Source organism: Anopheles nili, chromosome 2, assembly GCF_943737925.1.
Source record: "Anopheles nili chromosome 2, idAnoNiliSN_F5_01, whole genome shotgun sequence".
NCBI lineage: Eukaryota > Metazoa > Arthropoda > Insecta > Diptera > Culicidae > Anopheles > Anopheles nili.
In genome coordinates, this window is record NC_071291.1 from 3,772,645 (window position 1) to 4,020,582 (window position 247,938).

General features: G+C 46.5%; 39 protein-coding genes across 42 annotated transcripts in view; 16 read left to right on the forward strand and 23 right to left on the reverse strand.

The window, feature by feature from the left end:
- Positions 1-6,828, reverse strand: part of LOC128731931 (cdc42 homolog) — a 7,021-nt gene extending 193 nt beyond the window's left edge. Inside the window, exons 1-5 of the mRNA XM_053825089.1 lie at positions 6,715-6,828; positions 3,333-3,593; positions 3,128-3,237; positions 2,849-3,046; positions 1-2,774 (exon numbers count right to left, since the gene is read on the reverse strand). The exon at positions 1-2,774 is cut by the window's left edge and continues 193 nt beyond it. Of these exons, the coding sequence (XP_053681064.1) occupies positions 2,685-2,774; positions 2,849-3,046; positions 3,128-3,237; positions 3,333-3,510 (576 nt within the window). The 5' untranslated portion in view covers positions 3,511-3,593; positions 6,715-6,828 and the 3' untranslated portion in view covers positions 1-2,684. The remainder of the gene's footprint in view (positions 2,775-2,848; positions 3,047-3,127; positions 3,238-3,332; positions 3,594-6,714) is intronic.
- A 385-nt stretch (positions 6,829-7,213) lies between these two features.
- LOC128731585 (neprilysin-1) lies at positions 7,214-12,397 on the reverse strand. Its single transcript, XM_053824716.1, has 11 exons — positions 12,313-12,397; positions 10,675-10,756; positions 10,444-10,538; positions 9,797-10,361; positions 9,444-9,726; positions 8,696-9,376; positions 8,460-8,619; positions 8,257-8,305; positions 7,828-7,895; positions 7,628-7,758; positions 7,214-7,555 (listed from the first exon to the last, which is right to left on the reverse strand). The coding sequence occupies exons 1-11, from the start codon at positions 12,362-12,364 to the stop codon at positions 7,214-7,216; spliced, it is 2,508 nt and encodes an 835-aa protein (XP_053680691.1). The 5' UTR covers positions 12,365-12,397.
- Positions 12,398-16,624: 4,227 nt separating this feature from the next.
- On the reverse strand, positions 16,625-17,230 carry LOC128720203 (cuticle protein 16.5-like). Its single transcript, XM_053813860.1, has 2 exons — positions 17,205-17,230; positions 16,625-17,124 (listed from the first exon to the last, which is right to left on the reverse strand). The coding sequence occupies exons 1-2, from the start codon at positions 17,214-17,216 to the stop codon at positions 16,750-16,752; spliced, it is 387 nt and encodes a 128-aa protein (XP_053669835.1). The 5' UTR covers positions 17,217-17,230; the 3' UTR covers positions 16,625-16,749.
- Positions 17,231-25,008: 7,778 nt separating this feature from the next.
- On the reverse strand, positions 25,009-30,655 carry LOC128730948 (vertebrate ancient opsin-like). The gene is made up of 5 exons (XM_053824040.1): positions 30,497-30,655; positions 29,757-29,916; positions 27,234-27,429; positions 26,218-26,350; positions 25,009-26,151 (listed from the first exon to the last, which is right to left on the reverse strand). The coding sequence occupies exons 1-5, from the start codon at positions 30,653-30,655 to the stop codon at positions 25,489-25,491; spliced, it is 1,311 nt and encodes a 436-aa protein (XP_053680015.1). The 3' UTR covers positions 25,009-25,488.
- A 6,151-nt stretch (positions 30,656-36,806) lies between these two features.
- Positions 36,807-42,387, forward strand: LOC128721957 (vertebrate ancient opsin-like). Its single transcript, XM_053815766.1, has 5 exons — positions 36,807-36,968; positions 37,207-37,366; positions 38,964-39,159; positions 40,579-40,711; positions 40,779-42,387. The coding sequence occupies exons 1-5, from the start codon at positions 36,807-36,809 to the stop codon at positions 41,406-41,408; spliced, it is 1,281 nt and encodes a 426-aa protein (XP_053671741.1). The 3' UTR covers positions 41,409-42,387.
- An 11,528-nt stretch (positions 42,388-53,915) lies between these two features.
- Positions 53,916-54,253, reverse strand: LOC128721499 (venom serine protease inhibitor-like). Its single transcript, XM_053815254.1, has 2 exons — positions 54,178-54,253; positions 53,916-54,103 (listed from the first exon to the last, which is right to left on the reverse strand). Exons 1-2 carry the CDS (start codon positions 54,251-54,253, stop codon positions 53,916-53,918), a joined length of 264 nt encoding a protein of 87 aa, XP_053671229.1.
- A 6,798-nt stretch (positions 54,254-61,051) lies between these two features.
- LOC128721659 (UDP-glucuronosyltransferase 2A1) lies at positions 61,052-65,968 on the forward strand. Its single transcript, XM_053815434.1, has 5 exons — positions 61,052-61,173; positions 63,303-63,599; positions 64,916-65,580; positions 65,651-65,773; positions 65,842-65,968. The coding sequence occupies exons 1-5, from the start codon at positions 61,120-61,122 to the stop codon at positions 65,966-65,968; spliced, it is 1,266 nt and encodes a 421-aa protein (XP_053671409.1). The 5' UTR covers positions 61,052-61,119.
- Positions 65,969-68,266: 2,298 nt separating this feature from the next.
- Positions 68,267-71,789, reverse strand: LOC128721370 (sensory neuron membrane protein 1). Its single transcript, XM_053815117.1, has 7 exons — positions 71,670-71,789; positions 71,398-71,555; positions 69,520-69,916; positions 69,157-69,453; positions 68,886-69,089; positions 68,619-68,797; positions 68,267-68,531 (listed from the first exon to the last, which is right to left on the reverse strand). The coding sequence occupies exons 1-7, from the start codon at positions 71,787-71,789 to the stop codon at positions 68,267-68,269; spliced, it is 1,620 nt and encodes a 539-aa protein (XP_053671092.1).
- Positions 71,790-73,034: 1,245 nt separating this feature from the next.
- Positions 73,035-73,429, reverse strand: LOC128721503 (chymotrypsin-elastase inhibitor ixodidin-like). Its single transcript, XM_053815259.1, has 2 exons — positions 73,333-73,429; positions 73,035-73,255 (listed from the first exon to the last, which is right to left on the reverse strand). Exons 1-2 carry the CDS (start codon positions 73,427-73,429, stop codon positions 73,035-73,037), a joined length of 318 nt encoding a protein of 105 aa, XP_053671234.1.
- An 8,929-nt stretch (positions 73,430-82,358) lies between these two features.
- On the forward strand, positions 82,359-83,117 carry LOC128731505 (cuticle protein LPCP-23). Its single transcript, XM_053824630.1, has 2 exons — positions 82,359-82,422; positions 82,673-83,117. The coding sequence occupies exons 1-2, from the start codon at positions 82,411-82,413 to the stop codon at positions 83,006-83,008; spliced, it is 348 nt and encodes a 115-aa protein (XP_053680605.1). The 5' UTR covers positions 82,359-82,410; the 3' UTR covers positions 83,009-83,117.
- Positions 83,118-83,971: 854 nt separating this feature from the next.
- On the reverse strand, positions 83,972-85,403 carry LOC128721505 (tetra-peptide repeat homeobox protein 1-like). The gene is made up of 3 exons (XM_053815261.1): positions 85,344-85,403; positions 84,355-85,085; positions 83,972-84,275 (listed from the first exon to the last, which is right to left on the reverse strand). The coding sequence occupies exons 1-3, from the start codon at positions 85,401-85,403 to the stop codon at positions 83,972-83,974; spliced, it is 1,095 nt and encodes a 364-aa protein (XP_053671236.1).
- A 3,279-nt stretch (positions 85,404-88,682) lies between these two features.
- LOC128721055 (tetra-peptide repeat homeobox protein 1-like) lies at positions 88,683-90,376 on the forward strand. The gene is made up of 3 exons (XM_053814763.1): positions 88,683-88,694; positions 89,582-89,962; positions 90,092-90,376. Exons 1-3 carry the CDS (start codon positions 88,683-88,685, stop codon positions 90,374-90,376), a joined length of 678 nt encoding a protein of 225 aa, XP_053670738.1.
- A 265-nt stretch (positions 90,377-90,641) lies between these two features.
- On the reverse strand, positions 90,642-91,905 carry LOC128731907 (Golgi SNAP receptor complex member 1). The gene is made up of 4 exons (XM_053825064.1): positions 91,707-91,905; positions 91,362-91,639; positions 90,971-91,272; positions 90,642-90,890 (listed from the first exon to the last, which is right to left on the reverse strand). Exons 1-4 carry the CDS (start codon positions 91,723-91,725, stop codon positions 90,788-90,790), a joined length of 702 nt encoding a protein of 233 aa, XP_053681039.1. The 5' UTR covers positions 91,726-91,905; the 3' UTR covers positions 90,642-90,787.
- A 540-nt stretch (positions 91,906-92,445) lies between these two features.
- LOC128721855 (COX assembly mitochondrial protein 2 homolog) lies at positions 92,446-92,763 on the forward strand. The gene is made up of 2 exons (XM_053815654.1): positions 92,446-92,545; positions 92,605-92,763. Exons 1-2 carry the CDS (start codon positions 92,465-92,467, stop codon positions 92,761-92,763), a joined length of 240 nt encoding a protein of 79 aa, XP_053671629.1. The 5' UTR covers positions 92,446-92,464.
- Positions 92,763-93,336, forward strand: LOC128721854 (protein Abitram). The gene has a single exon (XM_053815653.1). The coding sequence runs from the start codon at positions 92,763-92,765 to the stop codon at positions 93,327-93,329; it is 567 nt and encodes a 188-aa protein (XP_053671628.1). The 3' UTR covers positions 93,330-93,336.
- A 674-nt stretch (positions 93,337-94,010) lies between these two features.
- LOC128732263 (sarcalumenin) lies at positions 94,011-101,534 on the reverse strand. 4 transcript variants are annotated; one of them, XM_053825442.1, is made up of 12 exons: positions 101,507-101,534; positions 100,888-100,997; positions 98,796-98,882; positions 98,154-98,728; positions 97,437-97,880; positions 97,163-97,372; positions 96,582-97,037; positions 96,109-96,430; positions 95,870-96,042; positions 95,290-95,481; positions 94,958-95,221; positions 94,011-94,890 (listed from the first exon to the last, which is right to left on the reverse strand). In XM_053825442.1, exons 2-12 carry the CDS (start codon positions 100,946-100,948, stop codon positions 94,480-94,482), a joined length of 3,195 nt encoding a protein of 1,064 aa, XP_053681417.1. In that variant the 5' UTR covers positions 100,949-100,997; positions 101,507-101,534; the 3' UTR covers positions 94,011-94,479. The 4 variants fall into 4 exon arrangements, with proteins under 4 accessions (XP_053681417.1, XP_053681418.1, XP_053681416.1 ...); XM_053825443.1 differs by having other exon boundaries at positions 97,220-97,372; positions 101,488-101,515; XM_053825441.1 differs by having other exon boundaries at positions 101,488-101,515.
- A 611-nt stretch (positions 101,535-102,145) lies between these two features.
- Positions 102,146-103,692, reverse strand: LOC128730385 (endochitinase-like). Its single transcript, XM_053823430.1, has 2 exons — positions 103,536-103,692; positions 102,146-103,444 (listed from the first exon to the last, which is right to left on the reverse strand). Exons 1-2 carry the CDS (start codon positions 103,579-103,581, stop codon positions 102,240-102,242), a joined length of 1,251 nt encoding a protein of 416 aa, XP_053679405.1. The 5' UTR covers positions 103,582-103,692; the 3' UTR covers positions 102,146-102,239.
- A 410-nt stretch (positions 103,693-104,102) lies between these two features.
- LOC128721509 (endochitinase-like) lies at positions 104,103-105,504 on the reverse strand. Its single transcript, XM_053815265.1, has 2 exons — positions 105,486-105,504; positions 104,103-105,384 (listed from the first exon to the last, which is right to left on the reverse strand). Exons 1-2 carry the CDS (start codon positions 105,502-105,504, stop codon positions 104,147-104,149), a joined length of 1,257 nt encoding a protein of 418 aa, XP_053671240.1. The 3' UTR covers positions 104,103-104,146.
- A 416-nt stretch (positions 105,505-105,920) lies between these two features.
- LOC128721513 (endochitinase-like) lies at positions 105,921-107,353 on the reverse strand. The gene is made up of 2 exons (XM_053815271.1): positions 106,695-107,353; positions 105,921-106,626 (listed from the first exon to the last, which is right to left on the reverse strand). The coding sequence occupies exons 1-2, from the start codon at positions 107,351-107,353 to the stop codon at positions 106,020-106,022; spliced, it is 1,266 nt and encodes a 421-aa protein (XP_053671246.1). The 3' UTR covers positions 105,921-106,019.
- A 595-nt stretch (positions 107,354-107,948) lies between these two features.
- On the reverse strand, positions 107,949-111,880 carry LOC128721515 (endochitinase). The gene is made up of 6 exons (XM_053815273.1): positions 111,808-111,880; positions 111,020-111,699; positions 110,754-110,951; positions 110,394-110,687; positions 109,902-110,334; positions 107,949-109,349 (listed from the first exon to the last, which is right to left on the reverse strand). Exons 1-6 carry the CDS (start codon positions 111,872-111,874, stop codon positions 108,124-108,126), a joined length of 2,898 nt encoding a protein of 965 aa, XP_053671248.1. The 5' UTR covers positions 111,875-111,880; the 3' UTR covers positions 107,949-108,123.
- Positions 111,881-114,637: 2,757 nt separating this feature from the next.
- LOC128721521 (nucleolar protein dao-5-like) lies at positions 114,638-118,544 on the reverse strand. Its single transcript, XM_053815282.1, has 2 exons — positions 118,451-118,544; positions 114,638-118,360 (listed from the first exon to the last, which is right to left on the reverse strand). The coding sequence occupies exons 1-2, from the start codon at positions 118,542-118,544 to the stop codon at positions 116,343-116,345; spliced, it is 2,112 nt and encodes a 703-aa protein (XP_053671257.1). The 3' UTR covers positions 114,638-116,342.
- An 87-nt stretch (positions 118,545-118,631) lies between these two features.
- On the reverse strand, positions 118,632-120,695 carry LOC128731999 (alpha/beta hydrolase domain-containing protein 17B). Its single transcript, XM_053825158.1, has 4 exons — positions 120,195-120,695; positions 118,990-119,625; positions 118,781-118,913; positions 118,632-118,715 (listed from the first exon to the last, which is right to left on the reverse strand). Exons 1-4 carry the CDS (start codon positions 120,206-120,208, stop codon positions 118,632-118,634), a joined length of 867 nt encoding a protein of 288 aa, XP_053681133.1. The 5' UTR covers positions 120,209-120,695.
- Positions 120,696-123,055: 2,360 nt separating this feature from the next.
- On the forward strand, positions 123,056-133,698 carry LOC128721523 (protein split ends-like). The gene is made up of 8 exons (XM_053815285.1): positions 123,056-123,216; positions 123,279-123,355; positions 123,433-123,618; positions 123,691-123,990; positions 124,066-127,651; positions 127,700-128,757; positions 132,275-132,433; positions 132,509-133,698. Exons 1-8 carry the CDS (start codon positions 123,056-123,058, stop codon positions 133,696-133,698), a joined length of 6,717 nt encoding a protein of 2,238 aa, XP_053671260.1.
- Positions 133,699-135,421: 1,723 nt separating this feature from the next.
- On the reverse strand, positions 135,422-136,291 carry LOC128732274 (mitochondrial import inner membrane translocase subunit Tim29). Its single transcript, XM_053825455.1, has 2 exons — positions 136,265-136,291; positions 135,422-136,192 (listed from the first exon to the last, which is right to left on the reverse strand). The coding sequence occupies exon 2, from the start codon at positions 136,101-136,103 to the stop codon at positions 135,471-135,473; it is 633 nt and encodes a 210-aa protein (XP_053681430.1). The 5' UTR covers positions 136,104-136,192; positions 136,265-136,291; the 3' UTR covers positions 135,422-135,470.
- A 275-nt stretch (positions 136,292-136,566) lies between these two features.
- LOC128721528 (uncharacterized) lies at positions 136,567-139,365 on the forward strand. Its single transcript, XM_053815289.1, has 2 exons — positions 136,567-136,686; positions 136,762-139,365. Exons 1-2 carry the CDS (start codon positions 136,567-136,569, stop codon positions 139,363-139,365), a joined length of 2,724 nt encoding a protein of 907 aa, XP_053671264.1.
- Positions 139,366-143,225: 3,860 nt separating this feature from the next.
- LOC128731556 (ubiquitin-conjugating enzyme E2 Q2) lies at positions 143,226-146,664 on the reverse strand. Its single transcript, XM_053824686.1, has 8 exons — positions 146,503-146,664; positions 145,396-145,512; positions 145,158-145,283; positions 144,939-145,049; positions 144,244-144,318; positions 143,862-144,153; positions 143,618-143,766; positions 143,226-143,336 (listed from the first exon to the last, which is right to left on the reverse strand). The coding sequence occupies exons 1-8, from the start codon at positions 146,662-146,664 to the stop codon at positions 143,226-143,228; spliced, it is 1,143 nt and encodes a 380-aa protein (XP_053680661.1).
- A 4,619-nt stretch (positions 146,665-151,283) lies between these two features.
- LOC128721232 (cryptochrome-1) lies at positions 151,284-154,701 on the forward strand. Its single transcript, XM_053814966.1, has 5 exons — positions 151,284-151,593; positions 151,712-152,046; positions 152,141-152,802; positions 153,607-153,855; positions 153,923-154,701. Exons 1-5 carry the CDS (start codon positions 151,443-151,445, stop codon positions 154,164-154,166), a joined length of 1,641 nt encoding a protein of 546 aa, XP_053670941.1. The 5' UTR covers positions 151,284-151,442; the 3' UTR covers positions 154,167-154,701.
- Positions 154,702-157,256: 2,555 nt separating this feature from the next.
- Positions 157,257-176,110, reverse strand: LOC128722209 (phosphatidylinositol transfer protein alpha isoform). The gene is made up of 9 exons (XM_053816064.1): positions 176,064-176,110; positions 174,639-174,889; positions 167,148-167,178; positions 162,296-162,407; positions 162,046-162,197; positions 159,930-160,007; positions 158,982-159,091; positions 158,727-158,906; positions 157,257-158,651 (listed from the first exon to the last, which is right to left on the reverse strand). Exons 2-9 carry the CDS (start codon positions 174,653-174,655, stop codon positions 158,513-158,515), a joined length of 819 nt encoding a protein of 272 aa, XP_053672039.1. The 5' UTR covers positions 174,656-174,889; positions 176,064-176,110; the 3' UTR covers positions 157,257-158,512.
- Positions 176,111-177,016: 906 nt separating this feature from the next.
- LOC128723006 (N-acetylglucosaminyl-phosphatidylinositol de-N-acetylase) lies at positions 177,017-182,313 on the reverse strand. The gene is made up of 3 exons (XM_053816745.1): positions 181,451-182,313; positions 181,286-181,379; positions 177,017-177,694 (listed from the first exon to the last, which is right to left on the reverse strand). The coding sequence occupies exons 1-3, from the start codon at positions 182,202-182,204 to the stop codon at positions 177,523-177,525; spliced, it is 1,020 nt and encodes a 339-aa protein (XP_053672720.1). The 5' UTR covers positions 182,205-182,313; the 3' UTR covers positions 177,017-177,522.
- LOC128723112 (uncharacterized) lies at positions 178,554-179,163 on the forward strand. Its single transcript, XM_053816859.1, has 2 exons — positions 178,554-178,630; positions 178,714-179,163. The coding sequence occupies exons 1-2, from the start codon at positions 178,561-178,563 to the stop codon at positions 179,100-179,102; spliced, it is 459 nt and encodes a 152-aa protein (XP_053672834.1). The 5' UTR covers positions 178,554-178,560; the 3' UTR covers positions 179,103-179,163.
- LOC128723216 (NPC intracellular cholesterol transporter 2-like) lies at positions 180,470-181,115 on the forward strand. The gene is made up of 2 exons (XM_053816972.1): positions 180,470-180,633; positions 180,730-181,115. The coding sequence occupies exons 1-2, from the start codon at positions 180,564-180,566 to the stop codon at positions 181,113-181,115; spliced, it is 456 nt and encodes a 151-aa protein (XP_053672947.1). The 5' UTR covers positions 180,470-180,563.
- Positions 182,314-182,853: 540 nt separating the features above from the next.
- On the forward strand, positions 182,854-187,596 carry LOC128731132 (phagocyte signaling-impaired protein). The gene is made up of 8 exons (XM_053824230.1): positions 182,854-182,902; positions 183,274-183,991; positions 184,077-184,197; positions 184,258-184,533; positions 184,600-184,795; positions 184,878-186,037; positions 186,101-186,338; positions 186,413-187,596. Exons 1-8 carry the CDS (start codon positions 182,854-182,856, stop codon positions 186,589-186,591), a joined length of 2,937 nt encoding a protein of 978 aa, XP_053680205.1. The 3' UTR covers positions 186,592-187,596.
- Positions 187,597-187,672: 76 nt separating this feature from the next.
- LOC128730532 (TBC1 domain family member whacked) lies at positions 187,673-190,629 on the reverse strand. Its single transcript, XM_053823584.1, has 3 exons — positions 190,339-190,629; positions 189,913-190,277; positions 187,673-189,850 (listed from the first exon to the last, which is right to left on the reverse strand). Exons 1-3 carry the CDS (start codon positions 190,627-190,629, stop codon positions 189,319-189,321), a joined length of 1,188 nt encoding a protein of 395 aa, XP_053679559.1. The 3' UTR covers positions 187,673-189,318.
- Positions 190,630-197,462: 6,833 nt separating this feature from the next.
- LOC128731730 (short-chain specific acyl-CoA dehydrogenase, mitochondrial) lies at positions 197,463-198,841 on the forward strand. The gene is made up of 2 exons (XM_053824862.1): positions 197,463-197,493; positions 197,629-198,841. The coding sequence occupies exons 1-2, from the start codon at positions 197,463-197,465 to the stop codon at positions 198,810-198,812; spliced, it is 1,215 nt and encodes a 404-aa protein (XP_053680837.1). The 3' UTR covers positions 198,813-198,841.
- A 1,404-nt stretch (positions 198,842-200,245) lies between these two features.
- On the reverse strand, positions 200,246-202,387 carry LOC128721530 (membrane-associated tyrosine- and threonine-specific cdc2-inhibitory kinase). The gene is made up of 3 exons (XM_053815291.1): positions 202,322-202,387; positions 200,691-202,240; positions 200,246-200,621 (listed from the first exon to the last, which is right to left on the reverse strand). The coding sequence occupies exons 1-3, from the start codon at positions 202,385-202,387 to the stop codon at positions 200,246-200,248; spliced, it is 1,992 nt and encodes a 663-aa protein (XP_053671266.1).
- A 1,167-nt stretch (positions 202,388-203,554) lies between these two features.
- LOC128721535 (uncharacterized) lies at positions 203,555-209,053 on the forward strand. Its single transcript, XM_053815297.1, has 3 exons — positions 203,555-206,725; positions 206,810-207,034; positions 207,116-209,053. Exons 1-3 carry the CDS (start codon positions 203,555-203,557, stop codon positions 209,051-209,053), a joined length of 5,334 nt encoding a protein of 1,777 aa, XP_053671272.1.
- Positions 209,054-209,363: 310 nt separating this feature from the next.
- On the reverse strand, positions 209,364-210,853 carry LOC128720557 (suppressor of fused homolog). The gene is made up of 2 exons (XM_053814232.1): positions 210,711-210,853; positions 209,364-210,635 (listed from the first exon to the last, which is right to left on the reverse strand). The coding sequence occupies exons 1-2, from the start codon at positions 210,851-210,853 to the stop codon at positions 209,375-209,377; spliced, it is 1,404 nt and encodes a 467-aa protein (XP_053670207.1). The 3' UTR covers positions 209,364-209,374.
- Positions 210,854-227,799: 16,946 nt separating this feature from the next.
- LOC128720782 (filaggrin-like) lies at positions 227,800-229,912 on the forward strand. The gene is made up of 3 exons (XM_053814476.1): positions 227,800-229,210; positions 229,296-229,474; positions 229,543-229,912. Exons 1-3 carry the CDS (start codon positions 227,812-227,814, stop codon positions 229,807-229,809), a joined length of 1,845 nt encoding a protein of 614 aa, XP_053670451.1. The 5' UTR covers positions 227,800-227,811; the 3' UTR covers positions 229,810-229,912.
- A 3,452-nt stretch (positions 229,913-233,364) lies between these two features.
- LOC128730762 (poly [ADP-ribose] polymerase tankyrase) lies at positions 233,365-244,893 on the forward strand. Its single transcript, XM_053823840.1, has 11 exons — positions 233,365-233,560; positions 240,859-241,641; positions 241,707-242,566; positions 242,654-242,873; positions 242,942-243,174; positions 243,248-243,535; positions 243,605-243,896; positions 243,965-244,122; positions 244,197-244,489; positions 244,566-244,722; positions 244,816-244,893. The coding sequence occupies exons 1-11, from the start codon at positions 233,365-233,367 to the stop codon at positions 244,891-244,893; spliced, it is 3,558 nt and encodes a 1,185-aa protein (XP_053679815.1).
- The last annotated feature ends 3,045 nt before the right edge of the window (positions 244,894-247,938 follow it).

Here is a 247,938-nt window from a genome sequence, read left to right on the forward strand (position 1 = left end):
CAAAGTACCGCCGAGGTTAGTTTTAACCCAAAATGCGACTTGGCCCACGAATGAACATTCTATTCATCAGAGCAAAGTGCTCCAGTTGATTAGCGATTTCATTTCAATCTCTTGCCCAACGCTATAGAATACGTTAACAAAACATTGCAGAAGCAGTTGGACAACGAACTCTTGTCTGCGAGAACCAAGAACGCTAGCGGACCTACTCTGCGCGTAGGTGTATCTTTGCAGATTTGGCCTATCGGTATTTCACGATCCGAATCGTTTGACTAACAAACTCATGTTGTGCAGGAAAACAAAGAAACATTTAGCTCCACTATTGACTTAGACCTGCGACATATCAATCATTGCGACACGTTCGCTTGAACATTTTTATTTGATCGGGTAATACAAAACTATACCCTAGCCTTTCTCTTGACGCAACGAATAGGAAGATGATGTTGGTGACGGACCATGTTTAGGAGTTATGTTGCGCCTTTTCCTAACAATGTGTTGAAGACGGGAGCGGCATATAACAATCTCACTGAAATCGCCTTACACATCAGATGGCGCAAAACCCACTTCGCTAAGCTTCTCAAGTTTTTGCGGTAGTACCATAATTCGCAAAAAATTGACCACAGTTTAACACGATCTTCTCATTCCTTATTTTGGCCTAATACATTCATGCACTCTATTCTTACATTATCGCCCCCTAATGAGAGCTACAGTTTCTTGCTTTTTTACTTGCATAAAGATACGTTGATTCAATTAAACAAAACGTTACTAGCCGACAGTGTACCATACGATCTAGGTACCACACACACTGTGGATATCGGATAGAAGTTATAACCTCAGGATTAATATACATATGCATTAAAGAAAGTTAAGGTTGCGTATTCTGGCCCTCAAATTCGCTAAAATGGGTGGCGCCTGTATGTTCCAAATCGACCATTTTGTGGATCCAAAAGTAAAATAGAAAGTAAATTTTAATAACACTTGCTTATACTGCCATTACTCATTTCTTACACAATATAAATGTTTGCTTTCAAGCAAAACTCACTCCAGGCTACCGGATACAACGATAGTGCAGTAAGACGAAAAAGAACTAGCCTAGTATAAAAAGGAAGCTAGCCTAGGTACCGAGAAAACTAGCAAGAAATTCAATTCACAATATTTCCAATCAATTTTCAACCATCACACGATGTGTACAAACTTCGGGTTTGCGCAGCTAGGGTGAGTTGGAAACCATTGCGTCGCAGCCATTATGGTCAGTTCCTTAATACAAAACTGGGTTAAAGCGATACAGGCATGCTTAACATCCCGAGACGCATATGTACTGTATGTATGTATATAACTTTAAACGGGCGAGATATGGGAAGTACTGCTGCTGCTGTGAGCTCCCTGTCTCTAACAACAACTGCGATGATTGCAATGCACAGTTACGTAGTTGAGTTTCCTTTTTCGATTTGCAACTGGTTTGATTGCACGAACGGCTTGTCATACGGTCCCGGTGTATAGTTGTTGCATAAAGGAGAGCAATGCACTCCCACTGGAGGAGTCATTTTTGGGTGTTCCCGCTGATCGAAGTCACTAATTCTGTTCTTTTCTGTATACCAAAAAACATCTGCATCATCATATTGTAAAAAGGCGGTACAAATGGTTTGCTAAGGAAATCATCATCCTTTGCCACCGATCGCGTCTATGAATGTCCCTGTTTACGATCGGACTTTCTCCAAAAAAGTGACAAACGACAGACGTCCGAATTGTAAAGGCCCCATATGCAAAACCAAAGTTTGTCGGGTTTCGGGCTTCCTATGTTTCTTGTGTTAGTATGTTAGTTTACTTGTTTTCTTTGCACCGTCAGCATTTGTGTTCAGTAGTTTACTTAATAGTTATGCGCTTCTTAAACCGTTTTCTATGTATAATTTTTGTTCTTCTCTTTCTTTGTCTTCCTCCTATCGTATAGGTTTTGTTGGCCTTTTTATCAATCTCAAACATAGCTACAGTATGCCTGCGGCACAAAACGCAAAAACCGTGTCTTAGTCTTGTTTCTTGATTCCGGAAAACATCCCAGCGTCATAACATACGCTGTTCCTTGTGTGGTTGTCTAGGAAAATTGTCGTTTAGGTTATTGATTATACCGCCAAACGAGCGATTCATCAATACATTGCTTCTTGGACTTTCTGTAATCCATGCGTATTATGTTTGGGTAGCTTTCAACTATGTTTACGTGTACTTTTTTCACTGCAAACATAATTGTTTCATATAATATATCTTCGTCTCTGAGGTGTTTGTATGTTTGTTATTTTCATGGGTTTTTTTTGGAACTACGTCGTTATGTGATTATACGCAAACAACAAAACGTTTGCGGGAATTTGTGGGGAGTTTACCTTTCTAAGAATGCGACACTATCCCTTTTCCAGTTGTAGTAACAAACAATCTAAGTTAATAGAGAAGATAGTTAAGGAAAGAAATAGGTAACGCTTTGCCGGTGCGCTGCCGTTATTTTCTGTTTCTAAAATTTCACGGCTGCATCCCTTATGACTCACGACGCGATAAGAGTGCAAAACGAGAAAAAAAATCCCATAATGATGATGATGATAGTGATGATGATGATTTGTGTGTGTGTGTGTGTTTGTTAGACACAACCATCGTCTTATGTGCTGCATGTTTCCAATGTCCCCGGAAAGCTGGTATGTTGGTTTTTACAAAAATCGACACTTCCTCTTTTTCGTTGGCTCCGGAGGTTCGAGAGCTGCCAGAATTGCCTCGTCGAACACGTTCTTTAATCCTTTCTGTGAAACGAAACAATGAATGAAGCAGGAGATAGGATCATCTTGAATGGCAAAAGGAATCCAGCTCAACCCACCTGAGTCAACGCCGAACATTCAACATATTTCACTGCCTTCAGCTCCTTGGCCAACTTTTCGCCCTGCTCGAGAGTGATAGGTTTTTGCTTGTTTTTAGCTAGCTTCTCAAGCGTGCTGTTTTCGTCGCGCAAATCGATCTGTGTGCCAACTAACAGGAATGGCGTTTTCTGACAATGATGAGTTATCTCTGGTACCCACTGGAAAGAATCGATGCGGAATGCGTAAGAGCCTAGTTCGTCGTACATATAGCCAGCATCTACAGGAACAGCTCATCTTACCTTTTCTTTGACGTTCTCAAATGAACTAGGACTAACGACAGAAAAACAGACTAAAAACACATCGGTCTGTGGGTACGATAGAGGTCGCAGCCGATCGTAATCTTCCTGACCTGCGTTCAGAGAACACGAAGCAATCGATAGATACGGTTTAGTTTTGCTGCTCATCATTATCCAGCTCGCTTCGGAGTCGAATCCGTGCACTTACCAGCGGTATCAAACAGACCAAGCGTGTAGGGTTCTCCACCGATCATGACCGTCACGGCATAGTTGTCGAACACTGTCGGAACGTACTCGGACGGGAATTTGTTTGTCGTGTAGGAAATGAGGAGGCACGTCTTACCGACGGCTCCATCTCCAACGACCACGCATTTTATCGTTTGCATTCTGGTGACTTAAGCTGTCCGTCTATTGCTGCTGTCCTTTGTTTCACGTAGGACCGGGTTTACCAGCTTTGGAAGGTTCGATTCTGTGGGCGAAAGTATACGAAGCAAAAACAGCTGAACGAATGTTTCAAGACAGTGCACGTTCACCTCTATCATCAAGCGATGGGTGTGATCGATCCGATCGGGGAATGAAGCTAAGAAAGGGTAACGTTTATTAAACAAAATACTCCACCCAACAATTCTTTAATCGCGTATCGAAAAGCAAAAGCTGTACATGGGGTAAGATAGGTCATGGCGCTAACAAATGCGGCCTGTGAGATGTGTTCATAAGGCCATTAGAAAGGCGTGTATTTAGGTAACGACCATGCCAGGGCATAAGAGCAAATAATTATTCGTCTCTGCTTTTAGCAAATAGTGACATGTGATTGACAAAGAACAATTTGTTTACAGAACATAAAAGTGCAGCATTTCCGTTAATACGTTCACACGCCTACGTTCATTGCAAGCACATATAAACTTTATCTCGCAACAATTTTATTCGAGTCCTGTCCTGCACGTTTGTAGAATAGCCCTCTCATGTGACCGATGGTAGGAGTTCGAAAAGAAAATATTATCAAACAGCACTGTGGTGTGAATCATGACGGCGACGTGATAAAACGAAACACAACGAAGCCTACACCAATTTATGGCTATCGTTCTCGGAAAACGTTCATTCAATTCCCCATGCTGACGCATTGAAACTGCATCTCACCGTCGATAATAGATTGCTTCATATGTGTGTGGTGGTTGGTAACGAACATGAAACAAGCATAGCATAATGCACTCATCATACCGATTGGAGATGGTGCATAGCAATAGTAGGACATATCAATAACGAAAAAAAAGGAAAAATCAATCAGGATAGGGGTTCGCTGACGGACGTCGTACTAATTGCAGATACATTTCGTACATTACATTCGGGTCAGCAGAGCAGCTACAGGTGCGCGTTACTAGACACACGTTGGAAAATGTTATCTTTGGCGCACCGAATGAGAACGCAACCGGTTATCTGTGCGTGATAAGCGCACGCGAAACCGTGAAACCATGCGAAGGTGGTGTGTAGGCAAAATGGGGGTACATCATAACGGTGCATGTGTGTTGAATAGTCTGCTGCATGCGCCGTTCGGTTTACGATGATTCTTCTGTGATCTCGAATCTCCTTTCCGGTGGGGTTTAAGCATTTCCCCCTTCTCAAAATTTACATTCGCCAGACCAGCTATCGATCGCCACCAGTCTCTTGTGCCGACGTCTTTTCAGCATTACTGGCGCCAACACATTCCATTCAAGCTAAGCAAACCAGGTCGTTCTGGCGCCTGGTACATACCGAAGGTTCTTAGCACAATCAATCGCGTTTGTTCATTTTGCCACCAAACAAGCAACTCCCATCGGAGATGGCAGACGATAGATACATGGTCGAATCGTTTCGTTGCATTATCGCTGTCACAGTGGCCACTTATCGGCGGAATTAAATAAGTCTACTGTATTAGTGGGTACGGTGCGCTGAATGGGTTTATTTTTTTCCGTTATATAACAACGGATTCAGCTGACTAATCGAACGGTATATCATGAGTAACTAAAAGTTGTCTAAATGACTAAAACCTTTGAGAGCAGGGTCACAGCATTGGGATAGAATACACACAGTACTATGATCAGCTGGAGACAGCTTTTTAGGTGTAAATTGGCTGTGTCTACTGAGCCCTCGTGAGCATCAGCGTTATGGTTTATTCATGCATTATACAAGGCGTGAGATTGGGTCTCGGGTCCCGTGATTGAACGGTATATTATCGTGTAGTGTACTAGATCATTGGAATGAATTTTGAAAACACTTGTTTCGAACATACGAGAAATATGATACGCCATTGAAGCGTGCATCGTCGATCCAGGAGGCAAATGTTTCCCTCGCACTAGCTGTCATTGGATTACTTGGATTGTTGGCAGTCGATTTTGTTTTTTGGAAACAATCGAACCAATGCAATCGAAGTTGTATTACTCGTGTACGACAGGCCAGTTCCACGGAAATCATTCGAACGGTCGACGAAGACGTGAGCCGCACTCCAACAGCGGAATTCGAGACGATTCAGCATAAAACCCAGCACCATGCACCACCATCTAATACAGACGGTATTTCCGCAGGGCAGGGAGATGATCAAAAGACGGTCACAAGTGAATAAACCGAGCAACCAATCCAAAGAGAAAAAAAAACACCAACAAAGGAAAACATCCGACCACCAATCGACCAAAGATGCTCGCCCTCCCGGACTCCGGGACGCGTTTTGGAGATGGAGCAAACCGTAAGCTTTCGCCCACGGGCGCGGGGGAGCGAAGCGGCCAACGAACACGGTGTGAGAACAACGGACAACGAATAATAAATTCATCACATTCCAGAAACGCCATTTTGCCTGGCTCTATCTCGCTCTGGCGCACAGCTAACGCGAGCGCCGCCACCGCAGCTATATCCGTGGCAGTGTCGTATTAGCTTTCCTTTCCTGTCACGCCAACACCGCTTCATGCGAACTCTCTCTTTCTCTCTCTTTTCCTTTCGCTCGCGCACGCACGCACGCACACACGCCCATTAGCACAGTTATTCTCACCAACACTACCCGTAGGCGAAAATGAGCACTCGACGCGACCAAATTCTTCATCATCTTCATCGATATCGGCGATGGCGAGTCGCTTCCGCCCCAGACAGGAGACGAATTTTGTCCTCCTAATTAGCGCACCGATCGCGATTTTTGAATAAACAGCTTCGCATTCAGCACACACCATTCCACTCTTGCCATGCGATACACAAACACACCCACCCCTTTCCGTGCGAAGGATGAAAGCACTGGAAAGGGTGCGGGCAAAGCGCAGCAACGGTGCGACCCCTACGTAGGGCGGTGCATTAAGCAGGGCCCGACCGGAACTAGTTCGTTACGGTTATGACGGATGAATCTTCATCATTTACGCTTAGCAAAGACGATTCCGAAAACTGCAATCGATGGAACACTCGCAAATGGCGACGACGACACCACGAAACAAGGAGCAACGACGACGAAACGGAATGCACGCACCCACGGCACAAACGGCTGTCGCTAGCCGCATTCGTTGTGCTATGATCAACGATGGGACAATATCTTGCTAACACTATAGCTTTACCGCAACAGCACAGAGACTAGAACTCACTTTTGATTGTAATCTATTTCGCAACCGATAACGCAGAAAGACGAGCTGGAATTCTCGGCGAACGAATGCAGCGCTTTCAGCCGCAGATTTTCCACCAGTTTCTTCTCGGTTCCTTCTGTTTCTTCTTCTGCTAGGTTGAGTCATACGGCTGACGGTTGAGTCATATTTTGACACTCAGCACTGTCTGTTTATATTACAATGCTTGACACTCACGACTTTGTGCATACCTACGACGTCTGTCTTTTCCGACAACGAGAAGTCTGAAGGTACGTGCAACTGTGAACGGAACAATAATTCATCTATTTTCTCAATTTCAATGAAAAACTATATTTTAGCATAGCTAATGCTTTGAAATATATTGTTAACTCATAACATATTCACATAGTGTTGATCGTACAGCTGCAATCAAATTGCTCTTTTCAAACTTTGTTTCAAAACAATTTTTTTTTCTAATCGCACGGTAGCCTGCAAACATTTTGCTGCTATGCCGGTATTGTGCTCACCATACGCGACACTTTTCCTTGCTGGGGTTCATCTCGGTACCGAGCTTGCAGCCAAATGTTTTACTAAACTCGGGTGAGTTAGTTAGCACTCCTTTCAACCGAAACTTGCCGGGACAGTGCGAATCTTCGAGATAAGCCTTGGCGGCGGCTTTCGTGTGTGACTCGCACCATATATTGCCGTACGAGATGAAAAACAGCTGCTCGTGCGTGTAGTCCTCAAAACCAGGCAGCAGAGCCTCCTTGCCGGCATTTTTCACGTAAAGTTGGTACGCTCGAAATGCCTCCCGCACCCCACCGTTATCGGCAATGTTTTCACCCAGCGTGAGCAGCCCGTCGATCTAAGAAGTGACTCTATTAATTAGCTTTGGGTATACTTAGTAAATTGATTAATTAAAAAATCGCCAGCCTACATAGTCGTCTGCCTCCGAGATGAAGTACCGGCTGTATTGGTTAACGAAGCACTTGGAGCGGTTCACATATTCTTGCACGGTTTTGTTGGTCCACCATTGCTTGAGATTACCGTTCTTATCAAACTGGCGTCCTATGCGAGAACATGGAGTTAAAGGACGTACAGAATAACACAGAAGAAACCTGTGGAAACCTTTCTTACCACTATCATCGAAACCGTGGGTTAACTCGTGCCCAAGGATGGTTCCCAATGCACCATAGTTCAGCGCTCTAAGCAATAAAAAAGGGAATACTTTTGGAGTCAAGCCACTGATAGGGAACGCTACGTGGTTACTAAGCCCGCTATAAATCTTACAGCGTTCGTTCTATGACCATTACGATTGATCGAGAAAATGTGAGCCTCTTGAGTACAATAAGAAGTCGTGTAAATTGTGCTTCGCATACCTCTTCCTCACTCATGGCTACAAGGCAGCGCCTTCGAAGCCGGTGCAAAAATGCGTTGCTGGGGTGGGATTTAATAATTTAGTTTTTATTGCAAACAGAGACGCCGTGCATCTGCGTGCAGTGGTGTGAGCTGTAGCTCAGGCATAGAGAGAGCGTGCGAGATAGAGTAAAAAAGGATGATCCTTACTCCAACCCTAGATGGTAGAACGGGTACTGCAGGATGGCAATCGGAATGGCTGCAGCGGCATACGCATCGACATGTGGAAGAAAACAGAAACAAAAAATATCTTAATGCAACAATGTACCCCATCGTGGTACGTGGTAAAGGCCACCAGCGTGTTTAAGGAAGCGAGGAAGGATAACCAAGCCGTTTTGAGGATCAAAACCTACTGATTGCGTTTTCCTGGAACGTGTGGAACGCGTTCACGTTGGTGGGCAAAGTTTCCCAGCTGAGCTCGTGTTTGTGTCGCCAGCGGCGCAATTTGATGATGTTTTTGCGCTGTATTTCCTCCATCATATTTTCCAGGTGGGTGCTCTCGTTGACTTGCAGCTGTTTGCGAGCGGGTGAGCGAAACGAGGTTAAAGGTTAGCAAAGGTGTTTGGCAGATGATGGGATGGCCGGTTACCCCGTCATAGTGCTGCTCCAGGCGCCGGTGATCCAGAATCCACTCCGGAAACCCAATCAGGCTTCGCATTGCCTCCGACTTTCGCAGCGTGGACTGCTTAGTTGGCCAGTCCATCCAAGTCGTGTCACGGACGAGTCCCTCAAAGGCGGCCCGAATGTACCGCAGCATGTCCTGCACCCGAGGCTTGGTGTGGCGCGTGAAATTGTCATTCGAGATAGCGTAACTGACAGCCATTCCGAGCAAGCGATTGACCGTACCTGTACAGTAGAGTGTACGCGAACTAAAGCCGTCCGCCGGTGAGATAACCTTGTAGTACTCGTAGTACATCTTGCGAACTTCCATCGTGGTGTGAAGAATCAGCTCCTCCACCACCGTCCACCAGATGTACAGCTCAATGTGTGCCAGGGGCGTTACGGACAGGTAATCGACGAGCAGCTTGAGGTAGAGAATGTCAGCATTGCTCGTAAGGATCATCTCGTCCTGCAGATTTAGCTGGGCCTCGGGAATACCCTCGAACATGCTGCTCAAAAGCTGCTCCCAGATGGGCAGCGGTTTCTTCGGGGAGAGATGCGAGTCCGTGATGTTCTGTAAATCGGCCACCGTGTAGTATACGATGTCCTGCAGATTGAGACGATCTTCTACGTTCGTGCTTTTGGAGGCGTTCTCGGCATCGCGGTTGAACTGTTCCACAACCGATACAAATCACAAACTCAATCGGGTACCTCGTACAGTGCCGTTTGATACTAACCTTGGAAATAGATTCCGAAAATTTCACCACAATCGTAGCGGCCGTTTCGAAATTGGCGTTAAACGATTCGACGTTTATCGAAGGATCGGTGTGATTGACCAGTAGCTTCATGACACCGACCATAAATTTTTTGTACTCCGTCAGTGACACCGAACTCTCGGAGGATTCGCTTCCGGGTTTCTCCTCATCGTCATCCGCCTCATCCTCAGGGGAATCGTCCGCACTCACCGTAAGCTTGCGACGTCCCTTTCCGTGACGGATGCGTCTCAGGATATCCGAATTACTGGAAGTTATGATCCGATCAGCATTAGTGACCTAACACTTCCACCACTTACGTGAAGCCAACCACTTACAACGGCAAATCAGAACCACTCTCAGGTGTCCCCAGCACCAACCGATTGTAATCCCGATGACGTGGATCCGGATATACATCGAACCCGATGAAGACGTCCATGCCGAGTAGCTGTTTGATTTTGGCCAGCGATCGCACCCAATCAAAGTCGTAGCCCTTGAAATCGGCCGGTTCGATGGCATCGGTAACGTTCAAAAAGGCAGGATAGGGTGGCAAATTGAACTGCTTGAGGTATTTGAACACCGGCCGATACCCAAGCCGGTCCATGGCGGTGAGATTCATACACGCGGCGTACATGGCGCGAGCCTGCAGGACAGGTTTTGGCTCAAGTTCGCTGTTGTTAGCCTGCAGATAGAGGCGGATATTGCGCAATATCTTAGCCTGCCGCTCACTGAACCAATCGAAGCTGACGTAGGCGTCGGGGCGAGGATGTTCGTCCTCCCAGTTACCGCAGGCGTACTGATAGAAGTCCTCACAGGGATCCACCGTGAGGTCCATGCTGTGCTTGAGGGCCGCTGCCGAACGCAGGCAGTCCGGTGTGTGGCAGATTTCGGGCGGGAAATGCACTGGGATGGAACACGTAATCGCAAAACGCCACATTACCCACCTGTTCCACCTGTTCGAAGGCAGCTCCACGGGTATACTCACGCAAACACGCTATTACGATGATAGCGATCGTCAGGATGAGGATTACCAGCAGCAGGCATAGTAGTATCGATTTGTGATAATACCGCCGTCGGAATCTGAAAGATGACGCGCCCACCGAACGGAAGGTCGGTGTAAATTGGTGACAAAAAAGAGGGACGAATTAAATACAACGATGCCAACGGTAATGACTGTTTGCTGCTGGGAGTTAATCGAGATGACTTCCTGCATTACCTTGATTGGATCCCGATTAGGTAAGGATTACCGGAATGGACGAGGGCGGGATTTGTGGCGGAACTCTTCACCGATTCGGGTCCTGTAAAACAAAGGCAGAGTATTGTTACTCGCGGAATTAAGACGTAATGCGAAGGCGCTCCAACGTGGCTGAAGGACGTTTGAATTTAATTCATGTCGCTCCATCGCTGCTACAAAAGCGAACGAATGTACGACAACTTACAAGGGTGGCAACAATTTGGGTTATTTGACTGGTGAGTTGGAGTAGCTATCATAACGCTTGGCTTCACGATATTCGTACTATAGATAATGGATGTAATAATAATTGCTATCACGAAAATATAAACGGATATAATAATGTTGAAACTCCGCTGAACCTTTTCATCTGTGAACGCATTCAAGCTTTTTGTTTATGCAATTCTACACCCACGATATACACGTTACAGTATTCGATGTAAATTTTAAATCCGGTAACATTATTCCAGCTGCCTGTGGTTTGATTGCATGCCCACCGGGTAGACCGCTTCGATAATAATGCTAATAGCAATTGTAGAACTAATGGATGTGTGCCGATCCCAGCTGGAACATAATTGTGTACACGATTGACACAATTATGCTTGCCCTCTGGCGTGGTTGCCACGTGCATTACAGCTCCATTCTTCAGTTGCAAAAGGCGAATGAACCCTCAATGAATGCTTTTCCCAATAGCCAAGTTCCACTTCATTTCCTGCATGGTTGATGCCCATGCTACGACGATAGTGAAAGAGTTGGTTCAGTTTATTGACCTGGCCAGAAGCATGCATAATTTGTATGCAGGAAACTATGTCGCTCCGTAGGTGCACGTGTTTCTGCCGATGAAAACTCACCGAGCTGGTTATCGACGACAGCTGTTCAGTTTCTCACAGCCTTAGGGAATTTTCTATCATCTCGAACATAATTTGTTAATCACCGCTAACGGCATCTAGGTGCAGATGCTGCTAGAGAATAAAGACTCGATGGAAATTAATGGAAATAATTTGTTTCACCATTTGGGGTTATGCATACTGTCGCACACAATTTATGTGAATGAGTATGCTATACCAAAAACTTTTTGCAATTTAACCAAAAGGTAATACAACACTATCTTCACCAGCTACCATGGTCGACGAAAAGTTATTAATCGCATTTACCCCCGAGATATGGGTTGTGTGGCATCATGGGAGTTTACTTCGTTCTTGTTATCCGTATTATGGTTTACTGTATAATTGGCAGAAAACATATCATCATGATAACGATGGCTTTCTTGCTTAAATGTTTGAAGTTTTCACCGCGCTTTCATAGTTTCTTATTGTCTTTTCAATCCCGCAAAACAATGCTCATTAGATTGCTAATTAATACACACTTTCGGTTGATTAGTTGTCCAACATGTTGTGCGATAAAACCACTACTGTGGTTGCTTCTGTCTATGAATCTTGAATTAAGCTCTTTTACATCAAAGTACACGTTGGGTTGGGTTGCTTTGATACCTTTTTGGGTTTGGCTCAAGCAGAATTTTAAACGTTAACACGATTTATAAAGCCTATCTTCCATTGCGAGTGACATAAAATGTAAAAAACTGTGCAATCATAAGAAATCAGCCTCATTGGAATATTAACCTACCGAATTCCGATGCGTGATTATTATCCGTTGTCCATATGCGTTGCGTAGACATGTTGTAGGAGTTAGCTATTGACCTAAGGCACTTATTTCCACTCCTCAGGCACTAGTTATAACAGTCTAGGTATTCAGATTCTCCGTCTCCTAACTACACTGTGAAATGAAGAACATTTTCCGAGACAATGGTCTTAACCAAACAGTACTGAGCGAAAACAGAATTATGAATTCTTGATTTTAATCCCGTGTAAAATAAGCTCAAATACGGAACTAATTCTCGTTCAAATTTGATTGCAATGTGGTTTTCGATTGTTCAACAACTTAAGTTGTGTAAGATCTTTCTATTCGTACTACCAGGATGTTCATGTTCACTCAGGTTGTTAGCTCATGTCGAAGGCTATTTGCGTTTGCTCGAAACACTCTTTTTTCTACATCTCATGCAAAGCCTAATTGTTCCTGGTCTGTTGACAAAGTGCATCAAATCGGCTCACGGATCCACGGTGCATCGGAGTACACAAACAAAACAAATTTTTGGTTTGCTTGCCATGGTTGCCTTTGTGCCGCGGACAAGAGCACAAACATGCATCAAAACCGCACATGCAAACAACCCGCGTATCGCTTAAAGTTAATATCTAAAGCCTCATTTCGGTACATTGCCACCAAAGTACAACAAAAGAGGACTTATGGAAAGTATCACAGTGGCATTATAGAAAGTCGCGCTGTGTTCGCTTTCCTGAAATGCCGACCCCGGGCGTATCCTAGGACAGGTCGTGCGAATCCTGAAAGTGATTGAATTTGAGTGTGGTGAGCGAATCGTCCTCACAGCAGACTTTTTAGCGGTATGTATTTCGCTCGATTTGGGAATGTAACCTTCTCAACTGGGCAATTTCTTCCGTATTACAGTTCGTCTCACTCTCTCTCTCTCACTTTCGCTATCCCTTCAGATTGCGTTTGTGAATAAAATTGTTTGCAAGTCACTAAATCACCAGTTTGTTTACACTCTCCCTAATATCATCAGCACACGAAGACCAGCTGCTAGTCGTAGTATGCCAAGTACCGGTTTAATTTTGTGGACTGCTACGTTTCGGCATTGGAAAATCGAGTGTTTTTCACGGCGTCTCGCTAGCGAACTGTGTCAAGGCTACCTTTGATGATGATGGCCATTATAAGCGAATCCTTTTTGTTTTGCACCGATCCATTGGGCCACGCTTGAGTTACCGTGAAGTGACGTGGAAGTTGGCGAACGAAATCTAGAAATTGTCTATCGAAAGCTCTATCGCACTACCGGTAGTGTTTGAGGGAAAAAAATCACCCACACGACACTAACGACGATGCACGGACAAAGGATATTAGCGCGAGCCGCGGGAGCTAAGTCCGTCGTGTCGGTTGCTAGGATGCACCACGACTGTCCCGGTGTTCGAATGTGCATGATCCACCTTACCCACGGTCCGCAGGATCGAGCCATTAGAGGGCTTTGAATGGCGATGACTGTCATAGCCGTTCGAAGGACGTACAATAACGACCTCACCACCAGCGCGGTCCTTTCCTGGAGCCCATCGCGCCTGGAGGTCCTGGCCAAGTACCGCAGCGAAAACACCGTGCAGTAGGCGCCTCCTTTCATCCTTGTGAGTCCTGCAATCACTTACACTAGTACACCGTGGCCTGTAACGGTGGTCGTACGGAAAAACCTCGTGCCAAACTCTATTATTAGCCATATCTGTTTGTTGTTTCGTACGGGTTTTGGTGTAGCGTGACGACAACAGCAACCGAACGACCACTGCATCAAACAGCAGCAAAAGGCCTAGGATGATAGGTGCGGAATCGGAATCACGCAGTCACACAACGCGTTCGGAAACGAGTTGTAATTGTTGCTTCGCAACAATCGCACCTGTCTCCTTTCGTTCCTCCCTGTGGCCTGTGTGGCCAGGATGTGAATCAATTACTCATCCGCACCTTCTCGATTGCGCTTAATTAAGCATTCGCTGTAACCCTGGCGTGCCCTTTTTGTACGACAAAAATGAACCATTAATCGCACAATTATCGTTTTTTCTTTTGTGCAGTGTGCGATTTTTACGCGCAGAGAGTTTTCATTTCTTTATTAACTTTTGCGATTGATTAAAACACTCTCGAGAGCAGGGAAAGCATATCGTTACGGCCACTTCAGGCAATCTTGAACGAGTGAAAGAAATCATCGTAACGAGATTTTAATGAGTGTTTGGGTATGTTTACTCATGCTGCACGGTACTGTTCCGTGGGAGTAATTGTTTTTACTTTTATCGGGTACTTTGAAGAAACGGGCACAATGAAGTGGGAAGTAAACAGTGGCAATATTATTTCTTGATTAAAAGTCAATCATGCTGCTGGGACGTCAGATTCTTTCTCGTTCGTTAAAGGCAACAGTTGGCTATTTTTTCAACGCTTTCTTTGACCATTTAACGAGTTACTTCAAGTATAACTTACGGCGGTAGCCTTGAAATGAATCAGCATGCGCCTTCGATCGATAATAATTGTATTCAAAGCACTTAAAATTATGCTTTATGTTATAGCTTTTTTCCCGAAGCCATTTTCTCTTGGGCGTCCATTAGGTCCGTTGACTTATGATCAACGCAGAACGTCCATCAGAGAGAACTGTCTATTCGCGTGAGATTATCGATGCTAATTAACGTTGCAGGTTTGTTATACTTTTACGGTATCAAACCGATCTAATTGCTGTTTTGGAAATTATCTAATGAAACTTTCTGTGAGTTGTAGCCACGCACCAATGTGTGTGAAGTTCATCAACCAGTTCCAGAGTCACCTTATTTTTATTTTTCATATCCATTGTCCCTCATTCACGGTGGGAGATGCGCGACAGGATTCTGAACGCTAATGGGCAGCGCTATTAGATTGATTGGCTGTCGAATATTAGAGTCGAATACTCGCCTCTGGTCCTCGCCGTTGATCGTTCCGGTGGATGACCGTTGTGGGTGCGGTTCAGGGAGCACGTTGCACTTGGCTTGTTTGAAAATGAATGATTTGTGTTTATTGACCAATTGCTCGCCCCGATACACTCATCGAGAATATTACATTTGTACCGCGAAGGGAAACAAATCAGTTGTTTGCTTGAGGTATGGAATCAATAAATAAAGTTCAACGACTCCCAATGTCAATGTGTTCACTTCCGGCGATGTGTAATTTAAGTTTGAGGGCAAATCATCTAAAATACCTCACTCCTTGGCTAGAGAAATCCATTATTTGGCTTCAGTGAAACGTTGTTCAATCGACAGAAAGCTGCCTCAAAAGCTCATGTGTTTCGCGTCATTGTTCATGTGTATAACAAATGAACACTCTTGCTGACAGATTAAATTGAAAATGTATCTCCCGGGATCAATGCAGGAACGTGAAAAAGAACGGCATTGCTTTTCGATCTCCGCCCCATACGGCAGGGAGGATGAATCTCAGATAATCTCACCTCATCTCGGGGCTACGGAGCTCGGAACAATCTGAAGAAAGATGTAATTTGTCACCGATTTTTGATTGATTCTTGGGCAAGGTTAGGTCAAACTCATCCGTTTCTTTCCGTTTTACCAAAAAGCGATAGCATCTGCCTCCGGGTCGTACGAAGATATTGTCATTTCATTGATTAAATTCACCCAGGAACCCAGGTGGACGAACCATTCGGATGCTGTGGAGCGTATCATTATTTTCCCGTTGCATTGGTTGATCCATTCTGTGACCCCGCTAGCTAGGGTCAAACCACCCATCCCGAGCTGTTTGGAAGGAAAACGGGAAAACAATCAAAGGTACAATGTTTGCCCAGAGCAAAGCCAAGCCACGCGGACGCACTGCGGACGATTTGCACGCATTCACCGGCCGACGTGAACTGCCAAATTAGATAGCAAAGTAATACCATGATTTGACTCTCAGTGGATGAGATGAGTTCGTCTTTTTGTTGTGGGATAGCTCGTTTGATATGAGCTAGTGAAGCAATAGGGGAGAAGTGAAAGTGCCTTTCTCCGCAGGACTATCTTTTGTTCCGGGTCCGTTCTCTCGTTCTAAAGCCAATACGCCAATGTGGCAAGTTGTAGCTACATTTTCCAGTCACTAGTAATTGTAAAAAGTGAACTTCGTGTTAGGAATCTCGGCAAAAACGCGTGATTTTCTGACCCAGAATTAATTAAGCTCGACGTCAGAGAATCGCTTTGCTCGGAGTGAAGCCCCATCTTCGTTTCGTCCTTGTTCTGAGTACCACTGGGAATCGCTAGAAACGTGACGACGAGGGAGGAACTTGGAAACTTTCGATGAGGCCCCAAAAATAGATCCAAACTCATCCCAGGCCTTAATGGTACGTAGCTTTTTATTGTCGAAAATCGTCACGGAGTCCGGTTGCCATTTGCGGGTGGGTTTGAAACACGCGCAAGGCTTCGTCGGTGGGTAAGCGGACCTTGCCAATTGGGTGGATCCTTACCATCCGTGGTAGGCCGATGCGTACTTGAGTAGAGGAGCCGGTGCGTGTGCCACAACCGGGGCCGAGTGAACGTAAGAAACAACCGGAGCTGGAGCGGCGTACTTAACAATAGGAGCCGCGTGAACTACTGGTGCATGGACCTGATGAATAGTGGCGTAACTGGTGGCAGCTGGTGCGGCCACAGCTTTCACAATCGGTGCCGGAGCAACGGCGTACTTAAGCACGGGTGCTGGAGCAGCGTGAACTACCGATACGGCTGGAGCTGCGTATTTCACGATTGGAGCTGGAGCAGCGGCCACGTACGATAATCCGTGATCACCGTAATACCCCGGTGCGGCTCGAACGGCTGCGACAACTCCCAGGATAACGAGCTGCGAAACGAAACCCCCGACAGAGGGCGCTGTGAAATTAAGCGCGAACTCTTCACGACACGTGCGACAGAAAGCCTTACCAGAATCTTCATGATGGCGGCGTGTTTTTTGCTCACTCACGAGTAACAAACTCCGTGCGGTTAGAACGACACTTATTGACTCGATCGAGGACCTCTAGCCCCGGACGCTTTTATAGAACCAGCATCACCGGTGTCATCGTGCCGACCATGCTAAGTCACCCCCCGTGAGATCGTTGCGGAATGGCCAAATGTGGAATGTTACGCTTTTTGTCCACCATCGAGTCCACGGCTCTCGGACGCGACCAGCGAAAGGGAAATTGGCCACCATCGATGACAGCTTCCCCGACCATTCGAAGGCCCGTTCGTGGCGTCCGTGGCTTCAACACCGCGTGTAGCAAATAAATCATCAAGCCGGGTGCATTTCGATGCACCAGTTAATGTCTATCGAGGCTGCATCGTATGCGGTGTGTCTTACGCAAGGCTCGGCCACGACCTCCACTCCTACAGCAGTACTGTGGGCTCGTTGTCGTTCGATGAAACACCCGCAAGGCCAGCCAGAGGTTGCAGATCAGAGCAGAAGCTCGAGTCGATGGAATGTGGCTTCCAAGTGGCCGTATGAGCCGGTTGCCGATGTTTCGCCGTGACCAGTATCCTCAGCATCTTCTCAAGGCTAGCGGGCACCAGTCTTTTATTGACATTTTCTTGCGAACCACCAGCGCCAGCTCGCTTACATCAAAGATTTCGTTACGTTTGTCACATCTGCTGGCCATGTGGCGGCCAATTCTTGCGAGGAAGCATTTCATTGCTGGCGTGCCGTGGGAGCAATCTCGTCAAATAGTCGTGCCGTTAAAGGATGCGTGGGGAAAGGTTAATTAAATAAGAGACGGAGCCGCTCAGGACACGAAATTACGGCCCACTCAGGGTGCATTTGCAAGCCAAGCCATTTGCCGTATCTGTTATGATTCGCTAGGTCTGCATGTTGATGAATATTGCTCGTACATTGAGACCATTTTGGGGGCCTTTTTTTCTCACCACTCTTGAACAAAATCCTAAGAAGTGCGCACGGAGACAAGGTTCGGTTGACTCCCACACGCGGAAAGTAATAAGTTTGTGTCTTGCCATATAACCTACGCCCTTTTGCAGGGGTGTATGTCGGGCAGAACATTTTCCGACGCCATCCGACAATGTCGAACGTAATTCAACCAGCCGGTAGCAACGCGAACCCAGGTGTATGGTGACTTTTTTCGGTTCGGTTTGCATAGCAGCAACCTGTTTGCCGTGTTGAGGTTCCCTTGCATATCCACTCCTCGTACCTGCCCGGTTCGTGTGCGTTGTTTGTTTCTGGGCAACCTGATTCCACGTGCGGCTCGGAGGTTATGTTGCCGTTGTAGAATCCACGCTACGTCTCGTACCCTTGCTCGTGTTTTTTGCTGCATTATCCTCCGGTAGATACATTAAAGCGCTTTCTACGGAAGATAAGCTGCTCAATATCAAGCAGCATTATGGCCTGCTTTGTCGCGGTGCTTTGGAAAATATAAACCCATCGGAGGAGTGTCTTTTGAGGGAGACTAAAATAGAGTCGAGTAGGCCAAGAGATAGACTCTTTGTTGAAAGGTGTTTGTTGGCAAGCTTTAAGAGTCAGCGGAAGATGGTGCTTTTATTCGATAGGCAGCCATTTGCAGGTCAGTATGGCACGAAACATTGCCAACGCCTCTTCTCATAATCGCCCGGTCAAACCATCAGCTAGGTTACACAGTCTTTTGTTCACTTTTGTTAGCAAACTATTTCAGGCACAACTTTGACCATTGAGCTTAGACAAAATCGACGGTGCCATTTGATCGATGACCGATTGATGGCCATTCGTCAACTTTTCACACCCGAGCGTGGAATTAATAAGGATTGATGACGTAACGACAGGAAGTGTCAGAATCGAACTCATTAATTTTCTCTCGCCAAGAATACCTCGTCGAGTGTGATCGAATGCTTCGGATGTCGTTAATATTTCGTCCATAACCGTTAGGATAAGCTACGGAGCGAGTATGATTAAGAAAAGGGTTACGACGCAAATGGAGCGCGAAATTGAATGTGCATAGCATAATAATTTCCCCGTAGGAATGACATAAGAACGAATTGATAATGCCAAGGGATGCTGGCACGTTGACAAGGGCCTTATCATGCTAAATTCCAAACGGTCGTAACCAGTAAGCAGGCATTTTGTGAACATAATAATGTGTGTAATGCAATTTTTGGAAGTTGGAAAACTCCCCGCAACTTTCTGTATGCTCTGCGAGGATAAAAGCATGCAAACAACGAAATGAGTTTTTATGCTGAGTACATGTTTCATCTACCTGAGTTGAAAGTAGCGAAATAATGCATTACTGTAGTAACTTGGCATAACTGGTTCTCGTGAAAATAAATCCTAAAAGACAAGCCATGATCGTAAACGCAAGCCGCCGATTCCATCAGCTTTACTTCCTAACAAAGGATTGTACGTATGTGATGCTAAGATAAACACGGATACACTTTAGAACATTTATTTGCTTTTTTCAGTGCGCAGATACAAAGGGGTGTGCTTCTACATCGGAATACTCATGTTAGCTTAGGAAGAAATCGCTTAACATATGCATCGCATGTTCACCGAACGTTGGTTCGGTATAGCGAGATGGTGTAGTGCACATTGCCATTGTGAAAAAGTTTGAATTAAAACTAGTTGCATGTGAACTTGTTGTTTTAGTTTAGGATTACTTCCATTCAATAAATTACGGATGAGACCACGTGATGCGGAAGTAATGGAAATGGGGTTCTCTGCCGTCATTCGCTGAGAATTAAGTTTCACCATCCAACGTTCATCAGTTTGTCAGGAAATTGAGCCACCCAAGTCAAAGATACGGTTCGTACAGTATTTGTTAATGGCTCCATCTACGAAGCAGCCAGCGTGATAAAAGCCGTGAAAACATGTTTCATTGGGAATAGGAAAAATATGGCCTCAAATGCTCTAAAGCTTTGGTGGTTTTGGTTGTTTCTCTTTCATGTCGCAGATTGGCGCGCAGAGTGCGTTTAGGTCGATAATAGGAGAATGTAATCACAACTTAAGACAAGCTTTATCTGGGAAAGAAACTGCGGGACACACACAAAAAAACAGTTCGAAAAAGTACCGGGGGCACCGTTCCCGATATGAAACGGTCACATTGTTGCGACAAAAAGAAGATTAGATCGGCGTTATTTTGTGTTAAGATGTTGCTTTTTCTTGACTTTCCAATCTTATAATACAGTTGAAGTTTTCTCGCATAGTCCTCGCAAATGTGTGAATATGTGCCTGTGTATGTATATCACTTGCTTCGAGAGCACTTTGTCTAAGATGAGGGGTGCGAATGGGAACAGATAATAAGAAAAACCTGACAGCTGCATGAAACCTAATCGTCGTGTTAGTAACAAAGACGATTGCTGATGATGGGCAAATTTTGCAGAACTTTAATGGCTAAACGCGCCCTAAGTTCTCCACCAAGCAACGTCTTCGTTCGTATTGGGTAATACCAACGTCGAAAAAGGAATGAAAAGAAAAAAATGCCCAGAAGAATCTAAAAACTTAATTCGGTCTTGTTCTTTCTTTTATCCGTGGGAAGATGAACCAAACAGCTACACCAAAAATACATAGCCAAGGAATGCTTAGTAGACACGAGTCCATCATATAGGCATAGTGTAAAATTTGAGGCATTTCCCGAACAATTCGTTCTCGGGTTCTCGGCGCGTGGTTTGTCGCCACTGCAAAGTAAGCGAGTGCGCCAAAAATGGTCCTCCAGGAGGTTGCCTATTTTGCGCCAAATACATTGCAACGCGGTCAATTAAATGGCGGATTCAGCATTCAGGTTAGAGCTGAGCATGTTTCGAAGCTCATTAAAATTAATTACAACATCTGTGCGCCAGGATGATGGGATGGGGGTTTGTGCACGGTTTCGGTGACTCATTATGGTAGTCATCTTCTGGCATCGGTCGCACTGGTTTAGGTAACTGGTTCAGCCTTGCACTACTGCTGTGGCTTTGGGCAAAGTGTCGGGTACCTAGAACGACTTGTAAATTGTAATAACGGACCTCTGGAGCCGAGCTAATAAAAGCTTTTAGCAAAGATGACTACAAAACAAGACAGAAAGTGACAGCCCGTATGAGTTATGAGAGCTTTTACTCACTAACGAGCCCATGTTTCTTCGAGTGTCTTCGGATCTGTTTTACTCATTTGAATTAAGCTTGCATTGTGAAGCGAGGAATAAACAATCGCATGAAACTCAAGGGCAATGTGTTACAAATAGCGGGAATACCGAATTTTTTTGTGTGAGAGCTTTTATGATTGCTTTTATGGTGTTGGCTCCATCCATAGTTCCGTCATCTCTAACGACGACAGTTTGGGAAATTGTCGTACATTACATTGTGGTTTGCAGTCCACTTTGTAAATTTTGCACGCTAACCGGCACATTCTGAGATTGTACGCGTCACCTAAAGCACCAAGAAACAAGTCGAACGCCAAGTCGAAGGTGTTAATTATTATCTACGAAGATACTAAAATCGTCACACCATGTTGTGCATTCGTTGAACGGTCAGAGTAAGAGCACTTCTGGGAAGGTGAATGGTAATTTTCATAAGCAACATGGTAAAAAACTGATACGCTGCGGAAAAGCTAACGACATCCTTCGTTGTACTGTTTGATTTAAAATTTTGTATTAAGATTCTGACGATTCTGATTATTACTCATTTGAAGCAATTTCATCTGCATGGCTTATTGCCGCCATTTAGGCGAAGTGATCAAAGAAACGAATGGAACGCTGTAAAATGTACAGCGTCAAGATCGTACCCAGCTTTCCGAGGAAAAAACTCTCACATTTTTTACAAAATACCTTTCGTCCGTCGTGAGATGTATGGGTCGAGAAAATGTTTGCCAGTTTACACAGCCGGTCGCTTATTTACGGAATAAGAACGGCAATACTATCAAGTATTCATAAGCACCAACATGCTGTTTAACTCTGCAGCATGTTGAAGGGTCGGTGGCTTCTCGTGGTACCATCACTTATTCCATACCGTAATTTCCTTGCGAGCTCGCACTAGACACGATAAGCGTAGAAATGAAGAAAAGGTGAAGTGCATCGTATCTGCTTGCGTTGGGTTGGGATTCGTACCCAGCGATCGAACGAGACGATAATTTGCTGTTTTAATGTAGCTTTTCGAGCAATGTCGAGACCGTTTTTTACCATCCCTCGACATCATAATTTTTAAATGTCACGAGAATAATGGTTTTAAAACAGGGTGCTCAATTTCAATTTCTCGCTCGCTCGTTCTCATCCTTTCGCTGGCAGCGTTGAAGTGGGCTCGCCCGCGCCGCAAAAACCATAAGCATCCCTGTTGCGGAAGAGCGATAAATAGATGATGTTTCATTCACGATACCTAGGGATGCTTGTGGCAAGTCGAGTGTAGGCCTTTTTCTCCAGTACGATGTGCAGGGTGGTTGATTTAATAACAAATTATGGCTACCGCAACGCGACCTTTCTACTGGCGCCGGGTTTCGCCATCGCCACACATGTAAACTAATGAATATTAATGAGCGCATTGATGCCCTCTTGGAAGAGTAATGGAAAGCAGTGATTTGTGAATTGGATCTGAAGCTATACATGATTTATCGCCCATGAATGCGTTCCGTTTTCGACGAGTCATAAATCTCGGTACTTTCCAGCAATCGTTTGGGATGGAACGTAGCTAACCACTGCAAAAGCTGCTCGGTACTTCTTACAATCCCGGTCTCCACACGGAGTGAAGGGCAAAGAATAGGCAGCAAATAATCAGACTCAGCTCTGTAGTGCTGATTGAAAGCGGTGGCGTTTGTTTGCTTCACGGTTTTCAACTTGTCCAACTTCCTCGGGGAGTAAACCGCCAGTGACTGTGCGTTTTGCGGTGGCACTGTTTAGCTTCGTGAAAATCCACAGAACGGATGAGAACTGTGAACGGACGAGAAGATGCCGGTACAGATGCGGAAAAAGCTTAAACACAATTTGGACGGTTTGTTTGAATTTAATTTCGAACGACCGAACGTTTTTTCGTGCTCTCCCTCGGGCGCACTCATTTTTTTGTCGCACCGCTTTTCAATCGCTCTTGTCCGATTTTCGACGGTAGGGTTTTTATGAGTCCTTCGCTGAAAGCTGTTGCAATTTTTCGTTACCTCACTACGGAAAGCGACTAACCGTGGTGCGATATGGTATGGGCATTGGAAGTGAGTTGTTATCCTGTTCCGTCGTTTGCTGATCGGCGCAAAGGACTCGCTCACGGTCGCTCGAAAACATCCCGCACACCTTAAACAGCCCAAACAACCTGTGGAATTTAAGGAAAAGGGATTCACTCTGTCACCGGCACCGGTAAGATAAACAATCCTTTGGGATGAGTTGAAGTGAAAAAGTTAGCTCCATCTTCCGAGCCATTTCCCATCAACGTAGCGGACGCCATTACACGCCATTTTTAGCCGTCTTCCGGTGCGAAAATGCGTGAGTGCGTGTGTGTTTTGTGCTTTGTCAGATATGACGCATGCTGTGAAATATTGGGCGCCCGTGTGTGAGCCAATTTCGCATGGATCATCTCACGTTGTAGCCCGTATTTCCGGATGTCATACTTTTGACAAGTCCCGTCAGTTTTTGCTTTGGATTTACTACCGTTCACTCGGATCACCGGAGCATCCACTCGCTGTTCGTGTTTTCCACCGTCATCGCTGGCTTTTGAGGTGGTTCTGGATTGGCTATTTGCGGGATTAAGCCCTGAGCTCTCTGATGTGACGGTCGTAGAAAGCCAAGACCCGGAGCCGGAAAACGCTTTTCGAATGCGTTTGGTGAACTTTTCACAGAGCCGGATAATTATGTGCTCGGGTTCCATTGATTGGAAATACCGATGTCGGTAGCGAAAGTTACCGGGTAAGAAAGCCAGCAACCGTCTGAGGGAGCGTTTCAAAGAGAAGAACGCAATCACCACCCGGAGTTTGGGTCGTTAAGTTAGATTCAACTTCAAACCATTTTCCACAAAACTATGCCATCGAAGGCTCGGAAAAGTTACGGCGATGAGGGACAACTTTTCCACCCTCTTTTTACCGTCGACCGATTGACACTTGTGGAAAGAGGGGAGTACTTTTTAAAGGAAATCTCGAGTTGCGGTCAGCTGGAGAAGAGATACGAGCATTGCGAAGGTGAATCAATATATAAGTTCCGCAGACTTTTTCCTCCGGCCTGCGACCTGGCGAAGTCTGTTGGGTGGAAAACGACGGACAATGTTTTCCCGGTGGTAGTATCCGACTGCTGGAATTAGATCGACTTTCGGGAAGGACTGAGCTTATTGTGAAGTGATGGCGTGCGTAAATCACCCTACGCAAACTGAGTAATCTTTGAAGCTTTCAACAAATGGAGGAGAGCAAATACCAGAAACAAACATGTTTGCTAATACCGTGGTGTTGCAGCTATTTTGAGCTGTGAGCTCGTAACGGTTGTGTTTTTGTCTATATTTTCTGGTCTGTCGGCATGGTTAAAATAAAGTCGATTTCAGAAAGAAAAAAGGCTTTAATTTCTAGCCGACAAATCAGAGACTGCTTTGATGTAAATGATTGGTTTACTGCAGAGACGTCAACTGGGTTTATTGAGATATTATCTCAAAGACTTCACATCTATTTCCTTCGAGTAAATTGGAAATTTTCAAAATTTACTGTAGTATTTTTTACTTATTATCAAACTTTATTTTATTGAAGAAGATATGAAAGATGACAATCATAAGTATCACTCATATGCAATCTGGCTATAAATCTTTTAATCAATGGCGCATAACACATCAATATGGTATTGATTTAAACTACTTTGTACAGTGCCAGAAATGCTATTCTAATGTAATGGATTCCCTTTACTCGACAGTCTTAACATTCGTGAACATAAATTTTGTACTTATTAATGTGAAAAGCTCTATATTTCCAGTTTTCGATATTATTAATGTACACGCTCCCGGAGAATGCCTGTAAAAAATGAACGAAGCTAAACGGCGTTAGGATACGTTTTGTGAAACGTTGCCATTGACAAATTTGGACCATCGTTCATCGAAAGTAGGCTCATTCTTTCAATGAACGAAGGGCGTATTTTTGTACGCGGCGTACAGTTAATTTCCCAACAGAAGACGAAACGTGAAACTCTTCCCAAAATATGAAGTACTATATTTCGGGCTCCCTGCCGTTAGTGTACACGCCATCTGGTAAAGCTTTCGAAGTTGTGTCAGTGCGTCACAAACGTTGATTTCGTGCTGTTGTTGATCGGTTGTTAGATACGATATAAAAACGGTGCACAGACTACAGCATGTTCGTTCGAGGTATATGCGACTTATTAACGAGTAGTTTACCATCCTGAATCACAGTCAATTCCGAATCCTGGTGAGCGAACAGGGCGCTACCAGCGCGCCCATTTTGCCCGTCCACTGGGCTCCGTTCCGCAGCCGAAGCATTGTTGCAGCTTGAACACCGATAGTTGAGCGCCCCTGCACCAAGCGGCGACATACGCATTTCGGCCCCTGTTGGGCTGCAACACGCTTTACACGAGCGCTCCTGCGATCGCGCCAAGCTAACCTTAGCGCTGCGAACCGTCCAGCGGCAGAAGTCCAAGTTGCACTCCATCACGTCCTCGGTGGTGCTTTTCGCAGCCTTATCCTGGCTGTTCGTGTTGTTGCTCTCTGGCTGACCGGCCACACCATCCACGCGTCGGACACGCCGAAAAGCGTCCCGGAACTGCGTGTTCATGCCGACGTAAATGATCGGGTTGTAACAGATACTGGACTTGGCGATCAGCGCCGGAAGTACGGCCAATCCGGGCCCAATCAGCTCAGGTGGACCAAACTGTTCGATCAGCGCAAACACGGCATAAGGCGTCCAGGCGATCATGAACGCTACGATCATCACTGCTACCATCGAGGTGACACGCCGTTCAGCTCGATTCACTTGCCCTACGCGGGCCGAATTCTGTAAGAAGCAAGGATAATAAGCTAAAAGAAGAATAACACACCTTTCGTCTACACAATGGTCTACCTTTCGCATGCCCATAATTATGTTGGCATAGCTGTAGATGATCACCACGAGTGGCAGTACTAGGCCAAAAATGAAGAGAAATATGATGTAGCTCGTAGCGTTCGTTGTTTGCGATTCCCAATTGACGGAGCAGCTTGCAGGGTGGAGAGAAATGAAACGGAATACCCACGATTATCAATAACGCCAGCAATAGGGACATTCCTTCCCAAGATAGGATAGAAGCTGTTGGAGTAGATTAGAGGGCAATTCATTGAAATTATGCTGCTCAAACAACCATGGCCGTGGGAAACCCCCTTCAAAGGGTTGCCATCGGTACCGATCGGCGAACTGTTGGGAACTGTGACAGATTTACGTACGATACGGTGCAGCTTTACGGAACGATGAAAGGTAGGGACTAATTAAACATTCAACAACGATCGTTCATTGGTACATCAAAAGAAGCAACCGACGAAACGGTCCTTTAAGTGAGTGAAGGTCGAGCTTTCAACACACTGCCGCTTTTGGGATTTTTGACATTTACATGTTCAGACTACACGCGACAGCTGCGAACTCATTTACGCTGGAAATCGAGCGTTTGTTGAGTTGAAAATTCTCATCTGCCCATTTCGCCGAAATGATTATTATCGTTCGCGGTTTTGCCGTGTTTTCTTACATGCCCACGCACCCTGAGGGATTAGTTTCCACGGACCGTCGTGGTTGAGAAGAAGGTTTCGTGTGCTAAACGCTGCTTAGAACGCTTTTCCCCAGCACGGTCGTGTGATAAGCGAAACCATTCAGGTGTAGGGGAGCGGCATGAGTGTGAATACGACATCCGGATACCGGTTGCCGGTTGTGGGAAGCAATTTCCGGGAAATTATTATCTTCCACGAATCCTGTGAAGCAGCCTTTTCCCAGCTCCGTACGACTGCCGTTGGGGGTCGTTTGGATAGCACTATGACGGGTAGGAGGACGAACGAGATGCCCTACACTGTTGGGGGACCCTTAAATGAAATGGCAACCAAGAGCACTGTCCTTACCTGATGTTGGCTGCTTCGTTGACGTATGCACCCCATCCGAACAGTGGTGGTGAAGTGAGCGCAAACGAGTAACTCCATATAAACACCACGACCATGCAGGCTCCTTGCTTTGACCGGTGTTGGGCGGTGAATGGGCGGCTGATCAGACAGAACCTTTCGTACGACAGCACGGTCAGTGTGGTGATGGACGCGATACCTGTGAAATTGGTACATGAAACATGGCGCGATGAGGCATTTAAACATTGTAACTGATTTCGGTTGATTTTCGCCACTTCCAGCGCAGCTACTGATGACTTCATCTATAGCAGCGAAAACGGAAAGTGTTCACTGAATGGAAAATGCCACAGTTCATGCCAGATGCTACGCTTCCAAAAGCCACTGATCAATAATAACCACGCTTGATGGAAAGCGCGCTTACATGGCACACCTTCCAGTTCGATGCCAGCGATTCCTGCCAAAAGGACTCCCTTCCACTCGGAGGAATAATTTAGTAACCGTAGGGACATTTCTCACGCTCCCACGCACTTCATTACAACAAGCATTCGCATTGGATTGTTGGGTGGGTGGAAAAACGGGAGAAAAAAAACATTAAAAAGTGAAATTTGTAAACAGCTTCACGATGTCGAAGCATCGCCACCATCGATGTGCTGCCGGGTGGAATTGTGCCCACGCCAGCGGATGTCGGAATTAATCACGCAAAAGTTGAAGTTCTCGTCCAACGTGGCATCCTTCTTCTCCACAAGCCGCCATCCGATACTTGCTGTGAGTCCCAAAAGGACACCAAAATGGTTCCAAGGGATGAAGAATAGGATAGAGAGTGAAAGTGAGCGAGAGAAAGGAAGAACCATCGAACTCGACTCAATAAATCGCTGGCATATCAGCCGCTCCCTCGAAGTATCCTTTATGCAGCGAAGAGGGGGCGAACACTTCCTTCCATACATAATCCATAATCGGATTGAACTTCTAATCAGCATGCTCGAGCAAACTGCTCGCAGTAGGCCGAAATTGAAAACCCCCATAAGCGGAAAGTATTACACGCCTTCGTGGCAAAAATTTACAACTTTCTACAGTGTGCGTTGTGATTCTTCCACACACACGTGAGCTGCGTGGGCTTCCAAGAATGTAGCTTCGTGCCTGCAGGGCCACACGAGGCCGGGTGCAAGCAGAAGAAAGCAAAACATACCAATCCGTCGATAACGGATTTATAAATCGCCGGTAAGAACGGAGTGGGACCGACAGAAAAAAGGACTCTAGCCACTGACAGACGTCAATCAGCGTGTTCGTTGAAGAAGAACAATAGCGGCCCGGCTCGTGTGTGTGGTTCCACTGAATGTGCCTAATCGCATCAGGATACCGGAATCACTACGCAACGGATTACGGTGCAGATTAATTTGGAAAGCCGGCAACGTCCCGGTGGGCATCGTACGACGGGCCAGAATGTCTTTTTCCCGTGTGCCGCACAAGCATTAATATCAATTTCGATATTGAATCTGATGAAAAGACGGCATTACGCGTTGCGGCGAGGAGTAGGCGATGATTGTGTGCTTTGATGGACGAAATGGCTCATTTGAATTATCTCTCGTTCGGTGGGACGCGTTTTGCGCGGGAAAATCAGTAGGCGGTGGAACGGCCTTATCGGAGCGGTGGCGAGATGAAAGCCGCGCATAAAGATGGATGATAATTTATTCTCCAATTTCCCTGACGATTGCTCAATTTGTGGAAAACGGATGGGGCTTAGCTCGTTTGCAAAATAAACCTTCATGGCTGCACGGTGTACGATTACTTGCTGCTGGCTTCCGCCAAACACGCTGCGGAAGTTCATTTATCTGCCAGTGCTCGTTCGCTGGTCAGTGACGTTTTGCTGGTGCTCTCAGCGAAGGGCAGTAATTAATTGAACTCCTCGACGGATCGTGCACAGTATGATTGAATTAGAGATTCCATTACTAGCACGTAATGAAATGGTCACTTGGAAATGCCGATGATTTGATTGAGATAAAAGAGCTCTTCCGTCAGGCAGGAAAATTCCGAGCCCGAGACATTCCGTTCACCGTGAATAGGAGTCATCTTTACGTGCGCTATAAATTACCAGGAGGTGCAAATGAATGCAGGCGGCACTGTTATGCTTCCCATTGTTTAGCATATTTCTGTCTCCAAGAATTACAACCCATCTGCCATCGCTGGTGGCGTCTGTTTTTGGAGGCTGAGTGCTGAGAATCGCGCCATTCCCAAGCGATCCGGAACTGGCAAGATGCCACCCCCCGGGGATTACTCCGTCAAGCCGATGGTGATAGGCAAATGACGATAATCCGTCAATTTGCATGTGTCACCGTTTTTCCGAGCGACCCAATTTGCATTTATTGTAAAAATCACCCGTTCTCCCGCTCGGATCCGATCGATTTTTCCGAGCGATTCTTCGACGACCACGAGCTGGGAATTTATTTATTTATTGGTTTTCCTATGGCTGCTTAAAAGATGCTTCGTTACGCGTTCGGTTCGCTGGCACGTGGGTCGCGTATAGTTTACCTAGCAGGGACATGAAAAATCCGTACGCCACGCACACGGTTTTCCCGTACAGCCAGCGGTGCGAGATGGCGGACGTCAGCGTGAGCGGGTTGCCGATGATGGAAACGGAAAAGTCGGAACACACCAGGTTGAAGAGAATGATGTTCATCGGGGTCCACAGCTGCGCGAAAGGGATGTAGAGAAGCAATCAAAATAACGTTACGCAAAGGCGATTAAGTATGCTGCGAGATTTGTAATTGAATCCCTTGGTTTATTTGACCTGGCAGCACGCTGGTTCGAGCGTGTGGCAGTTACAATGTGTTTGGAAAGGGTTCGATTCCTTCGACTAGAAAAATAACGAGACCACACTTTACTCGAGCATTGTCTTGATTACTGTCCGGTCAAATATGGCGACAGGCACTCGGCACTTTCGGTCGAGTTGATAGAGAAAAAAAATGCACCCTATTGGGGTCCTGAGGTCTTAGCACTGCTCAGGAAAAAGGTGGAAAGCGCGTGCAAAGTTTACCACTCCAGACAGGGTGACATCCCAAGTGGCTTGTTACGGAAAGTCGGTGCCAAAATGGGCACCCAACGATGTTCCCTTTGGAGCCGTTTACTAAATAACCCGTGTTGGAGTGACGTCAGCTCACGACCGTCAACAATTGCCAAACGGAAGGAGTCACATGTGGTGCCGTTGTTTGTTCATCAAACACTCTTTCCCACCCTTACTCCGTCCAACACCCAACTAGACCGTGGCTTACCTTGACATCCTTGTACATGAGTGCGATCACGAAGATGTTGAGGAAAAATCCGAGAAATCCTATGACGAACAGGGTCACAGCGGCGCCGTTGTAGGCCCACGGTGCCATCAGCTGCTGGTTGCCGGCATCGGTGGAGGCCGCATTGGGGACGTCGATCATCTTCGATGCTACATCCTGCTTTGGAGGGCGTTGGTGCCACTTACAGGAGCATTCGAGCGAGCGGTGCGAGAATTGGGAGCGTTCCCTTATTATCCCAGCGGGGTGTTTTTCGTCCCGCGTCGAGTGGCAAACTGCTTGAGAGATGTACGCCACACGAACAATTTGAAGCACTTTTCAAGCCCCTGCGAGTCCTGGGTCTAGTAGATCTCTCACTCTGATTTAACAAAAGAAGGAACAAAAACAAGCATACATACGTGAGGGGGTTTTGTGGTCGTTCGATGGAAAAGAACTGCCTCATGTGCGATCATTCTGCGTAATTGTGCATTGTTATCGAATATTCGCCATCAAGTTCGGTGAAACATGATCCATGGTGCCTCGGCAATGTGCACGCATAAAACCATTACTCGAAGGATAATGGCTTCAGCGTCCTTCCTCTACAAATTTCGCACACGATTCGATTAATACATAGCGTTTTTACACCATCGTAGGGCAGTTTTTTGTGTGTGTTTATTTAGCGCCAATTTCACAGTTCACAGGGCAGTCAGGAAAGCACGCGTATTCAATAAATCTAGTTAAAATAACGATTCCACGCGAACGCAAGCAACCACAAACAATTTCATACAAACAGCTTCAAGAGCAGTGTGATATTTATTTTTTGCCCCATGCCGTCCATCGAGGACAGATATTTTCCAAGAGATTGAATCACGCTTTATACAACAGACAATTTAATCAATTTCCTCGCAACGATCCTTGTGGGCTAGTACAAACAGCAGGGACAAAAAAAAATGCAATTCGTGCAAAAAAAAAAAACAACGAAAAGCGAACAACATCACGACGTAGGGGTGATGTAAATTTAGAGTTCATGGAAATATGTGGTTTATGTTTTTCGGAGTCTCGAAGCGTTCGCGTGTAGGCAAATGTTTACAGCAAGTGCGCGCTCTACCGCAAGTATCGTTTCATGATGTGCTTCTGCTCGTGGTAGAGCACATCAAAACAAACAAAATTAATAAAAGAATATCTGTTGTATTGTACAGAAAATTCGTTATCGATAGCTCGTTTTGTCCACTGTTCGTTAGTCGCTGTTTGACTTCTTCATCGCTAACAGCAGAAGAAGGAGTACATTCACCCTGCTCATCTTCAATATGCGGCTCAATGCGGCTATATTCTACCATAAAAGTAGTTAGTATTTAACAATTTTACTTCTTGGGCGTGTACTTGCATCATAATGTTGAAAACTTTCCAAAGCCTTTGGCTAACGTTTAAGCTCATGGTTTGCAGTAACGTGACTTGGCAACAAGGGATCCTCGATACAACGGAGAGCTTTATCGTGTTCTGTCGTGCGGCAATCTTACCTTCCCTTTTCCGGTTAGTTTTCCACTTCAGCAGCGCAGAATTTTGTTGTCTCTACGGATTGTACACTATTCCTGACGGCAGCGTGGATTGGGGGCACTTTTTAGTGTCGTCACGCTGGGGTAGCCTCGGATAATGGTTAAAGGCACATACCGCACGGGTCCTTTTGCCGTCACCGATATTGTCGCAAAGAATTTACCATCAAAACTGATTTATGCGCGTTGATACCGTTTACTGATCGGGTTTGATACTCAAAACGAAACACGCCTCCGCAGCTCGTTTCGCGCACTGTTTATCTGGCCAAAATGCTGTTTATTCAATTTTCACTTAACTTTTACTTTCTCAAACACTGTAGCTCAACTTTGGAGCTTTCACCACCCACACTATGGCTCACAATTTTAACACGCCTAGGTTTCACCATAAGGCACTGCCTGCGTTTCGTCGGGAAGGCTGCTTAGACAACATCTCACTGTTTTTTTTTTCGTCCTACAAGCCCTGGATTATCACGAACGATTTTGGGTGGATTAGTTGAGCTTAAAGTTGCCAAGTTTTCTACGCCATCTCGATGGTATTGCGATTGGCGTTTCGGAAGCCACCCTCAGCGGTACATTCACAATCTGACGCAACATCCGACGGCCGACTGAAGCCACCCGACGGTTTGGGAGCTCTAATAAAATACGAATTTCGCATCCGCGCGTTGTTCGCGACCCGAACCCAGCCACGTCCGGTGAGCGGCTGTAATGTAAATGCGTTTGCGTTCGTTTGTGCGATGTAATCGCTGGTTTTGGGATGAAAACGACGAGAAGCGTTTGGTGTGGTGTAAGGAAAAGCAATCTTCTTCCTACCCTGTTTGTCCGAAATTCACACATGACCAGCCACTCGTGGACGTGCCTCGTAGAAGAAGTCATCCAAAATTGCATAGTGAGCACTCTGCTAATGGTAGCGTAATTTATTTGCCCTCCTGAATGCGTTGAGCTTCCTTCAAAGTCGTGCTTGAGCGAGCCAGATTGCCAGACTTTTAGTCAACATGAATCCATTCTGAAACCTCTCCGAAAGCTACTGCCGAACGGCAAACATCAAGCGAGTGAGTGCATTCTAGTTTGAAAGGAATTCCCGGAACGCTACTATGTTTCAACAAAGTTGTACGCTAAAGCCCTCGTAGCATGCGAAGCGATTGTAATCGGTTCACTCTTGGTCGCCAATTCTGCGATGTTGCTGCCGTGCGTGGAAAACCGGCACTGTGGAAAAGGACGGTACGGTGAGGGAAAATCCGAGATCTCAGGATCTTCGTCGGAGTGGCCGTCATTCGGGTCGGGTGGTTCTCACAGCATCCCCAACAGGCTCTCAGCTGCAGGGACATCGTCCGAATGTTTCCGAGTTTTCTCACTCCTATCCTTCTGGAGATATTATCACCCACATTTTTCGGCACTCTTCGGAACGGTCGGACACAGACCACGCAGAGGGGGCCTAGCGAGATTAATGAGTGTAACGAATTTGAATGAAAATGTTCAAAATTTACAAATGATGTTGCTGGAAAAAGGGCGTGAAACGAACGAACGAATTGTCTATCCGCAATGGCGTCTGGGTGGCATTTTTTTTCGTTTTTCTAGTACAATTTAGAAGACTCTTTGCTGCGGGCTTTCTCACGGGGTTATCTGATGCATTGTTAATTTTCATCGAGAATTACGCGAAACCTGTTTACCATGCAGATCTCGGAGCAATTGTGGGCAATCAATGCATAAAGAAATTTATGAGCAGCTTTCTTTTCCCTAGAAGCAACGAATTAAATCGACAAACCGGTGGCTTAGGCTGATATCCAATCGGGTAGAATTTGGTTCTACGAAAATTAGCCACAGATATTATTCTGTGATTATTTTATGCCTCTTCTTTGATGCTCAAGGATCATAATTTCCGATGTTAATATAATGGTTCTTTGAAGCAAAAATGTCTTTCGTTTAGCACTGGCATTTGAGAGCAAATTTTGAGAAACGGAACATTAGCGGAACCTTTTTATGTCCCATCGTTTGATTAAACCATGTCGTGTATAATGTTAAGCTTGTTAAGTGAGCCGATAAAAAGTGTAACCAATAAAAGCTTAAGGAGGCTCACATGCATCGTGAGATTTTCGACTGCACAATTTTGTCGTCGCGACATCGACGCACCCTAATACCCTGAATATTTTTACGACAATTGACAACGATCGAAGCGATATCGGCGGCTAACGTAATGAAGCCGGTTTGCCATCTGAACACGATTCATGGCTGGCCCGCTGTTTGGGGGCGATAAAAAGTAACCTCACCGCTTCTGTAACACTTGCTTTCTCGAAGGGGAGCATCAGCTAGGCACGCTTACCAGAAAGCACGACGGATCGAGTGTAGAAAGAACGTCACCGACATTGGCTTCGTTGGGGGAAAATGGGTTTTCTCCATCGTTCCGCGTGCGAAATTGGTTGAGTGTTTGGTTCCGCACTGCAAATGCGAGTCGTTTCGTCGCGGCAGCAGCAACACCAGCAGTTCTGCGGGTAAATACAGCAAATTCTCATAATTGAATGCACGGTACGTCGTCGCTAACAAAGAAGGACCAATATTATTGATTGCCAAACCGAATTGCCGTACGAGGCTTATATTTATTCATTGCAAAGAAGAAACATATCGATGTACAAACACACCCCGTCTAGCCAGCAGTCATTGGAGCACCTGTCAAGTAAATAATTCCAATAAATTGCGTTATTTACTTGCTTCTCCATCGCAATCGCACGGCAGCGGTGGTATCAGATTTAGCAGTCACTACTTGATCTACTGCCTACCGTTATCGACGGCGTTGGTCGTGCGGGCAGATTCGTAGGAAATTTTTTTTTCATACTCTTCGATCCTTAGGACACCCATCCCTTAAGCACACGGTTTGAGAAATATTCAATTTCCCACGCCACCGCGAGCGCACGGACCGTGTGAGCGCCTACGTTGCCATGGTAATCGGCTTACCGGGAGCATGTTGACATCCTTGCTCGGTTTGTCAACAACCGCTCGTGACGAGCCAACGCAGACCGTAATGTCGATTGACGTTGAGTGTCTCTTGACAACTGGAGGGTGAGTTTTTCCGATGTCCTGCACCCCAAACTTCCGGTGGGTTTATGGGCGACCGTGACCTCGCCCTCTTGGTGGATCCTTCGCAAAGGACTCCCGCTGTCTGCAAAATGAGTGGCGCATTCGTTCGGGACGCGCTCGGGCCGGTTCGTTGGATACTCTGGGAGCACATCCGCAGCGCCATCTGTGTGAGCAGGCGGCTCCACGATGGTATTTTATCACCAGCCAGCGATCTGCCCACAGCCAGTTGACGGCCGGAGTCTGCACCCGACGGACGCGAGCACGGGATTCGCGAACGGAAAGCTCCAACAAAAGTGAAAGTGACGCGGGAAAAGTGAAGTTCACGACCGTTCGCGTCTGGTCGTCGATTAAAGACGATGTACTGATAGGCCTTGGCTTTGGGAGGCGAAAGGTTCGGTTTCTGACCCGGCATGATAAGTTGCTCCGGAAGCGGTCAAGTGGATGTAAAGGCCGTGCTATTGTGCCAGTGCAAAAAAGGATCAATTAGTGCGGTGGGTGTGAAAACGCGTGTCGGAAGGATGCGCACAGTCGGTGGAGTTTGTGGGTGATTTTTGGGTGCACTAGTTGATAGCACTGACGCTGCTAGAAGTGTGGAATTAGAAGTGGAGTAAGTGTCGTTCAGTTGTACGTGACAGTCATGAGCAATGGATAGATGGTATTAAATTTGGGCAATGTGGCTGATTTATGCATTCGTCCCGATAGCAACCATTGCTTACTTCGATGGATCTGGTTTCGAAAAAGGAAACCAATCGAGTTAGGTGACAAATGTGGAGATCTGCTTCTTTGGCAGTATATGCAACATGGGCTCCTCTGTTGGCATTAAAAATAGCATTTGATTGCCTTCGTTTTTATTATTTCCATAACTTACTTAAAATAGGTAATCTACTTAACCGTTCGGCACGTCGGTGATCTTTGATCTAAACGATGGAATAATTTTCCACCCCAACCAAGGAGATACAAAAGCAATAGGTGCTAATATTAAAATGTCTCTCTTGTAATATTCATGGTGTAAAAACCATGAATAATCATCATGCATTTTTTCTAACCTAGGCGCAACCCGCCTCGAAATCTTAACAAAGAAAAAAAATGATACAGGTTTAGGTAAAGCCATTTTATATGCCATTTTATTAACCTTTCCATGCCAGCATACGCCTGTAGGTTTTTTTGTCCATCTTTGCACAACCGTATTACGAAATTCGCTCACCACCCACACGTGGAGAGCCAAAGAAATATGGAATAATGCGAAACGAGTTGATGGGGGATATATTTGATTTTCTTTTTCACAGTTCTAAATTTACCACCCGTAGAAATCTGCGCGCTAGGAGTGTTTTTCGTGACGTTACTGTTGGCTGACTAGACAGCGATTGGATGGGGGAAAAGTCAACCTCTACGTGAGGAATTAAAACGGAATAATTCATCCCATCGACAGGTACCGGTGGGAGCTGTAAAATGTGCTGCAAGCACGGAACTCGTCACCCTAATGCTCCCCTAGTGAGAAGTGAATCGTCCCCTGCAGTGTTATACTGTTTGTGTTATACTTTGTGCGCTACCGTACGTCTGCTGCCTGACTAGACCGGTGTGTTCCAACGCTTTTTCGTAGCTAAACTACACACATCGGTCCCTGACGACCTGAGGAACCGTCCAACAGACCGATCCATGCCAGCACGCGCCGTCCGCAACATGGTCCAGCATCGAAGATGAGCGAGGCTCCTACCGATGTGGCATCCACCGTGGTAGACTACGAAGAGCTGATGGCACCATGGGCCTACAATGCGTCCGCCATCACGCTGTTTTTCATCGGCTTCTTCGGGTTCTTCCTCAACCTGTTCGTGATTGCGCTCATGTGCAAGGACATGCAGGTAAAGGTCCCATTCGGCGTCCGAGTCCGGGCGTGGTGTCTTTATCGGTGACGAGTTGCGAGAATGGACACTTCCTGATTGAAATGAATTCTGTCAACACGCTTGATACGTGACCATTCCGGTCGCCCTGAATGAGAATGTCACGCCCCGACCGATTCGGAGCCAATCGACGCGTGAACGTGCATTGATCAGTTCAATCAGCCCTGTTTTTCATCTGGTTGTTTCGTTTCACTTTCAGCTTTGGACACCGATGAACATCATTCTCTTCAATTTGGTATGTTCCGATTTTTCCGTGTCGATCATCGGCAACCCTCTAACACTCTCGTCGGCCATTTCGCATCGCTGGATCTTTGGGAGGACATTGTGCGTGGCGTATGGATTTTTTATGTCCTTATTGGGTAAATAACAGCATATTTACAACATAGAATGTAGAAAAAGTGAAGCCAGTTACATTTCACAGTAGTTCATGCATCTTTAGAGCGGCTTTTTCACAACGGAATCGTTTGATTCCGCAGTGATCGAAAGCTATGGCATGCAAAATCATCGAAACGCTAATTGAATGAGTTTTATTGCTTTATCGAGCGATCGCTTTCGGGCACAATAACCAAATCAGACGCCATTTGCAGGATTATTGATCGTTTGAACCACGAAAAGGCAATCAATGCCGGTTATTTTATTCAATTTCATCGCCATGTATTGAGCATTACATCAATCTAAAACGTGATTTCTATATTGTTTAGCAATCGAAACCACAATTCAAGAGTCGCTTTCAGATCAATATGAAAATTGAAGAAAACCATTTTTGCAGCCTATGTATTGATGATGATTGACTTCGAATAAGAGGTTCACCTTTAACGCCATGTTAAAATCCCAATATTTCGTTTCACTGAGTACACTTTATTAGACGGTATCACTACTGAAATTGATTCGATGTGTCCACAGATAGCTTGCGGATGGACAACTCACAGTTTTTGTGCTTATAAACGTTTATTTCTTTTGGCCATTATCGATACCGATGTATGGTGAATCGGTTTGTTATGAGAATGCTACCCAAACCGGGGAGTGAAAGTTTTGCGAAACTTTTCCCCGCTTGTACGCAAATAGCGGTACGGTGCGGTTGAAGGGTGAAATAAATTTCCCAGAATATCCTGCCATCCTCTGGACACCCATTGGGTTCGTCGAATTCGTAATGGAAAAATGGTGTAGCCCGATGACAATCGGTTCGGTGTTCGATTGCCGTAATCGATTAGATAGCACTTTGTCCTAATGAGGAAAGCGTCCTTTCGCTCCGGAGGCGAAGCAAAAACAAAACACACATAAATCTGCCAGTTTCGCAGTATTTACATACCTACGCGAAAGCTCGTTCGCACCAATTGAAGCAGGAAAGGACTCCAACGGACGCCTTCTGGGTATCGGTTTCGTTAACTGTCGCAACAAATTCTCTGATCAGCTGAATCATTGTTCCATTTGTTTCCTGTTCCGCGACGAGACAGCTGGAAGCATTGCCTAAAGAACGAAGGCATTCGAATTTAAGCTCCAGTTTGATGTGATTACAGACGTATCCGTCTTAGCAAGGGTAATGAGAAACACAACCGAAGGCGACATTTCAAGAGGATAATCCATTAGGCTGCTAATCCTCGCGAAAACGGGAGACTAAAGAGTTCACACAAACGAGGCAATTTGTGCCGCGAGCAACGCGTTAGCAAAAGAAACATCGTTTAATCTGCTTTCCCGTGCACATAATCAACGCCAAGGGCCGAGAAGCAGACGTTCCAGCGTGCCTTCCAAAGAACGGCAGCACTTTAAAGAGCCATCGCGTGGAAAACAACCAGATTTATATCATAAACACCGCCATGTTGGGTTTGTTTTTCTCCGCTCAAGACCAGCGTGTTGTTTTGAGTTTGTGGTTCCAAAATTTCCGGCCATCACGAAATAAATGCATGCCACCGGATGTGTATCGTTCTCATGTTTCAGTACGTTCTCGTTCCATTCCAGGAATCACCTCCATCACGACGCTGACGGTGCTCTCGTACGAGCGGTACTGCCTCATCAGCAGACCGTTCTCGTCCCGGAATCTGTCCCGCACGGGTGCTTTGGTAGCTGTCGTCCTTATCTGGGGCTACTCGTTTGCCTTAACATCGCCACCGCTGTTTGGCTGGGGTGCATACGTCCAGGAGGCAGCTAACATCAGGTTCGTACCGGTTGCGTGCAGTGGATGCATTCTCGAGTGTCAGCAATGTGAATAACCAAAAGCATGCATTAGGGCATTCCGGTTGGGTTTCGATGACCCGTAAGACACCCGATAATTGCCTACATAGGTAGGGATAATTCACACCATCATCAAGTGGTCAGGTGAGACTCGGAAACTCAGATCCAACCGGTTCCGATTCAATTACACGTCGAAAACGTTAACGCAAACATCCCTTATCGGCATGCCCTTGGGATAAGCGCCACAGAAGCAGCTGTTTCGCTAGTGGGTATTTTGGCAAAATAACTTATCGCTAGGCTTAACGCACCGGCACCGGTTCGTTTCGGGTATTTGGTCTATTATTGGCACAGGAAGCAGCAATTTCTGGCAAAACGATTCACCACCTCCGGCCTCGGTCGATGTCACGTTGTAAGACGAGGTTTTGCTATTCCAGGAATGTGAAACGCACGATGCGTAGCCAATTTGTGCGGTGGATGTTGGCCTTTTGTCTCGCTCTCGCTGAATGTTGCCGGCATTTCCAAAGCGACTTGTCGAGAGACGGAACTTTCCAGAGCTGAGGATCTACAAGGAGCTTGATTTATTCTCGAAGTATGCTGTCTGCACAGCCCTCTAGCAGAGTGCAATTTAAGCATCTGATATCGTACAATAGCCTTACCGAATCGTGCTCCTTTCAATAGGGTAACCTCGAGGGACGAACTTGCAGTATGGAGCAGCCCGTTTTGGAGCTGATATGTTGAGTAATTAAATAACAGCTCGCCCGTCCAATGGCAGCGTCTGCGTTGGATACTGAACGTGATTAAATTTGTTTCGGTTGAGGCGGATTTTCCAAGAAACTCATCTTGATTCGGAAAGTTGCATCCCGATTGCTATTGTCAGGTACATCTTCATGGTTCCATAGTTCAGCAACCTGCCGTTTTGTGGCGCTGAAGAGAAGCTGAAGGGGTTTGTAGAAGAGGAAAAATACACCCCCAGCTAGAACGCAAATCTCGAAATTGGACCCGAAGAGACGTTCGAGTATTGATATCCAACCAGAATTGGCAATGGGATAGGAAAGAATGAAAAGCAAAAAAATAAATTCGTTGACGACGGATCGATGTCGAATCTGCACCATGTCAAGCTAGCAAACATTTATTTGATGTTGCTTTGCGATCGGAGGACGGGTTTCGTGGGTTGAGTTGTGCGCAGGTATTTTTGTGAGCAACATTGTGCAAAAATTTATTCGATATTTCTTCGTTCACATGAAAGACGGGTTTCGGGTTCGCGTAACAGAGGCAACAAAAGCATATGCTCGAGTGAGATTTTTTTATGTGCTGATAAAACGATGCATTCACTCAGGCATCGACGTCGTAGTGTGATTCACTGAGTCACACGTATTCTAACTAACAATCCGCTCGTCAACAGCTGCTCGGTTAATTGGGAGTCTCAGACAAAGAACGCCACCACCTACATCATATTTCTGTTCGTTTTCGGGCTCATCGTCCCGCTGGTGATCATCGTGTACAGTTACACCAACATCATCGTCAACATGCGCAAGGTGAGCCCCGAGACCCAGTAGAAAGCTGTTCACATTTGCTAGAAGATGTCCTTTTTTGTCCTCCCAGAACTCAGCCAGGGTAGGTCGCATCAACCGTGCCGAACAACGTGTCACTTCGATGGTAGCAGTGATGATCGTAGCGTTCATGATCGCCTGGACGCCTTATGCCGTGTTTGCGCTGATCGAACAGTTTGGTCCACCTGAGCTGATTGGGCCCGGATTGGCCGTACTTCCGGCGCTGATCGCTAAGTCCAGCATCTGTTACAATCCGATCATTTACGTCGGCATGAACACGCAGTTCCGAGCGGCATTTACGCGTGTACGTCACAAAGGCGCAGGTCCTGGCGCGACTGAGCAAAACACCACCACAATGCAGCGGGAACTAACCAAAAGCAGTCGGGACATGGTCGAGTGTAACCTGGATTTCTGCCGCAAGAAGAACCGCTTCAAGATCAGCCTGGTGAAGCCCGGCAGTGCGTCATTGGGAACGTTGGGAGATCCTTCAAGTACTAGTTCTCGACCGGCTCGATCACCTCTAGACCAGACGGTGCTGAACGACACGGAAGCTGGTGAGATAGGCCGCAGCGGTTGCTACACGGCGTCCCGGTTCGGACGGCCGGACTTCGAATTATCTGTGATCAATAGCGGGAAGTCGATTCTTATCAAATCGAAGAACTTTCGGTCCAACCTTCTGTAGAGCGCTCGTGATAGGTACGGGGTAAGTAGCGCGTGATCGCAACCCCCCCAAAAGGGGTTCGTTTGGTGATTTTGGTTTGACTTCCCTGTGAGCTGTCCTCTTACGTCCACGGACACCGGTTTGTTGGACGAACATCATCCCTTATGCTTCCTTGTAGTTGAATTGAACTAATCGCCACTCTCGCCGAAAGACAGAGCCCTCTTTCAGTGAGCGGTGTGGTTGGAGTTTATTCACGTTACATAGTCCGTTTGGGAACACGATTGACGCGATTGGGAACACGAAATGCAAAATTACATCGATACAATTGAAACCAAAACGAGCTTTTAAATTAAATTTAAGATAAGAACGAAAGAGTTATCCCACCTGGTACGGCCGCATGGCACCGATGGAGCATATTTATCGCGCGAAACCGTTATTCCGAAGGTACACCACATGTGAATTAGTCCAGTCAACCGAGAGATCCGAGGGTGTATCATGTTGTTCCGACATTAGACATTCCATATATTAAAGTAGAGTCGGTGACGTCGTTGTCACATTTCGTAAATGTGATTACATCGCGTAGCGTAGTTGTGATTTGGTGTCATTTAACAATTCAGCCCTTTCCGGACGACGCCACTAAACGGCCAATAAGTATTACAGTAAAAAAAAAACCACGAGAGAAGCATATTTACTATTAAAGGTTAACGGAGATGCATCATTCAACGAACGTAGTGTAAAACTTAGGTAAGGTAGACAAGCGGCTGGAATGCAGCATGTTGGAAATAAGTCACGTTATTGCATCGACTAGCTAGCTGTGTAAATGGGTGCAAACTTGCATCTCGGAACTTGTGGAACACCGTACTATACAATACAACCACGTGACTCACGAATGTGATACCGAACAGCGAAACAAAAAAAAATACAATTTACAGCGCGTAAAAGCAGGTTTCAATACGAAACGCACAATTATAAACGTCTAGTATTATTCAAACACCGGAAATAAACCAATGAAAAAGATACCGAACGAGTGTGTTTCCTTTATCACACGATTATGTGCAGGTAAATGCAGGTTCAAAGCTTCCACGATGATTTTCTGATGCCGAGGCAACAACAGGCGTAGAAATAGGCATTATTTTAATTGACCACATCATCGCAAACATACCGCAGAGTTACGAACGTGCGCAAATTTTCCAACCCACCTCTCCAATCGAACCACTCCTCACAGTTTAACCCAAAAACGTAAAGCCGCATGAATAAAGAGTGTGCTGAAAGAAACGGAGATTTTGCTAGTGCGCTTCGTCCGTCCCTGTGGGTGGAAAAAAACCCGCAAATTGAGTTGTTTGTTCGTGAAACGCTTCCTTTGCTTTGAACTCGCAAAACGTGCTGTGTAATGGAAAGAAAAGGTAAGAAAAGAGGCCGCGGAGGTGGCCAAAATTTGAACAGCAGCGTGGGGAATGACAAACATTCGGAAACAAAATAATAGAACCCTTCCGGTGCCGTTCATGGCTCGCTGCAAATGATAAAAGGAAAGTGCCGCTATGGTAGTTGATTCAGGAGAACGAATCCTTCCAAGGGTCACCGAAAATGAAGTACCATTTCCAACACAGTTTACATTCGGATTGCTTCGGTTCAGGTAACGCGTTCAGAAGGCTTCCAAATGTTGCTAATATTGCGTAACCTGAATCGACGTTTGGCTATTCACCAACAATTATGGGGGGCGATTTAAATAAATCCAGGATGAAATCACGTGTGCATAAATCACGTGCAACGGTGCTGCGAAGTGGTGGAAACCGGAACAAGCTGCTTTAGGAGTGTGCTTTCGAAGGATTCAATATCCTTATTGTGTATGGGCAAAGCTAACAATCGTTAAAGCTGACCCACACTTTGTACAGCGTGTTGCATAACAAAAGGCGCAAATTGTGTCCGTCAAAAGTATGTGGCACACGAGTTGTGAAACATTTTTGCACATACCAGAGCTCACTCATGGAGTATCCATTCGCAATGGGATACTTTTCATTAATTTCGATTATGCTTTCTCCCTCGGAAACGTTTTTTTGTACGCTTTTGCTCCGTAAACGTGTGGCTTTATTTGTCGAACCAATTACACTCAATTGAGTAGGCTCAGCCGGTGAAATCAATCAAAAACCCAAACAGATTAACGCTAACAAAAGCTGTGTAACAGATCAATATTTCGAGGAGGTACCAACCACCGCAGGAGCTCACAAGGAAGCGAAAGAAATAAGGATGTATTCAATTTTTGGCCCTTCTCGAGGATCGAGAACATTCCATTCATTTCAACGTCAATTGATTGCCTCAATGTTTTGCTAGGAGTGATTTCCTCGGAACTGTCGCGATCATACACAGAGCCGCTGGACGTTGGCCTCTCACATTTCGCCAGAGCCTTGTGCGAAACATCTCGATAGACGCGTTCGAGCCTCGTACCGCTGGCCAGCCAACCGAGTGCGATTGCACGTTCTTTTGCAATTTTTATCCGCTCGATTAAGCTCTCGAACTATCCCCCAACCAACGGTAGATCGACCAAACCAGTCCGGCCAGCCATTTTGCATTGCACTTGCCTCGATGGCCAACGTTCTCACCAACCCCGGCACCACGCTGAGGATCTACGGCCATGTAAACCCTGCGCAATTAGTGCAACGGTTGAGTTTGCCCCTCCTGCGAGATCGAACTCCCTCCGAGATCGTGGACCTGATTATGCGCTTATGCTACCAACCATCCAAGCATTTCAACCATGGCGCACATCACAACGACGATGACGGTTGACGGTTGAGACGAGTTTTGCCAGTTGGCGCGTTATGAGTGAGGTAATACGAAATCCATCCGCACCATTGCACCACGTGGTGGTGTGGATTTTATTCTGCCCAATCTCCCGTGCTTCGGCCACAGCTGCCATCTGCACTAAACGGACCGACTGCTGCAGGTGTAGGCCGTTACTGAGCTGCAGTGGAAAAACCCCAAATCCGGGCATGAAATCATACCGCGATGGGGGAAAGCGATGGCGAGGAAATTTGGGACCCTGGCTTTGGAGTGGGCGCTGGATGTTACGTTTTTGTTTGTGTCTCTCGCGGACTTTTCTTTTTTGCTCGTTTCCCGACCGTTGGCCGCAATAAACGGTGCGCCTGGCGCAAATATGTGTTTATAGTCCATTTGCGTCGCAACGAGCAAATGGGCAGCGCGCGTGCAAACACGCTGTACTGGATTTTGAACAAAAAAAAAACATAAAATAAAGGGCACACGCACGCGAGAGCAACGCTGTTGTAGATTATCCTAACCGAAAAGCAGGCGTTTTTGACCCACGATCATCGCTTTTTCTTGCCACAGCAGTACGTGAATGTGGTGAAAGTAAACACACCGCGATCCCGTGGGAAGGTTGGTTTTTGTTCTGCCCGGGTCGGAGCCCGGGTTGGCATATGGGGGCGGATTTTTCAAAATTTTCCTAACTAAAAACAAACCCCGATTATTTCACGCCAAGCAGCGCTGCTGCATTCGTTTGCAGTTTTTATGGCTGCACGGTTGAAATGGGTTTTTGTTTGATTACAGTTGCGCGAGCTCCAGTTTTGGTTTCAATAAAGTATCAAAAACTAGAGCTCACAACTTTTTGTCCAAAACGTTTCCTTCAGCTGATGCCGAAGAAGAAAAACCGGGTCCGAAAACCTTCACTGACACGTTCACAGGAGGCTTCTGTTCACGGACAAATCAGTTCAACCCAGCTTTAACGTTAGAATGGCAGCAAAAATAAGCCTCCGAACACACGGCCAGTTCCGATTGCACGAGAATAAAGAAATAATCTTGCGAATAGCGTGAAACCACTGGCCACGTTCATTTCCCGGACGCATTTTAACATGAGCTGAATGCTGAGAGGAGTCAACTTGAGCTGCATCCAAGCAACCGGTGACTTCTTTGTTTGCACAAACACACACATCCACACACACACCATCACGTACCGCAGGCTCCACGAGATCCTGTAATGAGACGAGCGGTTCCGTTCGTCCCGACAGAGCAGCATTATACCAGCGGACGAGCAAGAAGCTTTCAATAAACCTGGCGACACACCAGTCTCCTAGCGATGGCCGTAACATACCCGGTAGAGGACATTTTGTTGTTTTATTTCCTCTTGTTCCGGCGGCTGCTGGTCGCATCGCTAAAGCCGTAAAGTTAATGGCAGTTGAATAAAAGGGTTTAGTAAGCCTTCCGTCGTCGTTCTCGGCGAGGATGTCATTCGACCGGATTATGGGCGTAATTATGCTTCCTGCTTTGGGGCCTTCACATTGCTGTTGGCAACAACATTCCGTCATCAGAGAACGCTCGCTCGATTGTAGAAAACATCGACCGTTCTGCGAGAACGAATTGCCTAGAATTGCGCGTGGGTGAGATGGGAATTAAATGAGAAAACATTGCGCGCGCTCAAATGTCAACCGACAAATGTCAGAAAGTTTGCAACACAAACAGAAAAGCTTCTTCGTGGGCTTCTGCAGGTCGCTTACCTACCAATATTTGCGAACCATTACCTACCTTGACGGTTGGACGCATTCACGCTCGATCGATCGAGCCATCGTGGTCCACGTGGTCGTTGCTTTTAAAATCTCCAACTCCCAAACTTTACCCACGGATGCAACGGGCATCACTTTTTCTCTCTCTCTCTCACTCGCTCTCACTCTCTCCGTTGCAAGCTTTCTTGTTGCAAGCTTGCTCTCGTTCAGCTTCGCGCATTTAACAACTTTTTTTTTCTCACTTTTCCTTTCGTTCCGCTCCCGCCAGGGCACCCGTTTAAACCCAAGCGCCCTTCCGACCAAACCAGCACCTCACCGGAACCTGCTCCTCCACCTTCAACATCTGTTCGGGGCTTGGGGTGGGCTTTTGTTTTGCTTTTGTCTGGAGCGACTTTTACCGCGACCATTTCCCGGTGCTTCGCGCGATCGCAGTGATCAGACGGGCATTCGATCGAGCCGTCATCAGGCGTGTGTGTGTGTGTGTGTCAGAGGGTAGTGGAGCATGCAAAGCGCATACGTACACGTGCGTGCGTGCATGCGTGCGTGCGTGCGTGCGTGCGTACATGCGTTCCCATACGCAACTCCCTTCCACAAGAAGTCCCACGGGTCAGCTCGCGATCGGACGCACTATCATCGATGCCGTCATCGACACCGTCATCAACGCCATCATCGTCATCATCATCTGCATTCGGACGGCCTTCCCTTCTCCGGGGGCCAGATCGAGCGCGAGTCAAGGGTTCGGGGGCTGCCATCGCCGGGTTGCGCTTTCAGTTTCGATCGTACCGCGACCGATTGCGGACCACTCAGCTCACCGGGCTCACTCTCTCTCTCTCTCTCTCTCTCTCCATCTCTTTTTGCCCCTGTGTCACACACACGCTCGCGATCGCGATCGCCACCAACCGCTACGCGTGGTAGTCACTTTCGAATTTACGAACCAACCAGCCACAATCGAGTTGATCCTTTTTGCATGGCTGGGTGGTTGTGGGCGTGATTGGACGTCCCCTTCGTTCCTCAAAAAGGACCCGTTCGTGGATCACTGCCTTCGTGCGAAAAAATGGCCGCTCGGTGAAGAACCGGCTCTCGACGGTGACCGGAAGTGCGAATCGCTTTTTCGGAGGGAAAGTGCCCAAATCGCGGACCCCGTGTGTGTGTGTGTGTGTGTGTAAGTGTGTGCATGCGTGTGCCTGTGACGAGAAAGCAAGGAGCGTGTGTGTGTGTGTGTGTAGGTTGCGCGTATGTGTGCGAATGCACGTGGCTGTGTGTGCGATCGTTCGAACGGGAACGCCGTAAATCCCTGAGCCCCTGTTTGTCGATGAATAAATCGCAGTTGCTATCGAAGGAAGCAAAATTCACGCCTCTCGTGATCACGCCGGATCTTGGTCCGGTTTCCGGAACCCAAAAGCTCCCCGCCCTCTAGCGGTGGTGGTGTGAACTAGTGAATCGCGAATCGAGGCACGATTTGCAAGCGAAAAAAAAACAGCAACCAAGGAAGCAAATAAGAAGAAAAAAAACACATCGTTGCACAAGCGCCCCCTCCCACCCGTTCAACCACCAGCCCACATTGTGTCGATCGCCTTTTCGTTAGGGGTGCGCTGCGAAAAACTCTCACTTTCATTCGATCGCCGGGGTTTGTTTGTTTTTCTTCGCCGTTTCGCCGGTGTGAGCAGCCAAGCCAACCCATTTGGGCTCCAGTTCCGAGCCAGAGGAGCGCTAAGGACTAGCGGGAACTTGGAGACCACGGTTTCGTCGTATCCCTCCTAGGCTGGCCAGCTGGTCCTGGGAGGTAACCGTCAAACCGCAGCCAATTGACACGTAAGTACGTTTAATGATTTTTCACCACCTCACATCGGGTGGCGTTATTTAATCGGCCACCGGAGGGAGAAGCAACCGCACACAATGGCCGTGTGGCGTTGTTCTGCGGAGCTTTTCGCCCGTTGCCGTGGTCGCCAAGCCGCCAAGACGCAAGAGATGCCCACGTGTTGCGCAATCACAACGCGCATGGTCGATGGCGCGATCGAGCGAGCGCATCTTCGTCTGGAGCCTCGGTACGGAGTGTTTCTGAGGGGGGTGAACAGGGGAGATGGCTTTCCTAGGGGTTGCCACCGTGAAATGGAAAAACCACACACCAAAGAACGCATACAGACAGACGGTTGCGCTTGCGTTGCGTATAAGCGAGCGTCATGTGCCACCGATCTGTTGTTTGGTTGGGAGGTTTTACGATGGGTTTGATTGATACCACCCCACGGTGGGTGGTGTTTTTCTATTGCTGACGCGTGTGGCGCTGCTGCTACTGTTTGCTGCTGGTCTTTTCCACATTCTTCGCCCGAAAAGTGACGCCCATTGCATAGCTTCATCATGCAAAACGCATTGATGTTGGCCTCTAGGGACCTTTCTTTCGGATCAAACTGACTGATAGGGCTGGTGCGAAAAGGCTGTGTACTTTATGGACTCCAAAGCACCGTCTTTTGGAGTGAAAATGCTTCATTATATGTACGAAATTGCGTGTAATTGTTTGCGAACATGCATGTAGCTGCATAATTCCGCATTAGCAGCTTTGCAACCAAATAAATAAAGATAATCCGCTCATTAATCCCTGGCAGTTATCCTTTCGGGGTGAAGCTTGGAAAATCATCTCATTTCACCAAGCAAATTTGTACACTTGCGTGGGTTCATTGCGTCCCAAAAGAGCTCTACAGGTGGGCTCTGTCCCGTGCAGCTAATGAAACCGACGCAATAATGCCCTTCCGCAATGGCTTCTCATCTGCAATGCGCTCTTTACGAGCGAAATAGCTTCAGTTTTTGGGGTGCACCAGTCAGCCCACGTGCTCAGTTCCGTCCCATTACCCCGAGGGAGGCTAATTAGATGTGCTCATCCTTCCTGTACCGGGAAACCTGCGTCGGTCGCAGTTGTTTAACATGCAAACAGTGTATCCGCTTGGTGGTACGCCGTGTGCCCAACGCCCCGTCAAGGTGAAAACTGCAAAAATCTAATTTGGCTTTAATTGCACATTCCACGCGACGACGCCGTAGATGAATACCGTACAAAGCGATCGTCACTCTCCGGTTCTGGTCGCAATTATCGATCGAATGAAGGCTGCCCAAAAGCATCGGGTTACAATGGGCGTCGTTAATCGACTCCGAACTTGATCCTTTGTTCGGGACCTCGAACAGCCCGGTATGGTGTGGAACCGCTGGAAGGATAAACAAATCGTTTCCATCGTCGTGCCAGAGCCGTCGTAACGTCGAGACGATTGGATTGCAAGGGCGAACAAGCGAACGAAAGTGAGACGAACTAAAAGAGTGGGATTTTGGGTGATCGTGAATAAAACAAAACAAAATATATCCTAGTCCGTGCCGCCAGGTCTGGATGGTCGTTATTTTAAACAAAAAGGCCACATCACGGTGGTGGCTTCACACACATATTCCGGACTCATTGGCACCCGTACGGAAATGCGCGTGCTTGGATTAGAAATTGAATCCCAACCCATCGCAGCAGGCGGGATTACTTGGGCCACGAAGCGGCATGGCTTGCTTTCTTATTCAAAATATTCACCCCGCGCAACATGATGCGATGCAGGAAAAGGTAAACATTGGAAAACCTTCCTCTGGTCAGGCACGAGTTGGACCAGCTGTTCGAGTGGGTTCATGCCGTCGTGATGTATTGTACGATCGGTACAAAACGGTGTTCCATGCATCTGTCGGACAGCTTTTCGAATTTCTATGGCTTATCGGCTCCATCAAATGGTTAAAGTTTTTCCTTCTCTCTGTCGGCCCGTGTTTCGCCCTTCGAGCAACACTGAGACTATTTTTAGCCTGCCTAGATTGGTTTGTACATGTCGTCAATATTATCCACAAAACCGAGGTATCAAGTGACAGATCAACGCATGGTAATGATGGGAAATCACTTTTTCTCTGCTCTTGCGTGAGGTTTTTATTTTCGCTGATTTTATACGCGTGTTGGGGTGGAATTTTGTTTGAAAAACTTTTCTGAAGACCGCACCGTTGGGTGTGGTGTTTTATGTTTATACTATTCTTTCCAATAGTTTCGTTCTGTCTGAACGAGTTTGTTCGAAATGAAGTTCGAAGGATAAATACGATATGCCGTTCCGTTTACCCTTCGGCACAAACAAAAAAACTAAAACACCAAAAAGAAATGCAAACAACAACATTGAGCAGCATTTTAAACTAACGGCGTGGGAAGCACGCAAAGCATAAAAGGTGCGTTGCGATGAATCAAATCGACACGACAAAACAACAACAAAAAGTTTCGCGATCTTCGCGTGCTCAAGGTCGTCCCCGGAGGAGTAGAGGGATGTGAAAAGCATCAACTTCAAATTAAATTTTAAAGAAAAAAAAACAACAAACAACCGAGAAACACCCAAACGAGGAAAAGCAACATGCCGGCTGGGCGGATTCAGGTCAAGGATAAACCGGCACCGGCACGTGATCCGTGTCGCGTTGTTTTATTTTATTTCTTCTCTTTTTTTTTTGCACCACGAGATACTGCTTCCCCCCGGCGTCCATTCCTGTTTAACCACTTTTCGCAGCATCTTATGCTCCTTTCTTCCGTCCGGGCATGAAATCCAGCACAGCCCGTGCAAATGGCTGGCAGCAAATATGGGCTCGCGTCTTCACGCCACTGCGCCCCAAGCGTCATGCGTTGCGTAATTTGCTCATTCGCGTATGTTACCTCTACGCGCGTGTGATGCGTGCATTTTTTTTCACCACCACCGCTTTCATTCGCACCTAGCAAAGGGAAGAGAGTAGAAAAAAAACCCGGGCCTTTTACCCGCTTAAGATGAACCCGATAGCACGACTTCTACGATGCATTGTGCCACGCTTTACAATGCACACGGTTGTCATCGGACGGATGGATGGTTCGTCGTGGAATGTCCTCCTTTTTTCGCTCACTCATTCTCTCCGTTTTGCAACACGGATCGCGTGGGCTTTCATGCGGGCTTTTTTGGAGACAGCACCTGCGGAAGAAGGCCACTCGAGCATCCACCAGAAACGCGGCCTTTGATGGCGAATCGAGGCGTGGAACGTGTTTTCGGGGACAATCCCCGTGAGTCACCGCATTACGGCATGCCAGCCAACGGAATTGGCAAACGAGCACACGCTCCAAAACACCCTCTGGGGCCACGTGTTGCTGGGGACGATTGTTTACAGCTCCGGACATCCTACGGCCAGACCCGGCCGATGCTGTCGAATGCCTTCGAATTTTACGCCAACTGGCAGCAAGGCAAAAGTAAATATCAACTTTTACCAACATTTACGGCTCGTTCTGTCTCGCGGTTCTACAACCTTCGGCGCATCGGGTGAGCGGACGTTCTGCGACCTGTTTTTTTTTGCGGATTCCATTACGCCGCCAGTACCACAGTAATGGTTTAAATAAGCCCAGACCGCGTATACACAGGGCCGATGGTTTTAATCAGAACGCAAACGCAACAGCAACATGTTTCGCGTGGTACTGCGAAAACATTCGCTCGTAACGAGTGCATTAACCGTCGTTCCGGGTGACCTTGAGGCAAGGTCACCAGGAATGGACAGCTTTTCCTTTTTTCTTTGCGTTTCGAAAAAAGGGCCCTCTCCGTTTGCACGTGCCCTTTGGCGTGTACGAGCGGTGGAATGATTGCTTCCGAATTCGGCTCCATATTCATGTATTTAAAACAAAGGGATTTTACTTTTGTTTTTAGCGTGAAAAAGCCAGCTGGTGCCAGTTGGGTTAAAACTCATAGAGCAGATGTTGGTACGGGTTTCTTTGCCTTTTTTTTCGTTTTATTTGAGCTTCAACAATTTTCCAAACGATCACCTTCATTCACCGGCAGCTGGATGAACGTGCTGGTGTCAGCAGTTTCATGCTCGAAATGGATTCCCGAGTATCTTTCTGGAGCTTCCTGCTTTTTTTCTAATATCAGGAAACGCTAACCTCCCCCGAATGCAAGAGCAAACTGCATCAACGGTTTCGCTTATGCTACCGTCTCGAATTTGCGCTTCAGTCCTTTTTGTCTGACGGCAAAATGTCACCACTCTCGAGCAAGTTTACTCGAGAAAACCCCCAAAATGTGACCACTATTCTGAAGGCTCCTGGGAGCCACAAAATTGTACTTTGTGGCATTTCCGGGTATGCTTTCTCCTTTTTCTGCCGTCAATTTCCCCGTGCATGGCTTCAGAAGGCGAACGAATGGGTGGAAAACTTTTAGGAACCAGCAAAAACAGATAGAAAAGCGAAGCACTACCAGTCGTGTCCTGGGTAATGTTTCACCGAACGCTTGCTTCGTTACGATTAAGCGCGCTGCAAAGGTTTCGTCTCTGCTTTGATCTTGAATAAAGAAAATAGAACAAACGCACATCAAAAAATGGAACGTAACCCTAAAGCGCATTGGGCGTGAAGGAAAAATGTACAGATGTTTTGCTTTTGTGCAACGTTTTCGAGCGAAATTGTAACCACTTGAGCAGGAGCGTTGTCCTGCCCGACGCCAAGGACCGGAAACATTAAATCCCTGCGTTCGTAAACAATATTCCAGTGACTTAAGATAGCCACGCTTTTTGCACGGCACTTTTGCAGGCTAAGGACGAGAAATCTTTCTCCCCTAGGCAACAATCGATTTGGGATCATCAAAGCATAATGCCATGTAGATAAGCGAACTCGTGTGGTCTACGCAGTGTCCCTTACAGACATCCCTTGGGCGCGTATCAGGATTTGCATGAATCAAGCATATGAATACATTTATTCGTCACACAGGTGCAACTCCCCCGGTGTAATGGCAGTCACATATTTACAACAACGTGGATGTTTTATTCATCACAATCGACCGGTGAATTTTGGGGTGTAACGTTTTGAGAAGCTTCTAGTCCAGTGACTCATTCTTTGGGCAGCGCTTCGGCAAAACGCAGGGCCCATTCTCACCTGCCCTAACGAACCCTTGATGACAGTAGCACCCACAATAGCACCGCTTTTCGCAAATTTCCTCCGATTGTCGGTAGCATCCGGGTTCGTAGCATAAACCACACGTTTTTAACACCTCATTGCGTTTACAGGAGACTGAAGAAGAAGGCAAATTGAACGAATAAAACAAGGATGTGGTTCGGTGTTTTTCATCACCTGCCGATCAACTCACCGATAGGACATTGTTCGCCGGATTTGAGCGGGATAAATCGTTTCTGAGACGGCGATACGGTGGTCGTCGCATCCGTGGCAGCATTGGCCAACACTCCCAATGCAACCACAAGACACAGCACGGTCGTCAAATGCATTTCAGACTTCAAGGATGCTGTCGCGGTGTAACCTCACTGATACGGCCCGAATCTAGAAGGTGCTTGATAAAACCGAACACGGGGAACGGTTACCGTGTGAAAAAGTTCTACTGGCAGCTGAACAAACGCCACTAGCTGAGATTATTTGTGAAGCTGAGATTGAACCTGCTTGAAATGTGTTCGAAATTTGATAACGTCGTTTTTCGTTATGTCGCTAGATACGGCACTGATGGTGGAAAGACAATGCAGTTACAGCAATTATGTATTGTCTAAAAGTGCTTCCAGATCAGACGAAGGATGAAAAGGCGAATGTTCGATCACTTCCTCGTGAACTGGAAGACCCTGAAAAGCTCGAAGGTCTCGAATCAAATCTCTTCTACACTACAAGATCTTCTCCTGAGATACGTTCGGGTATCTCGACAAGTAGTAATGAGTAAACGGTTTGTCCAGGGTGCTCTAAAAAAGCCCTACATCGTCGACCACGTTTATCAGTACCTTAATGCCAAGTTCTTTTCTAAATAGCACCCGTTGCTAATGATATTTGCCTAAGATCAAACAAAAATCCTTTTTCTTTCGATGTAATCCGAGCAATTCGAGATGTGCACACCTTTTCTTTCTCAACTTTTGTACCAAAAATAAAACTACGAGAAACTCCACTGTTAGGTTGAAACTTCAGTCCCACTTCACAAGGCGTGTCCGTTTAATTTTCAAATTCGATCTCGATTTCACGTGCGATGGCTAAGAGCTGATCTTAGGGTGCATTTCACGGTGTTTTCGGGCATGATTCGATCGGAACACACATATTCGTTTTGTTGTTGCGCACGTAACCGGCTCGGCAGATGCAACCGGGCTTGCACGTGGCAGGGCACTTGACCTTGACATCTGCTTGGTTGCAGTACCTCTGCGGACAATCCGCGCAACAGCTCGATAGCTCATTCTTGGGGCATTTTACTGAAACGAAAGAAAACCAGACGTTAGTGGCGATCAGATTCTACCTTACTCTACCGTTACGGTTCTGCAATTACATTTTTTGCAGTTCTGTGCTTCGGTGCCGATGCACACCACCACTAGGAGCACGGAAACGATCAGCAGAAGTTTCATTTTGACGAGTAAATGGGACGGCATCGGTTCGGTGTCGCTGTTTTATATTCACACCGAGCAACACACGCATCAAATCCAGACGGCAGCTGTGTAATGAAAAAGGATGCGGCCTACTATGTTTCACCACAAGGCCCTTTCGTTCCGGAAAAACATGCGAATCTCCACGTGCGGCAAAGCGACCCAATATTTGTCATATTTGCTGTGCATGAACCACCGCATCAATTGCATCAAAGGCACCATAGACCATAGAGACAGAGCTCTCAGATTTCAGCCTTCCAGAAAGCTTACAAAACCTTCTAATTTCTAGGTTATGTTTGGGTCGACGTCTTGGGAAGACGACTTCTCCGTGCGAAAAGAACTGTCATGCAGCTGGGCAAACACCTGTTTCAATCCAAGCAAGCTGCCGAGCTGGAAAATTGTCAAGCTGTATCGATTTTGTGCGGTGTTCTGCGACGACTGGTTCTGCGTAATCCGTGGGACGTTTTGGAAATTATTCACCAACAACGTCTGCATTCGTCCTACGCTCGATATCCTTCTTTTATTCGATTCCTTCCTCGAAGCATCACTGTCTGGTGCTTGAGCCGCATGATTCGCAACCGTTTCTATGGTACGCTTTTATCGCACGAACTAAGCTGCTTCATATGAACACTGCTGACCTTGATTCAAGATGCCAGCGCGTCTAATAGCGACAAAAAGGTAAAGCTTCTTGGTGGCATTTTTCTCAATTTCTAAAAATAGTGTCCCTTGTGTGTTGCTTACGCCAATTTTCGGATACAATGTCAGTGTTCAATGAACCAGTGCGATAAATCGAGAGTGAATAAGGGATGTTCCAAAACCGTAAACAACCTCCAGTGCATTTGTCTCTCGATCAAAGGCCTGATGGCACGCCCTGGGGGGGAAAAATGCATCGAATCCAATTCAAACCGAACAATCAGCTGTTTTGTCGTGGCTCACTGGCATCGAACTAGTTCCGGTGTGGCCAGATTGAAGAGAAATTCATCGACCGTCGTGAACGAGGCGGTTAGAAAGAGCCACAACACGCCCAACCCAACCCAAGTGGAACCGGTTTCCCGGCTAAGGGCCTCGAGGAAAGGAAACCAAACCCACGACCGGTCCTCGTGGCATGTTTCAACCATTTCCCCTAGAGGTCGAAGGCTGTAATGTTTCGGTTCATCGGTCGACCTACGTTCCTAATGGGACCTAAAAAGGAGCTTTCTGGAAGCCTTTGAACCGGCTAACCGTGAACTTGGTGCGAAATTCGAGTGCAACTTTCTATTGCACCCGCAGGGCCGCGGCTTCACGCCAAGTCGCACATTTTAGTTATGATCCTCGGTTGGTGTTGGTGTGTGGCATTCTGCCGGCGGTTTTATTGAGCTATGGCTTGCGTTTAGGCGGGTTTTTTGCTGGGTCGCAACTTCGGCTTCGGGCAGCTATTCTTGGGAATGCAGCGACCTCCGATCACACGCCGTATGTGAGTCGATTTGCAGAAACACCCGGCCACGCAGGCATCCGCACAACCATTCGGGGCCGTTGGTCGTGAACAGGTTGGCTCATCGCACGGACCGCAACACAGGAAGGACTCGTTCGCGGGGCAAGCTTCCGGCGGGAACAACACAGGAATTCCATCGTTAACTCGTCCGAACGTCAGCACGTCTATCGACACTTACTGCGAGGCGCTTGGCAAGGATTCGTCGGTTTTTTGGTACCAGCATCGACACCGGTGAACGCAAACAGTGCCGTCAGCAACACCGGGAGCCAAAATTCTGCTTTCATCGTGCGACAGTTCTGAGGACACTGGGTGGGGCATGATTGGAGCAGATTCGCGAACTGGGACCGACTGATCCGACACCGTGCCGTTTGCATCAATTGTTCAAACATCTCCATCTCGGTGCAGATGCTCCGGACGTTGAAGAAAGCTGGCTTGGAGCTATTGCATCAGATTTGGAGCTTCTTTTTTACGCTTTTTGCGGGAATTGTGACTCTCCAAAATTTTATTTTCTCGCCCGAGCATCTCGCGTTGCTGCACAACTCCTAAAGCTCCATCCCAAATGTTTCTGCGAAGTGAGGTAACGAAAAAAAAAAGCCCACTGTCAAGAAAGATGCCGCTTTATGTCTTCTGTGGTGGTTCAAAATGCATGTACGTGGTTATATGCGCCCTCGAACAAAAAAAAAACAACCACCCAAAACACCGCACAAAAACGGCAATTAAAGTGAGTTGCTACTTTTCGGGCTGGTCATACGTTGAGATGAAAATTTCACAATCATACCATTTTTACGCCCCACAAACTTGCGCCAACCTCCAGAGCATCTCCAAAAAGCCGTCACGTAAGGAGCAGTACGAAAGAAACAATTTGAATTCACCTGACCGCGCTGTACCACCTCTGTTGAGCCATTTCTGGGTCACGTAAGAAAAAATCAAGATAAGCATTCTCGATCACGCTGGTGAGGCAAAACCGGCGCTCGGGTGGATTTCATTAAAAATAAAACCACCCCAACGACGTAATTGCATTCGTCAAGCAGGTCACCCGGCAGGCGCCAGCCCGTACGCGCCCCGTTCGTGAAAATGTTTCTTGGTCAAGAGAAAAGCCAAAGGCAGCGAAAGAAGAAGAAGAAGAAAAAAGAGAAGCAAATAAACAGCCGTCCGAGATCGTGAATTACCGCGTACGGACGCATGGTTACGCAATTGGTCGTAGCGTAAGTGCGCCGGCTGGCATGATAAACTATCCTTGTCTGCTGCCGTTTTGGTGGCGCAATGCCGGGATGACCCTTTTTTCCCCCCTCGACGACCATAGCGCGTGTGTGTGTGTGTGTGTGTGTGTGTGGCAGTGAAAGTTTTTTATGCCCCACCGTCCAAAAGCCAGAGAGACGACGAAAAGGCTAAGCGACACGTGTGGGGCGCTTGTTTGCTCGGTCGTTTTATGCGCATTCACTTAGCATTTTATGCTTTACGATCCGAATTAGCTCGTTTCTAGCGTCCCGCGGTGGCTTGAAGGATCTGTTCCGTGTGCTAATGAGAAAGGTCCTGATGCAGCTGCGAGCGAATGCGGGACAAACCGATTAAATGAATCTCGAGCTCGCGTGGACGTGAAGGAAGAAAACAACCCTCCGGTGCTCGAACTTCACGGTCCTTGAATGTGGTCCGTAGTGTGTCAAACTTAATTTTCAATCTACGATAAATTAAACATGCAAGAGAACAGCGCCGTAAAGCAACAGCTCAGTTCACATTTCAACGACAGGATATCGGTAAATGTAAACGTTTGTCTACGCGTGACCAGAGCCAATTTGGCAGGATTAGCGGCTTACCTAGAGATTCAGGAACCATAAAGGAAGCCAACGCTAGCATCTCCATCGCAGGTCACAGCCTGGCCATGAAAACGGAAGCAAACATCCGGCCGGCGGGATTCGCCTGTTTGCTAAATTTCCTGACGACGCGAAAACTATCGTAGGTTCCAGCTTCCTGCTGGAACTTTTCGCATCATCACTTAGCGGCCAGAAACACTTCCGAGATAGTGGAGCCATCTGTGCACACATGCGCATGAATTGTTTCTGCAAGAAACGCACCAAAATCAGGGGCATTCATGTGCATTAAGGGTCTGGAAAAGTGGTGGTCCAAACGAGAAGATCCGTCTTGTGGCTATCATACGCAGACGTTCACGATGGCGGCGACGTCCTAGGATCATGAACCATTATCTTAGATATTATTACATGCAGCGGGAAAAATAATCATTTCCAGAAATTGCGAATTCCCGAAACGGGCTTTGCAGCATTCATGTTGTAATTGCTTCCGAGAATTCGAGTCGCTAGCTGAAAAGGTATCAAGTTACAAATGGTATGAATCCGTTATTTTGGGGGCGCTTAAGGACGCAAAACGTGCAAACGGATGATGGCTGTATGGGTGGTGAATCGGCTTGGCCTTATTGGAATCGACACCCTTTAAACTATCGGTACCAAATTTGCCGATTTCGTTCGGCGGAGTATCAGATGCAATGAGCAAATTATGAACAAACGATCCTTCTTGCGTGTAATATTAACATCAACTGCAACGTGACCACTTTCATATCGATTAGCTTATCAAATAGAGAGGTTTACGCACGCACTACAATCTAGCAACAGATAGCGCTCGAAAGTCTTGGCGTCTTTGCAACAGGTTTCCATAGACACCGATCTAGTAGGCCACGGAGAAACACACCGCGCCGTATCTCCTTACTGACCATAATTGATTTCCATCCGCGGCTTGGTGAGCAGAATTTTCCCCCTTCAAGGACGAGGCGTGCAATGGCCAACATTAGCCCAATATTGGTGTCAGCCTGACCGACAGCCTCCAGTGCACGATATTTGAGGCCAGGGTTTACGAGTTTCCGTTAACTGGCACCGTCGTCCCCTCGGTTTAAAAGACTCATTTTGCAATCCATTGCCTTCTAGATGAAGCGTACAAAATGTCACGTGACTCGATAAGCATAATATGCGTAAAATTATGCGAATTGGCTATCTGCAAATCCACTTTCGCGGGTGGATTTATGCATACTGGAGTAGCATGCCCGTATTGCTTCTCTATTCGCTTTATCAAAAAAAGATAATGGAAAAATAATCGACCTCAGTGAGCTGCGTTCTTGCTTACTAATCACCACAATTTTCTACGCAATTTACAAACCATCGCGGCGATGGCGGTGCTATCGGTAATGCATCGATTGCGGTCATTATTATGACGATTATGGGCACGCGTGACTGATGCGCCAAATCGGACGATGCCAATTTGAAACATTTTTCTCTACCGGCACGGGACACCGTGACCTCACTGTCTTTCACGGATCAATTTGTGATTCATGGCAAGATGCAACCACTTCGTCACTCTGATAAGACGATTCGAAACGTGTTCAATCAAAGCTCAAACTCTCAACACCGAACGAATGCCATCCGTTGCGGAATTCTAAACACCATAAATGCCATCCGCAGGCATTCCTGCTAATGATGGTCAGTTTAATTGTTGCGGTCGTGGTTGATAGCGCCACCACCGACAAGCCGTGTCGAAATCAACCACGCAACATTACCTCTGGTGTTGGACGATCGTGCCACGACATCGACGGTGACACGGTTGCGGTATTCCGGAATGGCAAACTAATCACGAATTCCGAGCACGCATCGACGAGGGATATCAAAATAATTATAAAATATTTATCAACGCATGGATGCCCGAAAACCTCAATTTTCGAATCCCCGATCGAATGCGAACACTTCATTTAACGACCGTCCTTTGTAACCACCAGTTTGTGGGTAGTGATCACCGGTTCTAAATTTGTTTGCACGGTTTGCTGGTAAAAAGTGGACCGTAACGGTAACCGGGAAATGCCTGGAATCACGAGGGTTGCACTCATCGCGTATGTGCTTGGAATGATTTTATTTCTGTTTGTTTTTTGTCTTTGTTTTTTTCCTCCGTAGCTATCCTCGTCGTTATTCGCTATCGCCAACATCATGACGCTGCGGATCCTGCTGCTGGCGGGACTGCTGGCTGCAACCTGCTGCTCCGGTGCTGACATCCTCATGATCACGATGGGCGGCACCAAATCCCACAAGATCCCGTTCTTGGAGCTGGCGAAGGGCCTCGTGCCACGGTACGTACTCGTAACGGGCGTTTGGGAAGTTTGTTAGTTAGTCAGCTCCTGGGTCATCCCTTGGGCGCAGCGAATAGGACAGCGTAATCGGATGCTCTTACTGGCAGGACCCGGCAAACTGTTACACCACCGGAAACGGAATTGGATTATCGGATCAGGCACACGGGAACGTGCTGTCTTCGCTTTTTGTACGCGGTTTTTTTTTCGTACATTGTTAATTCCCAAAGATTCGAAGCTAATTGAAAAGCTGCTCCGCGATGCTTTCGGAAACAAACGGTCCCTATCCGAGGGAAAGCACTTCGACTGCATGGCTGCATGACTCGTTATCGTGCAACTCTCTTAATCCTGGCGCTGAATTCCATGTACGGGGTTAGGCGATGAGCTTCTGCTTTCATGCGCGAAAATAATACAGCCCAGGTTGCGAGCACAGTCCACGGATTCGAACACGAGCTAGCTACTCAGGAAAGGATTACCAATTAGCCTGACTACAGCGAGCATCTTCCAACGTTCCAAGGGTCCGTGTTCGTGTTTTCAAAAAACTCACCGTGCATGTAGGAAGCTTTTCATTTACATTGTAGCACTGGTTACCTTTACGCACCCCCTTTTTCGCAGTACACTTGAAAACTGCATGCATAATTGATCTGTTCATTAGTAACAAACGCATTGAAATCTACTACTTATGAATGTATTATGACCATCTTCCCTAGGAAAATTCATTAAATAACTGTCCAAAAAATTCAAACAGAAGCATTCATGTAAAACTTACGGGTCTGCTTTTGAAGATAGACAGCGATTGAAAGCAAATCAATACCCATATATACGCCGGTTGTTTGCAACAGATCTACTTGAAACGGACACCCACACATCGTTTTCGAACGGCTAATCGTTACCATGAGTTTCGCTTGAAATAAATCAGAAGATGGCCTAAAGTAGGCTTTCAAACTTTTGTCGAAAACACTCAACGCAAGTCGAGATACTTGCCGGCAGGCGTAGGTGCAGCAGAAAGCCCTAGGCAACAGACAGACAGAGTCTTCCTGACGATCCTTGGGCTCTTTTTGCCATCCATTGATAGCACAACAATTCGTCAGCTCCATTATCAATCGCATTTTTGTCCGTCTCTTCGACAGGGGGCATAACATTACGTTTCTGAACGGATTTCCGGCGGATTTCACCCTACACGGGTTGCAAGAGGTTACACCATCCGGACTTGTCGAGTATCTTCGAAACTACACCAACTGGGATCTGCTCGGAGCGCGAATGCGGGGCGATATGCCGCTATCGCTGTGGGACGTGTTTCGGTTTCCCTGGCAGGTAAGTATCGCACAAAACTAAAGAATTTTAGTAGAAACGACCCCAATGGCAAGAACGATAGTTAGATGGTCTTATAGTCTTAAAAGGTCTTATGCTAGTATTGGGTTTATTTGACTGCAGCCGCTTTGAAACTAGAAAATGATACACAACTGGCACAATTTGCTCAGGTGTTAAGGGTCTGCTGCAGCTGAGTATACAGCGTGCCAGTTGAATGCTTAATGTACAGCATCGAAACAACAAAACAATCCATTCTCGTGCACTCCAAAGAATTGGAACGCATGAACTCTACGTGGCGTGGTGTCTTTTTTATGTTTTTGAGTACGAAAACTCGAGATTCACACAATCATTTGATGTAAAATAATCCAAGAACGTATATTTATCTCACAAAGTAAGGAGCCGATGATAATCATGCACATGCTTGTGTTCAAACGCGCGTTGTTACGTGGCATGGCTATCGGCTTTTGAATGCCTTGCTGAGATAGTAATGGCAAAAGCGCTTCAGCGATGAATCCTGGCTTGCAGAAGCATGCACTTTGGTGCACTCGGTGGTGCATTTTACCTCGTTCGTGAAGCACATGAAGTCCCGAAAGCACTTTCCAAAGCACCGGGACTCGTACTACATTGTTCTGGAAGGATGATTTTGGTTTGAACAGCATCTGCCGAGCGCGACTAACCCAATACGCAATTAGCTTCGGCTGAATTGTCTTTCACTGAAGTATTCTCAATGTTATCGGCAAACGTCAAGCCGGCAATCAGAACCACTCCAAACAAGACCACCGGCAGATTGTTCACGATCAAAAAGGACGATTTGGCGTACTTGGCTGGTGAATGCGTCGTTTCTAGCAACATGTTATACTGTTTACAATATTTCGGGAAGTGTGGCCAACAAAATTCACTCGCTGTAGATTTAACAGAGCTAAATGAGTAACATGTATCGGTTCGACCAATTTTACACCTTCAAATGCCTAACTTCTTGAGATGGGCTTTTCTTTTTCAATTGAAACGAATGAGCGGGAAAATAAAAACAAACATAGTGTTCTTTACGCTTCATCAATTCGTACTTCAAATGCACCCTTCTGTGTGTCTTTTTACTTGATGGCCTAAAAATGTTAGCGAGTGCATTGCTCAAGTTATACCATCCCAGCATTTAGGTAATCCGTGGCATTTAGTTAGCACACAAAATTGTCAAGCAACGTAACATGGGTGGAATTATGTTTCCAATTCATAGAAGGATCGCCGAAGAATCGAAACCCAAATCACGCCGCTAGCACAACTAAGATGCGTATTAAAATCGGCATTAGCCGTATCCCTCATCCTCCTGCAGATGTTACGATGGTTTGGAGCCATATTTAAATAAAAAAGCATCATGGTTGTGTTCATGTTCTATCCTTTGACGTAACGGTAGAGCCGGCTATACAGCTCTAAACCAGGGGTCTTTCTCGTACCATCCTTCGGTGCGCGAAAACTTATATCATGAACTTTGCAAAGTCCTTGAGCACAAACAGGGGGCTGGACCGAAACGAGGAGTAAATCTCGTTACCGTTGGCGTGCGTTATACGTTTTATTTTTCTCATGTTGTTTGGTTTTGTTGGTTTTTAGCCTTATCGGCTCAAGTTTGAACCACGTGATGCCTGTAGGGCGCCTCATTTCGGCAAAGGTCACTTCGAGGATTGGGCTTTCCATGTTTAAAACAATGTTTCGCAATCCTTGTTAGCGCTGGGATTGGGGTTTGTCGTTGCGTCAACCAAGATGGACGATGTTGCGTCGCCAATTGTCGAAAAATGGCATCAATGGATGCAAAATTTTGAAAAGACATGCAAAATATTCATTCTACGTCAAATATGAAGGTTTGCATGTGTAACGTTATATTTTAAGCCACAAAGTGTGTTTATTCTTAACTGAATTATGGCCAACCGTCAGGAAGATATATACCCATAACAATGATGCATTTATCTCTAGAAGTAACTCTGCTTTGAATAACTGAACTAAATGACTCAGATTACACAGACAAACGAGTGCCTAAATTAATGTTTTATCCAAGTGCTACAATTAGTAGGACAGTTAGTCGATGCCAAAAATCAACACCATGTCCACCACCTACTAAACTATCACCTTCTCCCAATTCCCAGGCCTGCGATGCAACGCTAGAAGACAAAGAAACGATGGATCTGCTGGGGCGTAAGTTCGATCTCATGATTCTGGACGGAGCCTTCCCCGAATGTGCACTAGGACTGGTGTACCGTCTCGGAGTGCCCTTCATGTACATCAACACGGTTGGCTTCTACACTGGGACTATGTCAATAGCCGGAAACCCAACGCCGTACTCTACAACCCCGGCGTTCTATCGGCCACTGACGGACGATATGAACTTTCTGGAACGCCTATCAAACTCTTTCTTCACCTTGTTCTTAGAAGCAGTGTACATGGTAGGTATGACGAATGCGACACCCAAGCTCAATCGTTTCTAGATACATAGTGTAAGGAAGGAAGGCCAGGACTTCAGCGTACATGATTGAGCCGGTGGTTGTTGGTTTGTAAACCTAGCAGCAATCAGGGCAGAGTTACACTCGCTGCTGCGCTAGAAGCGATTCGGACCGGTTTGCTTCGTTTCGGCTTTCAGGTCAGTGACAGATAATTGCTGCGCTAATTATTCCGGACCCACATGGCCGAAGCGCTAATGAGTCAGCTTTCAATCGATACCGGTAGATGCTGATTAGCGATACGAAGAACCGCTCCGATCCCGCGAGGTAACAGAATCCTAACTCACTCACCAGAGCCACCATTTTCTGGTAGTCCAATCCGTTCTCGTGCTCATGTTATTAATAGCTTAAAATTCTATTAACGAACTACCGTGGATAATCTTGCCACGGATTCACCATTCGATGTGCTTTAGCGAAATATTGCAGAGAATGGTTCCACATTTAGCCCCCACGAACGTCCGTGTCAGACGGATTTGCCTTCTGAAGAAATGGCGCCGGCTGCCAGACGACCCACTAGTGAAAGGATTTTAGCTCATTAATGCCGTCACGGCGCGCGATGGTGCGTTATCAGATTGATGCTTTCCACCGCACTGATCGCGTTGCGGGAATTCCACTTTTGATGTCAAGACATCGTGACACGCGTCTGGCTGCTGTGGGGGATGAGTTTTCACATCCATGGCGACGTTTCTAATAATACGCATATTTTTGGTAATGTGCAAAATTCCACCACCATGAGATGGCACATATGGTATGCCGCCACCTTGACCTTGAACCGCGATAGCATGATGTAATGCTACAGCGGAAAACAGCCACACATTCTGGCTGCCAACAACACGCGCCATTTGCTTGCAATATGGCGACCCCGTCCGTAAGTGGCTGGTTAGTCTTGGTCCAGTTTTGGAGTTTGTACGTTTAAAATATGGAACAGTTACCATCATCGTCATCCTCGCGTTTACTGCGACATGCTGATCGAACTCGGTTACCATGACACCGTGTAGCGACGTGTTGCCTTAGGTCCGGGCCCGATGGCACCAAAGGCTGAGTTGCTGAGGTTGCTGAGCTGATGTCAAGGCCAAGAAAGCCTTCCAATATGTGCGCTGGGGCTGAGGCTTATCTACGCACCGTTGTCCAACATTTTGGCTCTGCAAACTTCGAGCAGTTTAAGGTGTTACCTTCACTTTTCGTTGGAAGTAGATGGTGTCGTTACGGAAACCCTCAATCCTTTTACACATTTAACACATTACATTTACGTGTTACCGCAGCCAACAATGTTGTACGTGCAGCACATGGTCCGTCGTCACCTCGGCTCGGATGTACCGAGCATCTGGGGTCTCGGACGGAACGTGAGCTTCATCCTGCAAAACGGGCAAGCCACAGTCACCTACCCTCGGCCACTCCTGCCCAACGTGGCGGAAATCGCATGCATACACTGCAAACCTGCCGTCAGCCTGCCGAAAGACCTGGAGGACTTCATCGCAGGAGCTGGCGAGTCTGGGTTCATCTACGTCTCGATGGGATCGTCAGTAAAGGCGGCCAATATGCCGGATCACTTGCGTAAGCTGCTAGTGCACGCATTCTCGCGTCTACCTTATCGCGTCCTGTGGAAGTACGAAGCGAGTCCTGCACTTCTCACCGATCTGCCAGCGAATGTGAAGATAGGTCGTTGGCTGCCACAACAGGACATCCTGGGTCATCGGAAGTTACGCGCCTTTGTCACACACGGAGGGTTACTCAGCATGTTTGAGACGGTTTATCACGGCGTGCCCGTCGTCACTATGCCCGTATTCTGCGATCATGACTCAAACGCGGCCAAAGCATCCACCGATGGATACGCCCTCAGGCTGGAGCTCGCAACGCTCACCAGTGAAAAGCTGGTCCGGGCGATCCACAAGGTCATCCACGAGCCGAAGTACCGCAGGGAAGCGAAGTAAGTGTCCTGCAGACTAATCCTAATTGGGTGAAACAAACCAGACGAGCTAACTGCTGCCCCATTTCAGACGCCGACAAATGCTGCTCAAAGACCAAAGATCCACCCCGCTTGAGACGGCCATCTACTGGACCGAGTACGTTATCCGGCACAATGGCGCGTACCATTTACAGACGCCGGCACGTAACCTGAAGTGAGTAACGTTCGTTTGCAGAAAGACCAATGCACGTCATGCTCACACGTGTGATTCTCTGATTGCAGCTTCCTCCAATACTACTGTCTGGATCAGGTGCTGTTCTTCCTCGCTGCCGTGTACTTTATGCGTGTGCTGACCCGACTGTACCTAAACTCAAGAATATTTGGGTTGACTAAGGAAAAACTTCATTAACGACGATGATTCGCCGTTAAGATGAAATAAACGAATAAATTATTACAAACAACCTTTACTAACACAAACCCTTCCTCGTAACAGACATGCAATCGCACCACTATCGTATATGTAAGCAAGTGTGAAAAAAAGAACCTTCAAAAGGCACTTAATCACAAAACACGTTTTGTGAGCGTATTGTTCTTGGTAAGGTGATATGTTCAGTACTCGAAGATCCTTCAATTATGGCCTAGTTGTCGATAGTGCAAGCCGTACTGGTACATGACTCTCGGATGAATAAATGTGACTAGTTTATTTATATTCTGCAAGAGCAACAAGGATTCGAAATGGGCCAAGTATTACCCATTTCCGGGCCAATTAAAGACCTAAAACAGTGCATTATCGTAACGGAAGCAATCGACAAACGGCTAAATCATAAAACAACTTCGTATTCGATGCGCAACAAGTAATGTGATAATTGGAATTGAATTGGAGTACAATATATCTAAAACACGGTTTGTTGATAGCTCTGATATTTCGCTCCCTAGTGTTATGATACATTAATTCCGCAAATGGTGTCAATAGTATGAACGTTAGTTTATGTATTTATTGGTACGGGAAACTCGCATGCAGATGGTCATATAAAACTAAATCTTGTGCTACGCAGGATGGGATTTTGATACACGTAATATAGAGGGTACAATCATAACTGGGCCCAGACGGGTCATATTTTATTGCCTATGTAAATGGTATCAACACTCTTTTGTAAATACATAACACGACACACTGATAATATCGTAAAAATAAATTATTAATTCATAGACATAGCAGAAGGTGTATATTTGTTCTTTTATATCAACTAATTGTGTGGTATGAAGGAATGTTTTGATGAAAGTTTAGAAAGAAAGCAAATATCCGTACGGTTCGTGCGATATTTCCACGCATATTCAGCAGGGGTTAGTGCATGTACATATTTCGATTCGTTGCAACTATTCATTGACAAAAATGCATCAGGTCATTTACTTCTAGCTTTGCGCCTAAATGTCTGCAATTGGCTTGATGCATACTGCATACCTTTCAGGCGCACAACGAGCTAAACAAATTTGCTAATCAACTACTATGTGGGAGTTGTATCTGTGGGCGGACAATAAATCCGAGCCAATTTCAACTGCCTCAATTCACTCCTTGCTACCGCACACCACCAAAAGAAATAAACATTCGTTTATTCAAGTGAAATTCAATGTTCCGGGGATCAGTCGTATTGAAGCCATATCTTGTCTGGAATAAAATGCCAATCCATTACGCCACGCTGCTAGTTGCTGGGACGCAGATTGAATCAGTATATCTCGTACAGTGTAGCAAACTACTTCGCACAAAATCGAGATGGCGCGGCTACTGTTCATCCTTAGCTTGATAGTGCTATTGGCATACACCTCCGCGCAACAATCGAAATCGAGCACTCAGGCAGTAAAAAGAACCAGACCTACTAGAACCACAACTCCTCCAGCATGTCCCAAAGGTAACAAAAGCCATCGAGCAGGTTGCGATTATAGCTGCTAATGATGTGGAATGATCTTGCAGAACGCTGTCCGAAATACGAAAGGTACTCTTGCTGCGGATCCTGCTTCCAGCAAACCTGTGAAAACCAAACTGCCCCAATATGTCCGACTGCGTGCACTAAGGGTTGCTTCTGCAGGAAAGGATTCGTTAGGGTGTTCGCACCCAACGGACCATGCGTCCCAAAGAAGAGATGTTCCCGTTACCTCACGACAACTGCCAGCCCAAAGGCCCCAGCAAACTCTCCTACAAAAGCCAAGAAGTCATAGGCAAAACCTGCGGTGAAATAGTGAAGCAAACTTTTCATTTGTACTGAATTGCGTTTTGGGAGGAATGTGTCATTACACGCGCCTTCACGAAGGAATTTCGAAAAAGGTCACTATGCGTATTAAAATAACGTCCGAGGTATCGTTTCAATTTTACTAACGTTATCGGGTGCGTGATTGAAAATTCCTTCTTCATGAATGATGATAAAATAACCCTCATCTAATATCGTCGGCGGTATTTATGAGGTTTCCTCAACTATCCACCCAGGAATCACGTTGATTCCAGTATAAGAAAGAAAAATAACTGAGAAAATAGCAACCGAATGCGTAAGAGACAAGGGAAAAAACTTATTCCATGGCATTGTTTGAGAATTTATTAGCCCCGATTGGCTTGTCCATGTGCCAGCTACAGGCCAAATCAAACGCATCTACTTACAACGCGTGTGAAGCAAGCGCGCTTGGATGGCTTTAGTTTCATTCGCCTATCATACGCACATCAGTACCTTTCCTGCCGTAGCTCTGTGGCCGTCATTTTTGGTGGTTTGTCCAAGCCATCCAGAACCGGTGGAAGGTTTCTCCCAAGTGAAACGTTTACCACCTCTTTGGCAGACGAAGGGTTCGTGTCTGGGGTGGGTGCGTCGACTGGCACAACGTCGGTTGTTTTCGAGTCCTGCTTGTGGTACATGAAGAGCGAACCGACCGCTCCGATGGTACCGATGATGATCGTCAACCACTTGACGGTTGCATTGAACTTGAGACCTCTGTAAACAAGAGAGCATTCAGAGACAGTGAGCATTTAGTCGCACGAAATCGACTCTGTAGTATTGTCGGAAGCTCGTTTTGCTTACAGAAACAGCTGGTATTTCAACTGGTTTGTCCAGGTCTTGTTGAGAGAGGCTCCCTCTTCAACCCAGAACATTGGTAGTATCACCTCGCGTAACTGTCCAAACACCTCGTGGTCACGGATGGGAGCAAATTCCATACTGAACTGAAGCCGTTTCGCCGCCGAAACCGGACTACCCGTGAACTACCCGTGAGTCCAGTGATGTAGAGACATGCGGAGATACTAATCGTTAGCAAGCCCACCGACCAGACTCCCGGAAACGTACACTTACCAGCTCGAAGTGGATGTACACGTCGTGTGCGTCCTTGTCCGGGTTCAACCCATCCACATCCTGTACGAGTTTCGGATCTGCACCGTAGAAGTGAGGCTTCGAACCGATGATCGGACCACCCAGACACGGTGACAAGTCCATCGTGCCCTTTGGAGGACAATCGTCTGGTGGATCCCGGCAGAAGCAGTGATTATGCGGCTCATTCTGCGCGAATCGAGAAACACACGTATCACACACAAAACCACTGAGATGCAAACAAGATCTACCACACCTTAAGATCTCCAAAATCTAGCTCGAAGTAGCTCATCGGGAGACCAGCGTACTTGGACTTGTGGACATAGTGTGCCCCAAGCGAGCGACAGATCTCCGGTGACCAGGCCCAGAGACGATCCTGCTTTGTCAGGAACGGTGGGAAAATGGTCGAATCCGTACCGATGTACTGGTTGCACTCGTCTCCATCCCAGATGTCCATCTCCGTTTCGTCGTTGTACGAGATAACACGGCCAAGATCACGCACGTTCTTTACGCCACGATACATGACCCAACGACCTGCCTCGGTGTGATTTCGCTGTACGCCAAAAAAACGCGATATCATCGTACGCGAATAGTGTGTCGTCTGACTGTCAATACCTACCATACCGAAGAAGGAGAACTTGTAGTGCGTCTCGTTGTACGGCGTGACAGCACCCTCGGAGTCCATGCCGGAGCAGAGTGCCTTGACGGAAAAGTCCTGGCTGCTGCAATCGATGTAGATGCCGTCAAACAGCAGATCCATGATGCGTACTCGCAGGAACGCGGATTCAAGCGGATCGAACAACAGATTAAGACCCTTCTTTACGAGTGGCATCATCGCTTCGCGGTCCCGTTGTACCGTCAGCAGTACGCCCATGATCAGTGGATGTGGCACGGTGACGATCTCTTCGCCGGTCAACGCCGACAGGTCTGGTCGAAAGATCCACGTGTTGCGTAGCGTGAATGTCAGCGTGTCCTCTTCCACGTTGTCCACCGTGTCGTACTTTTCCTTCCATTCTCTGGCGGATGGGCAATTGGTGAATGATCAGAAAGCGAAAATACAAGGCGTGGGAGCTGCGAGTAACTTTTCAACCACAACTCCATCGTTTAGCAAGATCGCAATAATTGTGGATAACAAATGTAAAGAAAAATGTAAATGTTTGCACATGTAAAGAAACCCAGAGAGTGTCCTTGGCGAAACGAATTTCGAAAAAAAAAAAACAATGTGATGATGAATTGCAACCACGATGAACCGTTGCTATCCGTATTGCATGCAAGTAAAGCAAACAATCACTCAAATCGACAGAAGAGGATTTGCTTCTCAAGGCTTTAGCTACTGCATTCCAAAATATACAAATAAACCGTGGCTCTCCTTGCGATTGCACAGCTGCCATTAGATGACACGAAACAAGGTGCTTCTTAAACCGCGATGGTCGGAGAGATAGCTTTATTTTACTGCAGCAATGGCGACGTTGAAGATTTTCATCTCGCTCCTCGTGTTTGTGGCTGCGGGCAATTGCTTCGAGTCAACGACAGAGGAGCTGATACCAACGCTACCAACCGAATCTAGTATGTCGTTGCCGGACGAACCGACATCCCCTGATGCTACGGAAACAACTGAAACGACCACGGTGATCCCAGAGGAAACAACTGAGCTGACACCTGTGGAAGGAGCAACGCAGGAAACAATGATTCCATTGACCCTCCCAATGCCGTTGACTACAATCGAGTCTCATTCTTCTCCCATCGTCATAATGACACCAAAACCAACCCAGATTTCAACGTCTAAGGCACCTTCTCCGACCTTCACTACCTCACGGCCCAGCACGACATCCCGCTGTACTCCGAGTAATTATGATGCTCCGATTTAATGCTGCTCCATGATCGAGATGATGACTCTTGGCACCTCGCTAATCTGTGTTATCTTTCTTTTTGTTTTGCTATTCGCCCGGCAGGAGCGTGCGGTCGTAATGAAGTTTACAAGTGCTGTGGGTTGTGCAGCTACAACACCTGCATCGGATGGGTAGGCTGCATCGAAAGTCGCTGCGTGGAGGGTTGCTTCTGCAAAACTGGCTACGTACGTATCACACCCCGGGGAATTTGCATTCCACATCGAAACTGTCCCAACGTTCCCCACAAGGATGTCATCAAACTGTGAGGTGGAAGTACATCTAAATAAAGTACTAAATGTTGTAGAAAGTACTAAAAAATCTTTTGAAAGAAGCAGCTCTAGGCCTACCATGACTCTCACATCCTTAAAAAAGGAGTTTCGATTTTCTTCGACAACTTCAATACGCAAAGCTTACTTCGACCATTTGTCATTATTTTAATGAATCAAATATTGCTGGATTTATGGTAATTTTGTAAGTCTAAATGTACGTCTCCCAAAATAAAAACGAATGCTTGAAATAGAGCTCATGTCTGCGTGAGATCAACGAATAAAACTATAGGACACATTATGGCACAATATTGCAGGACTCCTGCGAGGTATCGCACTTACTCAAAATAAAGCGGCCCAATGTCGTTCACATGTGGCTTTCCTCCCCGCATGATTTCGTCCGGATTTGTCACGTTGAAGATGTGCATCTTGAAGTCGAGCGGAAATGGAATCTTCTCGAACATGTCCCGGATTTGGGTGCCCGGTTTGAGCAACACATTCTGCAAGAACACACATGCATCGGATTGGAATCAGGACGCATCAAGTGCATTCCGGGCATGATTATTGAACAAATCAACGACTGGATTGCCGCAGACTGGCAGCTGCCTCTATACCTGTTTGATCATGAACCGCAGGATGGAGGGGAATATTGCGTAGCTGAACACCATTCCACAAACAAGCACGAGTAGACAAATGAGTCCAATTTTCTTAAAATTTCTCTCTTTCAGATTCATTTTGTGAAGCGTTTTTGTAACCACATGCAAAGTGAATTAGAACTCACTCAAACTGACCATAGCGGCACGCGCTTATCTACCAGAATATATCTGCTAACTGAGCAGTCTAACAGTTTTACGTTCACTTTGATTTCACATAATCCAACCGATCGCTGTTTGATGGTTCACGTTTCGATCCGCCAAGCACCAAACCTCGACTGGTGCGACGTAGCAATTACAGGCTCTGTAATACAACTTCTAGAAACACTGGAGGTCTCGTCAAAGATTCAAGTTCGCTTGATGTGCGAAATCTGCCTGTCGGTATCAATCGAACGTCGTCATCGTCATCATCGGTGGCACAAGAGGAAGGCCCGGATCGGAGGAGGAATGCTAACCTTCACCTGGACGATGATTATCTAGCTTTATTTTCTTCGAAGAGTGGAAAAAAATCGAACATTTGAACGGTACAGCAGTACGACACGTTTGCTTTAAATAGTACTAACAGTAACAGCGTCGATGATACATTTCTCTCACAGGTTTTCCAAGCTGTCCTTGCAACGCATTATGCACGTGCAATCCTATACCGAAAGCATGCGAATGTGGGAACGGAGCTATTTGTGTGCGTATTTTGCGCGTTTACTCCTGGCAGGCGTATGGTGTGGGTGCACGAATAAGTAATGCTAATTGTAGATAATTAGTCGATACCTTCCCACTTTATGAAGGACATTATAATCAACCGCTGCAAGCATGTAAGGACGAAGGAAAATAGAGATGCCATTGAAAAGCGCTTCGTGAATCGATAGTTTTTAGCTTCGATTCAAGGCGTTAAGCAGCAAGTCTTCTGAGCTTTTTAATTAAAAATTCGACTACAAAAATTTCAAATGTACCAAATACTGCACCACTCATGGGAATTACGCGTTATGAACATCGCGACAAATGCCCCATCATCGGATATCGTTACGTTCCGACGCAGGCATCCGCCCAGTGAGAGAAAATTGCATACCTGCACTCGATTGACGCACCATCATCATCATCATCAATACTTGATGAGCACTGTACCGTGACAGTGACCAACTCCGATCAATGGCGGGAATTTAGACGTTACTATGAAGGGTAATTGCAATGTTTAGGCACAATGCGATCTCTACGGGCGGATCTGCACCGGGAAATAGATATGTTTATGTTTTACAGAAAAGCGAGAAACACCTGGTTGTGCAGCAAATTTGGTTATTATTTAGTCACCATGCTCACGCCGGCATACAGAACTTATTCCATCGGAATGATGTCCGGAATTAGGATGCCAATTTTGGGACACGATCTCTCGGCAATACACTTTCCGTTGGTGACGATGCGTATGTAACCTGTTTTGCATATACATCCGCCACGGCATGGTAGGGCGCATTTAACCGCAATGTATCTGTTCTGACAAGTGCGCTCGAAGCATGTCTTGCAGCACGTGTACACTTCATTCACCGGACAGATCGGCTCTGAAACGGGACATGTGCAAATGCTGACTATCACCGGACCGGTCTCCGGACTTTGCGTTTTCATGTGAGCAACTTACTGATCTTCATCGTCGCGAGGCATGGCTCTATCTGTCCCCGTACTTCGCTGAGATTGAGCAGAACTGCAAATATGGCGCACGCGAGCAGCAACTTCATCTCGATGCCGTTTGCTTAGAAGGGATGTTGGAAATTCGGCCGTTACCAGTTGCTTTATAGCTTGCTGACATTCTGGCACCAACTGAGCAAACGGCGCAGTACACGAAATGGATATTGTTGATGTTCTGGTTGTTCCCAAAGCCAAGGCCAATGGCGAAGCTACTGTCTAATGCGAATGTAATGACACTTCTTTTGCGATTAACCTTGACTAATACTGCACAAAATTGTACACACGGCACGGCAGCAAACACACATTTTGTGCAAATCACTTTAAGAACTCAGCGCGTGAGGCTTTTACGTTTGCTTTTGGAGAGGCACCACCCACTACCTATAGCGTATTTGAGCAATGATTTTCGAAGGAAGTGACATTTCATCTGTTCAAATTGGCGCAGTTGCATTATATGAATATATACGGCACATTTGGGTTGGATTTTCCTGTATAAAAGACTACCCATTAGCCAATTCGAAATTATTAACAGTGAAAATTATCCCTGGAAACCATGATGTCAGGATTGAAACTCGTGTTTGTGTTAAGCTTCGTCCTCTGCTCAGCGTATGCACAGGATGCGTCTAAAATTATTGCCTCTCCATGGTGTCTGTACGAAATGGCTGTTGTATCAACTGATGTAGCTTTAAAGCGTCGTAATTATCACACAAGCAAAAATCTCGTCCAGCAGCTCGTCAAATAACGAAGCTTTTACTTTTCCTCATTGACAGCACTTCCTATTTTACTACCACCTCGCTGTCCCGTAAATGAAGTATACTCGTGTTGTGCTCCTTGCGAGGAGAAAAATTGCAAAACTATCCTCGATTGCACCCAAATTGCATGTCTCCGATGCGCCGAACGGTGTGTGTGCAAGTCGGGCTTTGTGCGCCAATATCCAGGAGGCCCATGTGTTCGAATTGGCAAATGTTTCCCTTACTAAACGGCAAATGTTCCCTTATCAAATGGCAATCACATATAGTGTGCTTCTCATATTTTGTGTCGTGAAATTGACAAATCATATGAATTGAACTTGGGGCATAATAGTTGGAAACTTTTCTCGGTTCAGAGTAGAATTTCCAACTTTAAAAAATAAAAAAGGAAATCACTAATTAGCTAGTTCTACTTACTTGCATTATTCCGAATTCATACTCCATTAAGTTACTGAGTTCGCTGACTTTGTTTGACTTTTACCGACTGGTTTGCCAATTCTACACTCGGCTTGCAAATTCATCTGTTCAAATTGGTTCAGGTGCATCAAATTTTGCTAGGAAATAATCAGTTCCTGGTTTTCAAATTCAACGAAAGTTGTCTACAACAGACGGTGTATGTCAGTTGCCAGTTAAATCGCCATGGTGTCGGTCCTAAAAATCATTTTTGCTGTATGGAGCTCCATTCTCTGCACCACCTTCGCACAGGTGCCGGGAGAAATCGTCATGTCCAAGTGGTGTCGTAACGCTCTACTGGCAAAACGTATGTGTGCTACGGCTTGGAAATTTGTTTCATCGAATGCAAGGATATTTTCAAATATTTCACACCTTCTCTGCTTGACAGCGCTCATTCTAGTTCCACCTCGATGTCCCGCAAATGAGGAGTACTCCTACTGTGCCCCATGCATGGAGAAAACATGCAAAACTATCCTCGAATGCATTGAATATGCGTGCGTAAGATGTGTCGAACGATGCGTTTGCAAGTCGGGCTTTGTGCGTCAGTCTGCAGGTGGCCGTTGTGTCCGCATAGCGAAATGCTTCCCCTATTGATGGCGTTTTATATCACACTCTTGAATGCGGACAATACATAGGGCGTTTTTTGCAATGTTTGAAAACACAGTTTGATTAAATGAAACATAAAGCATCCTGAACATTTCACGCAGTTGTACCAATATCAGAAGTGTATAACATTACGTACAATGTAATACACCTTACGGCACTTTCATTCATCGATCCACTTAGCAAAATTGATGTTCAAACTTAAGCACGAAATAAATGAAATATCCTTCACATTGTTTTACATCTCCAAACGAAGCAGAACATCAAAGCAAACAAACGAAAACAATTTCAAGCGTTCGCGGTACGAAGAGAATCGTGTTTAAAAGCTGTTTCCTCTCCCATATCTGCTCCCTGTTCATCTGTGCAAATTGAGTCAGCTGCATCTCTTGGTAATGGTACAATCAGTTCCGCATTCGTCTTCATAAATCGGCGCTGTTCAATGCAACAGTCAGGAATTGCTTCCCCATAAGGATAAACAATTGAAAACGCGAAAATGAAATAGAAGTAAAATGTTAAAACTACAGTAGTTTCTAGATCGTTTGTCTATTTTATGTTGCTGGTGTTAGATGATGACGATTCAGATCAAATATCTACTGTAAAGAAACCATTTGTAGGATGTGAATGAGAAAGACAGCGAGAATAGATCTTCAACATGTCTTGCATTGATCTTTCAACCTAAAATCCACGAAAATGCTTACGAAAAGGTTTAAATCGATGTTTTTTTCATCACCATGTTCTTAGACCCACTCATAGCAGAGCCTGTTCCGAATTAATGCTTAGGTCATTCGATCCACAGCTCAGCTCATCAAGACTTTCTTTGACTTGAGATTTCACGAAGCTTATCGACATTTGTACCCGCAATCGTCATGTATTTGTGTCTCATGCGAAAGCTTTGGCTATCGAATTTTCCCCCAATAGAAGTAGCATCAGCCGGTTAAAAATGATCACAAATCGTACATTTAAAGCAATGAATATAAAACACTGCATTCCTGGTTAATGTTCCCAATACACAAAATTTTTGTATTTGGCGGTTTGCAAAATAACTGATGGCATTTCAGTGACTAAAACTGCAATCACATATCCGATTCGACCTTGGGCAATAATGATGTGCTCCATGTTTTAAAATCGGTTGAATTCTCATATTTGCTCGTTGTCCAGTTGTTCAAATTAATCCAACTGCACCGTATGGTCATGCGATGCACAATCCGTTCCGCATTCGCCAATATAAAAGACTGCAATTGTGCCCTCATGTTCAGTGAAATTATCCCCGAACGCCACCAAGATGTTAGTAGGTAAAATCCTATTTGCTGTGTGCGGCTTCATTCTCTGTAGCACGTCGGCACAAGTGGTTGATCGAAATGTCGCCTCTTTATGGTGTAGCTATCAAGCTACTGAGCTGACAAAACGTAAGAATTAATGCCAGCTGCTAAACGAATCGCTACATCGCTAGCATTCATTGTACGCTTATTTTCTTTCACTCATTGGCAGCAATCGTTATAATGCCACCACGCTGCCCGATAAACGAAGTATACTCATGCTGTGCTCCTTGCGAAGAGAAAACGTGCAAAACTCTTCTCGATTGTCCACCACCACTTTGCAAAAGATGCCTCGAGCGTTGTGTTTGCCGTTCCGGCTATGTACGCGGTGTCCTTGGAGGGGCCTGTGTTCCAATAGGGAAATGTTTTCCATAACTTTGGGGTGCAATAATCAGACGTATATTCATTGAGCCAAGAACAGGCTATACCCACCCAATGAAAAATGCTTCCAGCTCGATATGCCGTTGACAAATCGATGAACTTGATATTGAAATAAATGCAATGTGATATACGTCATAAATAAATCATCAATTTACACCCAAATATAGTACCAAAATGTGCCATCAATAATTTATTTAGTCTTTTACACAAAACCATCGTTAAACAACCGATCGGATAGCTCCTGATCTTCTCTGAGTCTTTCTTGATCCATTAATGGCTGACATTTTCATTAGATTAATCCACACAAGAACTTTGGAATGCATTGACCGTTCGTAACAACCCGAACGTGACCGGGTTTGCAGATGCATCCGCCCACACAGGGTGCAGGACATTTCACTACAATGTTCTTAGATTTGCAGGTAGCTTCAAAGCAAGTTTTGCAGCACGTGTACCTTTCGTTTGTGGGGCAGACGGGTTCTGAAACGATAGAATCAATAAATTAGTGGTAGATCCACGCTTTTTCCTGCTGTTTGCAATTTTCTTACGCGGTTTCATCCAGACAAGGCATGGTTCCAACACAAACCCGTCCACCTCATTGACGATGGACACTACGGCCAGCAGAGCCAATGCTATCAGCAACTTCGACATGGTGGTTACTTAAGAATCAATTTCCTGTCTACCAACTGTTGGAGTTTACTAGTTCGCGTATGGAGTTTTATACCTCTTCCTGCCGGTAGCCGTATATTGCAGTTGCGTAAATAAAAATTTGAAAATTAAACAGACAATAGCAGAAGAAGTTTGGCATCGGTACATCGCCATATCAAACACAAACTACACATAACGTTCTAACTTTATACCATTTATGCATCCCACGTATGATAAACATACATGTTAACACAAGGTTGTTTAATTAATCAACACCAGCCAATGCGATCGTATTTTTTGTAGTATCGAAGCAATGACGCAAAGCTCTCCAGGTCTCTTACGCTCAGCAGCGCTCACCAGCTGTTTCAATTGAATCTGTTTCTCGAAAAAACAATGCGAAATCTGCTTGACATTGATTACGAGATAAAAGAATCCTCTGCCGCATCATCAGTGAGGAGCCCATCTACGTAATCGCGTCGAAATGGTTTCAATACTCGGTATCGCATCCGTGGCCTGTATCCTGGCACTTTGTGCTGCATCAGCACAGCAGAGTAACAGTGGTATGGCGGCAATAGAGTGGTGCAGCAATCCAAACAAGGCGAATCGTAAGTAACCTTCATTGATTTTAGTTTAATGGCTCATGCTAATCGTCCTGCTCTGAACACCTATTAGTACCGCCACCTGTTTGTCCAGTAAACGAGATATTCACCTGTTGCGGAGGTTGCGTTCAATCTTACTGCAAAAATCGATGGAATCCCATGCGCGTTTATTGCATAATGTGTACAAAGGGTTGCTTTTGCCGCGATGGATACGTGCGAAGAAACGCTGACAGCGTTTGTATTCCGAAAGAACAATGTAGTCTCTAACCATAACTCGGTAGAATAAATCCAGTACGTTTGAAGGACATTCCGCACACATTTCACCGCAGTAAGTGTTACATTTCTAAAAGTGATTTTCGACTTCTCCTACAGCACCAAATTGGATCCGATTTTTGATAGACGTGAAAGGTATAACTGTATCTCGTCAGTACCTTCAACATTACTGTAGCTGTCATGCTAATGAACTTGGGCACTTTGCCATGTAAGGAAACCTTATGCTATACTTTGTGTTTACCGATGGTAACGATTACGTACGATATAAATGTCCTAAATATGGCAAGAGTTTTCCTTTCAAAAAATGCGTATGAAACAAAGTATCAAGATTGTGGCTATATCACAAAATATGCGTAATTCTGCCTTGCACGCTGTTTTTGCACCTGTTTCAATTGAATCAATGTGGTCAAATAGCAACTCGGAGCCTGGCTGACATGTGTTTCATCAAACAAACACGATGAATATAACCGTGCCGGTCGAGATATGACAGCATCAGTAACGAGCACATCCATCGAAACGTGCCAAAATGATGTCAGTACTCCGCATAGCATCCCTGGCCTGTGTCCTGGCACTTTGTACCGCATCAGCACAGCAGAGTAGCAGTTCTACAGCAGCAATCGAGTGGTGCCGCATGGCAAGTGTGTCCCGCCGTAAGTGACCATCAGCCAGAGAACTTCGAAGGCATACGCTAAACCTTCCTGTTCTGAAACAATTAACAGCACCATCGTCACCGCCACCTCGATGCCCAGCTAATGAAATATTCTCCTGCTGCGGAGCCTGCGTGCAGAAAACGTGCAAAACCTTGATCGATCCCAAGCAGATATTTTGCATTCGATGCACGGAGGGCTGTTTTTGTCGCAATGGATACGTGCGAAAAGTGCCTGGCGGTCTTTGTGTTCCAGTAGCCAGATGCATGCTTAATTTTTGAACCATTGAAACAAGATCGATCCAAGCTCTGAAGTGATCTGTGAGTGGCGAATTGTACATCCTTCGTGTTGGTAAGTGAATGAAATAAAGCAAGTTCCAATTCGAGCAAAGTGATCAATTCATTCATCTACTTTTCGTGCCATTAAACGCCGTTGCAAAGCCATCCAAGGACGAAAAGGAAACATCGCCCCAAAGCTACAGTTTCGTTGCACATTTGTCCTTCCTCAGCTTGACAGCTGTCACAGTGACACTGTGGTCTCAAAGGCCACTGTTTCAAATCACATCAGTACCACAGTGCCACAGTGTGCCTACTTCGATCGCTCGCTCGTTTAGCCGTTTGGCTTTGAATTCGATCGAAGGGCTAAGCCCTCCTGAGGCGTACGCATTCTCTGCGACCTGGTCGCAATTGCTCCCGGACTAATCGTGCATCGTTTCAGCACATGCACGCGCAATGCACGCACAAATTTCAGCACCAGCCGCGGGCCAATGCACTCCACCGGCAAGGAGAACCAACCACCACCCAAGTGCCCTTCCTTTCCGAAAGTGGTCCAACCAAAGGTCGCCGTCTCGACTGGTGCGTGTGTGTGCATTGCCGAGTGGCTGATTTTTACCACCAATCGACACCTTCGCGCCACCGGGTCGTCCTTTCGAGAGGCACCCAGCGTGAGATGCGCCATATTGGGCTGATTGAATTACGCTTGACAAATCGTTTTCTAATTGTTCCAGCACTTCATTAACCGGCTGCCCATCCCGGGCGTCTGAGTGGCGTTCTAGAGTCGAACCGTCAAAACAAACCCCTCACGTCGAGACTCAAGATGGCCGCAATAGGACAGATCCGTGTCTCCGACCGTGGTTGATGGATTTTCCCAGGCCCAGCTGGCTCGGTTGCAACCCACGAAGCATGAAGGAGCGACAGACCGCGTGTGAGTTAAAGAGAGAGAGAGAGAAGGAGAGAGAGTGTAGACCGCGATTTCGCCAGTACGTCGTCCGGTTGCGCAAGTGCGTCTGTATGCGACAATCAAAACACCACCCAGGGGTGGCAGTAGGGATTGCAATGCGTGCGTACCAGGCCAGTTCAGCCCAGAACCTGTTTGCGTTCGATTTACGTTCCTACTCCAAAAACAGTTAGAAGGCAAACATCGGCATGTAACGCCAGCGGCAACCTGCCCCGCCTCGTCTCGCCGATGGGTGGGGTGGAGTTGTGTGTGTGTGTGTTTTTTTCGTTGTTTTCCATCCTCAACAACCCACTGTTGCTTGCGTTGAGTTGAGGTTGCACAGCTGATAAGGAATTTGGCACGCCACGCTTCGGAATTCGGTGTTGACGTTTTGCTCTCCCTCGACGCCTGATTGATCATCGTTCACCTCCAGGAACGGACATTCGGCTACAGACGCCCTTTTTGTAGGTGCATTTTCCAACCTCCCACTGTTACGCGGCCACAGCACATCCGCCCGCGTAACGGTGGGAGGTTGCAACCAGAGTTGAAGCCAGGGTTGCGAAACGTCCACACCATCAAGCGAATAAGTCCGACCCCGGTGATTAGGGGCGAGCATCGGCGAATCGAGCACTTACAAGCTCGAGTGTCAATCAAGCCTCGCTAGGCTCTGGCCCCAGTCGGGCAGGATGGAATAGGCCCTTTTGGAGGTGCGTAAATACCGCTGATGCCCGTTACCGGCCGCCTTCTGGCAAATCGCCCTGTTTGTAACCGCACGTAAATGTCACGCCGGTCGCGGGAGAAGGACGGTTGTTGGGAAAAGGCTGGTTTGGGGTGAAAAAGGGAGCAGACCCCGTTTAAGGTCAATGCCGTCGAGCACCGACGGAGGCTGTTGTTTTGGAGGTTTACAACCGGAGGTGCGTTTCGTTCCTTTTATCACCCCACAAAAGCCTTTATTTTGATCTCGAAACCTTCGCACCGCTTTTGTTGTGCGCACCATTTTTCTTGATCGCTTGGTCGGTTGGTGTTTTTTTTTTCGCTTTCGTCCCCTTTTTTGCTTGCGCATTATTCCGTCACCACCGTCGTTACCGGAGCACGATCGATGTGGTGATCACGTGCGATCACGCTACCGTATACGTGCTGCGACGCGTCGATCGAGAAGCTAAACAAACAAACGAAAAAGAAAAGAGCACGCACGAAGAAGCTAAATGGGGGCGCCCACAAAAACCAGAACAGAGCGCCCTCGCCACCGAAAAAGGAAGCGCGGGAAACATGCGAGTCAACTCGTCACGTGAAAATGGATCGATAGATGGTGCGTCCTTTCGCGGAACCGCCCGATTGCGGGATTGCTCGATTGCGCGATGTCACCATCGAGACGCATTCGTCTATCGAGACCCATCTTAGGAGGCTTATCGGGAATGCGAACGAAACCGACAACAAAACAGAGAGGTTGAGCTCCATCAAAGGATGCCTCGGACCAGATCATGCTGCTGACACACGCACAAACACAGCCACCATAGTGGGTTGCGTTTGCATGCTGATGCGACATCAAAGGGACGGGCGCGAGTTGGAAACAATTAGGGGGTTTTTACATCTTCCTTCATCGACGATGGCACGTGGTGGCATGGGAGGTGAAAAGTTTCGCCCACCCAACCGCCCAAGCCGGAGCCCGATTAGTGGCTTCATCAAAATGCCATAACCCACCAGGACTTAGAACTTTGAGAAACATCCTTCGGGCGAGCCACCGTTCGATAAGAACCTCACGACGGTGTAATTTGCCTAACTTTCACTCATTAGCATCTGGTGGCTGGCTGGGCGTAGCTGAGATGATAAAACCAACCGACGTTTCGGTGTCGCAGGAGTAGGGATGAGTGCATTCACAGAGGTACCACGACTAAACGGCTGTTCCCCCCACGGGGCAGGAGCCACCAAAGCTGAACTGCAGTCATGCGACCTACCCCGTGACCTGCCCTTCCATCCTAGGCCTAGTGTGGTGCAACTGACTGTCGGCGGCTTGGTGAACCGATCGACCGGGCCAAGGTATATAAGGTGCGATCGACCGCCCCAGTCTGCATCATAAATCTCGCGAAAGTTCACCAGTGCACGCAACGCCGCTTCGTACAACTTGCACCGCTCGTCGTGTCTCAACGCTCAACATGAAGTTCTTGGTGAGTGATCTTAGTGGAGTGGGTTTACCGGGAGTGACAGGTATCACAGGATACTGCTCTGGATCAGCATCAGGATCGAAGACTGCATCTGGAGCAGAGTCTGCATCTAATTCTGGATCTAGATCTTAGTCTGCATCAAGTTCGGGACCTGTTTTATGCGGTTCTGGATCCCTTGTTTAGCTTTACATCAGCTTTGGGAGTGTTTTAACAGGGTCCTTTGTTTCTCTCTCTATCTCTCTCTCTGTTTCAGGTTCTCGCTGTCGTTGTTCTGGCCGCTGCAGTTTACGCCGAAGATCAACCGATGGAATCGATGAAGGCCAAACGAGGTGTTCACTTCAGTCTGGGTTATCATCATGCTCCAGCTGTCGTGTCACACTCCATCGTAGCTCCAGCTCCAGTGATTGCCCATTCCGCCCCGCTTGTGGCCGCTCCCGTCGCCTACCATGCGCCTCTGACCAAGACGTACGTCGCCCACGCCCCACTTGTGCACCATGCCCCTCTGGCCGCCTATCACGCTCCTCTGGCTGTTGCCCACGCTCCGGTGTATCACCATGGGGCCGTCTACTCCACCTTCCACCGTCGTTAAGGTGCCGCAGACAGGAGCAGGAGCTCTTTCGCTCTTTTCGGGAGTCCCCGTAGCCGACAGGCGTGTGTGCGTGTGTGCTTTGTTTAGTTGCGAACAATAAATTGAAAGGTACAAAAACAATCAAATCGGATTCGTTCGCTTCGCAGGGACGTAAGCAACCAGCTCAGACGTGGTTTTCAAGACCTGTTTATATTAGCTATCCGGCTCAGTGTGTTCCCGATGTTCTATATCTCCGCTCGATACCTCAAGGACCCTATACGTCCTGGCTCGTTTGCTTCGTTGTGGCGCTTCTCTTGCCCTTGAGAGTCGTTGCACTTATTTCGTCAACCTTGATCCTCTGTTGATCTATATTGGGCTCTTGGAGGTTATCTCTTCATATCTCTCCCTGTTTTCTTCAATTGTCTGCAATCTCCATCGCAGCCCCAGCATTCATGCACCCTTTCCCTTTCTCCACTCACAATATGATTTGAAATGTGTTAAACTGCTTTGCAGGCATATAACAATCAAAAAAAAAAGTCTAGTAATGGACGGTTATTTGCGTGAACATCCATCCATTCTCTGGGATGCGGTTGATGATATTAAGGTGAGCCGGAGACATTAAGGAGAGACTTTTTTTGCTCTCAGTTTGCTTCAACTAGAAGATCGAAAGGAGCACTGTTTGAAACGATCGAGGACTGCATCCTACGATGACAGCCCAGTACTCCAGCAAAGTAGGCTATGGAGCCGTAACATTCCATTGTACGAGATATGGTGCTGCAAATACTGATGATGCGTCCAAGCGGAGACTGTCGTGGATCAAAAGACGAGTTTGATATTTTGTATGGATTATGTTTTATTCACTTCACCATAACGTGCAGCAATCCCTAACCCTTCACGTGGTACGTTATGACACTGCAATGACTAAATGTGAGCTCTTCACCACGCCGGCTCCAGCAAGGTCGGGGCTTTTTCAACGCCTCCACGTCAGCCCAGATACTTCTTCAGTCCCAACAGCCCGAGTCCGTGATGGTGCCCAGTGTAGACCTTCTGCAGGGTGATGCCTCCACCGTACACCTTCCCGTACGAAGGCAGAAAGCCACCGTAGGCGAAGGTTGGTAGTGGAGCGACGGGTACAGGTGCCGGAACGACCACCGGATGTGGCACGGCCACCGGATGTGGAACGGCAACGGGCTGTGGTACGGGGATAGGTTGCGGCACGGGCACGGGTTGCGGTACGGGGACGGCATGCGGCACCGGGTATGGCTGGGGAACGGGCACGGGGACGGTTCTGTTGAAAGAAAGGTGAAAATTCTCCCCAGTTGAGCTGTGATGTTCGATTTTCCTTTAATGAAACGCCAGTTAATTACCTTGTGACAGTCACCGGGTAGGGTTGGGGCACTGGGACAGGAACGGGGCGGGGTACGTGAACAGGGACGGCAACCGGATGCGGTACGGGAACGGGACGATCCACGGGAACGGTAACGTGGACGGGCACGGGGACAGGCCGATCAACGGGCACGGGTTGCGGATAGGGTACGGGGACAGGCTGCTGCACCGTCGTCAGGACATTCCGCGTCACTGTCGGGGGTAAGGCCAGGGTAGGTGGGGCGGCAGCTAACACCGGTCCGGGAAGGGCTGCCGGAGCAAATCCTCCACCTAGGAATGGTACCCCAGGCGCCGGAAGTCCCACCGGAAGTCCTGCCGGTAGTCCTGCTGGAAGCCCAACTGGAAGTCCTACCGGAAGGCCTGCTGGAAGTCCCACCGGAAGACCTGCTGGAAGTCCCACCGGAAGACCTGCTGGAAGTCCTGCTGGAAGTCCCACCGGAAGACCTGCTGGAAGCCCACCAAAAACATGTCCTCCAAGAACAGATCCTCCAAGAACAGGTGCTGATGCCAAGGAAGAACCTAGAATCGGTCCAACAGGAGCTGCAATAGGTGCTCCGATGGAAGCTGGCAGCGAAACCGGTCCAAGACCCAGCCCAAGCCCATATCCATGACCAATGGCTCGCTTCTGTGGGTCACCAGTAGCTTCCTTTTGGGCCGCAGCATGCACGCTTGTCGCCACCAACGCCTCCAAAACTAGGAGCACACAAATCACCTGCAACGAGCAGCACAAAGGAGCGTTTACACTCGCAACTCGAGCACTTAGTGAGCACAATGCCCGGGATATAGTAGCTACCGTGGTTGACTTCATGACTGACGAACTGGCGCACTTTCTGGAGCACTCGCGTCGTACGGTGTGTTACCTTGCAGACTCCACCGGCTGTGCCACTGATCTACTGTCGAAACAGGCGCGGCTAAGTATTTTTATACCCAAACCGCAAGATCCGCGAGCCCAACGCGGAAGCCAACCAACGTCCAGATCAACCGGTGCCGATTGCTCCTGAATCTCTAATTGGGAGCCCACCGGTGTCATAACCGCTCCAATTAAGTGCCCGGAGTGGCCAAAACCGTCTCCCGTGAACACCGATCGGCCATATCCGAAGAGCATCACCGGTGCGACACCCGTTAAGGGCCGATTGGCGTGGTTGTGTCACACCAAAGGGCCACCCCATATGGGTGGGGTGCTCTGGGAGCGTTTTTCTGCCTTATTTTTTTCTTTTTACATTTTTTTAGCCCACCGTTTGAGACGCTTGTTGCGGAAATTCCCGGTGGTGGAATGTGCGCGGAAAACCTGTTGCCCGACTGGCCGAGTTTAGTGCGCGGGTAGTTTTCCACCCCGAGGGCCCATTCGCGGCGCATTTTGTGAATTATGGTCGACAAAATATGATGCCGATTCGTGCTTCGGTGGACTTCGGTACATCGATATTACGAGGGTTTAAAAAAAAAGCCAAGCCCAGCCGTGCCAGCTACCTACAAATGGCCCCCGAAACACAATGGAATGTTGGATATTTAATTCATCCCCAGCGCCCTTTGTACCAGGAAAAGAGCTCATCAAGGAGTTTGTTCCCTCGGGTTCTGGAAAATTGAATTAAATGTGAAAACAAGTGCCTCCGGCCAAAGAGCATACTTGTTTCGTGCTTCATTCATGCTTAGCTGTGTCATAATCGACTGCGAGCAACAACGAAAACGTATCGCCTGCGCGAAACAGCTGGAATAATTAATGCTCACGAAGCCACACGTAGTGGATGGCTCAAAACGGCTTGATAAAGCGGAGAAATGATTGTTTTCCATTGCCCACTGCCCACAGGGGGTTGGAAAGTTTCCCCACAGGTCGGCGACATTCATAACCGACCGTTTGATTCCCATCGCACGTCAATAATTGTTTCGCAATTAATTGCTGTGAATTAAATCGTGGACGAGGATGAGCCGACCAGAGAAAGTGGCAACTTGCCAACACACACACACACAACGGTCACACGTGCCCCCGTCAGGTGGATGTTTGGGGGCGGCAATTTCCATACGGCAAAGTCACATTTATGCATTCCGCTCGCCTTGTACAGATATCGCACCTGTTTCCCGTGGACCCCAGTATCGTACCCACGTCTTATCGAGTGTCCGTCGACGGATTGTCGATTACAACACCGGGCTGGCTGACGGTAATATGTCACTTCCTGTTGGCGTTGCGTTTTTTTTTTGGACGCCCCTGAATGAGTGGAAAAGATGTCCACCACCGGCGAATAGGGCGGAAAATGTTATTCTACTACACAATAAAAAAACGCATAAATACTGAAGGCATAAACCACGGACATTTAATATCCAATCCCACAGCCATGGGGTACATGTGTAATTTAATTAATAAACAACGAAAAATCACCATCCACCAGAACGCGTGCTTGGAGTCATTTGGCGAGCGAATTTAATCATGAAAACTCACAAACCAAGCGGAATGTTCTGCAAAATTGGTTGTTCCGTGGAATTGCCTTTATTTGATGCATCCAAAACGTGCATTTGATTTAATTACGGACTCGTATGAATTTTTCCCCCCTAGCTCGTGGGGACAAATTAATTTGCACCATTTAGCGCTAGTCGTGCTTGTGTGTGTGTGTGTGTGTGTGTGTGTGTGTTAATGACGATTGCGAGCACTTCCAAGGTCAAAGCAAAAGGATGTTCATTTTTTTCTTCTTGATTCGACCTCAAAGCACCACCATCAAAAGCCCTTTGTTCCGAAGGGAATCCACCCGACAGGTGTCACTTGCAAATGTCTGTTTTCCACGGATGGATTTAAATGTGTCAAAGGCGGTACGGGGAAAAGCCACCCGGGGGGAATTTTCCCCCTGGAAGAACGGGAGGACTCCTGAAGTGGTCTGGACGAAAGGTCAGGTGCGTGGGAGGTAGAAAGAATTGCAAAAACACCGGCCAACTAGAAAGTGTTACATAGTTTATGCAGCCGAGTCTACTCTTCGCAAAGGGACGTCAGCGGACCGGAACGGACTCGGCTTCCAGCAACCCATCCTGTTTCTCAGGTGCCTAATAAATAATCCACTCCATTGGTCATCAACGCGTGGGTGTCGTGGCAATGCCGTGGCTGTGATCGTTTCATGTAATGCTTTCATGTTGGGATGGTCGATTGGCTCACGATCATAAAGAAGATTTCGCATCATTAGAACTGGTCCGTTGCGTTGCGGTACTGCTTATTCAATTATTTTGTGAGGCACTTTCTTTTTGCTAAAGCGCTGGTAGCCATCGATTACTTGCACGTAACCATTGCATTAATCCGCCATTGGTATTATGCCTTAATTAGCTCATGTCCGAAACTCTGATTCCTCACTCCATTGTAGAGTGTATCTGATCGTATATCTCTGTGAACTTGTGTGACAAAGATACGAACAGCATCCACGAAGAGCCGAGGCTGGTGCAAGAATCTGTACATACTTTGGAATAAATCGAAAGACGTTGTAATGTAACATCTGCGGCCCGCTCGGTTGACATTGAAACCCGACCCGTGAAATGCCACAGGACGGTGTTTGCAAGCCATTCGAATGGGACACCCCTCCCAAGTGACATGAAACAGGTCAAGTGCGAACAGAGCCAGTGAACAATGAGCAAACCACCATGTAATCGATTATACGCCCATTATCCGTTGCGTTTTCAAACGCTCCTGATGCAACACATCCGGCCGCATCGTCGGATTGCAAAACCCAGTATTGCCGGTCTCAGAACAATTATCGCGCCATCGTCGAACCAAATTGTCCGCTTGTCCGGGGTCTCTGTCACGTTTCTGGCACGCACTATCACAGGATGGAAAGGTTTTCGCAAGTGTCGTGACACCCGTTACCCGTTTGGGATTCGTCCCATTCATCGTGTCCTAACCGACAACCGACACTCCCTACTCCGGCGGATGCATCGTATGCAAACCGTAGGCCATTTTGGTGTGGGGTAATTATTTTGGACATTCGCCTAGGTTGCGCACGTTGGGTGGGAGTTGTACCTTTGGCGGCTCTATAAGATTTCGGCCGCCCGATGTCCACTAATCAATTCGTGATCGAACGTGCACGTGGGAAGGTGCCCAACCAGCGTGGCTTCAAGATTAGCTGCTCGTTTACAAGGAACAGGCAATCCTTGAGTGAGGTTCTCAGTGTCCCCTGGCTAGAGTGAAGAAAAGTGCAATCCTACACGGAATCCTCGTTCGATAACGAACCCACGCGGACACCAGTTGAGGGCGATAGCGTAGAAAGTGAAACTTCTTGCCTTCGTTCGATATTGAACGAACAGTGTGACGCAACCACGTGGGCGCAGCGAACGAACATACAACATGAAGCTTTTGGTACGTGTAGAAGTCTGCCATTACCAGTTTGCTGGAGCTGGAGTTCTATATCCTTTAGAGAGTGCCAAAAGTTCACTGTTGCTTGCGATACAATTGAGGCTCTGTAAAAGCGAAAATATGTTAATTTGCTTTCGTATCTCAATCGAGGTTTGCTTTCTTCCACAACACGCGCATCATTTTCAATCACAATATGCATTACTGTCCATTTGCAAACCATAGCAAAGCATAGACTGCCCACACCGTGGTAATAAATATTCATTCGCAAACCGCCAACTAGGCCCTTTTCGACACGATGTTAACTAAGGTTAAAGAAGAAGAAAAAAAAGCTCCATGCCCACCGCCTGATGAAGAAATTATGACGATAATTGCTTATGGAAAATAGATCCCCACTTTGGACAACCTTTGAGAAACGAGCCCTCGGGTTTGTTTCAGCTCCTGTTCTAGGTAGTACTGCGGCCCGTAAAATGCTGACAAAACGTCACGGCTGGCGGTTGAACGTAATTTAATATTGCCTAGCGTAGTCAAATCGTGTAATTTATTCCCGCTACGCATAATCCATATAATGTTGCTCTGTTTCTGCGATCAGGGAAGTGAAATTCCTTCCAGCGATTTGGATTCCTCAGTCGCGAGTGCCTTTCTCATTGCAGAATTTATGGCTCCTTCGTAGCAGCGTGTTTTTTTTTTGGCTGACGCCGAATGAGCTACTGTGAAATCATAAATTGCGTAAATTACAAACAATGTTACTGTCCACCTGGACGGTTTATCCAGACCGTTCGGATAGTCTTGGAACAATGCACAAGCGGCGACATTCAAGGAATTTGAAATGAAAAAAAAAAAACAATGCAAACGATATATTTATTGATGTTTGTTAACTTTCGCCGTTTTAGGTGCTGTTCGTATTGCCTTTGGCGTTAGTTTATGTCGGTGCAGAAAGGGAAATAGACAACGTGGCGAGCGTAAACCAAAACCAGCAAATGAAACCGCTGAACAGCAAGAAGGAGAAGCGTGGTATTTTCGGTCCTAGCGTCTATGCTCCAGCTGCTTCCGTGTATGGACACGCTTTTGCACATCCCGTACATCAGCATCTGTTCCCTGCGACCGACCCTTTAGCCCCGGTGGCATTAGCTGCTCCTGCCCTTCCGGCCCTAGCTGGTCCGTACTTGGGCGCACACGCCCACACGCACACGGTTGTTACCAAGAAAATTGGAATTCCTATTCCAGCCCCGTACGCGGTGCCGGTGGAAAAACCGTACCCAGTGCCGGTTAAAGTGAGTATACCATGTGACACTGCGACCTTCTCATATTTTCGACAGTGTTTCGTTCCAACGTGACTGTCCAAACGATCGTAATTCGAGTATTTCTCAAGCTCATCCATCGGATCGGTTTGTGTTCCACAGGTTCATGTACCAGTTCCGATTGATCGACCGTACCCGGTGGCCATCCCGAGACCGTATGCAGTTCCGGTAGAGAAACCGTATCCAGTTCCCGTGGACCGACCGTACCCGGTTGCGGTGCCACATCCCGTGCCAGTGCCGGTCATCAAGCACGTTGGCTATCCGGTTCCTGCACCTGTGCCCGTGGCCATTCCAAAGCCCGTCCCAGTCCCGGTGCATACTCCATACGTCGTGGAAAAGCCCGTTGTCGCTGCTGTTGACCCTTGGGCCACTGCCAAGCTATGGTAAATCGTGTGACGAGCCGCGCTTATAGCTATAGAGAGTTTTACACCAAATATGTTATGGTAAGGAAGTTTGACCAGCGCATCCAATTAAGCAAGTACAATAAGTAGGATAAAGTACCGAAATAAATTATTTATCGACATGTTGCCCTTACAGAGATAGTCGTTTCTTGCTTTTCTAGAAGAAAAATCAAACTCTACAAAGTACCTGCACTGAAGTTATGTATGAAGTTTATCACATTATTTATTATGCAGTTTCTTCTAGCTGTCTTTACAATTTGTTGCGAGCCTTCAACAGATATTATAGTTCAACTCACTTTTTTGACTAAATTCCGCATTTCCAATAGGTAAGGTAAAAAGAAAGATAAAATATGATGCTTGCGGCATCGGTAGTTTGGTTCGATAGAACTCAGTAAAGTCAATGAAACGCATATACAAGCAGCAGTATGGTACAGACTGCTATCACTCCTCCAATGATAAGCGATTCTCTTCGTTTCCGAATGTTGATTCGTTGAATTAAACTAACCGAAGAAGAGAAGGAGAAAATAGTTAAACATCGTATTTATATTAGAGATCTCTTTGCAATGATCCGAGCGCCTACCTGGATATTAGAGGGAACCGATTCGATATATCATGCATACGTGTTTGGAATCGCTTCAAATGCTGCCGCTGGGATGATAAATGCTCTTTCGTTTCCATTGCGATGCTAATTTGGTCGTTGACGAGTGAACTTGAGCTGTGCAGATGGGTATTCTCCTTGAGGTACATGTCCCTTCGGCTCAACCCCGAAGTGGATGGAGAACCGACCGATGAGGTGCCCAAACCAGACCCTCGCAAAAGCTGCTCGCGCTCCATCCGCGTAGTGTGATTTGCCTGTATTTTCAAATACTCTTGTCGATATCCCTGCAAATGGAAGATACATCCCAAAGTCCTATCAATTACGAATTCTATAGATAGGAGACCGCCAGCTACGGAATTGGAAGGGTTCTTACATGCAGTATCTCGCGGTGCCTTTGCAGGACGTGCATTACGGCCGACCCGCTGTTGGGAATTTCAGACATTTTTTCATTCATGTTGGACAGTTTGTCCAGCATCTGCTCTATCTCTAGGGACAGCGTTTCGAATACATGATCACCCAGTAACGGCGATGTGTCTGAATTGCTGGCCGCTGGTGATGTTCCACTACTAGCCGCTCCAACACCGACTTTATTGAATGCGATCAGTTTCATATCAATATCATTTTCCAAGTGGCGTGCCTGCTTTCTTAGTGCTAGAAATGGGGAGTGAAAGTTTGTTTATATTTGGAACACGTCACGTACGCTGGTATCATCACTTACTATCCCATTCGGTTCCCATGTTGATGAAGCTGCGTTTCAAGCTGCTATGGACAGGTTCGCATGCAATTTAACATAAATGATCGAAAAACAAAACAGTATTCCTTTCACAGCAATAGGAATAGCAGAACTTATTTCGTATAAATTCCTTCACTTAACACAACCGGGCGAGGGTGTCAACTTTACAGTGAGTATGTCCGACTTTTACATTATGGAGGCAGGTATTTTGCGCGACCAAATTTTTACAAGAATGTCTCCTTATAATGACCAATACGAGGATTTTCTGGCTTATTCCACAAGATATGATTTACATCACTTTATATTATAAAAAATAACTTAGCTCTGGTAGCAATTTCAATCAAAACAACCATGACACACTCTCTCTCTCTCTCTCTTGAGCTTTAGAAACGTCATATATGATACGTCAGCTGATTTCAAACATGTTTTCCTTACAAAAAACGAATAATTCTACCAATGATTATGTGAGTGTTTTATGTTTAATTAATCATCTTAAATTGTCTTATTTCAAAAACCTTTCATAGTAATAGATTTGTAGAACAGAATCGGGGAAATAGATTCCAACTGAAGTACGGGCCATTTACAGTCAAGGCAAATTATGCCACCACACATTTGTACTTAACGAGCGTGCTCCAAGTAGACCTGTCAAATCATTGTTGTGTAATGCCAAAATGAGTTTTTAAATTGTTTAGCTAAATTGCATTTATAGCGCCGGTAGCTTTACTAAAAACAATCGTAAAGTGATGCATACTGACCTATCTCCGCATTTACATTCGGCCGAATGCAATGAAATAATCGATCAGTTGAAAAAGTGCCATTCTGAGGTAAGCTACGCCATGAGAACCATGCGGTTCGCTCAAATGAAAACAAATGTTTTTTGCAGAATAAATTCATCAAATTTCTTGGAGTGTGTAATGATCTGGACCGCCAAATGATAGTTTGCCTACGGAATGAAAGGAAAACTCGCCAAAAACTAAATCGGGAAAAGGCCCTGGAAAAGCAGAATCGTGTACAACAGCTGATGAGAGAACAGCAAGGATAATGGCGACAACAGGAAACTATTGGTACGACGAGGACGAGGCTCTCGAAATTGGCGGTGTAAAGGTTCCTTCCATCTTAGAGGATTTTATTCCGAATCAACCATCCATCGTAGATCGCTTCTATACGAAGTTATATTATGTACCGAACAACAAGCCAGACGAAGCCCAGCAGGTTCTGTTCCACTCCAATAGAATTTGTCTAGTGGGCCTTGCCAAAGAGCATGCTGCCTTTCAGAAAGGCATACGCAGTGTAAGCTTTGAGGTAGGAAAGTTCGATCGAAGCGATAACAAAGTATCTGGTCGCAAGAAAAGTGGTGGAATGATTCTGCAGTACGATTCAACGCTGGCACTAGTGACGTGTGTAGATGGCACCGTCTGCAAAGTACGATCATGTGTGCAAGGAAAACTGGTTGAGGTAAATGAACGTGTCGTAAACGATCCAGAAATAATGCAACTCGATGGAGAAGGCTTCGTTGCAATAGTAATGCCGAAAATAGAAAATTGCAACGCATTAAAAGAAAAACTATTGAGCTGGGAATCGTATGAAAAACTTAGAGAAAATAAATGAATATTATAGTTACTACAATTATCATGTCCTTATTGGTTTTAATCTGCTGCAGGATAACTTGGTATCACTCGCGGTCTAGCGCTGTCGTCGGCCAATTTTGGGGTACCATGCCACGTGCCCATGGCCACGTGAGCAGACTGAAAGGATTTTACGGGCTGGGTCATGAGATGCCGTTCAATCAACATAGACATTCTTATATTCTCTCAAAAATGCGTTCATACAATAAGTTGGTTGTAAAATGTGTTTATTTCTAACTGGCAACATTTTCATAATGCTGTGGGTTTTCAATTGTTCTGTTGTGTGTGGCTGTAAAGGTGATCATGTTGCGGGCAGTTGATACGGTGGTTCTCTTGCCAAAATATTGTTCGATATGTAATACTTAAAACTTTTGCAAGCTTTCATTGGTTTTACAATTTTTATTACACTTTCTCTAGTTTGCTTATTGGCTTTTGGCGGTAGTGTTGCCTCGTTATCAGGAGTTATTGTTATTATTGCATTGTGTATACGTGTATCTATCAGTCTGGTCTAGAGTCACAAATTGCGCCAAACGTAACTCAAGTACACTTGATATTTTGTTCTCCCTCCAGCTACATTTTCAATCAGAGCATTTCAATCAAAACTCACACGCAGCGTCTTGTGATGCTCTGAGGCGTTTTTATCACATTGGCAAACTTGTTCGAATTCGATACACACGTTTCTTTTTTTTTTTAATCAGATTTTCTTCTACGTTCGCGTTTTTGTTTTACTACGTGTACGTCCACGTGTCGTCGACGAGATTCTAACAAAACAAAATCAACTATTTTTAAGAAAACAGTAAACCTTTATCTCATCGACGACGCATTTCTTGTTCTCAATACCCCATATCCACGTTACAGCAGCAGAAGCGTGTCTAGATGTGACGGTTCGTTAGGTTCGCTTCGATACAACCTAAAAACCTTCAAGAATTAGAGAAAAGTAGGAAACGAAAAAAGCACAATGTCTGTGTTTCAATGCCCCCGATTAGGCATATTACGGGGACATGAAACCTACGACGATAGTAGTAGAAAATTCGTTAGGACAAATCATAAACAAGTATATCGAAACTACACTACATTAACATTACGCATTGAATGCAAGTTTATCGATCGTACAGATAGCGCGCGCTTCTCGCTCAACTATTCGATTTCCCCTTGCTGAAATCGGATGTTGGCGTCAAAACGTCCAGCTTAGCAAGAGCAGCTTCAGCCACTTTCTTGTACTTGCCGACAAGCTCGGGCAGCTCGTACGCGATGGCCACGTCGAGCTTGTTAATCGGACAACCGCGGAAGTATGTGCACGTTTCCGACAGCTTCTTAAACTCGTACAGAGGGTTAAGGTGGAAGAAATCGCGGTACACTTCCGGATCCGGCAGATCGTATCGAGAAATGTTGGTCAGCGTCGAAAGGCCCTCGTAGATGTGGTAGTCCTGGGGGCTGGCAATGATTTTCTCGGAAATCTGCTTTTTGTTGCCAAACAGCGTCTTGTGGTTGTAGTAAGTAGTCAGGTAGCAGTCGACCATCTTGGCGTGGTTGCGGACGCGAACCTAGCAAATGGAACGAAACGATCACTTTCGATCATACGTTCAGGCCGAAAGGACAACCACAACTTACCGCAAAGCGACGCGCACTCGCGATTTTGTTCTCAATTCGCCGATCGATAGCTTGGCCAAGATCGAGCAGCAGTGTTCGCTCCTGTGCCTGCAGCAAACGGACCGGAGCGCCCACTTCGAAAGGATTCGACCAAAGCGACACGGTGTACATCACCGGTGGTTGCGCTGACGACATCAACGGAGAAATGTTCCAGATCAAGGCACTCTGGACTCGCAACAGCTCTTCAGGTTTCACTTGATCAGCCTTGTTTAGCAGGATTCGTGTCTGCAAGCAACACGGAATGAGGTAAATGATGTTCCTTCGTTATAAGACTTACGAAAGCAAACCCCTACCTGATATTCTCGTCCCTTGAGCTGGTCCAGGATGGCTTCGGTTTCTGGTCCAACGTCTAGCTTGGAAGGATCGTACACCAGAAAGATGATGTCAGCGCGATCAATAAACCACTGGCAGGCATCGTTGAAGGGGAAATATTTGGACACCTGTTTCCGCACTTCCAAAATGCCTGGAATCTCGACAATGTTCACCTGCAACGAGGTAGCGAGAGAGAGAGAGAGAATGAGGAGCACGTTAACTAGGGTCAAGAGCCAGTCGGCAGCAAAAGGGCGATTTCGCGATCCTTGGTTGGCAGTGAAAGTTGCGCTCGTTGCTGACAGCCGTTGTGAGTTGTAAAAATAGATCGCTTCGCTTATGCGACCACCCATTCTATTTTGGGCACTTGTGCGGCAGCCCATCGAGGGTGCGTGTCATACGAAATGTCAACCCCTAGATCGACACCGCAACAGCTGCTATCGCAGGGCAGCATTAACCGCAAGACAGATCGTTCTGTGGCCAAGTGGGAATGGTTTTGTTGACGCTGGCATTACCGACCTATGCAACAAATGGTAAATGGTAGCACAATTTAACCATTCTTACCCGTTCTAGCAGCTTGTTGGGCAGCTTCTGACCACGCAGCCGGTCAAGGAGACCCTGTCCAAACTTTTGCAATCCCGAAAAAGTCCAATCGGCCGCCAACTGGGTGCCGTCCAACACCTCCGGCTCGTTTCCGTGCATCAAAATGTTAAAGTACGCTGGCGATGGTTCAGCACCTACGGAGGACAATGCAAACATAAAAACGGCACCGAATCGGAGAACTCAAACGCCTTGCAACGCACCCGTTCGCACCGAGTTCGGTGTGTACTCGTTGTGGGTAAGGTAGTTCAGAATGGTCGATTTGCCGCCACTCCAAGGACCCATGAACAGCACGAGCGGCTTGGAGAATATCTCCGGATCACCAAAGTGCCGGTTGCTGAGATCGCGATACTTGTACAACGCTTCGAGGGGTTTGATCGAGTTGTCGTAGATGCGCTTGAGATCGCGCAGGATCACGTCCGCCGTTTCGTGCAGAGCCTTTTCCCTGGCGGAAGCTTCGTCGTTGATGTTGAGCAGTTCGTAGATGTGCGTAGTATCTCTAAGATTGGATGGAATTTGGTACTCCTAGTGGGACACGTAGACAGACAGATGGGACAGTTATAAAATTATGCGCACGCTTACTACTTGGGTCCTAGCCGAGATGCATCATCATACGCTACGCGTTTTCGTTGAACAGCTCGTGCTTATAAAATAAATAAAGCATTATTTTCATTACCAATAGCAAATCTTCCTCGGGGAATGATTCCTCCTTCGAGTCAGTTTCGGTTTCTTGCGACGCTTGTTCAACGCCTTCCGCTTCCGCTTCTGGTACGGATTCGGTCGAGTCCTGTTCCGCAACGGCCACTTCATCGCTTTCGGCTACCGGTTCCTCTTCTGCGGACTCCTCAGCACCTTGTTCAGCACTCTCCGTCGCTTGTTCAGCACTCACCGAAACCTCTTCAGCACTTGGTTCCTCTTGTTCCTCAGACACTTCCGGAGTTTCTTCGCTGACAGCTTCAGCTTCGGTGCTGTCCTCCGCAGCTGCCTCTCTCTCTTCCGCCTCCTCCTCCTCCTCCTCCTCTTCCTCACTAGTCTCCGTCAGTGGTTCACTTGGTGTTTCCTCTTCCTGACTCTCGGCAGCTGCTTCGGCAGACTGCTCATCCTCCTCTACCTCGGAGTCTGCTTCAGTAGCCTGAGAATCGATAAGAACAATGATTAAATGCCCTCCCACAAGTGCACACTCTACACCTCCACCACCTCGGCAATGAATTTGCATGTTTTTTTCCCCAACGGAGGAACCCACCGTCGAACTCATACCTCCTCGCTTGTTGTGGGAGCACTCGAGTCTAACTCATTTTCAGTCTCTTCGCTTACATTCTCACTACCGTCAGTGTCTTGTTCTTCCTCACTGGCCGGTTCTTCGGGCTCTTCCTCAGTACTTAAGGGTGTATCTTGCTCAGTCATCGCTTCATCATCCTCGTCGCTGTTACCAGTGGTGGTTTCCTGTTCCTGCGAGTCTGTTCCTTCCTGACGAAAGTGCATCAAGTGAAAGTGAAACAACGGAAACGCGACGCCACTACTAACGCCTTACCGTGTTGGCATCGTCGTTTTCACTGACATCCTCGGAACTATCGATTGTTTCATCATCTACTTCTGCACTGTTCTCATCAACTTGCTCAGACACGGCGTCGTTTTCTTCTTCTGACACATTTTCCTCATCGCGCTGATCGCGATCGTCGTACGATCCTTTAACTGCACTTTCCTCATCTTCATCGTCATCATCATCCTCATCATCTTTACCTTCTTCGTCATCATCATCCTCATCGTCTTTTTCTTCTCCATTACCTTCTTCTTCTTCTTCGTCATCATCTTCAGTGTCTTCTTCACTATCAACTTGTTTTTCCTGTTCATCATCTTCATCTTCTTCTTCTTTGTCTTCTTCATTTTCTTGAGAAACATCTTCATCCTCGACGGCCTCTACTGCGTCGCCGTCTTGTTCATCTTCATCATCTTCATCATCATCATCATCATCATCCTAGTTTCGTTAATTTAAAAGGTTCGTAAGTGTTTCGCTTAAACAGGGACATGAAGCAATGACTGATGGTTGAAAGCCGACAGTGGGAGTGTGATACGGAATGCTCACGGCAGCAACAAAACGGTACAACAAGCGAGTCAAGTGTGGGTTCTTGTGGTGAATCCTGGGACAGTAAGCTGGTACGAATCGGTTGAAACAGGCATCGCTGCCGTTTCGCTTGGGGATTATGTAGCAAAAAGAAAAAAAGCAGAGCAAATATGCTCTCCACCGTACCTGTTCATCAGCTTCCGTGCTGTCTGCTTGCTCCTCCTGGCTAGTGGCTGTTTCCTCCGTCGATTGAGTGACCTCTTCGGATGCTTCTGCCTCATCCTCGCCATCGTCATCTTCATCAGTCTCGTCCGCGTCAGCTTCCAGCACTTGATTGGCAGATTCCTCAGAGGCCAGCTCCTCGGATTCGGCAGCAGCATCTTCCGTCTGTTCGTTTTCTTCAGACACTACTGGTTCGGCCTCCTCCGATGCAGTGGATTCTTCTGTGGCCTCTTCAGCCTCATCTTCATCCTGATCGACGGCCTCGTTCTCCTCCTCAGTGCCGGTTTCTTCCGACTGTTCGGCATTTTCCACAGCGTCGTCGTCGGCTGGTTCCGAGTCGGCAGCGTCCTCCGTTTCTACGTTGTCCGAGAAAAGCTGCTCCTGCACCTCCTCCGAGGGAGTCATCTCTTCCGAAGCATCGTCCGTGGCAGTGTCCGTTTCCTCAACGCTCACTTCTTCAGCGGCCGTGTTGTCTTGTTCCTCCTGGCTTGTCACATCGATCGTGTTCTCTATACTGGCATTTTCTTCGGCAACTTCCGCTGTAAAAGGGCGCACGCGTTTATCGGTCAAAAAATTGGGGCCGTTGATGTCAGCATCGACTACTACCTGATTCGGACTTGAGGTCCTGGATGGCTTTCTCGATGTATGGTCTGCATTCGTACTCGGTTGGTGTTTCTGCCCGCACGTGCAATCCTGATGGCGGAAAAACAAGCAGCCGTAAAATCAACCCAATGTTAATTGCATGCAGTCTGGCAGAAAATGCGTCTAACAAAGCAAAACCAGCCAATCCTTTCGCTTTCAACCGACTTGTGCCGTACAAGGTGAGTACAATTTTCCCACGTTGTCCCCATGATAGAATAGCTCAGCTCCACTAATTCAGCCTGTATCACTGTGTGCGTTATTATCACACCGATCGCGCACGCAGATGGCGTAGCATCGGTTTCCCTTCGAACGGTGCTATATTAATCCGCATTTAAAAATAGTGACCCTGATGAACGTCTTGCGCGTGTCGTCAATGGTACACGCTGGACCATGAAAATGTGTGTCAAGACCACATGGCTGACGCTAGCAGTTCTATCTCCGAAAACGATCGGATACAGCCGATGATGCATTTCTGTCAAATATTCATGCGATTCGCAATGGGGGCGCATGGTACTTTTCAGACACAGATTGATCCCGTTCTTTTTTTTCGCTTGCGTGGGAAATGTTTCTGCCTATGATTTGAAAAATTGAGTTTTTACTTAAATCATCCTTGACGTATTTTATTTCTCTTGATTCTAAATCCAAGCCAACAATCCGCCAAAACAACGGTTTGGCCATGGTTTTATTCGTTTTGCAGGAACCATACACGGCACCTGGTGGCGTCATGTCAGTTATTATCAAACTGCTCAGACCTGTGCACACCAATTCCGCACACTCTTCACACAGTTAATTATAGATAGGAGCAATTAAAGAGGATTTTTTGTGTGTTGTGCCTGGCGCTCAGTTTTGGTATCAAAAATAACAAGAAGTGCTTAATTCATCCGATTCGATCGTAGATCTCGAGAACCAATTCGAGAACTTTTGTGTTCCTTCCATTCTTCCCATTCCCACCGGCTCCCGTGGCCTATTATTATCTCCCTTGTTTATTAACCTCCAATTGACAGTAATGCACGGTGTTTATGCCAACGATAGCAGACCGAAGCAGACCCGATCCATTGTGAAATGGAAGTAAATATAAATTCCTGACCGTAAGCATTTGTGCAAAATCGATGAGAGCCACACCATATGCGATGGGAACCGTCCCAGCGATTGGACTAGTTGTCACGGTTGGCTCCTAAAAATATCCTTTTAAGCAGCTCTCACCCACCGTAGGCGGCTGGTGAGCTAAAGGCAGGAATGGTTCGATGACGTGAGTAAGTCGATAATTGAAGTTGCCGGTGACGATGCGTGCCTGCTAGCAGACGTGAAGGTCGGCCCAGTATTTATTACAAATTCAGCGCTATCCGACGTCCTTCGGGATTCGGTCGAGACGATAGCTCGACTGTTGCATGAAGAAGAATACTCACCCAACCGCGAGTACCACGGGTTGAGTAATTGTTCACACATGATGCGAACCCGGCCATTTGAGAAGGAATTCTCGTTCTCGTGCCGAAAGCTACGGCAGCTTGTCTATCTGGCGCCAACAACGGTGGCAATCGATAATACCTTCTCTCGCAATATTTCAATGCAGATCAACCAGAGAACCCCCCTCTAGAGCAAACTATTTGCCATGACGATGATCAGTAAAGAAAACCTCGTCACATATTCTACCATACGGTATATATATCCAAGTCTAGAAGCTCGTAGTTCCGTACGAGTTCGGAATAGGTTAAAAATAAATCCCTAACCTCTTGCCTTGTGGCGACCCCCCGAGCCGAGTAGCCGTCCCTCCGGTACCGTCTTCAAGAGCACCGTCACCAGCTTTACCATCTTGCCTTGCCTTTTTTTTTCTCTTGCTTTTCCGAACAGTTGCTCGGTTTCGCGATACGATCGCGCATATTCCCACCAGGCCCGCATTCATCTGATCGCGCCCAAAAGTTGCATAATAAAATTATATAACCTGCAATTTTCACTCCGTCTCGCACTGGCGGCTGTTTTCCGCACTACATTCCCCGCACATTCTGCCAGCACGATGTAGCGATAGTTTGTGCAGGAACTCCCGTCTAGACGTACTTACCAGCCGCACTTAGCGTAAACAGCGCCAGGCCCAATAGGACCCACGCCGAAATGCGTCGCATTGTTGCCCGCTTGCTCGGTGATGCTCGGCTTTATTTCACTTACATATGACTGCAAATATATAAACCAGATCGGAAAGCATTTGTACTAGAACTTGGCCACTAGCCGGGTACGGGTACGATCCACTCATTTTGCTTTTTCGTCCTTCCCGGGCCAACAGCTGCCGCGGGCAACACTGATTAACCACCCACGCGTGTCTCACTTGGAGGCGAAATTTTACGTATTTTTATAACTCCCAACAAAATTGGCCAATGAAATACACACGCACACACGTACGTACACAAACACACTGCACACACATTGCACAGAGCACTTTCCAGGGGGATAAAGGTGTGAATTAATTTTCAGTGAGACAAACTGCCTGCGTGATCCTGATCGGTCACGATCCCGTTGATTTGAGTGCGATCAAAGCGCATTATCGATCGTCGCAAACTTTCTTCAGTTCTTGCTTTGCTCCAGTCCTTGCACAATCTCTAAAGGGCCAGCGAAGGTGGATGGGATGTGGACGAAGAAAAAAAAATGCACAAAAAAAAAGGATTACCGCAAACTAGATCACGTACAGCGTGCGTCTCGGACGATGCTCGAAGGTTCACTCACTGGCCAAATCCCGCACGAGCGGTTAAGGTGGTTGCCGAATTTCCCGACCCAATCTCGCGCGGCCCGGCTTTTCCACCCCAGCAACCCAGCGGGACCCTTCGCTCAGGACCTGCCAGCTAGCCGTGCGTATGGATCCCGCTCCGAGAGGCACGGTCCCGGCGATCGCAAGAGAGCAAGTATGCGCAAATGTGCGAGAGACTGCCACCTCCATGGTTAATTTTAGAGATGGACACAAAAAATAGCACAACTAGCGAAATACAGGCACGCCGAGGGTGTCCGGCCGAATTGTGGCACCTCGTCTGGCAATTCTTCATGACAATCGGTCTGGGTAAACCGGTGTGATGCGTGTCGGGAGCCCAAACCCCCTTTCGTTATGTTTTGTTTTTTTTTTCCCCCCGTAGCTCACTGGTGGGGAATTTTTCCTGGTGGGGAACCCAGCAAAGGGCAGGAAGCAAAACACGAAAAACACAAAATTCCCGCCCTTCGCTGGATTTCCCAAGGGCAAAACGTGATCAATGTCAACATCTTGCCCGCGTGCAGCGGGTTCAGTGATTCGGAAGACTTGCGACTGACGGATCGTCAAGCAGATAAACCGGTTTCTTGATCCATTAAGTTAGGCTTTTTATTCGACGCATCGCGCGACAACTTCATTTAGCGGTTACATGTACATGTTGGCTTACATCTACACTGTGACAACTATACCGACGAGGCCGTGTCGCTTGAGTCCCTTTTCTCCGTCGATGAAGCGAAAATGTGCCAATCTTTGATCTTCGTCTCGTCATGGTACGTCGAAAGGTACCGGGTCAGCGGAAACGGCTCTCCACAAGCTCCCCGGTAGTCATCCAGATCGAGCGAGAACGCGTACAACCCGTTCAAACCCTTCCGTTTGACGTAGTTGATCTTCTCCTGCAACGATCGCTCGTTTTCGTAGCCAATCCACGTCGATTCGCTGTATGCGTACGGGCACAGACCCACGTTGTCCCATTTCGTGATAAATTCGCTGCTAGTTAAGTTCTGGCAGAACTCACAGTACCCAAGGTAGCCCTTTTCGTTGCTGTACGGACCAGGATCGCCAGGCCCAATGGTGACTGCACCGATCGTGTTATCCAGCGGGTCATTCAACAGGTACGTCCGGCCAAACAGCGCCACGCCAAGCGTAACCTTGTGCGGTGGACAACCCTTTTCGAGCCAATCCTCCACCCCATCACCAACGTTCACCTTTTCGAAGCTTTCCGTCGTGATATCGTGCATCCGAACCGCCAGCGGACTATGCACGTCCGCGAAGTTGTTCCACCAGCCACGCAGATCGTACCCAATCATGTGGACGTGATCGGCCACACGACACAGCGCCCTCTGGTGGTAACCGGCGTCCATGCGAGATATATCGACCGGTACCTGAATGATCACTTCCCACTGCTTCGACTCGTCTCGGAACACCTCGGTCATCTCGGTCACGAGGTACAGAAACGTGTCCTTATCCTCGACGACACCGCCACGATCGTAGTTGCCCGGGTACAACCAAACCAGCTCGATCCCATCCAGACGGTACTGGTGCAGCAGCCTCACGACACTCCCGATGAACTGTTCCCGCCGGGGACGAGATTTGGCCATCTCGCTGAACTTCGCACCTCCGTGACCCCATCCTCCGACGGCGATCACCAGCTTCAGGTGAGGGAACTGATCTTTAAGAGCAGCGAATCGCTCCAACCCACGCTCGTCGATGTCATAGCTGGGCTGAAGAAACTCCAGCTGATACGACGACTCGTTCACACCCAGGAAGTTGTACACGACGTGCGAACACAGGTTCCCCGGGATGTCGCTGATCTGGAAAGAACCTACGTCGGGTCGATCGCGAGACCACGTCGTATAATGGCACACGAAACGGGTTTCAACGGAGCCTACTGCAATGAGATCAAAGAATGCATCGGAAGGAGGAAAATTATTAGATGGATTCGGGTGCACGCGATTCGGGATGGTAATCTTTTCACTTACGCCACGCCACACAGCTCACGAGCAACACTGCAACGAGCTTTTCCATGATCTTCTCTTGCCGTTTTCACAATCTTCAGAGCCTTTCAAACGCGTCGCTAATCAAGCCAGCAATCTTACAACGCATCTCCAGCACTGCGGACGTGCATGGAGTGAACGTGTTAACTCGATCGCGTCTCGAGGTTGTATGCACCGGGAGCTCCCTTTTACGGGCGACGACATGCTGTTACGAGCTTGAAAACCTGCTTGTTTTGTTAAGTGGGGAAATTCTCGCCGTTCGAGATCGCCGCTCGTGATTTCATCAAACGAAAACACAAACATCGCTCAACCGGTGATAGGGCTCTGTGAGTGGTGTGGGTGATGCACACTACTGGCGTCGATCACTGGCGACGATCGGACACATGTAGCAAAATAATGATCGCATTTCCATCGCCTTTTGATAGTCGACAGCTGAATCGAAGCAACATTTATCCTCCAACACATGTTTCGAATAAGGCAGGAAATGAAGTGAACAGGTGGATCACCTAGAGAAGCATGTGTTTTTATTCTTTACATACTATTATCGTCTCGAAATGTGACCTCGAATGTGCTGTGCATGAAACATTCCACAGGCGCTATGCCACATCACAGGGCTCACGGAAGAATGCAAAGCCAGGATCCTCATCCACCGCACAGAGTTGCCGTGGTTTGTACGCATTTCGCAACGCGGTCAGCAAAGGGTACCGTGACCCACACTTACCCCGGTAGTCATCCAAATCGAGCGAGAAAGCGTACATACCCGCCAAACCCTGGTGCCGGGCGTAGCTGGCCTTCTCGGTGAGTGAGATATTATTTTCGTACCCGACCCACTGATTGTCACGGTACGCGAAAGGACACAGACCTCGATCATCCCAGTCGGTCGTCCACTGGGACTGCTGCTGCTGCTGTTCGGCACAGATCTCAAAGTACCCTCGGTAGCCGGATTCGGCCGTATGTGGTCCTGCATTTCCCGGGCCACTGACTCTCGCCGCCAGCTCGTGATTGTCGGTGTTCTCCAGGGTATACGTACGCCCGAACAACGGCACTCCGAGGACGATCTTTCTAGCAGGACAACCATTCTTCAGCCAGTGCTGTACGCCACCCTTCACGTTCAGGTCCTTCAACGCGTCCGTATCAAACGGCCGGTTACTCATTGGGCTGTGAACATCAGCAAACCCATTCCAGGAACCACGCAGGTCGTATCCAGTCACGTGCACAAAATCAGCCACCCTGCACAGTCGGTTCTGGTGATAGCCCACCTCGATCCGGTACCGATCGAGTGGCACTTGAACGGCCACCTCCCATGACTCAAAACCGGCCTCCCGGAAACCACTCTTCAACTCGGCCAGCAGCACGTACAGATTGTCCTTGTCGGCAGTTGTTCCGCCCCGATCCGGACTGCCCGGATACAGCCACACGATCTCGATCCCGTCGAAACTGTACCGTTGCATAAACTCGATGGTGCTCGCGATAAATGTCTCACGTCCGGTGAGAGTTGCGGCCATCTTCTGGAACGGTACAGCACCATGTGCCCAGCCTCCGACGGCCAGTGACAGCTTGACGTTGGGTCGCACCTTTTTGAGGTTAGCAAACCGCTCGTAACCCTGCTGGAGCACATCGAACTCGCGAATGGTGGGTTTCAGCTCAAACGTGTGCTCATCGACACCGGCAAACGTGTACGTGACGTGAGTGCAGAGGTCGAGCGGGATGTCGTCGATACCGAAAGCATACTCACCGGCCCGGCCCGGGGACCAGTTGGTAAAGTAGCAAACCAGCCGGCTATCCTCACCGCTGGCCAGCTGGAGCAGATGCACCAGCACGAGCAAGCCCACGGCTTTGGCACGAAATAAGAAAAAAAAACATGAAATAAGAACCATTACGAGTCTAACGCCGACACAAACTGGCTAAACTGGTTTGTCACCTCTGGATACTCACGAATGCTTGCTGGCTTCATTACGATTCTGAGGACGTCTGCGAGGAAAGCCCGTTTGCTCCCGAAGAGCTCTTTGAAGGCACTGAGCAAATGACGCTCCAAAATCGTGGTATAATCAAAGATGCCTCGGAAGTTACGGAGAGTGTGAGGAGTTGGTAACGGAATTCGTGATACCAGTTTGGCCCCGTATGCCCCGGTTGAGGGGTGCCACAACGCACAAAGCTGTTCTAGAGGTTATCAACAGAGACGCTACGGGTATCAACAGACAATCTTGTGTTTTTTTTCACGCTGCATTAGCATAAAACTCAAAATAAATCGGCTCTACATGGAAGTCACCGTGCTCTGCTATAATGGACAACGATTTATGCGACACAGACTTTAATAGACTTTATTTTATCCCATCGCTTATAATGACGCATCGTGGCGCCTAAAACCGGAACAAACGTTAAAATTCTACTCCACCGTACATAAATCTGAGAGCATGGGGAAAATGGTGAACAGAAAAACACTCATCAAACACGAGACGGTATTGCGCACTACTGGCGAAATATGGCAAAAGAGAACTCTTCCTCAGCGTCGGTGTTGTTCTGCATAATCTTAGAGAGGCTGTTCAAAAGCGGATACGTTTGTCCACACTTTCCCCGGTAGTCGTCGAGGTCCAGCGTGTACACGTAGACACCGGCAAGACCCTTGGCGGTGGCCCAACGTGACTTTTCCTCCAGGGATAGCTCATTTTCGAAGCCTACCCACTGATCGCCTCGATACGCGTACGGACTTGCAGCCGTTTTGTCCCATTCTTGGGTCCAGCCGGTTTGGTTTAGCTTTTCACAAAGCTCAAAGTACGCCCAAAGTCCTGGATCGTTCGTAATGGCGCCCATTTCTCCCGGACCCGATGCCTTTGACCCGGGTCTGGTGTTCGTTGGATGCTGCAAGGTGTACGTTCGGGCGTACACGGGAAGTCCAAGTACGATTTGGTCAGCTGTGCAGCCTTTGCTCAGCCACGATTCCACACCATCCGCGATGTTAAACGTGTAGAAGTAGTCCACATCAAGTAGACGACGTTTTAGAATGCTGTGCACATCCACCTGTCCCGTCCATGGGCCCCGAAGATCGTATCCGGCAAGGTGAACGTAGTCGGCAGCTCTGAAATGGGATGGACACGTAATTAAGCAAACGGTTTCCTCCTCAAGCGGTGAACGTGGAAAACATACTGACAAAGCCATTCCTGCTGATAACCCACGGTAAGTCGCGCCCTATCGATTGGCACCTGAATCGATACCTCCCATGGTCTGGCTGTACGCTGGGAGGCCTGCTTCAGCTCATCCACTAGGTAGTAGAAGTTGTCCTTATCCTGCGGACGTCCACCACGTTCCGGTGCTCCGGGCCAAAGCCACACAATCTCGAACCCGTCCAGACGATACCGTTCCATGAAGGTCACGACACTGGCCACAAATTTCAGCCTGCTGTCCCGCGAGCTGGCCATCTGGCTAAAATTTTCTCCACCGTGAGTCCAACCGCCCACCGAAACGATAAGCTTGAGATTCGGGAAACGCTGCTTGAGATCTCGAAATCGTCCAAAGCCATCCTGCGCGACGTCGAACTCAGGCTTCAACGATACCAACTCCGATGTAGCTGCGTCTACACCGAGGAAGCTGTACGCTACGTGAGTGCAGAGATGGCCGGGTATGTCTTCCAGCTGATAGGAATACTCGTTGGCACGTGTCTGACTCCAGTTAGTGTAGTAACAGATCACCCTAGAAGATGCCACGACGACCTGCCCGACGATGACTATCAAAAGGACGGCATAAGTAAGCACTGCTCCTGCGGGAATTTCACGCAAAATTCGAACGCACACACTTTTCGTTGACATTTTAGCCCAATTATAGTAGGCTGTGTAAAATGAGCCCATATGATGATGACGTTCTCCACCACCCATCGAGGAAACCGGGCTAAAAATGACTGATCGAGCTGAACCTGAAATTTTACGCGAGAGCTTTTTCAACCACTACCATGTTAAAAATGCAATCAGAGTATCACCACGATGCTGCTTTTGCGTGTGGTTGGCCAGAAAGAACTTGTTGCGAATGACCACCAGTAAAAGATGACGCTTGCAGGGTTTTGTTAGAAATCTCCGCTCGGCATCGGGATTTCCCCGTACTGCGATATTTTCCGCTTCACGAGCGGCGCGAATGTTGTTGCTTCGTCTCATTCGTCTTCGTTGCGTCGTTACGAGCGCTAATATGATGCGAATGAATCATTAACACTGCCCGTAAACTGGTCTACACGCATCCCATACCCTCAAGCGATAATGGATGCCTTTCGAAATGGAAACTCTTTAAAAATTTCGAAATGAATGTCTTTAGATGCTTTATTTAAAAAGAAATACGATCATAGATTTATTCAGTTCCTTATATCTTATTCAATAGCTAAGCAATAACGTCCACAAAAAGGAGTTGTCGCCCGAAACATAACACACTCTTATCAGTACTTGAACATTTGTGCAGTGAAGCGCATGTTTTTTTTTTTCAAACATTCCTTACAAAACAACCTGCCCTATACGCCTACAAAGCCACACGGCGTGGCAGGAACCTTCTAATCGACGAGTCGACGAATCGACAAATCAGCCCAGCGACTAATCGACTAATCAACCCACCGGTCGATAGCGAATCCGATATCACTGGAATGTTCCTTTTTAATCATACCGGAGAGCGTGTGCATTAGCGGGTACGCCTCACCACACTTGCCCCGATAATCGTCCAAATCCAGCGAAAAAGCGTAGACTCCCGCCAGCCCTTTGCTGGTGGCCAAAGCTACCTTTGCCTTAAGCGATTGTTCGTTTTCGTACCCGATCCACTGGTTGCCCCTGTAGGCATACGGGCACTGGCCAACGGAGTCCCAAACCTTGCGCCAGTTGGACGCGTTCACCTGCTGGCAGATCTCGAAGTACCCCAGGTAACCCTCGGTGTACGTGTGTGTACCCTTTTGTCCCGGCCCGCTGATGGGCGATCCCAAACTGTTCTGCTGGCTGTTCCTCAGGGTATACGTTCGACCCAAAAAGGGCACCCCAAGCAGGATCTTTGTCGCAGGACATCCTTTGCTCAGCCAGGAGTTAACGCCACCTTCTACGTTGAGCCCGTTATAGATGCCTTGATCGTGCGGGCGATTCTTCAAGGGGCTGTGAACATCGGCAAATCCTGTCCACGATCCGCGCAGATCATATCCGGCGATGTTCACGTAATCCGCTTTCCTGCACAGGTGTCGAAGATCGTAGCCCACCTCATAGCGCGTATAATCGCCCGGCACCTGGATGGCCACCTCCCAGGGCTTTCCTGCATCGACGAACGCATCCTTCAGGTCACTGATCAGGTACACAAAATTGTCCTTATCGGTATTGGTACCACCGCGTTCCGCACTGCCCGGGTACAGCCACACAATCTCGATTCCATCGAACCCATACCGGTTCATGAACTGCACCACGCTCTCGACGAACTTCGTGCGACGACTCCGGAATGCGGCCATGCGGCTAAAGGCGGCTCCACCATGATCCCAACCGCCAACGGCCACGTGTAGCTTCAGTTCCGGAAAGCGCTGTTTCAAACCGATGAACCGACCGAATCCATTCTGCACGACGTCGATCTCACGCTGCAGAAAGCTCACCTCGTACTCCTCGCTGTCCACACTGATGAAGTTGTAGACGACGTCCGTACACAGCTCACCCGGAATGTCCTCGATGCGGTACGAGTACGGATTAGCCCGGTTCTGCGACCAGGTTGTGTAGTGGCAGACTAATCTCATCTTCTCTTCCGAAGTAGCCCCCGGGAGCCAAACTCCAAGCAGGGCCACAGATAACACCATCAGCAGAGTACCTTTGGGAGCGGAACGGGAACAACACACAGGTTCCCGGGTAGTAGATGCACCGTCCTTGCACCGGCGGAACAGGTTTTGCCGAATCAATGCACTTGAGCGCGACATGGCGTGAACCGAATCGAAACACAACGAAGCAACCCAATTCCAGTCCGTGGAACCTGAGAACGATCACCTGAAGCGACTTGCGGGCGAATGAGCTCACGAGCGCTGAAGCAGACACTAATAAAACTGGCGCTGCTTCACGTCCCCACGTCCATAGTGGACTCAACCCGGGCCCCGGTGCATACAAAACAGGTTACGGAAATTCCACATAGAGCCGGACGGGTGTATGAGTGTCCACGTAAACTCGTCTGATCTTTTGAGAGACAGAAGAAACCTATCCCGTGGACGAATCTGATCCCATTCTGAACCCACTGCACAGACCTTGCAACCCTACCGATTGTGCAATAAACATGTCCCGAGGATCAATTATTTTCAAACTAGTTTATTGTGCAAACAGTTGTGTAATGGGAAATCGCACCGCTTGGTGATAGGAAACTGATCTGATTAAAATCCGTTATCATCTACCAACTTCGCCTTCGAGCGGCACTCAACCCGATCAGCGCTTTCTGGCCAATCGCACACGTTCAGCGCCGTGTGGAACACCGTTCCCGGTTTGCAGGTGAACTCCACGGGTTGCCCGTGCACACAGCGGTAGTACTTGGTGCAGTCAGCCGACGGTACAAAGTCCTTATATCCCGAGCAATCGATCTCCGTTTCGTCCTCGTGCTCCGGTGGAACTACCCCATCGACTGCGTGATCTTCCGGTTCCGGTGGAAGGATCGTCGTAGGTCTGCGTGTCGTCGTACGCGATGTTGTGGAGCGTCGTGTTGTCGTGGTCATGGTCGCCGTTGAAGTCGGCCTGCTCGTTGTGCTGGTGGCAGGACGCTTTGATGTGCCAACCTCATCGGTGGCCATCGTTGACGGAGGTCGGTTCCATTCAGGCTGCAGGGGAACAGAAAGTCACTCAGTCTCAGCCTCAATTACCAGTTGATGCTACTAACCCGTGGTGTGGTGGTCACTGTCGGTTCCGGAACCACGTAGTCCTTCATGCTGTTGTGCAGCACCTTCATGAGAGCGTTCTCAGGTCCACAAAGTCCGTGGAAGTCGTCCATATCGATGGCCCAGGTCATGGCACCCGCATAGCCCTTCGCCTTGATCCAGTCCATCTTATGCTGCAACGATTCCTCGTCCTCGTAGCCCACGAATTGTGTGCCCTTGTACGTGTACGGGCAGAGGCCAACATCGTCCCACTTCTTAACCCAACCCTTTTCTTCGTCCTGAACTTCGGTGCAGATCTGCAAACGAACAAAGGCTTAGCGATGGTAGCAGGCGACGACTAGCGGCTTCTTCACTATAGCTACCTCGTAGTAGGCCAAGAATCCTGTCGCGTTGGTGTATGGTCCGGGCGCTCCTCCACCTGCTTCCTTGTTGATGTACGACCCAAGTGTGGGGTTCGTAGTACTCGCACTTAGCGTAAACGTTCGTCCATAAAACGGAACACCGACGACCAGCTTATTCGGGGGACATCCGTAGTTGACCCACAGCTGCACGCCATCGTTCTAGCGACCACGTGCGAACATTACGATTGAGTCCGGTTAAATGCGGCAGCACATATAGCTCTACTTACCACGTTCAGCTTCTCGTATGCCCACTGATCATGTGGCCGTTTGTACAGCGGACTATGCACATCGGCGAAACCTGCCCAATTGCCTCGCAGATCGTACGTCATGCAGTGGATGGCGTCCAGATTTTCGCACAGTTCCGGCACGTGGTAACCTTCCTGCAATCGGAAGTTCGCCACCGGTACCGCCATTGTGATCTCCCATCCCCGTCCCTCACGGTCAAACGCTCGGCGCAGCTCCTCCACGAAGTAGAAGAATTTATCCTTATCCCCGAAACTGCCCCCACGATCAGCCGCCCCTGGGTACTCCCAGTCCAGATCGAACCCGTCAAAATCGTACACCTTCATGAACTGGACCACACTCGAGATGAACGACTGGCGGTGCTCCTTCACCGCCACCATCTGCGAGTACTTCTTGCCACCCTCCGCCCAACCACCCACGGCAATCTGGTACTTGGCGTGAGGATACCGCTGCCGTAGATCGGTAAAGTTCCGGAATCCGTTCTGCTCCAGATCGAGCTCGGGGTCGATCACCAGCACCTGGTAGTTGCTGTCATCCACGCCGATAAACGAGTAGATAATGTGCGTGCACATCTCCGCCGGGATGTCATCGATCGTGTAACGCCCCACATCCGGCCGGTAGATCGCCCAATTGCTGAAATAGCACACAATACGTGCCTTCTGACCTGGCCACGTCCGAGGACGAGCGGAAGAAAACGGGCGTGTTTGGTTGCTTGAACAGGGTTTTGGTCGAGGGACACGTCCCGACACGGCACACCTCACTCGCTACTTACCTTGGGCTGCTAAAAGCGGAAGCATCGCCAGCAGACAAAGAACCACTGCCCGTGTCGGGCTTACCATCGTTGTTGCACCTGATCGGCATACGCAATGAGAAGAGAGCTTTATGGATTATTGATTATCACAAACAAAGCGAGGCTTTCGCCTCCCAACACCGGCAAAGCAAGCAAAACGGAGTGTCTAATCCAAAGGGCTAAAGGCTAGGGGTTGCTCATTACACACCCCTTATGCAACACCGCACGTTTGTGGTGATTCCTTGCAACTTGGCATAATACATGCTGGTGATAATGTGCTTCAAGCACTTCAACATGTGTTATTAACTGCAGGAGAGTATTCATCGTAGAAAGCAACCCGTCACTGACCACTGTATCTTGGAGTCCATCACATGTTCATTTACACACGTTTAACGGTCGGTTTAAAATTAAAACGGTCGCTTTCTGTTAAACACACAGCCACCCAACACGATGTTCCGTAGAATTCTTGCTCACTGGTCTGCTTTGCGCCATGTAGCAGGTGTCGTGGAAAACACGACCGTTTAATAGCATAATGTTCCACAATTAGTGATCGTCACCGTTCATGCTCGGAACACGCCATCAAGACACACATCGCTCACTCACGCTCGTCGGACAGTAAACGGCGTACAAAAGCCCCATAATGAGGGTCGTCAATCACGCCCCAACCGTTTTCCCACCATCCAGCGCCAAGAATCCACCGATCGTTTATGTTTGTTTCATGCAAATGACGGTGATCATACGCGTATTCCACGCGCGAAAAAGCACACACCCACGGGCACGATCGATCCCCCAGCCTAGTAAGGCAAATACCGTTAGCGCAAAAAGCTTCACCGATGCCCCACCAGGGCAGGGTTGAACTGCCATTGAACTTGATCTTGGCTGCGTGCGATCGATAGAAGACGCCGTTCGTTCGCACCACGGCCACTTACCCATCTAACTCGGACGACGCAAAATTCACTAATAAGCTGTCCAGGCCAAACGGACCCTGGTATTTATACGGCTTTGGACCTGCTCCGGCCCCGTGATGGCGGTGGAGACCCATTGGAGGGTCCTCTTTCTTCCGTGCAACCCTCGCCCTTTGCTGGAGGAGAGCTTTACGCACGCATGCAGAACGCTTCGGCGGGAAAGGGATCGTCTCTGCCGGAGGAGGGCTCTTGGGGTGATGTTGCAAAAAGCCCAGGATCGCGGGCTCGGACAACCGGTCCTTCGGGCGGGGTCTGCACCTTCTGGGGCGTTGCCACCGACGGGCGGTTTTCGGGACCTTTACCCAAACCGGATCGGGATTAGCGTTGGCGAGCTGTTTGCGTTATGACATTTTTGGGCTGATTTTTGTTTTGTTTCTTAACCCTCGCTGTCGCCGCTTCCTCAATGGCACTTGTTCTTTGGTGGGTGGGACGGAAATGCGTCGATAATCGGCCGAGAAGCGGGCGAAACACACGTTGCAATGCATTTCAATCGCGTTTTGCAGGGGTGCGGTGGATGAGAATTGATTCCGCTGATAGCCATCAATATGCAGAATAGCAATATATTCTGGAAAAGAATAACCATACCGCGGACTTTTTGTTGAATCACGTTAAGCCAACGGATTAAGGCAACCTACATGGTCTCGTACCAATGTTGACGCATTAAGCGTTAGAAAATTCCACATGGGACTCTTTTTCATGACACACGGCTTCAGATTGCTTTCTTCACATTCATTATAGTGAAAGGCGACTCATCGCGGTAGAATATACTGGAGTTTTTTTACGTAATCCAAGCACTGTTGTTTTTATTCTTTGCTATATTATAGCGAATGAGCAGGATTATCAGGCAAAGAAATTAGTTTTCATCGCATTTCATACTCCCCTTTTTCATGGTTGACTAATTATCGATGTGCTGAAAATAAAATGTAATTATAACGAACCAGTTTCTTCTTCTTTTCTCAAATCGCTCAACAACTATTGTACGGCCAAGGCCTGCCTTTTTAAGGCTCTTTCTCACATGAATTTGTTCACGTTGCCGGGTCGCCGTTCCTTCATGCGCCTGTGAGAGACTCAGTCGAAATTTAAAGTACTGGTTGTATTTTAGGGCACAGCGGCACAGATGGCCGTCTCTTAATAAATTTTCTTTTGTTTAACAACCCCCATGTACAGCAATCCCGTCAATGTATTAGATAATGTTTCTAAAAAAGGTTTGTTTTTTAATTTGAGCTCAATTCTCATTATAAAACACTGATTTGATTTTGACCTTTTTTTGAGCAGCAGGATTCTGTTTTAAAACAGCAACGAACTGCTAAAGAATTATTTTAGTTTTTCAACGTTAAATTTCAAAATGCGAAACTTCATACTCATTGATGTAAACTCAGATGAAAACTCCGAGAGACTTTGACAATAGATGTCGAATGAAATGTAAAGCTGCCGAAATGTTCATGCTAAAAGGATATCGCGTTCAAGAATGAATGCATCAAAAGGAAACACATGGTAAAGGATATACATATTAGGATCTTGTTGGCTTGAGTGGCGTACTAAACAGGTAATTCAATTTAAGTAAAACTGATTATAGCATTTCTCTAATATGTTTGTGTTCCGTTTGCAGAGAAAAGCTGCGAGCATCCTCAAACCAAGCATCAATATGGCATTGTGCTACTACGTTAACCTGGAAACACTTGATGACTTTTTCAAGAATAAAGTAATAAGAAAAGATTAACCTATGTGAACTCTACCAAATGTTGATTTAAAATAAAATTGTCCACCACATCTGTTTCTTCTTTTCACATCTTTCTTTGTTTGGGTATCACGACTGCAGCACGAAAATAACGCCAGGAATTGTTGGTATTTCGATTCGAGTTTTATTGGGTAATCAATCATGAAGTAGTACAATATCTTAAGACCGTCCGTTCGAGATTGAAAAAATTGGTACAGCAATCCGGGATGAGGGACTTGAGATAAACACAATCATAACCACTAATCCATTCCACATTTTCGACCCTTTTCTTGCAGTCCGTTATCCTAGTTATTGATCAGTTATTACGAGCTAAACTGCAAGATTCACCCCTCCGTCCGTATATAAGAACCACAGTGTATGACAGATTTTACGAAAAGAAACGTCCGCTGATACAGCAGGTCACATGATAGAAAGAGTAGTGCACGGTGTATATAGGAAAACATATTTACAGTAACCATACCAATTTTCCAGTCAATGTAATATACCCCCTGCGAGTGTACGCATGAGATGGTAATTTGAAATATCCTGACAATTGTAACGGAACACAAACTCGCTTATGTTGGCAGTGGGGATGTCTTTCAATGTTAAAGCATGCACGCCCGTTATTGACGCCAGATTCTTATCACGATTATCGACAGTCATAGCAGATTTGTCGATACTGTAACACTATAAACTCTATATGCTGTTTGCGTTACTTGAGAATTAAAGATCATTCATATTGTAAAGTAATGTTTTCAATTTTTACTGTAATGGTTGCTCAATTTTGTGTCCTACGTTTTTTTGTAAATTTCGAGGGCAATTGTGATGACGATCAATATGTGGATTGCGGCAATACGCAATTTTTAACAACTGCAAACTAAATATTTGCACAACGCAAATTCGCTAAAACGGTGCATCGTTCGCGAAGTAACTACAAAAAACTAAATGTCTGCCAACGAAAGCGGTATTTTCTAGATATTATTTTAATACTGCATCAGCCACACTTCATATGTATTCATCTTGTGTTCCACTCGCAGGACACAATTTTAGAATATGCTATGTTAATCAAAACCAACATGTATATGGGTTTTTTTTTTCTATGCTAATGGGATAATCCGATATTGCACACCTCCTGCACGTGTTATCGCGGTGAAATTCTCTGCGCACATACGCTATTCTTCGTTCGTAAATTTATCGCATTCGCAGTGCCAGGAATGTTGGCACCAAAATTTTAGTAATAATTTTCACTAACGCAACAAAACGTTTGCGAATCAGATGTGGCTTGACGCACTGACAAGCCATTTTTGTTTGTTTCCGTACAATTCACTTGCATTTACATTTACCCTACGGATGATCGCACACAATCCTTTTAAATTTAGCTATTTTCAGTTTGGTTCTCCTTCGTCAGAGTCTTAGGATCTAAAAATCTAAGCTATCTTAATAGTACCCCTTGTCCTTCACCTACGGATAAATCGTAACTGCACAAGCTGGCAGTACGAGGAAAAGGAATCCTCAATCATCGCTTGGTGCGTTTTTTTTCAGACCCATTGCCGACCAGATGCCATGTTATCAATTGATTGTTTACTTACTTCTTCTTGTGCTATGCAACAATCAAAATTTCAACTAACTTCTTTTGCGCTCCCCACTAAAATCTCACCGGTTTTGTGGTTCGTTCTGGGCTAATTCGTAAAATTGCGCTAATCGTCAATTCGTTCAAATCCTTTCGTTACGGGGAAACGGCTAGCACATTCCCAACGGCTATAGATTTCGCGTTATCGCTACGAATTAATTCTTGCTAACTACAGGCATGCCGCTCGCCAGCACCTTTTCGATTTTTAGCAACGTGTCTCCAGGATTGGTTCGTTGATGTTGGAGTGAGAAGCCGTTTTGCGCTGGGACAACTCGCTCAGTCCTCCAGTGCTTCCAACACTTGTCGCTACTGTCAGACTGCTACCGCTGGCGCCTACTTTCTTTCCCGATGCAGCCTGCTGTTGAAGAATTGTGTCGTTTAGGAACGATGGAGGTGATGGAAAGTTGGACGAGTGAGTGTACTTGTTCATTTGCTCGCTCAGTCGTCGAATGTTTAGCTGCAGTTCGTCGTCCTTTTGGGAAGGTGTCGAGAAGCTATGTCGAGGTTGCAACAAGTTGGGATTAAGTAGATTAAGCGACGTTTTCGTCGACTCTAGCTGATTCGCAGCCGGCGGCTGTTTTGATGGTGACGCAGACTCCACAGCCGACAGGATACTGAGTTTCGGTGAAGGTTGCTTCTTCGTGGTCGGAGAACCATTACCATTATAGCTGCTATAGCTACCGCTGTTGCTAGTAGTATTACTAGTGCTGTTATTGCTGTTTGTGCCGTGACCATTTAGGTTAGAGTTTGAAGCGTTCTTATCCATCTTTAGCGAGGAAACTGATTTATTTTTGGCGAGCGAAAGTGAACCGGTCTGTGGCGATTTGTTCGAATCCGTGCCACCGCACGGTGGCTGCTGGAATAAATCTTGGTAAAAAGAGGGTGACTTGGAACGTTGCAATTTTGGTCTAGTGATTTTTTTGCGCGCGTCGAAATTCCCTTCCACACCTGGTATGGTGAGGGTTTTCTCAAACCGACCGAGTGACTGTTGCTGGCATAGTTTCGGTTGCGGCTTGCAAACCTCAAAATCGTCCCTACTAACCGTGCTGGTGAGAGATTTAGTTTGGTGCGATAAACCTTGCCGCTTTTTGGTTCCCTTTGCAATCCTTTCCGGGATGTTAACATTCGAACGCCACACCCACGGATCAGAATTTTTCATATAATCCAAACATGGTTTGCCGTATGATTTCCCACTATTATCGAGGGTTTTGGATTTCTGCTGCTTGGATGCAGGCAGGGGAGAATTGCTGGCCGACATTCTAGTCCAGGGATCCGAAGGAATATACACCAGGCAGCTGGTACTTCTGTTGCTGTTAGCATTTACATTTTTCACACTCTCACTCTTACTGTCAAGAGCTGAACCCAGCTGGAGCGTTACCGAATCGCTTGCATTTTCAGCGGCGCCAGATTTGTCGTTCTCGGTGCCACATTCTTTGGTCGAAACTTCATCATCAAACTCTTGGTTGGGAGACAACTTCACCGACACAATATCATTTTCATCCGACACCATAATTGAATGCTGATGCCGCACAGGAGGGCGAGGAGATAAACTACGGGTGTTGCGGAGCAGCCGGGGCGGTTTGCTTTCCCCCAAAGAGTTAGATTTTTCAAGCGTACGTTGATCCAATGTTCGCATCGGAGTCAACTTTTGGGGGCTCATCTTAGGGCTAGTTGTTGCCGAAGATGCTAGCGACGTCGCGTGCTTCATGGGGCTCGTGGCCGCGTGTTTGGTTGTAGAATTAATGCTCAACGAAGACAGCCGCCTGTAGTGGCTCTCCGTTTTCGGGGAGTAATTGAAGTCAAACTTCGAGTCGGAAGTGGCCTCCAACTTTGGACTGCTGCACTCCTTCGTTATCGCTTTCAACGGACTGGCCGATTTCGGACTAGTAGAGGCATCTTTGAACTTAGAAGAATTTTGCTTCTTCTGTCCTGCTGGAACGCGGTCACAAGTGCTGCATTTGCGACAGTTCTTGCTACCATTGATCGAACTTGGCGAGTACAGACCGCAACTGCACTCCTCCGGCGGACATTTTTCAAACAAATCGAGACTCTCCGTGCTAGCATTCCTTTTGGTTGGTTTCTTGCTTACATTAGCAGTCTGAGCTTGGTATGGATTTTCGATGCTGGCAAGCTCCTTGCGTATGTTGCTGCTAATCGTAGAATGTGGTTGTTGACTATGGTGATGATGATGCGAGTGCGAATGGGAAGCGTTCTTTGATCTTTCTGAACGGTTAGCAGTTTTGCCACAGCTGCAACTGTAGGAGCTACCGCTACTCGGCCCAGGCAACGAGTGCTATAAAAGTTTTTCGCTACCACTGCGCGAGGAGGATCCTGCCACCGTTGTCGAACCGCTGGTACTCGCGGAACTAGTTGCAGGAGTTTCTTCGGGTGCATTTCGTTTTGCCATTGCCTTGTTTGAACGCTGGGGACTTTTGGAAGCTGCCGCTCCGGTAGACAGCGACGAAGACTGACCGGAGGAGGCATTCTTTAATTGTCAATTGGCTAGCTCAACCGCGATAAATTTCTTGAGCCTATCGAGATACTGATTGTACAGCTCAACATCATTATGTCCAGCACCCTGTAAAGTACGAGGAATGAATCCGAATCTATCTATATTGTTCCCGCCCATTCGCAAATACTTACCTCAACCCACAAAGGCTCCACAGCTTTCGGGCACTTTTCGTAAATGCTCAATCCATGAGAAAAGTCGATAACTTCATCTTCCGTACCATGTATAACCAGCACTGGCGATGAAATCTTGGACACCTTATCAATGCTGTGCATAGATAGATTGCATTAAAGAGATTGTACCCTCGTCTAACTTTTCAACGGGCTAACCTCGTGCAACTTACCTGGGAAAGACATCGAAAAACCACGTTCGCTTCGTGTTTGGAAAGGCCACCCTCATCCCAGACATCAGGGGAGAGTGCAAAATCACAGCCCCAACTTCGTACCGTGCCGCCAAATCAACCGTCGGCACAGTACCAATACTCTGACCGTACAGTATGATATTTTCCGGGCTAACCCCGAATCGTGTACGCAACGAGTGCCATGCCGCGTCGATGTCGGCGTACAGGTTCTTCTCGGAAGGTTTGCCACCGCTCATTCCGTACCCCGAATAGTCGTAGCTGAAGATGTTGCAATTGATGCGCAGACCGAGTCCGAGATAGAAGCTACTCATCTGTCCCAAATCGACGGCGTTGCCATGGGAGAATAGGAGCGTGTACTTAGCGGTAGGTGTACATTTCACATAGATACAAGACAACTTGTTGCCGCGTGAGGTTCGCGTGAAAAACCCCTCAACGTTTTCCTTCTCCCGTTCCGAATAGGGCCACTCGGCACGCTCATTGAAGCTGAGCAAATATTTCGCTTTCGATTCATCGATCGGCGTCAGGTTGTAAGTCGGTTCCGGCGGTAGGAAGGCAAGTTTGGCAGCTATCCGTCCCGGAAACGGGGGGCAACAAAATAGGCAGCATAGTTCACCAAAACTAAAACACAAAAAGCATTTGTACGTTAGATTCTCCTCTTGTTTGCGTGTGCATCAACCGATATTTAGTTATAAATGTTTAATCTCCCATCGTACGAGGCGCAATATTTGTAGAAATCATCGTAGCTTGTTTACTTTCGCACGAGCTAACAGTATGGTTGGCAAGCAACTTTAGCTTGCGAGGACACTATCGCATTATCAATTGACATTTATGATCGCACTTGATCGCATTTTATGAGATTTGTCGGGGGTAATTAGCGCACTGTTGCAAAACAGCGCATACACTGGAGCGTCATATTTTTCCTGGAACTCTACCCATCCTACATTATCAGCCATAATATGCGTGAATGAGATTACTACTTCGAGGCTACGGTTATGTTGCACAAGCAATTTATAAATGGTACCACTGCGGGTATCTACATAAAAATGCGACAACACTCGGCGACGGATGTGGATAATCGATAAAGACATACCGGAAAAGTCACACGATATCAATTTCTTCACCCTTTTTTCATTGTCTGGCACATATGCCACACAGAGTGCTTTTGGTTTCGTCTCATTTTTACTCACCTTAGCCCATTCATTGTTGCTGCACTCGACTAGTTACGATTCTGCTCCGGATTGCATCCACACGAAATTACCACTTCCAATCCAGTCAGTCGGTTATCCTGTGCGGATTGTTTTTTTTTGTTTCTTTTTTATTACACGCCACTTTTGGACCTGCCAAGTTTTGTTCCAGTCTCAGTTCTCAGAGCTTTTCGTACTATTTCCTTCTCTCTTGGTGCTTATCGATTGAACAAAACTATCGTCGCTCTTTCCTTCCTACGAATTACCTACTGCAGCTGGATTTCCCGTTGTGAACGGTGTACGTGTCGTATCTGAAGCTGCTGCCCAATAGGAAAAAGGACATGCAAGGAATCAAATCGGTAGCTACTACCGGTTGCTTCCTATTTGTTGCTGGTCGATGGTTTGGAAAGTCGCAGCCTACTACACATTCCGCTAGCGAAGATGATTGCGAGAAAAAGGAACGTCGCGATACGAGCGGTCTAATTTACGATTTAAGTCAAAACACTACACTTTTGTTTTTAATATAGTTTTGTTGATAACCAACATCCATGCAAATCGTGCCTATACAAATTCCTCGTTCAGTCTTATCTATTGATTTCGGGCAAATTCTCGTATGACTCACGCTACCACTCGCCGCAATGTTTCCTATGCAAGCAAGGAAAACATTTTCAGCGCGTCTGTAAAAAAACAAATCCTTGATTTGATTGCGCTTTGTCTGCTACGGAATGCGTGTGTTATGCGTTGCTCCAGCTGCTGTGCGATTTCACAAAGCAGCTCTTGCTGGTGAACAAGTATTAGACAAACCATTCATTTGTGAGAGCTTTGCACTTGGACATTATTTAGTTTTACAACACCAAATATGTTAATTTTGAACAGTATTCACTAGTTAACCGCGTTTCGAACTACATCACTTCTTTTATGGATGCGTTTCGTGAGCTTCCGTCTATTTATGTACCAGTGTTTTTTTTTTAGTTCTTTGGTCTTTTTTGCACTGTTAATTTTATTTCTAATTTCTCACACTAAACAGTTGCAACATTTAAAAATTAGTTGATGTTTCGTAGCCAATTCCTTCTTTCTACTATACGGAATATATCCACTCAATAACCCTAGGCAAGAGCAAAATATTTGGAGGACATGTTTTGTTATATTTATTCGTATTTCGCTTTTAACAGACGACGTCTATCACAATAAAGATTAAAAATTCAATTATTATTGCAAAATTGCAAAAATTATTCACCAAAGATTTCGACCGAAACAATCGCACGCACGAACTCACACTTTGGCACAGTAAACTTCAAAAATACTGACTATTGATTTTTTAAACATTCGTCGTTGTCAGTTCTATATTCGTTACAATAATGATAGACCTTATCAGGCTCTTCCATGCGAATGGTGGTTGAATAGATATACATTATTTTTATTTATACGGAATAATATACTCAAATAAAATCTCCATGTCACATCTCATGTCTCAAATATAAAAAAGAAAACAAATATGGCAAAACTATTCATAAATTTAAATATGGGAGAATTTTTTTTTGCAAAGCTGAAAGTGGCGATACAATAATCAAATTTGGTAAATCATTTTCAATTTCTTTACACTACCTTCTAAAAATATGCCAGCAACCTTAGTTGTTTTTTATCTTCTAAATACTTAGAGTTTCAATAGCATTTTCTCTAAACAATTGACCACGGCCTCAGGTAGGGGTCAAGCTGCACGCCACAATCATTTGCCAAGAAAATTTTCCCCCTTAACATCATGTCAAACTATAACTCTAAGGAACTTTTTAATTTCATATTCCAAATTTATATATTTAAAGACTTTCAATTGAATAGCAAGCAAGAAAAACAGTAAAGCATTTTTAACCATTTTTTCTTCGTTCATTGCTCATTTTCATCAAATCCATACTCATGAAAATGCACATCAATTCACTCTAAACGGATGTCTTAGACATAACCTAACCGGTGAAGCAGTGCTATATAAACTGTGGATGCCTCAATATATGCGAAATGGCAGCACAAGGAAGAAAATTTAGTTCTAGCTGAGTTAAATCAACAACATTGCAGTACAAAAGACTCGTTTAGAAAGGTACGTAAGTTAAAATTTATTGCATCGAAAGAGTGTGCATACAACAAATGTACCAGCAGGCCCGTTTGTGTAGGAAACAGTTTTCAGCCGAGGCTTTGAAGAGTTCACATTAGCTAGAGTAACCGCGTCCCTTTACGGCATAGTTCGCGACGACAACGAAGAAACTTTGACGGACTGCGTGAAGACGGCAGGAACGGCAGAGACGGCGGGAGTGTGGTGGCTGCGGCGACGAAAACGGCGGTGTTTGAAGACTACAAGCAGTCAACTTTTCGCGTTCGACGACATGTCCGCTAGAGTCGTGCGATTGCGAACGGTGTAATGAAATATAATTTATACTAATCTAAGTGGTCTGAGAGTCGTTCTGCGTCTTGGCGCTACTCACAACTAAATATCAAACATGTTGTGATTGGGAAAGTTGCACAAAATCTAGAAGGATTGTGAAACTAACACTTAGCTCAGCAACAAAATAAGAGGTAGAAGCAACTGTGACAAGTGTATCCATTACTCAAAATTATAAGGTTTTTGTATTATTTGGTAGATCGTCTATGGCAATATCAACCTGTATTCGGTTTTACTTTATTATGTAGTTTCTAATCCACTATATTCATCTATTTCCATTCCAGCATTCTTTTAACTGGCTGTCGCTTCTCTGAAAGCGCCCAGTAAATGACAAGCGAAAGTCAGCGAAGAGTGTGTCGTACCGAAAGTCAAGCAGATAAATTCTGATCGCTACTTGGAAGTACGTGCACCGAACTGTAGAGATACGCAATACGCGATGGATCAACAACTTAGTGATGGGGACATCGTTTGGGTGAAGCTAAGCTATAGCTGGTGGCCCGGCGAAGTGATGGGTGATTCGCGACTGTCGGAAGATTTCTTGTCCTCACTGCGAAAAAAGCCATTGGCGGTGGTGAAATTTTTCCAAGAGGACACCTTGTAAGTATTGCCATTATGAATGCGTCTGAGTCTCTTGTTCATACCTTTCTTTTGTTCATCAGCGAATACGTAAAAAATCCCAATTTTATATTCAAATACAATTGCCCAAGAAAAAATGAGTTTCTGCGTAAGGGATTGGGTAAGTTGTTTTGGTAGATAAATATGATTTTACTATTGTAAATATATTATAACTTTCTTTGAACCCGTTATTTACAGAACAATATCGTTCCAAGGTGAAGCACATGGAAACATTTCCGGCGGATGTTATGCACGCTGAACGTATGACAGGCGGAGACCCGGATATCGTAAATTCAACAGATTTTCTTCCACAAAAGAAGGATCGCTATTCAGGATTATTTCAAGACTGTCGCTCGCCTGCTGGTAAAGGAAGAAATCTGAAAGGTAAGAAATATAGTTTACTTATTTATCAAGACTTGGGAAAAAGTAATTATTTTTTGCTTCTATTTTCTACAGAAAAACAAATTAAAACCATTTCGACTCCTGTTACTCCTGTCTTGGGTCGCAAAACGATTCATGAAGTTAGAATTTTAGCTCAGCCTTCCGGATCCTTGGACGATAGTGAGATAAGAGATTCGCTCACTCCAGAAAATGTTTCTTTAACCGGTACACAGTCATTGTCGGTTTCACCGGGACAAGTGTATCATTGTTACAAATGTAATAACTACAGTGCCAATCGTCAAAATTTGATCATGCTGCATATAAAACATTGTCGAGCTAGTTATGCATCATCATCAACCACAGCGCGCCCATTGGGTATGTCAAGTGTAGTATGTTTGAGTTATATAAAATAATTTAACACAATTATTTGCTTGGTTTTGTATTCGGCAGCACCGACGAAGCATATTTCGCAGACGCGGGTTGATTTGGAGGACACTGTCGAGGAGGAAATCGAAGAACAGGATTTTAAGAAAACCCCTGAAAAACAATTAATACGAACTTTGGGTAAAGCGAAAATAGTGGAAACGCCAAACCCTCAGAACGAAGCAGTTTCTAGTGAAAAACGGACTAGGAGCGGTCGGAAAGCCGCTGAATCAGTACAGCAGAAAAAGATTGTCGGACGTCGTCGCAACACTCGTGGTAAAATGGAAAGCGAGCATACTTCCTTAATCGAACCCGACGAGGAGGTGGCTTTACGATCGTTTGAAACTTATGGTCAAGAAGAACCTGATAAAGACGAAAGAGTAATGCAAGGAGTGCAATCAGAAAACGAAAATGCTCACGCAATCCAACGAGAATCAAATCCTATTGGCGGTAAAAAGAAGACAGATGCAAAGCTCAAAAATGAGCTGCTGGCAGATTGGAGTGAAGATGAGCAGGAAGATGACCAGGGCGAAGGTTTTGATTCTTTTAATGAGAAAATTGCAGAAAACACATTTAAAGGTGATAAAAAAGCTCCACCAAATGATGCGCACTTAAAGTCGGTTGATAAAATGAGTACCAAAAAACTGCAAAAAGATTCAAAGCAACCACGCATCAAATCACCGGTGTCAAACAAAAGAGCTATTTCGAAAACTGATACCAGAAACGATAACGCACATTGTGGCTTAGAGGAAGGCGCCGGTAAAGAAATGGACAACTCTCAGGAGCGCCCGCTTGATACATCAACAAATGTTGCCACAGGTGCTGTCAATATACCGGTTTCTTCTACTACCACCCCGGTCGTATCTCCTTACGCGACTATCAAGTACAGAAATATTCCCAAAAAGCAAAAACGAGAATTTATCGAGGTCACTAACGATGACGCACTTTTGCAAGAAAAGCATTCGGTACCTTCACGGGAAGGAAGCACGACCAGCAGCTCTTCGACGACGGGTTCCAACGAGTCTTGCACTGGAAACACTGCGTCATCCAATGGGACGTCGGCTCCCGTGTCGGTCTCTGAGCGTCCGATCAGTGCCAAGCAGCTAATTCTGAATCGCGCCACTCGTGGTTCAAGTAAATCACCAAGTGGTGATGAGAATATTCTTTCAACAACGATTGCATCAACGAGTGCGGACGTTGGAAGCCTTCGGGCGAATGAGGAAAAAATGATGGAGGAACAAAAATCTCAACCGGATGACGGAAGCAAAGGTGAAGAGCTCTCCTGTTTCGATTTCAACGATGAAGAGGAAGAACGGAAACAGAAAACAATCCAACCAGCCGTCACTACTACACCGCCAGCTCTGATGGATAGAAAGCAAGAACAAAATAACCTCCATCAGAAGTCCTCCACAGATTCGGCCGAAAAGTCACAAGAGGTTGATCGAGACGCACTGTTAAGCCAGGAGATAGATTCGCTGTTGTGCGAAACAGACGTTCCAAAATTGCCGGAAGATTTGAACGACGTCGTGGATAACACTACGGATAAAATAGATTCTAACCGTACTCTACCACCGAAGGAGCGTGGCAAGCGCATTTTCAAAACGCGTAACAAAACGGGGACAGCTTCATTTTCTTTGGAAGCTCACGACGAGTCTGTTAGTGAACAGATGACAGAAATGGAGAAACAGACGGAAAAGACGAACTCCAAAACAGATTTGACTCAAGAGGAGCAAAAGCCCTCTGGTTCCACTACGGTGGCAAACAACACTGAAACAAAAGACAAGCCACTGAATTTGCCAGAGGAAGCTAAGAAAACGGAAGAGTCTCTTCAAAAGCAGGACGATGCTCAAAATCCCGCCGTTACTTCTTCAGCAATGACAGACGAGGTAGTGTCCGAACAGCAAGAAGCCGCTAAAGAAGAAGTGATGAAAAAGCGAAAATCCGACGAACTATTGCTTCCCGATAGCAGCGGCAATGGCGACCAACCACCGCGTCGTCGTGGTAAGCTGAAATCTTCGGTATCTGATAAACACAACCACCCATCACAGACACATCCGGCGGTCGAAGGACGCGAATGGGCACGCAAAACAAAACGAGTCCGTCGGGATGTGTCGGCTTCAGATAACGTAGCCAGAGCTGTTATTGATACCAGTGGCGAAAGAATCCCAACGACAGTAGAAAAGCGTGCCAGCTCTACGGACATGGGTGACTTGACATCTCAAGACGCGCTAATGCAGAGATCACAAGAGAGCGATACACAACAGTTAGCGAAACATGCTACCGAATCTACGAGGAAGCCTTCGAAATCGAAGCGAGATGAATCCAGCTCTAAGGCATCCAAGGCGCCTACTCCAACCGATTTGCAAATAGCAGAAGCTCTAATCAATCTTCCGGCTGCCTCAACTTCACTTTCAGTAAGCAGCAGTTTAGGTAAGGTCGAAGAATTTAAAACAACCAATGAACCTTCGAAAAAAGTCCAAGGCAGCCGTGGTTCGCTTGACGTAATTCCTAGTTCCTCCACACCAACAGCAGTGGTGAATGTAGTTGTTCCCCAAAACAGCACGAACAGTGCTGCGAAAAGCATTAATCCTCGAAAACGGCATCTTCAGTCCATGATTCTTTCGTCGGAGATACCAATCACCACAGCGAAACAGGAGGATGCGTGTTCGGGTGTGGTTATTGAGCCTACATTAACATCTGCAGCAAAAAAGACGGAGGTCGTAACTGGAACACCGTTGGTGGTTATAGAGCAAGACACTCTTCTATCCATTCCAGAAAAGATTAAACGATGTGAAGCGGTTAAGAGTTCAGGGCCGATAGTGCCCGAGGTGCCGAAGGAACCGAAATCGTCGTCAACGATGTTGGCAGAAGAGGACGGAAAGTTCGACATCGACAGCATGCCGATCGTCATGGGTGACAATGGGATATTGGTGCAAGAGATGGCGCCTTCCGGTTCCTCCGCCATCGTTACAGGTCTGGTTGGTGTGAATGGAGCCGATAAACTGGCCCCGGTGCAATCAACAGTGAAGCTCGAGATGCTCCACGCGACGTCCTCGAAGGATAAGCGTCCGACGACGGTGGCGACTGTGAAAGGGGGCAATGCATCCAACGAGCAAATTGTGATAACGAGCAAGGGAACAATTTTGACCACCTCTACGGCGAACACCGACGTCACCGTCAAACTACCTTCAGCGTCCAAGTCGGCGGTGAACGTGACGAGTGCCATTACGCTGGCTACCACTTGTCGCATTGCTAGCTCGCCGGGAAACATTGCCACAACGCTATCGGCGAACGGTCCTCAACTAGAATCGCCATCGGCTTCAGCCCCGCCGCGTCCCGTCGATACTCCGCAACCGGTTGCACCAAAGATAATTATTACCAAGGCGCTGCTGCCTCCTCCTGGTAACGGTGCCTCAGGCATTTGTCGCAATTCCGGTGATGATAACGGGATCTCCGTGTCCTCGTCGTCTAGCGATATCAATGCAGGTAGCAGCGGCAAGAAAAGTCACCGCGTGATAAAGCTATCACCGCAGAAGTTGTTGGAGTTTAATCGACTTGGATATATTGAGGATCGGGGCAAAGGAAAGGTGTTAACTGCGAGCGGAATGCGCCAGTTCAAACGCGAAAAACAACAAAAGCAACTGCAGCTCCAGCAGCAAAGGATGTTGCAGCAGCAGCAGCAGCAGCAGCAACAGCAGCAACAACAACAGCAACAGATTGAGCTGCAACCGAAAAAGAAATCAAAGCCAATATCTGCAAAGCTCGTTACGACAACGGTTGGTGACGGTGACGTTACAGTTGGTACCTCCTACAGTGATCGATCCTCGACGTTGAAGGAGGCGGCTCCATCGGGTGGTAATGTTGTGGTCGCGGCCGCAGCAGACTCATCCGTGCAGGAAATGTCTATAGCAAAAGAAAGTGTGACTGATACGGATGAAGCGGAGAGCGTCCCAAGTGCTGCCTTGATCGTTGAGCAGAAAGTAGATCCCGAGTTGGAACAACCCGCACCGTCGTCGATAGTCGGATCGTCAGGGACAGCAGGGGCTGGTTCCATAAAATCTCTCACCAGCAGTGGAAATGGTGTGGAAAATGCTGAGGTGATCCTCAGTTCGACTGAGCTATCCGCTGTCGGTGGCTCGTTAGCGGAGGCTAGCAGCAGTAGCGGTGGACCCGCGAATACCTCCGGAGCTGGTGTTCAGGAATCCCCCCAGCTAATCGCGGTACCGGCGGAAAACTTTGGCGGCCCTGCCAATCTGTTCTATCTGTGTTCTGTGCGTGATGAGAGTCTCGTGCCGGTCAATAACGAGCTGCTTTACCTAGATGCTTCAAACCAACTGGTGGCTCTACCGGAGAACCATCAGTTACACCCGTCGCAACAGCACCTGCAGCAACAGACCCAGCAGCAGGTTTCGCAGGGAGATCAGCAAGTGGTCGGTGCTCTGACGGAAGATATCATCCATCAGTCGGAAGTAATACTGCCCACCGGATCGAACGGTGCGGAGATGTCCTGTGAAACTTCTGGTGATGGAGGTGGTGCGGCAACCATCGTCGATGCTTCTGCTGAGGTGATGAGCGGTGATGGAACGCAACAGGGATTTTTGCTCAACACTCAGGACGGACAGCATATCATTCTCGATCAACAGAGCCTCATCGCGCTGGCTGCTGGTGGAGATGCACCGCACATTCTTACCGCTGATGGGCAACAGATACTTCTGCAAGGTACGTAATCGTTGAGTATGGGAGTTTACTTCCTGTTTTCCTGTCTCTTTTAACTGTACATGTTGCACTTCCGGTAGAGGCCTTTTTTGATTTGTTTCGCATTTTTTCAATGAGTTCGACCATTTGCTTTTCTACACTATTTTGATACCATAGATATAAGAAACCATTAACTTGTTCATTTAGTGTTATTTTGTTTATATATTATCTTTTTGTATAGTTTTTTTCTTGCGTTGTTAGTGTGTCTTGTTCATAACATTACATATTGTAACCGTTCTAGGGAATGAATGGCTTCGAAAGGTTTATAGTAATAGGCGAAGAAGAAAAATGCATGTAATACGATTATAGCAACGCTAAACTAAGTAACAACATTGTTGGTATGGTGGTCTGTCGTAGGGTGATAAGAATTTTGTTCAAAGTGCTTTTATTTTTCATCATTTACTTTCCATTTTTCAATACACTATCGGAAGCAGTATATATCATTATCATATCTTCAAGCATAGAGAAGGGATACGGACGACAAACATCATCACCATTGTTATGCTTGTGAATTAATTCATCTAACGATCATGTTTCTATCGTTGTATGGTGTTTTCGTACCCCATAAGATGCAGATGAATCGCTCAATACCACACGCAGTAGTAATTTATTTTCCTCTCGTATCCTTTCGCACAGAAGCGTTTGGTCAGTTCGCTCTTTTATTAGTATTATCCTATTTCGTTCCCGTTCATATCCCATAGATTCGGTTTCCTATCCGCCGGGAGTGGTCATTTTCCGTTTTATTCCGTTCGCAATGCAAAAGTATAAGTTTTTCGAAACAAACATGTTCCCTTTCGAACAGATTGAACCTCTCTCGATATGGCTCACACAAACAACCCGAAAACAAGCAACTTATTGACTAGTAAGAGGTGTTTGAGTGGGTCATAGCGAATATTCTGTTGTATTCTACCTCCTTTTCTAGTATGATCCCATTGCTATGATAATTCTTCGCAAACGAAGTAAACTTTCCACCCATACTTTCACGTTTCTGTTTTTTCCTGTAGGTAGCCTATTCACCAGTTCCGTATCGGTCGAAGATCCCGACTATGTTTGAATCCCCGAGTCCGAACTGCGCGAGTGCACACTACTGCGAAAGAATAATTGCGCGAAAGTGAACAAATTACACAAGTAACCAATCACACAAAACAGATAACAGAAATAATGGCAAAATTACGATAAAGCATTCAGAACTGCGAGAAGACAAATATTTTACAAGAACCGTAGAAGACGAGTAGAAGTGAGAAAAGGAAAATATTATTGTTATACGAATAGACACGAATAGAGAAGACAGTAAGGAAATATTTCCATAAAAATGCGTTGCGAAGGTTTGAAGGAAGCTGTGTCTCGAACTGGTCGGTTATCCTATCGTACCCGTATGAAGCTTCCATCTGCTAATATTTACCATCTATCGCATCATACCATCGCATACATATAACAACAGTTGCTGGTACTGAAGTCCTGGCGTAAGAATCCAGCTCTCTGCAACTAACACATGCGTCCATTGTCTTTTTGCTATTCACGTAGGAGACCGCAAAGCTGGCGGTTGGCAGTGCACTTCCAAACGACCAGCTCTCCATCATTCACGAAATACATCGCTTCTTGCAATATATCCTCTTCTTGTACTATAGGCGGCATGTGTATCTGTTTGTTGATAATTTTAAGCAACCACTGAAAAGGAGCCTTTGGTGTTGTGTATTTGCGATAAGCCGTACCCCGCCTGTCATATTAAATTTACGTTTTTATACTCCTTTCTAATCCAGTTCGGCTACTAAATAGATGGCTGGTGACAGCAAATTATAAAAAAAGTTGATCGTGCGCGATGTTGATGATCCACGACGACAACAAAAGAACTTTTAAACTATGTCGCTGTGTTGATAGGGACCGGGACATAAGATAATCTATATGCAATCAATTATTTATTTTTGCTAATGAAATGAATTCTTTACTATATAGAAGAGTACAGAATGCGACAGGGAATAAAGCAGAGGTTGTGTCCATTTCTAATTTAGTCAAGATATTGCTCAAAATCTTGCATATAGTTTTAGCTGATGATTCTTATCAAAACACGAATGCGAAGCTTAATTCAACACTTGAGTAGTATGAGCATATGTTGACGTATAATTATATATATATACGCACGCGTGTAAAGGCACATAGACATCAGGATAAAAAGTAGTTTGTAACAATTAGTGATCCTTTTCAGTGCCTCAGTCATTTGTTTGTGGTTTCTACTTCGACAGCGATCGATGGAGTGAACCACAAAGCAACGACTTTTGTTTCGATCATAATTTTCAACGTTAATTGAACGAACGTTCACATTTCCTAATGGTCCCTGTGGATGTCGCAAAGACATTTCATATCGATTCCTCAAATCGAACATTAGCTTTGTACCACAAACGAACTTCCCAAGAAAGTAACGGCAGAATCAATTAAATTTATAATTACCGCACTTCTTGGTAACGATGATATGCATTGTCGAAATCGCAATGCGCACCATAAAATGCTTAATTTTTTCATGTAAAAGCACTTGAACAGTTGCTGTACATGTACAAAAATGAACGATCCAAATAGAAATTATATCATTGACCTCAGAGATCACTAATTGTACAAACAAACAATCTGTCGTTAATTGCGAGACTGCAATCGCCAAAAACGCTATCGATTCCTAGTGGCATCACTCCCGCGGTCAACGTGAACTTTCACATTCAAATAATTTTTGTTTACTACCAAAACTTATACTTCTATTTTAATAAATGAGAAGGAAGCATAAAAATTGGTTCGCTCATTCGCTCAATTAAGTTCATTTTTTGTTATTTAACAGACAAGACATTAGAAATTTGGTACCCACCCGTATATTGAAATCATAAGCCACTTTCAACTTGTTCGTCATAGACGAACTGTTTTGGCTTAGTGTAAAGGAGTACACAAAAAAAACTATATATAACAGATGAGTTAAATTCGTAGGTTGACGAAAGGATAGTTACAAAAAAAGATAAGATTAGGTGGACAGGATCATGCATATAAATATAATCTTAGTCTGTTTTGTTAATGTAATGGCCATTCGACGAATAGTCGAATTAAAGCCGCGGGAAGAAGAAATGAATGCAAATGCAGAAAAGAAGTTTGTTCTGTAAGCGAAAATGCAGTTATTTCCATTTTTATATATATTTAAAAAGTAATATAACCACATCCTTTGACAACACTATATTCCATTATGGAGATGAGCCGACTAAAGATAAGTGTTTTGCGTTTGTATTTGCTTTCCGTTTGGTGTTTGATTTGGTTTGCACACATTGTACATATGGGTGAGTGGAAGGATGGGATTTTTTTTTGCTGAGGATTTCTTCTAAATTCAAACGGAGGTCTGTCCCAAACACACGCGTCGTTTCGGCCGCTAGCTTGGTTGAAGGATGTGCATTCGCTCTATTCGTTCTCTTTCTTTGTCGTTATTTTTCCGCAATCCCGGGCATCTGCCGCGTAGAAACGGCACAAGAGTGGCTGGCCGCATTGTCCGCAAGCCAACAACAGCAACAGCAAGGTGGCGGCAGAGGCGGCGTCGGGACAGTCAGCACTTTGGTAACGCCCGAAGGCACTCAGATTATCCTGACGCACGAGCACGCAGGATTGATTGAACTACAAGGTAGGTGCCGATCGGTGTGTCGTTTATATTTCTTCCCCGTTCGATAGTAACGTTCCGATTATGCTCTCATTCTAGAACATCCAGCCCTCCTGTCGACAGAGATTATCCAAGTCAATCCCAGCACCACGATCGAGACAAACGCGGTGCTGACGAAGCCTCCGATCATGTCGACGGTTGAAGTGCCGACTAAGAACGGCATCGAAGCTACGGTTCAGCGGGGTCATGACAGAAAGGCCGGCTCGCTTGTCCTGCCGTCCTCCCGGTGTGCGGTGTCCGCATCGGCAAGATCACAGGCCGGCTCGTCAGCCGCTTCAGCGAGTGGAACCGGGTCGAATCTCGACGAAACGTTGGCCGCCGTCATTGGACACGTACCAAGCAACCCGCACGTACCGACATCGCTCGAGCTACCAATAACGGTCACTAACCCGGTGATCGCAAAAACCACCACCGCGAATAGCAAGCTGAATCCGGTGCTGTTTCCGCTCACTACGACGGCCACGACCGTATCCTCTCCGTCGGACGCTGTGCCGTCTTCCGCGACCGTCGTTCTGGTGTCTGGCGAAACATCCGCCCAAGGTACGATTGATGGTGTTCCCTCTCCCCCAGTCCCAGTAGATCGCTCTTCCTCTGGTTCCAAAGGTGGCGTTGCTGCTGGTCAGTCGGCCGCTGAAGCGGTGGTGATCAAGGAAAAGATTGCGCCGGGAGCTCTTACAGACGATGGTGTAGATGAGGACGACATCCAGATACCCAATACACCGGAACCGCGCGACGGCTGCGAACGACCGGAGCAACGGGCAGAGGACGCTGACACCGTTGATTATGATGGGCATGACATCGATGGCAATCATTTACTCGCGATTGGCGATGACTCGAACAGCAGCGAAATCATCCCGATACAACCGAACGTGGTCGTATTGGATGGGGGGCTGATGCTGAATAGTGCCGAAGACGACGGCATCGACGATGAAATGGACAACGAAAACGATAGCGAAGACGATGTGGCAGATCACAGACTCTTCCGTGGAGGGAACGATCCCGACAACGATCGGACCGCAAATGCCGGATCTCACGAGCAGCAGCAGTACCGGTCGCGGAACGCAACCTCAAATGGCGGACAGCGGGAGACACTCGCCATTGGCGAGCGGCACAGCAACAGTAGCAATAATGACAGCGGTATTGATACCAGCATGGCCGCTGCCGCATGTGAAACAGCGCTTTCCTCGGTCGGTGATGGCGCAGCTGGACGATCAATTGTCGAGAGATAGACCCACCGACTGTTGGTTGGCAATGGGCCCAGTTATTTCACTGCCTTTTTTATGTTCCCCGGTGGATAAACGAAATGGCAATCCGCAATTGCGAGGTATTTTTACATTCACCGCTAATGCTCAGTCGTAGAATGCTGAAGCATCTTTTTTTTTGCTATTGGTACAGGGGAGACATCTTTCGGAAATAGTGTGGTGTATTATAATCTTTGTTTATGTAAAAACATATTTGTTTTTCTTTGCTGATCTTTTTAATGATAACAACTGCTTCTCATGCAGTAGACGAGCTGGTAGCGTAGTATTTATTCTCCCCCTTAGTTGTCTCTTTAGATTGGTTGTTTTCGCGGGTTGCTTTTGTTGCAGCTCGATCAACTGCATAGTTTTTATTTTTTTATTATAGCCTTTACTTAATTTGGGGTGTTGTAATATTTGTGTATTTTTTGTTCATTCTTTTCTCTCTTTATCTCTCTTAAATTTTACATGTATTTCTTTTTTCACCCTTAATTATAATTTCTTTTGTGGTATTACGTTTGCGTCGATCTTCGGATCATGTAGTTTTCGTATAATAACAGATTATTATATTTATTTTTTGTTTTGTTTTTGTGTTTCTGTTCTTTTTTCCTTAATTTCAGATTCCCTCATCTACTAAGGGAACCATCTCGTGCAGGATAAGTAGGAATTATGCCTCATTTACCCAGTGAAACGGTAAATCAATTTAGTTAGAGAACAAAACATGTAGCATGCGAGTAGTTACTACTTATAGTAGTGTAGCAGTAGGACTGATAGTAAGTTGTACATTTGAACCGATAACATAGCACTGAAAAAACAACACCTGAGAATGTGCGCATACAGGTGTGATTATTGTATCCCTTCAAAGCTTGTTTTTAGCTTTAATTTTGTTAGATAAGTCAAACTGTTCCCTTGCAGGGATAAAAAACAACTCTCACGGGTGTATGAAATTTTATCTTTGGGGTTTTTCGTTGATTTTTTAATATATGCAAAATTAGGAGAGCCTCAATTTAGACTTATAATCTAATCGATATCCATTCTAGTAGACAGGTAACATTTGGAGGATTTTTGTAAAGAGAGTACTAGCTGGCGGTTAGTTTCGAGCTGGTTCGCTTTCTCTCAATCGTAAGTAGGTTTGGTTGATGTTACTTATAGAGATAAACTACACTCAATCATATGGCGTAGGCTGGCGTTAGATGCTAGTATATCATGGATACTAGTACCGAAAATCATGCATTACCGCATCGATCATAATCGAAAGATATTTTACATCGAGCAACTTTTCAAAACAGTCGTCGGCTCGTTTTACTGTAGAACAGGGTGAAGCTATGCTCATCATTGAATATCCTTACCACTGGCAAGGATTTTCGTTGCTAGTGCGCTCTTTCAAGAGTGTGCACTGCTATCTTCACTACGTAGATGATCTGCTTCGCTAACAAAACATGTTTAGTTTATAGTAATCATTTTCTCTAGGGGTTAGCCGTGCTAGAGTTAAACTGCTTAAAGTCCGCAGCATCTCGAAGAGGAAGCAACTTTGAAGTTTTGTAAAAAGAACGCCTGCAATAAATGTTAGTCTTTCCAAATAAATGAATAAAAATATACACTAAACAGTTATAAAGCTATTCCTGAAACTGATCATTCAAACCGGTGATTCAAGCTAGCTGAGAGCAGATGGGTGATGTTTGAACGAAATTAAGACTGATAACGTTTCCCCTGTGAGGTGTAGCCTATTTACTTTATTTGGTATTCTCTTGATTCTACTGATGCTACAAATTCTCTTGGTTAATGTCGTAGTCAATCATCTTTCTCTCAAGATTCCAAAATTTTCCGTTAAACCCGACATCGATTATTCGTTGGTGAAAGGTCAGGTATCGAGGTTGCAAGTAGGGACAGACCGCTTTGTAGATGGCCAAGCCTTTGTCGTAGTTATCGAGCCACATGAAGGAGACGAATCCCAGCGAAAGCCGTCGTAAAATGTGCTCATTGTGGCAACGTTCCACGAACGTTATGTGCTGGGAAGCGACCGGATTCTGGCAGGATGGATGCACCAACGCTAGTTCATTGTACGCACGTCGAAACTGGTCGTAGAAATCTGTCTCGGATGGATTTCGTACGCCGGCGTATGTGCCAGCGGTGAGTAACGAAACATACACGCTACTTCGTACCGGTCGATCTCGCATGGTGCGTCCCGTATCGATGACCATTTCCTTATAGTCTATCACTAGGTTCTTCCAGTAATTGGCCCATTTCTCTAGTATCGTTCCCTTGTACCGCTCCGGGAAGGTTATAGCCTCAAGCCGCGCCCGTGCTCCATCGTATCGAGTTTTCAGCTGTTCGATACTGTTGCGAAAAAGCGACGGTGCTCGCCGAAAACCTCGAGCGCCCGAATTTAGAGACATTTCTTCTTTTGCGGAGGCGGACACTATCAATATATCTCAACGTTCTTTTATGTAACTACACTCGCATGCAGGCACCGTTTTGTTTACATCTGGACAAACATGACAGACAGAGGTAAAAACGTTATTCAATAAAGGCTTTTCTTATGTTTATATGTAAATACCATTTAGCAGTATTATTACTATGATCGATACATTGTCACATTGTTGAAATGAATAAATTCTCTAGGCGTTTCTAAAGTTCTACTGATAAAAAATCGTCAAATCGTACAATTTTAGAAGTGTTTTTTTTTAAGCCTGCTTGGCAACTCTGGACAATTTGACAGCTCTAGACTGTAAATTCAATTCTTGTGTTTACGGACAATACGCGGTAATTTGCAGTATTACCACAAAACAGCAATCGGATCCATGTGCTTGAATACAAGTTATTTTGCTTAGCAAAATTACAGCGATAAATAATACGAACATGAGTGATCAGGAAGATAACAAAGAAATGAAAAAAAGAATTAAGGAACCGAAACGCAAGAAAACCTCGAAAGTGGAACCGAACGACAAAAAACCAGCCAAAAAGGATAAGGCTTTGAAGGTACGTAGATTCCGCTAGTGAACCTTTTTTGAGCGGATTGCAAGTTAAGCGTTCCTTTTCTTCGTTCATTTTTAGACATACCATTTCCAACTCAAACCGATGGTGCATCAGTTGATTGGTAATCCTAATCGAACGTATCAGTGGCGCCATCAGCATGATAATATTCTCCAGCTCCCACTTCAACCGAATGTCATAGATGCGGACACTCTACTCACTTACTTCGAATGTAAACGTCCGTATATCACAGATTTCGCGGTACCACTCCATAAGACCCCCGGGACTGGACCAACGTGTCCGGATTTGATGCTACGGGCGCTAAGCGTGAAGGAAAACTACCATCGCGAGTTGCAATCGTTGGAAGCCAAGTACCACCGCACGGTATCGAATTATCCGCTAGATCCGAACGCCGACGAGAGTGTGCAGTACTCGGCTGCCGTCATTTACACCGCCTTGCTTGAGAAAGATCCCGATCGCTTTCTGATAACGAACACGGGTTACGATTACTATTTCACGGGCGGTGCCATGGCAACGGTGGGCCCCATCGTAGGAGACGGCGTTAAAGGAACATTGGCAACCATGTTCAAGGCTGTCGGTGAAAGCTTGGAGGACGTTGAGGTGTTGTGGCTAGGCAGTTTGGCGGCAGAATCGGCTCGATCGGAAAGTCTAGAGGTGCTTCAGGTGCAACCCTGCTCGACGGAAATTCCCGGCCCAATCCTAGAAATCGTCACCGACGAAAGTGGAACATTTGTGCTCGTTCGGAAGCGAAACAACATCGTAGTGCTCCGAGGGAAGCCAGCCGAAGATGCTGCAGCCCCAGCAATGGTATGGCGACCGGTGGCACAGATCTTTTCGTCAATTTCTCTTGCAAGTGTTTGCATCGTCAGCGTGGCATCATGCGGATTGTCGAGTGAAAATCTTACGCTCTGCGTGACGGACTACCGTCGAAAGCTGCAGCTCTGGACGACGCATACAGATCAAGACGACCAAAGGTGCATAGACGTAGTCAAGCTGCCTAACAAGCACTTGCGATCAATGGAATCCACTGTACGTTTGACGAATGTGAAGGAAGATAACTGGTCGGCGGTGAGATGCATGAACCAAGGCACCCTGGTGGTGTGTCTCGATCGGCTGAAACTTCATCTCTACGCAGTTCAAAGGAACCCCTCAACTAAGTCGCCTGTAAGGGACGAATGCATCGACACAAAACCGCTCGATGAGCTGCAGCTGGTGTACAGCGGTGGTGGAGATTTCTCAAAATGGATTCTAGAATGCGAGCGATGTTGCGCCCTTGAGATTGTCCCAGCTGAGAGCCTCCTTTTGGTGGCCACCTGGCACAAGCTACTGATCGTGAAGCTGACCGACACGAGCTGTAGCGGATCTAAACCAACGAAACAAACGAGCATTTTTAGCGTTAATGTATTGCTGGTGTTTGCTCATCACCTTCAACAGCACCCCGTGTTCATAAGCCATCAATCGTTCGAGTCCAAATGTAGCGATCAACAACATTTCGTGCTCGTAGCCAGCCATCTGCCCATGAGCTATGGTTTGATTTGCTTCAACAAATCCTACGGTTCAGCGTCTTCCAGCAGTGGGCATCACCAGTCGTCTGATGAACCCACGCAATATAACGCCCGGCTCTACCCCTACCACCCGAAGACGTTTCACGAAACTTACCGATTAGCCCAGACCAAAGGACACTGCCTGTCGGCGTACGAACCGCTGCGAACACGCTTCTACGCGTGTCAATCCGGTGCCGTTCTATTGCGTGGAGCGCACGGGACGCGTACGGAGCTCCATATGCACGTCCTACTGCAAACGTCGGCCGGAGATCTGGTGCGCCAACACGTGTCCTTCAGTGTGGACAAAACCGGCAAACCAATCGACGTCCGGGAAGATAAAGCGCTGGATCAACTGGAGCGTGACGTCGCGGTGGAGACACTGCGCCAGTGGCACGAGACGCTTGTCAAGGAAGTGCGTAGGGTACCGTACCGTGCTACCGACTTCAGGACGATGGAAAAGTTCCGCAACATTTTAAACTGTCCGATCGCTGCGTGCGAACTTAAGAAGTCAATATTTTTGCCTCCCATTAACAAGAACATGAAAAAGCAATGGGCGCCCGGGCCGAACAACAACACCGACGGTGGTGATGTGGGTGAGGAACCAAACGAAGAAGCGGACGACGATGCTTTAGACGACCGGGCATCGTTCCAGTCCATGTCGTCATCCCGCTCCTCCGAGATAAAAGCGAGTACCCCACGTCCCTGGCAACAAACGGTAGATGAGTTGAAGCAGTACCGCGACCTGCTAGCTCCGGCCATGCTGAAAGTCTGGCTGGCTGGCAATTATGTGGCCGATTCTGTCGAGCAAATACCGACCAAATTGCCACCGTACGCGAACGCTCACGAGCGGGTTGAGAGCTGGGTGAATGCCGCCAATGGGCCGCCAATGCCGTTCGAGACAGAGGAAACAAATGATGCTGCTTCGGGCCAGAACATGCAGAGCGAATATGACGAACCGTGCATGAAGAAACCTAAAACAATGCCAACTCCCGTAGAGGAGCAACTTACACAGGCGTCAACCGCAACGCATCCGATCTTCGATTCCCAGTTGTCCCATGAATCGAAACAGAAGCCCATCTCGAAACGACCAACGAGGAAGTCGTTTATGAAAGGGTTCTGAAAAGGACCTGTTTTTGGTTTAGGTCGGTTTTGAATTTTGCACGAATATACAGAGCGCTTTTGCACTGCGGACATAATCTCTGTTTGTTGCGTTGCTTGAGCATTACTTTATGTGAATCAATTTTGATAAAACAGTCTAGAGTTTGAGCTATAACCGTGCTCTAGATTGCATTTGACTGTGGTTTAGCACGCGCTAACCAACCAGCCTGTGAACATGCTTCTTGAGTTAAAAATTCCATCCGCGCACGGGCAAAACGATGAAAATTTTACGCAAAAGTAACAGGAGAGTGTACTCGCCAAAAGATAACATTTTCCCGAAAGTCAGGCACAAACGGTGCTACTAAAATATTCACCGTATAGCACAAACTGAATGCAACAGTGGAAACGTTTACAAAATTCACTCATAGATGACGCTAATCTTGCGCGTGAAACATTTCAATTACAGACCGTATTAAATGTTTCAAGCGTTTGTACAGCGACATCTATGCGTGAGTACTAAAACTCTTTTAAAGTTAAAGCGTTTTATCCACTTGACGCGTTTGGTTTGTTTTTAGCGTTTTTTATTTTAAAATTGCTACCTCTTTACTGATATGCACTCCTGTTACTTTTGTGTAGTGTACTCGGTCAATTTTTATTCTCATTTATTTTATCTTTTCCCTTTTGCACGCTATTTTGAGTCCGCGGTTAATGTAATGATCAAGCTGCTATGATAATTGCTCCCTGTCAGATTTTCAACGGAAATAAAGGATACACGTTGCAATTGTCGTTTCTTTTCTGATGAAAGTTATGAATTTATTACTTCATTGTTTACCAATATATACTTTTATATATTTATATATATATATATACTCGTATTTATAATTATATATATATATAAACTATTGTTTTTTTTATTACTCTTAACGTTAACTCCACTTGAACTTACTTTAACATACTTTTCACTCTCATTCCTTTGACCTACATGAGCCGCGGCAATTTTTTAAACTTTTGTTGTGTTTGTGTTCGCCACTGTGCATATTCTTTAGTGAAGCAAATCTGCCCCTTGTTTGCAATCTTCCTCCCCTTTAATCCCACTTTCGATTGCGATAATATTGTTCGTTTCCTGCCGTTTCTTTTATTTTTCTCTTGCTATTTTACATATGTCACAGTCCGATCTGTAATCAGACAGAAGAAGGAAGAACCAACGAGTGAGTCTGTTTTACTCGCCTAGCAGAAGCGAATGTTGTCTGCTTTTATGCTACCGAAAGTGTGTTTGTGTTTCTTGCACTTGCAAGCGCATCACCTCTGCGTCACAGGATCGCAGGATCACCAGGTTGTTGTTGAACATTATCCCATTACTGTACACAATTGCTCTGCTTATTATATTCCACGGCGCAGTTTTGCGTATTTTTGTAATTACTCGGAACCGTCGGATGTAGGAAAAAGAAAGAAGTGATCATCCATATGGTACGGCTATCAAATTAATTCCGTTGAGATGCAAAGGATTGACACTTTATTTTTCCTTCCGTTACTTACTCCCACTCACGAATTGTTCTACAAAAGCGATCCAGCATCCAACTTCTATGAGAGTGTGAATCGCTTATTGGGTTTCTCGAGTGCACTTAGTTTCAGATTGCTATTCAGGGTTAAAAGTGTTTTGTATCGATCATATTCCATTTTTTTTCAAATTCTCGTTAAGCGAATTGAACACGTCAAAACCACACTTGATTGGAGGCGATCGGTTTCGAATCGTCACATAAAGTTTATTCTGTTTTTTTCCCCTTCGTTCTTGTTCTAAATAATCACCCTCGTCGAGAAGTCATTCTCAACGCGTTCGTGCTTAAATGGTAAAAGAAAAGCGAGCGTGACTTTACTGCTGCTCGCTCCATTGTTTAATCCTTCAATCTTGCTCGATCTCCGACCACGGTTCCTGTTCTGGGCTATTTTTTGCCGGTTCAATCTACCTTGATCTTTTCTATTTCACTAACCCGAACGCGTGAGAGATTGCACAACACGCCGGCAGCAACGCAACAACGGAAAGGCAAGGAAATTATTACAATTATTAATATAACCTTCCAACCGATCACCGCTCGAAAACGTCGGTTGGTAGTGCTTGTTTTCAGTTTTGTTTTAGAACGACGCAATAACGACAGCAAGCTACAGGAGAACACAAACGTGTACACATTCTATCAGTCTATCGAACGACATCACGAAAGCAAAAAGAAAATCCCGACGAAACGCGATCTAAACCTAACTTCCCTCTCAACGAGGATCGTAAACCTTGCTGTTGCCAATAAACCATACTGCCTTTCATCACACGTGCGTGCGTGCGCGTTGTTTTCGTGTTTGCTTTTGAGTTTGTTTCGTTTTTATGCTTGTGTTTGCCTACACTACCGTATTATCACTGCACCGGGTTATTGTGCCGAAAAAGATCGGACGCGCATCGATCGCAAATCCGCGATCCTGGAAGATCACCCAACCGTTCGCAGGACGTAGCAAGTGAGCTCAATCATGCACGGTTAATCCTCCAGACCTGACCACAGACTGATGTCGATGGTGTCAAAAACATATGGTGAGGTGGGACTGGAAATTGTTCCACCCACGTGCAACCTCTCTCGATCTCGATCTCGGCGCTTACACGGCGTGTTCGATTTACACTAGCTTTACAATTGTACCGTGGTGTGTCGAATAATAGTAATATTTTTCGATATTCGATTTTATCGATTTCACAACTAAAACGTATTTCTTGCGCGTCCCATGAAACAACGATGATCTTCTGAAGCTACTTCTAGCAGCAACGAAACGTGTACTATTAAAAGCAGCGCTCAATGATTTCTGATGGAAAGGATGCGAGCGTGCGTTGTGTAGATCGAAAAATGGAACAGGAAAAAAAACAAGCAAACGCAAACGACAGGCGTTTAATTTACATGGATGAGAATCGTCGAACTCTTTTCAATTCCCTCCTCTCACCCACGTTGCGTTGTACTGCCAGGGAGAACGAATTGTTCGAACGTAGGCGAATACTAACTTATTGAGCTGGTTGCTTTCTGCTTCTAACCATGATGCTGAGCTTTTTACATCCTGTTTCCTTCCTGTAGAGTCGACAAGGATATAGCGAGAATGTGTGCGCACGTGTGAGTGTGTGGGAGAGAGAAAGTGAGATAGTCGTATGTGTGCATTGAAAAAGGATATCCGTGTGATTCGCACACATAGAGACAAACGCGCGCACACAAACACACACGACGAACCAACCAATAATTGAACGTGCTAACAGCATGTTTTTCTGCGAATGCAAACAGAGTACTTTTCCGCTACGTCCTATGCTTATTTGCTTATCGTTTCACTTTCGTCGCTGTTATTATTAATGCCTTATATATTTTCGGGTGCTTGTTGCCCCATTCACACTAAGCCGCATTCATACATGCAATTTATAGACGCATTCGTACTTTGCCACGCGCACATTTTGCCCGATTGTCCGATTTGGGCGCATTCATATCCTCGTTCTCGCTCTTTCTCTCTCTCTCCCTCCCTCTCTCTCTATCTATCTTCTTGCAAACAAACTTGTGTACACACTTATGTCTAGGAACCAAAACGATTAAAGAACATATCTTGTATCGGGGGAAGTCACTTTCTCCCATTGTGTGCCCCTTTGAGATGCTGTTACTGTTGCTGGGTGTCGAATGAACAGAGTGGTCCGCTAGTGTCTCGTCAGCTGGCAACAAAACATCCTCCAATGTGCGTCCGCTCGCTGTGCCTCTAAGCATAGTTACTATGTTTCACGCGTGTTAAATTATTCACCGACGATAGCAGGATTCGTTCATGCAAGGACGTTAATAACAGCAGCAACAGCGTACGGGGATCTTCCATTCCAGTTGCATGCACTTAACCGTCCTCTTTCGGAGGCGTAAACCAACCGTTCTTTTCGTGGATTTGCACGAGCGATTTGAAACTCTGCTGCGCTCTAGCTAAACTATACTGGCCCTGCGAAAGAGACTGAAACAAGATTAGTGTTTGCATCGCCAGTTTCCGCTGTAGTTTATGTTGCATCGATTGCAAGAGCGAGCTGTGGGAGCTAGTGAATAGAAACAAATGAAAAGGCGCCAAAAGGAAACCCACAAAAGCATGCGCTAAGTCTTACACACGAGTTTCCTTCGCCCTCTCGCGCACTTAGCAGTTGCAGCTTTAGGCTAACGTTCCTTTCAACGTGCCCACCTCTACCGCAATTTACTACGCGCTACGATTGCTGTGTGCACTGGGTGTATTGAATTTCTCACCTTGGTGGGACCGAACTGTATCCGCGCCTTGCCCTTGACTAGCGTTGCCGCTATTTGCATGATGACGGCTTCCACCGTGTAAGCCGAGCTCCAGCCTTGCTTCGTGAGCAACTCCATGCAGATGGCACCACCTACCAAAACGTAACCGCCTGTGTCCCGAGTCGCGAGCGTGCGGAAATAGATAAAAAAACCGATCAGTGGTAGCAGTGTACAACGCCCTTTCCCCTCGGGATCCTCGCCTTACCGGATATGATCGGATGCACTACGCGCACGAACGGCGGTTCGAAAGGATACGTCTCCTTGAAGATGATGTTGAGCAGTATGCTGTCTTTTCCCTCGCGCTCCTTCAGCAGGACCAGGTCGTTGTGCAGCGGGCTGTCCGGGTCGACCGACATCAGCCGGATGTTCCACTCATAGATGGAATCGTTCACTAGCTCTATCGAATACATGTTGTTCTTGAACGAATCTGATCGGTAGATGTCGCGTAGCTCTTTCATCAGCCGATCTGTCGCCTGCACCGATCCCGACACTGAGCCCTACATGGCCGGTTCAAAAGAGACAAGAAACCGTTTCCGTTTTGAGTTTGGTTGCTCTCGCGAAACGCTGACATGATGCGCCAACATTACCTTCAAGTAGTCCTGCCGTTGCGTTTGTCTTAATCTTTCTAGCGTTGCTAGGTGTTCCACTTCCATTTCGTCTTTCTGCAACGATGGATGACGGGAAATTAATTAGCGATTTAGCAAGAGGATCGACGAGAATCAAACATCCAAGCGCAACATTCGGGAGGAACTGAATGAAGCAACGAAAACACTACACAGTTAGCACGCGTGCGCCCGGTCTCGGCTCACCATGCGACAGGTACGGTGAGATGGCGACGTTGCGTTTTCAGCGGGAAACAATAACAATAAATTTTCCGCGTGCTGTGTGGCGCGCACGGATCCTACGAGAATGTGGGTCATTGTGATAAGAATCATGCGATGCAGAAATTACGAATCGTTACTGTTTGCAGCGGCGATAAAATTCGCTCTCTTCCCTGGACCGTTCTACCACGGGCGAGCCCCTGGAAACAAGGGCGTTAGCAAAAGCGTCGCAAGCAAGTTCTGTTGTGTTCCCTTTCTGAAGTGACGGAAGTGAGGCACTTTGCGCAATTAACTCAACGGACCCATCGACGATCGATTATCGCTTACGTGCGCACATTAACCGACATTTGGTTTAGTCTGCAATATTCCGTCGATGGGTAAACTCGTCACAAGAAAAAGCAAAGCAACAGCTCGCCGCCCTACATGCGCACACAGCCCACACCAGACTCAACCTGCCGTACCTTCGCTGTACTGCGACCGTCGTCCATCTCGAGAGGTAAGTCCTCTTCGCCTTCGCTCTCTTGGTCGCTTTCGCCTACGACATCCTCGATATCATCACAGTCAGAGTCGATCTCGTCGATCGCCTGTTGTTGCTGCTGCTGCAGCTGCAGTTGCTGGTGCTGCTGATGCGCTGGTAGCAGCTGCTGAGGTGACATGCCGTGCTGCTGCTGCAGATGAGCGGCAGAGTGGAGATGGGGCCCAGCGACACCACCGTTCGGGTATTGGAAGGCTTTTTTCAGCGTTTCCAAATCGGGAGGTAGCGGAACCGTGTGTTGCCGGCAGAGCTCGCGTAGCAATATATGAACCTGCAGGGAATGGGGGAAAGATATCAATACGGCAGGTGTAGAGTAAATCGAAGAATAAAACTACACAAGGCAATGGATTATTCGACAGATCATCGATGGGGGCATATCTTACCTGATTGATAACATGATTATCTAACCCTTTCGTGTTCGTAAGTATTTGTACAGCGTTGCTAATACTTGTGTCTTCGCTCTCGGCGAACCATACTGGTGGAGTAGAAGGGTATGTTTCCTGTGCGGCAAAGAAAGAAGAAGTGCAAATGAGTTGTTTGGTAAACGATTCCTTCAAAAAAGCTCAAAAGCCCAAAAGCTAGTTACAAACGCATCAATTACAGAACAACGACCACCGGTAATTACGCAAAAAAATAAAAACAAATATCCTTTTTCATCACAGGTCGCTTCATTGCACACGGATGCACCAAGGTGCTGTCGTCGTTGATCTTGTCCTGCATGCTCTTTTTCGTATGGTAGTAATTTATCCAACTCCACCTTCTGTCCTTCCCACGTGAATCGATATACTGGTAATGGTGTTTACCAGACACAAAGGAAAAAGGACTCGTTCTGTACCCCTAATGATATGATGTATCGATGGTTTCATAAAGAAAGGTCAATACCACGAGGCGTGAATGCGATGAATTTTTAACAAGCGAGTTTCTTGTCTAACAAACGAACTAATTTGTATGACTATTATGCTTGACAATGGGAAATATTCAACTTTTTTTTACCCATACCGTTTAAACTATACTATTAAATTTTACTAAACTATTCAGTTTCTTGGAAAGTGTTGAAATAGAACGAAGGGAAGAGTGTGGATCGCTATCGACACATATCGAACACATCAGCTGATGCACCGGACGCGGGAAACGGATCATCGTCTACGATTTGTCTGTTTATTGCATTTAATAAGACGTTATGAGGGTTTGTTTAGAAGACCCCAAAAACGTAAAACTCTAAAACAACTATTCAACAAACAGCGAAGAATTATAAATGGTTTGCATTCTGTGCCAGTAGTCATCAGATTCTGTGCCATCAGTACATGGCTCATGAAATCCAAAAGCACAATCGGTTCCATTGATTGAGAGATTTAAGATCAGTATTGTAGAAACATTGGGTTCCCGAACAACAATGCCACAAAATTAGTTGATACTTCGCCTAACCTTAAATTGAGCACAGGCAGGTGTGCAAAGATTATCCTGGCATCTACGCCCCCCGGGATACTTACTGTTATATTCGCATGGATTACGTATTGCTTGCCATTACGGCCGATGAAACGGCAGCACAGCTCGTCCACGGTCGCGTTGAGGATCTGGAATCGTTCATGGTTCTTCGGGAAGACTTGCTCGAGCGTTTTGATTTCCAGCTTAAGCGTATTCAGGCACGCCATCGCGCCGGCTTGAGGGGTTGTAGGGCCCGCTCACCACACCGGCACCGGTGAGGCAGGAGGCGCACTCAAAGGGACCGCAACCTTGGCCTGGAACGTTGGCAGGATTCCCTTATCGTTTGCTTGATGATCCGTTGTTTGCTTGCTGCAGCACTCACAATCGCACTTCCGGATGCTTCCAGGAGGCACTTCCTGCTCTAACTCTCACACACAAACACACACATGTACATACAATCGGAAGCCTGGTGTGCGGTATTCCTGGTGCCGAAACTATTGCAAATTCAGCTCGCTCACTTGAAAAACGATTTCCTCGTCAAACAGAAATTAGTGCTGAGCCTCGACAGGTTCAAGGCACTAACACACGTACATTTCCACCACACACGTAGACGCATGCACACACATAGTCGGCAGGATTGTGGGCACGGACGAAACACACGGAACTGGTCGCACGCGAAAAGCAGGCGTTGACGAACGGCGCTGCGTGACGTTTCGCTTCTTCCTGCGGTGCGCACGGGGCGCCTGCTGGCCTACACACACACACACGTTTGCTGTCCACTGGGTTATGTTATTGTTTATGCTCACTCCAATGTGGGACGACCTAGAACAGACAGAAGATCAGTGTTGGGGAACCCAGGACACGACATGCTGGCTAGAAGGCGTAGAACAATTAGAAACCACCAGACGCATAGAACCAGCAAAACACTGATGGTTGATCACTGGCGAAACGAACTCGTTGCCTTCTAACTTATGGTGTCCTTCCGAAACGCGAATATTCGAAGGAAAATCCCTTACAAAATCCACATGCGCACACACGCAAGCATGCACTACCTTGCATTCGTTACAATAATCATTAGAAACGATTTGCATCCACCATTTTCTTCTCACTTTGAACACTCCAGAGCATATCCGTCGTCGCCTTCCTGTTTGTTGTTCTTGTTGGTGTTTTTTTTCTCAAAGCACCAATTCACATGCCTCCAACAATGGGCAATAATGACCACCGTTATTATATATGGATTGATCCGCTTTAGACGTTCAATCCCTTTTCCCACTAACTGTGAACACGCCAACATGCTCTAATGTTTTCGGCATCTCCGTTGCTTTTGCTGTTTACCGGGACATGAGCCCATGAGGTCACGCGAACGATTCGGATCTCACTCCAAAGCGCAATTGTCCCAATAGCCAAATTTAAGCAGCCTTTGACTGTAGCAACAAACATCCCAAGAGCTACTTCTCGGAAATGGACGAAAGATGACAGATGAAGATTCACTGTTTTGTGTTGTTTTGTCCTCACTTATTAGCGTGTCTCGTTTCGCTCGCCTGTTCTATTCGAAGAAAAAAAAGCAACTATCGAACACGCGAATGACGACGGCTTCCTTTTGTTTCCCACAAGGATGTGCGGTTGATTCTTTCTTCGTAGCAAGAAGGCTACGGTGTTAACGCACAAACACACCAACGAGCACACACGCGCGCGCATACACACATCGAACGAAGGTGTCGCGATTCCCTTCGCCGCCGTCGTTGGACAGCGTTCAACGTCACAAACGCCATCGTTCGCTGAAAGGTGGGTGATCCCGGCAGATTCCTTTCAATTTTGCATTCGCTTGAAGCAACCTCTACCCTGCAAATCTAATGCCAATCAAGGCGACCCGTTGCGAATGTTTTCGATTCTTCGACACGATTTAATCACCCACCGAAAGATCCATCGAGCACGATTGTGAACCTCACAATACTCACTCGCCCATACGTCACTTGCCTGTCACGGAGAAAACGGAATACTGCTCATTTTACTGATGCCACCGAACGGCAGCACGAATGGGGAAGCAAAGGCCCTCCTAACAAAGGTGCGGGCAGGTTGGGGATGTACACAATCTGCTTTTACTTTTCCCATCACCACCACGCCCACCAGGAAGAGGAACGGCCGTTGCGGGCTCCGTTTGCAGAGAAAAACTCTTTTTCCCCGGATGGGCGCATTTGTTGTGCAAGGCCTGCTGCTGCGCGAAAAGTCACCCAACCAGCCACAACAAAAGAACGATGCGCCTAGCAGCAGACCAACTGACAAGAGCTCTCGGAAAGCGTAACCGCCCGGGCGTTGCTTTTCGCGGCGTAAACTATTGCACTGAATACTACACCGCTGAAAGCAACTGCTAGTAGCAGGCCATGAAAACCGGTGCCCCCGATTTCGACGGACGATGGCTGGCTAGATGCTCCAGCCGCACGATACGCGCGTGTATGTGCGCTTTCCTGCGTGCACTACCACTGTCGTGTACGAACGGGATCTCTACAACCCAGAGCCACATATATGCTAAGCCTGGCAATGCCTGAACGAAATGTCCGCAGTTAGCGAAAAAACGCGATAATTCAAGCAATGAAAGAAAAAATGTGAACAGTTGACGGTTTTTTCGTAACCCATGCTTCTTCCGTAGCCCGAACAAGCGCCCATAGCGCAGCGGCCGTGGCGGGGAGTGCTCATCACGGAACTGCCCTGAAAACTTCAGCTTCTTGCTACCCTTACGAGCCTACAATTAATGGTAACGCTTGGCAAAAGTCCGTGATGGACGGTACGGGGGAATAATATTGCGGATCTAACGAACTGCGCTCCAGCGATGGAGATACTACAATACAGGAAAACGTGTACTGAGACTGCACTATGGCATTTCTGTTTTTCTACCTCTTGCTTTGCTAATTTTCTACACTTCCCGTTTCGTTAAGCCACTACAAAAATGAACCCTTACGTAGGCCACAAATTTTGACGGACAAGTGCGCACAATGACGCAGTGCGATCATGCGTTTGTTGCAGCGATGCCTATTGCCTTTACACGGATAACAATTCACTCAACTCACGCGAAAAACACACTGCAAAACGTGAAATATTCCCGGAAAATCACGCACGATAAAATTCTTGTTGAATTTCGTTCGTGTGCACTTCCTCTTCCACTCAGCGAGATTTCTTGTTCTTCGCTAGACGTTCACTTATTTTCTCTTTCACTCCCAAGCCTTAGCAGGTAGTCATATGGTTGGCTCGGTGTTTATCAACGCCTTACATCCTCTTCTATAGCAGTGCTGTCTATTCGGTAGTTTATTACATCTTGTTCACTACTGTGCGCGTATGTCTGCTGAGAGCTTTCGTTTGCTTTCGAACCAAATTTGTAAACCGTTAATTTTGCTATATCTTATACGAGATTCACAAACTAAATTAGCAAATCCATTTGGAATTCTGATGCTTCCTGATAAATAAATGATTATTGGCTTAAAAACAAATTTCATACGATCATCGTTTCCGTTAAAATCAATCCAACTATACTCTTTGATTTGCTATTTTCATAACTGTGATGTGCAACTTCCAAGTTCTTTTTGGCAGAAGATTTTACTTCTGTGGACTTGCTACTTCCATTAACAAGCCTGACCCTTGAAAACAGCATAACTATTTGTAAGCAAGACAGTAATCTTCGGCTCGACGTAGCACAGAAACAAATAACATAAAAACTCCACACAAAAGCATGCGCATGCGTTCCCTGGATAAAACCAAAAGGAATAACACAATTCTCCGGTTGTACTAAAATCCAGCGAGTAGCAAACAGTCAGTTTTATTTGTGATTTACCGGCAGAAGGTATTGTCGATTCGTGAGGGTTCCTGAGTGAATCATTACAAGTGCTCTAGCCGTAACAATTTTTTTCTCCAAAAGCAAGGTACGCCCTAGGTGAGCTGGGAAGTAATGTTATTTGCTCTTTATCCCTGTTTTTTTTTATCGATCTACACCAAGCATTACTATTTTATTATCTTGCGTGATGACCATTTCATCAGTTCAACTCTCCCATTTCCATGTTTGGTAGCATCCAGTAATATAGCTATAAGAAATAATCCGTTCGTTACCCTAAACCGAGGTGTATATGGAGTAATTGTATCGTTCCTTCTTCTTGGACGTTGCATATTGAAGTTCCTGATTCCTACCCGAAGGAGGTAATGTTCGAGACTAGTTTTCACAAGCGAATAGCCCTATAGCATATCTTCCAGGATATTAATCGGATTCGTGTGAATTAATAAGCGTTTTTGAGCTTTAGAAAACCTCTTACTCCCACATGACACAATGTACATAGTTTTCAGGCAAGCCAGCTCCGTTGTTTTTGGATCTGAGGCCATAGCTGATATTTTTTTCAACAACTACATGTATATTGTAGCTTGCTTCAAACGACCTTTTTTCTAATTCTTAACGTTATATAATCTATAAATTTCAATACCTCTTTTTGAATGGTTCTATGTTGAAACCTAGACTAGCTAACTAACTAAAATACTAATAAACCCACTAACTTGCCAAAGTTTAAGTGTGGTCAGAGCTTTTCTCGTGGGTTGTTTCAGTACCAGTTGCAACAGGTGCTACGAGAAAATACGTACTGTATATCGCGCCATATACTGTACTGCTATTATCACAGATGTCAGCTGAACAAAATCAAAACAATTCTAACAACAAAAACAACACCAGAAGCAAGAGCAACAATAACGACAGCATTTGTGAAAAACAGGCGCAGGTTTTGATAAACCAGTTCACATTGAGCAAATTATGTGACGCGTCTTGCCGTTCCGTATACCACCGCGCGAGTTACCGTAGCCGTCGGGAAAACGGGAATATCCGGTTGCGCTAAAATCATCCTCTCTTTTGCCAATAACAGCGTGACATTTGCAGGGCTTTTGGCAGATTGCAGTTCTCTCGCGGTATTGTGTGCGAAAAAATACGCAGTAAGTCGTACGACCGGGAGGAAGTAACACTGTGTTGGGTGCGCAAAACATGACGATCAACAATATTTTGTGGTTCCGCCATGGACTACGGCTGCACGACAACCCGAGCTTGCTGGAGGCGCTCAAGAACGATTGTGTAAACCAGTCGAGCGAAACGGTGAAGCTGTTTCCGGTTTTCATATTCGATGGAGAAAGTGCTGGTATGTGTTGCGAGAGGAATGAGCCTTTAGCGTTCGTACCAAATAATGGCCTACTAGGATCACGTGTTTAACGATTGTTTTTTTTTACTGTTTCGCGATCGATGTTGGTCGCACCCAGGAACCCGACTCATTGGGTACAACCGGATGAAGTTCCTGCTGGAATCGCTAGCCGACCTTGACCGGCAATTCCGCGAACTCGGTGGTCAACTACTGGTGTTTCGGGGCGATAGTGTGAGCGTACTGCGTCGTCTGTTCGAGGAGCTGAACATCAAGAAGTTGTGCTACGAGCAAGACTGCGAACCGATCTGGAAGGACCGTGATGACCAGGTAGCGAAGCTGTGCCAATCGATGGACGTTCGTTGCGTGGAGAATGTCTCCCATACGCTCTGGAATCCGAACGAGGTGATACAAACGAACGGTGACATTCCGCCGCTTACGTATCAGATGTTTTTGGTAAGTTTGATCCCCGATGTACGATCGTAGAATGCGATAGAAGCATTGCAATTCGGACGCTATGTGAACCATTTTTCATTTTATGTGTTTACAGCATACGGTGAACATTATCGGTGAGCCACCGCGTCCAGTGGGCGCACCGAACTTTGAGTTCATTGAGTTCGGTCGCGTACCGGCCATTCTCGCATCGGAGCTAAAGTTGTGCCAGGACATTCCTGCCCCGGAGGAGTTCGGTGTGTTCTACGATGGCAACGCAAGCATCGCGTTTCAAAAGTGGATTGGCGGCGAGACGCACGCTCTGGAAGCGCTCGGTGCGCGGCTCAAGCAGGAGGAAGAAGCCTTCCGCGAGGGCTACTACTTGCCAACGCAGGCGAAACCGGAAATTCTCGGGCCGGCCACGTCGATGAGTGCCGCGCTTCGTTTCGGGTGCCTGTCGGTACGCATGTTCTACTGGTGCGTGCACGATCTGTTTGCGAAGGTGCAGACGCACAGCCAGTTCCAGTACCCGGGCGGACAGCACATCACTGGGCAGCTGATATGGCGCGAGTATTTCTATACCATGTCGGTGCAGAACCCGCACTACGGCGAGATGGAGCGCAACCCGATCTGCTTGAACATTCCGTGGTACACGCCGCAGGACGACTCACTCGCTCGCTGGAAGGAAGGTCGGACTGGCTTCCCAATGATCGATGCGGCTATGCGCCAATTGATGGCCGAGGGTTGGTTGCATCACATCTTGCGCAATATTACCGCCACGTAAGTACAGTTACCTAGAGTGCGCGAACGCAAACGAAATCGGAAGTGAATCTTTAAATCGGTTCGCATGCGTGTGGCTTATCGTGTGGCACGGAGTTTACCCACAGGACAAAAAATTTGGCGATACGCACTCACGCAAACACACATACTCCAGGGTCCAAGAGAGCGAGGAGGAGAAGGGGAACGTAGAACAAGGTTGATAAGGCGGCAGTCTCACGATGAACGACCGGCAGGAATATGCACATCGCTTGTTTGAATGTCAGCATTTGATTCGTTCAATATTATTCATCAAAGACACCCGCGGGTCCGCTGTTCGTTTAGGCCGTAGGAGGCATTGAGCGCAGCCGAGAATCTTACTGTGGCTTGAATAACGAAGAACTGCAAAAAGGACTGTCGCAAGACAGAAAACATGTTTCGTTTCGTACGATGGTGCAGTCGTATGGTAATGGGAAGTGCTTGGTTGTGGATTTTTATTGAATTCCGGCGCCTCGATGCAGCTATTTGTTTATTCATTAATTCGTATTGTTCGTCTCGCGTTTATCCAGCATACGAACCGCGACACCGAACCGAGACAGGCGAGGTGTTAATGTAGCCATCACTAGCTCATCCGTTTGTTTTCCTGTTCTTCTCCCTCCGGTGAACCAGGTTTGGATTTGTTCACGTGACGAATGAACCACCTGGTCGATTCTGAAGAATTAATTAAAACGCGCTCTGTTGCACGCATCTATGCATCTTACGAAAATGTATTTAACTTAGGCTTCATTGCACATAGTCACATGTTGTTTTATTTTGCAATAACTGCAGCTTTCTAACACGCGGTGGTCTCTGGATCAGCTGGGAAGCTGGACTGCAGCACTTCCTAAAGTATCTGCTCGACGCTGACTGGTCCGTGTGCGCCGGCAACTGGATGTGGGTTTCTTCATCCGCCTTTGAACGATTGCTCGACTCGTCCAAGTGCACCTGCCCAATCGCCCTAGCGCACCGGCTCGATCCGAAAGGTGACTACGTGAAGCGATACCTGCCGGAGTTGGCCAAATATCCGGTCCAGTTTATGTACGTATGCGGAACGGTTACACGCGCAACACGTCCAAGTTATGTCATCTCTCTGTTTGCATTCTAGACACGAACCATGGAAAGCACCTAAGGAGCAGCAGATCGAGTACGGGTGTGTCATAGGTGAGGACTACCCGGCGCCGATGGTCGATCTCTCGGCAGTGGCAAAGCGGAACGCTCACACCATGGCTTCGCTGCGAGACAAGTTACTCGACGGCGGCTCGACGCCACCTCATTGCCGCCCGTCCGATATTGACGAGATCCGGCAGTTCTTCTGGCTGGCGGATGACGTCGTCACTGAGGCCTCGTAGGCCGGCTGGATTGCTCAATGACTGGACAGGGACTAGACTAGAAAGCAGCAGGTCGCCATTTGATGTGCGTTAGGAAACGAGCTTAATGGAAAGGTACAAGCAGGGCATCATACCCGAAAGGACGGGGTAGATTTTATAAGCTGTTTTATCGCAAACGATACATGATATGTGTTTAGATTCCAAATTTTAATTGATGTTACCATTCCATCTCATTGACGCTGTTGTTAACGACTCGTTCGTGAGTGTTTTCCGTGTGAGTGTGTTTGTTTGTCGAGATTCGTATAATGTTCGATCATTTTGTAAGCAGCGTAGCAGGCAAGTAGCAGCTTGGCTAAAGGGCCTAAACTTGAGGAATTTGATTCCTACACGGTACAACTCGGAAGAAAAATACCTGCCAAGGACAACGATGCCACCCAAACACGATCCAATAAAAGGTACAATTTTTGTTAAACATATGTAATGCCAAATGTATAAGCGTGAAAAAACATAATCAACCAATAAATTCATTGTTAATCCAACCGCACTTAATAGTAGAAGTGGGTCACCAAAACATAATTAGCAAAAAAAGCACACACTAACGGGAAAAGGGAGTTTTCTGTTTTGTAATGCGTTTTAATTGCTGTTTTTTGTTCACCTTGTCTGGTTGGTTTTAAATATTTTACACACATACTGAACAAGAACATCAGTGTTTCATTCGTTAATATTGTTGTTACTTTAGTAGCTGAGTCTATGACTACGCTCTTGCTCCTCTTTTCGTATTTTTTTTGTTTGCTTTAGCTTTTTCGATCTACATGTTCACACTTCACGTGTTCTACGATCGCCGTCATTCACTATCCGCAGTTCTGATGCATTTGATTCTAGATTCAACAATATGAGTTATCTGATCGCTACTCTGTTTTTACTCATTTAATATTCGAATGTAGTGTTTTTTTGTTGTTATTATTAGTTCGTTTTGCGTTTCTTTGCTGTTACTTTTGTGTTATACCGTGTTTCGAAATCCGTTATAGACCTCTGCCCACACTTCTTATGGATTTCGTACAGTGTTTTCACGCTTTCGCTCTTTTTACCGCTTATTTCCGCATCGTTTTGCGTATTATTCATTGGTATCGTTTTCCCAATCCAATAGGGTGTCTGTTTTTATCCCTTAATTAATAATGATACCATACCATAACATAATACTTTTAAAATGGCTTTAGTTTGCAAAGAAAATCTGACTCTTATTTGATCGGTACACTTTTCGTTCTGCCCACCAGGGATTGGTCGGAAGGGAAAAACAAAGCCAACGGGGATGTGTCGCCAACCGGTCCCCAAGAAAGTTAGGGTTGCTAGGGTTTTGTTAATGCACCGAACGATGAAATAGTTTTTTGTTCAATTCGTACAACAAGTTGAAATACTTCTTTCTTTAACTCTACTCTAGTAACAGATCGCGGCGGCACATTGTGTAACGTTCACAAAAAGCCGCCACATTCATTGCGTAATGTTCGTTCACCTGCGCCGTAGTCGGTGGCAGGTGGAACGAGTTTGGTAAATACAGTTTTTTATATACGGTGACTGATCCAGAGAATGTATACATATTTGTTTTGTCATTTTTCGTTTACTACACTCCTTACGGTCCATCGGTCTAGTTATTGTATATTAAGATTTCGTTTCATCTGGACTCCTAATCAAATCTTTCCAACATCACATTTCCATCGAACTATGATCGCACATAATTTGCGTGGTGAATTTGCTTCGAATAGTATGTATGTATCCCATCCGGCAGGATCATATGCAAGGACTGCAGTGGACATGGACATGGTAACGAATCGCAAAAGAATGTGCAGCTACAAAGGACGGCTTCGGTGATGAAGTACCAGTAGATGAACGCTGAATAGAACACACAAAATTAGAAATGCACCACACTGCGTGGCATGGTCGAAAAAAATTGCATACCAGTCGACATGAGTTCGGTTGACTGGGCCTTGGAATCCTGACAGGGAAAACTCTATTGCACGTGTCTTGCTACTAAAGCGCGTCCTGAAGTATTAAGAAAAAACTTTTCGTACAAAATAACGTACACACACGATTTGCTCATAGAGTAGTTGCTGAACGCTTGTCTAAATACGACGCCTTGTCCCGCACGTGCGACTCTGCAATTCTGCTTGCTACAACTAGGCGTCTCCATGAGTTGATCCGTCCGCTTGTAAATATTGTCTTTTACTTTCTGCTCTGTTGCTACGGGATTTTCTTCAAGGGTAAATAGTCGCTCAACTGCTGGGACATGCTATTAATACGGGTACTTTTTCTCGTTCGTACCGCATTTCATATTTTGTGCGTGGGCCTCACAGCGTGCGCCGCATCCTAAGATGGTAACGTATTTATGCTGACGACTCAGCAGCGATGGGGCACAAACCTACGGTGCTGTTCAGTGTTTCTATCGCTCCCTATTGGATGACATGTGGTATTAATTTTCCTGGTGCTCAGCAACACACTTTGTATTATTAATTGCTTTTGAAATGGTACAGCCCTCCAATTGAGAATTTTACTCGGTTGCTAGGCAACGTTCTTTTCCATTTCGCTTTTGCAAACGATACAGATAATGAATGATGATAATCATGGGGAAATATATAACATTAACGTAGGAAAAGCTGCAAACTTATCAACAAAAATGTATTTCTAATTAAATTACTAAATGTATACATAAACAGAAAAAATGGATAAACAAAACAAACTTACCTTACAACTTCCTCATTCAACAATACAAAAACGAGTGTTTCAAAACATCATCATTTTGGGTGGAGATGTTTCGCTTTGAAAAAAAAAACATAATAAATAAACATTAATGACACAGAATGAAAAGAAATCAATTGCGTCCATAATAATCAGTACCGGTATGAATTATTCTATCGAAGGTATTTGAACTAATGCGATCGTGTTAAAAAAAATCCATTTCAGATTAGGTGGAACGGTCATACTGCTGCCAAAACTGGAATCTGATTTTACAGAGGCAATATCTTCGGCCTTTCAAATGGACCTTCTTCGATTACTTGTGCTCAGTTAATGTGCTCAAGCGTTGCTTTCTCGTATGTGCAGTAATTTTATCGTCAAGAGAAACTTTTTGTCCGATCGAGAAGTTGTGATATTCGTTCCGTTTCGTACTGTGGCCCTACTGAGCACTCGCTAAGAATAATTTCAAGTGGTGTTTTATTGAACTCCTTGCTTTATCTTTCTCGCTCGCTGGCTTGCTGTCGACTTTGCGTTCCTCCTGTTCACTACTACATGTCCCATGGCATTTTCATTGTGGTCACTAACGTAGTTTGCAAGTGGGAAAATAGATTATGCAAGAGGCCTTGGCTAGCCAGGTGCCCTTCGGGGTAGGTTCATAACATGCGTGTCCTATTTGCTATTCGTTATCACTAGAGCAGGCCATAGAAGAAGGTAGTTTGTCAAAGTCTGCGTTTTCCCGAACGTCCTTCTATCGAGTGAAACTTGTGTTGAGTGTTTTATATGAACCGCAGCAGACTTCGCGCTTGGTCTATGTCATATATTCTAACTGTTGATTCAGCACACTGATTTCCGGCCCCTCGCGCACTGCCATGATGTGGTGCTAGATAGCTTTGGCTGCTGCCTGAACGGTTCCTGCCACCTTTCTACGCGAACGAGAACCAATACTCAAACATCACATGTTCTACACTTTGTTGCGTCCGTTTCCGGGCACTGCTGCTATTTGCTGCGGTGAATTCGTCTGTTACAATACTATGTTATCGTTAAGTTGCTTTTGCGAATGTTATCCTTGCGGTATGTGCTCAGCTGCTGCACCATTTGCGTGAATTTAAGGTATTTGATACTTGGTTTGCTTACTTGCGTATTCTATTACATTTTGTCTCGCACTGTCCTGACTGGCTCTTGTCTGGCATTCCTACTACACTCACTATCCCCTCCCTAGTTCCTTACCGCTACCATAGCTTTGTCCCCTTTATCTTTTTATTAATTTGCATTTTACACCACCATTATTTCTTCTCTCTCTCTCTCGCGCATTCCAGCTGTCCCACAGTGAGGTGTCCTGCTAGTGCTGTTTTTTTGTTGTCGCTCGAGAGAGCAAGAAAAAAAATCAAAACAAAACATACGAGGGAAAAAACAATGGAAAAAAGATAAAAAAATAAACACATTTTCCGTTTTTCGTCTTGCGGATCGAAGAAACCCTATCCACAGACCGAAACGGCCACAGGTGGACGTGGGTTGAGCCAGCTGATCGAGGGACAAAATGGCGAAAAATCTCTCCATCCTGCCGCCCGAACGACCCCCCTCTCCTGCGCTGGTAGTTGCACACAGCACTCAGCGGACGATGTGGAGCTGACCGGAGCGGTCTAATCGCTTTCAGCGCGCATTCCACGCACCTCGCCGACATGACGCTGTTTGTCCAGCTCTTCTTTGGTTTTGTCCTCCAACTCACGGATGTCCTGCATGGTCAACCCGTGCCAGCTGTCCATCCAGCAGAACACTTGTCTAAAAGAAAGTAGAAAATGGGGACATTAGCTTTCTTTGGGTTTGGGAATTGCTGTTGTTGGATCGGCTCCCTACCGGTGGAATATGGTGAACAGCCTCCGTTCTGACTTCTGGATGAAGTTCTCTATTCTGGACTGTAGCCCAAACCACTTGAACTCGCACGTCACCAGCTTGTAGCAGGTCATGACCGGTGATACCTTCTTCTTCCAGTCAGGGCCAACCAGCGGACCTCGACCAGTCTTCTTCGACTTGAACCTATGGCAAGAGAACGCCAGACATTAGTGGAAGCTATCAAACTTGCTAGGGACATTGCTAGGACTATTGGCTTACTTCGTGGGATCCTCTGTCTCTTTGTAATCCGTCTGTGTGACGGGATCATTCGCGATGTCAATATGGACTACGTCGCGTTGCTTTAGCTTCTCCGGGGTCAGCTCATGGGCCTGACGGATCGAATTAGTTCCGAAATAGGTGTTAGCATCACGCGGAGCGGAAGGATACAGCACGCATTGAAGAAAGCACGGAGAAAAAATACAATCGATATTTGGGGTTGCGGTAGCAGGTCCCACGAGAAGGCAGAGGGAAGAAAAAAACACAAAGTTAGTTTCAAACAATGACTGCAGCTGCAAACAAAAGCCTTTTTTGCACTGTTTGTGCTGATTTTAGAACTATCACTTTATGGGAGTAAAGAAATATTGCAATTCCTTTTTTGGTTCCCTTTATAAAACCAATTCATGTGGTATAAGAACCATCATCTAGAGCACATAAAAACAAACGTAATAAAGAGGTCGGCAGTTTTTTTTGCAACTTCTAATAACTTTTAATTTTAACAGCTGCTTTAAAGCAGCATAAGGTGATAAAGACAAGTAAATGGATCATTTTTATTGTTCACTTTATATGACGTAATTTAGGAAAAAGCCACCTCACTACATTATATGTTATACATCGTCACACGTTGTGATGATTACGCAGCTTAAAAAGGTTATTTCACACAAGAAAAATGTTTTTTTCTACATGCCGTCAACAGACATGCTTATAGCTTATGTTTAAAATGCTGCCAAGTGTTTTCGTTAGTTTTACTTGTCAACTCATGCAGCTAGTTTTACTGTTTAATTTTTTGTGTGTAACATTATCTGTACGTTTCATACAACTTATTGCCTTAAGCAATCTCGTGTGGAAATGGAAGTGGATGGGCGCTTAAGCATTTGAGTGATCCCTGTGGTGCTTTCGTCGATTAAAACGTTTGTTTTCGCGTCAAGACGTAATGCAGACAACACTCACATTAGGCTGATCGCCGGCGTCGCCGACGTGTAATGATTCGATACAGATGATGAAATTATCCTTCATGTAGCCAGGATTCTGAAGCCGTAACACCGGTGCCAGTCCCGACCAGGGTGTAGTGGTGTAGATGTTGATGGTGAGAAGCCATAATGCCAGCGGTGATGGGGTAGCGGTTGGAGGTTTGAATCGCGTGGGATGTTGTGAAGGACATCAAATCGCACGCAGGAATTCGGCGTGGGAGACAACCAGGATTCAAAAGGTATCGGCAGATGGTGGTGGCAAAGTAGTGGCGGGATTGGTAAAAGCGTATCCGACATGAGATGATAAGGGTGTTTGTGTATTGTTGTTTTTGTTTGTGGGTGGTTGCGTTGGCGTAAGGTGAAAGGTCGGTTTCCGACCAGTTCCATCGTGGTGGTGGTAGCAACGTACGTAGTTTTGAAGGTTTCGATTTGACCACCAAAAATCCGTAATTCAGTTGTGAAGGCGTGTGGGATTTGCAGATAATGATGGTGGTGGCAACAGGATATATTACATTTTCCCAACAACGAGAACGGCACGTTGGACACATATCGTGGCGAAGACATGCACAAAGGAGAATCATTTACGGAATAGGAAAAACATCCAACAGGTCACGGTGACATTTCACAGTGGCAAAGGGAGGGAATGAATTTACAGAGTTATGTGCCACCGGTGCAGAAAGCCGTTGAGAATAGCCCCACAGCAATGAGACCAATGGGTTGGTTTCGAGCATTTACATCAGCACATTTGCCATCAATGCCGTTTATTTGTTCGTTGTGAGTTCAATAATTGCCACATGCCAGCAGAAGACGATCCAGATCGCGAGAGCAGCATGTAAGGATATGAAAAGCAATTGCAAAACAAACACAAGGGAACAAAACACGCAACGTTATTTAACGCCGCAGGTGCATAACAAAAAAAATAAACAGAGGATACAAAATAAATACACAAAAAAAAGAAAATCAACGAACGAAAAACAATCATACAAAACAGAAATGCGGAAGGAACGGAAGTGTCAATTGAAAACGTGCAAAAAAAGCGAATTAAAAAACAGAAGAAAAAAACAGAAACAAAAACATAGATTAGTTAACACCTGGTCCTTTTTCCGTTTCACTTACATTCTCGAGATCGTCGTCACCATCGATACTGTACGTCTCGATCGTGATGGTCATCTTTTCCTTCATCCAATTGGGATTCTAAGTGGGAGTGGGGGTAGTGTTACGGGTTGAAATCGATAGTCATTTGATTGGTTTATCTGTTCACACGATACTGATCGCTTTTTTTGAAGCTCAAAATTATGTCCCATCGGTCGGTAGTGACACCGACACGGCGACCCACCCAACGGGCCGGAACGATTTTCACGTATCAGAAACAGATCATGCGAAATAGAAAAAATTAGAAAGGCGAGGTGGACAATTTAGGTGTCCATAATATGAGGGGATTTTCAATTCCCTATACTCTACGCACACATCATTCCAACGATACGTGGGAAGTTTAGGAGATAACAAAAATAGATAACAAAAATTTTAAAGCAGTTCGTCCTTTCTTCTTGCTGTTGTTGGAAGACAGTCAAAGGAATCGAGTTCCTGAACAACAACGGCGATGACACAACACGACGATCGACAAGCTTCATCTTGGTGACGCTAGAGAGCGAAATCGAATCGAAACATATATTGGATCAATTTCCGGAACATTGGCCAAGGGCTTTAATACCATAAACAAATACTAAATTCTATCTGGGGAGCGTAGAAAGGATCGTTATTCGATTCAGTCGTTCGCCCTCAGAAGTCGATTAATAATGATCATTTATAACGCTAAGGGACATTGGCCCACGAACGTTCTGCCCCAGTTTACGCAACATGTTGAATGTAACGTGACAAAATAAAACGATATCAGATGAACTCTTCGGATTGTCGGAGCACAATGCCGGCATCCACATGCATATTTCGATCGATTCGCATTCGCTTTGCTTCTGCGGAAGGATACGATGCTGGGAACGAGGGTATAATTCCGTCTGATTCCAGTTGGATCGACGGAAAACGGAATGGCGTCTCGTTCTCGTGCTTCGTACACTTCCCCCTGCCGACGGTTAACTTACAGTGATGACTGTCCGGCAGTAAGGATATGCGTTCCAGGCTTCCTCATGAACCTCAAGTGATCCCTTCGGTGCCAGCAGCCGGATGAAAGCCGGAACCTTCGAGGCCAGATGATAGATTTTGTACGTGTACTGACCGGAGTTGTACTTTCCACCTGACGTGCGGCAAAGAGGGTGGGAAATACGTGAGAAAAACAACCAAACCCTTTATCAGAGGGGCGAACGAGATTTTCGAGGTCAATGTTTTACTTACCGAGCAGTGGGTAATTGTCGAATGGTTCATTTTTCAGCACCTCGATACCTTCGCCGCCACCGGTTTCGTTTTTGGATACCTCCGCCACGCAGTATAGCTGTGCTACTTGGTACTGTAAGGATGGGTAAATGTGCGGAAAAACAAAAATCAACATCCTTAACCAACTTCATCAATCATACCGCCTGGTATTGCCCTGCACTTTGCGCAAGCATTTTCTCTTATCGTATCTCTCTTCGAATGTACTTTTTGGTTTTACACAACCTTTGACCCACGGAAACGGGTCGGCGACGAAAGGCCATCATGAGGCCAACAGCATGATTTATGAACAATTATCAAATGAATTGTGCAATATCATCCTTCCCAAAGCAGGTTCCATTAAAACTCGATTTTAGCGAGAGTGGGCCAAAAAAGGGTTGCACCGGATCAACTCACAAAAAACACATTGACGCCAACGAGCCGAAGAGAAAGAAAAAACAACAAAAAAAGCCCTATCCACTCACACATCAGTAATCTCCGAGCTAAATGTAGCCTTCTTAAACGAGCGTTTATGTGCTCTTGTGGGAACAAGGACAAGCTTATGACGTGTGGGATGATGATGATGGGGGGGAGGGGGGATCAAACGGAGCCAGAGCACTGGATACAGTATCCATAAAACAAGGCCATAATCGGATCGTTTGTGTATGCCAGACGCTCTTAGGCGTACAACACGTTTTTATTTATTCGCAGACGATGGTTGCAAGATTTTTAAATGGTTCACTTTACTTGTAAGGAATCGAAACCCTCACTTTGGCAAGAGTCTGTGTTAGCTCGGTGTTTGCGGTCTTTTCGTCACACCTTTAAAATTAAGTGTACTTCACAGGACATCGTTGGGTACTACTTGTGGCATTTAAGGAGTAGAGATTTACAACTACATCTCTTGATGAGCTCATAAACGATATAACAATCTTCGGGAGTATATACTCAACGCAGGAGATTAAGAATCACCCTTTTACCTATCAGAGGCTTACTTTATAGAGCAAATTCTAGAAAATTGATGTACTTTAGCAAACAATATTGATGTACTTCAAAATTGTCAATAGAACGCCTTGCATCATACCTACCCACATTCAAGGGCTTATAACAAATAACGGATAATGGCAATTCGTCCTCTACATGGAAAGTTGAGGTTTGATTACTGATGGAGATATATTTTTCAAAGAAAGTTGGCATTATTTGTGGTAATGCCAATGGTCTTGGGGTGGTCTCTGTGGAACACAAATTCTAGGGAATATGCCATTTAAAACCATGCCAAAAATTTTAAAACATAAAAAAAAACATTATACAAAATCATTCGTTGAACCAGAACCAGTGGTAGATAGAAATGAGCACAGCTTTTCGAATGACATCAATCTTAGAAACTCTAAAAGCTTCTAAGCCCTGCATGAAAACCAGTTTTATTGATTCAAGCCAATGTCTCCTAAAGTATAAAAAACATATCTTGATATAGAAAGGCTAAAATAATTCTCATGTTACACGCCACTATGACACTAGGGATTAAAAATAGCAAAATAGTTCTCATCTATTATTAACTTTGCCCGGCAAAAAAAACTAATTATGCACTTCTCTAAATAATAACAAAGTTGAGATCGTTTACTCCTGAACGAACAGCATCGCTACTTCCGCCCTCATATACCAGCAGATGTGCCCATAAGTACCGAGTCGACACGACCAGGATGCAGATCGTTGGTGTTTGATTTTTACTGAAGCCTTTCCCTAATGACGTAATACAATGGAGACCACCCGGAGGATTGAACCTTCATTTCCACACTCTCATTTTGTTGTGACCTCCCCGAAACATCCCCTGCACCGAACCCAGCAGTGGATTAACAACACACTCTCTGCGCCACCGTGCTTCCGACAATTTTCGCGCCCGATTTTTCCAAGGGCACAAAAGAAATCTTCACCATCTAGACCAGGGACGTCAATTCCGTAGGAAGCGAGATATTTATAGACAACTCATGAAGAGCACATACACGGCCACAGACACACACGTGCGCTTTCCGGTTCCTTTTTCTTAATGGGGGGAAAAGCACAGTAGGAAGTGGACAGCAGGATGACTAGTTCCGGCTCCTTATCAAACCCCCAAGCGGCACGTCGGTCGATGGTATAGCGTCGCCATGAACGAGAGGCAAACACATTTGTGCGCTTAAACGTATGGCACTTGACGCATTTCAAAAACCTTTTGACTTACACGAAACCTCCCTAAAAGGGCTCTAGAGAGAAGAGAAGAGAAAATACAGCTCCATATCCAAATCTTTCCGCTTCCGGCCGGCGAAGAAAATCCGGTGTTTTATTGATTTGTTTTACTTCTTTGCTCTGCCTCCTCGGAGTAGACCTCTAACCTCTCGTAAGCCGCATGAGCGATTCCGGAAGCTTTCTTTTCACCACCATCGGTAAGGTAAATAAGCCCGACAAACCAGCGGTAAAAGGTGTTAAAACACATCACACCGAGTCGATGACAGCTTGCGACAGGAACGAAGCAGATCCTGGCTGCCAGGATCTTCATATCTCGGTTCCGACAATCTTACGCAACCGTGGTCACAAACGTCGGTCATACAAACACGGTTAATTCATTCTACCGAGCAAATCGTCAACATGCTTTGCAATGCGTGCGGACAGACCAGACTGAGCTAAAAAGGACGACACCGAGCTCACGAAGGTGTATTGGAGCCATTTCTCGGTCATGAGCGTGTGCGCGCGTGTTTTCTCCGGGCACATTGACATCTTTCCTTTCTGTTATCGTTTTCATTGCGTCGGTTTGTAAAGGGAGATTATCCTGGGAGATTCAGATTGCGTTCCCTGGGACTCCCACACTAGTAGTGGGGAGTCTCTTTTCCGCGTGTTCAATAATATCCTTCGCTGGATATCCTTCGTCTTCGTTGTGCGCTTGAGATCGGCTGTTTTTGTTTCTTATACGACTGGGTGGATGAAATATTGTTGCCAGGTCGTTTTATGATTCGCAAGATCTTTCATCCGATCCCTTCTGCGAGGGACGTTATTTTTGTAGCCCTCACCATCCACCCGCGCGCATCCGGAAGCCTCTCGTTTGCCCTTTCCCAAATGATTTTTCACCCCGGTCTTTGCAACACGGTACCGGCTGTACTGAATATTTAACCATCGGCAATGTTTTATGCTTCCATTTTCTTGCAGGTTTTCATCACCAGCGGGCAAAGAGAAAAAAAATCTCACCTCCACTGCGTTTCACGGAAAAAGGTTACACCAGTAGTTCGCCCAGGAGGCGTGCAAAATAGGCATCCTGTCGTCGAGGGGTTTCGGGCAATCTGATTTCCCTGCGCCTTGTGCAATGCTTCTCTTCCGGCGGCTAGCGGTGTGGATCAAGTTACATTGCGACGGTGGTCAAAACGGAAGCCACAAAGTAACTTTGTATAAGCGGACTTTCGGAGCTCTTTGCTAAAGTTGCACATGTGTCAGGGCGCTGAGCGATAGTGGTGGTCTGTAGAACGAAAATGAACGATATCTTGTGCTACATTTTCAAGGTAAAGCAAACACAATTAAATATCAACGCCAATGCAGACGAACAGGCAAATTTAGGGGTGTATTTGCAAACAATAACGACTGCTGCACACGTTTGTTACAGCAAACTCCGCCATCAGTTAAATTGCACTAAAATCAAATCGGTAGCAAAACAACAACCAGCAACGGCACACTGTGAGCTGTCACCGTGTGTGCGGCTGTCCTTGTGGTGGAGATAATTTTCAATTATCATCCCAGTAGCCAGCGAAAGCACGCGCTCGGGGCGAACAAGAACAAACGACAAAACCATCCACAGTCAACCGAAAGGGAAGCTGCTTTTCCTTCCCGAGTTTAACCGCCCTGGGCGGCCTTATGTGTGGAGCATGCATGCCGGCGAAACAGCGGGTGGCAGATGGTTTATTTCATTTGATTTCCTGCCACTGACCACTTCCGAAAGGAGGAGCCCAACACGCCCAACGGTGAAATGTGGCGTTGTGGAAAACATATTCTTTTCATCTCTTGCATTCTCTCGGTTGTGCTGTTGTTACAATTCCAACACCGGGGCTCACATGGATGAGGGAATTCGTGAAGAAACAGCCGTATTGCAAAAACCTACAGCATAGTAAGTGGGCGATCGCAGCCAGCGAAAAGGTTCTGTTTAGGAGTTTGCTTGTCGTTGATACGTTCTGTTGCAAAATGTCCACGTTGGCCCCGTTGGCGTTTCGTACCCCATGAAAGAGCCTTGGGTTTTTTATTTTAGATAACTTTTGCATCGTTAATGAATAAGTCAGTGCAAAAATTAAAATGAAATTAATCATTAACGTTCGGGGCAAACTTTCAGCACACTACCATGTGTTTACACGCTGCTTTTCAAACCCACCCACTAACGCTAGGCGCAGTATTTCGAGGAAAGGATCCCTCCGCAGGACGCTTCGAAGCAACCCACGCCCATGCGTGGGACGGGCGCATTTTCATCGCAACGGTTGCGTACGTGGGAGAAAATGAAAGATTAGATGTCTCCCATGTCTCCGCCACGTATGTCTCGTCGGCATTCCACCGATCGCATACGACGCGACGCAGTGGTTGAACGTTATATCGGGCAAGCGAAATCATTGTCATATCTTGGATAAGTCCATGTTTCAAAATATAGGCGGAAAAGAGACTGGGACTAGAGTCCAATGGGGAAAACGTGGCTTGGGAAAGTTTCGCCACCATGCGGTGCTGAAGGACGAAGAAGCTTGGCTCGCAGTTTGTTGAGAAAACTTCGCTTTGCTAGCCAGAAACTGGGGGCACAGAAGAAAAGCTTTCATGTAAATCATTAGCAATAAGTGAATCCTACCTCTTCGACCGTCAGTGGCAGCGTAACTCGGCTGAAATGAGATTGAGAAAAGAAACATGATTAGCAGATGCATGCAAGAAAAGCAAGGAATTGTTCGGATTTTTAGGATATATTTGAGTTTTAGCGAAGCAAGTGATGCACATGTGGTACAAAAAAACCAGCTATACGAGGCGGCTTTTACTCTGCTGAGTCGTGCCGATAAATAACATTGATTTTAGCGATAGCCCGCACACTGCTAGGTACTTTAACAGCCATAATACCAATCGATCCATATAGCTCGTAAAGATCATCTGCAACAGCACCAGCATGCATGCACCGACGGCATGAGAATGAGCTTTGAGCATCATAAAAATCTCCCATCTTCTCGACACATCGATTCAAATCTATCAATAGGAAGAAAAACCCCACCAATTACATAACGCCAATATAGATCGGTGTGTTTGTGCGTATCCGTCGGAGGGAGCACGCAAATGGAAATAGTATCCCTCCAGCGGCGTCGGAAAACAGGACGATTACGAGAGCAAGCGCAGCAGGAGAGAGCGAACGCGTGAGACGAGCGTGACATTTCGAAGCACGTGAGCGGGCTCCATCTCACTGCGCAAGATGTTCATATTCTCACGTAAACACATCGGGCAATCTCACATGGGTGAGCGTTGATGAGATGATGAACGCTTTTTTCATGAACGGACCGTGTTTGGCTCACTTCTCATGGACCGTGCTTGGCAGCAGTAGCTGTGGTATAAAAGTGGCTGGAAAACAATATGTCAATAAAAACAGAGGCAGCACGTGTTCCGGGCGGTTTCAAACAGCATACCGCGCGCGAAGAAGGCCGGACAGAGCTGTGCAGGGTGATGATAATGGAAAGGGTTGCACCATTTAGTGTCCTTGAATGAGAGGACACCAGGAGTGGGTGGATATCACGGGGGAGATATCCGAAGGAGAAGCGACGGGGTGATATCCGATGGATAAGCCATTATATACTTTAATATAATTAGCTAACCATTTATATCTCATTTTATACAGGACCATCTGCCTTTGTCCTTTGATAGCGAGCAAAATTAGTTCACATCACATGTTTTTTTGCATTTTACTGCACAACTTCTCTCGCGCTTATATTTACATCATTCCCACTGAATCAAGGATGTTGTTCCTTTTTTCAAAAAGAGTTTCCCAAGCTTAAACATGAAGTAGAATATTAATCCAACCTGTCTACAACGCAAGAGTATAGTGTCGCCCATAGGACGATGATTTCCTTCGATGCGCGACAACAGTGAATTGTGATTATCGCTTTCCGCAATGGAATTTGTTATTCCCGGTGGTTTGTCTGCGTGTGTACGTGAGTGTGCATTTTTGCCCCAGTACAATCGACAAACGTAAAAACCGAAAGTCATTCAAATTCGACGAGCCCCACGTAAAGCCTTAAAAATGATAACATTCTTTGCTGCGGTTACACGACACGCCACTTAATGGTGACTCGGTGGTAAAGAAACCTACCCCACGTGGGGACAAGCTGCAATCGATAGTAGAAACCCTAAGGTTTGAATGTGCGTTTTTTTTTCTTCTTCAATTTATTGCTAATGTGTTTATGACTCTCGGTGTCGCTTATCGCAACGCCTTATCCGGTTATCCCTTAGGAGTCTACATTGCATAACCACTGGATGACTGAGTACACTTTACGCCAAAAAAGTAAAATGGCACTCGTTGTCGAGCACATTTTGTCAACCAAGTACCACGTGGCAACAGTGCACCCAAAAGGGGAAGCTAATAACGCGAGTAAAAATATTCAAAAACAATTACATCGAACTGCACAATCATGCACATTCAAGCTTAGGCCTTCAGCACTGCACATCTGCTGCTCGCGTATCAGATTTTCATTTGAATGCAAAAAAAAGCTAATCGATCCGAACGCTCACAAATAGCGCATGGGAGCGGCAGAATCTTTCAAGTAGTAATTGACCCATTGTGTCGGCGGTCAGTTTTTCCTACGCATTCGAGTCGAGCTTTTCCCAGGCGTGCTACAAAAATGCGGAAAGGTTTAGAACAGCGACAGATCGATTGAATCGAAGCGAAAAACCATTTCCTTTCTCGCCAACCGCAGCACAGCACACACGAATCGGGAGGTTGAACCAAAAAAACATAAGCTCGTTGTATGGATTTTTTGTCTTTATTTTTAGCTCATAGCAGCGACATTGAAGGAGGGAGGAAAGAAAGAAAAAAAGCCCCCAAAAAACCAACGTAATAAGGTGGCGCTCATGGAACATGTGCGCGCCTGTTTTGCTCGGGACACGTAAACTCGGTATGATCGAGAGAACGAATAAAAAATCCCACTGACTGGTTGTGGGCCACCGTCAACACGTCATACGCGCGGAGACATGTTAATGGTAAGCAAAAGTCGGACACACAAACGGCGATACCGTACAAATGTACACAATTATATACGATCACCATTCCCTCCTGCCGGTTTCATGGTGAAGACTTTGCACTCGAACGCCGTCGAAACGTTCGCGAATTATTACATTGGCCGGTTTGGCCCCGTGTGAGGTCGTGACGTGTGCTCGAGAACACACTACCTCACACACACGCACTACCGAAAGGCTTGATTATTGCTGATTTTTTTTCTTCTCCTTCGACCACCACCATCGACTCAGGGAGAGATTTGTTCACTAGCTTTTAGTGAAGTGCCATATAAAACGTGGAGTTTTCCAAACTTCTCAGTGTGGTGGCTGGCTCACAAGACAGACGTCGTATGGAGAAGGTCGATGCATCTTATTACAGTAGCTTTTTCGTTGGTCCACACAGTGCTGGCCAAGGTGGCCTCCATACAACGGCGCGTGGAGCAGTCACACAATTCGCGAATAGGCTCACAAAACGCGGTTGTGGTTCAACATTGAACAAAGGAATCGGCCTATGACACACACTCCCGTGGGAGTCCCAGCCGATAATCGCATAGAGAAAGGCGGTTCGATTCCTGATATCACACGCGTCGGGTCTGAACAAATTATTTACGATGAGTATATGATGCATGTGTGAAATAGGAAAGCAAAATGGGGGACAGCAAAAAGGGCTCCAAAACGACGCAACCCCGATTAACATCCAATCAATTACCGCTCTATCAACGGCGGGTTTGCATCGTCACCGGGTGTCCTTCACACGAAAAATGTTTTGATAAGCACAAGTAATAATTAGCCGTAAGCATGGTTGCACAGATTGTGAAAAATCATCATCCCCTAATGCTCCATGAGCTTTACTTCTGTACTCGAAGCAGTGGAATAATTAAAAGTGCACCGGTGGAGGTAGTACATTGAGCATGAGCACACGCATACACTTCACGGCGAATGTAAATAAGCGCACCAATTAACCTTCTCGTGGCAGCAGTCGACGGCACTCGATTAACTCATGCCTTGCCATCGGCCCATGAAGGTAGCAGATACCGCCGATTGAGAAGTGATACTATAACTATGCACACCACAGAAACCACGTGATAGTTTATCAACTGTTTGCTTGAATCCCCAACTACACACGCACATGGACGCGTAGTATAAGCATAACATTTATTACGCTAATAACCGGAAGTAACCTATGAGATTAAAAGCTGCTCATTACCTCTCTTGTAAGGAAACTAGACATTGACATTCGTGTGTAAAAATTATTACTTTTAAGGCTTTTTGAAATAGTTCACAACGGTTGGCTGGTCCAACATGCTTAACTAAACGAAATGGAAAGCACGGAACAGTAGGAAAAAGTTGTATAAGGCCTACAACCTTTAATGTTCCTAAAACCGCGATGATTTAAAGCAGAGGTCGGCAAAGTCCGGCTCGCTAGCTGATTTGACCCGGCCGGAGAGAAAATGTTTGTAGGCCTTATAAAGAACACAAAAACCAATTATAAAAATATCAGATTATTTTCTCTATCAATTCTAATTGCTGGTTGTACGCAATTAGAACCTCGGTACGACTACATAATTTCAAAGCAGAAATAAAAACCACATTTTGTTGAAATAAAAACCAGTCAAAGTGTTAATTTGTAGTTGCACTGTATTATTCATTCTGCCTCACATGTTTAAAGATTTGTTTCATATGGCCCACAGTTTCAAGCTAATTTTCACTGTCTGGCCCTTTTGGTAAAAACTGTGCCGACCCCTAATTTAAAGGATCCCAATGAAGACAGTTTAGATGCTCTTTCGTGGATATGCTTTTCAGCAGTTCGATAAAGCTCGAACTTCATCGCATGGCTCAAACAAAATTGTAGGAAAAACTGATCAAAACTCACAAAATTATCCGATTGAATCATTTGCTATTTGGGCTTTTTTCGGTGCCGCCTCGTGAGAGTGACAACGAAATCTTTTCCATAATCTAGGCGTATCGCGCCACCTGACCCGGTCGCATGGGCGCGTAAACACGCTTATCAGATTGAACGAGCGCGTCAAACCATAGGCTTAAACAGGAGTAAGTAAAACAAAACGTTGTGTGGCAAACCGAGTAGGCGTTGGAGAAACAAATCAAATCGATTATTTACCTTCGACAGGGTGCGGTGAGATTTACTTATGATTACGATGAGCACGAAGTTTAGCTGACTGTGGTGAGACTTGAATACATTTTTTTTTCATTTAAACCAAGCTCCTGGGAACATTCGCACAGATTCAACAGTCTCGCCTTGCAACTCATGCATACAAATAACTATGAGCCTCTACTGGTGCATGCCATTCAGGATTGATTTACGCTATCATAGGCTAGTTTGCAACATATGAGCTGGATAACCGTAGGGATCTGGAGCTCTCATCATTTCCCCTTCAACGAAACCAGAATACTAGCTCCTGACAGTTGAACAGTTGACGGTCGTATTTGGTACGTTAAAACGACATTCCCAAATTTTTCCAATCAACAGGTGCTTTTCAGCTGTTTGATAGCGCAGGAAATCTCTCCCAAAGAGGGTGAGGACATTTCGGTTTCTGCTAAAAAAAAACTTTTTTTATCCACACTTCGTTAAGGAGTTAATTGAAAAAGCTCTTCCATCCATCGATCACTTCCCATTTGCTCGTAAGGATATTCTCCCCCACATCACACCATAGAGCCGCTTCTTGGGCAATGATTAATCAGTAAATCCGGGCTTTGACTTATCAACCACGTCCACCGCCAGTTATGGCTGATAACGAGCAGGCTCTGGTAACTGCCATCACCATTGCAAAGCGGACATCTGTAACGCAGCCGCTATCGATATCTTATCAAACCAACATGGAACAACGGAATTTTTTAGCACCCAAAAAAAAAAACCGACCGGTGTGTAATCGTTTGCTATCGGGTTGACATGAATTTGAGCTTGAACGCCGAGAATCTACCAATTTCCCGGTGGAACGTTTTAGGAGGGCTATCAATCCTTACATGTATTTCCATCGCTACGTGGATGGTTAATTGTTATACCGTCAATTGAATGACTTTGAACATCGCAGTATCTACGGAGCATAGAAATATATTGCTATTTTTATTATTATTTATTTAGGAACGGCCAGGCCGTATTGAGATTTGTATTATTGTTTCAAGACTGAATTTTTCCTCCCATTCCGCATTTCCTCCCAACATCCACTGTGAGCCCTATCGCTTGCTGATACGGTTACAAATATTGTTATGAAACCAAATAAATAAATAAAAATCTAACTGAACGATATAACAATAGACAAGCAACATCCAAAAACCCCTTTAAAATAAACCTACTTTTAAATGAAAAATACAACAAATAAAAATTAAAATAAGAGGACGTAATTTGTATCATTCGAATGATGCAGAAAATTAAATTTAATTTTACAACGCTCTACTCATTCCTCGATCGGCGTGTTTTCAGCCAGAATTTACGAACAGTTTTGTGCCCCTGCCAAATGGAAATATTTTCCCCCACATCGTTTCACAGGATTGAGTTTGGAATGATTCTGATTGGTTTTGGCATCATTTTTGGCACGGAAAGCGGCGCAAACGAAAACGATCGGCCTCGAGGCGGATAACGCACAACCAGGGACGGGACGGGTACACCAACGGAAAATGAACATTGCGTTCGACAATTCGGTAATGATACAGCGATCAAACCGAAATTAAAAGCGTTTGCGAAAAGAATGGAGATGGGATTATTCGTTTCCATTATTCAAGCCTTTAATTAATGTCAATTATGCACGCAGCTTTCTCGACAAGGTCAACTTTGGGGGGCCTTTGAATACTATAACGGAAAACCTTATATACGCCCACACACCGATCGACCCAGACGATGAACTCCAGCCTACTCAATTATGATTTGATCGATTGACTAGTTCTCTCGACTCTCTGAAAGAAGAAGTCCAGGATCGTAGTTTTTAGGGGATACGTTTACTCAAATGTCCTGACTGGACGACACACATTCGCTGTAAAAGTGTGCGCCTGGATAAAGTAATGCTTTCCAATTCCCATGTCCCCAATGATCGTAGTTACTATTAAATGCTTTGGTTTTGAAACAATAGACAAAGTTTGCAACCCCTTTACTAATTGTACCGAAACAAAGAAGCTTTCATTAGCAATTTGAGACCGCGGGAATGCATAATTAATTACCAATCGACTAATCAACGGGACCACGTGGTAAAAAGACTCCATATCATATGGAAGGAGTACCCCTCTCCGGCTTATTGGCGTGAGAAGGGTCTTTTTTTCTTACGATCAATTAACGATCGTAGCAGTTGTGTTCGCTCGCCCGATACTGATCGATGGTGCTTGCTCGAGCGAACACATCAAAGAACGTATAAGGGAGTTTTCATCGCACAACGGAGGAGAAACTGCCATAAAAACCCAGCACTCCCAGTCGGTAGAGGCTTGGTAAGGTGTGTTTTATTATCACACTGATAAATGAGCATGAAGAGCATATGCTTAAAGAAAAAGATTATTTGCGGACTTGTGCTTATCTGTGCTGTGTAACAGAAACACTACCAAAACACCCGTACTCGCGTTTTCTGATGAACGCAAGTGAGAATAAGGAAACAGATTCACCACTGCATCTCACTGCCATGAGGTGTCAAAGGCCACAATCGCGCCTACCGCATCTCACGCCCGTTGGAGTGACTCACCACTCATTTCTAGCGGGAACTTTTTCACATGCTCGTATGTCACTCTTTCTCACGTTCGTTGACTTCTGCTCACTATGCCTTCTTCTACTCGAAGTTCTATCTGTTTCGTTTCCCCACTGCTCATTTCCACACAAACCAAGTGTCAAACTATTGGCGGCGAAAAATCAATTTTTAGCCAGCATTTTCCCACACATCGGAAACGGAGCGGCTGCCATGGAAACATTTTTAGCTAAGTCCATGGATTGTGGGTTGTATCGTAAAGAAAATTTTATCAGTCATCTACTCTAGCGACAGAACATTGCTCAGAGACCTCTACCAGTTCTCTATTCTCTTCTTCACCGTTCTCGCCTTCCCCACACTATCATTTTCCACACACAAAAAACAGCCCGCTAAGAAATGTGTTACAGCATACTTACAATTCTTTAATCAACATTTTGCACCTCGCTGGAAACGACCCCTAGCAAATGTTGCTTCTGCGGATGTTAGCTTTTGCTGCTTTCAGGGATATTTTATGTATACACTTAGTCAGAGGAACTGACTACTTTCCAAAAGAACACGCTTTCGTCGGATGACCACTTTTGTTAGGCTCCAAATAGAGCAGGTTATACGAAACTAGCACAATGCGATGCACGGGAAGCACTCGGATCGTGTTAAGCAACTGCTGACGCTATATATTTTGGAAAAGAATAATGTATCACACTAAGATGAATGGAAAGTAATAGAAAAAGACCCTAATGGTGACATCATAAACCTGTGCTTTCCTAACGGGTAGCTTTAAATAAATAAACACATTCGCTGAAACGGAACAAGATACCACAAATTCCCGCACGTTTCGATCTGCCACTCGCTGTTTAGAGATAGTGCTAATCTGCCAAAAACACAACCCCTTGTATGACGATGACTACATACGGATCCCGATTCTAAATCCTATCTTCGACGACGCATCCCACCCTATCGACTAACCCCTTCGACGATTTGATGCTTGTGCAACCAAGGCATCAAATCTTCCTACATCGTCACACGAAGTGTCATTTCTGGTCAAACAAGCACTTTTCTGCAGTGATTCATGGGTCCAGGAACGTTGGAGTTTTGTAATACTTTTGGCCACCGTTTGTTCATCTGTGGCCATGATTTAACGTCTCAAGGCTTCATCCGCCACCTTCTCTATCGTCTTTCTCTCGCGCGCGTACACACAATTTGCAAGGTAATGTCGTCTGCTGGCGTGCGTTGTTGTTGCGGGGACTGGTGCTGTCGTCAGCACAGCAGCGGCAAGTATACTTCGACACGTAAGCCTCGAGTGCTCTCGTTTTTACCCCCTGCTTGATATTGCACCATCACCGGAACAGCCACATGCCGATTGGCACACATCCGACATCCTGCTTTCCATTGGGGCCGTACGCCATGCCGCAACTTTTCATGGCACCACCGCCTGGTATTTCCACTTTCGATCGATGATTAACGCGAAGGAAACGCCTGGAGTTCGTGTTTCGGTGACTGCATGAGCAAGACCGCTTTTCAAAGAACCACTCGTCATAAGCCACCCTAACCTCTCGATTGATCTACCCGGCAGGTTGCATTTCTCCAGCAGTCCCTAGGCCACACACCAATTGCCCTTTCTTCTTCGTTTCTGATTCAAAGAGGAGAATCACGTTGAACTATGAACAGGTCCCTCACTGCAGCGGAAGACAGTTTCGGTGTACGTCAAAAGAAGCTAGTAGTATGTTGGGCAATCGCAGTGCGAATTTTCCATGGATTGCGTTGATACCGAGTGTCGCCAATCAACAGAGCACAATCACTCACACTGTCCCTTTTGCAACGGCAGAAAGCGGATAGATACGTACACCTTGTACCGCACAACTCGACGGAGCAAAATTAAATAGAATTTTCTATTCTTCTTAATTTCGCGAGGGAGATTAGATCCTCCTATGCCAAGATGACCGCACGAATCGCACTCGATGGATTCCTCTCTCCTTCTCACGCCTCACCAACGGTTTTCTCTCGCTCTCTTATTCGCATCTCTCTTTTGCTCCTTAACCTTTGCGGTCATATGGTTAATTCGATGTTTACCGTCAACTGTCATTGATCAATAGGCAAGGTGCTTATAAAAGACAGCGCAGTTTGGTATAACACTTGACAAAAAAGCTTGCCTTTTTCTTCGTCCTCGAGAAACCAGATGATGGTTATTCGGTTGTATATTTTGATTGTATACCTGATTTCGAAACTAATTACTAGGAAAAAAACCTCATCCACCATGATTTTAGGTTACAGAGTATTCAGAAAAGGTACACCAAAACCAAGCCAGCAGTGATCTGTGAACCTTGGTTGAAGGTAGACATATCGTTTAATTCCATGGGTTTAATGATTTCGCGTTACATTTAACAGGATTCAACAATGTTGGTACATTGAGGCAACTATTCATTTAATTTTTAATATTAATTACAAATATGTACAAATATGTTCCATCGGCAGTAGCATTTTGAAAAATCCTGAATTTTAAACTATTTTTCTTATTCTATATTTAACAATGAAGCAATCATGCATTAGCAAACCCCTGCACAATGGCAGCAATGTCGACATCATTAAAGATGATATCCAAAATAGTTCAAATCTCATTAACATATAGTCAAAAATATTAAGCTAAAAGTTGTAACCTAGCTGAAAAACGTGTAACATTAATTACATACATATATAAAAAATTGGCAATTAGGATAATTGAAAGAATTTTATTCTAGCCGTTCTTTAAAAGCCACGTGCTTTTATTCGTATTCAACATCACTGATTTTCCGTTAGATTTATTTCCATAATGTTCATCAATGTTCGAAATAGGGAAAGAACTGACAGAATTCAAGAAGTGACTATTTCTGATCACATAATAATTACATAACCTAAGCGGAAGAGATTGAGAGTCTTTTGCTTTACAAACCATAATTTGATAAATAAATTTAATTCATTCCTAGGCGTTTGTGCATCTTTTTACGCGATTTTGAATTCAATCTAACAGCATCTTAACGTATAATGCAACTAATACACCTATGTAGAGAATCGCGGTAACGTTGCCCAATCTCTTGTCACCATGTTTTCCAATAGGGTTGCATATGATTTCAACTACTTAAGGGATAAAAAACAAAGACTAGCGAAAGCGCATCGTACCTTTCATTGTAATATGGATCTAGGAACGTTCTTATTCGTTCATTCGTGCTTCGCATCGCGTGTTTCTCTCTACAGACAGTGGTCGAGCGAATGGAAGAAGCTTATGACGAACGTCATCAGGTCTGGACACGTTGACTAAGAGGCTGTGCATTAGGTGTCTAATATTTCAAATTCTATGTCCGATTTGTTGATCTCGCGCAACGAATTGATCACCATATACCGGGAAAATACTATATACAGCTTGCGAAACCAAACCATCTGTGAACTATGCAAGCGCATGGCATTTTGCACAGCTCGGCGCGCCCTCCAGTTCAGGATAACCCTAAAAGAAAAATAAATTAAATTGGTTATTAGAAATGCTGCAATAAAAACGGTTGTTAATAATTTTAACTAGTAAAAGTAAATCTATTAAGTCAAGAGTGGACGCCAAAATGTTCGTATGGTTGGTCTTGATTATAGAAAAATTCAATACTGACTACACAACTTAAAATGCATCACATAAATCAACGTTGGTCGGTAATCTCTTTACTGCTCTTGCATGTTATCAGTTGTGCACATACATTCCTCCTTCGCACCCACCTGATTTGGCCATCTTTTAGTCAATAGATTATCGAGAGCAAAATATCTCCGAATGTTTCATTGCCGTCACACAGGTTCTTTGGCGGTTGGGTGGCTAATTACATGCCATTAAACAATAACCGTAATCGGTCGTGATCAAATCCTTCTCCCTCCCATCCAGCTACGAAACGACGCATGCGAAACATTAAATAAATTATGAACGGTGCGATAACAAAACCGTCGCAAAACAAGTTTTTTTTGTCTGAAATCTACCAAATGATAATGTACTCAAGTGTGCCACACGTTAGGGAGGCGTTTGAACTGTGATTGCGATTAAACTTGCTAACTCGATATTTAACACAATCAGCTCGTGGCAGGTTAGGGATAAAACAAAATACTGAACGGGAATCGTTGGACGGCGCACGGGCTAACACGGGCTTACTATCGCACCGATAGTTATCGACGCAAGCAAACGAAATCTTACTAATTTTATCAATGACGCCTAGACACTTGGAGAGGTACTCGAAAGTAAGGCACACGGAAACACACAGTAGTTCATCACGCAAAAGACTATTTAAGGCATGAGCTGAGGTGAGATAGTTTAGTACCTCTAAACATTTGCAACTAACAATGTATAAGTTTCTGCTGATTGCCACATTGCTTCCTGCCATTGTCTTCGGGCAAACGCCATTCCGACCATGTGAGTTTAGGAATTATAGGTTATCCGTTGAAGCACTGCTGCACAGTGTGAATAACATTGCGCGTTTCTCGTCATTTTTTCAGGCCGAAATGGAGGTCCTACTCCAGCATCCGTTAATATTGAAGGATGCACGGCACTTCCATGCACCGTCGTGTCCGGAGTCCCGTTGGTAGCCCACGCAACCGGCATCCAGTCTCGCGTAGCCACCGCAACCGTAGAGGCTCACATAGTCGCACGCTTCCTCGGACTCGACGTCGGATTCAGGATTCCGGAAGAATTGCGCGATGCCTGCGCCGTCGGTATTAGCGGCGCTTCGTGTCCGTTGAGCGCCGGTCAAACGTTTGACTACACGCTTAACTATGCCATGGAGCTACCTTTAACTGGTATTATCGCACAGGTCGAGGTTGGTTTGACTGCGGCCGATGGCTCTCCGATCACGTGCATTGAAATTGATGCTCAAATTGTATCATAATTTTATCAGCTCAACAATAAAATGTGCTTGCGGGTACAATCATTAAACAATCTGTACATAATTTGGCTCAAAGACCATCTTCGACATTTAAAATTGATGCACACTAGAGTACTGAGAACGAACACTCGCATTTTCGAAGAAAATGCCCAGAAAGATGTTTTGTCTCATATATGTGGGCTAGCTATGCCATGGCAATGGAACTTGGTAGCTCAATCTCTTAAGCTCTTTTAAACCGCCCACTTGAACATTGCTAAGATCTGTTGACATTAAGTCTTTTTCGTTTTTCCACTTGCTTTCAGGAAAAATTTAGCCCTGCGGCCAAACCCTCGAGAACCTCTAGAGGTTCTCGTGATAGTTTTGCCAGTCGTCGGGATGCTCCCCGACAAGTTCGATTAGCCGATCTATGCGCCAGCATAATTCATAATCGTCCTTTGCGCGTAGCATAGGGGAAACTATATTATACAGTAAAATGTGACTACTAATGTTTGCCATCGTTGTGAATATGTTCAGTATAGGTTTTTGCTGTTTCAATGGAATAGTTTAAAATATTACATAAATTTCGTCCCTTTGCTATATCTTATCAAGAACGTTATTACGTGCTTAACGGAACAATTCAACTCTCAAAATTTCAAGACCCCCCGTAGCGATTGCCGCACAACAAACTTCAGCCACGATAAATAAACAATACCTGATCGTAATGGTTTTGGTTTTTTTATCGATGGAAAATAATCGCAATCTATTGTGACGCCATGTTTGAAGCTGATCCCTTTTTTGCCGAAATGGTTTTGGTTATCTTATCCGATTGGAAATTACCGCAGAGCCAGCGATATAATGGTTTTAGAAAATAAGAAAAGAAAGGCCCAAAACTAATGCAAAGATTTTTTAAAATGAGCTCTTTCAGGTGAAATGAAAGAAATAGTCGAAAAATCAATTTGGACATCAAAAATATAAATATCCAATTTGATTCTAACTTCTAATTACTCCAGCTACAAATACTCAAATTTGAGTTGTTTTAAAATGAGAACATCGTACAATATTGATGAATTTGTTTTGACAAAAAATGATAATGGAAACAAAAACAGCTAGCTTTAGTTAATAAACCTTCTCAAACGCTAATTGTATATTAAATTGAGATAAGTAACTAAATTTTCAAAAACTAAGAAAAAAATGTCAGTTATTGCTACCACATACATATGTTCCCGAAAAGTATATTTTGAGGAATTTTCTTGATATTCCCATTGCTCTTGCCAATGATAAGATATGTAGATACCGGGATAAGAGATTTTAGCTAATCTATTGCATTGATCAAGCCCGCAACGACCCCAACCACATCAACTCGCGTACGATATCGTCCAGCAAGCGCTTGGTATTTAAGATGCGTTGCAGAACTGGGACAAGGTAGTCAGATCCTTGACGCTTTCGTAGTACCACAAGGCAAACAGCACCAAACCCAAAACCACCATGTACAAGTTCCTGTTGATTGCTGCGCTTCTGCCAGCCGTTGTCTTCGGACAGACCCCGTTCCGTCCGTGTAAGTAACGTGCAGTCGAATCACGCATCATCTAAGTGCGCTGGAAGCACGGAAACCGTGTGTGTACACAGTGTAACTTTGCTCTTCTTTCACCAGGCTCAAGCGGAGCTCCCACTCCGGCCTCGCTCAACATCGTCGGCTGCACGGCCCTACCGTGCACGGTTGTGTCTGGTGAGCCGCTGATTGCCACCGGTGTTGGCATTGTGTCCCCGGTCGCTACCCCTACTCTCGAGGCGCATTTGACTGCTCGTCTGCTCGGACTTGATGTCGGTTTCGAAATCCCGGATGAGCTCCGTGACGCTTGCGCCGTTGGCATCTCTGGCGCTTCCTGCCCGATTGCGGCCGGTCAGACCTTCGACTACACTTTGAACCATTCCATGGAGCTGCCGCTGGTCGGCATTACCGTGCAAGTCGAGGTCGGTCTGACTGCCGCTGACGGAACCGCCGTCACCTGCATCGAAATCGATGCCGCCATTGTTTAATCAAAAGCTCAAGCACTCTTCTTCCTTTTAAATAAACCTTCCCGATCCACTAAAGTAATTCAAACTCTCTCTTGTACTGCTTTGTAGTTCTGTTTGAATCCGCGATTTGATATCACCGATCTATTAAATTCCAACCACGGCTACCCCAGGGTGTTGTTTCTCTTACTTACCAATTTGTGGATAAGAGTAACGTCACAGGAAGATCAAATATCGACGAATACTTTCGGTAGACGTTGACCGATTCAAGCATTAATACTTTACAAGCTGCAACAAGGTAAAAGCAAAGTTAATATATCGCTATCTGCAGATATTGGACGAATAAATGCAACACTTACTGCTTGGTATCATGCCAGAAAGGCATAATGATGCGGTCGCGTAGTAAATTGCACTATGGTTCGGATGCCCACTAACACCGTCTTTGTCGAATGTGACCAAAAGCTCGACATCTAGCGACTCCAGCTGGCGCAGCAGTTGGTTTGCGATAGTAACAGTTTTCCATTCGGCCGTCGGGTCGTCCTGCAAGTGCGTCGCGTTCACTAGCGTAATATCCTCCGGTCTTACTCCCAGACTTTCACACGCATCCCATAACTCCTGCCGTCTGATGGCTCCCTTTCGATCATGGTTGCCTTCTGATAGGCAGAGGACAAACACTCTGCACTGTCGACGGCGCAGCTCCAGGATCGTTGGACCGAAGAACATTACTTCGTCATCGGGATGCGCAGTAACGAGCAATGCGCGGGTGCACGGTGGTAGATGGCTTTTGCGCACCAACCAACGGCCAAATCCTGAGAACCCCGTACGACGAAACAGCACCTTGTATAACACGATGCATAGTATACTATAAGCCAGTAGCACTAGGGCGATATGATCCAGTGTTTCGTGTAGGTAAAGTAGAGCGATGTTGTAAAACCCCTCCAAGCCACCGGCGTTTCTTAGCACTTCGTCTTGCTGTCGGTATCCTTCCAACTTTTCGCTGTAGAGCAACGTGGGCAGTGTAGTAGCTGATACCGTGGTGTCGTCGTATTCCGTCGGCACACTGTGAATAATGGCTCCACTTTCGTTCGAGTCGGTTGGGGAAATATGAATCATTTCCTCATCACGTCACATGGACAAACACATCAACCAAAAAATTATTTTTTGCGCGCGCGGAATTTCTCCCAAACCACTGTACTGTTCCCGGTTACTCTTGGAATGTATGCGATCACAGTTCCATGAGTAGCTTGTACCGCTAGACACCTCAAGAGTGCGATTTACGAATCAAAGCTAGCCGTTATTGTTTGTCTAGCTATGCTTCGTGGGAAAATTACCCACGGTCTCGCGTGACGTTCTATCGTTTTGCTCTGTCGTCCGGTTCCAAAGGCCGCGGAAAACTATTCGAAAAATCTACGGAGATAGTAAATCGAGAAGTAAAAATAGCGCGTGAAGAGGATCCGCAATTTGATGTCTTTTATGGTTACATACTTTTTCGCCGATATGGTGTGATTTGTTTACCTTTTGTTTCAAGAACCAAATTACATGACACACATGTACCGTCAGACAAACACCACGGGGGAACCGCGTTTCTGACAGCTAGCACAAGCAGTTGTCAAGTGCAGTTTTTGACATCCCGAACAAATCGTCTTCGAGAGGTTGCGGAAAATTTGTAGTTGTTGGAAATAGAGATAAAATTGTGAACGAAAATATCCTCCACCATTTATCGGGTACACGCGAAACAACGCCGAACTCCATCAGCACCATGATGCAGCTCGAGGATTTAGCGTACGAGCGTAAACTACGTCCTATCTGGGGTATGTACAATATTGCGGGTGTATCCTCATGTATCAGTAGCGGTCGGCACAGCCTTTTTCGGTTCTTTCGTGCATGACTGTGGCGGACAAAATTGAGCTTTGAACATTGCCGGTCCGAGCCGTAAAGCTTCTCTGTCCCACAAATTCAGCTGTTAAATCAGGAAAGCATGGAACCGAAATCGATCAAAAACCTAACGATCGGGGAGGTTATCTGATATAACAGATTGAATCGGCCAATACAACCGCTCACCGGCCGGCATTATAATATACTAATGTTCATGCTTAAACTTTGTTCTTTTTATGCTATATAAACGTATGTGAAAATAAACCATTCCACCACGCGGCTAATGCGATTGCTTGTCTATTTTTAGAGTCAATTGAAATAGGGAACTACAAAAAGGCCCTGCAGGATGTCGAAAAGATGCTTAAAAAGAAACCTACCTTACAGTGTGCACGGGCGCTAAAAGCCTGGGCATACCAAAGGCTAGGACGAACGGAGGACAGTGCACCCTTGATTGCAGCTCTCGAAGAGGAGCAACCGATCGAAGCGACCACGCTGCACGCCCTGACGCTGTGCTACAAGGAAACGCATCAGTTGGAAAAAATTTGCACGTTGTTCAGCAATGCCGTCCGGCAAGTTCCTGGTAGTGAGGAGTTGCTGTCGCAGCTGTTTATTGCGTACATGCGCATCGATGACTTCAAGTCGCTGCAGTCGGTGGCGTTGCAACTGTACAAGTTACGACCACGTAATTCATACTACTTCTGGGCCGTGGTGAGCGTGGTGCTGCAAGCACTGCGAGGACCCGAAACGGACAACACGCAAAAGGTCCAATTGTTGTTGGTTCTCGCCCAGCGCATGGTGGACAAATTTATCGCAGAAAACAAGCTGGACGGGGCACAGGAAGCGCAGCTGTATCTGCAGATCCTTCAGGAGCAGCACAAGTATGGTGAGGCGTACGAGTTTCTGCAGGGTGCCTTATGCCAGAAACTATATCCCGGCGCGCCAGTTTACCTCAAAATAGACCTCCTTAAAAAACTTAACAAATGGGGCGAACTAAATCGATTCCTTAAAGAATTGTTATTGCAAGAGTAAGCATTCTGAAGTTTCAATCACTGTAACTGCTGGCAGATGGTACACGATAAACTTAACATTTTACTGTTCTCTTTTTACTAGGCAAGACCGTTGGGATTATTATCAAGATTATATTAACTCCACGTTTGAGCTGATCAAAGCCGGCGATAAGCCAGATGGTGCAGATCACACGGTAGAGATGTGTCATGAGTTTTTGTGCGGCGTAAGTATGAGAAAGATACGGTCACAAAAGACAAAATAGACGAAATATCTTCTCTCGTAGGTTATCGAGGCGCAACCAAAAAAGTTTCGTGGTCCATACCTGGCGCGGTTGGAGCTGAATCGTCGCATGGTAGAGCAACGGTACGCAGAAGATCAGTTGTTTGGTAAAATGGCCGATATGCTAGCAGAGTATTTCGAGCTGTTTGCCGACAAGCCGTGCTGCGCGCTTGATATGAAGCTTTTTCTTGAGTTCGTCAAACCAGCGCAGGAGAAGAGGGCTCTTGCTAGCAAACTCATGAACGGACTTGGTCTCAGCTCAGCAACACTGCCAGCTAGTGTGAGTATCCAAACGATATCAGAAACAGTCGAATGAGTTAAGTCAAATTTAAATATGCATTTACAGAAGGAACAAATGCAGCGGCACATCTGCACGTTGCAAATAGCACGGTACAGTGGCGCGCACGCCATCGTAAGCGAGGAGCTGCTACACGCAATCTATACCTCTCTCAGTCTGCACTACGAGCACGGGTACAATGCGTATGGGCAAGGGCTGCTCGTGACGGACATGGGACCATCGGACGCGTACGCGCTACTAGCCGGTAAGGATAGAACGATCAGATAGTGTCGCCTCAGTTAGAGGAAGTTTAATCAGCGTTTGCCGTTTGCTTTGTACTATTTTAGCTCAGATTATGTACGAACGTGCATGGCGATTGCAACGCTCTGAGCCAGCCATCGAAGCCTTGTGCCTGCTAAACCACCTGCTCGCGAACAGCGTGAACAACTTCCACGCAAAGCTGCTTGCGTTACAATTGTATAACCGATTAGGTTTAACACAGGCAGCCCACGCCGTATATGAGGCGCTGGACATCAAGCACATTCAGCTAGACTCGCTTGGATATTTGCACTGCGCCCAACTGGCAAACAGTGGGTTTCCGGCGCTTGCAAAAACGACATACGAATATACGCTTTATTTTTTCCTTAACGATAACGATGCCAATTCGGAATTTCCGAAGGCAGTGTATAATTTCGGCACGTTCTCGAAGCTTGTGGAAATCATCGATTTTCGAAGCAAGCTCGCCAACAGCTACCACTTTATGCTCGTGTCCGTTGAAACGTTGCTACTGATGGTGGTAAGTTTCGGGGGCATTTTACCGCAGCTGCTGGCGGCGTATCGGCAGACACGCCCTAAACCACACGAAGATCGGATTCGCTGGGACAAACTGCACGATAATCGCGACCTCACAATTTTCGTAAGCTGGGATCCACCGGAGGAAGACAGTGACGAGCAAACCATGCTCGAAAATGGCAACAGCAACGAAACGGTGATCCCGGTTACCTCGAAACCTGTCGGCGCTTCACTCGAGGAACGCCGGGAAGCGGTGCGCAAGCTTAGCTACGAACAGGACTGCGATTTGCTCAGGCTGCGCTCGGGCCTTTCGAGAATGATATTTGGTTTGGTGGAGCTGTACCTTAACCGGACGACAATAGAGTACACTGTGACAGAGCAGCTGCTCGATGAGTGGATCGAGGTAACGGCAGACATTCGTCGCAAACGGCACACCCCAATTAGTGGTCGGTATCTAGTCAACTTGCTGCCTTCGCGGTTGCACCTCTATCTGCACCTACCGTACGAGACTGTTTTTACGCATTTGGCCCACTTTGCCCTTGGTCTGTGGAAGGGCCACGGACTCGATCAGCTAACGGATGCGTCAGAACTCTGCTTTAACGACGTCACGGCCGTGTTTGAAATGCTGAAGCAAACTATCGACAGCTACCACGAGTCAGTTGATTTGCTCTGGAACTGGAAAAAAACGCACGAGCTTGTGAACGGGTGTATTGAGGTAGGAGGATAGTCTTCAGGTCAACGTTGTCAGACATTCATACCACCTTTCACGCTTTTCTAGATGATCTCACTGATGGTTTTTATGATGGCGGTGTGCTACGACAAGTTTCTGCACGCGCCAGCCTCGCAAACACAGGCTAGCGTTGGGAAGAAATCGAAAAAACAGTCCACTGAAAGCAGTGCACCAGCGTCGAATGAATCCTCGAAGGATTTCGTCCCGGAACGGGAACGTCTCGTGCTTGTGACGAAGGTACTGCGGGAGCTGAAGCAAAGAATCAACGAAGCGGACCTGGTGTTGGGTAAGTGTAATAAAAACGCATAGTCTTCTCTGCGATATTTTTGGTTTAATTCGTTTTGCGTTCCTTATTTGTAGCCTCCTGGAAGCTACCCATCGTGCAGGACTCACTTTCGGCGGCCATGGAACGAATGTCTCTGAATCCCAAGTGCGCAACGACCGTGCAGTCGGCGGTTGCAGATGATGTGTTGACGGAAGTTAAAGAGCTACGGAAGCTGCTCAAGGATAAGCTGAAGCTAATGAGTAAAGCGATTTAAGACCGGGTCGCCCGTGTCGCGTTCCTAACCAAACTCTAGCCCACGATAATCCGATCATCTTAGGTAAAACGTGCTGCCGCTGTTGTCCCATTGCATTGCGCCTTTCTCATGAAAACATCGCGTTGATATAGGTACTTTTTTTCTTTACTGTTGAACCGTATTAGTTAAGCCCACTGTCATCACTGTGTATAGACCCTGAAGTTGTGCGGAGGAAAATTCACCCCCCAGTACATCGATATTAAATTAGGTACGTTGTTTAATCGGTACCATCGCTACAATACACACTTTTTTAATAACATGGAGCATTCAAGGAATAGAAAATAGTTGGGGAAAATTGCCCTTTTCTTATCAAAGGGTGATTTAGAAAAAAAGCTGAAATGAAATAAGACAGAAGGAGAAGTGGGCTGGGTGATTGTACGCAGGCCGTTATTCAACAATTAGTTCGGCTTTTGTTATCATGGTACCAGCAGAAAAGTAGGTGTTTTATGATCGCCAGTTTACCGGCTTTGTTTGCTTTGGAGTGGAACAAGATTCTACCGTTTTACAGAAGCAGATAAGCACATCTGGCAGACTTCGTGACACCTCGGTTGATAGGCGAGTACGTACGAAAGTTCGTACAAAAAATCACACTTTAGATCCATTACAAGTTTGAAATTTTTACAAATGTTGCTGAACAAAGAAACGGCGCTTTGGTAACGTGGCATTCGAACTTCTGCCAGTGCAATTGTACAGTAGAGCAGTCGGTGGTTGGTTTTGATCATTGGCAAAAGGTTTTTGCAGGAGGCGTCAACTGAAGCAGTAGAATCAAAATGGTTTTGCAGCCGTTACGGATGTACATCCATTATAGGACTTCCACTTGAGAGGAAGCATGGACGAGAGCAAGTAGTTGAGAGAAAAATCAATTCGACAATTTAATAAAAGATGGATAATTTCACTGGCAACTAGCATTTGTCTTGCAAGTGTACTTTTGCATACAAACTCCGAAAGTAACATGTCACTGTTCAACAGCACAGATTTGAATCACTATCAATTCTTTCCACGTGTAGATCGAAAAATGGTAGCCTGAGAGATCAATCCTGCAGATTTTTTTATTATAATTTCCTTCGATCAGAAAACAAACCGAACTCGAACAGGATGCATAACGGCATCGATTCGTCCGTTTAAAAAAAAGGCAGCTGCCGCCGCTTTGCTTTGTTACGCAGACGTGCATTACGTGCAATAAATATACGAGAAATGGATAATATGGAAAATTATACTAGTGCTTACTCTTTAACAAATTCATAACGTTTTTTTTACCGTACCGTTTACAACACATGTTCGACGAACAGCGATTGCACATTACTGAATAGTGAATTATTAGTACAATATAATGAGCTATCTGTCTATCATTCGAATTTTCAATTCGAACACTAGTTTTAACTAACACATTGGAAGGCGATACTAAAGAAAACGATTGCATGACAAATGGTAAATTATGTTAGACATACTAAAATCTATTTGAATTTACGTTGTTTTGCTTATACATGCTGCAAACACGTTGTACAAACACTCAGAGGAAAGAAAGGCACCATTGAAATTGTTTGCTAGTTTGCTTCGATTCGGATATTTCGATCCCCGTAATGGGTGGGAGGAAGGGATTGTGGGGTTATCCCCATATATTGCATTGCTTTACAGCATTTCTAACGACCTTGTGCGAATTCCTAAACATGAGAAATGAGAACATAAAAGTGAACATTTAACGGTGCGCCCGACCTCTTGCGATTATCACTCTCGGTCTGTTAGTTTTAAACATTAATTGTTCGATTTTCGAGATGGCGTTGAAAATTAGGGATTTACTGATACGATATAAATTCTAAACATTTCCCTAAATTTGGGACTCTTTTCATACGTCACAACTCTTATGTGGGCGTGCTCATGTGAAAATGAAATTTTACATTTATGCAAAACTTGCGAACGTGGAAAGTTTCGATCTTCGCGTTTCTTCGTTTCTCTCGTGGAATGAAACAAGAAAGATGATGAACCCCGGAACGATGCATCACTTGATTCCCGAATAAGCCTCTGTCAATTTCGATCCAGACGTACAGGAAATCGAATGGAATTTTCGATCGATTACTATCATCGTGCTAACTAGTGTCTAACATGAGCTGGATTGTTCCATTTTAATAGATATAAAATTGTACTATAAATCTGCGTCGTAACGAGTGTGCAGGTATGCTTCGATCTCTGATTTCGTAGTTTTTAGCGTATAAGGTACGGTTACACACTGCTTCACTACTTTCGAGTGAAATCCTCATGTCAAGTGACCGTTTGGCTCAAACGGATCGGTAATAGTGCGATGTCCTTTTGTGAGGGATGATACAATTTATAAGGGGAGAGTTTAAAGATAATTTTGCTACTTTGGCTTTAATAATGTTGAATGTTATATAACATTTTAGCCAATTACTTGTGTTTTTGGTTTTCAAGCGATTTCCTATACAAAATATTAGAATGATTCCGAGACAAATGTTTCTTTCTAAATCTTAAATGTTTCATAGTTGCTTGAGCGACGTGCGCTTTGTAATTATAACGCCCTCTATTGCACAGATGGGATGAATGGAAGTTGATCTCTATCTCTAGAAATGACAGGTATACTTTACTCACTACCTGCAAACGTTTTCGTTTGATGGATAAGTGGAAGCTCATCCCCTAGGACTAGCTCGGAGCCCTGACTGTTCAGGGTGCGGCGAACTATGAGCTCCTTCCCGGACCGCCACTGGACGATCCGCCACTACCGTTCTGATTCTGAGCCGACTTTTGCTGCTCTAGCTTCGTCTTCCGATGCAGCATTTCCTGCTTCTTGTGCTCCCGATGGAAATCTTCGATCGTGATGTTCAGCCGGAAGATGTGGTGCATGATGAAGTCTTCCTCGAGGAATTTCTTCGGTGGAGAACGAAGAACGGCCAACGTTTCACACAACCCATTACACTGTGAACGCACCTTAGACGGTCCCAGTGAGGCCCCGATGATGACGAGTGCTACCTTGAAGAATATCCGAACACCCTCACACAGGAAGCAATCCCACACGCGCAGCAGCGTGTCCCAGGGCAGGGTACGCGTCATTGCGCACAGAAACCAATCGGTCATGTACAACAGCGGGTCCACGTTGTGCTTCTGCAGGTGCCGGTAGGTAGAGGGGGACGTTTTCTTTAGCAACCGATTAAGCATGCCGGCATCGCGCTGCAGCATCTCGAGACCAGGAGTGAAATAATTTTCGAGATACCTAAGAGAGAGAGAGAAGGAGCATTAACGCTGAACCCAGTTTGCAGTTTTGGTTCAACTTACTTGTCGCAGATTGCAACGAAGCACCAGAAGGCCTGTTCGGCCGGTAATTGCATCAGCAAGAACGCTGCGATTGGAGCTTGCGCCTGGCAGTAGCCGACCGTGGGATTGTACACCGAGTAGGCCTTCAGCACGTTAAACAACTCCTTCTGGCCTGGTTTGTCATCGTCGATAAACATCTCGTGGTGTGGAAACTGTCGATGCTGATCCTTGCGGATCTCATCTATGATCTGCGGGTTACCGGGTTGTTGGAGCAGATGCTGATACCAGTCGGGAAATTTATCCATCAGATGATTGGCACCGGTCAACAGGAACCAGGCTTTCTGACGTAGCGCTCCCGGAATGCCCTTGCGGCAACGTTCTCGAACCTTAAAAGATCATCAATTTGGTGTATTTCGCCAAGGTTGGGTGGATGGTCCGAACACTTACCTTCTTGTAGTTGGAGTTCATGTACTCCGACCAGTGCGTCGTCATGTGAATCCACTTCTTTTCCCGAGCGATTATCTGCTCGCGCGTCAGGGTCTCCTTCTTAGGTTTTTCCGAGAACTGAATGCCACCGTAAAACCCGTGCCGATCGGGACACGTGGAGAAGGCACTGCTGGTTGAACACACCGACACGGTGTCGGCATTTTTGCTTGACTGTCGTTGCAACAGGGACACAGATGTCGCCGAGGCACTGCTGGTAGATGTCGGGGACGCTGCCATGGTGACCGCAGCCATGACTACCGTGGGAAAGAATCGCCACGCCGCGGTTGTTGCTCACTTCTCAGGTTGTCGAATGATATGTTGTGGTATGATAACTTAAACTTCTCTCTGTTCGTCGACAGGATAAAAAAAGTTGTAAATCAAACGAGGGCAATTAACACATCGAACAAAACTCGTGATTTGGCAGAAGTTTTAAAGAAATATGAGTTTGTAATTTGCACACCAATTCCGAACCCACTTGGATCGCTAGGTTATCTTTTGATTGTCACAACACAATTGCCTTGTTACACTGCTTACAGATGGTAGCAAGATTCTCATGATCTATTATGCATTTGTAAGCCCCGCTCGGTGGAAGTGAAAGTTTACGGTTCACCTTTCTGGCAGAAATATTCGAATGAAAGTAAAAACAGTTTCATCTTTTCCCAGCCAGTAAAGGGCGACATAAACGTTAAACGTAACGTTTAATACAAAAAAATCTACGTGAAAGCTTTACATGTACATCGAATCCCTTAGCACTAACTATCCGTAATGGTCATAATACACTTTAGCGAGCACACTCGTACATTACTCGTGCTAGAGAGACACATGCTGTTCTGCAAAAGACGCTAAGAATCGTTGGCACGTCTGGAGTTCCCTCGAGGCACGCCGATGAAACTAACGACTCGTGACACGCAAACCAATCGATCGTTCTGTCACGAAATGCCCCCTCCTGTAGCTACAGGAAATTCTTTTCCTACGGGAACGATCGATGTATTTTTGGTACCACTCGGCACTTTGTCGTAGGTTGTGGTTTTTTGAGCAGGAAATAAGTTTAGGGAACTCTCCTATTCCATCACAGCTCATCCCTGGGGACTCTGGGGATAGATGTGGTAGGAGGTTTACATTTTGAAACACCCAAACAAGCTCGTAGTTGGCAAAAATCAACAAAGACAGAGCGTACTGGATGAGCAGCGTGCATCCACGAGAAGAACTTGCGATCTAAATATAAAACAACAAGCAGGGCCTCCGAGGGTTTAGGGTCATACTATACTATCCCGCTCATACTCGGTCGGTAGTGCTATTGGAGCGGGAAATTCGGAGCATTTTAACCGACTGGGAAAATAATTGCACAGCTCCCTAACCTCAGAACTCGCACTACTGCTATCTATAAATGGTTTTAATTGACTTTCCTCAAGAATGTTTTGTTGTTTTACACTCGTAACATATTTTGAAGAGGTCTCCGTGCTGGATATAGAACCCCCGGAGATTCCAACAAATTCATCCGCTGCTCCCCCTTGACACAAATCCGGCGTGAAAGGAAATGTCTCCTTCGCCGAAAATGATTACCATTTCCGGGTTGAAACGTTTTGTTTGGATGTTGGTAACAAATTAAGCACGTGGCATGGCTAACTCTCCTGTAGGCACCACTTCTGAGAACAAAACGGAAACATGATCTGAATAAGCAGAAGAGATTTCTTCTGAAAATAAACCGTCTACTCTCGGTTACACCGCTACAGCAGGCAGTAGAAGCACGATCCGTGGCAGAAATTTGATGATTTTTCGACGTTCCTATTTCAACGTTCATGTCCACGGTAATCGCACGCTTAACTGTCCGATTGGGTTCGCCCCATTTACGCTTTCGATTGGTGTTTGCTATGCCTCAGAAACGATCGCTTAGGAACGCTGTGAGAAACCAACAAAAAAAAAAGAGAAAAAATCATCCATCACTGCAACGCCACATGGAAGGTTCATTTGTTTCAATTGAAAATCATCATCGCCAAGCTGACTAAACCTGGCGCAATTCAAACCCTTGAGCTCGGAAGATTACGACAATACACAGACGGAACGTGAGCGATTGAAGAACGACATTGGTGTTTGGAAGAATGATGGAGCATCTTACGATGTAATGTGGGTGGATGGAGAAGAATTCGCATGCGAAAAATGGCAATGTTGCGCGTTGAATAAATAAATCTCCTCACAGTGAAGTGGGTGGTCCATTAGAAAGCTATTTCAATTAATAGAATAGACTGTTCCGTTGTATCCTCAGTTCCTGAACCCAAATTTCTTGACACCAAAACTTCACACATTTCAGCAAAATAATATGGCCAGTTTGGCGAGTACTTGAAAGCTTTTTTCAATAGAGGAATTTAATACACTGTTCAGCATACCAGGTCTTTCATGCCCATCTCTAAACTGCATCTACACCCACCCAAATTCACCCCGTTGTGCCAATGTTTCGGCAGCCACTGTGCCAACGTTGAAGACGTTGCTCGAAAATCGGTTCAACTCCGGGCGGAGAGCCGTGCCCTAATTGTTCGCACAAAATAACGGCTGCTTTGGGTGCCGTGTTCCGACAACAATCCCACTTTGCTAGCCCTTCTGTGGTTCACACGGAATAAGGGGAGGGAAGTTTCTAATCGTTCGCTCGCTCGCACCACCCACCGCGGGCAGTGATGCGCAAATTTAAGCCCCGAGAAGCAGAGAGAGAGAGAAAGTGTATGTGATTGTGCCGAGTGGTGGATCTTTATGCGGATCGGTTAACGGAACGCGGTACTAGCCTAGGTGGCCAGTCGCTGGCAGTAATTATGGCCACGGAGCCAGGATCGATACCATGGACAGAGATCCGTCAGGACAAGAAGTCAGCAAACGATGAGAAAAATTACAAGAAAGGTTACTCCCGGTGGAGTCAAACGAGAGCTCGCCGGACTAGGCTGTAACAGCTCCCTGTGGAGTAAAATTAGCATACCGTCGTGTTCCTTGGCGTGATAAATACGACCTCCACATGTCATCGACAACAGCGACGAAGACGATGACAACGATGGCGAACAGCAAACCGCCAATCGACTTACATCGCTAGCATCGCGGCAAATGTAAGGCACCATGTTCGACGTCCGGTTTTGAATTGCTACACCCACCCAGGAGCTCGATCACAAACTCCGAGCGAACTCACCCCTTAAATTGAGTGTTGGTAAATTAATTAAAGCGTAATGTGCGCGCATGAACCGAGAAAAACCATGCCATTACGCCAACGTGAACTCATCAGTGCCAGCGATGAGAAATCAAATTGAAAGAAGACCACCTATACCATCGCAAAAAGGTCATTTCCATTGATGCGGTTTGAAATCGAAGGATGAAATCGGCAATAATTCGTCCACGTAACTGCTTAGTATTTGGCTGAGATTGAGTTTCAAATATGGGGGGAGCCTTTCAAGGCGCAACGCACATAAAAAGCAGGACCAGTGTTAGCCCCCGTGTGGCGTTTATCGTTGCATTATCACCCATGAGGGCCGTTTGTGTGTTTTACGGCGTGAACGATCTTATCTTTCTGCGAACCTCGAACGATAGCACTGAAATGACAACCTTACATAGGGTCCGAGTGTCGATATCGGAGTGGGGTTTGAAAAACCAGAACGTTTTTTGTAGAACGTTTACCAATCGAAGCGTGTTTAGCGCGTAACGAAAGGGAATGGCAAGCCCTGAGGAGGATAATGGACGGAAATAGTCATAGAAGAAGTCATAGGAGCATCGTAGTCACTTTACCGCTGAAAGTAAAGTTCGTCAACATGACACCTTTCGAATAATATCGTGCCTAGGTGTATGAAGCCTCGTTTCGAGCTCAGCCGTCGAAATTGTCAACAAGTGGTCGGTCGGGAGGCATTGTTTTACTTTTTTGGGCTGCTTATGCAAATCAATCTGAATCCATTGCCAACATGGGCGTCACATCTGTCCGGCCAATTGTATGTGAGCTAGCGCTAGCTCTGGAAAACGGCCACAGAGCCGAGCCAGCAGCAAGCATACATACATGCGTTTGGGGAACAACCCAACGCCTCCCAGCGAGTCGTAACAGAGGTGGGCGGTATTTACATTGCGCGCGTAGGGACATGGCAAGAAGAGCGAGGGCGGAATTGCAGCCACCCAGGTTTGTGTCACACATACTCATTGTTCGAGTCATGCACAGCCGCGCACAGACACAGCAATGCGTTTCTGTGGCATCCTAATAAGCAAATCGTACGCCATCCATCGCAGGGCCAGCGTTGTGAATTACACGTCGCTGCTTTGCTTCTTCGGTGGTATCGGTGCAGTTTCTCGGTTCCATTCCATCGTTCCATTGCTGCTTACCGTCTGGCACAATCCCCCGTAATGTGGAATGTGAAAAATGAAAAGACCTTGAACGTGTTTTGGGCACGTTTTTGGTCAGCCGTTGTTTAGAAGTTCCCAGCAGAAAGCCTTACGCTCAATCGGGGCTTCTTTTGACGGTGATTAAACAACAGCCCACCAACCCTCACACGGGCGAACGTGGGCTGATGTCATCCAAATGAATCCAATGCATCACCATCGATTCCGCGCTCAAGGAATGTGCAGTCGCAAGAAAAAGAAAGCTCTTTTAAATGTCGTGAAGCTCTGTAAAGACGGTTAGAATGTCGTCGCGATATTTACCCCTACTTTCACGCCGATTCCTTATCAATTTTAGACGTACACTTAGTTCACTCTAACCGCAACTGATATCAAATGCACGTTCCAGTTGCCCTACACTTACGGTATTTTGAACGCCTGTTTACACAATACTTACATTATCATAAACAAATACTGGCCACTTTATCAGCTCATCTCGCGGACCTGAATACTCCACCTGGATCGGTAGGTGAAAGCCGCGACTAACTGTGGCAAAAATGCAACGCTTCGCTTGTACACGTTAGCACAATCCTCCGTGGTGATGTGGGGTCGAGAATTTTCGTTTACTACTGGGTAGATGGGCTACCAAGATGCAGGTCAGCACGGATTTCCGTTGCCCTACGAGCTGATATGTGAATTTACGAAATTACACTCAAACAACTCTTAGCTGCTAGTCTCCCTTGGTTGGGCAGGAATTTTCAGGCAACTACCCCAGCACGAGTGACGGCTGTACGGATGGGAGTCACACACCGTGATGTGCGTCGATTGCGGCGCACTTCCTTTTGTAATTTTGTTTCTGAACCGCCTCTTGCGATTTCACAAAATTTGATCAGAATTAGATGGTATTGGCCATGGCCACACTTTACTACACTGCCACAACGCGACGCGATTGCCACAAGGCACTATCAATGGGCAATAAATTTTATTGAGGTGGAACAGCAACCACATTGGTTGAGCATATCAGCCGAAATCACGATTATGTCGCACTCCTTTCGTTGGTATTTCTAGACCTCGGAATTCCGCGACAGAGAACGCCTTTACTCTGTTATGTTAATTCACAAGCGGTTGTCGTTAACGTAGCTGATATTTACAAATAAATTTATCGATTTTTCGTCCGTATGAACGGCAACAAAAACACTTCCAATTGTTCTGTCCATTTTTTCACGAACATGGGTGAACGTCATAGTTCCGTTTTCAATGCAGAGTTTAAGTGTGCAAGCGTCAAAGATTTCGAACGTGTCGCCTGTTCGCGCAAGTACAAATGATCATAAATGAATAGGAATAAATTTAAAAGGTCTTTTTTATTACAGAGCTTAATGTTTGCGCCTATTGCTGAATGCGGTTGCCTACCTCCTGTTCATCGATTGCATATCTTTTTTGCTGTTTTATATCTTGCTTTCATCGCCACATTTAAGGGCACTATCGAAACAAGGGTCGCATGATCGCAGACCTCGGTGAGATTCGAACGGATCCGACAGCATGTTCGAAATCCTCACCTTACACAGCACCCCATCCATTGCGGCCCTCAACAGGCGTACCAGCTTCCCAGGGAAACCGTACTGATGCATGGTGTTCCTTAGCTCAGTCCGATCTATGGCATCGTGGGCCGCCTTAAAGTCGATGAAGAGGTGATGCTCGGTACTTCTGGAGGATCTGCCGTAGAGTGAAGATCTGGTCGGTGGTGGATTTGCCTCCAACAAATCCAGCTTGAAAGCTTCCGACGAAATATGTAGCCAGGAATGCGAGTCTGCAGAAGAATATCTGGGATAGGATTTTGTAGGCAGCGTTAAGGACTGTGATGGCTCGAAAGTTGGCACCCTTCCATTCTGTCACCCTTCTTGTGCACTGGGTGGATGAAACCCAGCTTCCAGTCCTCCGGTATCCTTTCCTGATCCCAGATTTTTACAACCATTTTATACAACCGGGAGCCCACGTATTCTGCGGTTGCAGTCTGTGGACTTGGAAGCAAGTGCCTTGGTTACGATGACGTCGAAAAAATTGATATTTCTAAAGAAGCCATCCGTATAGCGACTTCCAGCGGTTGTCAGGAGCTGCACAATCTATGTAGAGGAATTTGGCCATGTTTAATCGGCAGCCGAAGGTGCTCATATGAGGCTGTGAGTACATCAGGAGCTGCGCAGCATAGAACACCGGACGTTTGTACCACAACTTCAGCTGTACTATGAACCAGAGCTCCCGTGCAGAGCTCCAGAGCCGTACTACGAACCAGAGCTTCCCGATTCGAATGGATGGCGAATTGGACTGGCAAAGGCTGAGGCACAAAATCTTGCCTGTTAGCTACAAGCAACTCTATCGAACCTCATGACATCTTTCAAATCACTGGCAATGGAGGCATCTCTATACCTGCAACATTATGACAAAATTACTGAACAGTGCCCGAATATGGCATCTCGTGGCTTAGTACTCGGTGTGTACGCCGATGAAAAAATTTGAACAGAATCACTCTCCACCACGTGGTTTAAATTGGGCTTACACTTATTACAGCAGTTCAAATGTAGTTATTGCAGTTTGTCGTCGAACGAAACCAAAACAAACACTTGACACCAATTAAGCAACACAAAATATAGAAGAATCGTTTCACGCAAAGCTCTTCACAGTGTTTACAAATTTGCATTTAATATAAAAATTAGACTCTTTACTCGCTGTTGAGTACAACCAATTATACTACCTCCAAGATGTTTGCTCTGCGTTCTTCCGTAAAAATGGGTAAGAGTTATTCCTTTCCTATTCGGATGCTGGGATCATGGCTCATCTAACTGCCCATAACAGCATGTGGTGGTGTTCGTTATGGACGTTGACCTTTGAACAACCTGGTAATAATTTCCCTGCTCCGTTCTGCAGGTCGCCGTTTGGTTGGATCTCGTTCCATAGCCTGTTTGTCTGCGCTTCCGGATACACATCAAATGCTACAAAAGACCTGTCGCGATTTTGCTGACAATGAGCTGGTACCGAATGCCGCCCGGTTCGATCGGGACCATCTATACCCTGCGGAACAGATTCGTAAGATGGGCGAGCTAGGGCTGATGGCAGTTGCGGTGAAAGAAGAGTATAGTGGCACCGGTCTAGATTATCTCGCCTATGCCATCGCGATGGAAGAGATATCCAGAGGGTGTGCTTCGGCGGGCGTTATCATGTCTGTAAACAATTCGCTTTACCTCGGGCCCCTGACTCAATTTGGAAACGAAGAGCAGCAGCAAAAGTTTGTCATCGATTACACTAATGGATCGCGTGTAGGATGTTTTGCATTGTCCGAACCAGGGAATGGATCCGATGCTGGAGCTGCTACGACTACCGCTGTCCTTCAAGGGGATCATTGGGTTCTGAACGGTACAAAGTGTTGGATCACGAATGGATACGAAGCGGGTGCCGCGGTTGTGTTTGCCACTACGGACAAGTCCCTTAAGCACAAGGGCATCTCGGCGTTTATCGTGCCCAAGGATACGCCGGGATTTTCACTTGGCAAAAAGGAGGACAAACTTGGCATTCGAGGATCGTCAACGTGTTCTCTGATTTTTGAAGACTGCGCTATTCCTAAGGAGAACCTTCTTGGAGAACCGGGATTTGGGTTCAAGATCGCCATGCAAACGCTCGATGCCGGTCGGATCGGCATCGCCAGTCAGGCGTTAGGCATTGCCCAAGCCTCGCTTGAGTGTGCTGTCGAATACGCCAACAAGCGCATTGCATTTGGGAAGCCCATTTCGAAGCTACAAGCCATACAGACGAAGATAGCTGACATGGCCACCCGATTAGAGTCAGCTCGATTGCTCACTTGGCGAGCGGCATGGCTGAAAGACAACAAGAAACCCTACACGAAGGAGGCGGCTCAAGCGAAGCTCGCCGCCTCAGAAACGGCCACATACTGTTCGCATCAGGCCATTCAAGTACTGGGTGGTATGGGGTACGTTTCGGATATGCCCGCTGAGCGGCATTACCGGGACGCGAGGATCACGGAAATCTACGAAGGAACGTCCGAAATTCAACGGCTTGTCATTGCCGGCGCCGTACTGAAAGAGTTGACAGCGTAAATTGGAAGATAAACGGTAACGACAGTCTGCAAAGGCAATTGTACAATCTATTTGAGGCGGGCAGATCTGTTTATGAATTTTCTTGAATTAGTTTTGTACATGTGTATAGAAGATATAAAGTTTTCAACCAAAAACAATAAAAAGCCGTTTTGATATTACGATTTGGTGGATTAATTTAAATAACTTGACACAAAAAGTAGTGAAAAAATAGATCGCAAACCATAATCTATTTTCAAGTGTAATGTTGGAAATGTGTTTAAGTCAGCCATTCAGTAAATAATGGTGGAATGGTGGATTAATAACTTATCTATACAGTCATTTTGTGGAAATAACGTTAACAGATGTAGCAGTGATCAATATACTCTACTTTTATTCTTTTTTTATTTTTTTATGATATATACGCTAAATCAGCATCAATTATAACCCCTACCAAGCATTATTTCACTATTTTTATCAAAACCGCGTAGGAACGGCAAAAAAGATCCTCTTTCGAAAAGGATCCCTAGTAGTTTTGACTACCGTACTACTATTGCTTTGGGTTACGATGACAAAATATTACTTCAAAAGCTGATTAGTTTCGTGCGCCTTCGCGTGTACCATTCACACTGTGCACCTTGCCTAGCTCTATCTATTCAGTTGATTATACCAGATGAATAGTTATAGTTCAATCACGATACGTTCTACGAGACGCTTGTACAACCGTTTTTGTTGTACCTAAAAACGATAAAACATTTGAGTTCTCCAGTCTCGTCATGTACTGTCTGTTCAATTCATCTCTGTATGTAAAGAAAAACGGATGTGATTACATTAAGAAGAACTCCTTATTAGGAAGCAGTGTTGCTGTTGTACCACTGAATGTAAGATATCCTTCTCATAAGAGTACGTTACAAAATATATGTTTTCTGTATTTTGTGCAAAAGAAGCGGCAAGCGGAATGTGCACTAAAGGGAGACATAAATATACATTTTGCGCAGATTATCACATTGTGTTTAAGCACAGTATCGCTCCCTCATGTTTTACTATTTTTTCAATAATGCACTCTTAATGTGCTATGTTGTTGTATAATTCCAGCATCCTTCTGTCTTTCGATTGCGCATTAATATATTCTTTTTTAATCAGAGAGCTCATATTTTTTACTATTTTTTGGTGATCGTACCGACGGTCACTGTGTACTGAGATCTGTACTTGATTAGATTAGGTAAACTTATTGAATGCAGTTCCTTTTACTGCAACATATAAAAATCGCAAAAACGATCAAGTTAATAAGGCCATGTATAGTACCTCCTGTTCATCGATTGCATATCTTCTACGCTGTTTTATATCTTGCTTTCATCACCAGATTTAAGGGCACTATCGAAACAAGGGTCGCATGGCAGACAATAGCCATCCATTCCTAGTCGAATGTCGTTGTGCGGCCTATGAACGGCGGAGCATTATTCGGATTCATCTTCCACATTGAAGCGTAGCTTTTTCTTGATCATACACGTAGAAATCCCAATGGACACTGGGGAGTCACAGCCGGACGACGAGGTCATAGCGGAGGTGCCGCTATGCATCGATTTGTTTAAGGAACAATTTGGTGTGCTAGTGATGGACTGGTCACAGTTGGCGGATAGCGTCGGCAGAACTGCATATGCTTCCTCTCCGCCTACGGTAGCTTCCAGATCGTGCGAGGACGAGTTCAGTGGGTGGATATCGTTATCACTGTCGTTAGAACGCACCACGGGTGAGCTAGTGTTGGTTGTGGCAACATTTCGTCTTCTACTTGTGTCGTTCCCTAAAGATAGATCGTTAGTATCTTCCTCGAACCTGGAAATAGAAAAAGCACGGTGAGTGAAACATGCATTCTGCAAACGATTGCGGTAATCCGAAACATACCATAAATGACGGAAGGGCGAACATAAAATACGGCTTGAATGCCGTGAGCCGGCATTATTGCTTCGCTGGAGCTGATGGTAATGCAAATGGTGCTGATGATCATGATTGAGGGGAGTTGAATTGACGATCCGTATCGTCGGTGTGCGGATCGGAGGCATCCAGTTGTTGAACGTCGGAGTAATCTGTAGGCTATCCTTGTACATGCCCATCCGTGGTGACTCTCCCGCGGACGTACAATCGGGATCGGTTTCTTCACCAAAGTTCGTGCACCCGCTACTATCCAACGCGACTCCTAGGTCGTCATCATCGTTTGCTCCCAAATCGGAAGATTGATCTTGGAATGAACGAGACGTGCCCAAAGTGACCCCGCTCCGTGAGCAGCAGCCGGCGGATATAAGGCTCGATTTCCGGTAACCGTTCGTTGGCTTCCGTCGAAGGAACCTTTGCGAACCGTTACGGGAGTCGTTCGATGCAGATGGCTTCCGGTGCTGCATTCGAAAGCATGCCACCAACCACATGACCACCCGCACACAAAAATTCGTCAGACTGGACACCTTTCGATACACGTATGTTTTGGCTTTTAGTACAATGCGCCGGCGGCACCGAACTTCTCGATGCTTCCGGATGATTGGATGCTGCAGCAACTTATCAACAGTGGGCCTTTCGGTTGGCTTTGGGTTTATCATGCTCTGAATGATTGTCCTCAGCGTCGGTGAAATCTTTCGGGATAGAATCTCCGGCAACGGCTGTGTACTACGCAGCCTTTGCCAAATGTGCCCGTTTGCCGGCAGTTCTAAATTGCATGCCAGCTCGAGCGTCGCTATACCCAGGCTGAAAATATCCGCTGCCTTCGTGTACTGACCCTCCATCAGCTCCGGTGCCATATAGCGCGAATCGCCCTCCATCGCGTACCGTGTGTTCCCCTTGGTCAGATCAAACACAATGCCAAAGTCGGCCAGCTTGCAGGTGCCATCGTCGGTTACAAGTATGTTGTCCAGCTTTATATCCAGATGGATGAGATCGCGATCGTGCAAGCTTTTTAGGGCGAGCAATAAGTCCAACAGGATCGACCATATCTTTTCATCCTGCAATTGCTGGTGCTCGCGAGCGTACACCTCCAGGTTCTCGCGGCACAGCTCCATCTGCATGTACAACCGATCATCTTGCTCCCACGCTTGGTACAACTTCACGCAGTTCTCGTGATCGGAGAATTGCTCGTACCGTCGGACCTCTTCAAAGCAGACCTGTCTACTATGGGAGCTGCGAAAGAATGTTTTCGATTTCTTGACCGCGTACAGTCGTCCGTCGATGCGACTGCGCACCTTGAAGACTTCACCGAACGAACCCTCGCCCACTTTCGTCAGCTGTTCGAAGCATTGCTCGTAGTACGAATCCGGTTTGCGTCGATCGTACAGCGTACTCAACTCGGATCGGCTTTCGTCCAGCCTGAACGATATTACACTGGCCATGGACGCGTTAATACTTCGATTACAAGGCGGCAGCAGTTTTGGGGGCCGTCGCATATGAGGAGCGTCATTTTTTCCCCGGGGCTACGTTGAAGAATAAATGAAAAAAAAACAACAAAAGATATTAGATGCACTGCTTCACGTGGCTTCTAACGATGGTATTACCTGTTTGAACGAAAAAGAAAGCGCATCCTCGTCAAACATCTCTGGTAATGGTATCGGAGACCTCATGGTTGACGATTCTTGTCCACCTAAACACAGTTCACTTTGATTGCGAGCGGTCCCGTTTCCCAATCCAATCCTAATTAATTGCTCACATTAAACTATGTGTCACCGCGTTCCACAATCAAACTTTTTCACAGTAAGCACTGGCCAGCGTTCACACTGATCCGTCCACTAGTTCATTCAGCATTTTGGTTCTATTGCAAAATAATATCGTGGCCTTTGCAACACTAATTACAAAGCTATTTCTGCTGAGATTGCGCAAACCGCATCCTCTGCGCGAAGCACTTTCTCTACTGTTGTGAGGTTAGGTTAATCATGGTCACTTCTACACTTTGTCGTTCACCATTCCGTCTCCTTATCGATGTCCAACAATCAACAATGACACAACAAGGAGTCGCATCCGAAACGATGCATCCTTACAATGCAAATGTAGCTCCTGTGCGCATATAAAAAGGACGAACGCAAATCTGCTTTGTTTTTAAAACACTGATTTGAAGGAATCTGCCGTTACCCGTTTTCAAATGTCGGTTAACATCTGTCATAACGCTGTGGCTCAATTCGTTAAGCTGTAAGCGACCCTGTACCATTGTCAATTTCTTGTAATTCAGGTTTTATTTTAATCGATATTTTCCAAAAAGATGCAAAAATAAATGAAAACTTTAAATATATAACAAAAGTGAAAATCTAAACAATTAAACTTTGATGCCAAGGAGTCTATAATCTTCGCAAGAGTCCGTGGCGCAGGGTCGGTGCTAGGGCTAAACGCAGCTGTCATACGCAGCATATGCTGCGTTGATTTGAATTGTGTGCGGTGGCAACAAGGTGAGTGAAGAGGAAAGAAGGACGCATTAGATTTTAACTGACAAAAGCAATTTGCAACGTTTTCCCAGTTTCAATTGAAAATTTTACATCAAAACCAGGAAAATGTCTAATCGTCAAGAATACATTGTACAAGTGCTATTTTACAAGAATTAAAATCTCTGGGGTGTGTGCATAACAATAACAATTTCTTGTGGATCTCGTAGCAGGGTAAGAAATAGGCGCGCTTTTGCTTCTATAACTATTTGTTTTCAGACTACCATAATGGCGCTTGCAATAAACTATTTTAAGGTGTGTGTCAATTGTCGATTTCACTCTCAAGCGACCTGTGATTGTGATGCACATGTAGGCAGGATGAGCTGTTCAAAGGATTTCAAGGATGAGATTCTAAAAGTGCGCAGAGAGGTGCAGCTGTCCTGTGATTCAAAGCTGTTGCTGCGACGATTAAAAGAAACGCACCGTTGCCTGAATGAGACCACAACGGATTCAAATTACAAGCTATACGTGGCCCATTTGGTGAAGGAACTGGTGGATTGGATCACGATGAAGCAGGACCGTGACTTCGCAACGGTTGAAGGGCAGGCTTGTTTCGATATGCTAGAGAACTTTGTAAGCATCTGCCATCAGGCGCAGGCATCGATACGAAGCTTCATAGTATCACGGTTGTACAATGGAATCGTAACGCTGAATGAAAAGAGCGACAGCAATCGAACGAAACTTCGCGTATGTCAGCTAATGTGCGGCTTTACCATCGAAGATGAACAGGCCGATTTGTTTGGACGGATAAAGCGAGTCGTCCTGAAAATGGTCAAGGCATCAAACGATGTTGCGGAAGATAGCGCCGATTTAGTGATAAACATGCAACGTAAGCTGCTTGAGCATGCGTCCATCAGTAGTCGAAACTCGGACGGGATTCGTCAGGCAGCGCTAACCCTTTTTCGAGAAGTATTTGACGGTAATATAGCTATCCTGTATCGATCATTCACCGTGAATCGCACAAAAGCTCGCTTGCTCTACGATACGATAATGCACACGATGGTGACAATTGTGAAGCCTGACGAGAAGGAACTTATCAGCTTGCTGCATGAGAGCGTCGGGTACGTCGAGACCATTCTCGCTTACTCCAGTGAACACGCGGAGTACCAACGGTTTGCGGATTTTTTTAAAATCTACAAAGGCATTTCCAGCGAACCTTATGCCAGCTGCTATCTTATGGTGCAGGGTATGCTACAGCTCATCAAAACAGACCGCCCGCCCGCTTTATTGATAGAATCCATCGCAGATCGAATTCGAACCGTTCACGCCGGTTTTCCATCCCACGCATTGGTAGTAAAAGTAGCAATTTTTCTCACTTGTCAAGGCAATCTGTACTTCTACAGCCTACCTCAGGAGGTGATGTTGGGTGTGTCACGGCAGTCAATCGATTTCTTCGAAGCTTTAATGTTGTTTGTACGCCACTGCCCAGCCGAAACCGTCCCAGAACTATGCCGAAAGTGCACGAGTTCGCGACGTCACCTGGCCGACAAGCTCCTGAGTGTGCTGATGAATTTGAGCATCTCACAGGCAAGGAATGTGGCCGAACACCGATCGAGTATGGACGATCCCCTACAAAAGCTTTCGTTCTCCGTTAGCAAGGGATGTGAGCTGATCAAGCGCAAGCTTGCTCTGCTGGAGGAACTTGGCTGCGAGCGAAAGCAATCACTGCTCGAATGCTCGATGCGGTACGGTATCTCATGGGTCAAGTACATAGTGACCATTTTGCGTGATCAGCCACGAGACTCGGAAAGTGTGAGTGAAATCGTCGAAATTCTAAAGGTACTGGTTACCGTGCAAAATCGCTATCGGTTCGAGTTCCTGTCCGATTTGTACATCGTGCGATTACTGGAGAATACCTACATTGAAAGATCCACCAGCGTTGAAGGTTCCGACCTATCCAGTAGGCCATGCTGGGCAAATTTAAGCGTGCTTCAGTTGAAACTGTTGCTTACCATTCGGGAACAGTCTTCCGTGATCCCGAGTGAAGAACAGAGCTCTTCGATTAGCTCGATCGTACGAGCGATCATGTGCTGCCAAATGAACACTTCCGAAGATGATCCAATACGATCACTGACGATTGTACAGCTGTACGATCATCCTTCCTTCGATCGGCACGGGTTTGCATTCGATTGCGCGCCCAGCCGAGATGAGAAATTTGTGATTCTCGCGGAGGAGATGAACTTGGTGGCAAAATATAAAACGCCAACGTCACTCCCCATGTGGGAGTACTTCCTCGAGCTGACCAAGTTGGGTAGTGTACGGATGAACTGCTTGACATTCGGAATGGCTTTACACGGCTTCAACGAACAAGAAGTCACCAAATTACCCCAGTCGCTACTAGACGAGGTATGTGCTGCCTTGGAAGAGTATAAGCCAACAAATGTGTTGGAACGGATCAAGCGTTCGGCATCGCTTGCGATGGCCAGCTACCAGACCTACAGCTCTTTCAGTAGGGCATCGCTGAAGCGAATGCGCGACGTTCCGTTCAAGGTTGAGCACTTTCGCAACGATCAAATCGAGCAGATGCTACAGGAGAATCAACTCGACCGTGAAACGGAACAGTATGAGCGCATGGAGGCGATCCGACGACATTATGCGGACATGCTGGACGAACTGACGAAGGATGGCTTCCGCTCGCTATGGGTGTTGCCCTCAATCGTGCAGATTTCGAGCATACTGGACAACACGGCACGATTGTATCAGTTGAACTATCATCCGCATCGGGCTGTAGAGTTGCAGCTCCTGAATCTCTTGCTCGTTAGCCAGCGACGAGACAAACGTCCACTAGATCAGTGCGCAGCGTTGGCATTCCTGCTTGAGCAGCACCGATTGACAGCGGTGCTGATGAAGCAGCATTTCTCTACAAGCAGTACCCAGAAAAGGCCACCGCATGCCGGTGGAACTCTCGAATCGTTACATGACCTGGCCAAGCGTGCCACGGACTTACTGCATACGTACGGTGGTGCCAACTACCGCGACGATGTGCTGGATAATCGAAAGTTTCAGTTTCTGAATCTATACCTCGGTCTTGCAGTGTATGAAGCCTCCGAGAGTGGGCTTACGCAAGCGCTAAACCTTATACAGCAAGCTCGCGGAAATCTGGCTACATGCCCGATCGACGAAACCATCGGCCAGCTGATCCGTGGTCGTATGGCACAGATCATATTTCGGCTGGTGATTGAATACGGACTATGTTGGCCCGATGCTGTGCCGCCGATTACCTTCCTAAAGCTAATGCTGGCTAAGTTTAACGAACTGCAACAATTAACCTCGGAACATACATTCTCGATGTCGCTGGCCACAGTAGAGATGACGATTCAGGTGCTGCAGTATCAACTCATGCGTTACGACATTGGGTCGCAGTTCGAGCCACAAGTGGAACAACTGCTGAAGTTCGTCTTCCGCAGAGGGTTAGGTTTGCGCGTGATGCAACTTCTTCTGCTGTACGGGCAGATGTGTGCCGACATGGAAAAACTGGACCGCTGTGAGGTACTATCGCAGTACAATTTCTGCTTTTTCACTCTTGAGTTAGAATGCTCAAAATCCGCGTCTTGTTTCGTATATTTCTTACAGTGTACCCTTCGGTATCTGGATCGTTTGTTGATGCTGTCTCCGAATCCGCTGGATCACGGCAAGGAAAACAGGCAAATTACGGATGATGCGTTACAGAAGAACAAGCATAAGACGGTACCAATCGCTCCCGTTAAAAGTTTACCGTCAGCGGGAGTTCACGGTGGCATGGAAAATCTGGTCGATGATGAGCGAAAAGCGGTATCAAAAGCGAATGATCATTTTGCAGTAAGTAAAGATGCCGAAATTGGTGTTTTGAATACATTTTTATATGTGACTATTTCTATTTTGGTGGCATTTTAATCATAGGTGTCTAATATTGACCGGCCCGCTGCTGTGTTGCATGAAGATTCGGTGAAGGCCGCTATGGAGCAGTATCTGATGTTCCGGCATGCTGTTGGTTGCGGTTGTCGTTATTGCCGCTATCCGCAGTACAAATCGATGGCATTCCAAACAGCAGCGTTCGCAGTACGGTTTTATGCCCTCCAGCAACAGAAACCGTCGGCGTTGATCGAACATCACTACCAATTGATTGTCGAGCACTGGCGATCGCAAATGCATCCCATTTTGGAGCGTTTTGCCACTACCTCCACAATGGATGTTCCTCTTTGGTGCGGTCCCGGGTATCGAAGAGATCTGCTGATGATTGTGATACGCATACTTCTGCAACGTGGGCAATACTTGGTCAAGCAGAAGCATTTCGCCGCGGCTCTAAAGGTTTACCAGGGAGCAGCGGAACTCACCAAATGTAAAACGGTCGACATATTTTGCGTCGATTTGGCGCTAGTCGAAGACGTCCATTTTAATATGACGTCGGTAAGGATGTTGCTGGACCAAGCGAGCAGAGGCTACCTGTTGCGTCACAAGCGCAGTCGATCGGAGATCAATTCGCGTTTCAATGAATTCCTTGCCAATCGGAAAGTTTCCACGCCTCCACCGTCTTCCGGGATGAACGATATGGCTTCACTAAGTACGGGCATGAATAAACTGAACTTGAAAACTCCAAAGGTGGATGGGTCATCTGCGCACGCGAGCCGCATCCGTGTACCGCCTAAAACGGTCGGTCGGTCGTATGAATTACTGCACCAGGCAGCATCTCGTCGTTATCAAATGAAGGCCACCAGCGCAGAAATGGCCGTATCCGACCTAACCGTCACAAACCGCCCGCAATTTGCTTCGGCCCGTAAACCGAAAACAGTGAACATTTTTATCGATTCGCCTCCAGAACAATCGAAAAAATTGCCTGTGGCTCCAGCAACGGTTGGCAAACGTATTCAACCTACATTCTCGTCATCAGAGACCAGCGTGAATCCAAAGACTAGAAAACCGGATAACGGCGTGGTAGATTTAAGGGAAGCTTATACCAGTGGCGAGTTTAAAAACGCTTCATTAGAGTTGGCTAACTCGACCAAAGTAAAATCACGTAGACGTCAGGAGAAGGATGCGCACACTCACCAGGAATCAGATAAGGAAAGCGGTGCCAATACGTATGCTGCGGAATTGATTAAGCATAAGTCGCCCTACCAAAAGGCAAATACTCAGGAAATCCATATCGGGAAAGATGGCCGTAAAGTGCGCCGTCTTATGGTGGACGATTTTCCCAGTCTTGGCGAACCTAAGGCCAGTGACACGCAAGCGTCCGTCAAGACACCTCAGCCACAGAAACGAAAAATCATCCCCACAACGTCTGCGGTTGGTTGCGCCAGTCCGGCATTGGATAGATCTTTCCGGGATGCGCTCGTGCTGGGTGAACCGGAACACAAAACCGACACCAGCTTGATCGTATTGGACGACTCCGAAAGCAACGAGCAGCAGTCGGAAGAAGCGATAGAGACGAGTTTTGAGAACAGCCATGCCGTGTCGGTAGATAAGAAGCTCGGTCTGTCGTTAAAGTCCTACTCGGAAAGGAAGCGTCTCCTTGGCAGCGGAACCCTGTCGTCATCCGCTGCAAGAAAGGGAATAGCGAAGCGCATGTCTCCCTTTGTGGTATCGAAAACAAAACTATGTTTTGACGAACCCAGCCCTGAGCAAAAAAGCGTGGATACGTCGGAAAGAAGTGTGTCCAATTTGGCCAAGAAAATACCCAGTAAATCCAGTCTCTCACTCACAAAACAAAATACTAGGCGAAAGACAAAGAAAAGTGTTGAAAGTCCAAAGGAGAGCAACGCAATTTTGCCATTGGAAACGATGGAAACACATGTGGATAATATTGCTACCCGAACAAGGCTACGTAGGAAGCGTTTGTAAGACTGATGGAAAACGCAGTTATATTTGTTGAATTTATTTTTTTATAGGAAAAATATGTCTGAAGCACATGATGAACTGATTATCGAAATAATATCTTATATTAATTTAAACCGACACACGTTTACTCTAAAATGACATTTGTCAATTCGGTCGAATGAAATGAGAATAAAACTGTCGAAATTGATCATAAGAATGATGTCGCAAGTGTATGCACGCGCAATGGAAGGCATTTGTAATTACTTATCTAATAGCGCGCGTCACACACCCGATTCCGAGTAGACGGTGATACTAAGGCACGTGAGGCAATTGGAAGGATTCGGCTCACGCCAATATGGGTCCTTGCTGGTTTAGTAGCTCCGGTGGCGGATTGTCGATGATAAACTTGAGGTTGTGCTCGGGCCACTCGTACCGGAGGGGTATCGCGAGACTGTCCGCACTTCGTGTCCCCAGTTCGGTGAAGCTGTCCACCATACGCGGTACCAGTCGGTTCGGGATGAGAATCTGCACCCAGCTGCCCAATACCGCGTACGGCGTCTGGCGGTTTACGATTGACCCAGTGACTGATTCGGCCACGAACGTGACGGCCATATGCTGCGCCTTGAAAGTAAAGTGACGTCCATGTCGAATCCGGTCTCGCACAGCGAGCATAAGAAATTTGGCCGCATACGGTGCCAATGTCAGCTCGATGCCCGTAAGGGGGAAGACACGCGACGGTATGTTAGGATTATCGAACGGGTTGACCATGTCCGAGGACCCTGAACCCGTAGAGAGCTCGAGGGCCGGTTCGGAAGGTTCCTGCTTCACCGCAATATTGCAGGAAGAGATGGAGCGAGTGAGATCTTCCTCCGGATCGAGCACCTCCCGTTTGACTTCCGCCGCGAGTGCTCCCTTGGCAAGCTCCTTGAAGGTGAAATCGGCATTTACGCCAGCCAAGTCCGAGCCTTCCTTCTCCAGGTCCAGTTCGAGCTGGCGAAGTGTTTCCGGGAATTGCTCGAAAACGCTGCCCGATCGAGACATGTCCGTGAGCAACCACGGCCCTCCAGTGGCCGGGTCCTTACGCAGCAGATTAAGCACACCTTTGCCGTTCCAGCGCGATGCTTGTTCGAGTTCCTCTCCCGTTACTCCAACGATCTGTAAGAAATCGACCCATCCGAATGGGGTCTCCGTACGCGGCAGCTGCGGATCGTCCGCTATCAACATGTGCTGAATGGCGGTGCTGGGACTCGCGGGATTCTTGCTGCTGTCCAGCGATCGCCGCCAAGGAATGTTATCACCCGAGCAGAGCCGGTTCCCAGACTGGAAGACGTACTTCGCCAACGATTGTAACAAATTTGCCGGCCACGTTGGAGGACGCTCGTTCGCGGGTGCCTCGGGGGATTTCACCAACCGGAACGTTAGCTCGAACCCCATGCCGGATCGTGGTTCCAGTCCGCCGGATGTGTCCGCTAGGTGTACACGACCATCCCCGTGTAAGTCGGATAATCCGAAGCTCACGTAGTGCCAGTGTGGCGGGATGTTTTGCTCCGGATCGCCCGGATTGTAATACATGCTAATATAATCGAGCGGATCCTGACCCCCGAGCCTACAGAAAGAGATTTTTCAGAACCCTTGCTGAGTAATAGTGGCAGGATAGCGCCTCGCTATGTGTTTCACTTACCAGTATTTGAGAACGGTCGTCACCTGCAAGGGATTTGTTTGGTCGGGATATATTTTTAGACATTGTTCGATGAGTTTCTGCAATCCCCGCGGTAGAACTCGTCGTTTGAGGTTGGCATCTACCTCCGAGGCGTTTGTTGCCATGGCACCGGACAATGTTTCTTAACTACTTTCGAGCTAATTCCCATTCAAATCATGGAAATCATTTACTAGTTTTTCTTTTATCCTTTGATAGCTTTATGAGAAGAGTTCTGCGTCTTTCGGTTTCTTTCTTCAATATTCAACCGAATTGTTATGGCACTATTATTGTAGCAACATTCGGTCTGAATCTGATAAAACGAATTAAGACCAATAGATCTATAAACGCTGCTATCGTATTCCAATTTAATGTTTTTGTTTTTAACTTTGTGTACCTAACCAACAATTTCGATTAAAAAATGGCTTTAGTTTTGTAAACAATATACAGTGATTTGTTTTGAAGATTCCGGAGGCTTGACTTTTCTACCCCTTTGTTATTGAAGAAAAATATTGAGGTTTATAATATGCAGTATAAAAGCTCACATTACATTGAAAACTACCATTTAAGACGACCGTAACAGTATAATTTAGTTGTTCATTATTATATTTTTAATAAAATCCTCTCGATTGACAAATTAATTAATATATTCTTTTGCCTTTGATTATCGCTTGTTAGTACTGTGGAATATTTACTTTCGCTACTCGCCGCTGGTGTCGTTGCTAATGTGCTTGTAAGAAAATTTCAACATGACAGTTTTTTAAATTTCATTTTAAATATTTTAAATGGGGAATAATTTTTTACGGTGAAATGTAAAAAAACTAGCAAGAAAAACTATTTTTCTACTCTGCAATAGTGTTTCTAGCTATTGATAAGTAAAATATAATTTGTTTGTGAGCACAATCGTTCAAAGTTGCAAAATTTAAAAATGTAGAGTAAAAAATTTAATACTTTTTACTACAATTTCACGCAAAGACACGTGCTTCGGTAAGTTATAATCAAATTGAAAATGAAAAACATCTTTCATTAAGCAAGCGTAATGCTGAGAAAAATGTCAGCATCAATACACTAATAATGTATCCGACACCAATGCTTAAAATCCGATGAACCAGAAAACAAACACATTAATTAAAAAACTCAGTGAAATATCGAATACTGAATGGTGGTTATAACTGAACGATGTAATTAACAAAAGTTTCCCTATGCCCCTCTTGCATAGGACACGTTTGAGACCAAAAGGACAAGCTCCTGCTACATCAAAAATGGGGGAATTAGTCGAAGAACTTTTTCCGTCACTCCTACCCACGATTGGCTCAACATATTTGTTAAAATGGACCGGTAAAGAACATAGTTTAAATGAGATTTAGAAGAATATAGTACTGAGGAAACAACAGAAGAGAGAGCAAGGAAACAAGAGACAGAGATAGGGATAGAGAGTGAGAGAGTGAAGGAAAGAATTCCAAAGAAAATCATTCCACCGTTGGGATGGAAGCAAACGCAAAACAAAATCACGACCCATTGCGCCGGGTCGGCCCGCGTTTACGGGTTTTTATGTGCATTATTTGTCTGGTCGGCGATAAACTCCCCACCAAGGGAAGAGCATCGAGCTGCCGTGTGCCACGAACGTAGCAGCAGGTTGGACTACAGCATCCTAGCAGGCTGCTGTGGAACAAGGATCAAAGCGATCAAATTGGCCCACGGTAAACGGAAGTGCTACCCGGTGGCTTTACTTGGGACGATAAACACCAACGAGAGGATCCTTCTGTTACAGTGCGTTGCGAAAAAAAAACACGCGCTGCTAGCGTTGCAAAGGAGGAACCTTCAATCGAAATACTAATCCAAGCAGGCCTGCGCAGATTTTCAATCCGTCAGGAACGGCACAATCCCAGCGAGAGCTTTACCACAAAATCCGTCACGCACTGTCGCGACCCATCCGTGGCCATCGACGACGGTTGGCGCATTAAACGCTCAAGGTGGTGGTACATCAGGCAGTGGGAAAACGAAACACCGACGGACAACAAAAAAAAGATGGCGCAGATCAAAGATGAAAGGCATTCCGGAGGCATTCGAGTCGGGAAATCTATTAACGATTCGACCGAAGCGCACCCTCATCGTGCTCGCCCACCTCACCTTCTGGTGCGAGTCCTTTCGATTGTGTTGTGAGCGGGAAGCGGAAACCGCGCCGCCCATCAACCGTTGCAAAATGGCCATTTAGGCGCTCCGTTCCGTTCGCCCCCTTTTTTTCTCGAACTGCGCCGCTTGTAAGTGTTCCCAAGCCGAGCGTGGTGGTGGGATGGATTTATCGTTATGAGATTTTCCGCGCACGGGTGGGTGGATGAAATTCCGGCACGGAAGCGCAGCGTTGTGGCAAAATGGTCGGCCAAAGCTGCGACCGGGAGGTGAGCAGAATCGCGAGAGCAGTGAACCCTCGGTCCATCAACGTGGACCGAGTTTACGAGGAACCGGGAAATACTTTCACTTGTTTGCCGCTCCCTCTCTAATGATCTCGGGCCCGAGGCCGCGTTTCGTCCTGGTTGCGGTGGCGTCGTCCTTGCGGTGGATCGCAACACAAAGGATGGTTATAAAATCGCCCTTTTTTTTGGGGGCGGTATTTTTTTAAGATGAAAACTTTTGAAAACGCGCAGGACGCTCGTATAGTTTGTGAGATAATTTATAACAAATTGAAATTGTTTATCAAATTCGAGCGTTGGCTCATAAATCCATAAAACAGAAGCGTCCTTCGATGCTGGCGTGCCTAGCCCGGGGACAGGACATTTCGGGGCCAAGTTTCGCACCAAGGACCAAGCTCCGTTATTTAATCTAATCGCGACTCGACCAGGAACGGATTTCCGCATTCCGATGGCATCTTATTTAGTGAGCTGTTTATTGGACAAATTCGATATCGAACGCCGGGGCAACGCAGGGTTTAAACGGATCCCGTCGGAGGATCCAACCGTCTCTCGGGTGATTTATGTGAACTAATAATGAATAAACATTGGAACAATTCCGTCCTACAGACATGGTCAGACGACATGGCCGAATTCAGCTGCCTAGCATCTTAGTAACGAAATCGACATGCAAAAATAAAGCAATAATCGAGCAATCTGTTCCCGGGCGAAAGGCACGTGGTCGAGACGTTTGACTTGTATCGGTCTTTCGAAACCCGGAAGTGGCGTACAATTAGCACTTGACGGATAAGCAGGGAGCCAATTTAGTGTGGTAAGGAAAGGACAAGGAACGGGCGATCCGAACAAACAAGCTGAAGATTTATGTCCTGTTTTCTCTCCAGGATTTCGTGAGGCTCCAGCGGTTGATATCGGTAATACAGCGTGGTGGTGGCGTTTCGTTTGCTTCGTGATCTGAATCCCACGTGGTGCTAATGATTATGTGCGTGGCCTGAAATCGAGAAACAAGTGTCATTCCTTGATAAAAGCCCTCCCTAGAGGTGCGCCAATATATGCACTACGGATGGTATAAAACGCAAAAGAAACATTCGATTGTTTAATGCGATGTTACACTTGCATTTGACTTTTTTGTTCTTTATTCTCACCCATATATTTACATTCCTTTTATTTCAAGGATAAGTGTGATCCTTCGTAACAAATTACAATGCTTTTCTCAGCACACGAATCCAAAACATTACTGCCCCTTCAATTGCACCCTGGTGCGGCAAAACGGACGATAATTTCCAGCGGAAGGTATTTAGGCATGTAAATTTAATCTAAATCTATTTAATGATCATCATGATGATGACAATATTTGCTTCCCTGTTCGCGTGAGCGGCGTGTGCCACCGACCCGGCACTCTCAAAAGCCCGCTCAGGCGTCAATCCGCGAGGACGAATTTAATATAAAAAAGGACACACCGAAGCAAAGGACCGAAGGGAGAGATCCGGATGACGAGGAACGAAAACTCGCGGAACAGACGACAAAGACTACGGGCGCAGCTCGACGCCAGAATGTGAGGTTAGGGTTCGTGAAGGGTTTTTTTTGTGTCCCTTTGGCGTGGCACTGTCGCCGAGGATAAAACGCGGAAAAATTCCACAATTTTTATCCTTGGTCCAGGACCTTTGCCGAAGAAAACTCCACCCTTGATGCGTCTCTTTGCGTGTGTATTTAAATTTGATTCGGTTCGTTTGGGAAAGAGCACGGCTGCGAAAACCTGTCGTTTAGCCACCGACCAACTGCTTCTAGCGACCAGCTGAAACATCCTCCCCGTTAAACCAATTCCCTTTTTACTTCGTGCAAGTCATGCCGACCGGAAAAGGACCGGAACACGTGTTCCAGGGGTGTCCGATCGGGTACCGGCGCTGGGCAATAAATTTCCCATTAAACACCCGCCTTGGGACGGGGAAATGGCTCGTAACACCCTCATCCGATGTTTTCCGGCCAAGCCACCTGACTTTTCGCTCTCCGCTTTCTCGGCGTAACACGTCGTCATGGTCGTTCTGCGTAAGCGTGCCGGCGCTTATCGCGCACGAGGAAGGACGCCACGTGGCTCATGGGAACACTCCAGACGCGGTGGTCTTTTGATGTTGCCACTGTCCTAACGATCTGTTTGCACGAGTAACGCCTTCGCGCGGGCATCACATTCACGGGGATCGAGATCGAAGGCGCTTCGAAGGCAAGTGCACATGCTGTTGTTTTTAATTATGTCACAAATCCGGTACGATATAAGTGGCTGCATGTCGGTGAGCTGGTGGGAAAACTCAAATTTGCTACTATGAACTGCGCTTGGTCGAAATTGAAGCACTTGAAATATTTAATTACATTCTGTTGAGCCACTGTGTTTCTTTGTGACATGGCACGGCCTTGTAAGTATTTGAATAAAGAAAGAAAAAGAGCGATTGATGACACTTTGCATTGCTATTTTACAGATATTTATACAATCTACTTTACAAGTGAACATTTATGAGCACATTCAGTATCATACCTAAACAAACTGCCTACCTAATTTATTCACTAACGCAGCAAGGGGCGTAATGGCATAAAATGGCTAATGAAATCTTACGATTCGGTGCGCTAAATTCGTCCCAATCGATCACAGACCCGTGTCAATGCACGTCCGACAGTGAGCAGAATATTCAAAATTGATTCCCCACCGGATCCTTGCGGAACGGAAAAGAAATCGCCTTCGCAAGATTGGGTCATCCGGCTGACTTGCCCCGCAATGTCAGGTTCTGGGCTAATAGTCGTGTTTTATTAGCGCAAAGCGAACAAAATCAACGTCACATCCGCGTGAGGGTGCGCAAAGGACCGTTTAACGGTTCCGGTGTCCTGGTCGCGCACCAAGCGCCCTAACCTGACGTCGGATCGTTTGCGATTTACGGCCTATTACGGCAAATTAGTCGTATCATCATTATTGGATTTGCTACAATCGGTTGACAAAATATTTTAATAACGCACATTCCAACCGCACCCACCCTACGGCCCTCTTCCCTTGGTAGGGATTTTCCCCTTGCGGTGGTTCGGTTCGTTTTCGAGCTGCGAAACGTAAGAACCCTCGGAAACGGAAGAAAACATTTGCTATCACACCGTGGCCTGCTTGCAGAAACGTGTCCTAGCGAACGTCCCTTTGGTTCCCTTTGTTCGGGTCGCGTTCACGAAGGGGGAAAAAAGGGAAAAGGTTTTCCGCTTTTCGGCTCCGCCAGGGTAAGAATGCGACGGGAACTGGTAGCAGAATGATCGCGATACCGGCGTGTGGCGAGGCGAACAATCACGTACAGATATATAGCTGGTACGGGTGGATTATGCACCGGGCAATTTATATTGAGATTATTAGTTTCGAGTGGCATCGGCAGCGATGACATTCAAAGGCGAATCATCAATTTCAAAGCCATAATTGCACACCAGGAGCCGAACATAACGCAATATGTTGACGATACGCTTCACTACGTTGCTGTAAAACCGGCGAAAGTGACATCGCAGGGAGAAATCAAAATGTATGGCATGCTATGACCTCGTTGAATGACATTTGACCGCATGTTTTTTAAATGAGTATTTATATTAACTTTGTTTTGTTTATGTTCAAGTTATTTGCTCGTAAAGTCTCACTTTAATGGAAGCAATCTTCAGATCCGTTAATTTTAACCTACATTTTACACTAATCTAATCGCATCTTTTCAGCCTTGAGTTATGACCAGCGAGCACTGCTCACGTGGCCACAGTGATGAAGAACAAAGTGTTTAAAATGCAATAATTCCATAAGTCTCGAAAGGTTAAGAAACTCATTCTTTGGCTGCTGAACGTGATAATTGGAGCGCTTCGCTTTCATGATAGTTTATTTCCGTTGAAAGAGAATATTGAACACCAGAATCTCTCACCATCCATATAGAGCAACCGGTGAAAGGACCTCCAGCCGAAACCCCGAAATTTTGCCACAGTTATCATACTCTATTGCAGCTGGATTGCCTTGCAGCAAGCGAGCCACAGGCGTCTGCATCACCTAGAACAGGAAGGACGAAGTTATCTATAAAATTTTAATTAAACTTTCGATATTAATTATGGCAAAATAACAACAACGACAGCCGTCCCGGCGTTCCCATTACGCGAGCGCGTTGGATCATCCCGACGAAACAATGGACGCGGACGCGGGTGATTATTAGCGACGCCACCACCGGAAGGCCATTTCGTCGTGGACCCCGGGCCGATTATCGCCATAACAATAATAATCACCGCTCGCTCTCGGAAGCAAATTTTAATTAATGCGTTAATTAATTACCGGTTTCCGCCGCTCCAAGTGTCCTGGTCACAGGTCCTGGGCCGTGCACGGGGAGCGTAATGTCACCATCAATGGATAATTTATAACTTTCTGCTCGTCCCCGTCCGGGCGCATCCTTGCGCTAATGGGATGGAGTCGTTCGTTCGAGCGACATCATAATAAGCCGTACCGGTGTTCAGGATACGGTAAGGAGTGCCCAGGGAGAGGGAAAGGGAGAGGGGAGCGATTCTGCGAGGATTTTATTATATCATAATGTGCGCGATAATAATGATGCTTTCCGTCGAGCCATGCGCATGGTGAAATCTCTCCCAGAGTAGGATGGAAAAGCGAAAATGGCGCCGTTTTCCGGAAGTGGGTTGGGCTTTTCGCAACATTTGCGAGCGCCACTTTTCGGTGCCATCATTATGCGTCCCATCCTGATGAAGTGCCGTGCATGACCTGTCGCTGTACGTTAATGTTCGCGTCGATCGCCTGCGTCAGTGAGGAGGTTTGTCCTTCCTGGAAAAGGACCTCCACGCCAGACTGTCGATCGTTTATAATACGTTGGTACGTTGGTAAAATTTTACAACGCAAATTTCAAGGACAAAGCACATTCGAGAGGACATCTGCCGCTTGTTAATGAAACACTTTGTAATGCTACAAATTACGTTTTCCAATCGTACATGCGATAGTTTCTCCACGAAACGAAGTGCCCGCGGCTGGGGTAGAACCAGGCAACCAGTATCTAATAATAATTGTACGGAAATAAATTGTGTACAAATTGAACTCAACCGCCAATTAGCGAAGCTAACAACGAGTCTGGATGGCTTTTCTCCTGCCTTTTTGCCAAGGCAATCTTCCCGAGTCCGGTGGATCAAACAAAGCGGCCAGGCCAGCAAACCACTTCAAACAATCGTTTCCCTCTGATGAACAACGACACAACGATTGCGGGATGGGATCCAGCCCGGCTGCAATAATAATATTTGCGCTTCCTCGCTATGCCGACTTCCGTTTACAGGCGACGAAAACACTGCGGAACAAACTAAAAAAAACACACACACACACACATACACATTCCAACGTTTAAGGATCGTGGGCAGGATCTGAATGGCCTCGCCTTTGAATGGCACAGCCTCGGTGGGGCAGTTAAAATATCAAAGAGAAAAATTAACAAATGAATCAAAAGAAGCATTTTCATTTCCCTCCCACTTCACACCCACCCAGCCTCACCTCTCTTCCGCTCTAGTTGTGGTAATAATTGCAATAAAATCTACTACCCCGCCTCAGAGCCATCCTCGGTTTCTCCTTCCACATCCGCAGTTCTGGGGCAGATCCTATAGGCGTACAGTGTGGGCAAAACTTTAGCACGGTGCTAGCGAAACCCCCGAAAAACAAAACCTTCCATCAGCGGGCTTCCAACGAATAAGAGCTGGCAGGATCATCATCATCATCATCATTTTGGGTTGAGCTAGCTAAATGGGCAGCGTTTCGGGATTCCATTTGCATGTTCGCTTTTTCGACTCGAACATCAAGATGGATTCGCCCATTTGCCAATGGGTGAAATATCAAAACGCAAATTTTCCTCTTGAGTAGTTCCTCTCCGGAGAGTAGATAAGGGTGCAGACGGGGCCAAAATGGCAATTTTGTGGCAGATTAACAAATCGACAGCCACGCCAAGGATCCTGCCGATGGTGGTGCAGGGAAATGGCGATTGGGGTCAACAATTGCAATTTTATTATTAATTTCTCCGCTACCATGGCCAATTACCGAGTTGGCTGGGGTCGGAGTTCAGCCACAATGGATGAATTAAAACCGTTCCCTTCACGACCAGATCCAGATTAGTACAGAGTATGTCTCGAAATTGTAATGCACATCAGAGCGGTGGCTTCGTTCGATAGTAACGTTTTTCGGCCATTTAGAAATGAATACATGAACGTTTGATTTCGGCAGTGTTTTGGTAGCTTAAAAAAATATGCAATTGGAGAATTCCTTTCGAACTCAATGGTTCGACTTATTACTGCCTTGATGTATTGTACTCTTTGCTTAGGTGGTGTTTACCACAACGATGAAAATATACACTATTATGGTGTGTTTTCTGCGCCTACTATATCGATTCTTTTCGCTCCGATCACCCCTGCGTATTCGTTTACACTCAATTCTTTTCAAAAAGTCAAAAGTGAATAATGCTTGCAAAAGAAAAACCCCCCGTTTTCCAGAACTAACGGTGGGAAAAACTATAAATATAACCCAAAAGGGAACCGGCATTTAGCTTTTCATCTTCATCGTCGCATTCCGGCCGATTGCATTGCTCCCGAATTAAATGCCACACAACGAAACAACGGTCATCAAGCAATGGCACGATGTATAAACGATGCATCCCGGGTGTTCCGGGAATGCTCGAGAAGGCACAACATAATCGGAGTTGAGAGACGTTAACCGGATAACTGGATACGATCCATTGATTCCGGTTGAAAAACAAAAATCACACACGGGAAAAGAAAATTGAATACCAAAATGCAATTTTCCATCACTCAATTGTTTTCCTATCCTCCTCTCATCAAAGAGACCACACCGGTCGGTGGGAAAAGGTGGGATGCGGTGCAGGATAAATTCCCGACGTATAAGTGGCCGTTCCGCTTGTTTGCTTTCCTCCGGCTTTTGAACAGCACCCAAGCCGCCCCTAAAGAGCAATGTTTGCGTTTGTATCCAGTTGACTTTACGCCCCCCAATGGTCAGGACGAGGACGAGCTACGAGATTAAACGTTCCTTTCGCCTAACGAGCGACATAATGAATTCATTAAAAAGTTCACTTACCACCGCTCCGTGGCAGCCCGGATTCCCGGTTTCCGGTGTTGGACACCGGTCAGTCGGATCTCCCGGTGCAATGCTAAAGGGGATTATTAGATTTTATCACAATCAAGCGTTATGCGCTCTGTTGAGCTGAAATCTCGTTATCTACATAGCGGCCAGGTGTCGTAGCAACGAGCTTGCCCTGGCGGTGTGATTATATCCCACTGGGCAGTTATGAAAGCATTTATAATTAGATTAGAAAACCTGCCAACCAGACACAGGGTGTGTCGTAAAAAACTCTCACACAAACGCACCTACGAATGGCACAAACAATGTGGAGTTCGGGCTGAATTTGTTGCAGAATCCGTTTTGATACGGGCCTCCCCACAGTTGCTGCCAATTAACATGCGCCAGGAGTGCAATTCCCGGGAGGGCGACCATATCAATCGTTGAAACAATAATATCAATTTATCAAAAACATAAACCAACTCCCCGGCCAACATCACTAACCGGTGGTGGCCACAGTAACGTTTCAATTACATCCGTCGGTGCACGGTGATGTAAAGTTTTTCCCTCCACCAGTTGCCTCCAGCTCCACCGGTTGCCCTTGCTTGGTACGTAGCTCGTGGCGGCAATAAAAACGTGGGCGGAGCTAAGCGGCTCGGGCCCCCCGAAGGGGTAGAAAATCGTTCGCGGAAAACCACCATGACGGACGGTGAAGCGAGTAATCGTGGAGGCGCACAAACCCATCATCATTAGGTTCCCGTTGTTGTCACCGTCATCGTCGTTGTGCTACGCCGTCTGCATTCGGTTTATGAACACGTTCTGGGGATTCTGGGACCATTATTATCCAAGCAGCCTACTACGGAAATGTCACAGCGTGAAGCAAAATATTGTGACCTTAGACTGCATCCTGGCTGTGAGTTTTTTTTTGACAGCTCATGAAACATTTTGACGAAGTGTCAAATGGATGTCCTTCGCAATCGGAATCTCATTAAACTGGCGCGTTAATGAAGGTGCAATTGAATTCAACCCCACTCCACACCCTCCCACTCTTCATTATCGATCGATTTTCGAAGCGTTGCGTCTTAATTAACTCAATGCATCTAATTGCAATGCTAATTGAGGCCCGAACAGCGAACCGCGTGGAAAATCGATCGATTTCTCAGCACCAACGGACGGCAACTCCTTTTGGAAACGCGTGGAACTTCCGCCGGCATTTTATGCCTCACGCCACCCACCCCGGCCACGTCTCGTTCGAATTCGGTTCGCGAATCTTGCAACGAAAATGCGACGCGTTAATAGTCGTCTTGCGTAATTGCCGACGGAAAATCGCCCATGCCCATGCCCACGGCTGGCCCCGGAATGTCACCGGTTTTGTGGTGGAATGCCTCCTCGACCCGTTCGTCCTTCTCGTTCGCGTGTCGATGCGTCAAAGGCGCGCACATAATGCAATTAACGTCCGGTTCCAGTTCATTTGCTTTCCTCCCGATCCGCCGGAAATGGAGCTGAAATTTCCTGTGCTGCGACGGTTCCGTTTCCTTCGTTCTTATGAGAGTGGTAGCTCAATTAAAGATGGTCGAAGACATTGGCGCCCATTTACGGAAACGATAAAATCGCGTCTACCATTTGCACCAACTTCTCGGCACTTCTCAGCCGCAGACGTTTTAGTGAGTTTTCTTGTGTTTTTCGTGGTTCTATTTTGGAATGATTTATTTTTTGCAACCTTGGCAATATCTCTTGGGGGGGGAGCGATTTTTTGTGAATCGGGAGCGATTTTCGTAACTATTCCGCTATTTCGCTCACATTTTTGTACTGCGTGCGGTTTTTAGGGTCCATGGAAAATTGTTTCACCTAGTGTTGGAGCATCTCGAAAAACTGACCACCGTGTTCGATAAGAGCGCGATATTGGAGTAACCGATGCTCGTTTTTTGTAGTGCGCTTTCCTCAACTTCCTTTGGGACTTGTAAATTCATCCCGGTAGCCACCCGGTGAAGGCAAAAATTCCGGCCCCCTAACGAGGCCTTTGATATTTCCTGCTCGACAGAAAAACACGGCGATGTTAACGATCGTCAAGTACGGGACGTGAAACGCACCGAAAAGTATTTCAATTAGAATTCCTTTCACCGGCCCAGCCGACAAGGGATGGACGATATTGTATCGGAGGTTTAGTGGAGGTTTTTGGTTTTATTTCCCAACTGTGGAAAACTCAGAACTGCTTTTTGTGCCAATCTACACGACCGTTTGATGTCACCGATAATGATTGTGTCGGGAGTTTATCGAAAGATTTGTAATCAAGAGCAATGTTGGCAAAGTGTCGTGAGTTTCGATGATCCGGAACGTAATTGAAGCAGTTAGTAGCTCGCTACCGCTGGCGAGAATTCAACGATAAACCCTAAATTAACCTGAATCAAGAGATTTAACGTCGGGCGTTCTCTCTGCATTTGCCGGTGTGAATTTGCATGAAATTTCACAAGACACAATGACGAGTCGTTAAGAAAAATGGTGTCAGTTGCCAAGACGATTTTTTTATTATCAGTTTTAAGAATATGTCTAATGTTAACTAGCCCCAGCTAACTGGTATTACTAATGTTCAAACATTTAGCAACCTCTAGCCAGCTTATCTAGATCCTAATCAGCATTCTTAGGTGTCGTTTCGTGCGTACACAAATCCTTTTCAGAGTACTGGTTTTAATTTTCCCCGTATCCCCCAAAAAAGAAGAAAGAAAAGCCCGGAAAACCGAAGCCTTTCCCGATGGCTTACCGACGAGTGGCCACGCTTGTCGGTTCATTTAATTTGCTTCCTAATGGCTTCCGGTGTGGTTCCTTGGCCCCGGCGATGGCTGCCGAAAAATTCCGTCCAAGCACATTGCTCTGCCCTTTTCCCTACCCGCCTCATCGAGAAAACCCGTGTCGCTTCACTTCGGATGAAGGGATTTTTTTGCCTCCCTTTTTCCCGTCCAGCTCCACCAGTTTGTCCGGTTTCATTTTCCTTCTCCGCGTGAATAGACAAGCGAAGCTTTTGGCACACGCAGAGCCACCCTTGCCGAGCAATCTTGCTGTCAATTAAATTTCCGTTAAGAAAATGAGCCCGAAAATTCACAGCAACTTAATCAGTCCCACGGAGAAGGAAGTAGAGGGAGGGAGGGAGGGCCGGAAATGAGGCAGGGAGCGTGGGGGATTTCCACTAGCTCCGCGTGTGGCCAACGAAGGCACGAAATGGTCGTCGGGTTACCCGAGAATCGCTTCATTTGCCATTTCGAGCCCTTTTTCCGTCCACCCTCCACGTGAGGCGGTGAGTGAGACGGCACGAGTATTAGCTTTGTTTTCCCGCGAGAAGAAACGAGACAGCCGATCCGTCGCTACACACACCAAACGCAACCCTGTCCGAGTAGGCGAGTGGTTTTTTGCGCTCCTCGTTCAAAGAAAAATGGCCGAATTCGTGGTGAGTAAATGAGAACGCATGAGGAGGAGAAGGTGAGGAAGTGGCGCATGCGCACTGCCATGCACTCCCCCACCCTCTTTTGGAGAGAAGGTTGTAGGAAAAACTCAGGACGAAATCGTCCTTGCAACTACGAACAGTGCGCCTTTGTCGCACATGGAGTTGTTTCGCTCTGACCCACGAAATCGCTCACTACTCCTTCGCCCGTCTCACTCTCACATTCAGTAAGGGGAATTCATCCTCGAACCCACCCACCCGTATCCGGGAAAATTCGTGGTGGAAATGTTCCACATTCCCTCGCTAATATTGTTGTCAAGTGTTATGATTTTATTTTAGCCCATCCTTTTCCGTCCTCAGGTCGCTCTTCGCTCTCCTTACCTAGCGCAGGAGCACTCTCTCTCTCTTTCACTCTCACTCTCACTCAGCTCACTCAATGCCATCTCGTTCACTCTAGCGCGATAGACGGATGGAAAGCTCGCTCGGAAAAGCGGTTCACGCCGGGGGTGCATTCCGGGAACGAGCATTTAGGGATCAGATTTGTGCGGATGGTCGGTGAGCCTGTTCCGTCCCGGGCGCGATTTCCGGCACAAACCGCGCTTCCTCTCACTCATCTTTCCACCACCACCATCACCACCACTATCGGGATGGCCATTCCGTGCACGTGTGCTTTCCATTCATGACTTTATGGTATTTTTATTAGCCCTTCCATCTCACCGTCCGTCGGTGGCAGGATCGGATCATCCGGCAGGGTGGTGTGCACGCGGCGGGGGTGGTTTTGATTGTCTGGTCAAATTAACGAACCTCAGGCCGAAACCCACTCTTCTCTCGCTCTGCGGCACCGTGCAGAAACAACATCGTCATCATCATCATCTCACCCTCGCGTGGTGGCGCCAGGACTCGCCCGCGATATGGAAGGTACTGCAGGCTCTGCACCAGGATCTGGCCAGTCTGCGGCCAGTCAGTTGTTGACGTTCGACCACGCGGTATCACGGTGCATAGGCTCGGGCATAGACATAAGCTTGCGCATGAGGAACTGCCTGTGGAATTAGTCTGTCCATTGACCGCAGAATGACTTATCGAGTGACACTGGAAAATAAACAGACCAAAATCACTTAAGGACCAAGATCAACTCGAGTGAGGTACGGCGATTAGACCCACCGATCAGCTAGGTGCGAGTTCTAGGACATTCGCAGCAGTCGTCCTGTGGGTCGTCCCCTGCAACCGACGGCAGTTTGGTGTTTGGTGGATGTGTTACAAAAGCATGCAAACGAAGTCATTCCCTAGTGGGTCCTGTAGTTCCGACGGCGATTGGGAATCCCCACCAAGCACCGCCGTAGGTAGCACGGATTAAATTACAACCCTAATGCCGATCGGAGGTTGGTGCAGAAACTCTCGCTTGACAGACCAGTGCAAGTTGACTCTTCATCCGTTGCAGTTGGTTGCAGGTGACTGAGTGAGTTGTGTTTATCTGTTGATCGTATGGAACTTGTGAATTCCTTATGTTGCTTGGGCAAAACGTGAAGTGTTTATTTGAAAGAGTGTGTGTGAAAATGGTTGATCTATTTGACGATGCCGAAGAACCACACAAATAATTACAATTTCTCGAGTGAGCTGGCGTTGCGAAAGGCGGTTTGGGCCAAAAGGATTTCAGTTGAAAAAAACACCCCATCAAGTGATTGTGAGTTACCGACGGCTTCTTGACTCGTTGTGGATGCTGAGAAAAATGTTCCAAAACTTTCAAACTTATTGCCTTGAATTGTGTTTAACTTTATTTAACAATCTCATGATTCTGCCGGGTGCCTCGTATTGACGGGATAAAGGATAATAAACACACATTTAAAGCCAGCCACAAGTGAGGGTGAGCTGATGGTGGTAGATAAACGGTTGGTTGGAGATAAACGAATTGGTTTAATTGAGTGTGCTAAACCCGGAGGGTGTGGTACTATTCGTTAGCCTGATTGAAGCTTGCAATCTGTGAAATATTTAATTGTCATTAAAACGGTGTGAAACAGGTAATTGATATGTTAAAGCATAATACAACTATAACGCGATGATGCTGTTTTAATATATTATGTACGCACAGGGATGATATATCTTATAAAAATCGTCATAAACTTGGTAAAGAAACATATAGTTTTGCAATGATAATATAGCACAACTACAGCCGACACGACAAAACCACTGGTTTGAACATTTCAACTCCTTTTTCGTGCGCGTTTGAAAAGTGAAAAGGATCAGAAATTTAATGTGTATTGCCTACATTCAGGCGTATCGAATTCGTTTTCGTAAATCGAATAAAAAAGGCGGGTTATTCAATGATACAGTCAATGCACGTTATAAGAAAAAAATATTTAAAAAAAATGGTTTATCCCTACGCATACCACATTTCATTCCAGTGCACATTCCACTGACGGAATAAATTGAAATCGTTCACCAAATTGCGTTTCCATCCTGAATGAAACGAAGAGAAAACATTGAAATAATATGAATTCCTTTGGCCTATAAAACCGCACCACAATGCACGGTTGCATATGAGTTGCATTATGGTGCTACGATAAACAATGAGAAGTCTAAAATTGCACCGTTCATTTGTTGCTCGCATGTCGCTACATAGTTATGCTTACCGACATCGAACCAGGTGCTTGGCTTCGTTCCTTTTACGTGAGGGCTGCCGTCGGCTGCTTTCATTCATAGGTGCCACTAAATTGCACCGCTATCGAATGTCACCGAAATGCAACCGATACCGCACGATACTGACACGGAAGGTTCGATGTACCTCGACACAAATAATGGCGAAGATGATTCGCTACCTCCGCCTCGGGAAAGGGCAAAAATGGGGCCCCACACTAGGGCTTCATCTGAATGCAAATGAAACGAAGTACAAGGGCCAAAAGGCACCGCAACGATGGGTTAACCGAACCGAACGGATGGCATAGACTCTGGTCCCCTTTCGTCCCCGCTTGGGGGAAAACAATAGAGACGTCTTCCTTAGGCTAGCGAGACGGACGAGCACCTAAACGATTGAGTTCCACCACACATTACCACATGCTGCAACGCAAAACCACTGCTGTGGAGTCACCATCCGTTACCTCAATTGTGCCTTCGTGGACGGTCCGGATGTTTGATATCATAGCGCAGAAAAAAGCCCACACAATAGAGCAGCCATTTGGATGATGGAAAAATGACCTCATAAAAGTGATACTTGATAGGTGTCCAACTACTCGGGATGTTTATGCAAATGCATTAACCCTAGCTGAGAGGTTCCGAATTCAGTAAGCGGCCGCTAGACGAAAGAGAATCCGATGATTTCTGCCTGGTTTCCCATTCAACAGGCTAATCTTTTTTTTTTTGTTATTTTGATGTCAATCTACAAGTATCCATGTGGAGTTCTCTAGATTCCGCCAATTCCGTCACTAGGCACGATCCTTATGAAAATGTCTACCTGACGTTAGACGAAGCAATACCGAGTTGTCGACCGAATTTAGTTTTCTTGGCACACGAACCCAAAAAAAGGTCACACCTTCAGGATTTGCAATCTAAAACTTCATTACACAACGATAATCATTTTGTCTCATGTTACCATTGTAGCGAAGACGAATGTTCTACGAAACTTATAATGAAGTTTAGCTTCATTTCAAGTATAGTGCTGGAAAACCTCGGTTCTGAAACGAATCAGTAACTTTTTTTTTCGCTCGACACATCCAAAAACGACAAAAACGACACATCCTTCTGCTTTCTTAGTTCCTTGACGTAGTGCTTGCTATCGTTAAACAGAAAACTTGTACTTGTGGCTCGGATGGCATTATGTGCTAGTGTCATGAGCCATGCTGAGGTTGTCCAAACTTTTATTTCACACTTCACTCATCGGGGTTCATTAGTTAGCTCGAGTGCCTTAACGTGTGGTTTCTGGTGTAAAGGCTTGTTGAAAGGGTAAGAACAGGCGTTTAACCATTTTGTGTTGGGTGTTTCTGTCCCGGTGGTTAAAAAAAATTACTTCAGGTGCTTCAACTATTAGATTCAGGTTAGGATGTAATGATTCCTTTGAATTTGAGGCCAAAGGGAGCATAACTTACGCAAATTAGGGATCGAATTCTGTCGGAATCCTAACCTCAACATGCACCTTTTGCTTTTGATTTACTCTCACAGATACTCAAAATGATACACCATCAACCGACGAAGTACCACCATGCGAATCCGCTGACTCATTTCCTTAACCTTCACACATCGCAAGCGACGGCAGCTGCCGCAGCAGCCCTGGCGTTGGCCACCGATGGGCTGTCCCACGGTCATCATTCCCATCAACATCATCCGCCTGCTGCGGGTGCGAGTTCCACAGGACATCAACTTCAGCTGGGTGCGCCCTGTGCCAATCCACAGGTCCAGCAGTCACGGCAGAATGACGGAGTTAAACGCGCAGGACATCGGGACAGATCCTCACGGTGTTCCCGTACGGATGAAGACGAGGAACAGGACGAAAACAGCACCGACAGAAGCTGCCACGGTGAGCTCGGAGGTCGTGAGCTGAAGCGTGAAACGTTTGATCTGATGACCGAAACGTGCCAGGGCGATGTAAGTGAATCGGAGCACCATGTCGACATCGACGTCGATGATCCTGATCCACGGGACGACGATGGGCGAGTGTCACATGGAGTTGAGAGCGATCGAGATGAGAAGGACGCCAACGAGGAAGAGGAAGACGACGACGAAGAGCTCACCATCGACGAGACGGAAGGGCGTAGGGATTCGCGAGAAAACGTTCCAAGTAACCGTGGGTCCTGTGCTAGTCCCTGTCACGATACGACAACCTCGGTGCTCAATACGGATGGGCTTGTTGGGAAGTCCTTTACGATAGCCGCCATACTGGGGCTGCGAAAGAAGCAGGATGAGGCAGCGGCCGCTGCAGCAGCTGCCAGCGAATACAGCGAAGGAGTGATGAACCTGTCCACCGGTGCCGGATTTCAACAACACCAGCAACAACGAGTTACAGCGGCGGCCGTAGCAGCAGCTGCGATGGGACGATTGCCCCTCGTAATGGCGGCTGCAGCCGCTGGGATGGAAAAGCGCGATCGCTTGGACAGTGTGGACAGCGTCGATACCAACTGTGGAGGATCGCTTGGGTACGCGGGACAACAGCCTGCGAGTGGTCCGTTGACGGCATTGCAAAACTTTCATCAACTTCCCGGACTGCATGGTGCCGGTGGGAGCTTTTCTGCGTTTCATCCTTCGAATGGCACCAGCGCAGGTGGTGGTGGTGGTGGTGCGGTAGGATCCGGCGGTCATTCGGTGTCACATCCCGTGCAACACCACCATCACGCGCATCATCCACATCATCACCAGGTCAATGGCAGTTTTGGTGGACATCCGCATTTCCACCATCACCAGGGTCAACAGCAGTTGCCACACCAGCAGCAGCACCAGCAGCAACAACATCAACACCTGCAACACCACTCGATTCATCAGCAGCAGCTGCAGCAGCAACAGGCGTCCTCCGCACTGCATATGGCACTGGGGCCACATCACCATGCGCAGAATCACAACAGGGACAAGTATAAAGGTAGCTATCGATATCTCGATGATCCGGGCTGTTTTTTCTTATTCGAGTTCGTTTTGTGGCTGCTTCCATGTCCATGCCTCCACAGATCTTAGCAAGAAGACTTCCATGTCTTCCTCGGCGGCTTCTCTTAAGAGCAAACGCGTGCGAACCATATTTACTCCGGAGCAGCTGGAGCGTCTGGAAGCTGAGTTCGAGCGGCAGCAGTACATGGTAGGGCCGGAACGTCTTTATCTGGCACACACACTGCAGCTGACCGAAGCCCAGGTGAGCCAGTTAACACACCATCGTGATCATGCACGAGATTCTAAGCTTTACGGTGGTTCTATTCGCAGGTCAAAGTTTGGTTCCAGAATCGCCGGATCAAGTGGAGGAAGCATCATTTGGAGATAACGCAGCAACGGTTGGCGCTGATCCGGCAGCGTCAGATAGCTAGTGGGGTTCCAATTCCAACCGGTGATCCGCAGAACCATCTTGGTCAGCAGCAACAACAGCAAGCGGGCATGAGTGGCGGTCGCATGATAAGCGGTATCGAATCTCCAGAGCTCACGATTTGTACCGATTCGATGGAAGCAAGGAGTGCCAGCGATGGAGATGATTAGGGAGACCGAGCCCTCGAAATTGGGGCACGCCCAACACACGACTGCCTCAAACGGCAGCAATATATCATACAGGGAGCGTTAGATGAAATAAATCAGAAACTTATACGACCGAAAACGTAGTTCCTAGCATGTAGGGTGAGCACCGTATGCTTACACAAAGAAATACCAAATAGAAATAAAAGAAATTGTTGACACGATGATGTTAACCATTTCCTGTATATATTTTGTATTTAAATAAATTGGAACACGGTTAGTATCTTGATTGATGTAACTTCGTACGTAGAACTGATTCTGTCTCTTCTTATTTGGCGGTTTAATCAATTCTCCTGGAACAGAAGAATTTAGAACCAGTCGCGCTGGTTCTATCGACTAGCTGATCGCCGACGTCTACCTATTACTAATTCCGTACATTTTTGAGGAAGTATAAACGCCATCACTCCATCCTAATTTGGTGTACATCTCTTCTGTTTAAATTGCAAGTCAGGATGTGCCATTCACGTGGCATGGCCAGCCAACCCTAGTCTGTCGAGATATATTACATCACCGTTTCTAAACATCCTTACATCTTACATCTTACCATAATTAGTTACAAAGAAAAACGGACTGTGAATTCTTGTAAATTAGTTACATCACTACTGGGGCAACTAAGTATTTTCATTAGCAAAAAGCATCCGTGAACTTATTTTGCTTCTACCACTCGAGTCTGCTCGAATCAATTTGCGTGATAACTATCCACTCGACATGATAGTATAAACACATTTCTCAATGCTCGATGGTAGATTTCTTTGACTTTCGTAAAATTTAATAATTTTTTTTTTTTGAAAGCTAGAGGTAAGTTATTCTTCAATGCATTACAAAGCCAATATACTTCAATAAGTTGGACTGTTAAAACAAATCGATGGAAAAATCGATGCTGCATTCGATGGCTTAGCGATTTTTAAACAAACTGACGTCTCACATCTGACGTGCGTTACGTCAAACAGTTTGGCAGAGATTTTGATATTGTTTTTGGCTTCAACACTTTGCAACAAATTACTGCTATTGTTTCGTCGCGCTGATTCGGACCGTCGATGCTCATCGGTGCCGTCGGTAAAGATCTCGATACTATCACGCTAAGACATTAATTAAGGTTACCCATCCGTGCGCTTGTGTACCTATAACAAACTTACCATCCTCGATAAGCAAAGAGGAAGAAGTTCGCGAATAAAAGGCAGATCAATCTTTTCAAGACAGACGTGTTTGTTTTTGCTCGAGCTATTTCGATAGATTTGCTACGTGAATTGTGCTCCGTTGGCGTACGGTGCAAGAAGTGGAATCCAGTGTAAAAATTCGACCACGGATGTCGGAAAAGTGATGTTTCGTTTCGAACGCAGCTGATGTGTGTTTGGTTGGATACTCTCTTTGTGAAGAAAAATTTCAGTCACATTTCGAGACGAACTAATGTGTGCGCTTTGAAGCCCAATGCCCTCCCCCTTACTCCCTTCCATAATCCGCAAATTGTTCGCTATTGGGGTTAGGCGTCGTCGCAACATCCGTAGTTGCATGTTTTTGTTGTACCAGGTGGTACGGAAAAATCTGCACGGTTTTAATATTGCGTATCTTAGCGTGTCTTTGCCTAACAAAACTACACTTCATGTCTAGTAGTAGCTGGCTTCTTCGTACCGCCAGGGTGTTAGCCTATTTTGCGACGAAACTTTTAAGACCTCGTTCTGTGGGCGCAGCCAAGCAAAGGGAAAGTTCTCAGGGCCCTTTGGGGTTCCCTTCACCGAGCCCCCGGGGTCAGTTGTTTGTGATGTGGCTATGCGTTTTAAAACACCCCTTTACCATTTCCCTACGCACGCGCGCGCATGTGTGTGTGCGCCTGTAAGTGATAACACCTTTCCTTGTCTCGCAGCCCTCTTTCGTACGTTTGGATGTTTTTATAATCGTTTGCAACCCAAACCGGAGGCTCTCGGTGTGGTTTTGAAAACGAACGGGATTTTCTATCGGGACGAGTTTTCGCGGTGGCCTGTTTTATTTTCGCAACCCCAGGGCATCGTCCGCCCTTTCTCGGTCGATCCACCATCACTGGAGATCTGTCCCGTTTGCAAGCGCTCTAACGATTTCGAGAATCGTCTTTCTTCCCTACCCTTCCCCAACTTACCACCTCCAACGGCCATAAACCGTGCCCTTCTTTTTCACGCCTAACTAGTTTTGCAGCGTCCAGAACGATGGAGTGCGAGGGCTGGAAGTAGGCCGCCCTAGAAAAAAGGGAGCTTATTTGAAGGGAGTAAAAGCTGTCACTCGCTCGCACCGTTGTCTGTCGTTGCTGGTCGTGGCCTACTACCCACCAGCAGCGAAGAAACGCATGAAACGGCGCTTAAGAAAGAAAACAACAGTGGGCTCATAACGACAGCAAGCCTTCGGGCTCTGCGTCGTGTTGTTGTTATTGTTGTTGAGTGCAAGATGTCTCCGGATTTGGGCTTTGACAGAACGAAATCACGGGAGTTTGCAAGCTGGACGGTCCATAGATCCATAGCAACAGCATTTGCTGATTTCACAATCTTTTAGGTGGAAAAGCTCGTCGGCAGCATGTTTTTGTTCTTCAGCAACCCGGCCAGCAATGGTGCTAATTGACCCCGTGTAATCGTTTCCACGGAATCGCGGTTTGCCAGGTTTGGCTCTTGGGCCACTCTGGGGCTTGAGAAGCTTCTTCCAGTGAACGGGAAACGAACAGAAACGAGCCGGGATTTATGCGATCACCCCTGGCCGTCTAATTTGTGGTGCATAATGACGTTGCGCCTTCGGTGGATGTGAACGAGAGGCCAAAGCGACCAAAGCTCGAGCGCCAGAGAGGGAAGTTGCAGCTGCCATTTCCTGCCCGGTGCGCGTGAACAGAATATATTTTGTTGTGTTTCATGCCCTTCCCGCGTGCTTTTTGGTAGTTTCGGATGCGGAAAAGTGAATCTCTCTCCCTGACGTGGAAGGGAGAGGCCTTCCATTTCCATCCGTTTCCAACGCGCACGTACAAACACACACACACACATATCCGCCTGTCGAAAAGAAATTTGAGAAGAGGCCCCACAACTGACTATTAACGGGAACCAAGCGCGCCAACCCTTTGTATTCCATCCGGCCCGTTCGAGGGGAGCTTTTCCGTGGTTGGTTTTGGGGAGGCTAATAAAAGAGTTTCACCTGGTCCGGGGAGGAGCCTTACCGATGGCTACAGTATTGCGACTCCTTTAATCACCGAAGCTGCTCCATTTGCTAAAGTGTGCAGAAGCAAATACTCATCTCTCTACTTCCCGGCTTCGACTCTTCAGTTCCAGCGCTAAACAGCGCCGTCCAGCAGCGTGAAAAGTGACAGTGCATATGCTGGAATTGCGGTGGGAAAACGCGAACGCAAAGGGGTGAAAATTTGCAATCAACATAACGAAGAGAAACACAGACTCTCTTTTGAAGCTGCGTCGTGGCGGCGGAGAAACCATCGAAGGACGAGAGTGCCTAAGGTAGCGGTAAGACGGCACCGGAAGCGGCAACACGAAGCTGGATGCGTGCGGGATCGGGCTGAAGGAAATGTCGGCCAACCGTAGCCGCTCGATGCTGTCGGTTAACCTCGAGGCGGCCGCCATGGCCAACGATCCGCTCCGGGAGCTGTTCGAGGCGTGCAAAACGGGCGATCTGGCAAAGGTGAAAAAGCTGATCACTCCACAGACGGTCAACGCGCGTGACACGGCCGGACGGAAGTCAACGCCACTGCACTTTGCTGCCGGTAAGTTTAAACATACGTAATGACGAGGAGGATGTTGGTGGGCAGTTGAAAAAGTGCGCCACGTGAAAATCCCTCTTGGAAGGACCATGATGGACAATCGTTTTTTTCCACGCCCGTCTATCACAGCACAAGATTGCAGTATCCATCACAAGAAGCGGCTCCAGCCGGCATTCCCTCATCTCTGAGCATTTTCTCTGAGGCAGGGGATTAATTTGGAGCACCTCGGGTTTTTTGCCTTTGCAAGCCGCCCACAAGATGCATTTCACGGATGGTGGATGTCATCTTGTTCGTTGGTCGTCGGTACGCGCTGCTTACCCCTATTGCAGTCTGTTCCACGTTGAAGCAAATGACGCCACTCCGGCTCATCCGGATCACGTATCGTAAAGGCGTACAGCAAGTGGCTTGCGTGGGGAAAAGAAACAAGGAAAGCACATCATTACTGGTGTCCTTGCAGCCAACAGGGGAATCAGTAGAGATGACAAAACGCAAAAAAGAAAAGTCAAGAGCCACCGCGCGAGCATGCCGGGAAAATAACCGTGGAAGCGGGAACAGGTAGAAAAGCGATGAAGAAGAGAGAAAGGAGGGCTAGAGCATTATCAACCGCTACTCCTCGTTTGACCGGCGGTCTAAATGGCAAGGTTTATAAGCCACCCCATTTTGCGTTGGTTCCTCCAACCCCCAAACCGTTGGTTCCTTTGTCCTTCAGCTGTTTGGCCCCTTGTTCGGCTCCATCACATCGGGGAAACCTTCATCAACTCGGGCCTCCATTTCCTGAAAGGGATGATATCACCGCCAGCAAGGATGATAAGTATGTTCGCTTTTCCGTGCCTGTCGTTTCCTTTTTTTTACGAATGTCCTTTTTCCTGCCACTGAGAGAGAGAGGGCACGTGGAGATAATGCATTCGAGCTGCTGTGCCAGAAGCGAAGGAAACCCTGCATAATTTAAGCAATATATTGTATTCGCTTCAGTTTCTTGTTGACGGGGGGAAAAATTGCAATTTCTTCCAGTGCGTATGTTGAAAATGGGCTTTCCTAACGACATTGTATGTGTTCCTGTCGCTTCTACACGGCATTAACTTAAAAATAAGTGAAAACTATTTGCTAAACGGAAAGTCCCCATACTGGTCTCTTTAGCTATCGAACGTCGACGTGATATCACGCCCGAATTGTAATCACTCTTTTAACGCTGCACAAATGTTGAATAGCGTCATCGCACACCGGCAGCAGTCCTGAAACCTTGCGATGTACGTGACGAAAATGCTTAAAAACTAACGGAGAAAGCCTCTCGCCAAGGGCAACGTCTTTTTTTTGCGCAATATCTTCCCGCCACTAAAAACGATGCGCCACACCCGTCTGTCTGGAAAAGGTGCTGGTTTGTGTGTGTTGATTGGGAACGAAAGTAGCGAAAACAATGAGATTATAATGAGAAAAGGGAAGTTCGAGGAAAAACAAGCTCATCGGAATGAATGTAAATAATCTGCCCAAGGGTTTCTGCAATAGAAAAGTTACTGTAGAAGAAGATCACACCGACTCACGATCACAGGGTCAAGTAACTCTTTCTTTCTTGCGCTTTACATTACCCGTTCGTAAGAAGCTTTTTGCATACCGAGTTGGCTGCCTCCGGTTAGTCGCAACCTAATAATCATAGTAGGCCTTGGTGTTGGAGCTCATTGAAACGCGGAAAGTGAAAACGATGCCAATGCAGGGTCAGGAAAATCGAATACCAGGCTTTGGTTCGAAGAAGCAGGCCTCGGATGGCCTACAGACCTACCCGATCTGTGCTGTATGTTGGACTGTCTTCCAGGAGTCCCACTCACGAACACTAGGTCAAAGGTTGTATATCATGAGTCCGTGGTCTGAGAGAAAATATGATTTCAGCTCGTACAGGATCATACCGTTCTATCGTTTTTGATACAATCCTCGAAATTCCGCCCCAAGAGCGAACGAGATGTGAGTGAGTTTTCTTGTGGTGAGGTGAAGTTTCACCACTGGAAGGAAATGATGTGGCCATCCACAATAACGACCATGGTATTGGAACCTTCAGCTAATTTGCTAGTCAAAAATTGGCCAAATAATAGACACCCCACTGGGGCTTTACGGTACGGTTTTCGTGAAGGCTTCCTACCGAAAGATGAACTGCTTTGTGAATCATCTTTCAATGCTAATTTTCTCAGCTCGGATACCACCGCATGCGTGTGTGTGATTCATTGTTTGAGAAAAAGATTTATGCTGCAAAGTGACGGGTGCGTGTATGCCGCCACATGTTGCCACGATCCTACGTGATTCATCCATTGATCGTGGGTTGTTTGCTCACGATCGACGATCGATTCACGCACGCCACGTTTCCCCACATAAAGCACGCAATCCCCTAGCTTGGCCGTTTGCATCCGACAATGTTTAATAAAGAGTTTACATATGCTTCGCTGGTGGCCAACAACATCTTCATCATCATCATCATCATGGCGGATCATCTTCGTCAGTATGATTGCTGCGAGCGTGTTGTGTGCACATTGCTTTCCGTTGTTAGCTACAGCTCATAATCGATTGATATTTGAGCTTCATTACACGCTTTCGGGGTGTAATTTCGACTGCGTTTCTCCGGCGTAAATGGCGAACCAATCCAAGGTGATCGTACCTTGTTCAATGACTAAAAAAATGCGGAAAACCATCCCACTATCTCTCGTTCAAGTGCAGTTGATTACATTATCTCGTACTACCCCTTCACCAATGCGATGTTCTTGTGACAATGTGTTGGCTGATAAGTTATCGCGATCACGCTGCCATCTTCGAATGAATGACTGCAAACGTGCGATAATGGGCAAACGGAGACGATTCTGTGCCGTTTCCTTCGCTGCACCCGATTACCATCATATAAAATTACACCAGAAAGGGAATAGCGCGAATCGAAAGTAATTCGCGCGCTTTTCCGTCTCGCCGAGTCGCGTGGCTTTCCTTCCGCAAACGAGAAACGCTTTTCCTGTCTTCACTATCTCGACTGAGCGAGTAATTAACACCTTTTCATCTGGATTTTGTGGCAAAATGCGCAAACTCTCATCACTCCAGTTTCCAATGATTTCCTCGCGTCGTGTAGTCGGTTTTCATTATTTCTTTCCAACGGTTTGATGGTACGAAATTTTTGGTGGAATTTAATTAAGTCGATCAGCGGATTGAATACCCTGGGAGGAGGTGGGTGGGGGAGTAACATTTCGGGAAAGCGGAAATGCAACACACCCCACCGGTCGGTTCCATTTTCGCGTCTGAGATGAAACCAACAAGGCGTGTTTATCGAAACGAAATCGAAGTGAAATGGGTTGTGTAGTAAGTGCTTTTACTACGGTCACTCTTTTTTTTATAATCACACCAATCTTCGAAAGAACCGATCCAAAAAGCCGTAGGAAAGGAGGCACTATTTTCCGTTTACTTCAGGGCGCGTCATATGGCGTTGATGGGCTGGTGGGCTCCCCATGAAGCCTCCATCGCTAACCAACCAGTTGATTCCTGCTGCGCCACAAAAAAGGTACTGTAAGTACGGTGTACTGAGGAGCACAGCTGTTGTTGGGCTTTGACCTGCTGGCGGCACAATGTTCGATCGAAATTGTAGCCCCAACGATCGTATCCAGCTTGGAACACAGGAGAAAGAACATTTGCTAGCGTTTCTTTCGTTTGAATCGATCGATGGAACATCATTTTCATCTCAAACGACTCCTCATGTTGGTCGATGGGGGTTAGGGCAACGGGAAAGTAAAGCTTTATGTTAAAAATGAGGGTATTCACCATCCACGTGGAGTCTGTTTGGGAAAGACAGCGAGAAGGAGAGACAGACAGATAAAGAGAAAGAGAGATAACCCTTTTATTTATCGAAAGTTTAGCCGTTTTTTTTGCCTCTTTTTAGCACGCTTTTTCTCGGAGCGGTCGGGGTCAGTGATGTTGATCAATTTTCCCAAGCCACGAAATTAGGCTTAGGCTACGTTGCGATTAGTAAAGCAGCTCCACTGTATTTGCCAAAAGAGGAGAGTGAGCATCAGGCGGAGGAACAACTGTTGATAAACTCTTGGAGGTGTTTTTTTTCTTCTCTCTTTTCTCTAATGCCGATTGGTGGGTGTGTGGTAATCTTTTTTTCTCCTTTGTGGGCTTGCCTAAGCTCCCACCCCTATGACGACAAAAAGCTAGGAAGCTTTGTCTACGAAAAGAAAAATAAAACAATAAAAAGAGCATGTGATCACCTTTCCATCCTTTCGGGGCAATCATGACACGCGTATACTACCACGCGATAGGTGGCAGCCATTTATTATGTTGTATTCGATTTACTAGTGGATACTTTTCCAATCTTTGACCCGTTTTTCGCCGATACCTTTCGCTATCAGACCAACTCCCTGTGAGCATATATGTGTCTCTGAGCCAGCTTCTGACCCAAAGTAAAAGTATTACGTTTCAAAGATCACTTGCAGATCAATCTCGAAGCCACAATTCTAATTTAAGAACCAACATAAGTACATTACACGTGAGCTGGATGCTGTGGAGATTGCTCTATTATTTGTGGGTTACAAACAAAGCGTTATGGGCGCTATTTCTTATGGCTTTTATTCATTTATAGTGCTTACCAAACGCTCCCAATTGGCCAGAATGCGGAACATATTATAGGCTGCTGTTTTCGGGTGCTTACGTTGCTTGATTGCCAGCACTCGGTGTAATTAGATTACGATGATTCGCGTTAAAATCCCGCACACGAAACCAAATTGCATCGCGTCGTGCAACGAATGTGTGTGCGAGTCTTAAGCGAATGGAAATGACAGCTGCTGGCTCAAACCACGATTGCGCCCGTACGCGGTTGGTAAAACAGGCAAAGGCTACTTCTCTTGTTTCCTGCAGACAGCCTGGGCAACCTTTTACAAAGCCACCCCTCCAACGTAGCGTAGATGGGGAGGACTGCAGCGGCAGCAGCAGCAGCAAACCCGAACACACAGCCCACAAAAACCAAAGCAAGCCAGGGAGAAGGTGTGTTTTTTACGCAAAAGACGTCAAACCCCCACCGTGACCTGGTTTCGCGCGTAAGCGCACGCGGTGGAGATTTGTTAACAGCGAATGGTTGGCAGAGAAGAAACGCTCGCTCGGTCAGATTTGCAACCACCAACCGATGGGATCCTGTACACCGTCACTTCTCGCGCAAGACACCAGTCCGGGTGGTTGCGGCAGCGTAAAAAGTGACGATGAAATACACGAGACGTGCCTTCCTCCTCGGTGGTGGTAGTAGTGGTGATCCAAAACGCGACCCACACGTCGTATCGTGCGGGTATGATGAAGCCACACAGGCAGGCATCTAATGGCTGCTGGGGCTCGGTTAGATCGCGGTCACATTGCAACAATGTGTCGTTGTCGCGTAGCGGAAGTCACCACCTATCTGAACATAATTTGCGCGATGTTTTCCCAGCTGTGGTCCATGGTATAGATTCCAGTTCATTAGCGATTCCGTAAGGATTAGCTATTTTTTGCAATTTGCTACTCTGTCGGTGGTGTGCTAGAATGAAGCACGAAGAAAATACTAACCTCTCATATAATACCTGCGGAAGCGATGGCTCTCACTGACGTTTCCACCACTTCGAAGGCTACATGTGTGTTACCATCAGCAGCGCCCATCCCGTGATGGTTGTTCCTTCGGTGTATAGCCTGACATTGATCAAAGGAGGCCGCCAAGCCATCATCATCAGGGTGAACCGTTTTATAGCTCGACTCCCTTCGCTGCCTTGTGATGCATTTGCAATGTTTACTATGCACATCCCGCGTGCGTTTGTGTTGCACGTGTCCAGCATCGAGGCCTCCCCCACCCAACTCACGGCCCAGGGCCGCTCGATATCGTTGAACATCTGCCAGAATGAGCTTTTTGCCACGTACGACCTTGCAAAGGGGCACCCTAATGCCATGCGATGAGCTCCTCTCTGTACCACTCTTCCCAGTGCCGTTGCCCGGGCTGGATGGCCTTCACAGTTTTATCCGCACACTTGCGGATTTACCGTATTTGCCGAAGAAAGCGTTTTCTATTTATATGCCATTTTAATTGGGGTTGTCTCGGTGTGTTTCGGGCTGAGATATGCCACCCAGGCGAAAGGAGGAACGCCACATCTCATGGGAGTTTTTTTTGTTGGCGGGTAATTTCGGCCCCACTTGATTTGGGGCGGATTGTACATTTAAATCCGTATTCCGGGCGGAAGAGAATCGAAGATGAGCCATTTTGGCTTGTGAGGTTCGTTTTCACGAAAACCCGGAGGTTATGCTTTGGCTGTCACAAAGTCATGCACCAAAGCTGACGTGTAACTCTCATCTAAGCAACCCAACACTGCTGTTGCTAGCACGTAGATGGCAAATGAAAAAAAACTATGCTTATGCTGCTGCTACGATAGCGATTAGTAGCGCTACATAATAACGCACGAGGGGCAGCGATTCGTGCGCGATACCGACACAGCACACCCCTTTTTGCTTTGTGGTTATAAAATCGTATAAAACGTGCCGCGTTTAAATTGTTAAAAAATCGACTAATCTCGTGTGCTCGCACAGACATTAAGCAGCACCAGGGGTGTGCCTTATGAAAGCTTCCATGCGTCGTTGTTCGCGTGGCACCTGGCCAAATGTTCGCCATCCCCCACCCCTGGGGTGGGTTTTTTTACTGCCATCTTTATCGAGGCGTAGAGCTTTGTTCAAGTTTTTTTTTCTACATGGGTATGTGTGTTGAATCTAGCCTCCCTAACCATCCACGCACGCACCCGAAAGCCGCCCCGGGGGTTCTGTGTAATAATTCTGTTACACCCGCTGACCAAACTTGAGTCACTTGAGTGGGTCTCGAAAGCAAAAAAAACGGCCAAAGAACCTCCCAGACAGTAGGGCGGACGGTGGCCTGCTACGACAGGCAAGTGAAATTGACCGTAATAAATCGACGACGGTTTCACACTGCAGCCCAATGCGGAGCCCAAACGGACCGTGAAATCGAATCGTGCGTCCGAACGTGTGCCGCATAATGCCATGCTTTTGCAGACTTCCGGTTGCTCGATCGTACCATGGTGTTTGGTGTTTTTGGGGCGAAAATGGGTCACGAAGTTGGGGCCTTTTTGGAGTGGAAACGATCAAACCGAAGCAAAAACCGCGTAACATGCGTTCAAGCTGGAAATAGGATGAAGGTTTTCGCTTGCAATTAGGTGTCGTTTGATGTCGAATCGCGTTAATTGAGAAATAAGGCAACTGTCGAGGTGACGATTTTACACGGCATGGCGTTTTGCGTGTCTAATTATCTCCCCTTTGCTTTCTTTTAGGTTATGGACGCCGAGATGTGGTCGAATTCCTGCTGACGAATGGAGCTTCCATACAGGCACGGGACGACGGGGGATTACATCCGCTACACAACGCCTGCTCGTTTGGCCACGCGGATGTCGTCCGTCTGTTGCTGGAAGCTGGAGCCAATCCAAACACACGTGACAACTGGAACTACACACCACTGCACGAGGCAGCCAGCAAGGGCAAGATCGATGTATGCATCGCGTTGCTCCAACACGGCGCCGATCCGAGTATCCGCAATTCGGAGAACAAAATCCCGCTCGATCTGGCCGATCCGTGCACGCGTCCCGTTCTGACAGGCGAGTACCGCAAGGACGAACTGCTTGAAGCCGCCCGATCAGGCTCCGAAGAACGCTTGCTCGAGCTACTAACACCACTGAACGTGAACTGTCACGCGAGCGATGGTCGAAAATCAACGCCATTGCATCTGGCCGCCGGGTACAATCGAATCCGGGTGGTTCAGATACTCCTACAGCATGGTGCGGACGTACACGCGAAGGATAAAGGCGGCCTGGTGCCGCTGCACAACGCCTGTTCCTATGGTCACTTCGAAGTGACCGAGTTGCTGATCAAGCACGGTGGAAATGTGAACGCAAACGATCTTTGGGCATTCACTCCGCTACACGAGGCCGCCTCGAAAAGCCGTGTTGAGGTCTGCAGTCTGTTGCTGAGCGAAGGAGCCGATCCGACGCTGCTGAACTGCCATAATAAGTCAGCGATCGATTCGGCTCCGACCCGGGAACTGCAGGAAAAGATTGCATGTAAGCTGTGCTGGTGCTTGAGTCAATGCGTGGTTTATTCATCACTTTTCCTTTTCCCCTCACAGATGAATACAAAGGACATTGCGTGATGGATGCGTGCCGACAGGCGGACATTCAGCGATTGAAGAAGAACCTGACGACGGAGACGGTGAACTTTGTGCATCCGTACTCGGGCGATACGCCGGTACACGCCGTCGCCCAGTCCGTTTACCCTAAACGCAAGCAGGTCCTCGAAGTGCTGATCCGTAAGGGCGCCCTGTTGAACGAGAAGAATAAGGACTTCCTCACTGGGCTGCATCTTGCAGCCGACAACTCGCACTATGAGCTGATGGATGTGTTGCTGCGGCACGGTGCGAAGGTTGATGCGCTGGATGGGCTTGGTCAGACGGCACTGCACCGGTGTGCTCGCGAAGACAACATCCAAGCGTGTCGATTGTTGCTGTCTTATGGCATCGATACCGGCATCGTTTCGCTGCAGGGCTACACTGCGGCCCAACTGGCGACAGAGAACGTGTTGAAGATCCTGCAGGATCCACCCTCGGACACGGTCGATCTCGAGTGTCAGCTGCTGGAAGCGGCCAAGGCGGGTGATCTCGATACCGTACGGCGTATCGTGCTCTCGTCACCAATGACAGTGAATTGTCGTGATCTCGATGGACGTCATTCGACGCCGCTGCATTTTGCGGCTGGATACAACCGTGTGCCGGTGGTTGAGTTTCTCCTAGAGCACGGTGCTGAAGTGCACGCCTCGGATAAGGGTGGATTGGTGCCGCTGCATAACGCCTGCTCGTACGGACACTACGAGGTGACGGAGCTGTTGGTGAAACACGGCGCGAACGTTAATGTGGCTGATCTGTGGAAGTTCACGCCGTTGCACGAAGCGGCCGCTAAAGGCAAATACGAGATTGTCAAGCTCTTGATCAAGGTACGTAGCAGATTCATCTGAATGGTTGGAACGACCCGTAAAAATCCCTTTTCTTTTTTTCTCTCTGTCTCTCTCTACCCCCTAAAGCATGGAGCTGATGTGACGAAGAAGAATCGCGACGGTGCGACACCGCTCGATCTCGTCCGTGAAGGTGATCAGGACGTGGCCGATCTGCTGCGGGGTAACGCAGCCCTCCTCGATGCCGCCAAGAAGGGCAATTTGGCACGAGTGCAGCGACTCGTCTCGTCGGACAATATCAACTGTCGGGATGCGCAGGGACGCAACTCTACTCCGCTGCATTTGGCCGGTAAGTCTAGTAGTCCTGATGCACTTTTAAGCTAGTGACTACACGAACTTTCTGGTCCTCTTCTTCAGCTGGCTACAACAACCTAGAGGTAGCGGAGTACCTCCTCGAGCACGGTGCGGACGTAAATGCGCAGGATAAGGGAGGTTTGATTCCGCTGCACAATGCATCCTCGTACGGGCACCTGGACATTGCGGCTCTGCTCATCAAGCACAACACGGTAGTTAACGCCACGGACAAGTGGGGCTACACACCACTGCACGAAGCCGCCCAAAAGGGCCGCACTCAACTGTGTTCACTACTCGTGAGTTTTTTCCCTCGTTTTCTCCTGTATGAAAGGATACTAATTGGTTGTTTTTTTTACCTCTCCGTAACAGCTCGCACACGGAGCCGATCCGTTCATGAAGAACCAGGAAGGACAAACCAGTCTCGATCTCGCCACGGCCGAAGATGTCAAGTGTTTGCTGCAGGATGCGATGGTGGCCTCTCAGGGCACGGCGGCTGGTGCTGCTGGTGGGTCATCGACAGCCGGAACCGGTTCCTCGCAGGGTGGCATTCTAGCGGGCAATGGTGCCCTCGGCATGGGCACAAGTTGTTCGCCGACCACTGAAATCGTAACACTGCCGACGGGTGCCTCTATGACATTGTCCGTCCCCGTGCCTCAGGTAAGCAAATTGACCGTGCGATGGTAGCGAATGAACCGGATTTGACGGCAAAGGCACTTTCTCTTTCAGTTGCCGGTCCGAAGTTGCTTAAGCCCAGCGCAGGGTGCCGAAGCGAACGTGGACGGTATCGTGGTGGACCACGACGATAAGATGCCGTCCGTGCCGTCGATTGAATCGTCCGTGTCGGTTTTCCTCGCAAGCTTGCAACTCGAGCATCTGATCGATCTGTTCGAGCGTGAGCAGATCACGATGGACATTCTGGCTGAGATGGGTCACGAGGATCTGAAGCAGGTTGGCGTGTCGGCATACGGATTCCGTCACAAAATACTCAAGGGTATTGCGACTCTGCGCGCCACGACGGGTAAATCAATCAAACTTTTGTGTGTTCGAGCCCCTGCAACTAAGCACCGGTGTTTGTGTTTGTTTCAGGACTAGGACTAACACCGAACCCGGGCACATTACTGGTGGATCTTCTTCCCGACGACAAGGAGTTCCTTGCGGTCGAGGAGGAAATGCAGGCCACCATTCGGGAGCACCGTGATAATGGCCACTCCGGTGGTTATTTCAATCGCTACAACATTGTCCGGGTAAGCAACATGATCAATAGGTCATCCCATGTGGTTTGTTTCTATGAATTCCTCTTCCTGTTTCCACATTGCAGATACAAAAGGTGCAGAACCGGAAGCTGTGGGAGCGGTACGTTCACCGGCGGCAGGAAATCTCCGAAGAAAACGGGCACCAAGCGAGTGAGCGGATGCTGTTTCACGGATCACCATTCATTAACGCCATCGTGCAGAAGGGTTTCGACGAACGGCACGCGTACATCGGTGGGATGTTTGGAGCTGGCATTTACTTCGCGGAGCACAGCTCCAAATCGAACCAGTACGTGTACGGCATCGGAGGTGGCATCGGCTGCCCCACGCACAAAGACAAATCCTGCTACCAGTGCCATCGGTAAGAAGGCGGTGGAGCTCATTCCGTTGGACGACACATCTCATTACCAGCTGCGCGTTTGTTCTTTGGATTACAGGCAGTTGCTGTTGTGTCGTGTAGCGCTCGGTAAATCCTTCCTGCAGTTCAGTGCGATGAAAATGGCACACGCTCCACCCGGACACCATTCGGTGATCGGGCGTCCCTCGGCAGGTGGTTTGCATTTCCCGGAGTATGTCGTTTATCGAGGAGAACAGGTAATATCAACCACGGCCTCGCTCGCGGAACCCATTTCAGCGAGTGCAAGCTCGTACTAACCCCGGGAATTCCCGTTTTCCGTCGCTCTTCAGGCATACCCGGAGTATTTAATAACGTACCAGATTGCAAAGCCGGACGATGGTGCAAACGGTGAAGAGCCGGCAAGATGATGGACGATTTCAGCCGCTAGTAACATCAGCCAGAACAACAACATACTCGTCTCTGTTGTCGGCGGTAGCGGTAGTGGTGCAGCTGGAAGTGGGAATGTCGACGGAAGTGGCATGGCAAACGGCACAAGCGGAGTTAACGGCACGTCTGGTGCGACAGGAGTACATACTGTTTGCGGAGGGAATGGTGGCACCAACGACGGAAGTTCTGGGGTTGCCGTTGGGACGAGTTCAAATTTTACACGCATTCGTTCAACGACTCGTTCGACGATGGCGAAGGCGACGGCGGTACGTGTTTCGACGGGTAAAAAGTTCAGCCAACTTTTGATCATTACACCCGCGGTTGCGATCGACAGCAACGAGCACGACGACTACAACGGTCCGTTCAACTCATCCTCGTTGGATAGCGGTTGTGGTGGAAGTAGCGAGGGAAGCCTGTCGGATGATCCGGTCGACATCGAGCAGCAGCGTCGGCGTCGACGACAAACGGACGGAGCAGGAGATCGACGGAACAATAACATGACTCGGTTGCTGCCACCGCTGCTCGGTGGTGGAGGACGAGATGGTGCCAGCGGTGGTGCTTCATCTTCGGGACCAGGTTGGCGATGGTGTGGCTTAATCTGTTCGGCTGTGAAGTGCTTCCGGGCGGCTGCAGCCACTTCAGGAACCCGACAATCGCAGCAGGTCTCATCGTCTCGCCAACCGTTCGCCGGAAGTGCCGTTCGCTACACAACTTCAGACGTAGCCACCGGTGCGGGAGGACGTCGCTCCGGAGTGACGCGTTTCAGCAACAACCACGTGTACGAGTACACCATCAAGAGCTACCACCATCCGCAACGTGAGCGACGAGCGGCCGGCGTGTCCACTTCAATTCCATCATCGATCCCTACCCGGTCCGCTTCAATTACATCCGATTCGTCCGCTCTCTCGGTGTTGGCGGAAGGAGTCGGGATAGCTGACCACGACCATATCAACAACAACAGTACCAACAACAATGGCAACATCCTCACGAACCCAACAACGTCGTCGTCCCTACTGCCAGGTGGAGGTGGTGGAACCACCGCCATCATAGTTACGGCTTCCTCCACAGGAACCAGCATCTCGTCGCCGACGATCGAGACGACGGTGGTAGCTGCACGGGTGAGCGAGCGAAACACTATTATGTACAAATTGTGACCACCAAACGGACGGGAGAAGGAAACCGCACCATCTCTCCGCCGGTTCAGACCGTTGGGTGAGGCCGCTGTGGACCGTTTTGGTGACGATCTAGAATAATGGCTGCTTCCGACGATGCCGCTGGGTTGCGCTCGGTAAAAAATGATTCTCCTCGTTCGGGGATCGTCCTTTGCGCTAGCTCTTAGTATCCAACATTGTAACCGTTGGTCACCATTCTCGACTGTCCAAAACTATCCCACGTAACGGGGCAGTATATCGTATCCCAATATGTATCCCGCTTCCCCACGCCTAGGTGGAAAGTATTACTCGACAGTTTTTCATCCTGCCATTAGCCGTTACTACGAAGCTGGTGTCAGCCTCTCTGTCTCTCGTATATATACGCCCCCCTCCATAATTAGCCAGCTTACCCATTTATTCGTATATTTATACCCATTTTTGGATCGGCATCGTAACCATCTTCAGCACATCACCACCACCGTTTAACCGATTAGTGCAGTCCGGGATGGAGACGAACACACGAGGGTCGTAATAAATTACGTAGGAAAAAAAATTTACGTTTAGCACGTAAATTGTAGCGCCGAAGCAAACTAAAAAGACCAAAAGCGAGCAAGTGAGCCCTACGGCGACACAACACTAGCAAGTAGATTCCGATAGAGTGATGAGATTATTGCTTCCCGTGGTTCGATTGAAGGGAAAAGGACCTGTGCGAGGATTGCATCTAGACATGATCGCGCACGTGACATCGCTCACGGGCACACACGATGTCCATTTGTGCCGCAACTATTCAAAGGTTAGGCAGCAATGTGCTCGAAAGAGAATTCTAATATGTTTATAACGCGTGCGCGTGCGCCAATAATTAGCAAGCGATTCTTAAAAAACAAGAATTTAAACTACGAACCATGGATAATGGATAATTTTTCGAATTTAAGCGTGATTAATGTGTGTGCGGCATGTGTGATTCAGGAGATGCGGAGAAGGCAAACAGACACAATATACAACTTACATTTTTTTACTGTATTAAATAAAACGTGCAGAAAACTAGCCTGCGTACGGAGAGTTGATTAAGAAAGACTGTTAATTTCGATGTGGTATTTCATTTACCGGCGATTGTTTTATCCACACACCTTGTTTAACCGCTTTTGTCATATGCAGAGGTGACTACACGGTGTTTGACAGGTGAGATGACATGTTGACAGCAGTTTACGCGAGCGAATTGCATCGCGAGAGAGCGCGCGTGTGCGGTCCGCAGAATAAAAACAAACCGAACCTCGTGAAGGCAAGTTAAACATGTTCTAACTCCTCGTGGTTTCCACGGCAACGGGAGACGAATCTCATTTTCGGGGGTGTGCACGGTGACTCTCACACGCCATAAGTTAGTCATAAGGTTTATTTTTTCGTGTTCCTCGTAAAACGTGTGTCGTCAGTCCGGTTCGGTTTTATTGCTCAAAGTGCTATAATTGGTTCCGTGTCATCGCAGTGTCAACTCAAGCAGCAGCTGGTGGATTGCGTGTTTTGTCTTAGCACAATTTTCATGGACGAACAGCAGCGATAGTGCTTGCTGGCTGATGCAACAATCTCCCAGCGTACGCAAGGTTCAAGTTCACCGCGCCAGAACGTCCCACCGAACACAGGGTAGTCGGGACGCTACGATTAATTTGTCGCAGAACTTGCGAAGTGCTCATTGAATCGTGAAGTGCTGATAAGCAGGCCCGTTCTCATCTACAACGACGAGCAGCCGAAGATCCTAGTCTCCAGAAAGGTAACTTGGGAAAGCGATTTTCGTTTTGTTACAGATTTATTACCCACCTTGGAGGGTTGCTGGCAACGCAAACTTGGAATGTTGCCAAACTTCCTTGCTCAATCTACGATCCG

Bases quoted from the DNA above. Each gene is read 5' to 3' on its own strand.
- LOC128731999 (XM_053825158.1), bottom strand. The intron at 118,914-118,989 runs GTAAGTTGCACG...ATCTATGCACAG, and splicing joins TTTTTCGATGTCTTTCCCAG to CATTGATAAGGTGTCCAAGA. The intron at 118,716-118,780 runs GTAAGTATTTGC...CGTACTTTACAG, and splicing joins TGGAGCCTTTGTGGGTTGAG to GGTGCTGGACATAATGATGT.
- LOC128721503 (XM_053815259.1), bottom strand. From the start codon at position 73,429: ATGAAGTTGCTGCTCGCGTGCGCCATATTTGCAGTTCTGCTCAATCTC. The intron at 73,256-73,332 runs GTAAGTTGCTCA...GTCCCGTTTCAG, and splicing joins CCTCGCGACGATGAAGATCA to AGCCGATCTGTCCGGTGAAT.
- LOC128723006 (XM_053816745.1), bottom strand. From the start codon at position 182,204: ATGATTCATATTTCCCCAACCGACTCGAACGAAAGTGGAGCCATTATT. The intron at 181,380-181,450 runs GTAAGTGTTGCA...ACCTTGTTGCAG, and splicing joins TTCTGGCATGATACCAAGCA to CTTGTAAAGTATTAATGCTT. The intron at 177,695-181,285 runs GTAAGTAAGAGA...TTTTTCTTTTAG, and splicing joins TTACTCTTATCCACAAATTG to GGTTATCCTGAACTGGAGGG.
- LOC128721232 (XM_053814966.1), top strand. From the start codon at position 151,443: ATGACGATCAACAATATTTTGTGGTTCCGCCATGGACTACGGCTGCAC. The intron at 152,803-153,606 runs GTAAGTACAGTT...CAATAACTGCAG, and splicing joins TTGCGCAATATTACCGCCAC to CTTTCTAACACGCGGTGGTC. The intron at 153,856-153,922 runs GTACGTATGCGG...TTTGCATTCTAG, and splicing joins AAATATCCGGTCCAGTTTAT to ACACGAACCATGGAAAGCAC.
- LOC128723216 (XM_053816972.1), top strand. From the start codon at position 180,564: ATGTACAAGTTCCTGTTGATTGCTGCGCTTCTGCCAGCCGTTGTCTTC. The intron at 180,634-180,729 runs GTAAGTAACGTG...TTCTTTCACCAG, and splicing joins ACAGACCCCGTTCCGTCCGT to GCTCAAGCGGAGCTCCCACT.
- LOC128721505 (XM_053815261.1), bottom strand. From the start codon at position 85,403: ATGACACCGGTGGGCTCCCAATTAGAGATTCAGGAGCAATCGGCACCG. The intron at 85,086-85,343 runs GTTGGTTGGCTT...TGCTCGTTGCAG, and splicing joins CGGCACCGGTTGATCTGGAC to GTGATTTGTGTGCTCCTAGT. The intron at 84,276-84,354 runs GTAATTAACTGG...TTCTTTCAACAG, and splicing joins TACCCGGTGACTGTCACAAG to AACCGTCCCCGTGCCCGTTC.
- LOC128730532 (XM_053823584.1), bottom strand. From the start codon at position 190,629: ATGGCTGCGGTCACCATGGCAGCGTCCCCGACATCTACCAGCAGTGCC. The intron at 190,278-190,338 runs GTAAGTGTTCGG...TGATCTTTTAAG, and splicing joins TGAACTCCAACTACAAGAAG to GTTCGAGAACGTTGCCGCAA. The intron at 189,851-189,912 runs GTAAGTTGAACC...TCTCTCTCTTAG, and splicing joins TTCGTTGCAATCTGCGACAA to GTATCTCGAAAATTATTTCA.
- LOC128732274 (XM_053825455.1), bottom strand. From the start codon at position 136,103: ATGTCTCTAAATTCGGGCGCTCGAGGTTTTCGGCGAGCACCGTCGCTT.
- LOC128730385 (XM_053823430.1), bottom strand. From the start codon at position 103,581: ATGGAAAAGCTCGTTGCAGTGTTGCTCGTGAGCTGTGTGGCGTGGC. The intron at 103,445-103,535 runs GTAAGTGAAAAG...ATCTCATTGCAG, and splicing joins CGTGAGCTGTGTGGCGTGGC to TAGGCTCCGTTGAAACCCGT.
- LOC128731730 (XM_053824862.1), top strand. From the start codon at position 197,463: ATGTTTGCTCTGCGTTCTTCCGTAAAAATGG. The intron at 197,494-197,628 runs GTAAGAGTTATT...TCCGTTCTGCAG, and splicing joins GCGTTCTTCCGTAAAAATGG to GTCGCCGTTTGGTTGGATCT.
- LOC128721854 (XM_053815653.1), top strand. From the start codon at position 92,763: ATGGCGACAACAGGAAACTATTGGTACGACGAGGACGAGGCTCTCGAA.
- LOC128721957 (XM_053815766.1), top strand. From the start codon at position 36,807: ATGAGCGAGGCTCCTACCGATGTGGCATCCACCGTGGTAGACTACGAA. The intron at 37,367-38,963 runs GTAAATAACAGC...GTTCCATTCCAG, and splicing joins ATTTTTTATGTCCTTATTGG to GAATCACCTCCATCACGACG. The intron at 40,712-40,778 runs GTGAGCCCCGAG...TTGTCCTCCCAG, and splicing joins TCATCGTCAACATGCGCAAG to AACTCAGCCAGGGTAGGTCG.
- LOC128731132 (XM_053824230.1), top strand. From the start codon at position 182,854: ATGCAGCTCGAGGATTTAGCGTACGAGCGTAAACTACGTCCTATCTGG. The intron at 182,903-183,273 runs GTATGTACAATA...GTCTATTTTTAG, and splicing joins TAAACTACGTCCTATCTGGG to AGTCAATTGAAATAGGGAAC. The intron at 184,534-184,599 runs GTGAGTATCCAA...ATGCATTTACAG, and splicing joins CAGCAACACTGCCAGCTAGT to AAGGAACAAATGCAGCGGCA.
- LOC128721499 (XM_053815254.1), bottom strand. From the start codon at position 54,253: ATGAAACTTCTGCTGATCGTTTCCGTGCTCCTAGTGGTGGTGTGCATC. The intron at 54,104-54,177 runs GTAATTGCAGAA...CTTTCGTTTCAG, and splicing joins AGCACAGAACTGCAAAAAAT to TAAAATGCCCCAAGAATGAG.
- LOC128721055 (XM_053814763.1), top strand. The intron at 89,963-90,091 runs GTGAGTATACCA...TGTGTTCCACAG, and splicing joins CGTACCCAGTGCCGGTTAAA to GTTCATGTACCAGTTCCGAT.
- LOC128732263 (XM_053825442.1), bottom strand. From the start codon at position 100,948: ATGCGACGCATTTCGGCGTGGGTCCTATTGGGCCTGGCGCTGTTTACG. The intron at 97,373-97,436 runs GTAAGGCGTTAG...CACTTTCGTCAG, and splicing joins AAAACGACGATGCCAACACG to GAAGGAACAGACTCGCAGGA. The intron at 96,431-96,581 runs GTAATGAAAATA...GTGTCCCACTAG, and splicing joins CCGAGGAAGATTTGCTATTG to GAGTACCAAATTCCATCCAA.
- LOC128731585 (XM_053824716.1), bottom strand. From the start codon at position 12,364: ATGTCTACGCAACGCATATGGACAACGGATAATAATCACGCATCGGAA. The intron at 10,757-12,312 runs GTAGGTTAATAT...TTTGTTTTACAG, and splicing joins TAATCACGCATCGGAATTCG to GACCCGAATCGGTGAAGAGT. The intron at 10,539-10,674 runs GTAATGCAGGAA...GTCATCTTTCAG, and splicing joins CTAATCGGGATCCAATCAAG to ATTCCGACGGCGGTATTATC.
- LOC128721659 (XM_053815434.1), top strand. From the start codon at position 61,120: ATGCGGGGCGATATGCCGCTATCGCTGTGGGACGTGTTTCGGTTTCCC. The intron at 61,174-63,302 runs GTAAGTATCGCA...CCCAATTCCCAG, and splicing joins TGTTTCGGTTTCCCTGGCAG to GCCTGCGATGCAACGCTAGA. The intron at 63,600-64,915 runs GTAGGTATGACG...GTGTTACCGCAG, and splicing joins TCTTAGAAGCAGTGTACATG to CCAACAATGTTGTACGTGCA.
- LOC128720557 (XM_053814232.1), bottom strand. From the start codon at position 210,853: ATGGCAACAAACGCCTCGGAGGTAGATGCCAACCTCAAACGACGAGTT. The intron at 210,636-210,710 runs GTAAGTGAAACA...CTCTTTCTGTAG, and splicing joins ACGACCGTTCTCAAATACTG to GCTCGGGGGTCAGGATCCGC.
- LOC128721535 (XM_053815297.1), top strand. From the start codon at position 203,555: ATGAGCTGTTCAAAGGATTTCAAGGATGAGATTCTAAAAGTGCGCAGA. The intron at 206,726-206,809 runs GTACTATCGCAG...TATTTCTTACAG, and splicing joins AAAAACTGGACCGCTGTGAG to TGTACCCTTCGGTATCTGGA. The intron at 207,035-207,115 runs GTAAGTAAAGAT...TTTTAATCATAG, and splicing joins AAGCGAATGATCATTTTGCA to GTGTCTAATATTGACCGGCC.
- LOC128721855 (XM_053815654.1), top strand. From the start codon at position 92,465: ATGCATACTGACCTATCTCCGCATTTACATTCGGCCGAATGCAATGAA. The intron at 92,546-92,604 runs GTAAGCTACGCC...TGTTTTTTGCAG, and splicing joins TGAAAAAGTGCCATTCTGAG to AATAAATTCATCAAATTTCT.
- LOC128731907 (XM_053825064.1), bottom strand. The intron at 91,273-91,361 runs GTAAGAACCCTT...TTCCATTTGCAG, and splicing joins GGCACCGCGAGATACTGCAT to GGATATCGACAAGAGTATTT. The intron at 90,891-90,970 runs GTAGGCGCTCGG...TTCTTCGGTTAG, and splicing joins CGGTTCCCTCTAATATCCAG to TTTAATTCAACGAATCAACA.
- LOC128721530 (XM_053815291.1), bottom strand. From the start codon at position 202,387: ATGAGGTCTCCGATACCATTACCAGAGATGTTTGACGAGGATGCGCTT. The intron at 202,241-202,321 runs GTAATACCATCG...TCTTCAACGTAG, and splicing joins TTTCTTTTTCGTTCAAACAG to CCCCGGGGAAAAAATGACGC. The intron at 200,622-200,690 runs GTATGTTTCGGA...TTCTATTTCCAG, and splicing joins TCGCCCTTCCGTCATTTATG to GTTCGAGGAAGATACTAACG.
- LOC128730762 (XM_053823840.1), top strand. From the start codon at position 233,365: ATGTCGGCCAACCGTAGCCGCTCGATGCTGTCGGTTAACCTCGAGGCG. The intron at 242,567-242,653 runs GTACGTAGCAGA...TACCCCCTAAAG, and splicing joins TTGTCAAGCTCTTGATCAAG to CATGGAGCTGATGTGACGAA. The intron at 242,874-242,941 runs GTAAGTCTAGTA...CCTCTTCTTCAG, and splicing joins TACTCCGCTGCATTTGGCCG to CTGGCTACAACAACCTAGAG.
- LOC128721513 (XM_053815271.1), bottom strand. From the start codon at position 107,353: ATGTCAACGAAAAGTGTGTGCGTTCGAATTTTGCGTGAAATTCCCGCA. The intron at 106,627-106,694 runs GTATGTTTTCCA...ATCCCATTTCAG, and splicing joins CAGCAGGAATGGCTTTGTCA to AGCTGCCGACTACGTTCACC.
- LOC128730948 (XM_053824040.1), bottom strand. From the start codon at position 30,655: ATGATCGACGTCCCCAATGCGGCCTCCACCGATGCCGGCAACCAGCAG. The intron at 27,430-29,756 runs GTAAACTATACG...CCAATTTCACAG, and splicing joins ATTTTTCATGTCCCTGCTAG to GTATCGCGTCCATCACCACA. The intron at 26,152-26,217 runs GTAGACCATTGT...TGCTTCTTACAG, and splicing joins TAATTATGGGCATGCGAAAG to AATTCGGCCCGCGTAGGGCA.
- LOC128721523 (XM_053815285.1), top strand. From the start codon at position 123,056: ATGGATCAACAACTTAGTGATGGGGACATCGTTTGGGTGAAGCTAAGC. The intron at 123,217-123,278 runs GTAAGTATTGCC...TTTGTTCATCAG, and splicing joins TTTTTCCAAGAGGACACCTT to CGAATACGTAAAAAATCCCA. The intron at 127,652-127,699 runs GTTCAAACGCGA...CCAGCAGCAAAG, and splicing joins ACTGCGAGCGGAATGCGCCA to GATGTTGCAGCAGCAGCAGC.
- LOC128721515 (XM_053815273.1), bottom strand. From the start codon at position 111,874: ATGGTAAGCCCGACACGGGCAGTGGTTCTTTGTCTGCTGGCGATGCTT. The intron at 111,700-111,807 runs GTAAGTAGCGAG...GGACGTGGCCAG, and splicing joins TCCGCTTTTAGCAGCCCAAG to GTCAGAAGGCACGTATTGTG. The intron at 110,335-110,393 runs GTTAGTAGCATC...GTTCCCCTGCAG, and splicing joins CAGTGACCACCACACCACGG to CCTGAATGGAACCGACCTCC.
- LOC128720782 (XM_053814476.1), top strand. From the start codon at position 227,812: ATGATACACCATCAACCGACGAAGTACCACCATGCGAATCCGCTGACT. The intron at 229,211-229,295 runs GTAGCTATCGAT...ATGCCTCCACAG, and splicing joins CAACAGGGACAAGTATAAAG to ATCTTAGCAAGAAGACTTCC. The intron at 229,475-229,542 runs GTGAGCCAGTTA...TTCTATTCGCAG, and splicing joins TGCAGCTGACCGAAGCCCAG to GTCAAAGTTTGGTTCCAGAA.
- LOC128722209 (XM_053816064.1), bottom strand. The intron at 160,008-162,045 runs GTAAGTTAACCG...TTACGGCTTCAG, and splicing joins ACTGCCGGACAGTCATCACT to AATCCTGGCTACATGAAGGA. The intron at 158,652-158,726 runs GTAGGGAGCCGA...ACTTTCTTTTAG, and splicing joins CTGTTCACCATATTCCACCG to ACAAGTGTTCTGCTGGATGG.
- LOC128721528 (XM_053815289.1), top strand. From the start codon at position 136,567: ATGAGTGATCAGGAAGATAACAAAGAAATGAAAAAAAGAATTAAGGAA. The intron at 136,687-136,761 runs GTACGTAGATTC...GTTCATTTTTAG, and splicing joins AAAAGGATAAGGCTTTGAAG to ACATACCATTTCCAACTCAA.
- LOC128731556 (XM_053824686.1), bottom strand. From the start codon at position 146,664: ATGGCGTGCCTGAATACGCTTAAGCTGGAAATCAAAACGCTCGAGCAA. The intron at 145,513-146,502 runs GTAAGTATCCCG...TTTGCCGCACAG, and splicing joins TAATCCATGCGAATATAACA to GAAACATACCCTTCTACTCC. The intron at 145,284-145,395 runs GTAAGATATGCC...CATTCCCTGCAG, and splicing joins ATAATCATGTTATCAATCAG to GTTCATATATTGCTACGCGA.
- LOC128721370 (XM_053815117.1), bottom strand. From the start codon at position 71,789: ATGAATCTGAAAGAGAGAAATTTTAAGAAAATTGGACTCATTTGTCTA. The intron at 69,090-69,156 runs GTGTGGTAGATC...CGATTCGCGCAG, and splicing joins TAGATTTTGGAGATCTTAAG to AATGAGCCGCATAATCACTG. The intron at 68,532-68,618 runs GTAAGCAAAACG...TCTTGTTTACAG, and splicing joins TTGAAATACCAGCTGTTTCT to AGGTCTCAAGTTCAATGCAA.
- LOC128723112 (XM_053816859.1), top strand. From the start codon at position 178,561: ATGTATAAGTTTCTGCTGATTGCCACATTGCTTCCTGCCATTGTCTTC. The intron at 178,631-178,713 runs GTGAGTTTAGGA...TCATTTTTTCAG, and splicing joins GCAAACGCCATTCCGACCAT to GCCGAAATGGAGGTCCTACT.
- LOC128721521 (XM_053815282.1), bottom strand. From the start codon at position 118,544: ATGGCAAAACGAAATGCACCCGAAGAAACTCCTGCAACTAGTTCCGCG. The intron at 118,361-118,450 runs GTAGCGAAAAAC...CTAACCGTTCAG, and splicing joins AGGATCCTCCTCGCGCAGTG to AAAGATCAAAGAACGCTTCC.